The following is a 245935-nucleotide window of genomic DNA, read 5'->3' as shown; positions in this document are numbered from 1 at the left end:
GCTTCTTGTGAGGGAAAATATCCAGGATGGTCAGGATATTTTCTTCAGTGGCGAGTGGTTTGCAAATAGAGACTGTGGCTGCATCGATACTGGATGGGTAGAGCACCTGGAGTGTCCTGCACAAAGGGATGCACCTTGCTGTGCTTGTGCAGTGAAGGGTTCCTCACTTGAAATAAATTTTACTGGTAAAAATGGGTCCTGGGCTGTTTTTCCGAGGTTTAGGGACTGCATTTCATTTTATGCTCGCCTTATGTAATTACATCATGAGAATTTGGAGGACGGGTCTGGCCACAGGAGTGGTGTGGATCAGATACAGCTGGAACCCCCTTGCAGACATTCCCCCACTGCTCCACCTCAGCCTTTTTCTTTTATTTTTAACTGTGAAGGAAAGGGTGATGTGTCAGTGGTGCACAAGAATGCCAGAGCAGGTCAAAATAAAACTTCTAGGCTAAGCACGCAAGAATAATTCCAATAATCTTGTATTTCTGGCTCTGCCTGCTGTGTAACTTTGAGCAGGATGCCTCTCCTTCCCCCTTTCTCTGAGTTAAAGGAGGCACAAGCACATAGATCTTTGTGGGGCAGTTTAGGAGCTCCTGGAGGGCTCTTTTTCAGTGGTTGTGTAGCACTTGGTTCTCCCTGACTGTGACTGCTGTGAGGAAGCATCGATATGGGCACTGTAAATCCTCCCTTGCTTAAGGAAGAGTGGTTGTGTGGGAAAGGCAGCAGAGTCTGGCAATAAGGGCACTACCCTGAGCTGAAAACAAAGACTGAAGCCTCAGGTTTGCCACTTGTTTGCTGTCTGCCTGTGGGAAGAGTTATTTTTTCTCCCCTGACTTGCTTCTCCCCTTCTGCTTGGCTCATCCACGTGGATTCCATGTGCTCCCTGGTGTGCCCTGTGCAGGCAGCCCAGCGCAGGAGGTCTGATCACTATCAAGGCTCCCACACTGTTGAAATGATGCTTAGACTTTGTGTTGCCCAGAAATTATGCTCATCTTCAGCATTTTTGGTCCTGCATACCACTAATTTGTTCCTGATGGGTCAGTTTGTATCTGAAAAACACTCTCATTTTGTATTTTTTCAAGAACAAACACCTGAGACCACGGTCAGCAAAATGAATTCGAAATAATCAATCCATCCAGAGGTCACAACAAATGATGTTCTCAGAACTGTTTGCCATACCTGTGCTGTTAAACATGCCATCTCTTGTTTGTGTGCTGGTTTTCATACAAAACGTGGCTAAGGAGTTAAATCACAGAACAGAAATGCTTGAAATGTCCTGCTCTTTGCTGTTTCCCGTTCTCTGTGTGTGATGAAGTAATGAAAACCCAGGGTAGCCCACTAGTGATCATGATGCCATGATGATTTTTTGCCTTTTCTTTTATATCCCTTTTATACCTTGTAACTTCTGTATTCTTAGTGTTTTCTAGCCTACATTCTTAGACTTACTTTGTTAAGCTAGGAGACTAAACATCTTAGAAACCCCAGACACCAAGGTCCTCTCCAGAACACATTCTGTAAACTAAGATAGGACCATCCAGGGGAAGGTTCCTTGGGGAGGGGGCTCACTTGAGCCTCTCATTGGGGAATCTTTGATAGATCTGCTAATTAGTAAGGTCTATAATGTTATACTCGATCTATCGTGTGTGTGCATTGCGGGGCGCATTCTGGCCCATTCCACCTGGGCGTGGTGCAGCTAAGGATCCTTATAATAAATACAGAGGTAAAAGGCCTTTCTCCCTTCTAACCGTGTTTGACTCTTGATTTTAAGACCAGGAAAAGGCATCAATCATACGGGCAAAGTCTGGCACCACTGCCATGGAGCATTAAAAGATCATTTTGTTGTGAGAGGAGGAAGGGTTGTGCCTTTGCTAGTGAAAAAAACCATTGAGATCCACACTGGTACAGTGATAAAAAGTTAAGAAATATTTTAAGGATTGGTGGAGTTGTAATGGTGAACAGATCATTCACACTGTGGCTCAAAACTGTGAGCCTGCCCTGAACTGCTTCAGGCCTCTAAAATGCTCGTCTTCCTGTATTAATTATTAACATTACTAAAACACTCCAGAGATTGGCCTGGAAACATTAAACAAGCTTAATATTAATAGCTCCCAGATGATTAGTGATGGTGAACATTAGCATGTGTTAAAGACTGAGGAGGGAAAATAACTACTGACTACAATAAACATTTGAAGTGTGGTGGCATTGAATTACAAAAAGAATACAAGTGTGAACCACAAGAAAGGCTTTCCTACAGCATTAGCGCTTGAAGAGACAGGTGAGATTGTTTTCACCTCTGAAATCACACTTGACAGGTCACAATAAATAGCCTTGAGGAATGTGCTGAGGTTCTTGCCACGTGTCTAATAAGTAAAGTGCAGCTTGTGTGAAAAGTAAGTGTATGTGGCTTGCTCGAGTAAAGACGTCTGCATTGAAAGGTTTGCTTATTTCAAACTTCACGTTCTCTTTTCTCAGCGGACCTTGGCCAGGAGGATGCTCCTCCACAAGTCCAGCCCACCTTGCCAGGAGAGCTGCCACACAGAGACCTTTGGCTCTAGGTTGGGTACCCAACTTCAAAGGAAAAGTCGGCTCCTGAGGGCTACGGAAGTGAAGGAAATGGTTCTGTGAAACAAGAGATATTGTTATCTAACAAGGCACAGGTTTGGCAGCATTTTACATGATTAAAGCATTTAAGCACTCTCTTCCATGTGCAGGGTCTGGTGTCTACCCTGAGCTCCACGTGCTGCTTTTTTGGCAGTGGGGATCACATCTGGGATGGACCTTGACCTCTGAGAAAAACTTGGTGGCAGCTGGCCAGCTGGCTTCAGCTTTTAGTGTGGGACTGGCAGAGTGATCACATGTTCCCTTAGGAAAGCAGGCTCAAAATGGCTGTCAGTGGTACCTTTCCAAGCAAAGGGCTATAGAGGAGCTCCATGACAGGCAGAAGTTGCTCAGTAATCTCCCCCAGAAGCGTTTCATCTCTCTGTGTTTGCGAGCCAGCTGTATCAAACGCAACTGAAAATGTTTTGCCTGTGCTTGGAAAGAGAAATATTTAAGCAATGCTGTCTAGCACAGACTTGAAAAGCTCATGTGGGTGTAAATATAAGCTTAGTTTCCCTGAAGTCCCCACCCAGCTTTGGGGATGCCTAGCCCAGAAAATGTCACAGGGCATTTTATGACAGGTTTTGCCTCTCCATGGCAGCCAGGCCTGTGGCCACAGCAGAGTCTTGTTTTTTTCAGGTCACATCTAAATGTTTGGCTGGTTTTCAGTTGGTTTTTAGTCTCAGGCACTGGGTGTTACAGGCATGGTCTGTACAGGCACAAGAATAGGAATTATTTCATCAGTTTGAGCCTGAGTAACCTCGTTTAAGGCCAGATGCTGCTGGAAGAGTTGTAAAGCAGTCAGCTTGGGCAGAGATTAAATGCGTCATCTGTTGCCAATAAACTTGGAAGGAACAGAGATGCCTCAAGGTGGAGGGGGGGACCATTATCTGCTGTTACCTCGAGCAACCCACTTAATAATTGAAAAAGGTATTAAAAATTATTTTGGGAATTTCTAATTAGTTGAGTTGAACCACTAATGCGCTCCGGATGTTTCGGAAACTTAACCTAGTAACTTCCCCAAAAGAGGCCATGCAGAGAAGTGTCTTTCCTGCCTTTCTCCTCTGCCACCACAGCTCCAAGGTCAGGGAGGATGAAAAAACCTCTGTAGAAACTGAAGTTGAGCAACAAAGGCGGTGCCTGCCAGCCCCTGGGGAGGTGCCTCCTTCTAACAGTGCCCAGACATCCATGGCTTAAGGCTGGAAACCCTGCAATACATTGAGTAGCTGTCCTTAGGGAAAGGCACAGATAGGAAAGGCAGAAGGCAAGAGGAAGGAAAAGCAGAGGCTTGGTGGCAGAGGCCATTCTACTCCTGCCTCTGGCATCTGTTTCCAGCATGACCCATGACAGATTGTTCAGCCTGCTATGGAAATAGGTAGTTTCTAGATGCAAAATATTTTGCTTTCTGTCCAGTTTGGGGTACTCCGTGCTTTATCTACCTATTGATTTATTTATTTACTGGTTTTACAGCAGCTGAAACAAAAGGGTTCTGCAGCAACTCATTGTGTTCAGAGGGGGGAAAATTATTCTTCTAATTGTTGCCACAATGGGAGGGAAAACTAAACGCTGGAGACTTTGACAATGCTTGCCTGACTGTTTTGGCTCTTTGTTGATGGGGAAGAGAGGAGCTGATTCCTTCACATTCCTACAGGGAAGGATCAGAAGGGTTTTAGTGCCATAATAATTAAGGCTGTGGAAAAGCTCACAGGAAAATGTCAGAGCACATTACCTGCTGCAGGGCTGGGATGGATGAACTGGGTTGGGATGCCCAGCAAGGCAGAGGGCAGTCAGTCCCATATGCCATTCATCAGTCACTCTGCACAGAAAACCAGGAATGCTATGGATACCAGGAAAATGTGCTATGATTTAAAATCAGATGCACCAGCTCTAACACACTGTACCATCTCAGATGTTTTGTCTCCATTTCCTCTAATGTTTTGTTACCAGTATCATCTTTCACTTCCCAGTTTAGGCAAAGTCCTTCATTCCAGGAAACTATAATGACCTGCCTTCCTGCCCTGCTGGTGATTATCCCAGCTGGAATGCGAAATCCTTTAGCACCAGCATGGCTTTAGGTAAGCCAGGAATTGTTAGCTGCCATGGCTGGTTCGCTGCTGTTCTGTGTGGGTGGGCAGCTGGAGAGGTGACAGGAGGTGGGGTAGGGATGCACGGCTTCAGATCATAAAGCAGAACCGTGAGACATCACACAGGTGCTCTTCTGTCTGATGTCAAGTGGTTGGAACCATTCCCTGAGAACAGGACTGGCAATTTTTCACTTTGCTGTAGAATAGGTGAGTGGAAAATACCTCTTCCCTGACAAGAATGAAGGATGGTTAGAAGCCGAACACAGCTTTCCGTGCTTGAGAAGAGGGATGGTTTGCTTCTGATTTGTGCCTTGGATGAATCTGGACAGTTTTCCACGGGGACAATAAATGGCACCTCCTTCCCCTCTTCCACTCCAGCTGAGGGAGTTTTAACTGTGATGTGGTTTCCCAAAAGCTCTTCCAAAAGCATGTTCATATGGCTTTTTACAGAGCACTATGACTAATTAGTGCAAGCACTTGGTCTTTTGCAAACAACTGGTTGTTTTTAGGCCATGTGTTGTGGCTATGTTTTACTCCAGTCCAAAACAACTGGCGTTTAAGAAAATCTGGAGGGCCTGATTGGAAAATGTGGCTCAGCTTAATGCTGCAATATTTGGGATGGGAGTGGATGAGGCCACACAGCATGGAGCAGGAAAAACACAGGGAAACTTGTAGCGAGGCCATGTGACTCCTCACTCCCGTGTCTCCAGGCTGTCAGTGGGGTGAGGGCACCGGCACCACGGCAGCAGGAATGCTTTGATATCTTAATCCCAACGTGATGCAGGGTTAGTTCCTCAGCTGCTCCAGCTGATGTAATGCATTGTCTGCACTGAAGCCAGCCCGATTTTGTCTGGCTGAAGGATTTACTAGTTCAGACTATTTTTTTGGACAGATGTAGAGACTGTATTCCCAGATTAAATACGTACATTGATCTCTCACCTGCATTCCTCCTGGAGTGCAGGCAGAGGGGATGAAAGGCATCCCACAGCCTGGAATAGGTTTTAAGTCCACAGCACTTGAGGTAGGGAACAAGGGGCGTTTTTAGACTAGGTGGAAGAAACTAGGATGTCTTTTCTTCTGAAAATAGCACGGGGCTCTCTTAGAATGTAGCTTTTTTTATGCATCAAGGGGGGAAGCCGCAGGAGAAGCAGCCAAATTTGGAGCTCAGCAGTGCTGTGGCAGGCTGGGAATAGCAGATAGGAGTGGAGAGAGCAAACAACAGACCGTGACCATCCGTCTTTGGGAGCCAGCCTGGGATGGGTCTGGCTCCCCACAACCACAGCTGCTGTGGAGCTGGCTTCACTTTGCTGTGCTGCAACACTGAGCCGTGGCATGTCTGCTGCTAATTAGATTAAGTCCACAGAGGCTGCCCTGAGTGGGTTCCCATTTTTGCCTGAGATGGGCTGTTCTCAGTGCGCTCAGTTGTGGTTTGCACATTGCAGGTAAGCTCCCTGCCTGGCACAGTCCCACAGAGCGTGTGTGTGTTGGTCTGGGTGAAGGCTGGCTTGTACCCTCCACAGGAGCATCGATGGGACAACAGCCACCTCTCTGGGGTCACCGATTGTCAGCTGGGCCGGATACCCTTGTCCCAGATTTACTGGCAGGGTGAAAAGCCTGCAGTATTTGGACTAGTGCTTGCTGAGGCACGCAGACTCTCAGGGTAGTGCTTACCACAGACTTGACATACTTCACCCCAGCTACTTGCAACCTCTTTTTGGATGCATGTTCATCTGGCAAGAAATCTCTGGTATCCAGACTAAAATTATATATGGCCTGTTTAGCTGGATGATTTTGTGCTAACTTGGCTTTAAGCTTCACATAGCATCATCCTCATCCCACTTATCTCCAAAAGAATTTATAGAAGAGAGATGCAGTTGTTCTGCCTTTGGCTAGACAAAGCAACCCCTTCTCATCTCAGTAAAGTCCTCCTGCTGCTTATCCTAGGAGCTTTTCTCTCCATAGCTATTCAAGCTTGATTTCTTTTTAATATGGAAAAGCAGACTTGCAGACACCATTTTAGGTAAGGTCTTGCAGATGGTTGTGCAATGACCCTTTCTTGAAGTGCTCTCAACGTTAAATGCAATATTTTGGTGTTTCTGTTGTGATGGTAGCACGCAACCATGCCATGGCCAGTTTATGACCCCAGAACTTCCTCCTTTTCCCGTATTAACAGTTGGTGAGATGATGAACTTAGCCTTTGGCATGATATTGGCTGTCTGCTTGATTTCACTCCACTTGTTTCTCAAGTCCTTAACCTCTTGTATGACTTTATCCTCCTTTTTTTGGTGAAGTTTAACACTGTGTCATCAGTTTATTTCATTAGTGCTGTCCTACTTGTGCCAGGGTGCAGATGAAAATACTTAATGAAATCAACCCCAAGGTTAACCTTTGAAAAACTCCAAGGGAAGATTCTTCCTCAACCCTAGAAGTGATCCAATTCTGAGACCTCGAGATCCCCAAAGTGGCATCCTCAGTGACCTGTGAAAAATTTACGAATGAAAAACTCTCTCTCATGGCATGCCAAGGTGATGAGAGGAGGCCAGTAACTCATTGAGGGGCTTTTGCAAGATGAAGTCAACAAATAAACTTTCTTCAGAACAAACCCACATCAAGTTGCTGTTGGTAAAAGGGATCAAGGTCTGCTGCTGTTGTAGGACTCTTTTTCTCCAGTCCTCCTAAAGCTTGGCTTGGAAGCCCACAGTATTCTCCCTGCCAACCCAAGCCCATGGTTCTCTTTTTTGGACCACCTGAGAAGACACTAATCAGTTCTGGCTTTGCTGTGTGACTACAAACCTCAGGCTAGACATGACAAAGCTAAGCAAGGCTCCCAAAGGGCCAGAGCTCTGCTGATGCAAATAGTGACCCTGCTGACTTGAAGAGATGGAATAACAGTAAGGAATTTCATCCAGACAAAATACGCATGGACACCACCACTCTCCTGAGGCCTGTCTTGACACTGCTCAGATGCGGCAACACACCTGAAAACTTTTCCCAGGAGATATGATTTGCTGGAGAGGATCACCTTCCTTCCCTAGGAAACCTAATAAAGTACAAGCCCTTTGGTTGCACCAGTGTTTTTCTATTTTCCTGCAGAATTTCAGTGCCAGCACATACTTGTCTGTGATGTAATTTTTTTTCCATTAATAAATCCGCAGACCCTGCTGGATACCGCTGCTGTTATGTTTGCAAAATATTGCAACGTTAATGGAGCTCTGCTCACCTCACGTATCCTGACAATCCGAAATACTGGCCTCCTCAGTCTAGATCTTCCAAGGTCTTTAAAGCATTCCACTCTCCTTGGACTAATGGACATCTTGTTAAAGCTGTCAGGCCTCATTTCTGGTTCGGTAGATGCCGTGACCTTCCAGTGGAGTGGAGAGGTGCCCTTGTGTTTGCTTTTAACACCCTCACCCAACCACTGGATTCCCCTATCCCAGGGCTTGCCTCTAATAGAGATGTAATCCCATGTTCTTGCACGGGACACAAAAACATCCATTTTATTATGTAAAAGAGGTTTGTCGAGTACACCACCACCCGTTTTAACAGCTGATCGCTTTTTCTGATTCTCAGCAGTGAGGTTTTACAAGACAGTTGGGTTTAAGAGCAGCACAGAGGGAAGATTGTATCTTTTAGGGTGTGCTCTGCACAAAGCAGCCTCCTTGCACATGGGATGCTGGAGAACGAGGGGTGTATTATGCACTTAAAACTTAAAGAGCCCTTTAAAACTGGCATGGGATACTCAGTGTTGTCCGACTATCATTCATCACAGTCATGACTTTCAGACAAAACGAGCCTCGCCTTCGTGTTGCTTGTTAAAATAAGGAATGTATGTTCAGTGTTTCATTTTCCCTCACTGCGCTCCACAGTGCAGCCAAAACCAACGTGGCTTGAATCATTATTTCACATTTATCTGGACAAATTCTCCCTGTATAGTATTTTTATAGCAAGATGGCTTATTTTGTCTATATTCAAAGAAAAAAAAATTACTGTTCACGTCTGGAATGCAAGAAAAAAGAAGGATTTCTTACACTGCAGAGCACATTCAGTGGTGTGATTTGAAATCTGACTGCAGTCACCCACTAACGTGTTCTCTTCCAATTTCTCTGCTTTACTCTTTTAATTCTTCCTTCCCTCCTGCATCTTTCTTTCTCCCTTCCCCTGTATTTCTCTTTCTCTGTTTCTTCCCCCCTTCTTCCTTTCTCCCCTGCTCTATTTCTTTCTTCTCCCCCTTTCCCCTGGATTTCTTTTTCCCCCTGTTTCTTCCCTCTCCCACCCACTTCTTTCCTCCTTCCCCTGTATTTCTCTTCCCCCCCCAGATTTCTATTTCCCCTCTGTTTCTTCCTCCCCTTCCTTTTTCCCCTTTCCTTTGTCTCCTCAGTAGTGTTTTTTGGACAAAAAAACCTGCCTAGCCCAAGGCTCTGCAAGGCTTTCAGCCAGCCAGGCAAACGGCACTGATGCAAATCCTACTGCAGCCCTGAACGGGGAAATTCCTTGCATGGATACAGTGATGCAGCTGCACAGGTGGCTGAAATCCCTGGGTAACAGGGACCTAAAAATAAGGCACTGCCCCGCCTCTTTAGCCAGAATTCCTCAAAGGGCAGGGGCAAATGCGAGGATAAGGGCTCAGGGAATGAGTTATGCAGAGCCTGAAAGAGTGGTAGTGCTAAGCCAGGGCTTGGGGAGGTGAAGAAGGGAAGCCTGAGGGATATCTAGGAAAACCAGACCCAGCAAGGCTTTGCCTCCAGAGTGAGAACTCAATTTAAGGCCCCTGTGCTGCCTTGGAGAGCAGGCCCTTTTTAATCCACTTGTGTGGGGTTCAGAGTAAACTTGACGCCAAATCTGAGGGTGTGATGCACATTCTGCTGCCCAAGCAAGGAGGGGACTCATCCATCTGCTTCTGCTGACAAAATAATCACTTGATTCTTGCAAAGATAAACAGTCCCAGGTGCAAGGAGCAGCATCGATGCAATATCACTACCCAGTCAGTCTGAGGATGACTCAAGTCGCAGGTGTTGTACATGAAAACTGCCAATAAATATTGAGCAGGCAGGTGTTGCCTTTTACCTCAATCAAGTTTAAATCGATGGTAAAATTAAATCATTAAGATTAAACGCAGCTTTCTGGTCAGAAGGGAGTGGGTGGATTTTGTGGTCCTTTTTGTAGTCCTTTTTTCAGTCTGTGTAATAACGTGAGCTTGAGAGACTTTAATTCATAATTAGGGAATTAGCGTGAAAATTGAGGTGTAAGGGCTGTGACAGGAATCCCAGAAAATACATGTTCCTTGTCAATGTGAATTAATTAAGCACTGATGTACTTGACACTAAAATTAATCACGTCCACTTATACTTAATAGGAAAAGCCGTTGTTGAAGAGACCCCACAGGGCTATGAAGCTGTGTGACGTGTCAGGGCACGAAGGGTCGTATTTCTGTCCTGCTTGCCCTGTATTTGTGGCAGAGGGATGCCCCAGCTTTACTTCTGGCGACGTTTTGATGCCCATTTCCATGATTTATGGTAAATTTACTGCATCCAGCTCTGGGCTTCTCAAAACAAGAGAGACAGAGCTCCTGGAGGGGGTCCAGCAGAGGCTGTAGAGGTGAAGGGACTGGAGCACCTCTGATGAGGAAAGGCTGAGGGAGCTGGGGCTCCTCAAAAGGAGACACAGCTGACAGGGAACCTCTGTAATGTGTGTAATTATGCAAAGTGGGGGTGCCAGAGCATGGACCAGGCTCTGCTCCACGGGGCTCAGCAGTGGGACACAAGAACAGGCAGAAACTGATGGTTCCACCTGGACAGAAGGCAGAACTTCTTCCCTGTGCAGTGACCGAACAGTGTCCAGAGAGGGTGTGGAGTCTCCCTCTCTGGGGATATTCCAGAGCTGTCCAGACACAATCCTGTGCCCTGGGATGACCCTGCTGGGGCAGGGAGGTGGGACCAGATGACCTCACTGTGGTCCCTTCCAACCTGACCCATTCTGTGATTCTGTAATTTCCCCCACAACTCGGCAGGGAGCCCGGGCACCCCAGCGGGAAGGGGGTTGGTCCACAGTGGGGCTGGGGGAGCAGGAAAGGGGCATGAGGGGAGCAGCAGGTACCCCCACACCCCGATTTTGGGTAGTGAGGTGAGTGAACAGGACCCTCTCACCCACCCCCGATTTCTGGCGAGGAGAGCGAGCAGGGTCCCTCAAACACACCCCCCAATGTCGGGTGGCGAGGGCAGTGGACAGGGACCCCCCCCCTCACACACACCCCGATTTCGGGTGGCGAGGGCAGCGAACAGGGGCCCCCAAACACACCCCGATTTTGGGTGGTGAGGGGAGCGAGGAAGAATCCCACGCACACCCCGGCTTCGGGCGGTGACGGCAGCGAGCAGGGACCCCCAAACACACCCCGGCTTCGGGCGGTGACGGCAGCGAGCAGGGACCCGGTTCCGGGGGGGGCGTGAGGCAGCCCGTCCCCTCAGGGCGGGGGGCGGCGGCGCATGCGCGGGGCGGGGGGCGGTGACGGCCGCGCCGGCGGAGGCGGCGGAGGCAGCGGGAGGGTCGCTGGGGGCCGGCGGGCAGCGGGTCCGGGTTTGGGTTCGGCTCCGCTCCGGGCCGGGCCGGGCGGGACCGCCCCGCCATGGGGACGCCGGGCGCCGGGCGCAAGCGGCTGCCGAACCGGGAGCGCCTGACGGCGGAGGACGATGCGCTCAACCAGATCGCCCGCGAGGTGAGCGGCGGGAGGCGGCATCCCCCCTTCTCCCTTCTCCCTTCTCCATCCTCCTCCCCTCGCCTTCCCCCCCGGGCTCCCCCGAGCGCCGCGCAGGCGCCCCCGGCCACCGACACCACGGCGGCTCAAGGGCGAGGTGGAAACCCGCCTTCACCCCCGCCTGTGCCACCATCCCCGGGCACCGCTCCGGCGGTCGGTGAGGGAAGGGCGTGCGGTGCCGGAGCTCCCCCCGCTCCAGCCCCTCCGGAGGGGACATCCACCGCCAGCCACTGCTGCTGAGAACCACTGGGATTGGTGTTAACCACTGAAAATAGGCCGCTCGGGAGTGTTATGGATACGTATAAATCATAGAATCACAGAATGGTTTGGGTTGGAAGGGATCCCAAAGATCATCTCGTTCCAAGCTCCCTGCCATGAAACACCTTCCACTGGACCAGGTTGCTCCAAGCCCCGTCCAAGCTGGTCTGGAACACTTCCAGGGATGGGAGTGAAAAATGAAAACCAGAATACTGCAAGGTGATGCTGGGTGTGGGCATAAGTGAACCCTCTAACTTGGAAACTGATTTTTATATTGCCGCCCACCAGGCGCTGCATTGTGCTCAGTGTGACTTTAACCTTCTAAACCAGCTGATTGCTGATGCTTCCTGCCTCCTTATTCTTCTGTGTACACTTAAAGTGGTTCAGTGGTAACCAGGATAATGTGAATTTGGTTTTTATGTTTATTAAATCTGGCACAGGCTGTTCTGCATCCTTGCTCTGGTAGTCTTCCAATGGGGGAGAGGGGGATAAGCAGCCCTGGGGTTCTTCTCCTGTAGGGAGACTATGAGAAAGATGGACAGGGGCGATTTACAGGAGCATGTAGTGACAGGACAAGGGGGAATGGATTCAGACTGAAAAAGAACAGGGTTAGATGGGATATTAGGGAGAAATTCTTCCCTGTGAGGGTGGTGAGGCCCTGGAGAAGCAGGTGCTCCATCCCTGGAAGCGTCCAAGACCGGGTTGGATAGTGCTCTGTGGAACCTGGCCTAATGGAAGGTGTCCCTGCCCGTGGCAGAGGGTTGACCTGAGGTCCCTTCCAACCCAAACCATTCTGTGATTCAGTGTCTAAACTGCTCCAATGCTGCTGTGAAGGTGGCCATCCTCTTCCCCTAGCGTGGGTTATGTGTGTCAGCCCAGCCGGTGTTGGTGTGACCCCAAGATGGGTTACAAGATAAATCGCTCTTCTAGAAGAGTTTTAGGTCTCTTGGTTTCCTTTCCTGATTCAGAGTTGCAGCAGGATCAGGTGAATGCTAATGTATGGCTAGTTTTTGGTGGCACTGGCTTGGGAGGTTGAGTTAGCTGTAACATCATGCTCCTTATTACCACCAATGCCCTTCCAGTTGTGGTGCACCATTTGGAATACGTTCAGTAGGCTGAGTTTTGTGTGAGTGATTCAGATAGTATGTTCTCTGCAGGCAGATTTTTGAGGCAGGGTGATGAGAAGGTTCCTAAGGATGGAGTTTGAGGTAGGAGGACAAGAATGTCTTATGTCCTGGGCATGAGATAGCAATAAGAGTGATTGTGCTGTCTGTTAGAGTCATGATAATATCCTAAGAATTGTTCTGGGATGAGGATTTGAATTCCACAACTGTGTCCTGGCTGTGCTGTCATTTGATCAAGGAAGACATCACTCTCTAACAAGGAACCCAGTTGCTCTTCTCTGTTGCACGTTTTTCTCCCACTTTCTCTTTTCTTTATCTTAGATCTGCTTTTCACTGTGTTGTGTAGTGGTTTGAGGCCTCAAATATTGTGGTGGTTTGTGGCTTTTTTTTTTTCCTTCCTTCTCCTGGGGTTTGTTTAAAGGACAACTCCATTTGCTCAAAAAGCCCAACACAAGCCTGTCTTTTATCTTTTCCCTTGAGTGCTAAAACTGTGAACTGCCAAGTTCAAGGTTCAGCATTTTCCCATATTATTTTATCTATTTGCATTGCTCTGTCTCAGAGCACTTCAATTGTTTTGTTGTTTAACTGCCTGTTCTCCACACAAAGGATCCCAGATTAATCCTTCTCTATGATCCAGTCTTAAAATATGTCAACTAAGCCTTTTGTCTCCCATTAACAAGGATGTTGAGAGCCTCCATGTTAAGAAGGTAGGAGGGTTACTGATATTTTGGCTCTTCCAGCCTTCCTCATGGGTGTTTAGACAAAGCTGGGACACGGACATGTTGCTTTTGCACGTAGATTTTCACTCCTCTCTTTGCTTTGGTCCTTTGTTATCCAGAAGCCAGAGACACTGGCAAGTTATTTGCAGATCCTAGAGTCTCATTTTCCCTATGTTTGTATGGAAGCCCAAAAGAGCATCCAAACTAGACTGATTCACAGAGGTACCTTTTATTTTGTGATTGTCAGAGTATTTTGACAAATTCACTGGTCTCGCTCCTATAAGAAGACAGAAGCACTTGTAAGGGCTTTTTGAAACTCCTGCCATTTGAATATAAATGTTTTGGGATTTGCAGCCAGGATGTCTTGCTCAGACCAGGAAAGAGCCTGGCATGGTGAAGAGGGCAGTGAGAGCAGTCGTGAGGGGAAGTAACTAAGCAAGAGGAAGGAAATTGTAAGAGTGAAGCATCTGGTAGTGCCAAGGGTTTAGTAGCAGTGTTAGTCATGTTAATCAGTAGTAGTTTTAGTGTTTGAGGCAGTTTCTGAAGTAGTTTATCACCTTGTCTAGACCTGTTCAGAGCAGAGGTAGAAGGTGCAGTTACTGCAAATCACTCCCATCAGGAAAGGGTAGTGTTGTGCCACCAGATCTGGCTGCAGGGTTTGACAGACACGGTAATTAAGTGGATGGCAAATATGTAAACATAGTTAACACGAAAGGTGGTGTTCTGAGTTTCTAACAGTTTCACAGACTGCTGCTCAGGATTTGCTGTTCACACACCTGGCTTGTGCTGCTGAGCTTGTTTTTCCCCAGGCGTCAGCGCTTGCAGGCGGCAGCGAAGCCGATCAATGATCGGCTTCTCCGCTTTCAGGCTCGCCTTGACGCCAGTAGATTATTCTGTGTTTAGGTCAATGGAAACTTTTGGGCTCTTTCATTCCTCTCAGTGAGCACGTGCCAGCAGTGTTTGCAAAATCTAGCAGTTTGATACTGCCCAAGGTCTGTGCCAGCAGAGCTGGCAGGAACCGTGGCCGCGTGCTGCGCGCTCATCTGCCGGGATGGAGTGTGTGTGGCTTGGGAAGGCACAGTCCTGCCCAGCTGAACCTTCCAGGAGCTGGCTTCCTGCTTGGATTAGATAGCTTTGATGTGATTACTTGAGACATTGTTTCTCGGGGAGTATTTTTTTTGTTAACTTCCACTCCGCTAGCTACAGTAATAATTGTTACATGAGCGGGAGTTTTGCAAATCCAACAAGGAACTGTGTAAATGAGACATTTCTCTTGTAGGCAGATAATATTAGTTACTGTTTCTTATTTTCTTGAATGAGGAAGGACAAGGTCAATTTCTTGTTTTTATTAGGAAAATAATTGACACCTTGTTTTGCAGACAGATGTGTGTTATATTGCTCAGAAAAATGAGCTGTGTGCCCTCTCTGTGCTAGAAATCTTCATCCACCATTTTACAGAGCAGAGCTCTTTAGGTGATAATTAATTTGAAATCAGTAATTCAAGCAGCATAATTTATTTTTATTGTTAAAGAAAGTAATGTTGTGAGGGTTGTGCCTTCACTCTTTGTACACTTTGTGTCACTTTCAAGAGCTGTCACCTACATCTTTGTACGTACATAATTATTACTTTTTTTAAAAGTAGCATGATCCGTTTATGGACCATACATTTGATTATTTCGCTGAAGTAATCAGTTTGGGAATTGACCTGTATTCTTAGTGATTCAAAAATTGGGATGTTACACTGCTATGAAGGACTAGAAAGTGTTGCTAATTGGAAAAATCTCAAAATGCAGGTGAAACCAGCCAGCCAGCTTTAATGGTCACAGTAAGAAGGCACTAAGTAACTTCAATAGGCTAAATTGGAGTTTAGGGACTAGTGAAGAGATGCTGTGATGGTTGAATGTGGAATCTTTTAAGTTGAGGGGTTAATTTTGGGGGAGAAAACGCTGTTTTACACAGCAGTTTAGGCAACTTCCATCAACAGAGGTGGAAACAATTTGGTACGAGTTGAAGCTAAAGCAAGCAGAGTGGCTATTTGTATATGAGAACACAAGCCACACAAATGGTATTGAACTGTTACACAAACCAGAGCATTTAAAGCAGTGTGTTCCCTAAGGATATACTCCCTTGGGATATATTCCCAAAGTGTAAGATCTGTGTGCCTCGTTAGGGTAGTGGTGGAACTTTTTTGAGCAGTGTTTGGCATTACAGACGTGTGAAGGCTTTTGTAAGCTTGAGTAAATGTTCCAAGAGAAGCCCTTAGAAACAGCCTGGCTTATGTAGCACCAGTACTTGACTTATTTTTTTATTGCGTTACTTTCTGCCTTTATGAGTGTTAACGTATGAGCCGAACAAATGATCTGAAAAAAGCATGTCTGGCTTTTCTGTTCTAGAACAGAAAGTTACGAAAGCAAGGGATGCTCTTGGAGGGCTTGACTCAGCCCGGCTGACCTAAATATAGGAAGGAAGGAGGACTTTGTAGGCGATGCTTGCCAGTAGGGCGTGGGGAATTGTTCCAAATTCGAGATGATTTTATGTGGCAAATATGCTCTTCATCAAACACTCCTTTCCTCCTAATGCTTTACATCCATATATCCAACAAATGGCATTGGCATCACTTGCAGTCTCTCCCAAAGTAAATGCATGAAGGAGCACTTTAAAGAAGTGAGATAAAAATCTCAGGATGCATCTCATGTTGGATAAATGGGTGCCTGTAGCCTGTCTACAATCTGCCTCACAACTTGAAATAATTAGTTGCCTGTTTTTTGTGTCTGTGCCTGGCCTGAGTCCCCTTCAGCTGTTCTCCTATGTCTGAGGAAACAGCTGTTTAGGAACTGTGATTCCTGTTTCAGTCAAGCAAGGGACTACTGGTAGGATTAACAGCATGGGAAGCCCAGCCTCTGTCTTTGTGAGCCCAGATGCTGAGCTTGGCTGCAGGATGTAACACTAATCATTACCTCATCTAGAAGGATGTTTTTCCAGGCCTGTTGCTGGATAAAGTTGGAGCTCAAATGTACTTGCAAGGCTTTCAACACTGGGATCTTTTTTTTTTTTTTTTTTTCATCCTTTGCTTGCAAAGAGCATAATCCATGTAGTATTTTGGGCTTGTGAAGCAAGGTATTTGTCCCTCCTGTCAAGTCAGGAGGTTGCCAAGAGCAGTGAATCTGTCTAGCTAGACAGGAGCCCTCACAGGCAATCCTTAAAATAGCAGCTCTGAAATATCAGCTGTTGTCTCGCTTGTGCTGAAATACTTTTTGGGGAGAAGCTGCCTATTGGAATGGTGTGAGGGGGAAGGGGGTAAGGGAGCTGCAGTAAACCAAATTTTCCTTCAGAAAGGTGGCTTTGGGGGTTTATATTAAACCCCAGAGAAGGGAAGGTGCATGGTCATTTCAATACCAGAAGCAGAGAAAGCTCCCTGATAACTGGTGCTCTTGCTCATCCCTCTGAATCCACCAGTGACACAGCTGGCCTTGCAGGTGGTAGAAAAATACCTGATTTTTGGGCTTCATCACACAGTAAAGATGAGGGAAGTGCTTGAGGGCTTCTTGTCAGAAGACATTTGTAACCTTCACTCCCAAGACACTCTCCTTTCCTTCACCTTATTGTAGTTATGGAACGAGAAGTAGGCAGAAGAACTTCCCTGGCTAATGCTGGGAAAATAAACTGGTGTGTGCACTGAAATGAGAACATTACATCAGGCAAAAATACATTTCAAAAGCATCCTTATGGGCAGGCTTGCTGTAGAAGGTTGCAAGAAGTAGTAGGTTGCAAGAAATGTAAGGCAACTCTCAAAGGCTTGGCTGTAGAGCTTTTAGCTGTTGAAATTAAAGCTTGGTGTGGCACAATAAATACTAAATAAAGCAATACTTCAGTGGAAGGCATGTGGTGGTTTTAATTATGCAGGAAGAGCCATGGAGTGCTTGCAGTGTGCAAATGACTTCAGGTAGCTGAATGACCACGTGACATAATTTTCTGTTATGGAGATGTGGAAGTTCTGGTCATGCTGTTAAAAACCAGTGATTTTGGGGGGCTACAGAGAGGGTACAAAAGTCTGGGAAAAACACACTTTGATGTTGGCAGGAATGTGCCAGAACTCTGCCCACTGGGAGAGTTTGACAAGTGTCCTTACCCAGACCTCAGCACCAAAGGCATTTCCGATTAATATTTGGATGGTTTCTGATTCTGCCTTGAAACAAACTTAACTAAGTGGCATGAGGTGTGAAGGGCAAGGCTGGAGAAGTACTTCCCAATGAGCAGTGCCAGGAGCACTTTTGTGGCCTAACCAGCTGGGAATTTTGAGTGTTGAGAGAGGAGAAGATGCAAGCAAACTCGTACTAATGCTGTTTCCAAAACTGAGCGTTGCTTGTTTTGGGATGTGGATGTGTGCCTAAACCAAAAACTGGGCAGAAATGGGTGGATCCCTGGCTAAATGAAGCAGTGTCCTCCCAAGATGGATTTGACTTGCACTTGAGCATCTAGCCTGCAGTTCTGTGCTCTGTTCCTCCATCCCCTCAGTGTTTCATGTTTTCCTGTAAGTGAAGTTCTGATTCACTGTGTGCTGTTTCAGGGTGTGGAATTCTGAAAGGAGGGATGTTTGTCTTCAAATCATTTGAAAAGACGTTGGTTTTATTCTCAGGCATAAAAATGTGCAAGTTTTAACAAAACTATCTATTTCTGGGTTAAGGAAGGACGGGTGTTTTGGGGTTTGGGTATACTTGAACATAAAGGGCACAGCTCTGGTCTAAAAAACTTTAAGTGACTAGTTCTGACTTGAAAGTTTCACTGAAAATATTGAAATAACTTTTGTTAATTTAAGGAGCGAAGATCCTGTTCGATGCCAAGTAAAATGAGTGTCTGAGCTAATTGCTCATTAAAAATGTCTGACCTAGAACTGGAAAGTTGATTGCTTCGAGGTGTGCTTTCAGTAGGAAATAGCCTGGGTGTGATCGGAGGAGAGGCGCATTTGCTCAGTGGCATCTGCTTCGCCCTTCTGTGTGCCTGTGAGCCAGCTTGGCATGGGCCATGGGTTTATCCACCTAAACACTCCTGCAGCTTCTAAGAGTTGAGCTGGAGACAGGGAAAGTGATCTGAAAGTGCCAGATCCGAGCTGTGTTCCTGTCTCAGATGTGCTGAGGAATGAGGAAGCCTCTTCATTTCTTGCTGCTTCTGCTCCTCGCTGGTTCATCACCTGTCTTTCCTCCTTCCTGCACGCTGCTTTTCTCTGCAAGAGAAGAGTTTCTTTTGTCATACAGCTTAATCCTCACATTAGACTTGCAAAAACACCGTGTGCCTTCTAGTTCTCTGACGCTTTGTGAGCTCCCATGCTCCGGAAGACGATATTTAGATTTTTATTTTTGTATTATATGTTGCTGTACAAGAAATCAGAGGCTTTGGTAAACCATAATTGCCAGGTGCACCACCATGGCCACGTTCCTATTTTTAATACCTGGTAATTAGGTAGGAGAGTGCTTGTTATCTTTGGCATGTGAAAAAATGCAAAGACAGTAGTTGGGTCTCGGGGCTACAGTTTCCTTTCCTCTTAGCTGTTGGAAGGTTTAGGTGAATGAGACTAGAATATTCGATTTGTGTCCAAACTTCTGTCAAAGAAACAAGCAAGATGGTATCTCCAACTGGCTTCCTCAAAAATAGATCCCTCAGAGCTGGGCTTTTCCTGCCGTGATGTCATTACTTGCAGTTTTTGGATGTAATTAGTGTCAGATTGATCTAATCTCTCCCAGAACGGCCAAGTTTACTGGAAGAGAGTTCCACAAAAGGAGTTTATTTGTGTGTTTGCTGGTGTAGCTGTTTGGGCAGTGACTTGTGTGTTAATATTGCCTGCAGTGAAGTGACGATGCCTCTGTCCCACTGGTGATTCTTTGCAAACCATTCCCCCAGTCCAACAGATGCTCTGCACAGACAGGGAATGTAAAGGAGTAATATTTCTTCCCTCCTGGTTTCTGCTTGTGCGTCTCTTGTGACCTTTCCCTCCGCCAGTATCTGATTTAAATTTAATATTACTTTTTTTGCCTCTTTGCCCTCCTCTTTTGAGTACTTCCTACGTCCCAAAATAACCTTTCTCTAATCCCACTGAATACCATGTTTAGTTGAGTCTGTCTCTTCTGTCTGCCTTTGCCAGCCCTTTCCAGTAGGCAGAAATGGAATACAGGAGGATCTGGCACGCTAAAAGCTGGGTCAGGTTTTTAAACTCATTCCCTCAGGTCGGATGGATTTCAGGCATCCCCACTTGGGTCTTCTAATTATGGAGCGTTTATCAGCTAACATGCTGGGATGACAGGAAAGCAAGGAAAGGCTCTTGGTGTGCTTCACATGCAGAAAAATCCTTGGGCTCTGGTCTCCTATCAGGCTCTTGTAGCTTCACATTTTTTCCCTTTTAAAACACACGTTGCTTCAGAGTCAGATAGTTCAGATATGGCTGTTTTTATCAGTGCCAAAGTGCTGCAGTCTCCACACAAACCCATGAAATCATATTTGCTTCTGCTGACTACAAACAGAGGAAACAGCCTACTGCTTTGGGACTTGTTTTTTTTTTTCTTTTAATCTGTATTTACGTTTGTTTCTCTCTGATTGCAAACTTGAAGTTCTTTCAACAGACTTGCCAGGAAAATAGTAGATACAACTTGATGTGCTTTAGGAAACAAGTCAATTTTTTGATGGTCTACAACCCTATTTCTTTGCTGTGCAACTGTGCTTTTCCCATAAGCTGTTTTCCTTAAAATGTCCATTCTCCCATATGAAAAATGCTTGTGATGGTCTTGGTTTGCTTCCTTTGCATGTGCTGCTGGGCTCTAAGAGGATTTACATTGACAATTATGTTGAACCAACATCTGTTGAAAATGAAAGTGGGCTTTTGGGACATGTTTTGTGATACCCTAAGGTCACGCTGCTCCATTGTCTCTTCCATATGAAATTGAAATCTGCCCCGATGTGAAACGAGCGCGTTGGAACAGTGATGTGACCTAACCTTTACATGAACTGTGGAGGAATCCAGGGGCTCTGGGAAATAGTGTGCTTGTGTGTGGATACAAGAGATAATGTTGGTATATGTAGAGAATGTCACTGTTTTATTTATAGAGAGTTACACAATGGTTTTAGGAATATTTGTGTGTTCTTGTTTAATTACCCTGGGGGAAAAAAGAAATCAATATTTGGTGAACTGGAGCAAGTGAAGAAAGGTTCTCTGTATGTGCTGGTGAAATGCTTTTGTATCACTGATGGAATAAGCATATCCTGTCAAACTTAGCAATAATTTTCAGTCAAGAAGTAACTCAGATCTTGTTGTCTAACCAAGCAATCTACAAATTTAGCATTAGAAAATAAAGACCAGTGGGTTTGCAGTGCTGAACCTGTTCGTACAGAACCAAGCTTTTTAAAGATCTGCGTTACCTAGAGATGCTTCTCTGGGGTCTGCTACCTGTGCTGCTGGCTGAACAAGGCTCCTCTTTCAGTCTTCCCACTATAAAATCAATACAGTGCACCCAAAAAAAGTCTTGGGTGCTCTGTGAGTACAGCGATCAGGTATAAAGCCCATAGGAATAACATTTCTAAGGTTCCTTGCTGCACCTCAGGAGCTGGTAGAAAACCCTGAGGGAACTGGGGTTTCATTGTAATTTGCTCTAATAGAATGTGATTCTCCAAGGGCTAAGCTTTTGCTGCTGGCCTATCCCGTTCTCTCACCCCTTCTTGTTGCTTTGCCATTTTTCAAACACAGCTGCTCCTGACCTTAAACTTACAGGTCTGCACAATTTGAGTGTTAAATAGATTGTTTGACTGAGGATACAGTTTATAATTATTTCTGCTGGGTGGTAATGGCTGTTAGGGAAACATGGAACAGGCAAAGGAAGGAGCTGCCCAGGGCCGAGCTGTGTTGTGCTGTTTTTGCATTCCAGGTGGCATTCTGTGATTTCCAGAATTCCAGTAAAACAGCTGTGAAGGTCACTTTTGCTGTACCCCTAGACAAGGTGTGTGGCCCGGTAGCACATTTCAAACTGAATTAATTCGTTAGTGAGGGTTAGGACACAGCTTCTCCAGGTAATCCATTACTGCTCAGACCCAGTTTGGAGGCAGTAATCCCGTCCCACCCCCACGCAAAAGCTGTCCAATCGTTTCTCAAACAATGCTGTTTTTTTAGCCCTAATCCCAGCTGCAGGGTGGTTCAGCGCCATCGCTGAACTCTGGGCAAGTTGTCTTGACATGTGCTGGCTCTCTCAGGGAATTCCTCTTCCCAGGAGGGAGAAGGCTGTGGAATGATAGCAGCATGAGAGGGTAACTGCTGTCTGCTGGTCAGGTAAGGCCATCTGACAGATAACAAATTTTTGAGCTGGTTGCAGTAGTGAGATACGGAGGACAGTGTGGTTTTTAAATTTTGGGGGGCTTTAAAATTTATTTTTTGACAGGTCTTCTAAAATTGCTGGAAAAGTGTGAATTTTTAAAAAATGTGTTCCCTGTGAAATATCCTCTGTGTGCTTTCTCTGCAAACTGAATGTAGGACTTGGCTCCTCTCCTGGAGAGCCATGGTTTCAGCGCTGTTGCTAAATGTTTGAAGTTTGATATTTGTGCTTGAAGGACAGAAAATCCAGTACAGCATGGTGTAGTGGAAGCTGTTATCCATCCTCTGCAGCATCCAGCTGTACTAACAAGAAAAGTCAGGCTTTTTTTAAGGTGGTTTCTCTGGATTTAGACACTTTCCCCTATACCAGATTTGCTCGAGCAGGTTTTGGCATTCCCTTAGTGGATGTTACAAATGGAGAATTTCAGCCTGTGTTTGAAGTGTTCTGGCTTTCCCTTGAGAATATGGGCAGCCTGAGGGAGAGCTGTGGGCTATTTCCTGAATCAGAATATCTAAATTAACCAGAAGCACAGTCCCTCTGCAGGAAGGTGGTACAGTTTTGAAGAATTCCATGCTACTCTTTCCCACCTGGATCTCTCCAAACAGTTGTTACACAGAAAAGTGGTCCAGTGCTTAACAGAAGTGTATAATGGTGAGGAGGCATGAAAAATCACAATTTTTACAGTAATTCCCTTGTATATGGTGAATTTTTTATTTTTACAGGAGTTTCTCTCATGGTCAATGTGAAACATGGTTTGTTTTATACATAAAATTAAAACAGTCACCCCTGGTGACATCTCTTGTAGGGTCCTTCAAACAATATAATTTATATAGTGCATTTCTGATCTTCTCCAGTGTTTATGATGACTCTGGGCCCTTCTTTTAAATTTCATATAAAATCAGTGCAGTTGAAGAGGGTGAAAAAAACAGTGCCCTGCAGCTTGTAACCATTGCACAATATCCAACAAAACCGCATTGTAAACATAATAAAATGGTCTATTAACAAATTGCTTTATTAACTCTAATCAGTCTAAAGAGCTAAATTTAATTAAATCTGCTTGTGGATGAGAACATTCCACTCGTGGAAGGGTGCACTAAAGGTCATCTCCTGTTCTGAATCTTAATGTTTGCATTTAAAAATTTGGTTTTGTCTTTCATTTGGTTGAGGTCAGTTAGGGATGTGCCTTTAATGATTTATTATTATTATTAATTATTTAAAGAGGTTTGGTCTCCCTACCTTTTTGTGAGAGAAATTAGAAATATACCTATAAGGCATGAGGAAAAACTTTGTCTATTAGGTGTATGTAGCTGTAGATATGTAACACTTTTTGAAATGGAAGTGCTGTGTAAAAGAAGATGGAACCCTTTGTTCTGACTTGATACTTGAATGTTTCTGTTTTGAACTCCCACTTATTGAAGTACTTAACTCTGAACAATAATTTGCTTTTTAAATATCTTGAATTTTAGGTCAATCCTTTCCAGAGCAAAAGGCTCTTAAATGAGGAAAAAAGAGAATATCTACTTTCGGGTACATGGCTGGGAGAGGAAAACGCCACTGAGTGCATATGAAACCTTTTTCACTACTAAAAAGTTGTCTTGGACTTATTTTTTTAAAGGGTGATCAAACAGTATTGATTGTCCACATTTTTGAGTGGCTTCTACAGAGTTATCCCTTGTTTGGACATTTTTATATTAAATTTTGGAAGTAGGCTCTGGACATCTGCCTTACCATGAGGGTGTTCCAACACGCTGATTTTTCTCCTGCTGTCAATGAGCTGTGGGATTGAGGATCAAAACTGTTGCAATGAGAGCTTAGCAGAGATAAAATAATAATTACTTTGACTCCCTAACAGTTTAAATAGTCCTGCTAGCAGCTGCTAGTGTGAGGTCCATGTAACCTTCTTTGATTATGCAGTCTGGTCACAGTCAAGTGCTTTCTTTAAAAGAAATGCTGTGTGACACCTGAGATGAGGAGTGAGGCTGTGCTGAGCAGTCAGTGCTGCCCAAATGCTGGAGAGACACGTGCTGAAGCAGAGAACAAGAGTTCTGGGAGTTGGGCACGTTAAAAACCCTTCAGTGGCCATTACAAAAATTAATTTCACTTGCATTTTTGGCATTAAACTACAGGAAGTTCCAAGAACCTAGATCGTGGAATCCTGCCTAGCAGCCAAAAATCTGAGTGTCAGCTTGGGAAGGCCTGCAGAGTTTTATAAATTTTATCAAGGGTAACTGTGTTATGCCTATGTTATACCTGTGTCGTGTTACTGCTGGAAACCTTAGGTGTTTCTATTTCTGTGTGGGGTAAAACACACTGTCTTCTAGGAGTAAATGCACGATGGTGTCTTGGATGTATTTTTAATGTCATTTTTAAAAAAGGATGGGGAGGCAGAGGGGAGGAAAACAGAGGCCACCTGGGGGAAAGGTGTGGTGCTGGTAGGGAGCAAAGGAGAGCTGATAAGGTCTGATGATAGCAGTGGTACGGCTTTGTCACTCCTGAAGCGTTTTTTTTGAACTCCTGGGCTCAAATCTTTGTTTCTACTGCTTTGAATGACGTTCTTTATGAAAGGCTTTGCTAACTTAAAGAAATTCAGTAATGAAGTGTAAGTGGTAGGTGTGATGGCTTTTTTTCAAAGACACTGAGTACTCTTGCTCCTTGTGAATATTACGGGGTGCTTTGGTGCTTTGAAAACAACTCCAAAGGGGGACTTTTTTTTCCCCCCCCCCATCCAGGAGAACTTGGATTTGGCGTCAGGCAGGCTGTATTATTCAGACATAGTGTGCACCAGACAGGCAGTTTATATATAGAAGCAACACACTTCTAGTGCTTTCTTTAATGTGCTAAGCTTGACAGAATTCCATCCTAGATGCAGTCAGTGGTTGCTCTGGCTGGATTTGCTAGCTGATGAAGACTGGGGAAAAGCGGGAAAGTGTGCCCTGGCAAATAAGGGAAATGCAGATAATTTACATCATACCTTGAATTGTTTCCTTTAAAATATTATATGTGCTTTCAAAATGGGTAATTAAGCAGTTATGTGATTGATTGATTGATTGATTGTCACACTCTTCACTTTGCTTTTGCCTCAGTTGTACAACAGGAAAGCAGGCACTGGATGCAGTGAGATGAAGTATTCATCCCAATGCTGCCAAACCAGGACAATTGTATAAATGGGTTTAATTTCCAGTTCTTTACTGTTTCAGGGGGTTCTTTGTGCGGTGTGACCTTATTGTGCAGGGAACACCTTGGGAAGTACAGAAATGAGATTTTTTTGTATAACATAGTGGGCCTAGTTGATAATCTTCTATGCTTAGTTATTTTTTTGATACAGCTTTTCTTGCACAATAGTTTTTAAGACAGTCCTTTTTTTATAGTACATGAGAATACTTAGGCAGGGTGGGAGTCGGCAATAAATACTTTTATTCCCTAAAGTGGTGGCTCTTGGCCAACTTCTGTGCTCTTACTTATCAGCTGCTGGTCTTAATTCTGCTGAATTTAAACTTTCTTTTTTTTTTTTCCCCCCCTCTAATCTCTGAGAAGCAGGAGTAATTATTTATGCATGATTCTTGCTCCTGAGTGTTGTTTCATTAATGAGATGCTGCAATTCCATAGTTCTTGAAAGGAGTTCATTCAGGGGCCTGGCTGTGCCACTGCCCTGTGTGACACCGTCAGAACTCAATCAATAGAGATGTTGGCTTCAAAGTGTCCTTGTTTTTTCTTAAGGTTTATTGAAGATGGAGTCCCTTGAAAGATTATATGGCTGGCAATGCTCAGTACAATACGTTTTTTCCCCATGAAAAATAAATGAAATCAAACTTTCAGCATAAAGGTCTCTCTTAAATAAAAGATACCCAAAGTGAGGGCTGGATCTGAGCACAGGAAGGAATTTTCACTGTGCTGGTTTATCTCCTCATCCTGCTTGGCTGCTTATGCTGTGAGATTATGCTGCATAAAAATGAAATCCCAAGGCAAAAGAGAAAAACAACCCACACACACTTACAGCTTCCTAGAAGTTTGTCAGTCAGTGCTTATTTTAGAAATGGGCTGGTTCAGGGGCATGAGAGAAAATTATGGTAATGCCACTGAATGCTTCAGTAGTCAGATGTCAAAGCACTCTGCATTTGTTTTGCTTGAATGCCATTTAATGTTGCTGCTTTTAGAAGATAATGTTCTGCTTTCTCACTTTCATGTGTCCCATGCTGGCATCAGCTGCTGTCTCCATTATGGAATGTTCTAAGCTCATCAAATCCAGAAATTTCAATCGTCTTTTTGGTTACTCTTAAGTGAAGTGCAGAAAACAAGTCTGGTTTGTTTTGTTGTCTGGTGGCTTTTTCTGCCATAGCTGGAAGTTCCAGGGGAAAGGGTTATGGCTGGAATGGAAATGGAGAGTGAACTTGCCTCACTTGGACATGGATTCAAACTGAGAGCAGAGTGGTCCTGGCAGAGAACTCTGGGAAAATCTGTGCTGCTGGGACAGTCAAATGCCATGTTGTGCAGCTGTAACACTTACTCAAAAGAGGAAAAAAGGAAAAATAAATTCATTGTGGGGGAAAAAAAAGGGAGGAGAAAAAGGAGAGAGATGTCTTATACCTTAAAACATCTTTGAAAGCAGATGTTGGTGTTGATTTTACCAGCTGCTTGGAAGTTGTGCCATAATTAAGGGAGGGGACGTGATCCTGTGTGTTCATCCAGGGCACCAGTAAAGAGTGAGAGCGGAACCCAGTGATGGTGCATCTTTATCCCCTTTTCTTAATTCCCAAGCAGTTGCTTCCCTAACTTTTCCTGTTGTTGGAGAGGTGAAGCAATGCTGGCTCTGGAATGGTGTCACCCTAAGGTTCTGTCTTCTTGCCCTCCCTGCTCCTGATTCACATCACACATTTGCACCCAAATGGCAAAGTTAACCCCTTAGAAGAGGAAAAATAGTAGCTCTTCTGGGAAAGCACAGTGCAGGAAAACTGCTGTCCTTTCTTTTTTTTTTTTTTTTCCCTTTGGAGTTTGGATTTTGCCTCAGCACTGGAAATGTACTGAGCAGTTATCCAGGCTGAACTAGGTCAGTGTGAACTGGCTCAGCCTCTCTGGTTCAGGTGTCACAGAGCTTCTCTGCTTGCTGTCTAACTTTCAGTTCCATTCTGAAACAGATTAGAGGTTGGCAGCTTTTTTTTTTTTGGATTCATCATCTTGGGTATTAGTGAAACTATTGCAGGAAGTGCTTTTTTTTGTTTGTTTCTTGTAGAAGACTTGTCTTTTCCTGCCTGGATTTGGCGAGGTAGGAAGCCACAACTGAAAGATTATTGAGATGAATTGACAGGAAGGTTAACCTTGATGTTGATAGTCCTTCACTATCTCCGTGTCAGGATGGTTTTAATCTAGTGCTGGTCTCTAGCATCTGAAATCTATTGTAAAGTGATTACATTGAATTGCACTTCAGAAACCACAGCCTGACTTCAGCAGAAATTGCACCGGACCTACTTTCTGTGAGTATAAGCTCCCTGGTGCAATGGATGTTGTCTTAGGATACTTCTAGAAGACAGGGATGTATTGAAAACAATACTGATTTATTAGTAAAATCTAGAGAAAGTGGGATTTTGTGCTTGGCAGTTCCTCTCCTCCTCTAATACATCTTTTTTCCAGTGCAAATTTGAGAAGCTGTGTGTGTGTGTCCCCAAAGTTTGGCAAGTTCAAACTGTATAACTTTAAATATTTCATCCTGGAGAAGAGAATCAGTAGGACTTACAAATGAGATGTAAGAATAGACAGGATGAGCCAAGAGATTCTTAATAGTTCTGGCTGCTTTTCTATGTAGTGCACCTTTTATCACTGCCTTTGGACTGGAGTCACTTACATCCAAGAGTTTTGGCATCCTGGCTCTTCTCTTAATCTAGCTGCAGAAGCTTTAGACCATGATTGCTTAGCAGTAGCCTCAAAGAACTTTTTGAGAAGAGCTAGAAAAGTATCCTGGTAGAGTTCAGGAGCAGAACTATCTCTTCATCTGTTCCTCCCACTCTCAGAGTGACCAAGCGGGACGTGTGAAGTGTGTGCAAGCAAAGGGGGCAACAAATGACGTTTCTGAATGGGCTGGGAATGCTCATGTTCACCTACTTCTGGTAAAAATTCTTGGTAGAACAGTGAAAAAAACTCGTTTAGAGCTTTGCACTCTGGCTGTGGCTGAGGTTTTCTCCCGTGCAGGAAGGCTGAAAACTTAGCTCATTTCTTTTACAAGATTATGTTGCGATCACTTGCCATCTGAAGCCAGAGCTTTGTCAAAAAAGACATTGAAGATGACAGCTGAGAGCTGAAAAACTGGCACACCTAAAAGGGGAGGGACTTGTCACACTTGTTGCTGTTCAGATTTTATGCAGGGCTCTCTGAAGACACGTCCCTGCTCTGCAGGTGCAATATTAATGTTACCATATGGTCTGTGAGAGTGAAGTCTGAGGGGCAGGAAATCCGTGCATGGCAACTACAATTGAACCAGCCTCTGCTGGAAACCTCCCTGTGGTCCCCCCTATTTCTCCTCCTCAAAGGTGGCAGTGTCTGCTTTTCCCATGGTGACAGTCCCCCTGCAGAGCCCTGATGCTCGCAGTCATTCAGGTGTCACTCCTTACCTAAAAACTAGATTTCCTAATTGCTGAAAAACACCAGTTGAGATCTGAGCCTAAATATATCCCTGAGTCTAAATTTATGAAGCACGGCATTCCAAACAGGTGTGGGAGTAAAAAGATTTATATAAAAGTTTAAGAGAGGAACATCAATTCTTTTCAACACTTTCTCAAAAGCCCATTTCGTATCTCCAAGTGAATTTTGAGAGGGCTGTTGCAGACTCATAGTTGGATGCTAAAGCTTGTCCACAAAGATATTCATGTTTACCAGTTTCAGCTGCTCATTGTACTGGGTGAAACAGTTCCATCATCCTGAGCACTTCAGGATGACAGATGATCAAACTGATTCTTCAAAAAAAAAAAAAAACCACACCAAAAAACCCCCCTCAAAAAATTACTCAGAGCTTTGATTTGTACTGGTAATTATGGCTAAAGACCTCTCTGAGTCTTACAATTAACTTTAATAACCTTATAAATATTCTCCAAGTGTAATTAAGGGAAATTACATGTTAGGGAAATAAAGATTAAGTGGCTGTGTTGGTGAGGACTAATAGGCCCTAGCAGAGCTGTGCTTTACAAACAAGACCTCACAGAGAAAGTGGCAGCTGTCTGGCAGGGATTTTGTTGATACTTCCAGTTTGAGGAGATAATATTGTTTCAACACCTTGTGCATCGAAATTAGTAGTTATATTGAATAATTCAAGACTGGTCAGCACTAATATCACCAATCTCTGCTTGGATTTTTGAAGTCTTGAAAGGTAAGTTCAGCTTGAGCCTGATCTACTCCCCTTACCCTTTTTCCCATTGGATGGGAAGGGTGAGAGAATCTTTCCTGGAGTCATTCCCAGGAAGGGAGGCACAAATAAGGAAGGGCTGTATTACATGAGGGAGTTATGAGAGTTATTTGGAGTTGGTCAACAGCTGCAGCCCTCTGCTCTTGTGTGAATGGTTTCCTTTTTGCCACAGTGCTTATTTTAATGAACTCCATCTGCACAGAGCTCAGTCCATCACAGAGAGCAGCTCATGATCCCTATGGATGCAACATGGATGCCATGAGTTGTCCAGTCTGTCAGGTTGCACATGAAAGCTGGATATGAAAATGAGCTCATAATCTGTGAAATTTATTTTGTCGTTCAATCCCTGGGGTTTTGTTGTCATTTGGTTTTAGTTTTTTTTTCTTTTTTTTCCCTCCCCTCCCCTCCAAAAGTCGTGACGATAGTGGCTTACCATTTGGGATTTTCCTGCTGTGGAAAGTGATTTTCTTTATGGAACCTCTGGCTTTACTCAGATATCGGTGTAGAAACTCGATGCCCTGTCCTTCAACCTCTTGCCAAGACAAATGTGACAAAGGAAATACAGAGTGGGATTATTTTAAGGCAAATTCCATCTGAAAACAAAGAACTTCTCTTAAAACAGAAATAAGGAAGCAGAATCAAAACAGAAATAAGAAAAATAACTGTTAGATTTGTTCATAAGACTTGAATGACACTTTTTTTAGCCTCAGCTTACTCTACCAGGTAAAGTTGCTTCTGCCTGCATCTAAATATATGAAGGATGGCATCCAAATCCATAGCTGGCTTACTGGGAATATATGGTGTAGCATATTTTCCTTTTCCTCTGCCATAGGTTGCATATAAATCTTCAAACAGCTCACCACACCAAAAATAAGGCTGTATAAATATCTGAGCACATGGAAAAATACCTCTCCTGTTGCTGGCACAGTAGAAATTAAAAGAATTAATCCATTTGAGGCACTAGGCGGGGACCTCTTAAATTAGTAACAATTCTCTGAACACAAACATCCAGGTTTTAGGCAGATTTCTGGAAATGAGCAAGGCAGTGCTGGCACCAAGATGACAGTTCCTAAGCAGTATTTCAGAGGAAGTGTTTGTCTGAGGGCTTGAACAACTTCCAGCACTGACATTTTGCAACCAAAAGTGTGCCAAATTAGGTAATTTATGTTGCTTTTTTGCTCTTTGTGTTCCATTTGCTTCTCCTTAGATTGCAACATTGACACAGAGAATTCTGTGACTGCCTGAATGCATGAATTAGTCACCTGAGCACTTCTAATAATCTTAAAATGACACTGTGGAAAGGAATTAATGCCTTAGGCTGTTGCTGGTGGGATCTGTAAACTTTCATCTGCAGCTGTCAGGTCTGTATTGATAAGGAATTGCTGTTGCAATTGGATGCCTGTGATAACAATTAGGATGGAAGAGATGCAGAGAAGAAACTCGACTGTTAATCTGGGGGTGGTTTGCTGCTGGAGGCTTCTTGGTGCCTCCTTTGGACACTTTCTAATGACTTTTTATCCTTCTTATATTGTAGTGCCCAAAACTGCTCACAGTAATCTCTGCACTCGGTAATCTCAGTCTCCCAGGCAGATCTGGGAGCACTCTTAGTGCTTTTCCTGTTAATGAAAAGTTAATACCACCTACTCCCCTGCGGAATCCTGTGGAAGGAAGAAAGGGAGAGTATTTTATGACTTCCTCTGATTGGCGTAACTAAGAAGGTGCTAAAATTCAGGATACTGTAGCTGTCTTGGTCCTGTTCCTGAGGCATTTCTTCAGTTAAAGGGTGAACATGACTTTAATATCTTAATCATCACAATACAGGATGTTCATTCCTAGATTTTAGCCACAAACCCCTCGTGTTCAGCTGAGCTGTTTGTGTCTGGTGTGGCTGAGTCTCATTTCTGTTCAAAGGAAGTGAAGTTTAGATGGATACTGTTGTTCTTCTGGTGGAAGCAAGAATTCACTGCTGTGTCTCCGGGCAGCTTTTTACAGCATGCGTGGCTTTCACTGCTTCCAGCCCTGAAGTTGGGAATAAAAGCATTCTTTCAGGTGAAATCAAGTGTTCATGAAGAATTTAGCCTGTGTAGATTCTGCTCTGCAGGACTGAACTTCCTCCATTGCTCCCGGGGCTGTGGATGCTTAGACAGTGGGGGTGACTTCAGTTGGTTGTTTTCGGGAACTTGTCCTTTTTCTGTTCGTAATAAACACTGCTCAGGTGTAGGGACCAACTAAGTGTCCATTGGCAAATATAAAAACTAAAGCTAAACACGGGGTGAGAATAAAGGGATTGTGACGGGATTAACCAGGATTTTGCCAGAGAACTGGGTTAGAAATTCACTGTATCGTGTGCCAAGGTTCCCATCTGGTTGAATTTGCTGAAACATTATATTTTAAAAATTGCAAAACTAAAACAATGATGGACCCTGCTTTACTAATGGTGTAGCTGATGGGTATTTCAGCGGCTGTTGTTGGTGTTGGTTTAAGTTTAGATTTGGAAAAATCAAGACACTGCCTATTTTTAAATGCAATATTCTGTAAATGCCTGTGTGTTAACAAAGCTTAGTAACTTTTTACTTAAGACCACTTTGTCCCCTCTGGAGCAGCATGAATGCTTTGAAACCCGTCACCTACCAGTGAATTTGAAATCAAAAGCTTAAGGCTCAGATACGTGAAAATATTTTCTTGATTATCTAGTTCTCAGTGACTTAAAAACCCCATCTCTGTAGTTGTCTGCATTTTTTTAACATGATCATTTGGTTAAGGGTCAGCTTGGAGACCTTGAAGTGGGATTTTCAGGCTCATTGTCTCCCTCCACTGTGGCTTTGTCACATCAGGGCTGATGTGAACATTGCACAGATCCTGATCTTGTGTTCTCTGAATGCTTGAAGGAAATGACTCCTGTAGGTTTGCATCCATGAAACTGAAAACTTGTTTAGAAGTATCTGAGGAAAAAGGTTCATATTTAAAAGGTTGATTCTCATAATTTCCAGTCTGAGCAGTGGTTGGTGATGGTGGTGACAAGAAGAGAAAAAGTCATTTTAAAGTGCATTTTAAAGTATAGAAAAAATAATTTCACTATAATTTTTTGTATTTCAGTTTCTCTTGGAAATGGTTTCCTGGAAAGCCCAGTGATGTGTAGGACGGACCATTGCTTGGGAAGCTGGGGCTAGGAATGCCTGGGGGAAGTGCAATGTGAATCTAATGGAGTGGTCTTTGAGTGCTTTAGTGAACACATTTGAAGGATAAAAAAAGCACAAGAACTGTGCTGAATTCACGATGAAACGCCCCTGTAGCACAAAGGGTTTAAATGTCACTGTGAGGCATAAAAGTGTTGGTTTAAGGAGAAAAGACTATTTTTATACAGCTTGTGTGCTAGAAAAAACGTGGTCACATACTGTCAATTCTGATGCTTCTTTAAGACCAGGAATATAATATTTCACTTATATTTAGCAGAACGATAGCTCTGTGTGAACACTTGAACATTTGTTCTTTTTGTTAAGGCTATGGGCAGCTCTGTGGGGTTCGGAACAGTGCTGGTGCTTTTTGACACTTGAGGGGCTGCAGAGATGGGGACTTAAGTACTGTTCATGTTAAGACAACATAGAAAAGCCCATAATAACCCACTAATAATTATGTTTATAAAGAGCACTGCTACCTACTAGACAGGAAAGAATCTAGTTTTGGAGGGTGATGTGTGCTGTGAGGAACATGCAGCTTTCCAGAATCCTTTCCTGGCTTTCCTGTCATCAGAAAGGCATTTGCTCGTAGTAAATGCATTTAATGAAACTAATTTTAGAACTATAGGTCAGCACTTAAATTTGTTTTCTCCTTGTTAGTCTCACAGCTAGACCAGGCCTTAGATTTTGTAACAAACAGGTCTCATTCCAGATCTCATTTCTTCTCCCTGTGCCTGACCTATCTTTCGCACAAGTGAAAGAACACGGTTGGTGCCAGTTTTGTACCCTTTATAAATCAGATTCCATTTTTTAACACTTGACTCATATTTCCAGCGCTAGGGTGGTGCTTCTTCCCCTTTCTTACTCAATTTTCCCTTTGTTCCTGATCCTTTATTTCTTTTGTTAGCGACAGAAATAACGGTTGCACGAATCAGCTGCGTTGTCCTGGGGAGGCTTCACAGCGTGAACGTGATGAAAAATGGCCAGTTCTAATTTTTTTTCTTCCCGAGACGCCACAGGGGGATGAGCAGGGCAATCACTGATTTCCTGGGATTTTCCAGGGGCAGTCTGTGGCTGGACAAGGAGGAGTGGGCTGTTGGTTCAGCGGTGCTGCTGCTGCTGGGCTGAACAAAGGGGACTCTCGGAGTATCCCTTGGCATCCCTCAGCGGTCCAAGCGAGGCTGATTCCCTGGAGCAGCAGGTTTGTGGAGCGGTGTGGCTCCCGCAGGAAGCAGCACCGGTGCCATCTGTCCCCTGTTGCTCGGATCCATGTGGCTGAGGCCGGAGCTGTCGCTGCTCCAGAGGGCGAACGGGGTGGGTGGCAGCTGCCGTGCCTGCTCCGGGTGTTAATTCCCTAAGGAGATCGGATCAAGCTGTGCCTGCAGAATGGGAACAGCGCAGGAGCTACGGGTTCAGCACGGGAGAAGTGTGTGAATTCCTCCTGTAAATGCCAAAGTGAATATTCAGGTTGTGCAGCTGCCTCTGTGGGCACCTTCTGGATAGAGGTTTTTAAGGGATTGGTGATAATCAGCCTATTTAAGGTTCTTCCCGCTGCAGGGACATTGGTGGAAGAACGTGGCAGAGGCTCAATCCTGAACATCATCGGGGAAAACAAACCTTTCATCTTGGCTCAGCGGTGGTGAGGGATGGTTGTTATTGCAACTGGTGCAATATCACAGCAAGATTTAAAAGTTTGAATAGATACAGGGAGGATGATCAATACTCCCAGCAGTATAATTCTGTGGGATTTACAGGACTAATAAAAAACTGCACGAAGAGGGAACTACGATAAACACCTAAATTTCCTCATGAAAGAGATGGCTGGAATGAAGGCTGCACAATGTTTTGCTGTAAGGAGGTGGGAGTATATGACTTTGCAGTGACTGTGATAAAGCTTTCCTTTTCCAGAGTACATTTAAGCCACAGGAATCTGCATCAAAGTGAGGAGTGTATTCTAGGAGTAGCACACTAAACCTGTCACCTACTTTGCTAATTATGTGCCATTTTGAGAACAAAAGCTAAACCGTGTGAAACATCTAATAGAGAGCAAACTCCATGTTTAATCCTGATTAACTAAGTGGTTTATTTTATGTGGGTGATGGTATTGGCCAGATAAATTGGGTACTGCTGACCCTGTAATGGTATCAGTGTTATACTTGCATTATCCCTCATAGCTAGAATCCTTACATAATCAAATATTTAGACAAGTAAGTTGTGATCTCAGCTGAATGTCACCAAAACATCAACATTCAAAAGGATATTTTATAAATAAGAGATGAAAAATACTTATTTGTGAAGAGTAAATATTGTAGCCTAACTGCAACAATGTGCTGTTACATTTAAGGTGAATAATTTATCTCCAAAGGTGATACCTGGTGAAAACAAACTAAGGGCAATTTGGTATCAGTCTCTTAAAATGTATCATCCTGGTTGTGTTTTTAGTGGGAGAGTCAGTCAAAGGAGATGAGATCATCAGAAGTGATGCAAAAGTGACCACCGGAGAGGGAGACTTGTAAAGGATCAGCTTGTGTGCACTGCGTCCTTTGCACTGGGCAGTCGGGCTCTCCTTTGAACTCAGAAGTGGCACCTCCCAAGCCAGGCTTGGACAGGACTCTGCAGAGCAAGTGTTTGTTTTGGTGCCTGAGATAAGCTCAGCAGGGTCCCGTGTCTGATGCGGGAGTGAAATCCCGTCAGTGCTCGCAGGGAGATGCCAAGCTGAGATTCAGTGCCTGGTGTTGGGAAGTGGGACAGTGGCTGAGTGATTTGCTGGGCTGGCTGCCAGGGCCCTGGAGAGAAGCTGCAGTGGCCAGCAGGAAGGCCTGCATCCATTCCCAAGGCAATCCACAATGATGGAGTTTTGTGGGTGTTCCCCACTGAAAGCTCCGAACATCTCTGCTTCTGCTGGAAATGTCGGAGAGCAGGGGCATCCTTCCCTCCCGTCCCTCAAGGTGGTGTTTGGAGAAGACTTATTCCTAGGTTGGAGCAGGAGAACTGGCCAGTGAGGGTGGAGGCTGGGCTGGGTTCCTGTCCTGGCTGCTGCTCACCCAGTCTGCAGTGTCAGTGCTCAGCTCTCAGTCTGCCATAAAGCAAATGCTGATATGTGCTTAATGTGAAGTGACTTGCTCCTCCTGAATTGCACATTGCCTAAATTCTTCAAAAAGCAGCCAATTAAGTTCTTCTTGTGTAGCTAAAGAGCTGTTTCAGGTGTATCTTTGTATGTAAAGTTTCCTTAGGATGATACTCTACACTTACTTGTCGCTTAAATATTCTGTGGATCAGTTTTTCTTCCGCTGTTCAGATCAAAAATAATATGGTGGAACGTTTTAAAAAATAATAACACTTAGCAATATTCTTTCACATTCTAATTTCTAGGTGCTAAGTGGGCCTTTGATATGGATTGCACTGTGACCTGTTCTTGTGTATAACTTTTCCTTGTGTTGGAATATGAGCTGTAGGATCTTAGCAGGTGTAGTGTGACATGATAGGTACTCTTTTAAGCATGTGAGCATTTCCAAGCAGTTTTTGCAGCAGAACAGTTACAAAGGCATCTTTATAAAAACCTGGGCTGTTTATCATGCTTATTCCTAGTATACAGCTGGATTTGTGGCAGAGCTTCTCCCTTTTGAAGGGATTTAGCCTTGCTTTTCCCAGGCCTGCTCTATGGATTTGCATAAGCTGCAGTTATACACTCCCATGGCTTTTCCAGTCCCTGCACTACAGGCTTTCAGTGACTTTGCTGACTGCAGCTCTTGTCGAGCCATTAACTTAACTGGGGAGTGTCCTCTGAATGTTCAAGGTGGTTTCCAGATAACCTTGGCTTTGCCAGGATTTCAAAAGCCCTGTCAGGTTAATAACAGTAGAACTCCACAGCCTTTCCCCCGCTGTATGAATGGAGCAGTGACTGATTTTGTGATATTGCTGCCCACTGAAGTGACAGTTTCATTAATTGAGTAATGGTGTGAAATCTGCAGCTCCACATGTTTTATTCAGAGGAAACCTTAAACCTGCTGGTAGCTAATGCATCGTGTAAGCTGGATGCATTCATGTGCTGGCCTAATCCTCAGCACTTTGAGCTTCTGTCTTCACTTAAACACGTTTTTCAGAGAAAGAGTTCCCTTTTCTACTTAATTCTCTGCTAGAAACTGTATGAAGAAGTGGCTGAATAGCAGGAAAACTGCATCTCCTAGATAGAATGAGGCTTGATGACCTCAAGGGGGTTTTTTTTTAAACTTTTTTTGGCACCTTTATCTCCATGTATAAATAGCTCACAAGTCTGTTCCTCGGCATTGGCTAGATGTAAAGTAGTGTTAGATGCTTTTGGGAGGTGAAAGTAGGCTTTCTCAGTTCCTTGTGGATGGAGCAAATCCAAGCTGCATGCTATATTTACACTCTTAGGTTCCCTAGCAGCTTTTACTCCCTAAGTAATATGTGCTGATTTGGTGTCCGTGGGGTTGTCTTTGCTCAGGGACCTGGTTGCACATGGTGGATAATGCAGAAAGATGGAACAACACGTTGTGTACCACAGGGAGATCTGATTGATGGGTGAAAACCACCTGTAATGTGGAATGCCTGTGTACCACTGCTTGCTGAGGGTCACTGTCACTGTTTGTACATAGCTGTGTATATATATATATATACTTATCAATGTGGGTGTAGAATTAGAATATCTTAGTTTAGGCATTGAGCCAACAATATGGGATAAGGGGTGGAATGTCTTGGGGTGACCTTATGATGTGTATCCCATATCGCTGCCCTATGCCCAGAAATTAATTCTTGTGCCTTTCTATGCCTTTAAACTGAGCCTGAGAGGGGGAAGGGAAAAAAAACTGAGCAAAACTTTTCCAAAGCAGTTTGCAGCTTGTTCAAGGTCACACAGAGATAGCGACTTTTTTTCCCCAGTCAGCTTTCAGCCAGTTTTTCAGTTTCTTTTTCTCCAAAGGGAGACTGATAGTTGAACTTTTTTTCCTTCCCTGGAATTTTGGATTTTTTCCCTTTTTCTGTGGATTGCTTCAATATCAGAACACATCAGGAGGACTTTCCACTGAGCACAGAGGGCCTGGCCCTGGGCCAAGCCCCAGCTCCGAGGAGACCAAAGGGAGGACTCTAACACTTTCCCAGGTTTGCTCTTCACAGCAAAAGATTTTATTATTTAGCATTATTTTCCTTTTCCTGTGTGTTTGTTAAATAAATAGTTTTTATCTCTTTCTCTTTCCTTCGAGGAAAACTTATTTTTCCCGACCCTGCTGGGGGGAGGGGTGGTTGTGCCTTCTCTCAGAGGATATATCTCTAAATTTGACCAAACCAGAACATGTATTTAAAGTGCACTCCTAACAAAAGATCTGTGCCGGACTTAAAAGCTGGAAAAGTGTTTCGTTCCGTCAGTTTGTAGCTGGATGCTGTCAGCGGCTCCATCTTAAATTTACTCATACAATCTTTTAGGTAATATTTTGATCAGCAGCAATTCTTACATCTCTTGAGGAGCCATTTAAGATGGTCAGGTAGTGCTGCTTCCCTCCGTGGTGTTTGCTGTGAGCAGCTGAATAAGCTTGTCACTCATGCCCTTGAGTCTGCACTGATTGATTTTTTTTTTTTGGAATTGGCTTGGCAAGGGTACATTTTTCTCAGCTCACTGGTCGTACCACAGCAGAATTTCTCAACTGTATCAAGTACCCTGGCATTGGATCTTCCTGGAACTGCCAGGGAAGTGCAGGTGGAGCTCACCGGGGACAAGCCCACAGATTTATTTGCATTTGCAAAAGGTCACCAGGAACTCTCAGTGACCTCAAGGAGACTTTTTTTCCTTTCAGGCAGCATCTCAGGTTTCAAGGAGCTCCGCTACTTCCCTGCTTAATTGGTGCTGTTGAGCCATGGAGATTTGCTGCCTATTAAGGCGTCACTGCTTCTGGCCACATGGAAGGCTTTGAGGTCTTCTCTCCAAATTTTAGTTGGTTTAAACTCTTGTGCTGTTTGTCTGCCAGGTGACATGGCTGTGGGTGTCATTAAAGCTTGGGAGAAGTTGCTGGGAGTCTTTTCAGAAATGCTACTCTCCATGAAATTGTTTCCAGGGCTAAGAAAATAATGGGAGTTATTCTTTGTATACCTTCCTTACATGTTGTGGGTTGGTTTTTTAGTATAACCTAAAAGCCTGCTCCAGCTTTAGTAGTAAACTGTGTTGTGATGATTAATATTTGACATTAATATTCTGGAATCATTTACAACAGATCTTCTGTTCTCTGGCAGACATGCCTCTAAAACCAGTCATGTTTTGTATGTCTGTAGCTCCAAGTATTTCTGCATCCATAACAGACAGCTTAAAAAAGTCAGGGGAGCAGTCAGAGCTTTTATTAAAGCCTGTATTGGTGTAACTGATGTGTGCAAGGTCTATTGCAAAACGAACCCAGAACATGTAAAAATGCCTTGTGTGGTTTGGGTTTTTGGTTTGTTGGGTTTTTTTTTTTTTCTGTGATATTGGCACTGTGTTGGATTTTACAGATGAATATAAAATCCTCATTTTTTTAAATGATCAAAGGCATGGCTTCAATTAAATTCAGATTCCTTCTTTCCTCCCTTTGTCAGTCAGTAGGATGTGCATATAATGAAATACCTGTTGAGGTCACTGTGGGTAATCCCAGAGGGAGAAACCTAGGAAAGGAGAGCAGTAAAAAAAAATACTGGAGGGATGAGAAGAGGACCAAACACACCCTCCAGGAGCTGCCAGACGAACTAATGATGGGTTTCAGCTGTGGTTCCTGTGTCAGTGACCAAGCTCAGCTGTGCTCTGTTGGCCCTCCTGACATTGCCCTGAGGTACAAAAAGAAGAAATTCTGTCTCAATCTATTCTTCTGTCAAAAAGTTTCTGCCAGTCTCCCCTCTCTATTGTAATTTATAGTTGAATGGTCTCTCTTTATAATTTCCACTCTTAACTAAGAAAAGCCAGTAAATTATTAATAAGTTCCAAAATACTGAGCCTGGGAGGTAAGAGACAAAACAGTGCAGGATATTCTGCCCCTAAAGAAAGCATTTAGTTGAGTCCTCAGCTTCTGCTTTAGGCTCTGAGGTGCTCCTACTTGAAAACCATCTGTCAGCACAGCACATTGCTGCCTGTTCTTCCACTTAGCCACAAGGTTGTGGGAGCCTGCAAGAAATAATATTGTGAGCCTTTTCAAACCTCTTCATGTTTTTTTTCTGCTGTTGAAGTGATGCTGAATGTGGAAGCTGTTACCTCTTGAAAGGCTGGCTGGTAGTTAAATAAAAACCGTGTAGGCTTTGATTGAATTCTTCAGAACTATTGATGGAGCAGAGAGTGAGGATACAGAACAGGAATTACTGACAACATAAAGCTAGCTGGGATTTGTGGGTTATTTTGGGAATCTGGGGGGTCTGGAGACTTAACATAAATTCTAAATACCCCCACTCCCCTGCCAGCTTTGTTGGTTTGCTTCTTCACATAAGTGGTTGAAATGTATCTGGTAATGGTAATAATTTGAGGCTGAATTACTGTGTCCTCGGTAGGAACACAGAGGAGTGTCCCTTCTACTGTGGTCTCTTATCCTCTAATGATAGTTTTCATCCACATCCTCAATGACTGAATAGCCATTAAACATTTATATTGAAAATTCAGGGGTCCAGCTTTGTGTGGTGGAAGTAGTGTCTCCTTAGGAACACCAAAGACTGTGCTTTGCTTGATTTACTTGATTTGCTTGATTGCTGCTCCCTCTTGTGGGGTTCAGGCCAGTTCAAACAAGCTTGGAGTTCATTCTTGGTCTGTTTAGATGGAGTAATTAATTCTCCTCTGATACACTGGGTGGGGTAATGACTTTAAGACTTGCTTCTCTGTGTGCCTCTACAAATCAGAGCATTCTTTCATATCAAGGGGACTAAATCTGTAAAAGCATTTAATTCACTTTTTAAATTTAATTTAGTTTTTTACAAGAACTCATCCTGTTGTGCTGTAAATATATAGGAGGGTTTACTTTTCTGTCAAAGCAGAGATGAGCCAGTACCACAGCTGTAGCAGCCTTGGCAAGTCTTGCTGTACTGGCAGCAGTAAAATTTCCTGCACCTCCTCTCCTGTAGTCAGCGCTTCTGACTTGCACTCCTCGGGCTGCTGCCCTTGTGGAGAGAGTGGCTCCTGAAAATTAAACCCCAAAAAAGAGTTCTGCCTCCCATGTGCTCTCCTGTATCCCCAGTAAATGCAAATGCTGTAGCTGGGGGAAAGATTTTTTTTTTCCTTATAATTTCTCAATTGCTTTGCTGGCATAAAATCTCCACATGAAATCTATCTAATGTGTTGTGCCTGAAGATGTAAAAATACTGCTTATGTTTGTTTTCTTCCAGAGAGACAGATAAGCTCTGGACATATAATCTCTGTTCTCTGGACAAGAAACTGAAGTGCTGTGGATTTCTTCACTGCTCCTAATTGATGGCAAAGACCTGTGCAACTTCACTGACCAGTTCTTAGCCTAAAACTCCCTCAGGAATTTCCCACTGAAGCTTAAAAGACAAATTGTCCTGACCTCTTGCAAAATGGGAAGGGCCCCACATCAGTGTGACACTGAAACAAGAGCAGTTCACATGATCTAATTTCTAATATTACACCATTTCACAATAATGGTAGGATTTGTCTCAGCACTGGAAGCTCTGCAGTTTCCATCACTTAACTCATATTGAACTGTTTCTGTCCAGGAACTGGAATACGGGTATTAAATCTCAGTTTTGGGGAGTATTCAGTGGACTACCCGAAACTTTTGATCTTCATTTTACTTGGCTTTAAAAGAATAAATCAATCTTAAATGTGCCTGCATGTGAAGTCTGTGCTTCTGTGGACACCCAATGCTGTTGTTGGACACATAATTAATTCCCTGTATATGTATTTATTCTTTCTGTGATGCAGCCAAAGGTGGGATTTTGGCTGATTAAACCAGGAAGCAGGTGCACTTGATGTGAGACAAAAAAAAAACCCAAACAAAACAGAACTTAGTGTCCTATTTATGCCTTTGCTTAAAGCTTTATATCATTTCTTGTCACAGACTGGGTAATCCCTAAAACAGCGTTAGTAACCTTTACTTCAGGGTTTGTGATTTTCTTGTCTTTTGACTGGTAGTGTGGGCATTATTTTAAGCAGTTGCTGGGGGTGTGTATCTACATTTTAATGTGCTCTAAGTGCAGAGCTGTGTTCAGGATTTGCCAGCTTTTATTCAGACAGAAATTTGCAGTTCAGTGGGGACCAGAGTGTGATCTCCACAGATTACATTGCTTGTAGCAGTCCCTGAATTTCACTTCTTATTTATACTTCAAATAATTTTACCAGTCAGGAACAAAACCTCTGTTTATGTCCATGCATCAAAAAGATGCTGGCATCCACCCAGCCCCGGAGCCCTCCCCAAACTGCGTTTATGCTGTAAAGAAACCAGATTAAAACTTGCACTTCATTGCAGGTTCCAAATGGGGTCATTGTGCTTTACTTTATGGTCCAGACAAGCATGTTGGCTCTTCAGTAACATGTACCAGTGGCTGAATTAATTTTGCGTGCATGCTTCCTTATTAAGGGTATTTCTGCTGTGTGCTGGTGCCTGAGGATGAGTTCCCAGTGGGAAACGCTGGTTGGGGGTTTGCTTCCAAATAGAAGTCAAGCACCAAAGATCTGAAATACAACTCAGCTCTTTTATTTGTGAACTCTGAGTGACTTTAATTGCAGAGGCAGTTCTGCAGTCAAACAGAAACACGGTATTTAAACAGCACTCTACTTGGGTGTTCTGAGGTTCGGTTTTATTTAAATTTTAAATGAGGACAACAGTTGCTGCAAAACACTGCTGTCGTCACTGCAAAAGAGAAACTTCTCTCTTTTCATAAAGAGGTTGGGTAAAACAAGTAGAAGAAACCACTGGCTGCAGCTTCATGCAAATAACTATTTCAGGAGACAACACTGGGAAGCTTTTTATGCTTTCCTTGTGAAATTCCAGCCCATATTTGCTAATGCTGCCAGTGGGTTTTGTTTATTTTTATCCTTCTAGGAATCATTTCTGATTAATTTATTTGTGTGAGTGATCCAGCTGTTTCCAAAGTCAATTTGCCTCCCCCAAAACTATTTGCATGAGTTAACAGTCTTGATGTAAAATACATGACTGCAGGATTATCCAGGGTGTAGAAAACATATGGATTTGTTCTCAGAGGTAACAGCTGTAGAGGAGTATCCAAATTCTTCCCTGGTAGGAGCAACCACTTACTGACCAGAGAGCTATTTAGGGAGAAAATGCCAATTGAAGAAGTGACGTAAATGTGGTCAGTTGATACTAACTGAGGAGCTGCCAGCCAACATCCTATCCTGGAGTTGCTCTTTCATCCCTGTTTTGCTTTTTCGGAGTGGAAACAGGACGAGTGATTGATTGCTAAATAGCAGTGGAAGTGGTGCACTCTATATATAGAGTGGTGCTGGAGAATGGAGCTACAATGCTTATAAAAAAAAAAAAAACAACAAAACCAACTCAAAACAAAACCCCACCAGCAAAAACATTTTCTGAGATAATAAATGCATCTAAACCACTGCCAAGATGGAAATGATGATAAGATACCTCAGTTTTAAGAGGTGTTTTAAGATCAGTTCCTTGTGGCAGGATTTGCTTCAGTAATCCATGCAAGCTCCTGGTGGAGCTCAGTTTTTGTTTAGACTAAATATTGTTTATTGTTGTATTTTTAGCAGCAGCTCCTTGGGACTCCATGGCAATATAATTTACGAGGTAGGATGCAGCTCCCTTATTGTCTCTTGCATTGTAGAGCTGTACAGGCTGTTCACTGCAGAATAAACATTCTCCTTTGTGGGGGGGTAAAAGGTCTGTGTCAACAAGACTTTCCAGCCTCTGCTCACATGCCTAAGTTACATCTCCAAGATGGCTTTCCTGGCAAACACATCAGCAAATGTTTCTCCACAGCAGACAGCGCTCATGTATAAATTCCTTCATTAGACGTGGGTCTCATTCCCTCCTCCCCTTCCCAGTCTTTGGCTCAAAATGTTAAGCAAGAGGACTAAGAATGCTGATCCCTTAAACACAGATAACTCACAGCAGCACACTCAGCATGTCAGAGCAGAGGGTCTGCCTGTTCCTACTCCTGGTGCTTGGGAATTAAGGAAAACAGAAAACCAAAGCTCTGGCGTTCTGAGAAACCCTAAAAACAAAATTGGAAGTCACTCTTGGAATGCCCTTGCAAGAAAAGCTTTCCATGAAAAAAATTCATCATTTCATTTCCCACCAAACTTCAGTCTTGTAGGATTGCAGGGTGTGGATGAGCCTGACCCAGGAAAATAGCTTCAGGCTGCAGTCAGGGTGGTCATGGGGAACGCCAGAACAGTTCCTTTGGTCAGCTGTCCTCTGCAGGTATCCTTATTATCCTCCTTGTACGGGAAAATTGGACACTTCTCAAAGGGATCTGTCAGGTTTTTTGCTAAGATGTTTGATAATGAGATTGTTTGGTGTTTGCAGAGGATCTTAAGGTAAAGATGTGATCCCTGTACATTTAGGATGCCATCCTAGTTCATTCTCTCTAGTGAATACAGTCAAATATTTGAGTTGAAGCCCTAAGGATGTTTAGCTGAAAGTGTGACTTTTTGGACTTGATTTTTACTCTGCATTTAATTGATTTGTCTTTTTTTTTTTTTTGCATGTTGAGTTGGAGACCTCAGTGACTTAACTATGGCACTCCCAGAGCTTGCAAATGCTGGTGGTGTTTTCCCACCTAATGTCCCTGATGTGGGGGTAGGATGAAGTGCAGAACCTCTGCCCTTTTGCGTGGTACTTTTTGGAATTACTGTTGGGTTTCCAATTCACAGAATTTACAGTCGTGGTGGAAATGGTTAATTCCAACTCTTTAATCTCATTAGGTTGGAAGTAGAGGCTGGGAGATGGCAAAGCTGTGAATACACCAGCAGAGAAGCACTTTTCTACAAGTGAAAGGCTCTTGCTGGATCATTTTTGTGGTTTTTTTACACAGATACCTGTACACTCAGGTTCTGTGAGAGGATCCAAACCAGAACTCTTTTTCTAATTGGGTTGGATTTCTTTTTTTTTTTTTTCCATTATTAAGCAAAAGAATGGAAAAGCTTAAGACTAGGTCAGAACTTTTATTATGGGAACCGCTCTCGAATCTGTCTCTTCTAAAACAGGAAGATCACATAACTTTTCATACACCCATATTTCAGCTTTCGTACACCCATATTTCAAATTTCTGAAGCTCAAGTAGTCAGGCTTTAATATATTCAATACCAAATGTTGATAGCATCTCTGTTTTGAAGCTGAATGACAAATACGCCACAGGGTCCTCAACAGCCTCCCAGCTTCCCTCTTGGAGCATGACTCAGTCTGACTTGTGCCTGATCCAGCAGTTTCCTTCCTCCTCCTCCCTGCGCCGCCGTGCAGCCTGGACAGAAGATAATCTGTTGATCCTGGCAGGGGATTTTGGTGCTGAAAACCGGACATTGTTTTCCTAAGGAGTGCTTGGCTGCGTGTGCTGGAGTTCAGTGCCTTGGTGACGGGCTACAAGGAGGTTTTGTTCCCGTGGCCAGCTGAGCTCCAGGCGTGCCAGGGTGCCCCAGCAGGCAGGGATGATGAAGTGATGAGGCGCAGACGTCACTTTTCCTGTCTGTCTGACTTCGGGTGGGTGTCACTCCGGAGGTGTTCATTGGCTTTCTTCAGCATTCGAAGAACAACACTGTGAACCTTATTTTAAAAACCCCCCAAAACCAGAGTAACCAAATACTTCTTCTAATACAAAGTATTTTTTAGCTTTTTTCCCACAAAATTAAACTTGCTTTCTCTGTTCCCACTGTTTGGAAAGCCAGGAGTAAATATGATATGGACGGACACTACTGAAATTCTAAGAATCATAGAATCATTTAGGTTGGGAAAGATCAACTCCAACCAATAATCCAACACTGGCAAGTCCACCAAAAATGACACCACTTGAAGAGAATGTGGGAAATGCCCAACAGAATTTCATTTTTATAGATATAAACGATACAGTCTGAGTTATGTATGTTGGTGATGGGTAGTGTTGAGAAGTGGCTGCTATATTCCTGAAGAATTAGAACTGAGGTGTGCCAAGCTGGAGCCAGAGTGCTCCATAGTGCAGGTTTTTTCAGTTTTTAAGCCTGTCTCTAAAGGTTTTGACTACTTTTTTTCCTGCTTCCATGCCTCTTAACCTACTGTAGTGGTTTGGTTCAAAACACCCATTATTTACCTGCGCCGAGCAGGGCCCGGCCTGGCCCCCGCTGGGCCGCACCGCGGGCCCCCAAGTTACCTGTCCAAAAACCGTAAGCAAGAGAGTTTTCCCGGGCTTTGTTCGTTCTTAAATGTGGATCACAGAGGCATGTCAAGCTTCTTAAGTGGCTTTAGAAAGTTGCCAATATTCAAACAAGCTGGTTGATTGGTTCTGATGGGACGTAGAGGAAGCTGTAAGCACCTCTTTGCAAGAGCTTCTGTGGCTGATGGAGCCCTCTTTAACTAAAAACCCAAACTATGCTGAACCATGACACCTACCTACAACATGCCCTAAAGATAAAAGAAAAAGCAATTGAATATGAGCTGTGCTGAAGGCCAGGCTTCCTTGGAATTTGGGTTTATCAGTGATAATAGCATACCTGGAGGATGACTGGGTGATCTTTCCCTCTTCCTTTTAACTCAGCTCCTTGGTTGTTATGGGTAAACTGCAGTTGTGGAAAGCTGATTTTTAGGATTTGGGCCATCATTTGTGGAGGATTGCATTGTTCTGAGTGCAGGCATGCATTCTGTGTGTGCGTGTGTGTGTGTGTGTGTGTTTGCAAAGGAGAGGTGTATTCCCCATGGGGAGATACAGAGTCTGTGTCACTGGAATCAGAGCTGCTGTCCTAAGTGCAGTAAACTTCCTTTTTTCTTTTTTTTTTCTTAGACATACCCAACTCACAGTTATCCCACCAGGTTTCTGGAAGTGTCAACTGACTCTTTCCCCCCCCCCCTTCTCAATCTCCCATTGCCTGTTTTTCTTAGGCTCAGTTTAGCATTGTAGTACGTGCAATGCATATTTCCACTGGGAACATCCTTCCTGCCTAGCTATGTCCTGGAATTAATGTCATTCTTCCACAGCATCCTATTTCAAATGGAAAATGCATGGACACAAGAACCATGAATAAATAAATAAATATCAATAAATATTTCAACTGTGAATAAATAAATAAATACCAATTTTAGCAGAGCTTTATATGCCTGTGCTATCTGTCTGAACAGGAGAGAGCTGTGACGAGATAGGCACTGCAGTTTCGAGGGGATGTGTCAGCACCTGATTAGAATTCCGAGCCTCCCTTTATATAAAAGCAATTATAAAATGCTGAGGTGTGTGTTCAGAGCCCTGTCAGCTCTGTTCAGTATTACTGAAAAATGGAAGTTTGCTAGCATTGAAAAGACCTCTTGATCCTTCAGTTCCGACCCAGCAGGTCTGTAGTACAGTTGTTTGTTTGAATTTATCCCGGGGGTATGTATGAAGTGTTTCCTCAAGTAAACCAAATAAAACCAAACATCTTGGCTTGGAAAGTAAATATTTAGGAGAAGGTGTGTGTGTGGGGGGGGGGGGTAATTTATGCCTTGTGTAGGAAATACTTATATATTCAGTGTATTTTCCAAGTGACAGTGCAAAACCTGTAGAGATTTGCCAGTGAATGTAAGGAGAGGTTAATTCTTGTTAAGCAAGAACCAGAACAAATTGTCTGTTTCAAGCTAAGATGGAGATATTTGTCACGCTGAGTTGTTCTGATTCTTTGGATTTACACAGTTAACATCTCTCCCCTTCCCTTCTCTGTTAAAACTTTTCTATGTATAAGGCAATATGTATCTTTTCCTGAAGAATTAACTCCAGTGCCTGGTCCTGGCTGCCTTGGGGTGAGCTGCCATAGTCCAGAAGTGCCTTCTTCACAGCTGAGCAGCAAACACTGCAGGAATCCCCAAATCGTGCTGTTACCTGCACCAAAACAAAATGCTGAGCAGCCTCGGGGAATTAGGGCATAACTCCTCTTGGACTTGAGGCTGTTCACAAAAGACAGACCTGCTCGGGATGGCAGGGCGGAGTGGAGAGGTTTCCAGCACCTGGAAAGCAGCTCCAGGCAGCCAGGGCAGGCCAGAGCCTTCCTTCGGGTCCTGCACATCTCTGATGGTCTTTGCTCTTGCTGACAGAGGATAAGGAAGCGCAGCAGACTGAGAACTTTATCAGCCTTAAATAACGGGCTTAGGGCTGAAGGTTACACCACCTGGAAAAGGAGAGCGTTTGCTGATGGTGTTACGTTGGCCCAGTTCCTGATTTCAGTATAAGCTGTGCTGGAGGATGAAGTGAGTGTGTGTTAAATGTAGATTTAAATTACAGATGCTTCACAGGAACATACAGTATTTATTAGTTTCTTTTTACACACACTGGAGTGGATTTGAGACAAGTCAGATTTATTTTGTTAAAGCAAAATTGGGTCCTTTACCTGGTAAAGAAGTTAAAAATAGCTTGTAGGCTCAACTGGTGGCTTTGGAGTTTAATGAAAGATGTGACCTCGGAGATCTTATTGCAGCCTTTCAGTACTTAAAGGAATTGTTATAGGAACGATAGAGACTTTTGACAAGGTGTATGGGAGTGACAGGACAAGGGGGAATGTTTTCCCACTGGCAGAGGGCAGGGTTAGATGGGATATTAAGAAGAAACTCCTCCCTGTGAGGGTGGGGAGGCCCTGGCACAGGTTGCCCTGGGAAGCTGCAGCTGCCCCATCCCTGGAAGTGTTCCAGGCCAGGTTGGACAGGGCTTGGAGCAACCTGGGCTAGTGGAAGGTGTTCCCTGCCCATGGCAGGGGGGTAGAATGGGATGAACTTTAAGGTCCTTTCAAACCCAAACCATTCTGTAGTTCTATGATTTACAGAAAACCGGTCTGCTTTACAATTGTAAAGCTTCACCTGACTTCAGCAGGGTTTCTCCCAGGGGCAGGGTGCAAGTTAGACATCCCTAATCCCTCTTATTTAAAGGAAGCATGACTAGCCTTCCCAGGGACAGTGGGACATGGCTTGGGTCCAGGGACTGCCAGTGAATCCAGCTGAAGTATTGCCCCCAAATGTAAAACAGTGCCAGCGCTTCCAAATTAGCTAAAATACTGTCAGCAGCATGGCAGCGTGTGCTCTGCCAGCCTGAGAAACCAGATTCCTTGTCCTGGGCAGGCAGCCCATGGAAAAACTGAGCTCAGACTCTGGGTGGAGGCTTCGCTGGGCTCCCTGACTGTGAAGGAGGGTGCAGGCTGAGTTGCTACGGAGCAACCTGTTTGGCTTGCCGTGGAAAATCCCGTGCCAGGAGGAGATGACTCCCCGTGTGCTCTGTTGTTGTGGCTGCAGAATGGCCGTGGGTAAAATGAGCTCTTTAAGCTTCGTAGCTCTCCCAGCCCTCCCTGGCCTTTGCGAGGGGATAGGTGTGTGAGCTTGGGGCGAAGACAAGGGGAATCGAGAGATGCTTTGGGTGAAATCAGCTGGAATCAACAGATGGCATTAATCGCCACGGAGCCAGGATATCAGCTCTGACCGTGCCTTCAGTTGTTCTGGGGGTATCGTCCCAGTGAGTGCCACTTAAAAGCACTTGTGCCCTCTAATCCTTCTGTGCCTTCGGCTCATCCAGCTCATCACCAAGAACCTTTTGAAATGCAGGGTGTCCTTATTTTTTGGCCAGCCGTTATTCCCGATTGCTCTTCTGCAGTACTGTCAGACTTCGATTACGTGTTTTGGGTTTTTTTCCATTATTCCTTAGCGCGTAATGCCATTTCTGAAAGAATAAAACCAACACCAGCCCATCCATCACGGATGGCTCTTTTTAAGCTCGGCTCTACACAACGCAATCCACAGCACCGATATAATTGCAGCAATTAACAGCAGTGGGGCGGTTTGTTTCTGCCATGCAAAGGCCGCCTGGCGTGAACATGAATATATATTTATAAGCAGGGTGTTATCTGGTGGATGTGCAGCCCGGAGGGAGGGCGGGGGTGGCGTGCGCCGAGTTGTTGGGATGTTCTGGGGCTGTTTATCTTCCTCGGGGACAAAAAGGAGGCGAGGAGGCCCTTTCCGTGATGGATGCCGTGCGCGTTTCGGAGCGATGCCGGGCGGCAGGTGCGCGTTCTCACACAGCGCTCCCTCCGCGCTGCCCCGGCCGCCGAGCGCAGCGCCCGCTCCCCGCCCGCGCCCCGCTCCCGCTCCGCCCCCGGGCCGTGCCGGGCGCGTCCGGGCGGGCCCCGCCGGGGACAGACGGCGGCAGCGGGAGCCATGGACGCGGCTGCCGAGTGCCTCAGCCCGGCTGCCCAGCAGCAGGTAAGGCCGGGGGGCCGCGGGGGGCTCGGGCAGCGCGGCCGGGACAGCCCCGCGCTCCACGTGGTAGCCGGGAGCGGCCGGCGTCGTGTGAGCCCGGCCCGGGGGCTTGTCCCGGGCTCGCTTTGCACAATCACTGACCGAAACGAAACGTGAGCTGCTTGCTGCTCCGGGAGCCGTCGTGCCAGAGGAACCTGTTAAATGATTGCTAAATAAAGTGTCACAGCAGCCCCGTGGGACCACCTGATGGCCACGGGCGGGTCAGGCATCCCTCGGCACGAGCTGTCACTCGGGCTCACCGCTGTCCCTGCACGGAGGGACAGGAGCTGTCAGACCAGCCCATGATGGGCTGTCGGGCCAGCAGAGCTGGTACGGGGGTATTAGAAGGGAATCCCTATGTTTACGTGTAGGCTAAGGTTCACCAGCCTGCTGGTTCTGAATAGTAATTTGCATTTAAGAGAAAGGTGAGGAGTAAAGCAGGATGTGGACTGACCGAGCCCTGTATGATTCAGGGGTTCATCACCATATGAGTAAGTGGTGCAAAGTGTGTTTGTATTTATAACTCGTGTGCAAAAAAATGCCAGATAAATATGCTGGTTTGACCTCTTCAGCATAGAAGTCATTATAGTTGCTCTTGTTTCGATGCTAAATAGTCACCACTCACCTGGTGAGCTCCTGGAACTCCTGGGTTAGGTCACATGTTGCTCAAATGGAGACTGGAAAAACATTGCCATGGGTTAGCACTGGTTCTACCCGGTAGCTGTGTTGGTCAGCTGTGTTACAGGAATATTGCAAATCAGGTGTTGCATGACTAAAGAGACTTTAAATTATGTAGGAGTGCAACAAACTTTACCAGATTTTTAACTGATGAAGCGTGACTTGGCTAAACAAAATGAACAGTCCTATAACATTTGAGGAAGAGGGTACGGAGTACCGGAATGGGACAGCATCCATCATGAAAAATTACATTGGCCCCAAAAATGACCGGCTGGCTTTGTCTGAAGCATGTTGGCAAGAGGTTTAAATCAGCCTGAGAATAGTTATTGCAGCAATGCACAGTAGTGGTTGCTTACAGGGAGCAGGTGTAATTTAGTCAGGCAGGCTTGTGTTTTAAGGTTTCTCTGGCAGTGGGATCAGAGAGCTTTTCCGGGTATGGTTGGTGCTGGCAGGCTCACACTTCAATCCTCCACAAAAATTATGACGCTGATTTTGATTACTAGTCTCAGAAGCAGGTAATTTTGAGTGCACTGGAATTGAGGGGTGCTTTGTATAGCTGGAAAACCCTTACACATGTAACTATGTGGCAAGTCAACATAGTCATTTTTCACCGCTCAAAAAAGCAGCATAACTTCCTGTCTTTGTTGGCTGTGTCTTGGGGCTGACGGGCGAACAATGAAGCCCTTGCCATTTCAGGAGGGAAAGGCTCTGAGAATGCACACCTTCAGGATGTGTGTGTGTCGTTGGCCTCTACCTCAGCAACTCACCTAAATAATTCTCTCATCGCCGCGATAATGACAGCGGAGCTTCCCTGGCGCGGCGCGCGGGGCCAGGAAGCCACGGCTTCCGTCACCATTGTGCTTTATCCCCTGGCCACAGGCACAGCCAGACCTTGTGCCCACCAGTGGTGTTTAGAAAGAGGCTGTATAGGGGCCACTCCACAGCAGCTGCAAGTCCCATACTCCCACTTCTCCCCACTGCTGCAGGTGGCAGAAGACTCTTCTCACCCTTTCCAGCTGATACCCAATACCTGGTTTGGGTTTTTTTTCAGCTGTAGTTGTGCTCCAGTTACAACCTGCTTAGTTTTTCCCTCTTCAGAGCTAAATACACTGAACTCCTTAAGCCGGGGTAAAGATTTGCTGCTGCACAGGGCTGGGTTTTTATTTTCAAGCAGGAGTGTCAAGTGCTGAGCAAGTAGCCCAGCAAAAGCAACGAGCACTTTGCAGTTCAGCAGTGTATTTGTTTCAGAGCTTGGTGACTGTAAATCATTCTGAGCAACTGCAATAAAAAGACAAGAATTCAGTGTGTAGATTGTAGTATTTGAGTGAGTCCCATAAATTAAGGTGATGATTTTTCAGCTGGTGCCTAGTTCCATGTTCATCTCAGCGGTGTGGTTGCCACCTCCTCTCGTTTTGCCTATGGGGCTTTACGGAAGCCTCTTAGGAGGATTGGGGTTTTTTGGTGTGACCTGCTCAGTAGGGCTGAAGCTGCCAGTTCTTCTTGTCAGATGAGCAGTATTTCATAAAAGGGAAGTTGCAAAAGCTTTGTAATGAGTGCAGTTAGGCTTCATATTTTTATTCTTCTGTTTTTGACAGTGATCTGTCACTTTTGATTGAGGCCTGTGTTGCTTGCTGAGTCAGTAGTGAATTTTAGATGATTTTAAGATCACTTCCTTCAGTCTTAGTGATTCCTAATTTCTTTTTTTTCAATCTTTAATCCCTTGAATAGTTAGTTGAGCCTTAGGCAGCCTAAAGAATAGCTTTCAGTAAGCTGAATTTCAGAAGTATGTGAATTTTTGGGTGGTTTTTTAATGTTCAGCAGCGTCTCTTGCAGGCTGCAGTGTCTGTCTCTGCTACTGTCCTTAGAGGTGACTCAACTCTGGGCTCAGCCCAGTGCTTGGGCTGGATGAAGACCAAAGTCAGCCAGGCAAAGCCTGTTTTGGTTTAGTCAGCACAGAGAGAGAAATGTAAAGTTAGCGTTGCTGCTTGCAGCCTGTGCAAGAAATCAAGGTATTTATAGCACAGAACAGAGTCCAAGAGTCTCAGAGAGTGTGGTTTGACAAACTCCCATGAGTTCCGTCATGCCCGTGCTTCTGAGGAAGAGGCCCACAATAAATCTGACGCTCCTCCATGTTAGTCTGAAAGTCTGGTCTGTATTTTTATTCTTTTTTAAGGTTTGCAGCTTGAGCAGGTGGGGGTGGCAGTGGGGCTGTTCTGGGCGTCCCTGCCCTGTGCCATGCTGGGGGACACCTACTGTACCTGAGCTGGGCTTTGGCACAGGAAAACCTGTGTGCAACAGGCCCTGTTTGGCTCCCACACTCACTGCAGGATTTGTTGGGTGTTAGGGTTGCTACCAGGCTTTGGTTTGACTTCGATAACATCGTACACAGTGAGGGGTGGACTCCTCCCTGCCCTGATGGATTTACTTCCTCTGAGCTCACAGGTGACGCCAGGTTTGTCACCAATGCCACCTACAGAGTATTAAAAAAAAATTCATTCTGAATGAAGTAATTCCATCCAGTAAAGCATGCTAGAAATGGGATTATGAAGGCCACAGGTTGACCATTTAATGGCTGGCCTGACTGCAGCATAATACATTTCTGTTGAGTTGGAGAGCACCCCTCCAGAGTCTCGTGGGTAGCCTCACATACTGAAGTCTTTTTTTTCTCCTTGCATATTTCCTGTCCCCCGTTCTCTCATTTTGCCGTGGGCTCGAAAACCCTTTAGGGAAGGATGGCCTGTTTCTTACAAACCCTCCTTTGTCCAGCACAAACGAGCTGGTGTTTGGTCAGGAACCACGGTGAAAATAACTGTGTAATCATCTAAATGGCACCCAGACACCCTTGAGAAAGTGCTTGAAAATATTCCTTAGTGCTTGATGCAGACTTTAAGGTACAGCAGCCTTCTGGCAGAGAAGTTGGGGTTACTAAGGAGCCAAGAGCAGGTTCTGACATGATTTGAGGGGGCATTTATTCCTTTATTCCATGAGGACAGTCAGGCAGTGAAACAGGAGCCTGGAGAGGCTGTGGAGCCACCAAACTCGGAGGTTTTCAAGAGCCATCTGGACCAAGCCCTAAGCAACATGATTTGAATGTGATGCTGACCCTGCTCTGAGCAGGAGACCTCCTGAGGTCCCTTCCAGCCTGAGCAATTCTGTAATTACTTGTTTTGATGTGATGAGAACGAGTTGCTTTAAAATATGAGTGTTCAGGATGGAATAACACTTGATGACTTCTTACAAAGTATATGCTAACAACAGGTTTTTAGCTTAAAGCTCAAGAACCCAGGATACAGTTTCTGTTGTTTGTATTCAAAGATGCTTAATGCTGACATGTGGTCACGGAAAGAAAAAGTTCATAAATAAACAATATGCTTGTTCCAAGATGTAAGCCATTGTTAGTCAAAGCTGCTGAGTGAAAATGTGTTTTTATTCTTAAAAGGCTTGCAGGGTGGCTTTAAATGAGCAGCTGGAGGACTGCAAAGATGAAATAGAATAAAGTAGAGATGCTCCATGGATTGGCACTAAAACTAGAATTATATCCTTGGAAATGACAGGTTACACGTGTGATTTTGCACAAAGTAAAATTCATTTAACTTCCTGTGGTTAGTATATGTAATTTAAAAACTGGTGAGCCTCATTCTCAGGAAGGCCTGAGAAAAACTGGCTAAATTTTTAATTTTTATTCCTATTGTTCAAGTTGCTGCATTTCATATTATATTGTGCTTGCTTCTGAGAGAATATATAATTCTGCAACATGGCTAGCAAGTGTGTCAATCCTTTGGCCCTTATCATACAAGGAAAACAAGGGGAAATAGGTATAATTTGAATTACATGTGAATTTTACACACAGGCACCTAGTTCTGATGTGAAAGCTCAGCTGGTTATTGAAATTCCTGAGGATGACAGCTACAATCATGTTAACATCCAAATAATCTTGTTTCCTCCTTTTTCTGTCAGGAAGATACACAGCCTGTAGTGTTTGGTGTGTTTTGTTTATGGAGGCTTTAGGGCCCTTGGTTTTCCATAGGGGAAAAACAGTCTGTGCTGATGTTATTTCTCACCTCCATCAGTTAGGATTTGCCAGTGTTTATTTTTAAATAAACAGAAGGGATCATGTCGAGTTGCCATCAGGCTTGTTTCCAGAGCTGTGATTTCGTGCCTTTAGCACATATCTCAGGGCGTGTTTAGATAGTGGGTGTCATGAGCAATTCCAAACACTGCAGGTGCATCACAGCACTGCCTGGCAGGGATTCCACCCAGGCTTTGCCCAGCAGCAGCAGCAGGGCTGGGGCTTTCTTTTCTTGGACAAACGGCTTCAGGTTGTTGAAAACACGTTTGGGGATTCGTGCCTGCACCCGGGAGCCTGCTGTCACCTGGTTATGAGTATCAGGTTATGAGAGGGGATGGTTTTGGGTGCAGGTGTGGAGGGTCTGCTCCTGGCATGAGTTTCTGTCCATGGCAGAGCCACTTACCCAAAATTCAGGCAAAGAACTCAAGGGAGAGCAGCTTTGTGCAAAACCAGCCATTTGCTCCTTCTGCCATGGGCTTCTTTAATTCTCTGTGAAGGCTTTTGTTTTCTTGTTACAAGTAATTTTTCAGATTTCACAGAATCACAGAATATTTGGGGTTGTAAGGGACCTCTGGAGTTCATCCAGTCCAATCCGCTGGGTCACCTAGAGCAGGTGACACAGAAGCCTGTGCAGTTGGGTTTGGGATGTCTCCAGAAAGGGAGACTCCACAGCCTCCCTGGGCAGCTGTGCCAGGGCTCTGCCACCCTCAGTGTACAGAAGTTCTCTCTCATGTTGAGGTGGAACTCCTTGTGGTTTAGTTTATGGCCATTGCTCCTCGTCCTGTCGCTGGGCACCGCTGAGAGGAGTTTGGCACCACCCTCTTGGCACCTGCCTTTGGGATATTTGTACGGATTGATGAGATCCCCTCTTGGTCTTCTGCAGTCTGAGGTTTTAAGATCTGCATCATCGCAAGGCTCCTGGTCCTCCCATACATCAGCTCATGCTTGATTTTCATCAGCCGTTTTCTGTTAACTGCAAGTTTCAGCCATCCTACTCCTTTTTTTGGCTTCTTTTCCATATTTTCTTTGTGTTTTTGAAGGCTGTGGCCCTTTTCCCTGAGCTTGAGTGGTGAATGCAGTTACAGAAGGGAAAAGAAATTACACCTTTCTTTTTTTTTGTGATTTTCCTTCTGTTTAGAAGCCCTGCTGAAAGCACCGGCGTTTTGATTTCTCTGTGTGCTTGACCTTGATATTATGGCAGTTTTTCCTGTCCATTTGGAGGCTGTACTTACAGTAAAAGGTGTCAGAAGCAGAGGAGTTGGGTGTAGCACCAGGGTGACTGGCTGTGAGCGGTGCCTTTGGCTCCCTGCTGAGCTGTTCTGAATTCCGCTGGGCGAGCTGCTCACGGTTGTACTGTACCAAGCCTGAGCTAATTTTACTTCTTCCTCTGTCAGACCTACTGACTGTGCCTGGGATTTAAAGCAGAATATTAAAAATGTTACTCTCTAGCATGTTCCAGCACTTCCAACTGGGCTGAAGTGAGGAAGCACTGTAGATCTTCAAGAGGTTCGTTCTTGGCAGAATTCCACTCCAGGGAGGTTTGGACTGGAATATGGAATTTTGGAGATTTATAATGGAGCTAGTGCATTTTCTCTCCATCATTTCAGCCTTAGCTGTGCACACTCATGCTGAACTCCAGTGTTTACCCAAATCCCGTGCCCAGGTATGTGTGCACAGTGTCAGTGGTTAGGAAAAATGGCACGTAATGTGTTTGCTGTTGGTCAAATTAATTCATCAATAGAAAACAATCCATGCTGCAGGGGAGGAAAAAAAACCCCCAAACCCAAAACAAGAAGAGCAAAAGCTGCCTTTCTCAAATAAATGTCCCTGTTTCCTCTACAGCCACACAAATAATAATTAAAGAGCTCTTTTAAACACAAGTGCTCAGGGAGGGTAGTGCCTGCACGGGGGTGTTTTACCTGACTGTGAAGATAACAAGTTAGGGAAGGCAGGGCCATTACCTGCAATAGGGAATTAACTCCTACAGACGTGTTTACAGCCTTGCCGAGTCAAGCCTCCCCATTCCCTGCCCTGCTTCCGGAGCGTGTTCCCCGTTGGGTTGCCCAGCTTTCATCTCATCCCATCCCTGTGTTCCCATTCCCAGGCTGAAGCGAGACTTGCGGCGAAGCGAGCGGCGCGGGCGGAGGCGCGGGAGATCCGGATGAAAGAGCTGGAGAGGCAGCAGAAGGAGGTAAGGCCGAGGCTTTGGGGGGTGCCTGGGTTGTATCCAGTGAGGAAGATGTTCAGAACATCTGGGGTACAGGGGGTTAATCTATATTCTGTTGAAATAGTCTGCGTGGAACTAATGTTGATCATAGAAAATCCTGGAAAAAACACGGATCGTGGCAAGGGCTTTATCTTGGTGAAGCCAGTATAATTATTCACAGAAAATCCTGGTGGTTAGTAATTCTTGTTTAATGTTAAACTTTGAAGTATGCAGCTTGTTTGTTTGAGTATCGCAGGTGGTGGATTCTTATCACTTCTTTAGAAATCCAATTAATGTGGAAGATTCCTGGCCCTTGTATAGCATCACTGTGAAGTTGTTCTGCTTCCTGCTGTGAAGCTGGTGCTGTGCCCTCCCCCAGTTTGTAAAAAGGATGGGCTGCTGTTGGCAGGAGCAAGGGTAGAAACTGCACTTGGCAAAGCATTACCTGGTGAACTGAACCAGAAGGGCTCAAAACTTGTGTTTGGTGATGTGCATTCAGTGGAACAGCAGAACAGGGAGAACAGTTAACCACAATTTAGTTTTTTCAGTAGATTTTTGAAGGAGAAGGAAGAAGTATGGAGTCTGGGGGCAGGGTCTGGGGATACACAGTAAGAATAAATGTGGGGCAGGACAAAAGGGAAATGGCTTCACGCTGACAAGAGGGCAGGGTTGGATTGGATGTTAGGAAAAACATCTTCCCTGTGAGGGTGGGGAGGCTCTGGCACAGGCTGCCCACAGCAGCTGTGACTGCCCAATCCCTGGAAGTGTCCAAGGCCAGGTTGGATGGGACTTGGAGCGACCTGGGCTAGTGGAAGGTGTCCCTGCCCATGGCAGAGGGTGGAACAAGATGATCTTTAAGGTCCCTTCCCACCCAGGCCATTCTGTAATTCAGTGGTTCTACATTTGCTTTAGGGTGCAGAGCAGGATCTGGTTGAGCTTTTGAGCAGTGAATCAGGAGGTGACAGCAGGATGTGGATCAGGATGTGACAGCAGAGCAGTGCCAGTGCAGGCTGCAGCAGCCAGCCCACAAGAGAAGCTCTTGGGCAGGTTGCCCACACTCAGCTTTTGGTGAGGCAGGTCTGGATGTGTCTCAGCTCCCTTGCTGCAAACACAGAGCTTGAGGACGGTGGGAGCCTCTTCCTGCTGCAGTTGCTGCTTTCTGGAGGATGTTTCTTGCAAGCTGTCCCACAGTGGGAAGCGTTGCGGGGCGGTGCGGCGTGGGAGCAGCCGCGGGAGGGCTGTGCTAAACAGGCACCACGTGTTCTGTTTGGGCAGCAGAGTAAAATAGGGGTGTCCTGGCAGCTGACACCATCTAATTTACAGGTGACTTAATGGAGCTGATGACCCCTTTGCAGATTAAAAGCTGATGCTGCAGAGGGTGTCTTGGTAAACTGAAATTCAGGTGTGAAAACTAAAGCTCCTGCAGTTAAGAGCTTGTCACCTGAAAACCTGTGAAAACTTCTTTGTATAGATAGAAATTGAATAGGGCAGGATGTCCCTCTGAGATACCACATTCATTGCAAGCTCAGATATCCATCACAATCTGCCTTGTAACTCACTGCCATAAATGACACATTTATTTAATATTTTGCAAGCTTGGACATTCTGTAACTTTTCGAAATAGTTTCATCTTAGCCCCCAGATGCCAGGTAGAGATATTAAGGATAGCTGCAGGAAGTTTTTCATTGCCACAAACGTCTTGCAGGTATAACAAAACATAAACACAGAAAATCCCAAGCAGTGGTCAACACAAGATATTTGGCACCTACCCCTTCCTTGGAGGGGAACCTGCTGTGACACTGGGGTCTGTACACCTGGTTCTCTGCCATCTTCATTTCCCTTTGCAAACTTTTCAGAGACATAAAGAGCACTTTTCCACTACTGCCATGTTAAATAACCAGAAGTTAAAGCACTTGCTTTACTACTTCAGAAGGCTTTTTAGAGCCCTAGCTCCCTTCTGGGAGTTAAAAAGCAATAAATGAATTTATTGCGTGTGCGTGTACAGTTTTTCATGCTTAAAGCCGTGTGCATGCCCTGGCAGGCTTCTTGCGGAGCATGGATTACTTGAAAATATATTTACACTGCTGGTCTGAGTTAAAAGTTTCCAGGTGCTACCATTAAAGACTATAACTATGGCAGTGAAAGAGGGTATTTTAATGATTTGGGTTTGGAAACTGGCTCCTCTCCTGCCCGCCACCTCATATTTATGACATTTCTCAATCCCGCACTTCATTTCCCTCATTTTAAAGTAATTGGGTGATTTTTGCACGAAGAGCCTACACATGTGATTGAGAAAATGTACAGCAGGAGTAGATTGGCTTTCAGCAGAGAACACTCAATTGCAAGGTGAGATGTGGGAAAGTTCCCGTGGAGGACTGCACTGTGGTGGGGCAGGATTGCAGGTGTGCTCCAGAGGCGGTATCGTCTCATCACCTGGCACCACCTCATGCCAGGCAGCACAAAGAAGGGTAACTGTGCCAGTGGTTTGGCTTTTTTGGTTTGGTTTCTTTGTTGTTTTTTTTTTCTCCAGGGAGAGGAAGCTAAGGAGGAGAAGATGAGCACAGTTTTCATAGCAAAGCATAAGATGGGTACATGAAAAGTGTTTTCTTAAGCTGAAGAAAAAAAGTGAGCACAAGAATCGTGACCTGATCACAGAATCCCAGAATGGGTTGGGTTGAAAGGGCCTTAAAACTTATCTCATTCCACCCCTTGCCATGGGCAGGGACACCTTCCCCTATCCCAGGTTGCTCCAAGCCCCTTCCAACCTGGCCTTGGACACTTCCAGGGATGGGGCAGCCACAGCTTTTCTGGGCAACCTGTGCCAGGGCCTCACCACCCTCACAGAGAAAAATTCCTTCCCAATATCCAATGGAAACCTACTCTCTGCCAGTGGGAAGTCATTCCCCCTCATCCTGTCACTCCAGTCCCTTGTAAATAGTCTAGCCCCATCTTTCCTGTTGAATGGGGCTCCTGTTGGAACATTTCCAATTCTCCCAGCCTTTCCCCACAGCAGAGCTGCTCCATCCCTCTGATCATCCTGGTGCCTCCTCTGGACTCTCTCCAGCAGCTCCAGGTCCTTCCTGTGCTGGGCCCCAGGGCTGGAGGCAGCTCTGCAGGTGGGGTCTCACCTGAGCACAGGGGCAGAGGGACAGAATTCCCCCTCCCCTGCTGCCCACACTGTGGGATCAGCCCAGGACATGGGGAGTTCCTCTGAAGATAAGGGTATTGATCACTCTTGAATCACAGAGATGTGAATCAATTGATGTATTTATTAGAGAAGGTGTTCTTGGTGATAAGGCTTTAGGAAAGGCACAGATCTAACAAGTGTAACAGCTTGAATGCTTCTGACTTCTCATTCAGTGCTGCTTTGTTGTTGTTACCCACCAAAGATGTCAATAATTAATCTGGAGGCCTGGTTAAGTTTCCTGGTTTGCTTCCACACATCAGTGAGTGGAGGACAGCTCTCACTGGCAGTGCCTGTTCTGAGCTGAAGGGACAATTACAACAGGTGGTACCTCCTCCCTTCCCTGTTTTCCCACCACTGGTGGGAGTCAGAGCAGTGATGGGTCCTGGTTTACCATACCATGCTGCCAAGCTTTTGAAACATTTGGTTGCCAGCTGCAGAGTCTGAGGCCAGTCCCTCTGGCTTGTACTGTCAAGATGTGCTTGGTCCTGGGACAAATTCCTGTGTGCACTCAAGTATTTATTGTTAATTCACTCAGAAGGGCAAGCCAGGAGTGGTCAGCCCAGTTTTTCTGGGAACATTTGCTAATTCTCATGGGGCTACAAGGTAAAATGGGAAGAAAAATTTTTTTCCTGTGCATTTTTTTTTAATCAGAAGCTTGACCTAAAATGTACTAAAGCCTTTTTTTCCCCAGCAATATTTAACAGTAACATTTTGAGACATGCAAAAGCTGCAGCATTGGGGCTGATTGTGGAGAATGCTTTCTGTAGGAGTGCCTTCTGTGTGTTCTGCTGGCAGGGCTTTAAATGTCTCTTCAAGGGCTGACACTTGGAGACCACAGCGTAAGCTGATATTAGTGCCTGAAGTGAAAAGAGACTGATCTCCTCCCACTCCTTAATCGGTGGGATAAGGTTCTTCCCTGCCAGTTCACACAGTAGATGAGCCTGTACTTCTAGTTCAAAGCAAGTGCACTGTGCTGTCTCCTGGCTTCGTTTGCAGCTCTTGCTTTAAGGGCACAGCGCAGAACTTGCCTTGGCTGTTTTGTAAATTCCTTCCTTACCTCACTTGCACATACTTTTCCCCCTTTGGATTCATATTTCTGTGGAATAAAATGCGCTACCGGTGCTTTCTAGTAAAAAAAATAAAAAAAGGGAAAAGCAGATTCTTGTGGCTTGAATGGGGAGGGGTGAGACTGACTATGAAACTTGGTGCTTACATAAGCAGGCAAGAAATGAAGGAGGTTTGTGGTGGTTCATCTGTGTCTTACACACTCAGTGTGAAGATTCCCAGGCAAATTTGGAGAGGGATGATGTGAAAGGTGTTTTTAGCAGACTGTTCTTCTGCCACCATCTAAGCATGCAACGCTGGCTTGTTCTGTCCCGTTTTAAAGCGACTTCTATGAAAAACTATTTTTGTGGGCAGCCTCTTGTGATGAGGAAACCAGGAAAGCTGGCTGCTGTTAATGCTGTGGACGAGACACGTTTGGGTTTCTTGCTCATACCCTAATACAAGAAAGTAGTCTTTAAAGCATTTGACTGCTTAGATGTGTAATTGCCTCTTTTTGGAGGGGGACACATCTGCAACAGAGGTGATTGTTTAAAAGTGTGTGTTTTCTCCTGTACCACACTTTCTAAAGAGGACAGTGCCGTAACAGAATCCTAAAACGGCTTGGGTTGGAAAGGACCTTAAAAGTCGCTTAATTCCAACCTCCCTGCCGTGGACAGGGACACCTTCCCCTAGTGCACTGCTGAGGGATCAGTCACTTTGGAGCTGAGCTATTGTAATTCCTGCTGGCTAATGGGTTCCTCCAAAATTCCAGGTTTTACAAAAAGCTGGAGTAGTTAAATGATGTGCTTGGCTTTATCCCTGAGGCCTCTCCACCTCCCTCCACGGTGCCTGGCCTGAACAAGGGCCCCGTTGTTAGCTCGTCCATTGGCAATCTGGGTCCCAGGCACAAGGCTCCTTGCATGCCTTGCTTTGGACTCAGCAGGGAATACCTGCTGTGCCAAGCCTGAAGCACTGGGCTTTGAAAAATAAGGCTAGGGGGAGTTGCCTCGAGGCATGAGTGAAAAAAACAGGATGGAAAAGTTAAAGCTTTAAGGTTAATCAGCTGTGTGGTAATTGCCACGTCTGAACCTGTGGTGTTTGGCTCCTGTGCATGGATGAAAGGCACTCTGAGCGTGCCATGGAGAAGGCAGAGATTGGAATTGTGTGCAGCCTTGCGGGAGGGAGGGCTCAGTTCATTTTCCTCTTCATGGCTTTCTTAGGGAAGGGGGAGGGGGGTGGTTACTTGTGTGGGAATGCTGGTTTTTAAATGGGTCCTCATTTTCCCTCCTGCACTTGTCAGAATGGGAATTAATGCTGCCGAGGCATTAATCTGGGTTGTGCAGTTGTCCTTCGTGAAGGGGAACCTGATCAGGAGGGCAGGGATTGAGAGACATAAGCTCTGCTTCCCAGCACTGGGATCCCTGAGAGCAGTGAATGGTAGGGATCCTCCAAATACCCCAAAATCTGGGAGGCTTGACTACCCTGCCACCAGCTGGAGGATTGTGCAGCCAGCCAGGTGTTTTTGAACAAGAAGAGTTCTTTGGGTTTGTTTTTTTTTTTTGAACCCAGAAAGGTTTCTGGTTTTAGGAAAGATGTGAGAAAAAACATGTTTTCTGTTTTCACAAAGCTCATTAGTCAAGGGCTCCAAGAGCACAAAATTCAGATGCAGTAGAGTGGCTGTAAAGGTTTTGTGTGTTATCAGTGTGCTCCAAGACTGCAGAACAGCAGTGTCAACAGTGCATTTATTAAGGCCTGAGAACAGTGTGAGGCTCCACAGAAACATTAAAAATTGAAAGAGGCACCTGCAGGGATCCTTTAAGGCCAGCAATACGTGCGCAAGGAATTTTCCATGAGTTTTCACACGCTGGCACTGTGCTGTGCACAGGTGAAAGGTGTGTGGGCTCGGTGCTTTTGTAACTGTGCTTCATCCCTCAGGGACAAATTCTGTCCTTCAAAGAGGAACAGTTGGTCTGTACTTAATGCTGTTTGCTTTTATTGTGGTGGTAGATGCACATCTCGTCCTGGGCGAGTATTTGGGCATCCGTTCCTGTCATGGAGAGAGGCTGGAAAAAAGAGAGGTCCTGGCTCACAGCAGGGCTGGGCTCTGGCCTGGTGCAAAGCCTAGGGATAAAATGTCCCATGTGCATCCCAGAGCCTGGTGGGAATGGGAACAGGAATGCTGTGTTGTAGCTGGGCTCATGGAGGAGGCCTGCGAAGCAAACACTGCTTTTGTCCTACCCAAATCCACAGGGCTTCACCGTGCTCCTCTCTGTATTCATGTTTTGCTGTATTTTCTCTATAAATGCTGTTTTTTCCCTCCAGAACGAGCTGTGGAGCGTTGCATTGCTCTGTATCCATCATTCACGCTAGCTTTGTTCCTTGTTTCTTTCCTCTCCCTTTCCCCCCAGATCTATCAGGTCCAGAAGGTAGGGCTTGCTCGCTTTCATTCTTGTTTGCATGCATTCTCATGTTGTGAGTCTTGCTACGATTTCAGAACCACAGAGCCATTTAGGTTGCAAAAGACCTCCAAGATCCTCGAGTCCAACCTGGGAAATCCTCTTAAGAGGAGGGGATGCCCAGCAGGCTGTAATTTCCCTGTAATTCTGCCCTCCCCTCCCACAGTCTCGTGGGCTGGACAATAAAGGGGAGTGGGGGAAGATGACCCATGTATAATGTCTGGTCAGGCACTTAGTATGATTTTTCCTACAGCCTGTTTGGCAAAGAATAGGCAGTAACAGAAAAGTGACTTGGCAAAGCAGGGTTAGAGGCTCCCTGTGTCACCAGGGGCCTGTGTGTCCCCTCTGTTCGTGTGCTGAAGGCCAAGAGAGTCACTCCTACGAGTCATTCTTCTTCAGTACCAGTGATACTGAAGTATTTCAGGCTGGGCAAGCATGTAACAGGTGCCAGCAGGAAGAATGACTTTCAGATGACTTTATTTGCACAAAGTCACTGAAGGAAATCAGGGATGCTGTGTTTGAACTCATAATTCTTTGGTAAACAAAGTGTATGGCCTTCCTTCCAGTGACACCCAAGCATTAAAAGTGCTTTTACATTGTTTAGTCCTCTCTCACCTCAGTTTAAAGTCATGATCTCTTCCCTCCTCCCAATTTCCTTTCCATGATGATGGCAAGGAGGATGATCACAGTAGCTCTAACTGAGGTCCCTTGCTATGTAGCAACAGAGATTTTGGGGTTTGTGTCGTGATGTTTGGCTGTTCTACACTTTCAGCATGTGAACTGTGTGGCACCTAGAAACAGAAATAGTTCCCAAGAAGATTTACAGGGAGGGAGAAAGCACATTTTTCTTCAAGGCTGCCATATTCTGCCTTATTGAATATTTCTCTTTTTTCCTGAGATATTTTTATGGCTTGCTGAGTGATGAATGTCTCCCTAAACCACAGTGTGCTTGGTTTTTGTTCTGGCACTCCAGCTGCCCTAACTGCATGCTTCAAAGCCTGACCCAGCCCTGCATGTGCTTCTTGGAAGTGCTGTTCCCCTCTTCGAGTGTGTATGTATATGAGGAGGGCTGCTCAAATCATGTGCTCTGGTGTTTAATCCTGACCCCAGCAATTTGCCAACAAATCTCTCTCGCTCCTGGTTTTATTTCTGGAGTTGACTACAGGCTGAGTGACTCAATGTCTGCCCATGGATCAACAGGCTCGTTATTAATCTCCTTTATGGGAACTAATGTAACCTTCTGGTGCAAAAGTAGCCTCGTGGGAGCCCAGGAGGTTGTTTACTGCTGGTGTCCTGACATGGATGAGGAGATAAGTGGGTTATCCTCTCAACATCCCGTAGCAAGTTTGCGAGTCTGGCATTTTCACTCTCAGTGAGCAAATTACATCTGGAATTCTCTCTCAATGGTATTAACATCATTAATTATTTAATTGTAATGTCACTTTTCAAGGTAGACGGGAACCTGAGTCCAGCAAGGGCCTCTAACTGAAACCTAAATGAATGGATAAGCACCATTTCCTCCTTTAACCCACTGGAATCAGCCCCTGGGGGCAGAACAGAAGAGTCAGTGTAGAGAGAGAACTGAGAAAAGTGGCTGTGAGGGGTCAAAATACTTGAGAGCTCAAAAGCTGCCAGTTAAGTCCAGTATGACATATGGTCTTTAAAATATTATAAATTAAAAATAGTCTCTGGGCAGTCTCGTTCATTAAGATTTTTCTTTAGGGGATGTTAAACACGTAGCTGTGTAATTTGAAATGGAGAAGGAGAGCCTGTAAGTGGAACTTAAACTGTGGCAGAGCAAGTCTTGTAAGGGCTGTTTCCTTATCTGCCTTTTGCAAGGCTGAATTCAGAAGCCAGTGACAGGCAGTGAGAAGAGAGGGCAGGAAAAGGAAGCAGCAAACCTTAAAAAAATTACAAGTGTGTTTATGGAGCCTTCCTATGTGTGAAAAAGGATTCTCCATTTTAATAGTGGTTTGGTTTTTTAAATTGATGTCTAGTGTTAGAAAATATTCTCTGTTGCTTAATGGCTAAAAAGCCTCTAATAAGGCTTTACCTGACCTGCTTTACTACAAAGCATGTAATCTGTAGGTTCTCATCGTGTACACAGCTCTGGGAGTTCATGGAATTTTCAGGGGCCGTTCTCAGGCTGAGACGTGCATAAAAGTTAATTTTATAATGGGCTGTTGCATGGGTTGTGATTCTGAAGTGGGGATAAAGTAATACAGCGCTGAAGAACATGCAGCTCTTTGTTTTGGTTTATCAGTAAATAGTGAATGAGGTCTTGAAGGGTGAAAATAAAATTAGATTAATACCATTGAGCGAGTGCTAAAACCAGAGTGCAATACAGACCAGGTTTCTGATTTTTTTTTAATCATTTCCATTTGGCTGTTGATACTCCTGCCTCCTCAAGCCTGTAAGAAAGGTCTATAAAATTATTCTTCCTTAAGCAGGATTTCCATTTGGCTATTGCTGCGCTTTAGGCCAGTGATTTCAATTCACCGAGGAACGTTGTGGGCACCATTAAAAACACAAAATTCCGGAGACCAAGATTTGACAGGCTTGTTTGGGGAGGAAGAAAAGTCCCATTAAACCTGTGGATCTTTGAACAACTTGCTGCCTGATGGAAATTTAAGTTAATTGGGAAGTTCCCAGTGTTGTCCTCGCCTGCACTGTGGATCTTGTCCTCTTGTACCCTTGCTGGTGCTGCCACCACTGTCAGGTGGGTCAAATGTAGGCAAAAAGCCTGGTGTTCTGAAAGGAGCTCTGTGGAGCTCTGATCCAGCGAATCGGGGTGCCCAGAGATTACTTGAATCCAACCTGTCTGCCCAGTTTGACAAACCTTTATGGGAAACATGATTTGACAGCAATTTTCATCCTAGAAGTGCCCTGCGCTCGCCTCCCTTGTAATGAGTCTTGACTTAACTGGGTCAAGAATTCAAGACTCATTACTCCCTTTGCTCCTGTCCCCCAGCACAGAGGGTTTTGCACTGCTGAGGGAGAAGAAGCTGCTGAGCATCCTGGTCATCCCCAAACTCCCCTTTCCCGTTTCCAGGCAGCTTTTCCCAGGCTCGTGCTGTGGAGGGCTCTGGTGCACTCGGCACAGCTCTCCCTGGCACATTCGTGTGGAGCTGTGTGGCTTGGCCAAGGCTTGGCAGTGCATGTCTAAATGTTCTGTGTTTGCTTTTCTCATCTAAATTCTGGTTTTTTTTCCCTTTTCTGTCTGTAGAAATATTATGGTCTGGATACTAAGTGGGGAGACATCGAGCAATGGATGGTAGGACTTGATCAATGTAGCTCAACAACTTTTGCGTGTTGAAGTTCTGTGTAGTTTCCTAGAGTTTGAGGTCCCTCAAAGGAGGTATTTTCATGCATTGGGAGTGTGAATTCTGCTCCAAGCAATCGCACAGTCTTGCTTTTCCAACTGAAATGTGACTTTTGATCAACTTAAAACTGGCAAGGACTGGGTTAGAGCCATGTCTTTTTACAGGCCCGTGTCCATGCTGTCGCTGGAAGATGAGGTTAGGGTAAAGACCTGGTAAAGCCCCTTGGGATACAGGGAATGTTTGTGCTCATTTTACTTTTTGTGGGTTTCATCACCATTTGAGTCTCCTTAAATCTGCCTTCAGGTAAATTGTGGGCAAGTTTCACTCACGCTGCTTCAGTTTCCTTTGCACTTACTGGCCCAGGGGAATCCCTGAGAGGAATTATTACTGCTACGAGGGCAATCCTTGCTTTGTTTCAATAATACAGTGTCCTGGATTTTAGAATTTGCTAAAGTCGTTGGATAGCAGCTACAAACTTGGCCACTAGCAACATCTGACTGTTTTAACACCCATCTTATGAGATTAAGAAGTTGCTAATGGGCTGGAAGTTACTGACTTCAAATATCTTGCAGCCCTAAGTTTATAAAATCACTTACCAGCAATGCCAGATGAAAGCTGTGGCCTTGCCCTGCAAAGCTGAGTACTGCACACTGGAAAAGGCAGAACTGAACAGCCGGCTTCCAGTGTGGAAGGGAACTTCCCAAACTCCCCAAATTCCTTGGCCTTCGATAATGAATCAGTGTAAGTACTGGTTTGCATGGACCACCCACCCACCGAGGGGCCCCAGGCTCACACTGAGTCTCCTCAGATCCTTGCTGGATGAGCAGAACTCTACCTTACAGGCAATTCCCTTGCTTGGAAATCAGCTCACCTGTGAGAATCTGTTGACTACAACATTGAAACCTTTTTTTTTTTTTTGCTGTTTTCTACTGCCGTTTCTAAATTAAGTGCAAATCAATTTGTTAAAATCAGCTTGTTGAAGTGTAAAACATCCGATGGCATTTCCAGTGTTGCAGAGGCTGTGTAGCAGAGGGGAAGAAATTTGGGGTCACAGAGGAGGGAGGAAGGGTTTTTCTGCTTTGACAGGGTGTCACCTCCCATTGTTTGGTTTAACTGTACTGATTCCTGAGCGTGGCTGGAGTTCACTGTGTGTTTCTGGAACATTCTGTTGCTGTGTCTGTCCTCTCAACGCCTCCCTCTGTTTTCTCTCTGCTGCCTTGGTAGGAAGACAGTGAGCGTTATTCCCGTAGAGCCCGAAGAAATGCCTCGGTCAGTACCTACTTTTGCTTTTTCTATTTAGCCAGACATTTCAGGTTAAGAAAACAGACATGTGTGAGGCACTTCCTTCTCAAAAGAAAAGAACCAAAGCAAACTCCCGCCACCCCTGCAAGTGAAAACCCCAAAGCCACTTCCTGACTTCTCTGCCCTCTCCCCAGTCCAGGGAGCTTTTGCAAATGTGCAAGAGTAAAGGGGGTGGAAAGTGGGGAAATAACCTGTTGGGAGTGTTTAATGTTCATTTATTGAGCCAGAGGCCAAGAGCATAGAGCAGGAAACACCTGAGCACAAGCTCCTCCTTCACCCTATAGTAAAATGCTTGACAGTGTTTCTTGGGCAGGGTATGATTTCATTTGCTTTCTGCTTATAGTTTCAATGCAACTCTTTTTTAAAGACATTGAGTTTGTGCATCTTTCCCTTCCTCCTGTCCCATCAAAGCCATCAGCGTTTGCCTCAGTGCCTGTTACTCGTGCTCTTTTCACTGTTTTTTTGTCTCTACGCTTTCTCTCGCTAGGCTTCGGATGAAGATGAGCGCATGTCAGTGGGTAGCCGTGGAAGCCTGAGGGTTGGTAAACTGTGCAATCTCTGTGTGCATGTCTGTGTACGGGTGTCACTGTCCCCCTGTGCCCCCACACTCGGAGGGCGTCGTCCTGCCAAGGTCTTCACCTGTTCCGTGTTGGGTTTTTCGACGTACGTGTGGATCACCGATTCCCTCCAGTGTGTGCCCTGTGCAGGACCCTTTGTGGTCACTGCTCTTCACTCTTGCAGGAAGGACTTAGCCAGGACATTGGTATCTGCAGGCACCTTGTAAGCTCCCCTGTTTCACTCCTGATACTGGAAATTTGGGAAGGGGAAGTGCTGGTGGGGTCAGTGTTTATTGCCTCAGGAAACCAGAAGCGATTGGTCGGTGGAAATAATTCTTAGGCGCTTTGGAATTGCAGGTGAATGCTCATAAAATAACAGAGTAGCCTGAGCTGGAAGGGACCCACAAGGATCATCCAGTCCAGCCCCTGGCCCTGCACAGACACCACAACAATCCCACCCTGTGCATCCCTAAGAGCGTTGTCCAAATGCTCCTGGAGCTCTGGCTCCTTGGGGTTGTGCCCATTCCCTGGGGAGCCTGTTCAGTTCCCCAGCACCCTCTGGGGGAAGAACCTTTCCCTGATATCTAACCCCAAATCCCCCTAACACAGCTCCAGCCGTTCCCTTAGATCCTATCACTGGTTACTTGCTTTAAAAATGCTTTAGAAATACTTGAAATTCATCTGCAGACCTGAGTTTTGTGGAGGGTGGGATTAGTAAAGCACTGAGTACTCATCTGTAGAAAAATTCAAACAGTTTTTTTCTCAAAATATCCAGACAGTATTTTCCCAGATAACACACACTTACATAAACCTTAAATCTGTTGTAACATAGAGTCTAGAAGACTCATTAAAAGAAAAAAAAATTTAAAATTGCTGCAGCAGAGCCTGCTCAGAGATCCCACTGTAGAATTGCACAAAATGTGCTTAAAAATATGAAGTGCTGCCTTGCTCCCTTTCTAGTGGAATCCTTATTGCTACTTATGAAATGCTGTTCAAACCTTTTTTCCTCAAGATGACAAACTTGAGTGCTTTTCAGAGCTAGGAGATGCCTCAAAGCTCCAAAGATTCAGTGAAGAAAAGCCTCTCTGCACAGCTGAACGTGAAAACCAGTGTTTATTTTACCTAGGGTTAAATGTTGACATGTTTATGAAAGTGATTTTTGGAGGGAAAAAAGTCTCTAGTTCAATTGAAATATCAATTTTATCTGTTTAGAAGGTGGTGACAACACAAATGGGTTGTTTATGCCTGGCTGTAATGATGCAAACACACTGGCTCTGTGCTTATAGCACATCTTCATCTGAAACACCTTCTCTTCATGGAAATCCACCACTGATTCTTTCTGAGATGCTTTTACAACACAATCCTGTGGTTTATATACATTAAAGAGCAGAAGCCTTACATTCTGCCTCCACACCATTCCTTGGAGAAGCTTTTCTCACCCTTTTTGCCTGAGCACTCTCAGGGCTGCCCACGTGCCTTCAGGCTGAGATAACCAGCGCTGGCCTGGGGAACAGCAGCCTCCAGCTGCTCCACGGGATGGCCCCAAATTCCTCGTACTTCTGCAAGGAATGTCCTTCTCTGACAGAAGGATCTGGCTGAAACGTTCCACGCTGGTGTTTCTCAGTGATGTTGCACAGGCCCTGTCCCCATAAAGCAGCGTTTGGTGCGTGCACTGACATTTTGGCAGGCACGGGAGAAGTTTTGACGGAGTTTCCTTCCCTCATTCTTGTGTCACTGGGATTGTAGGAGCACGTAAATATTTGCCAGTCTGAACTGAAATTCACAGTTGTTTTTTATTCACAGTTAATTGATAGAATCACTGGATGGTTTGGGTTGGAAGGGACCTTAAAACTCATCTTGTTCCACCCCCCTGCCATGGGCAGGGACACCTTCCACTATCCCAGGCTGCTCCAAGCCCTGTCCAGCCTGGCCTTGGACACTTCCAGGGAGCAGCCACAGCTTCCCAGGGCAACCTGTGCCAGGGCCTCACCACCCCCACAGGGAAGAATTTCTTCATTATACCCAATTTAAACCTATTCTTTGTCAGTTTGAAGCCATTCCTCCCTTTCCTGTCACTCCAGGCCCTTGTAAGCAGTCTCTCGGATCACTTTCGCAGTGTGGATTTACAGGAGATGCCTTTAGTAATTTGACCACATCTCTGGCTCATCTGTGAAGGTTTGGCTCTTGCTGCATTTGTCTTCAAAATAACAAAGCTAAAAACCCCATAAACTTTGACCAACCTTAAAAAATTACCTGAGTTCTAGTGTCCAGTTTGGCTTTGGAGCTACTTTAGCCTGACGACGGCACCAAAACCAGTTGCCTTGGGTCCACGAAGGATTTCCAAAATGACTTGGAGAATTCTGAATGATGCTGTTTTTTCAGATATTTGAAGGCTCTCCTTCCATCGTTGCAGGATTCCATTTTTTGGAAAATTCATCTTCCATCTCTGGCACTTGGGCTCCTTGCACTGTGAGGGGCTGATGGTGCCAGGGGTTCCTTTTTGAAGCTCTGCTTCTGCTCTGTACAGGAAGTTTTCACGGAAATGAGCCAATACCGGACGTTCACTTCTCCCTAGGACTTCACCACCCCACTAATCTGTGTGGGTTTCACTCTGGACTTTTCTCCTGGAATATTTTTGAAGTGGATGCCTGCACTGTGCAGGCACCAGAGATGTGCCGAGGTAGTTTTTGGGGAGCTTCTGGATCCTTCTGGCAGAGCAGGCAGCACTCCACACTGCAGAACCTTCAGAGATGTTCATTAGATCAGGCCAGCGAATTGATTGAAGCTCCCCAGCTGTGACTGTGCTGTAAACAGGGTCCAGGAGTCCTTGGAGTGCTGGCTTTTTCAGCAGCTTTTCTGATGATCTTGAACCCATCAACAGCTCCTGCTGCTCCTGTTTCAGGAGTTCTGCAAGCTCAATTCTTTCTCATGCAGATCTTCCTAGGGAAGCTCAGTAACATCAGCCTGTGTTTGTTGAGGCTCTCGAGCCTCTCTTCAGTCCCTTTTCTATTTCATTTCTCCTGGTTCTCCCACATCCCAGCTCACTGTCTCTAATCCAACACCATCAGCATGAAATATTGTTGTGTTATCAGTCACTCGTGATTAATTTGTGCATCCTTGTTTTGTATCCCCCCAACTTCCAAACTTGTGCCTTTGTGCAAGAAGTCCTGCATTATCAAAGTTCTTTAGTTGGGATTTACATCTCCCTGCTTATTTTTGTGTTTGTTTGCTGTTTGGTTTGTTTTGGGGAGTTCCTTTGACTGACATAAGTTGTGTTTTCCTTTGTATTCTGATTTTTCCTCTCCTCTCATGCCTTTACAGTCTCATTTGGATTATGCCAGCACCTACCCAGTGGTGAGAATAGTCTGCAAGTTGCAGTGTGTGTGTGTGTGTTCAAAAACTAATCATGAGGAAGAAGCTAACACAGGTTGTAATAACTGCTCTGAGATAAAGGTGATCTGGAAGGATCCTGAGGCAGTTTGTGGTCTGTGATGTCAGGGTGCCATTTCCCTCTCCTCCTGCTCTAACACAGTTCAGATGAGAAGTGACAAATGATTAGAGAGATCTGAGCTTGGGTTAGCTCAGTAGTTATCACAGGACAGAGCAGAATGGCTTGGATTTCCCCTAAAATACTGTCTCTGTTAAAGCCTGTCCATCTTTGGACCAGATGTGTCTGGTTTTATTTCAGCACAGATCTGGAAAGGAATAAAACTCTGATAAACTCACTGTAAATAGATGTAGCAAAGGTGACAGGACAAACACACTGCCTACCACAGCTGCAGCTTGTGTTACCTTCAGTTTAGAGGACAAAATCAGATTAATAATAAGGCTACGACAGCGAGTATTTGCTCTCGTGAACACTGAGATAAAGCTGACTCCTGACAGAACAGAAAGGGGCAATGAGGATTAAAGCTCAGTTTAAAATATTTCTGCTGCCTTGTCTTGAACTAGAGGTGTCCTGGTGTCTGCAGGAAGCAAACTGGGCAGTGCAGTTCTGTAGATCCTCCCGCTTTTCCCCTCTCCCCTCTCGTTCCCGGCGCTGTTTCCAATTAGGAGTGCAGCGCATCTATTTGTGCGTGACCTACATCCCGGAACAGTTCAAACCCCTCTGCATTCTGCATGGCTGTATCCATACAGTCAGCCAGGACAGCTGGTAGCTCTGCTAATTGACTGATCCCAGCGAGCGTGACTGACTGGAACTGCGGCTGCTAAATTTAACAGCGCTGTCATCATTTTAACAATATTCCCTAATAACTGGGCATTTGACTCTGAGCGTGGATTCGCTGCCGGGCGCTCACTGAGCCGTGCTGTGCAGAGCTGGGCTCGTGTTCCTGCATGGGGATGTGCATGCCTGGCTCTGGATGGGTGTGCATAGACTCATTGATCTTCTCACCCTGCATTCTTAATCCCACTGCAGGCTGGATTAGAGAGTGAGAGGACCAAAAAGAAGAACTACTCCAAAGCAGTATGTATTTTTATCTGTCTCAGAGAGGGTTTTGCCTACAAACCTGCTGTGGTAGGACAAGGAGTGTGTGCAAGTGTGAGAGCTGCCAGCCCAATGTCAAGGATACGCTGTAACTATCAGCACTCGCTAGAGAATAATGAGCATGAGTTCATCCCCAAAACGTGGAAGAATCCAAACTCTTACCTTAGTGTTGTACTTAAAGAGCGCGTGGAAAAACTCAAAACTTTACTGGAGCTACATGACTTGAGCTGTAACATGACACAGAAATAGGCAACATTGAGGGAATATCATAGAATCCCAAATGGTTTGGGTTGGAAGGGCCTTTAAAGCCCATCTTGTTCCACCCCCTGCCATAGGTGAATCTTATGGAGAGCTATTCCAGGGAGGCAAAGGGGATATGAGAGAGGGCAAAGTAGGAGTATTTCTGTGGAGGGAAGGCTCTGCATCACAGGTGGAGGCTGGGTTGGGGTTCTTTGGCACACTGGAAATGAGCAGAGGATTTTGCTGAGGGCTGGAAGTTGGATGTTGGATTGAGAAAGCCTGAAGGAGCAGCACGAGCCACAGCCTGAGGTAAAAAACATTACAAGGAGAAGTGGACACAATGGCAGTGAAATGGTTTTCTTTGTCTGTCAAAAGCAAGAAGAAAATACAGAGAGGAATAGGGTCACTGAAGGGACAAGAAGTAAAATGGAGTCATTTTAGCCTCTCTAGTACGCAGTTTTATTTGTTCCAGTTGTCATGAGGGGTAGGGTCAGATGCTTTGCATGTAAACGTAGCCTAGAACAAAGGTCAGCGAGGTCTGATAAAACTGACCCTGCTCTCCAAGAGCTGCCTGGAGCATTTGCCCTCAAAAATATGCACTGGAGAGGTTTCTGGAGAGGATGGGTCAGAGAGGCAGGGGAAATGGCCTCAGCTCTGGGGCTTCAGGCTGAAATCTGAAAGCCACAGGGCAAATGAGGCAGATTCCTGTAGAAGGGCCTGAACTGTGAAGTGATGACCAGTTAACCTGGGCTCCTAGAAAGTTCATCATGCCAATTCAACTGGAGTTCCAAGCAGGGTGATTATTTCAGGGCATAAAGGATGTTACTGTAAGTTGACTGTAGGGCCCTTGGCATGTCTGTGCGTGACATCAGGTGAAACCTTGGGCCAGATCTCATTCTTGGAAAAGGAATGTACAGTTGGAAAAGAACTTTGTTAGAAAACGAGACAGCTGGGAAGGATCTATTCCCATCTAAGACAGCATCATCTGGGTTTTTTAAGTAGGGAAAAAGCAGTTCCACAGGAATCTATCTTGCCTGGCTGTCTAAGTGCAGGGAGTGAAGGCAGTTTCATGCAAGGTTAGACTGAAAATACTGATGATAAACAGGAGACAACTTGTCAAAACTGAATAACAGTAAAAACAAATGAGGAATACCACATCTGGGAAAAATGAAGGTACTATTACAAAGTAATAGGATGGTTCAGATAGTGATCTGAGGTTACATTTAGTCAATATTACACAGCTGAAAACGGCAGACAGTTCCTCAGTGTAGCAATAAAAGGGGTGGTGGAGGTAATTGGTCTGCACAGGGTGCTGAGGCTGAGCTGCAGCGTTGCCCTCAGCTGCTGGAGATCCATTTTAACCATTCTTCAGGGGAGTGTTCGAGAAATTCAAGGAGCCTGGAAAAAAAAAACCTGGTGAAAACTGGGAAGAAGCCAAGCTGTGTGAGAAGGCTACAGCAGTATTTGAAATCAGTTCTTGAAAGAAAAGAAACTTGGATGTTTGCCTTCTGTTTGGGGTGATAATACTGCATTTCAATAGAGAATCTAAGCTTTTCCGAGAAGTAGCTTTCCCAGCTTGGCTCTGAACTGACTTCTAAGTTAATTTAATTTTTTCATGGAAGCTGCTGTATAGTAGATGATAAATATTTCTCTTGGAAATTGATTCAGATTTGTTCTAGTGGATTTTCATTTCGGGGACGCATTAAAACATGGACTTCAAAACTTAATTTGAATAGAAATTCTAATTAAATTTCCACTAAACCCCGCCCCAAATACACAGAGTGCTTCCTTGTTTTCAGTGTTAAACCAGGGCTCGTTGTGAGGTGATACCAGAACAGTGAATTGCTGGGGAAACCTGAGCTTTTAATGCTATCGATTGAGGTGACTTTTGGGTCTGTCCTCTTTTCTTCACCACCACTTTCCCAGACTAAGGACTGAGTCACTGTGATTGTTTTGTTTTATTCCCAGCACTGCTGCCATAGGGATTTGAAGCACCTCACCCTGTTTATGGAACAGTCATTCTGGGCCTGTTTGTTTTTCCTCCTTTGAGGGAAAACATCTTCCAGACACCAGGGAGGACATCTGAGCCCTCCCAAATCTCTTACTAGCCCTCAGACTGCTGCAGAATCCTGAGGTGTGGCAGATGGCCACTGTCTGGGTTTAATTTTGATGCTCAAAATCAAAAAGAAGAGAATTTATACAGCACTGCATGTTTACTAAGCTGGATTTCTCAAATAGAATTAGTTCTTCTACTACAATTTGCTGCTTTTTAGTTGCTTAGCTGCCCGAGGTATAAATAGGTATGGTGATACAAGTCTCTAATCTCCTTTTTGTCCCCTTTTTGTCCCCTATTCCCTTCACAGAGTGTTTGAATATAGACCAGTAATAATAGGGGAGGCAAAAAGGGGATCAAAAAGGGCAAGCAGGAGTATCCTTGACATTTTTGGCTGTTACAGAGGTATTGACACAAATGTTCGTGTCCTCGTGTTTGAAATCATGACCTAATCCCGCACTGCTCCTGTTCCTGGTGTATCTTTGAAAAGTTCTCTCTCTGCCTTTGCTTTTCATAAGTGATGACATTTGCTTAAAAACTCCCTTTGGGGTCTACGTCAATTTTTTTCTCTCCTTTTTTGTCTTTCCTTTTTTTTCCTTTCCTTCCATAACAGACCAATGGTTATGAGGAAGACGTGTATGGATCATCCCAGAGTAGAAAATCTAGCAGGGTTAGTAGATGATTTCTGCTGCTATAAAATTCTATTACTCTATTTAATGGGATTTACCTAATTAGCAAATTCTTTGCGGCAGTGAAGCAGGTTTTTCCTGTCTTGCATGTTGTGGGTTTGAAGTTTGTCAGACACTGGAGGTGCAGCAAAAAGCTGTCTGGGAGAAATAAAAAAATCAAAAATCAGGCCATGAGTGGGAAGGGGAGTCTCTGAAATTGGTACAGAAAGATCTTGAAAGTCAGAACTGCTTTAACTTGTAAAAGAAAATTGGGTAAAAATTACATTGTTCAGCACTGGCAGGGAAGATTTCCACGTGCTGGAAACAGAATGAGTGCTTTTCAACCTCTGCAAGGTGTTCACGCCGTGCTCTAGCACTGACTCTCCTAATTTAGTCCATGCCTTGAGATTTGCATAGTTAAAATGGACTTTGGATTTTGAATTTTCCCCAAATGCGCGTTGTTTATTTGAAGTTTGCTTAACTAAATGCCTTTGGTTTGGGTTTTTTCCTCTATAAACCATATCCTAGGGTTTCTGGAAACGCCTACAGAGGTGAAGAGCCCAGTGCAAGTGCTCCCACTTAGCTACTTAACATTGATGAACTTTTATTTCTAGTCCAAAAAAGCTTAATTATTAACTGCATTGTGAGGATGTAGGTCACAATGTTCCCTCCTGTTCCAGCTCAACAAGTGTTGTGTGTCACTTACAGCAGCTCCTGGCTTTGTTAAATATTGGGGTTTGTGCAAATGATTTAAAGGGGCTGTCCAAGCACAGCCTGGGGTCAGAGGGGGAACTGTTCAGTTTTTTTTTTTTTTTCCCTCTTTATTTTAACAAAGCCAGACAAAAGCTCAGAGCCTGTTGATCTTTGTGCTATCAAGGCTTCTAAAGAAACTTAGCGGTATGAAGCCTAAAGCTCAGTGTTTAGGCGAAAAATAAACTCCTTTTAAGCCTCCATTTAGCCAAGTGTTTAAGCAATACACGCTGAACATGAGAGAGAGTTCAGGGGGTTACTTTGTAGGCACGGAGTTAAGCAGGCGCCTGGATAAACAGTGAAACAGGACCTGCTATTTCATGTCCATTTTAAATTGTCGCTGCCAGATAATTTAGCTGGCATTATGTGGATAAAAGACAATGAAATACTGTTGCTTGAACTGCTAAGAAAACAGCCTGTCCTGTTGCTGGCACTCTTGCTGGCCCATCTGACGAGTTCAAGGAGTTTTATTCTGTAGCACTGGTGACAAATGATGTTCTTACTCTTTGCTGACATACTCCAGTGCTCCAAGGACCGCAGGGAGAGCAAAACATCTGCAAGAAAGTCACCCAGGGAGAAGAAGTTGTCTGGTTTCCATTTAAATAATTTAAAATCATCCTGGAATTAGGGTTTTCAGCGTGAGGGTTTAGTCTGAGGAGAGCTTTATTACAGCAACATCGTTAGTTCCTTGTAGTTCCATTGCTGTTTGGAGTAATCATTCATTAGGAGGGGGAGGAAAGTTTGGGGGTGACTCAGAAGAGCTGAAACTTCAAACCAAATTGATGCCAGCCTGGCTGGCATTCACTTTTTAGGAATATTCTCTCCAAAAAGGCCAAGCTGAATCATAAAGGAGAAGGAAAAATGAAAAAGAGGAAAATTCTTCAGGCCAGCAGGGAAGCGATGGACCTGCTGGCAATGGCTGTTTCCAAAGTAGGTGTCCAGCTTTAAGTCACAGCATGGACTGATCTCCATGTGGACACTGCACTTGCAGTGTCATGGGTTGATCCCTTAGATGTGATTAATGCCATGTGCTCAGATAGTCCATGTGCAGATTGCAAACTCCCTAAGTAGGAATGAAAATAATTTCTTAAAGTTCAGTTCAGGCTTCCTTTCAGTAAAAGTCTTATTTTACAGGCATTGTTTGGGGGGGTTTTAGTTTGTTGGGTTGGTTGTTTCTTGGGTTAGGGTTTTTTTTTTGAGGTCAGACAATGATTTACCCTCAGCCTGTACCTGTGGGTATTGTATCATATCCAAACATCTGTTTGCTTGCAGTGAGAGAGGAAAGCAAACAAGTTTCTTTGATTTGCCACAGGTCTCCCTCCTTTGTGAAGAAATTAACACCTCCATGGACCACAGTGGTGAAGCAAGGATGAGTTAGGGCTAGTAAGGAGCTGACTGCTGAAAGCAGAGAGAACCTTGGCTGTCTAGACCCCCATGAGAAATGTCTGGAGAGGAAAGGTGTCAGGGTATAGCTGTAAATGCAGAGCTCTGGAAAGTAGCTAAGGAGGTGAAGGTGTGAGATCTTTCACAGCAACCATTCCTCATTAAGATCCCCTAAGTGGACCAAAAGTGCAAGGATGACTGGATGCAAGGTAGAAAGCATGGAAAGAAGGTGTTTAATTTAAAGAAGGTGTTTAATGTGCACAGTCTCGCTTCTCAACGAGGAGTTATCTCCCCACTCAGCCTTGCCATATCTGACAGTGGCTTGCTCGCATTTCCTGCTGGGCACAGCCAGCAGTTTTGGTCCCTGGCTTTGCTCTCTATCTCCCAGGGTCTCATCTTCTCCTGGGGGTCTAGCTAACAGGGCATAAACTCCTCAGGATCTCAGGAGGAAGCTGACCAGCTCTCTGGCCAGTGCATTTTTCCAGTGCCTGAAAGGTCCCACAATTTTCACACATCCTCACAGCTTTAATGCAGTCCTCTCTTCCTTTTGCGTCTGTGACCACTTAGACTGCTTGCTGTTTGTAATCACCTAATTTACATTTGCTTCCCATTTAAAGGAATAAAGAATGAAGCTGAGTTCTCCAGGAGTTATTTTTTGTTTTGTTTGTTGATGCAGGCTTCGTACTACTCTGACCTGGGTCTCCCCAGCAGCAGCTATGCTTCCACATCTCAACTTCCTTCCCAAAATGGAAATTGGGTCTGTTGCCCTCTGGCTTCACCCGGCCTGGACTTTGTTTGGATAATACAACCTCCTGTACTTAGGAATCAATTTGGTCTCTGTAGCTCTTTTTAGTGAAACTTAAACCCCAAACAAATCAGACCTTTTAAGATTGGAATGAGTAATGGAAAACTGTTTTCAAATGAGCACAATCAGTTTTCCTTTGCTGCTCCTCCCTTTCCTTGTCTGCCATTGGCCTCAATAGGTCTGGAAAAAGAAGGGAAATCTTAATTACCTGAAATTCTCTATTTGAGGCAGCTCCTCTGCGTAGCATGTCAATCTGGTGAGCTTGAGACAATCCAGTCTGTACAACATGAAATTACAGGGAAGCCATTCCCAGAGTGCCAGAAGAACATCAGTGAAGCTGTAAAATCCCCGGGAGGTTGGATTATCCCCTGTGTGTGGCAAAGCTCGGCCAGCCCAGTGCCAGCAGAGCTCCAGCAGTGCTCCAGGTCCTGCCTGGGGACACGGCACAGGGGTGTGAGTGGGCACTGGCAGTGGGACCTGGCTGCAAGCCCTGGGCTGGGGATCACTGCTGGAGTCTCTCTTGCACCCAGCTCTGCCAGACACGGCGAGTGCTCTGAGTTTGTTTAACTGCTGCATCTCGGGGGAGGATGGTTACTAACACTTGTTTCAAGCTGCTCTGAGTGAAGCACTTGTGATTTTTTCCTGAATTATTTGGATTTTCTCTGCGTTTGTGAATAATAAAATACACAGGAGATGATCTTACAGCTGTGTGAAACACTTAGAGTGTGTATCTTGAAGCACTTCTCTGTAGCTCTTTTTCTGGCTTTGGTTGGAGTGAGGAGAAACCCCCTTTCTCGCTCCTGTACACAAACATGTGGGAGACAGTAACAGCTTAACAACCTAAAATTAAATTATGCTGGTTTTCTTTTGCACACTGTCGTGTCCTCCCTTCCTGTAGGAAATGCACGTGTCTGCTTCGTATTCTTATTCTTTGGGAGCTGAGATCTAATGCTTTTATAGTGCAGATGACTAATATTCTCTGTACGGAGTTTCCTTCTGTTGTAGTGTAGTGATCCTAATCTCTCACCAAAAGGGTTAATTCTGCTGTAGGTGCCTTTTTTTTGTTTCATTTTCTCTGCCAAGAAAAAAAAAGTGTTGTGCTTGTCTCCCTCAGCCCTCCCTGCTGTACAGCGATGCCCTGCCAGCCAGGAGTTACAGGGTTTGTTGTGCTGATGCTCCGAACACCAACACCAGAGCCACTCCCCCCCAGCCATGCACATGTTGTCCCCTGCCTCTGTCTGTAATTCCTGTCGGGTGCATTTGTCTCACACCCTGGTGTCCCATCCATCTGAATGCCACGTGTGTGATGCTGTTTGTGCAGACCTGGATTTGCTGATCCTTCCTTCGATTCCTGTTGGGACTGTGCTTGTGGGGTTGCGATGCTGCCACGGGTGTTGTGTCCGTGTGGAGAGAGGTGTCTTCCTTGGTGTATTAGCAGGAGCAGGACAGAGAGGCAACATCAATTCTTTCTGATTGCTTAACAACTAACAAAAATCTGTTCACAAATTTTTTTAGACAAATTCCTGCCTTCTTGTTTAAAATGAACTTCTCAGAATTTTTTCTCAAAGCTTAAAGGTAGAACTTCCTACTCCCCTTGTGTTTCCTGAATCATAGATCTCTGTGCTAGACTGGAGTCAGTCTTAAAATACGCATTTTCCTCCTCTTTTATTAATTTACCAAACTGGCTGGTAAGCGAAGCTCATTAGGTGGGAGCTTTTCCTCTCACTGCCAGCACCAGCAATGAAGGTGAAACAGATGGGAACAGTTTAAGAATTGATGTAGCCATTGTGTGGATAGGCAGTGGAAGTGTTAAGGTGACTGTTGAGTTGAAACCCTGGGAGAAGGGTTAGGAACGCATGGGGTGCGATGGCCTGCGGGGTGTGTCGGACCTTGCACGTGTCCCGTGGCGTTCCCCAGGTCGCCTTGGATCTTCCCTCGCATGCTGCTTGTGGTTGCACACCGGAGATGTCCCTGTCCTGCCCGTCCTGCTCACGGCCACGTGTCCTTGGTGAATTTGTGACTCTGCAGCCTGAGCTGCCACTCCTGTGCTGACTCTGTGTTTTAATTGTAGGCGTCTGTGTACGAGGAGAGCGTTTACAGCGGGAGCCGGCGCTATAGTGCCCCCAGTTCCCGCGCTGTAAGAGGTTTTCTGCATTTCCCTGCTCTGTGTCTGTCCTTTGCTGGGCTGAGGAACGTTTTACACGGGCTGTGTGACATCCAGGGCCTGCTGCTGTAGGCAGCAGAAGTGGGAGCACCATTCCCGTGGGTTTCCATGAAATAATGAGTGGTGATCAATGGGAACTCACCCCTCTGTGGGACAGGGAATCCAGTTCTGCCTCGCGCTTGGTTTGCAGATAAAACACCTTGGAAAGGCCATACATGAAGTCCTTTCCCTCCCTGAGACTTTATTCTTCTTTTCAAAACTGAGAAAAATACAAGTTTAAAAAATAATCAGCCAAAAATTTAAAAATCAATTCCACATAAGCATTGTGAATTAAATGATTTGTGTGAAGATATGGCTTGCTTGGTTTTGTTTCTTGGATTTATATTCAAATGTATTTTACATTCATATATGTGACAGTGCCTCCAAAATACGTGTTCCTGAGAGTGGAGGGCTCTGTCATGGATGGGGAGCAATAGTATGAGGAATGACCATATAAATTATTTCCTTTCAAAAAAGAGAAACTCCAGAAGTCTATTTACAGATTAAAAGGCAGAAAATGCCTTCACCTCTTCTCCTCTGTTAGTGCTTGGGCCAGGTAGTCCATCTGCTGCTGTTGTGTCCACCTGGGAAAAAAAAAGCCAATCTCTTTTGATTTTTAAGTCCTCCTCTGTGGGCCTGGTACTTTTTCTGCCTGTCATCCCCTTCACTGATGATAGCAAAACCCACCCACCCAAAAAAACCCAGCGAACAAACAAACACCATCTCAGGCGTGAGAGTGAAAAGCCTCAAGGCAGAGCATTGATGTTACTTTAAACATTACATTTTTATTAGCTTGGAGGAGGAAACACTTTCAAGAATGCTTACTAAGCCCTTGTTGGTCCTTCAAGGGCTGTGCCATCCTCTTGCCATCCCACTGATTCATAGCTGTGAGAAATCATTTACAGCCCAAAAACCTGTTTGCAGGTCTTTCACGGGCTGTCAGTGCTTGAGCAGGGAACACTGACTAAAACACTGGGGCTCCTTCCCCTCCCTCCATCCCCATCTCAGCCTGTGCCACAGGTATTTGGAGGCCTGTGTGTAACCCAGCCCTTCCAGTTCCTGCTGCCTGTAGTAATGAGAGAGTTGAAACAGGAGGGCTTTGCCTCAGAGGGAGCGGCCTCGTCTCAACAGCTGTGGTTATTTTAATGCCTCTGCACCTTATTAACGTGGAGAGGGAGTGTCACTTGGCTGGCTGTTCCCAAAACGTGGTTTTGGATGAGCAGGTGAACGCAGGGGGTGAGGCTGAAAGTGGCCTTGCTTGGTCACAGCTACTTACTTCCATAGTCAGCCCCGCAATGCACAGGGAGCAGCTGTGGAATAAATAGGGCCTGGAAACATTAATATGGGACTTGTCAGTGTTAAAAATGTATTCTAAACCCTTCTTTTGTTAAACAAAAAACAGTGTGGTGACCAAACAAACCCTGTATTTTTACTTCAGTCTTTTTTGTCTTTAGGAGTTACTGTGTGATTGGCAATAGCTGTGAACAATGTGCAGCAGAGTTTTACATTGTGCGTATTCCCACCTCTGAAATGAAGATCAGGTGCACAAAGCCAGTGTTAAGACATAAAATCCCAGAATGGTTTGGGCTGGAAGGAACATTAAAGGCCACCTTGTTCCATCCGCCTGCCCTGGGCAGGGACACCTTCCACTATCCCAGCTCGGTCCAAGCCCCATCCAACATTGAACATTCCAGGGATGGGGCAGCCACAGTTCCTCTGGAGATGCCAGGGCCCCCCTCTGGGTGCATCCAAGGACACTGCCCTGCCCGAGGGCTCGCTGAGGGCTGTGCACCTTGCACGGAATGTTTTGTGGTCAGTGGCTGACCCTGTGCTTCTGCTCTAGCTGGGGTTATTTCCAGCTTACCCTCTCACCATTTATTAGTGCTGGAAGCTTTATTTTCAGTTGATGCTGTGCTGCTTTGTTACTGTGACTAAAGATGATGGAGCAGCCCTGCAGTGGCCTGGTAAATGCCTGGCTGTTTCTGTAAAGCTGAAGAGTCCAGGGATTCCTGTAGTGGCCAGCTGACTTAATAAAAAAAGCCTTAAAAAGCCCCACAGCATCTCCAAAGTATGATAATTTTTCAGATTTCTGTGTTTGTATCTGAGAAGCAGTCCTAATCACCTCTAAAATAAACTCATTATTTCCAAAGTGAGTTCTAGTTCTGTTTCCCTGACACTTTAAACTTTCACTTCCCTGCTCCACTTTCACTGCATTAAAACCTCTGGAAATAAAAGAGTGTAGACACGTTCTTTGTCCTTGTCAGCAACCAACCAGCCCTGTCCTGCATCTCTGCTTAGATGTTTCCTTTTAAAAAAAAGCTAAAAGACTTTCTTTGGCAGGAGATGAGGACTGCAGGTGCTGGAAAACCAGGAGAGATACTTAGTCTCTGAGCTGGTCTCAGTTTTTACTTTAATCCCCACATAGATGGATGTTTCTTCCTTTGGCCTGTGGAGCATGAATTAATTTTATATGTGCGCAACGTTGGGGAACATGGGGAAGGGATTCACCACAGAGCCTCAGAGCTCTTGCAAAGTAGTAGGATTAAGCCTTTTGTAGAGAAACTGAATTGTTTACTTGTGACTGGTACCTGAAGAGATTAAAATATATCATTAGTATTCTAAGAATTGAATCAAAACTGTACTTGAACTGCCAATGGAATTACTGCTTGCCTTAATTTTCAAATTAACAGTCTGTTCTCTGACTTTCGCTGCTGTCCCTTTGTCCAGCTGCATGTAACCATCTCCTTAACTGATTTCAGATGTGATGCTCTACATCCTCTCCTGCTTCCCTTCCCAGTTCTGATGCCTTTCTCTTCTCTTCTCTCTGCCTGCTGCTCCCGGTTTTCCTGCGGCAGCCTTCCGAGTACAGCTGCTACCTTGGTTCGGGATCTCGGGCATCCTCCAGAGCCAGCTCTGCTCGGGCCAGTCCAGTGGTGAGCTCCTCTATTTCTCTTTGTCCCTCAGCTGTTTCATTCCTCTCTTCTTCGAGGTCTTTTGTGTACAGAGAGGTCACTGTCCCTCATGAGGCAGTTCCTTAGGGCGTTAGTTGGACCTCCTGGGCAGTGCTTAAGACAGAGAAGCCAGAGGAGAAATTGCAAAACTGAAGTGATTTCTGTGCAGATGCACATGTTTTTACAATAAAAAGTATGCTTTGGACTCTCATGACAATGCCATATTTGCTTCAAACTGAGAATAAAGCACAGCAAGGTTATTGTGGAAAAGACTGGGTTGTTGATGGAAGTGCTGTGTCTCCTTTGGGGGAGCAGGAAACCCAAACTCTTAGTTGCAGCATTCAAGCAGTTCTGTTTCTCTCCAGTGAGCAGTATTTTGGTGCAAAGCTGCAGGGCTCTCCAAAGGCTGGATTGGAACATCTTTGTGGGACTGTGGAGTGCCAGACACTGCAGTCTTTAGCATGGTGAAGTGCTGGAAGGGTAAGAAGTACCCAGCAGAAGTTGTGGCTGAACAAGGCTCAGGTGCTAAAGGCTTGTCCATCCCTTGCTTTTAGGGCATTTCTGTCTTTAATTTTTTTAATGGCACGTTATGCTTTCTCTCTGTGGCTCTTCCTCTCTGTAGCTGTTTACAGCTCTGAGTATCTTCCCTGATTTTTTTCCAAGCCTGGGGACAGCTGCTGAGTGCAGTAGGATGTCTCGTAGAGGAAACATGCAGCTTACAGTAAACTAAACTATAATAACATTAATTTGCCACAGAGAGTGAGTTTTGTAGGCTGCCATTTGAAAACTGACAGAACAGAGCTGTGTGCTCTGAAGTTTTGGTGTTCCAAGAGTACATTCATAATAGAGGGATTTTCATCACATAATGTATGGCAGCTGGTGAGCTAAAAATAAATCAGTATTTTAATTAGCCCCTGAACCTGAGTCCCTGAGCTATGAGTTCTTGCAGAATATATTAGTAATACTTCTAAAATGGCTTTGCAAACTGAATTTCAATTACCCCAAAGCAAAAATTAATCAGAATAAACAGGGATTCCATTAAAATTCTGGAAAGGTAATAAGAACTGGGTACCCACACACTGCAGTTGGTTTCTATTAGGTGTTTTCTGTATTCCAACTGAGTCATTGCTGCAAGTTGCTTACAGGAGTCACGGATGCTGAGAGGTGCAAGGGAGGTTTTTTAATTTTAAATTCTCTGCTTGCACTTTGGCCTCTTGGTATGCAAGTGGCTGGAGATGGTTTGATGTGTCAGCACCACGCTGAATCTGCTCTGCAGGGAGACAACAGGCACTCCTTAAATTACCTTTTTTTGTTTCAATTAGTGGTTTATTGCCCGGTGTGAAGAGCTTCCCTTATCTCTGTCACCTTGAAGAAGAGCAGAGAGTTAATGTCACAGTGAGTCTAGCTGATCCTAAAAGTTCTTAACGCTACACGGGGTCAATCCAGCAGCACCTTGTGATTATAATATTTTTTTCCTGTATTAAACAGATATTGCTTTTCCTGTAGCTCAGAGTGAGGGATCACTTTTACTGACAGGCTTCAAAGTGCTCTGGTAGCATTTTCAGTCAGGTGCTTGAGAGTGGAGAATGATTCCATGGAACTTTCTAAATGAAAGCATACAACAGCTTGTCACCGCAGCTCTGAAATTTTTTTCTCAGCGTGTTGTTTCCCCCTTCTATCACTGTTCACTGAACAGTGAGCAAAAAGCAGCAGCAGTTTTCCTGCAGTAGTTTTCCTGCTGTGCACAGCTTTGCCAGCCCGTGTTCTCATTTGTTACCATGTTGGTGATACAGTCACAGGCAGGGAAATACTTAAACACAGTGTGTGACTATTTGTCTCTGTAGTTATTTTAAGATTTTACTGTATCTGAATGAAGTTTGCTGTTTGTTTATTTTTCTTTAACGTTTTTCATGTTATCCCCACTGGTAATTATCTGCTGTCCTTGCAGTTACTACAGATATGCAAATACGTTGTTTAATATTAAACCATCCTCACATAAAGTACAGATCTTAAGACTACTGAGAGCAAACATCAGATATTTCTGTACAGATCGGGGTAAGTCTTGTGCCTGAGTTCTCAGCGTGTTTTGGCAGAGCTGGGCCAATTTAATATGAATTGCAGGAGTTTTGTTATTTTTCTTTTTTAAATTAAGAAGCTACGAGTGAAAAGCAATTATTTCTAAATCTGGAACAGACTCAGAATGCAGTAGTATTTATCTGAAGGCTTTCTAAGGCAAGGCAGGCAAAACAAGAGGAGAGGGCACATTTTGCTATGGTGAGAAGATGATGGCTCATCCTGGGTCTCTCCCTTCTTTTGGAGGCTCAGGCAGCAACACAAGCAGTTGGAGTTCAGCCCGAGCACACAGAGTTGTGAAATATCCTGAGCTGGAAGGGACCCACAGGGATCACTGAGTCCAGCTCCCGGCCCTGCACAGACACCCCAACAATCCCACCCTGTGCATCCCTGGGAGCAGTGTCCAAACACTCCTGGGGCTCTGGCAGCCTTGGGGTCGTGCCCATTCCCTGGGGAGTCTGGTCAGTTCCCCAGCACCCGCTGGGGGAAGAACCTTTCTCTGATATCCAGCCTGATCCTCCCCTGGCACAGCTCCAGCCGTTCCCTGGGTCCTGTCTGTGGCCACAAAGAGCAGAGGTGGGAGCTGCCCCAGGGGAGGAAGATGCAGGCCATGATGAGCTCTCCCCTCAGTCTCCTGAGCTCCCCCCTCTTCATTTGGACAATCTCTAACAGCTTAATATTGTTCTTATATTGTGGCACCCAAAAGTGCCCCAGCACTCAAGGCAAGGCTGCCCCAGCCCAGAGCAGAGTGGGACAATGCCCTCCCGGGCCTGGCTGGCCATGCTGGGCCTGATCCCCCGGGACAGGGATGTCCCTCCTGGCTCCAGGGCACTGCTGACTCGGATCCAACTGGCCACTGACCAGGATCCCCATGTCCCTGCTGCTCTCCAGCCTCTCATTCCCCAGTGTGTCCATACACCCAGGTCATACATGCAGTGCTCAGGTCATACATCAATGCCCAGTTGTGAACACCTTTGACCATTGACAGAAGCTCATCATGTTCTCACCAGCAATGAAATGAAGATATTGACAGACCTAACTTTGATGGAGGCACTTGCGAAGCTTTGCCTTCTCTGTATCTGAAGGTTTAGGGTAGGTTGTATCCTAGCCCTGCCTCTGACAGTCTGGATGTGCTTTGGGCCCCTCTGGAGTGAGGATTTGCTGCAGTGCTAACTTGCATTTCTGGGACTGATAAGTTTGTTTAGGCAGTGACGTTTGGCATAGCACTCATTCCTGAGAGAAGATTCTTCTCACAAACCCTCTTCAGACCTGACAAATTTCAGCAGTGGTTTTCCCCTGCTGACTGTGAAAGGCTTGTTGCTAATTGCTAGAGTTAAGGTGGCTCTCGTTGGAGAAACAGCAGGAGCTCTGTTACTGCCTGCCCCAGCCCAGCTGATCAGACTGGTAAGATGGGGGTTGTAGGAGGGGTTGTACTGACTGCAGTACCTCTTTTCTGCTTTTTAATTCCAGATTTTGTAGATACCATCCCGTGTTCAGCTCTAGCCTAACAACTTTCCTCTGCTGTGGGCCATATTTCTATTTCAAGCTGCACTGTGCTGCTTTAAGGGCAGGAAATGATCTTAATTTGATTTGTCACCAAAAAACCCCCTTGCTTTCGTGAGGAAGTTGAGCTAAGTGCAAGATCTGAGCTGGACCTGGGCAGTGACAGCCACGTGCTGAACACTGAAGTTGTTCTGATACCTGAGCTTGGGACAGACAGAAGAGTTCCAGGCTTGTTCAGGAGCCTGGAAGCTGGAAACTGTGCCTCAGTCCTGATCTTTGTTGATTATAAGAGCCCTTTACTTGCAGTAGGTGTTTGTTTGGTGGGATGCTCTGTGGTAGTGCTGCAGAGATTCATCTTGGCCTGGACACTCCACTGGTGGCAAAGAGCTTCAAGGGTTAACCCTTTTAATCTATGGAAAACAGGCACTTTATCCATATAAAGGCTTGTGGGGTGGCTTTGCTCGTGTTATGTTTCCAGCTGTGGTGAGCTCTGATACTGCTGACATTTTTGTAATGTGCCTCTGGATTTATTCCGAAATCACTGTCAGAAGAGGCTGAACTCTGATCCCACTGCACTTATTTTGCAGAGACCAGCCAAAACAAAGATGTGCGTGCTGGAGTTCCTCGGAAAATTACTTCCTTTTCCTGCTTTTTTACGCACTAAAGTACAAATTGCCCCAGTTGTTGGTGAAGAGGAAGATAATCTGTGATTAGAGACAGACCCATACCCTTGTGCAGATAATCTGTGATTAGAGACAGACCCATACCCTTGTGCAAATGAAAAGTAGTAGTATTGTGTAAATTAAAGGTACCATTAGGTGAATCCCTTTTTAAATCTCCTTTACCGACAAGTATTCTGTCAGTCCTTTATATTTGTGTGTGGAAAAGTCCCAAAGCCAGGATATTTTTATGAAGGGCTGTGCTGAGTACTGTGAAGGTGGAGAAGTTCTTTTCAGCCTATTTAATAATAGCAGTATTCTTGATTGAATGCTAATACAGAAGGTAAGTGTTTTGGGCAAGAATTCTGTACAACATCAAATAAAAATAAACATTTCTCTCCTGACCTTTCAGTGTTTCATTTATTGCTGAATCAACTGCCAGAGGGGGACTGGCAGAAGGCTGGAAACCTGGAGTTCCCTCTAGTGGCTGATTCCTTTAGGAAAAGTTTATATTTTTAAAGGAGTGATACTGTGAATACATTTATCCAAACACGAGCAGGATGAAAGCTGAATAAAATATTAACCTAAGATTAGGCTTCTCTCTTTCTACAAGACAGATTTTGGCTTATCACTGCCATGCAACCATAAAATTAAATGCTGCTGGTTTCCGACTGGTTTTTTGCTGAGAAAAGTGTCGTGTAGCAGGAGGCATCTAGGTAATGTGGGGGTGTTATTTTGGTGTGAGGAACTGGCTTTTCTCAAAATTGTTTGAGTTTTTAAGTGTTAATACTTAAATAAATTGGTAGGGATAGTTACTGGTTTTGAGGAGAAACTGCTCTGAGTATGGCATTCATGGCACCGGATGGATGTGTGCAAGGGCATCACTAGGGAAAATGAAATCTGGTTGGTTTTCTTAACCATCTCAATTTTAGATGTTACTCAATAGCTTTCATTATTAAAGATTATGCCCCATTAGAGTTATTACTTAAGATAGTTTTGCAATAAAGGTGTAGCAGGCTTCATAGGTGTGGTTATGGGTGCTCTGAGTAGAAATACTCACTGTAGTCGTATCTCTCACCACCTTGTCTTCAGCATTCCCCTTTGTAAATGGAAGCTTTTATTTGACTCATGTGATGCATCATTAAAACAATATCAATATTTGCTCCCTTCTTTATTTTGCTAAAAACTGAGGTTGCACTTGGTTTCACAAAATAGAGGCCATTGTGCAAATGGCTGAAGGAAAATAAATATTTTTAGTTGTGCCCTGGAAGACTGATTTTGGAAAGGCTGTACACAGATTTCCAGAGGTAGATGTGTGTGTACACACTAATCTTTTGTCACATGCCACTACTGACACTGCCACAGCTGTCTTGATAAACAACAACACAGTGTTTGGCCGGGCTAGAAGGCTGCCAAACCCAGCACTTGGAGCTGTCTGGCATGAAAATAAAAAGCTCTTTGCACAACTCTTGTTCATTGGGTCTGAGTTTAAGTGTCTGCCTTCATTAATGACCCTCTCTTATTGCCTCCAAATTCAGAGATTTGAGGGAGTTTTCCCTAAATATTTTGTGTATTCAGTGTCTTTGCAAAGTTTAGATCTAGTGCTTTAAGTCTGGCTTATTTTACTTCAAAGCCTCAGACTTAAGTTTTCTTAATGCTAATTCGTAGGGAATTTTAGCTGTGAGATGCCAGTGTAAAAAGCTGATTTGTAACAGGTATCTCTCAGTTCTGGGATTATTTTTTTTAGTAGGGTAACATTGGTAGCATCAAAAATGATGAGTAGGATCATCCCCGTATTATTCTATATAATTCAAAGAAAAAAACCCCAACAACTGTACCAAATGTGTACTGATTAGAAAGAGATGTAGGTTTTTTGAGTGTGTTTTCAATGGAAATTATCAACTTAACCTCAATTATCCCCTGCCTTCCCCTGAATCAGGTCTGTCCTGATTGTTTTTCCAGTCATTTCAAAAACACTATTCCCTTTGGCAATTAGACTCTTCTTGGTGTGGGGAAGACATTCATTTTCTAGGAGTCTTTTGGGAAACCATCTTGACTGTGCTGAATGTTCCAAGAAGAATTCAGGACTTGTTGAGTTCTGCTGAGTTTTTCATTTCATTCAGTCCTTTTTACACTTAGTTCCATTTTAGATGGAGATATTCCGTAACTTTTAAACATTTAAGCTGTCTGCATCCATGATAATTTCCTGTCCTCCTAAATGCTACTTTCTCACTGTTTGGGTTTTTCTAGACTAGTTTTAGTGCAGGATCTCTCTTCTAAATTAGTAAATTGCAGGGAAGTACTGAAACCCTAAAAGAGCCGTTTATTTAGACTTTGGGCTGATCCCTGATGTTTGACTCAAGGATCAGTTTTGTAGTCTTGGATCTCTGTTTGAAGTTGCAGTCCCTGTTGTCTTGAGTGGGGAGTATTTACCACAGGTTGGAAGCTTTAGATTTCAAGTCTAACTTGGTATCTTGCTTTTTGGGAGGGGGAGGATGTGGTGGCATTTCTGGTATATTACTGCTTTCTCCTACCCTTTATTGACTCTATTAATGATTCCTTCTCAATCTCTCTTTTACAGATTGAGGAAAGGCCAGAAAAAGACTTTGAGAAGGTAAGAAGCATCTTATCAATTATTCTGACAATAGTGCATTCTTCATTCCTTTTGGTAGGTAGAGTTTGCCATGGGTGTACAGAAATCTCCTTTAAGATCCATTGTGGGGCAAAAATTTGAATTTTTGGAGCCTTCTGCTAAAGGATTTTTGAAGATGAACTTTTCAGCCCCTGCTGACTCAATGTTAAATAGGTGACCTTCAACAGCAGTTGGCTGAAACTGCTTTAGGCCAAGCCACACAAATACTGTGTGTGTTTATTAGATCTTGGTTATGAGACCTAAGTTATTTATGTAAAAATAAATAAATTATCATAATAAAAGAGGAGGCTACTACATTAACCCTGAGTACAGTTGAATAGTTCATGTGGCCACTGCTGCAGAGTAAATAAATATCCAGAAAGGAGAGGAGCTTCCAGAGCTTCCACAGAATGTATTATTACAAGTTTTGAAAATGCCTGGCAGGTTTATACTAGCCCCTAAAGACTTTGTCCAATTAAGAATTTATAGTTAAAGGCTAAATTATGCAAAATCCTATTGCAGTATTATTTAAATACTTCTGATCTGCATTTTCTCATTAGTTTCCTTTGTTAAATCTCGATTTTGATTTTTTTACTTAGTCTGATTTTAATCAAAACTGCATAATTTAGAAGTGCAAGGATTGGTGTAATGTGTGTATAAAAAAAAAATCTAAAACCCCGTGATTTGTCTGGAAAAGAAAGTTCTAAGCAGGTTTATCTGTGTGTGATCCTAGGGAGCACGAACTGTCTCAAGTTTATCAGCAGCTACCTTGGCTTCTCTGGGCGGGACTTCTTCACGGAGAGGCAGTGGGGACACGTCCATCTCAGCTGACACAGAGGCATCCATCAGGGAAATCAAGGTGAGAAGTAATTAAACCCAGGATAAACTATGGAATATCCTTCAGGCTCCTTTCCCAGGAAGAAGCTGGCAGTTGTGGCAGTGAATCGGGTGCTGTGAAGGAGGAGTGAACAGCTTTGTTGGTGATATCTCTCAGCTGTAAAAGGCACCTCCCATCCTGAAAAGGGAATGATAGGAGGATGGAGATAATACACTGCACTCCTGGAGAGGAGAGGAGAGAGCCTGTGACAGAAGATGATCATCAGTAGAGAAGGGCTGGGCTGTGATTGTTGGAGCCTTTGAACCTGGGTCTGCGCCTTGTCCTTAATGCTGAAGATTCTGTTTTTTCCAGCCAAGAAAGCAGAATTAGCACAAATTCCTAACCAAGAAATCTGCTTGTTTGGCAAGGCCTCAGCTTAGGATCAGAGCCCTTAACGTGTGTGGGAGAGGTGTTGAAAGGAGCACTTTGAGCGCTGCTTGTCCCTCCTGGCTGCATTATGCCCGTTAGCGTCCCTGGCATCACTGACCTTTCTCGCCGTCTCCCTCAGGACATCTATGAGTTAAAGGACCAGATTCAGGATGTAGAAGGCAAATACATGCAGGGGCTGAAAGAACTGAAGGTACTGGTGTGTGAGCATTAACCCTGGCCCCAGTGTGAGCCCCAGAGCTGCCCTTGCATGCTGTTCTCCTGGAGAGGTTGGGAACTGTGTGCAGAGTGTCTCATTAACTGGCAAAGTGTCTGTTCTGACCTGGGTTGGTTGTGGTGAGAAATGCTTCCAAGTGTTCACTGAAAGGTTGCTACTGCATGTTGTCTTTGCTGGTTTGAGGTGGTTATCATTTTATTAGCAAATTAAGATTATTTGGGTTTTTTTTAATATAGTTTCCTAACCCAGGAAACCTTCCAATATTGGGAGATGAAGTAGAACTCATCTCCTGCAGGACTAAAAACAAATCTGAGTTTAGAACCTTACATGTTTTTATTTTTATAAGGTCATGTGAGGAGTCATTTTGGTTTCATCTTTAGATGGCAGAAGATGCCCTTAAAGAATTCTTGCAACAAAACTCCATGTAACATAGCCTGTTACATGAAGAAGGAATGCTGAAGCATTCCATGAAGCCATAAATACATTTCGGTGTCACAACCAACTTGTACATCCATGTACCACCCTCTTCGTAAGTGAGCAGTGATGTGAGCTGTGGCTTTTTGGAAGAGGCAAATAGATAAATGCAACATTTGCCAGCATTAATTGCTGACTGTGTTATCAGCTCAACGCTGTGACAGATGAAGGTGTTGCCATCTTAAGTGAGTTTTCAATGGAAACAGAGTAGTTGAGCCATTTTTTGGTAAAATTTGGGGTTTTTTCCTGGTCAGTGAGTTAGCAGATGGAGCAAAATAATCACTCTGCTAAAAGATTTAGGTAGTTTTTCAATCCATGCCCCTTAGACTGCCTTTTGGGGTGATTTGGACCTAAGCTGCACTGTTTGATGCTAAGAAACCAAAACGTGGCATGCTGAAGGAGTAGAGCAGAACTTCCTTAACTTTTTCCTGGCACATACTTCCTTTCCAGCTTCTTTCTGAGCTTTCCAAATCCTGGTGGCTTTCCTGTCCTTGGTATTTCCAGTCTGGAGCTGGAAAGTGCACCAAAGCACGGTTAAGCATTTGGAACTGGACAAATTGATGTCCTCCAAGACAAATCATCTCACTTGTTAATAGAAATGTCAATTAAACTGATCTAGATTTTGCCAATATCATCCTTAGTTCTGTTTATTGGCTGAAAAAGGAAGTATATGAAACTCACCCGTACTTCAGTTGAAATAATTAAAATTACACAAGTTCCAAGAGAACGTATTTGATCTGTAAACTAAAATGTTGACATGTGTGTCCTCCTTGTTTGCACATTTACACCGCTTTGTTTGTATAACTCTTTGTTTATATAACTCTTTTATTTCTGTATTAAAATCAAGTAGCGCAAAGTTTGCCTGCAGAAATGAAAAGTTATGCTGATCTTTATTTTACCAACATTTGTTGTTATAAATATCTCAGAGTCTCATATTTGAATCAAGCTGGTAGAAGGGGTTTTCAAGACACTGGGAGTTGTATCTTAGAAAGTAATTTTGTAAAGAAGGGATGTGATTTAGGAAACCTAATGGGAGATCACACATCAGGTCACAAAAGCTGCAGCAGCTTTCTCTTTCACAGTGAATTCTAATCCCTGAGTCAGTATTTAAGGGTTCCCACACTGCAAGGATCCCTGAAATTAGTGTGAAGTGGCTGTCAGACTGCCTTAATTTCAGGCCTCAGATCTTAAGTGATCTTAGATCAAGGCCAGTTTACCTTTAAAAAAAAAAATCCCGACTTGTCATCTTCAGCAGCTGCTTTGAGCTGCCAATGTGCAGGGGCAGGGGGAGGAGGGAGAAGGAAGAAAACCGGGAAGGCAGAAGCTGAAGCAGCAGAGAACAGGAAGCATTTTATCCGTGCTGAGGTAAGGCTGCTTGGCTTGGAAGCACAAGTGTGGTGGGGACACGGGAGGTTTTCCTCACCTTGGGGGCAGCTGGGAAGCCTCCAGCACAGGATTAATGCTGCTTTCCATAGGCAAACTTAGTGAGCTTGTGGTTTGGGGCTTTATTTTCTCACTGAAGGTCTTGGTTGGCAAAGTGTCCTTCAGTGCTGACTCTGACCGGGTTTGCTTGTTCTCTGCAGGACTCTCTAGCTGAAGTTGAGGAGAAATACAAGAAGGCTATGGTGTCAAATGCTCAACTGGACAATGAGAAAACCAATTTCATGTACCAAGTGGACACCCTGAAGGATGCACTCTTAGAGTTAGAGGAGCAGCTGGCAGAATCCAGGAGGCAATATGAAGAGAAAAGTAAAGTATGTAAATAGCTCTGGCATGGGACATCACGGGGAGAGATTTGGAGGGGGGTAGAGATCTTTAGGAGGAGGCAGCTAAATTGTTATTCAAAATTTTGAACAAGTTGCTGGTTTAATTACTGCTAAGGCAAGTGGAATAGCAGCTTATTGTGTACTTGTGATCATACAAATGAGAATTTTCCCCAAGCCATTTCTGAGGAAGGGGAGAAATGTTCTAGCTGGTTGATATATTGATATTATCACATCTCCTTTTATATTCCATCTCTAAAGTTAATCTGGAGCTGTTTTACACGCAAAGATGTCTCCAGACAGCCTGTGGGAGAGTTGTGCAGTTCAGGCAGCTCCATGGTTAAGTGTTGAATTTAATTTTACATGAATTCAATTAGTGATTTGGTGTTAAATAAAAAAACTGGGGCTTATGTTTTCAGAATTGCCTTCTTGTAGCTTGGGGCATTTGACTACACCCCACTTCAAAACACAACTCCTGGAAGATACAGTGTGGTTTTTTCTTTTTATTTAAAAGTCCAGCTAACCTTCACTGCATGGCCGTGTGGGAAGAGTGAGTTAAATTCCCATCCGTTCATCTGTGCAGTCTGTAGGACTGGAGTGTCAAAGCTCTTCAGCCTGCTGCTCAGCTTATGAAATGGGCTAAATGATGCCACTTCTATATTTGGTGCAATAATAGCATCTTGGAAAAAGGACAAACTTGATAAAAATTGTACTCTTGTGGGATTGTGATTAGAGGGATATTCAAGAACCACATTGCAGTAAGCATTTTCTTTGTGTTTGGGCTTATTTTCCCCATTTTGATGGGATGCTATTTTTGATTAATAATAATCTTGTGAATATTCCATTATTCACAGGAATTTGAGAGGGAGAAGCACGCTCATAGCATATTGCAGTTTCAGTTCATGGAAATCAAAGAGGCTTTGAAGCAGAGAGAAGAAATGCTTGCAGTAAGTAACTTTTTTTTCTTCTTTTAATGGCTTCTTTGATTGGTACATTCCAGTTAGCAGTAGAGTGGAGAATGTGAGGTATGGAGAAATTTATTCACTATTCAAGTTTCTCACCAGAAGAAATATTAGTGTTTCAGGCCAAACAGGTTCAGAGCTGACTAATGCAAATAGTACTTTCCTAAGTATTATCTTATTCTTCCTAAGTATTGCATTTTGGACAGCTGTTTGTGGAGATGCAGAGGAAAATAACAGAACTGTATAACTTGTTTTAAGTCATGTTGTGGATAAGAAGATTGTCTTCAGGAGCACAGGTTCAGTTGGGATCTCAGAAACTGTGCATTGCAGATACTCATTTACTTTAGCACCTGACTTTTTTCATTCTTTGCCATCACTGCAATCTTGGCCTTCTTTGTTAACCTGTTACCTGCTTTCTGTCTTCTTGTTTTGCTCCTGCCCCTCAGGAAATCCAACAGCTGCAACAGAAACAGCAGAGCTATGTCAGGGAAATTTCCGATCTTCAGGAGACAATAGAGTGGAAGGACAAAAAAATAGGGGTAGGACTTGTCAACTCCTGAAATCTGTTCCAAGTGGCACTGTCATTCTCCACCTGGTCCTGCTTTTATAAAACCCCATGGATAAAACCCTCCTTAGTGCCTTTGCTTGGTGTGGCTGTCCTAAGATGTTGCCAGTGAAGTAGCAAATAGCAAGTTTTGTCTTTGGCCAGTATCTTAAAATCCAAGGAAAATCTAGCAGCTGGTCTGCTTTCAGACCAAGGGTAATTGATTTGCTGTGCTGCACCATTTGCATTTGCCATATGGAGAAAGGAAGTGCTATTTATAATGCAATTCCATCAGCACTGAATTTTCGCTTATTCAGATTTAATCTGCGGACTGAGCAGAAACGGGAGTGGGATAAAGAGGTAATAGAGCTATTTATAGGCTGTTGGGATGAAAGTCTCCCTTGCTTCTCATCCCTTCCCACCACCTCTTATCAAAGCCACATGGAAGCCCACTCTGGTTTTCTTTTCCAGCTGAACACTAAAAGGCTTCCTGTGAATAGAGCAGGAGAAAGAAATATGGCAGCTTGCCCATGTTGGTGATGTCCAAGAATTTGTAGCAGCTTGAAACTGAAAATTGTCTAATTTTTTTTTTTTTATTGTTCTACTTGTACTTATATAGAAATACTGGGAGGGGGGAGTTTGGTACCAAATATGCATTTGCACATGGTACATCCCAGACCAAGGATGACTTAATGGCAGTTTTCAAATTAATTAAAATGTAAAATAAAAAGGCTCCTGAAATCCAGTGGGTCTACTTCCATGCCCTTCTGTTAACATGTAGGAATGGCATGATGCCTTCAGTGTGCATGCTAAATCCATGTGGATATGGATTAGCTTGTCTAGCAGATAGGAATAAAAAATGGACCCTCATTTGAAGGATCTCTAATGAAGAATTTGGCTCTGAATGTCTTTGGCAGGAATTCTTGGTTATTGAATAAGCTGTGCCTTTCTTGGATTTGAAGTTTCTCTCTCTGTATGCAAACTTGGTCCTTGAATCTGTAAACTCAACCTTTGTCATCTGTGCCCCTTCCATCCACTGAATATCTTAAATCTGCTCATTCTTGTCTACATTTGCTTTTCATGGCCTTTACTTGTCTCCCTTCCTTTCTTCACATCTCCTCGCCCTCTGTCTGTGTTGGGAACTCAGGCACTAGAGAGGCAGAAAGATTTCTTTGATTCCATAAGGAGTGAGCGGGATGACCTTAGAGACGAAGTGGTTGTGCTGAAGGAGCAACTGAAGGTATGCAAGAGGGATAAAAGAAATTTATATTCATCTGCTGACCCTTTCCCCCTGTTACATCTGGGCAGAAAAATTAAGTCTAGTAGCAGTAACTCAATTTTCATGTTGCCTATAAATTGCCATTTCAGGGATTTTCTATATAAAGTCCTTTCCCCTACTATTGATTGAGAGTTCTTAGTGTAGACTGGAGTCTTAAGAAGTTGTTTTTGTAGGAGACACTTCTCTGAGGAACATCTTACGCAGCAGATTTATGTTTAAAAACAAAAAAAAAGAGCTGGGATCACATGCTTTCTGTCAGGATGGCTGAACTGAGAACTGCAGTATCTGTTCTCCTTCCTGACTTCCAGCCATGTTTAATGGAATGATTGAAGCAATTGTTTATTCAGAGTATCACGGACAAGAGCACTTGACGATCCTTCCCTTTCCGAGCAGCAGGCTCTAAAGCATTGTTTTTGCTTCCCACAGAAACATGGAATAATCCCAGACTCTGATACAGCCACCAACGGGGAGACATCAGACATTCTGGGTAACGAAGGACACTTGGATTCTTCCCGAACTGTTCCAGGCACAACTCAGGCATTAAAGACAGGAGGGGAGGGGATGCTAGGTAAGTGCTGTGTGTCCTTTCAGCCCCTCCTGCCTGTCTGTCCTTCATTCATCCACCTTTGCTTGGATGGGGCAGTTGTTAATGGGACAATTAACACACCACGAAGCATGCTCCTTGTCGAATCACCCCCTGTGCATCTTCCTGCTTCATGTTGATTATCACTCCCAGCGTGTCCCTGCAGTCTCCTCCAGGGGCAAAATTCACTTCTCCTTCAAGGTGACAAAGGATGGGAATACAAATAGGACATTACAGATAAGTAGCAATCATTCCCATCGCCATTTAAACCCCGAATAGGAAAATTGTCCCAGGATAATCCTACTGTTGCTCAGTATTTTGCAGCACATACCTTAAATAATCAGGAAGAAAAGGCGTTTTAGGTTTCTATAAAGAACTTGTATGTGGTTCATTTCTATCCCTGAGAACTGTGTCTGCTTGAACAGCAATGCTGGGCTCTGCCAAAGCACACCAAAGGATAAATTCTTTGCTCCTGGTATCCTGTGGTACTGAACAGTTAAAATTAACACTTCTGCGTTTTTACTCGTTACATTAACACTTAAATTCAAAGGATATAGTTGATGTGGATAGCATTAGGAAGGAGAAATCTGGTTGGCAAAACCTCTTCTATGTGGTGAATGGCCATTTAGAGAACTATTGTACTAGTGTAAGGAAAGGAGGAAATACTTCTAGTTTGTTGGCTTTTTGATCTAAATGAACACACTAATAAATAGCAGCAGGCAGCCAATTGTTGCAAGTGCAAGTTCTCTTGCTTTGAGCTTTTGGCTGCTTCTTCCTCACTCAGTTTCTGTGTGGAAACAATGTGGAACACCAAAAACCAAGGTAAGGGTGTATTTTTAAATGTAATGTGTTTTCCGTATCTCCTAATTCTGGTGGGTTTTTTTCAGAAGAGGTACAGCATAGACTCAAAAACTAACTAACAACAAACACTATTGTTTTAATATCTGTTGCTTGTAAATACAAATTGAAGGAAAACTGTTACAACAAAAATAACCTTCAAAAAACCACAGAAGTCCCCACCCCTTTGGGTGGCTGAAATAAGGGGCACAGATTACCTTAGCTTTGATCTGTGCTGGGAGGTCTGAACAGGCAAACCATTTGCTTGCCAATCAGATTTTACATTCAGTGTCTGTCATGTGCACTGATGATGCCTGTTGGAGATTTTAAAAGCAGAATATGACTGAATAATCCTTCAGTATTCCATTGTAATGGCATCAGACTCCTGCATGAATAGAGAGGTATCAGGGTTGAAGTTGCAGAGAATATTGCTGAGGAAAAACAGTCCTTAGAGGTACATCTGCAAGTATTGCTGTTAAATTGCACTGCTTCAGCCAGTTGTTCTCCTCTACGAAAGCTGTCCTTCCCACAGCCAAGAGCATAAATCTCCTCCTTTACAAAAACACGAGCCAGCACCAGAGACTTCTTGCTTTGAGAGGGTGGTGGTGAGTTTCACTGATCAAACCCCCTGGATCCTTACTAATTCAATCGCTGCTTTGCCTCACATAATTGGCAAAAGCTGATCTTTTATTAACCTGTTCTTCTCATTCTGTCTTTCGGGTTTTAAGTGGGGAGATGTGCTGTGGTGTGGCCCCCTCAACTTTCTCAATGGTCTTTTAGGCAAAGCCAATGAAGTGGAGATGAAAAATGAGATTTTGGAGGATGTGGGGAAAAGAGAAATCTTGCAGAATACTGAGCATGAGGAACACAAAGAGGAGTCTGAGGAGGAGGAAGTACAGACATTGCATGCTGCTGAAAATGCAAAGGCAGAACAAATGGTTGAAGAACGGGACACCCTGCCAACAGTGATGTTACCAGAGAGTAGGTTTGCAGAGCCAGCTCAAAGCCTCACAGAACCTGTGTCAGGGAGCACTTCTTCAAATAGTGATAGTGACACAGATGGCTTGAGAAAGGTCACAGAGTCCCTGGGCACAGCAGTCCAGCAGCCTGAGAGTACAGAGGCTGAACACCATGACTTGAGTACAAGGACAGACGAGAACTCGGAGCTGGGCTCTCTGCAAGACCACCAGATTTTTGAGACTCCTCAGGAAATGCTTTGTGACTCAGGTACAGAGCAGGACCTGGGAGAAGCCACACTCAAGCAGGAAGAACAAGAGGATCTTAAAAGCAGCCATGCCCTGAGTGATAATGAAATGGATGAAGAATCTGACAGTACAAGTGAGAGCAGTGAGTTGGTTTCTAACCAGGCAGGGCTACCTGAGGGAGCAGTGGCAGGCTTGCTTAGGGAAGAGGGAAATGTGGAGAGTTCCACTCCAGAGGAGCCCCAGCACTCAGAAGAAAGTGCTGACAACAAGGTTGCAAATGAGGAAAAGTTTGTTGACTGCACTGATGGAAGAAGTGATAAAACAGCAGGTGACAGAACTGAAGAAGATGAGGTTGAGAACACAGTTCAGGGTCAGCCAAGGGAGACTGAGTCTGTGGGTTTAGAGGGGACAGAGTCACATGAAAGGGATGTCCCAGCAGAGTCACTTGAAAAGGAAGGCGGAGAACATCAGGCATTCATCCAACCAGCTTCTTCAGAGGACAGTCCTTCAGCATCACCAGAGGAACCAAGTACAGAAGGTAAAACTGAAGATGAAAGTTCTACAGCTGAGAAGGATGGACAGAAGGAAGAATTAATGGAAGAGCTGGAGGAGTGTTCAGGTTCTACTGAAACAGGCGAGCAAGGTGTGGCATCTGTGGAGGCAGGAGACTGCATTCCTGAGGGAAAGGGAAGTGAGCTGCAGCAGGCACAGCCAGGCACGGAGCTTGTGAGAGAGGTGACCATTCCAGAAACCCATTTAGACCTGAGTCCTTTAGATGAGAAAATTAACGAGTCAGAATCAGATACAGGGGATGAGGCTGGGGAAGGAAAGGAAAGTAGGACCGAATGTGTAGAAGATTTGAATCCAAAGGTAGAAATTCAAACAAGTCAGTGTAGTGAAGAAACAGCAGGTGGTACAGAAGGAGAGAAAAACGTTCCTTTAGAAGGTGAAGTGCAGAAGGTGGTTAAACAGGTAGAAGGTGAATCTGAAGAGGAGTCAGCTGTAGGTGTTACTGTAACTACTGAAAGCAAAGCCAGTAAAGAAATACGGAAAGAAAATGAGCAAGAGGTAGAGCTTGCAGACCACCCTGGTGGGGAATTTGCTTCTGAGGAAGGTGCAAATAACTCCCTGGCACAGAAGCCTGTGCAAGATGAAAATGTTAGTGAACAAGTTAAATTGGAGGAAGGTGCAAATAATTCCCTGGCACAGAAGCCTGTGCAAGATGAAAATGTTAGTGAACAAGTTAAATTGGAGGAAGGTGCAAATAATTCCCTGGCACAGAAGCCTGTGCAAGATGAAAATGTTAGTGAACAAGTTAAATTGGAGGAAGGTGCAAATAATTCCCTGGCACAGAAGCCTGTGCAAGATGAAAATGTTAGTGAACAAGTTAAATTGGAGGAAGGTGCAAATAATTCCCTGGCACAGAAGCCTGTGCAAGATGAAAATGTTAGTGAACAAGTTAAATTGGAGGAAGGTGCAAATAGTTCCCTGGCACAGAAGCCTGTGCAAGATGAAAATGTTAGTGAACAAGTTAAATTGGAGGAAGGTGCAAATAGTTCCCTGGCACAGAAGCCTGTGCAAGATGAAAATGTTAGTGAACAAGTTAAATTGGAGGAAGGTGCAAATAATTACCTGGCACAGAAGCCTGTGCAGGGTGAAAACATTAGTGAACAAGTGGAATTGGAGGACCAAGCAGAGGAAAGCCTGGAAGATGATGGTGATGCATTTGATTTTGATGACGAGTCAAATCAAATATTAGAATCTAATGAAAAATGTGATGGAGAGAAAGCTGATACACAGGGAGAAGAGAGTGATGGAGCAAATGGTGCTGTTGGAAAAACTGCCCACACGGACAAAGCGGGAGAGGGAACAGACAAAATGGAAACCAAAGATGCCTTGACCGAAGGTGAAGTCTTGCAGCATAAAAAAGATGAGCCCGAAGAAACATGGTGCTTACAAGGGGAAGCGTTGGGGAAAACTGATAAGGAGGCTGATGTGGAGGAAGAGGAAATCAAAGTATCAGATTCTAGTAAAGTGGAGAAATTACAGGATCAAGATGTTTTGGAACAGGATTTGCAAAGTGCTGGCATTAAGAGGGCTGAAAGCAGGGAGGATTTGCAGGCTGGTAGAAAGAGTAAGGGTAGATCCAGAGATGACTGTACAATCTCCTGAGTTCAGAATCTCAAACCTACACGAGTTCGTGCCCTGTGACCAGTCCCAGGACACAAACATGCACTTTGCACAAGACATCAGACCTTGGAATACTCTCAGAGCTTTTTCTTTGTAGGTAACTCAGCATAAAAACGTGTATGTGGTAATGATGCAAGTATTAAGTTATTCACTGTCGTACCCAGCCACGAGAAATCGTGACTGGGTTTGGTTTTGCTGTGTCTCAGGTTGAAAGCTTATCACCTACTGAGGAAGCTTCACAAATTGCCTGTTCAAACTATCATGCAATTAAAGTACCTCTAGTGTGGATAGCTGCTCCTGGGGAATTTCTATAGGATTTTTTTTATTCTAGCCTCGTTGATCAATATCTTGAATGTACATTTGGCCTTTGTGAACTTATGCACATTATGCTTGCTTGTACTTAGATCTATAGCAAGTACATTAACACTTCATGAAGGAACTCAGCAAATCAGCCACAGTGATGGCGAAACTTCTTTCAGAATGATTAAAGCCTATGAACGAATCTTTTTTTTTAATATGAAAAGAAAAGATATTTTCATTCCACTTTGTGTTACTTCTTATATGGTCATATTCCAAAATATAGTTAGATCACTGTGAATCTGCTTAGTCTGAGCACTTTGGAAGAGCAATATGCAGTTTGGAGAAAGTGCAACATACAGGTCTTCGTTTGCTGAAAGGAATAAATATATACATGTTTACTTCATCTAGGCACTTTGCACCACAATAGGCCTTTTACACCATGTCTCACATGGGGTTTTTATTTTTTCCAGAGAAAGTGTCAATACACACTGTAATGTGTGCTTAAGTTTGCTATCAAGTACTGTCTACATATGAATATATAAAATACCTATTTTTCCAAGAAGATTTTTGCTTAAAATTGCATTTTCTTACTGCATTATATTTTTTTGCAAATTCTGATTCTGAAAGAATGTTTTTATCTCTGAAACAAGTCTTACCTCTTCCCTTCTGGAAAGAAGGTAACTTGGTATGTCTTAACTCTTGCTAGATATCAGACCAAAGACGACTGTTGTTTTGTGTACTAGCCCCCCTGTGCCTTTTGGAAAAGCTGGATTGCTTTGAATTGCTGGCATAAATTAGGCTCTTGGACTCCCTTGCTGTATTTCTTCTTGCAGCTCTGCCAGTGCTTGGGAGGAAGAGCATGTTTTGCATGAATATATAAATATTCATTTAAAGTGTTAAGCAATGAATGTCCCAAGGGAATGTAAATCGATGGGGGGTGTGGGCTGTGGAAGGCTGTATTTGTGTTGATGTTACAAAGTTGTCAGAGCACAGACAGACTGCAAAATTTGAAGATGTATATCAAAATGTACTGCTGTATATAATTTAAATAAACGTATTTTATACTTTAAAGTACCTGTCCAGAGCACTGTTTCTAAACCTGCATAAGTAGTTAATTAAACCTGTATCATTTCAACACCATTTTTCTGCAGCTTTTGCTCAATTTATTGCCTTGTGCTACGTAGCTACAAGAGCCATCTCCCTAGGACTGGGCAGCCTCGGGGTTTGAGCACCTTGAATATGTGATGGCACCTTAACTGTAGAGCACTAACAGGTCTGTAACCCTGTAACTCCTTTCTTGTGGCTTCTCTCCAACTTAACAGCAGATCCACCATGGTTTCTGTAAGTATTGGCAGCTGTTCCTAAGGGGTTACACTAAATGCTAATCCAAAAAGTCATAGATCTTATAAGCATTTCTTATTAGCATGTAGCAGTGTTTATTTAAAGATTTGTCTCTGCTATACTCTCAACAGTAATATATGGTTTAATGTTGGAAGTAGGTTTTAACTGTTAAATAGACTTAAACAGATGATTAAGTGTTCTTACCAGGCTTCACCTGTACTGTGGATGGATCTACCAGGGTGAAATTCAGCACATGCCATTATATCCTGTGTTTCTTATGAGTTCATTTCTGATTTTAACTAGTTTTTCCACTTCAGAAAACAAAGCGTTTTTAAGAGAATTCCTTCTTAAAGACAAGTCACAGGAGCAGAAACACCTGCAATCTTACCTGTCCATGTACCGGTTTTGATCCCAATCCCAGTGTAACTGGGAGCAAGAACGAGGAGAGGCAGTGCAGAGTAGCTGGTGTGCCAGAAATCCATCCTGGAATGTCGAAAATGAGTATGTGACCCAAGGATGAAACCTTTGTCTTCCAGAATAACCCCAAATGCTCACTGGGTTTTTTGGTCATCACCTAGTGGCACATAAATCCTGTAGCCCAGGTTTGTGCATATCTGAATTCAGAGCTAGCCTGAAATGCTTTCAAAAGCAGTATCTCAAGAAACGTACTTGGTAAAAAAGGGGAAAAAACAGTGAAAAGGTCTTGGTCAGTATCTTCTTTACTATAGAGAAGAAGAGTCCTCCTGTCTCCCTCAAAATTGTACTGCAAGCTGGTGTCTTCCAAATCCTGTGCTGTCCCTGGCAGTGCCCCTCTTCTGAGAAAGACAGGAAGGCATTTTCTCATCATCCAAAATAAATGGACAGATCTGGAGAAGGAGTACTGCCCAGCCTGCTCTGAGAGTTGGATTGTTGCAGGCTGTTCTGAATAGCTGCTTGGGGCTGGGATTTCATGGGATGCCTTTTCATCCTCCAAGAGCAGTTTACCCCTTTCATTGACATCAGGGTTAGTTTCTTCCTGGGCCACACATCATGTAAATCAGCCAGTTAAAACCAGCTGCTTCCCATCCCATGCTCCCCTCCAAGTGGAAAGAGGGTCTGTGGCTGATTTGGGAATGTTTGGTGCCACTGGAGCAGCCTCTGAGTAAGCAATGCCTTGAGTCACCTGCAATGCCAAGGCAGTGGGAACAGTCACTGGACTTAGAAACCATGGCAGAAGACAGTGGTCAGCACCATCCTCACCCCTCTGTGTCCTGCTCCCTCACAGGCCCCATCTCCTCCTCAGTCCTCTGTTAAACTCCTTGGCATGTGTAGGCCATGAACTGGTGCAGTGAGTACCCTGGAATCACATTTCCAAAGTTAAGTGAGGTGAATGTCACACTCTAATTATTCACTGTAGTATCTTTGTATGTGGAATAAGGCTAATGATTGTTACAGATGAGAATTTTAATTAGCTGCTTCCTGTCCTGATTGAGTAGATTGTTCTTTTCTGCTCACCTGTTCCCAAGGTCCTCAGATCCTTGATTTGTTGGAAAAAGGCCTCCTAAATGCAAAATTAAGGTGACCCTGCAGAGTAAGTTTTCTGTGTTAATGTGGGGGTTTAAGATAAGTGAAACCCAAGAGACCCTCATCTCTACAGGCAGAAAACTTCTCTATGTGAATGGCAATTTTTTAGCAAATTAATTTTTCCCTGATCTGGTAAGTCTTGCTGTCAGCATGTCCCAATGGGGTGCACAGATGTCCATAATGAGGGCAGAGAGAACTGAGGGTGAGATCAGACTTGAAGGTTCATCCCAAAATGCATCCTTTTTGCAGGGAAAGGGGTTTGGGAAGGCCGGTGTGCTTCCTCACTGGAAGCTGGAAGAAGTGTCCTTTCTTCAGGCAGGCAGATTTCACCCCACAGCAGTGGTTGTGTTAGTGAAAGTCACAACTAAACTATTTTCGCGATCAAAGTGTGTTACTTGGCCCCTTTGCAGTCAGTCAGTTTGGGCTAATTTTGTAGTGGCCTAAAGGTTTCCTGCTGCACCAGTCCTCATTCTCTTTCCAGTCCTTGGAAATCCATTTCTCAGTCTTTGCTGACCTGTGAATCCCAACACAATCTCTTGAGTCCAAGCATCTCCAACCTGTTTGCTGTTCTTGCTTTCTTCATTGACCTTTATTTTTCTTCCATATCCTTCATCTTTTGCAGAATTTCTTTCTTAAGTTTTATTTCCTTCCCATACAGATCTGTGAAATTGTTTTACTGTTTTGAAGGGGTTTATACTTGTACATTTTGGTTACGGGTGGTATTTACAAAAAAAGTGGTTTGGGTTTTTTTGGTTTTTTTCGTATCAGTGCTCAGGTGTAACAATGTTGGGTGTGTTACAAATGGATGAAAAACAACAAAAGGATAGGACTTCAGGAGGTTCAAAATTAATCCATAGATCTGCTGACCTGGGATGTCACGCTAAGATCTGTATTTGGGTATTGCATCAGAAGCCAAGGTAAAGGTTTTATTCCACGCTCTGGAATGGGACTGTATGGGAGTGTGTGTACCCAGGAGGGGAATGACATACCACGTTAATGGACTCTACATGTCTGCTGTACAGAGGAACTTCCACTGGGAAACCAGTTTTCCCTGTGATTTGGTTCAATACAGACTTGTGATTCCCTTTAAGTGCATGTGCTAACAAGAAAAAAGGGAGAACCACAAGACTTTGGCCTGTTCAGGAGTTGTCAGCAAAGAAGAAATGGTATTTTTAAAGCTCTTCAAAAATATTTAAGTTTGCCTTTCAACAGAATTTACCTGATAAAAGCCCACCAGGCTCTTATGTGTCATTTATCTTGCTTTCCTAAAGTTTACAAACAAATCTTTTTCTTGAGTGACCTTTGGATTTTAACCATTTAATCAGCAGGCCAGACCTCAGCTGTGGAGTTGAGCTCTGAACAGCCAGGGCTCTGCACTGCTGGCAAGGGAGGACAGCTGAATAAACCTGCAGTGAGACCCAGCTGAGGTCAACAGATCCTCTTCTAATGAGTGTATTTGAATGTGATGTTCCAGTGTACTCCTGCCTGAGGTGTACCTGAAAAAACTGAGCTTGCTAATTCATGAGGTCATTTGGGTGGTAAAAACATGTGTGAACACCTGCTAAAATGCTTTCACGTTTTGCAGCCCTTAATGGGGAAGGAAAAAATTACTTGGTTGTAGTTCTCTTTTCCAGTTGTCTCATTCTGTAGAGTGCACTTTATTAATGAAGGCTGCACATACCCATGTGCTGATCTGTAGCACTTCCAAGTCCACGTGTAGCACAGAAGTTGGTGCAGATTGTCCATTGCCTCTTGATGCTTGACCTGGAGAATTGACAATGAAGAGAAAAGAGAGTTTTACCAGACTGCTGCGTTCGAAACACAAATAATTTAATGGGCAAATGTTTTTCTGGTCATAATATTGGAGATAAAATGTCACTGGGGAAGAGTTAAAGTGCTGAGAATGTGCTTAGCTGTGATTATAGGTGTTTACAGTATTGTCATTGTATTAAACTGTCAAGATTTGTGAGATTTTGTGTTGCAGTTGTGCTTGACCCTAGAGTTCTTGCATGCTAACCTAACGTAGAAGATTAGCCTCTTTGCATGCAGCTGGCTGCTGCTACTGGCGGGACAAGCATGTTCTGTGAGAATGACATAACTCCCCTGGCTGCAGCCCCCTGCCAGCCCTGTCTGGGCCTCGTGTCCTGTGGTACGTGCCCTAACTCCCCCCATCAGTAGATCACTAACCTTAACGGTTCAGTCACGTGTCTCAGATGCGCTCCCTGATTGCCGCGCCATCAATCAGCGCTGAACTCTCCCTTTTCTCTTCCAGACAGGCTGAAAAAGCTCATTGATGAACGGGAGTCCTTGCTAGACCAGGTAAGCACAGGGGAAGTGAAATTCTCTTACCAAATCATTAATAACAACAGCAAAGGATTAAGAAAATGAAAATAACCCCCAACACAAGGGGTAGAGCAGCAGTGCTGCTGTCTGGTTGCTCCAGCTGCCTTGCTGGCCACTCTATTCTTCCTCCAAAACATTTCTCCTGTGGGTTAGCTCAGGATACATGGAAGATACAACACAGTGTGCGTGCACCAAGCTGTCACGTTCAGTGTCCTCGGCCACCTGAAACTTCCTCTGCAGGGCCACTTCTGAATAATAACCCTTCAGACTGGCCAAGCCCAAGGGAAAAACAGGCATGGCTCAGAAACTGTAGAAGCAAACTTTCTTTCCAAGAGTAAGCCCTCCCCTTTGCTGAGTCTGTGGGTAATGCGCCATTTGGAAAAATATGTTGGAGGAATTGCAGATGGGTAAAGAGCAATTAAAGGAATTATTGCTGGTACCATGGTATTCCATAGTGGCTATAAAGCTTATTCAAAAAACTTCAGCTGGTCTGTTGCCCTGCAGGACACTCTGTGCTTTCATTTATGCTCAATGACCTTGGCCTTGAGACTTGCACACAACCAAACACAGCTTTGGGAGTTCTTAAGAATGTTTTACATCAATGTGCCTGCAGAAGATTTATGGCTTTTCTAATAAACCAGTCATCTTTCACTCATTGTTTTGGTCCTGAACTTGTACATAAGCACTGATGTGTAAAATACCACGAGTCATTTGCCAAAAGAGTTTCTAGGATGTTATTTTGTAACAAAAGGGTTTTTTCAATTTAGGTTTAAAACATATATAATTACTTAGATATGTTATTTCTATTATATTTTTATAATATAATAATTTATTATATATTATGTATTATAATAGTTTTATAATACTGGAGTGAATTTGAGCGATAATTTCCCTTGGTGATTTTAGTAACTGTTTTGTGTCCTTCAGATTAAAAAATTGAAGGGACAACTGGAAGAAAAGCAAAGGAATGGCAAGATGGAAAATACCCAGTCAGAAGATGAAGTTCTGGAAAACGGGACAGATATGCACATGATTGACCTCCAAAGTGAGCTGTATTTTGATTTTAAGAGAATTTCGTGCCCTGCATGTGAGTGAGAAAATGTATCCGTACAATAATAACCACATGGCTCTGAGTAAGAATGAGCCTTCAGTTCCAAGGGAGCTTCAGCCTGGGAGCAGCCATGCACCTCTACAGAGGTGAGGGAATTAGGAGCCTTTGTTTAAGATTGCAGTTGGACATCTCTGTTATTGCTCCTCAGGAGAGCTGGGGTGAGTTCAGATTAATCTGCCTTCAGAGTGGTTGTCAGGGAATCAGGCAGGACTGGGAATGGTGCCTCTCTGCTGGGCACTTACTGAGAGAACTACTCTCCTGCTGCCCCATGGAGATCCCTGATGCATGGAAATTTTATGACAGACTTGTTAGAAACTGTTCACACTTGTTCTGACATCTCTGATAAATCTGCAATTCTTTTAGGAGATGCCAACAGACAGATCAGTGATCTCAAATTTAAACTAGCAAAGTCTGAGCAAGAGATAACAGCATTGGAGCAGAATGTAAGTTTTTGGCTTGTTCTGTTTGTTCAGGCATGGTGAGAATACAAAGAGAAAGTGTATTTTGATAAATGATAAATGAAATTGTGATTTTTCTCTTAAAAAGAGACATGGGAGTGTTGGAGCACGAGGGCTACGATGACATTTATGTATGGGGAAGAAGGAATATATTACTCCTCTGTACTGAAGGAAGAATGTTCAAAGACAGAAGTACCTGATGAACTCTGCAGAACACTTCCTTATGCCTAGCTATCAGCAAGTTTTAAATGGGTCCCAGCATGTGATGTGGTAGAGATGGGTTTTATACACAGCTGTTCCATTTTGATTGTTTGCTCTTGTCCAGAGTGCATCAGCAATGCTCTTGCTAAGAGAAATTTAGTCAGTGGACTGTATTTTTTGTTGCTGGAAGCATATTAGATAGGGATATGTGTAAAAGGTTGGGAGTAAGTTACTGTTGCCAGGCTTCCTTGGTGTATGGTTTTTATTCCCTGAAAATGTGCCTTTGTTTTATCAAAGAGGAGTCAGCATCTCTCTGGTTATTCCTTGAGTACTTGTGGAAGAGTAAAGCTTCAGAGTAACTTCTTGGTACAGCTTCTAATCCCAGCCTTTGCCTTCCCCTCAGGTAATACGACTGGAAGGCCAGGTAGCCCGATACAAAACTGCTGCTGAAAATGCTGAGCGAGTAGAAGACGAACTGAAGGCAGAGAAACGCAAACTGCAGAGAGAGGTAACTCCACCTGCAAGCTGTCACAGGTCAGCTCGCTCCATGTGGGGAAACCTGCCTCTCCGGGGTGTTCTAGAGGAGGAACCACCCTTCTTGACACAGCAAGGAATAAGCATCTAATTTTTTTTATTGCTTTAGTTACTCCTTCTAAAAGTGCAACCAAACTTGCAGCACTCAAACTGGAGTAACAGTCATGGCTGTGAGCTCCCACTGCCTTTTCACCATTCCTTCCTGAAGTGACTTGCTAAAGGGATGCGAGTTGTTCTTTGTGATCCTGTTTTTCTTGCTCTGCCAATCTGTTCACGCCTGTTTGGGGTAGTGTGGCTGTCCGCAGACTCTGTCCATGCCTGTGTCTCTTAGAGCCTCAATACCTTTATCAGCTTCTCTCACACTGCCTCCTGAGGCGTTTCTTTTTTTTTTATTCAGTGTGGCTCCTTGCTTGCTCTAAATACTCCTTGTGCTTTGCTGCCTGTAAATATTGCTCTGTGCAGTCCACCTCTCTTTCCCTACCCCAACCCCGTGGTGGGTTTTACAGGAAACTGAGGCTCCAAGTGACAGCTGTGGATATAGTTCTGGGAACCAGAAACATAAAAGCTGAGCAGTGAGACAGGTGTACATCACCCAGAGCCTCGTGCCTCTGGATTGAGGGAAATTCTGTGAAGCAGCATCTCCTGTTCCACAGGAGTAGCCTTCTGTTCATGCTGACTGCCTCAAAACACATGCTTCTATCAAGCCAAATCACAAGCAGTCAGTTCGTGCTGACTGCCTCAAAACACATGCTTCTATCAAGCCAAATCACAGAATGACAGAATGACTGGGTTGGAAGAGACCTTCAAGGTCACCGAGTTCAACCCATGCCCTAACACCTCAACTAAACCGTGGCACAGAGTGCCACATCCAGGTTTTTTTTAAACACATCCAGGGACAGTGACTCCACTACCTCCCCAGGCAGATGATGCCAAAGCTTTATCACTCTTTCAGTGAAAAAAACTCCTCCTGACATCCAGCCTAAATTTCCCTTGGCGCAGCTTTGAGACTCTGTCCTCTTGTTCTGTCAGTTGTTTCCTGGAAAAAGAGACCAATCCCCACCTGACTACAACCACCTTTCAGGGAGTTGTAGAGAGTGATAAGGTCACCTCTGAGTCTTCTTTTCTCCAGGCTAAACAACCCCAGCTCCCTCAGTCATTCCTCTGTAGGGCTTGTGTTCCAAGCCTTTCACCAGCCTTGTCACCCTCCGTTGGACACATTCAAATCCAGGCTTGGGAGACCACATTTCTTCTTAACTTGGCCTTCTTTGTTCAACTTTCTGTAAAGACCCTGGGTTCTTGGTAGTGTGCTTAAATACCTGTGTGTGTGTGTGACCTTCAAAGCAGTTTAACTCTGCTAAAGGAATTTCCAACTGCTTTATGCTTCAAGTTGATATGGTCAGTTAGAGTTGGTAACTTGCTTTGCCTTTGGAAAGGGATAACACGGTGACAGTTACAGGGTTTTTTTCTGCTTGCTTCCTTCCTTCAGCTTCGTTCAGCACTGGATAAAACCGAAGAGCTGGAGGTCAGCAATGGCCACCTGGTGAAGCGGCTGGAGAAGATGAAGGCCAACCGGAGCGCTCTGCTGTCCCAGCAATAGCCACCCCCTCCCACGGGAACCACCACTACTTGGAACCGGAACGACGTCGCAGCTGCTTCTGTGTCCTGCTGCCCGGGACACTTCGTGTCATTGCCTTCTGAGATCAGGCCACCCCAACATCTGCTCCGTGCCTCCCAGCCAGGGTCTCCCTGCGCAGATCCAAGCCTGCTGCACTACATCCATAGGAGGAGCTGATCCAAGTGGCTGTGCCCGCAGGAGCCCTTCCACACCGAGCTCTGGGGACATTCGAAGTACAATACATAAGAAGCACATGGAATTCTCCATCCAGAGGGCACAGCAGCCATTTATTGCCATTTAAAATGGCACTCAAAGAAAACACTTTGACTGGAATTTTGTGTCTTGCTGAAAATTTTAAAACAAACACTGTAAGTTTGGGACTTTGCTCATGACAGTATCTGTAATTTAGTGACTACAGTAGAGTTATTCATAGTAGGTTTTTCATTTACAAATCACTGTGGAACCACAAGCCATTACAAAGCAAAACTCCTTCAGTGGAAACCATGGAAGAAGATGGTCTTGGAAGCAAAAGTGACCTTAAATGACTTTGCCAATAAAACAAATGTGTTTGGAGGGATTTTTGCACCAGTAGAATCGTGAGACTCTTTTATTTCAGGGTAAATAGGCAATAGCTTGATTGCATCTTCAATTTTTATTTGTATTATTTAATCCCTACTCTTGGAGTTGAAGTAAATGACTTTTAAAGGATGTAAGGTTGCATTAATAAACCAGCATAAGGCCGTGTTTTCAGAAATGGTGGGGTTTGCACTCAGATCACTCTCTTTGGTGCATTTATCAAAGCAAGTGTCATTTGCTTAAACAAAGTATGTAATGGGTTTTTTACATCAGAAACTATCTACTGGTTCGTGACCTAATAGAAAACGATGCCGCTACAAAATACAAGTCTGATTTTTAAAAGAGCAACTGATAAGTAAAGAAGCACTTTAGAAAATATTACTGCCTATGGGTTTTCTACAACTACAGAAGTAGCGAGTTATTTCCTTCTGAGATCATTGCGAAGGTTTTCCACTTCTCATGCAGAGCAGAGTAACCAATTAAGATGTTGCAGACGATTCTTGTGTGTGTAGAGATGGCACACGACTGGCACTACAGCTCTGGTTTATTGGAACTCATTCTGAATGTACTACTCAAAGGAGAGCAGCAGCTGCCTGAGGAATAAAGCTGCCCATCCCACATCAGCCCTAACAGGAAAGCCAGTCCCTTTGGGATCTGCTCACGTGATGAAGCAGCATCTGCTGTTCCATGGGAGCAACCTTGACTGCCTCAAGAGGTTCTACCAAGCCAAATCTAGACCCAGGAGATCACATTTCTTCCTAACTTGGTCTTCAGACCCTGCGATCCAGGTCTTTCCTCAGCCTGTTCCTCGCAGATGGGAGGTTAGAGTAGGAACCGCTGCTATTCTCAACGCAAGGGGATCGCTGGTATCTTCCTCGAGCACCTTCACAAATTAAATAAACCAAAACCACTGTCTGAATGTGTTTCTCTGGTTTGGCTAGAAAACAACACCCTCGTCTTCATCTCTTCCAAGTGCACAAGGAAATCTAGGAATGAAGTACTGAAATTATTATTCCAGGAAAAGGATGAAGAAGGCTTTTTTTTTGTGCCCCTGGCAAATTAAGTATGTCCTTGTTGATGAAATGTGGTGAAACATGGGGATGGAAGGAATCTTTTAAAATTAAATTTCCACTCCAGTTAGGGCTTTGGGTTCATTTTTTTTTAAATTGTTTTTGAGAGGAACATTCAGGTGCAGAGCCAGGTTTCTTGTGGAATACCTCAAAATGGCTGTGGATACCAATTTACAATTTGCTGTGCTTGACTTGTGTAATTTCTGGTGTACAAAGCCTCCGGGGCCTAAAAAACAAGCTAAGGGATTTTCAGAACGCAAACAAACGTGCTAAATACAACACCTTACCAATGGTAAGGTGCGTGATTGCCACCAGTCATCTTTTCATTTGTGGCAGCAGTGAAAGCCGCCTCTCCTGGCAAGGTTCAGGAGAAACAACCCAGCAACCAAGTCTTGGTCCAAAAGGCAAAAAACAACACTTTGTTCATCAAAAAGGGATGTGTTTATCATTTCGAAGTAGATTTCATCTCGCACCCCATAAGCATTAACCTCATGACGGAAATCAGATGTGTATTTCAACCTGGATATGCTCTTAGTAGAAACCTTTGTGTGTGATAAAGTAGGTGAATGTTGAAGCCACATTTTCCACCCCTCTCCCCTGACTTCCAGTATGACTTAGCGTTAGAATAAGGGAAGAAAAAGAACTGGTTGGTTTACTGCAAACTGTTCTATGTTTTTCTGTGAAGAATGTACAACAACAGGGCTTTGAATGGTAAGAATAGCACATGTCCCAATCCTTTTATTTGAGCTCCAAATGAGAGCACCTTGGTACCCTGAGAGCGGGACCGAGGTGGCGGCAGCCGGGCGAGGAACAGCTCCTGGGGGAACCAGGATAGGTTTTCCTATAGCTTCTGTTTCAATTTGCTACCCTCTGTTTTATTTTCAAATGTTAAATGGCTTTTATCGTTTGCAAATGGAATGTTACCCAAAATGTTTTTGTTTTGGTTTGGTTTTTTTTTCCCCAATTGCTCTGTTAGGAGATGTGAGCGTGGAAAAGGAAATTCATTATGAGCAGAACTCGCCAATAAAATGTCACTTGTTTGGGTAGTTTTTATGGAGTGGTCTGTCCATGCTGTTGTTACCAGTACAAATTCTCTTGGAAAATACAGACTTTTTGGGTGATACGGGTGTAGCAGCTCGTTTTCCTTTTCAACGCGTTGCTGCAGGATCACACCAAACATGAGCAACACTGGTTGGGAAATGTACAAATTCAGGGGCTTGTGTGGCTGAGGGCGCTGGTGTGAGACATACCTCCAAACATCAACATTTTTAATGGCAGGCTGCACATACACCTCCAGATATCAACATTTTTAGTGGCAGGGTGCACCTGCACCTCCAAATTTTGACATTTTAATGGCCAGGTGCAGTTGGGGAGTACAGAGACAGCCTCCCATCAGGAGAAATCTGAAGGCTGTTCCTAACTGGATTAATTCTCCACTTTTATTTATGGTGAACACAGAGGTAACCCACAAAGTAGCTTTCCCTGGAAGAATCCTTCACAGCACAAAGTCTCCATCACAACAGGAGGCAGCTTGGATCATCAAAAATATGTTATTTTAGTATTAAATGTCCTCTTGCCCTGATGTGTTGCCAGAGTGGTCACTTACATGAAAGGGACTAAGGCACTGCTCGTCTTGGCTTTAGATGCTCTAAACCATCGCATGCGGTTGGAGGTTCGTTGTAGGCAGCTGAGTGTTTTACACACTCTATTCCAACCTCTATACATACGTGTTTAAAGGAAGAAGCAGAGCCCCTTGCACAAGTAACATATACCTGTGTGGCAGGTAGGTGCCTGTGTTTACCTCCGCTCCTGTAGCGTGCGCGCTTTCAGGCTGAAAACTTTCAGGTAGGTTTTAATATGTGCCAGAGGAGGTTTGAGGTGGGTATTAGGAAAAGTTCTTCCCCCAGAGGGTGGTTGGGCACTGATCAGGCTCCCCAGGGAATGGTCACGGCCCCAAAGCAGAGTTCAAGGAGCTGCCAGAGTTTGGACAATGCTCTCAGGCACAGGGTGGGATTGTTGGGGTGTCTCTGCAGGTCCAGGGGTTGGACTCAATGATCCTTGTGGGTCCCTCGCAGCTCAGGATAGTCTGTGATTCTGGAGTAGCCGTACAAGGGCTGCTGCGCTCCCTCCCCGCCGGATGCGCTTCGGTCTCTCAGTGCTCAGCGGCGGGAGAGCCGTGAGGGGAGGGAAGGGACCGTGAGGGGACACGGCGGTACCGATTCTGAGGGGATATGGCGACACCGACACTGAGGGGACACGGCGGCACCACCTTTGAGGAGATACGGCGGTACCGATTCTGGGAGAAAATGGCGGCACCGACTCTGAGGGGAAGGGGGAGGAGCCGCGCGCGGCGAGAGCGGGCTCCGCGCCGGCCAATCAGGCGTCGGAGCGCTGCCCGCCGCAGCCAATGAGCCGCGTGTGGGACGCGGGCAGTCGGTCACGGGAGCGGGCGCGGCGCGGGCCCGGGGCTGCGCTAGCGGGGCCGGGAGCTTCGTCCGGGCAGCGGGACCGTGCCTCAGCCTGCCCTGGAGCTGCGGTGAGACGTCGTTCCCCCGCCTGAGGGCTCCCCCTGGGCGAGCGGGAGCACTGGGCTGCCCTGAAGGCTCCCCCGCCCTCAGCCAGCGCTGCAGCGGGGACGGGCTCGGCTGTGGTTCAGCGTTTGGTTGTGTCACAAGTAGCGACAGGAAGGTTGTTGTAACTTACCTGGGACGTGGAGGTGTTCCGGTTCTTGTTCTCAAGGGAAAAGTGAGGGAGAAAAGCCACTTCTCTGTGATAACAGTGATGAGATTTTGTACAGGCATCTGGGATGTGCTTTGGCAGCGTTCGACTTTTAATTCCACGGAGCTGCTCAAAGCTTCAATTAGGGGGTGAAGGTAAATACAACGTAGTAAAAAAAGACAACGTTTTTGAGGCAAAAGTGATTGTAGAAGGGTATAACTAAACCTTGGAAATGTTCAAGACCAGGTTGGATGGAGCTTGGAGCAACCTGGGATAGTGGAAGGTTTGAATATTTGAACATTCGAATATTAATCCTTAGTGTCCCCCCGGGGAAGGGCTGTCAGAGACAGTGACTAAAGTTGGGATGTGTTATTTAAGTAGTTTGGAAAGCAGACGTAATTGAGAAATACGGGTAATGATTTTATGTATTCCTTTCTTCGTTAGAAGCTTCTGAGGGAAGGCAGAGGAGAATTGACAGTATTCCTAAGAAACAAGCTTCACAAAGAGCATCTTCCATCCCTACACACTTCTTTGCTTTTTGTTGGTGTTTGTTACTAAACTGGGTTTGCTGTAAGTTCAGAGCAGGTGTACTGCTTTGGTCTGGTGAATTGTCCAGCTTCCTTCTATTGCTAAATGACCTTCTTGTGTTCCTTTACGACTTTCTGGTTGTAAAGATTCTCAGGTTTTCTTAGGGTTTTGTCCTTGGTAACAGTTTTTTCTTGCTTCCCCAGAATTAAGAGGAATATACTTTAATTTCCAACACCTAAGGGGTTTTTAGTTTTTTGGGAGGCACAGAGCTCGAAGTTCACCTCTTCCTTGACATAAGTAACCTTTATTTGACCACTTTGTGTACTGTATGATGTAAACAGCTGACTGTGTATCAACAGGGATAAATGAGCTCTTGGGATTTCTTTAGGAATGTGCTGTAGAATTCCTAACTGCTCCAGTACCATGCAGTAGGTGAAAAAAGGATGGTTAATTTAATGTATCTTTTTGTCCTTTTGTATACCATAGAGCATCTTGAGCTTCTCTTAATTTTTATTAAGGTAGGACGAGCCAAACCAGCGACTTTGAGAGGTTGCAGTGGAAGTGAATTGTGTGGATTCCTTCTGAGGAGGAGGAGGAGAGCGTGTTGGTGCCATGGAAGTGGAAAAGGGCAGCAAAAGGAGTTGCTTCACTCAGACCTCCTATCTGGATGAAGATTTAGTTGAAGACTCCCAGCTGGAGTATCTCAGTGCTCACGAGGAGTATGAGGAGGATGAGAATAACTCGAGTGAGTTTTCTGAGCAGAGGGAGATTGGGGAGGTGAAGGACATGCCACTGATGGGTGACAAGGTGCCACTCCAAATCACTGCAAGGGAAGAAGAGTCTGGAAAGAGCGACAGACCCATCCACAGCGTGGCAGTGGAGCCAGACATTCCTTTCCTGCTACACAGGGAAAAGGCCCAACTTGACAAGCATGCAGAGTCCTCCGATTTCAGCAGCTGTGAAAAACCTGCGGTGCACACACGCGGTGTTGACAGCACTGCAGAGGATGCTGAAAGCCAGTTCCCAGTCTCTGAAATCCTCCCTAGCAAGAATCCTGATGCTGGCATGGAAGCTGCAGGGAAATCCCCTGGTGGAAGCTGCAGCGCTGGGAAGCCGGAGCATCGTGAGGGCCTGAAGAGTGTTCCCAGTGTCTCTGTGGTTGTGCAGGCCGGCTCTGGTGGCAGAGCTGGCTCCCCAGTGAGCAGAAGCAGCAGTGCCCAGGTTTGTCTCTGCTCCAGAGCAGTTAACACAGAAGTAACGATGATGAACAAAACTCAGCCCCTGGGATGGCTGGGTCAAACCTTCGTGGATGCTGCTTCCAAGACAAAACAGTCCTTCAGAGCTCAGAGCTCGCACATTCAGGTAATTGGAACAAAACAGGGGCCACCAAACCTGTTTGGTAGAACTCCTTTTAACTTTAACTTGTTTGCATGGTTGTTAATCTGTAACTTTTTACTTTTTTTTTTGGAAAAGCAGGAATCAAAAGATCATCTGTTTATCCGTGACTGGAAGGCAGGCACCAACAGGTGGGTCAGGAGTTGTTCTTAGTTTGGAATTTGAGATTCTGGATAAGAGGGGTTTTTTTATGATGGAAAGGTTGTCTGTGGCTTGGCAAAATTGATGGTATTAAAAGCTTGATGGGCTGCAGTTTCTGCTGCAGGGACCTGGACAGGTGAGAAGAGTCAGCTGAAGACCTCCTGAAGTTGAACAAAGACCAAACCAGCCTCGTTCTGCAGTTGCAGACCTCCAGAGATCCTTTCCAACTAAACTATTCAATGGCTGTGAAAACAAAAAAAGTGCATTTGCAGATGCAAAGTGTTGCTAAGTTTCTTTTTGTTCTTAAGGCTTCACTTTTTTGATAGAAATTATTATGGTGCTTGTGCAGTTCCCCTGTCTCAAGTAAAACTGACTGTAATGCTGCTGTAAATTGTTATTGTAGGCTAAATAGGATTTTCCTTAGATAATACCAGAAATGGCTTCTGACAAGCTCCTTGCTTCACAATAAAACACCATGAACGTAAACAAAATCTTAAAATCCTGGATTCAATATTCTGTTATTGTTGTTATTATTTTAAAGGCCAGAACATCCCAACAAGCAAACCAGGAAGAATTCTGCTTCAAGCTGCTGTCAACACATCCTGCAGAGAGCGACTGAAGCAGAGCTGCAGCTCCTGGCCGTCCATTATGAGATGTGCTACCAGCACTGCTGGAAGGTTTATGAGCTAGCTTTGGAGGAAAACACATATTTTGGGAGGCACGTACTTTAATGTCCTTTTAAATTAAATGGATAACTGGTTATCAGGCAAAAAATGCTAAATGGTACTGGTAGATTCTATCTGTAGCTTCTAGGAGTGTTTATAATTAGTGGTCCCCAAGAGGACCTCCAAGTCTTACTTCCAGCCTTAATATTTTTTTTTTTGTGGCATTCACAGTCCCAAAATCCAGCTTTTTTTTCCCAGGAATGAAACCCAAGTGATGCACAGTATAGTTGTTAATTCGTGTTGTGGTATAACATAGAGGAATCTTTAAACCTTGTAGAATCCTTGGGCATTTCCAGAAGCAGTAAAATCAATGAAATGTCTGTCTAAGTTGATGTTGTTCTCTTACCCATATTTTAGATGTGAGGAAAAGACTGAGTTACATTCATCTCTCCTGTTGGTTTTGGATGAGCTGGACAATAATTACAGCAATATGAGAATGGAAATAAATATGGGCATACCTTTAAATGAACTTCCACCACTGTCAGTTGAGCTGAAGTTTCCCCCAGTCTCTTCCCTGTATGCCCCCTCCAAGGTAATTTCTTAATTGTTTCATGTTTTTAAATATAAATTGTTACCTTCACAAAATTCAGGTACATCTTTCTCCTTTTTTTTTGACAGTTTTTCAGAAAGAGCCTTTACTCTGAGTAAGTAGCTTTCATTTGTTGTTGTACTTAACTAAGTTAAATGAGGAATGAGTTTATAAGATGTTAAACTTAGAAGTTCTTTATTTCAGGATGTATCTTGTTGTTCCAGGCTGTTTAGTTGAAAGATGAGTATTGCCCTGTGGGTACAATGATTTTATTTTAAGGGCATTTTTCCTCTGTAGTGTTCTAGTATGCAAACTAGGGAGTGTCTTTACTATCTTCATAGCAAAAGTTTTCGACGTGCAGGTCATTTTCCTGGTTCCCTGCTTTCACTACTAAAAATCTTTGTCTCCAGTCATAACAATGGTATCTGTCTTAAAAACCAACCAAAAAAAAAACCCCCAAACCACAAAAACCCAAAAAGACTTTGCTGCCAGCAGAGATAATATTAAGCATATAGATAATATTAAGAGATAATATTAAGCTGTTCTGCTTAGATTATCATTCAGCTATGAAGAATGATAGAAAAATAACTTAGTATTTCAGGCAGATCCATGATACCACATGCTCAGGAAGCATGTCCAGTGACTTTCTGTAAGTGGAGATAAAAACAAATTTGGCAGTAAGTTCTTACTGAGCTGGGTAAACTGCTAGAGACTGTTTGAAATTTCCTGTTAAGCATAAATAAAGTTAACCAAGAAAAAGTAAAGGCAATTAGTTTTTGTTTTGTAAATAATGAGTAAAAGTTGCACAAATATTTCAGATTGTAAGGAATGCATCAGAACATCACACAGAAAGCTATTGAGACATAATTTTAAAAGCCAAGGTTTATTAAGTATGGTTATTTCACTGTGAGCTTTTGGAAATATTTAAGCTACTGTAGAACTTAGAATTGTTGTACAATATTTGGTATGAAATTCTTGGATGTGTTTTAGTGATCTTTCAGGTGAAGGGAAAGCTGACTTTGAAGAATCAAAAGTGCAAGAAAAGGGGATTTCTGTTAATATGGTGGGGAATTCTTCACTGGTGAGTTTTGAGATGTTAATGTCAAGGAGCATTTTCTCCTTTTAGGTACCTGCAAATGTGATCAGAGTCTTCAGGGCTCTCAGCCTGGGATCCTCTGCCACTAATGGCAAATGCAGCTCATATTTACACAGTTTTAATTGCCCTTTCAAAATAAAACAACTTGGGGGTTCTTGAAGTTGATCAGCAGGTTAACTTCATTAAATTCACCTGCTTCATGGGCTGATATTCTGAAAAATAACTTACAATCAGGTGGGAGTGCTGTGATGTAACTGAATGGTGTTTTTAGGACAAGTCACAGAATGATGGTGATCAGCCAAGTGCTTCCCCTGAGACATGGGAAGAACAGCCTAAAGCTCAGGCTCTGGAACGTGGTGAGTGATCTGCTTCTAGTAAAAATAATCTCTTTATTTGTGAGCTAAGTTTTGGGGGTGAGAAGACAAACCCTGTGTAAAACATATATATGGTAACACAGCTGTCTTTTCTGTGATGGAATCCTTATATATGAGCTATCAAAATTTATTGATAAGTAATAATAGAGAGTTCTATACTAACATCTTTTAAAAAATTCTATTTAAATTAGAATTCCAAACTAGTAAGTATCACCTCTTTGAAAGGTAGTTCCAAGAGATGTAGGTAGCTGGAATCCTCTTCAGCACAGAAATTGGGTACTCATTTATGTAGCATCATACCATGGTTTGAATTTTAACACACGGAATTTTATCCCAACTGCCAAGGCTGTGTGAAAGATGAGGAAGGGAGTGAGTACTGGTCTGATGCAAAGGAAGACTTGTCAGTGGCAGATATTTCAGTAATGTGCAAAGAAACGAAAAAGCAACCAGGAAAACAAGACTCAATTGATTCAAGAGGTAAAGTCGTGTGGTTTAAGCTGATACACCAAATAATGGTGTTTATTATTGGAGTAGTCCATTCCTTGTTTCCAAGTAAACTTGGAAAAAAAGCCAGCTGGTTTTCAGACTTACTTTCTCATTCACTAGCAGTGAATCCTTGTAGATACTCAGCTGTTTTCATCCATCCATGTTTTTCCTTGAAAACTTCCCCTCCAGTGCTTAAACTCTAATTGGTAAATTCCCAGCTAATCACATAGGTGGAAATCTTCCTTTTATTCTCCTCCTCCTCCTCTTTCTGCTTCCTTCCCGTGCTGGACTCTTGAGAGTTAAATGGAAATGGTTTGTGTTTGGAGACTTGGGTCACAGTGATGGGTCTGGTGAGAAGGCCCAGCGTGCTGAAGGCAGAGAGCTTGGGGGCCTTTCTGTACCAGCCTTCAGCACTGGTACCTTTTACTTCAGAGCTCTTCCTCTGCCTCTTCAAATCTCAGGAAACACTCAGGGAAAAGAGATTTCCCAAACTGAACTGTTGTGCTTCTCAGGACACTCGTTTGCTGTTACAAGATTCTCTTCTTTCCCTTAGTTTCTTTTAAGGTTTTCTCTCTAGGCTTTCCAAAATCTACAGAGAAGATGTTAGCTCAAGAAGAGTTAGTAACTCTTTGCTTTCTTACCTTTATTATTAGAAGTCAAGACAGTGGACAGTGGGAATAAACGTTCTTCTGTTCATGTTGATGGCCCAAAACACTCAGTGTCTGAGGTAGGTCTGTTCTTAATTTGTAGTACGAATGCCTTTTCTCTTTAAGGCTTCTTTCATACTCTACATTTACTACTAAGTGCCCTGATCTGAAGTCAAGAGTTGGCACGTTCTTTGCTTGGAGATAGTCAAAATGTGAGTAATTATTACTAACAGTCCTTTGTACGGCAGGCTAAGAGCCTTGAATCTTCTTGTCTCATAACATTTAATACATAGAAAATTATGTTAGGATAGGAAAATGTGTTTTATGTATTGGTAATAAATTTCTGGCATGTGGCAGAAGAGTGAAAACACCATTCTTTCGCCCCTGCATCAAACTGTGATATTCCACCTGGTTGTTTTGGTTTTTTTTTTAATCCTGGGACAATTTGGAATTTACCCATTTGCACTAGATTTTTCACCTTGTAACACCTTTTTTTTTTTTTTAACATAAATGTCATGTGGTTTTATACAGGAAAGATACTGGGGTAGTGGATGGGAAAGAAACTCTGGGATTTTTTAGCATAAATCTAAGAAACCTCTATATACAAACAGAGTGTTTTGTATTGGCTCATCTTGGGCCTTGGAGAGTAAAGGGCAATTTAGCAATTGCTGGTGTTGCTCTCATAAACCATACAGATTTGCTGTCTTTGGGGATTTCCCTTTAAACATGCTGGTCCTTTGGGAAATGGTAATTGGATCTAATTTTAAGTAGCAGGAATAAGATGAGCTTTAAGGTGCCTTCCAACCCAAACCATTCTGTGGGACTAGGATCTTATTAGTAGGAAAGAGATGTTGTGTTACGAGTGCAACACTTAACCCCTTCATGTTGTCCTTACTTTGATGCAATTCTAGGATCCTGGAGAAGATTCCATTTGTCCCTGTATTAATTTAGGTGGTGTATTTGTTTCTCCTTATGCACTGAACTTGAGCAGCTTTACCAAGTTAATCAAGAGGCTTCAAGAAAGGTATCCAGAGTTTAACAGGTGAGATGTTTGGATTTCTTTTTATGGAGCCAATATCCATGGTAGCTAAGTGCTAAATGTGTTGCACAAAATGTGATGTAGTAAACAGTTATTTCTTGAATTCCCACAGAGAGAGAATTGTGGACGCTGTGCAGGAGGTGAGGAAAAACCACAAAGGTGTCCTGAGTGGCATGGCCATCAGTTCTATTGAGGAAGAGGCCTCTGCCATTCTGAGGAAATGGATGCACTGTTGTAGGCAGGAGAAGCAATGAAAAAGGTGAGATTCCAGCCTGCAGGGGAATAAACCCACCTGAGTTTGTGTAGCTCTATAGCCTGAGTAGGTTAACTTAGCCTAAAGCCCTGCAGGAGGTACCAGGGTGAATCCGCTGGAGCACTGATTTCTAAGGACTGGGAGCTGTAAAAGGGTTGGCTCTGTGCACTCTCTAAGACTTGGTGTGCTGGTTAATTACTGAACTGCTTCACTGATGGACTTGGTGGAGGGCGTTGGCACATGTTTGGTACAAAGCTGACACCTAACGGCCAGGCCTTGTGTAGCCTTCCGTAAAGAAATCCCAGCACGGGCTCAGTTCTGGTTCCAAACATGGATGATTTCTGTCTGGTGTCTGAGGGCCAGCTCTGGACTAGAAATCAGACAGAATCAGATTGTCTTGTAGTGTTCTCACACTGATCTCTGTGCACGATCGTGTGGCACTGCAGGAGTCTGCAGCAAGCTGAACATGCTGAAACCACAGCCCAGAACTCCAGGGATGTGTCTGTCTATCCATCCTTGTTTTGGTCTGCTCAGCTCGGTGCTCAGCTTGGTGCTCGGCTTGCTTTAGGTACCTCCTAGCAGTGCCCACTACCAGGTTTGCTCCAAAAAGGAAAAATCTTCATATTAATCAACGGTCTGACTTTCACAGGACCACAGATAGGAACAGAAACTCATCCCCCCAAAAATAAAATCTTACGCTTGGAGGCATTTTCAGTCAGTAAGGTTTTAACAGCCTCGAAATGTGTTGTGCTTTCCTTATGGAGTGATTATTTGGTTTTTAAATGGTGTGTGGGCTCTGCAGTCCTAAGTGTTCCTATTACAGTATTTTTTTCTTGTTGCTTTGTGAGGGAGATGATGACTTAGAATAATTTTTACTTCCATCATGAGGGAGGTGTGAAATAGCCAAGTCATTAGTAAGTAATGGGGAGAAAAAGAATCCTCATCTTTCCACAGTAAGGAACAAGTATGTAATACATTTAAGAGAAGGAGATTCTGTTCAAAGCTCAGCTCTACTAACTCAGTCTCTTTGTTGTACTTCTTTCTAGATCCTGCTGCAATTGCTGCTGGAAAGAGCAGCCTTGTTTACTGTCAGCAAAGGTTAAAATTTGTTCTTCAAAAACGTTGGGCCAATGTTGTGCTGTTTTCACACCTCTCCTGTTCCCTCTGCTCGTGGCAGAGCTGCTGTCAGAGCCCTGGCTTTGTGCTGTGCCCTTGGTCCTGGTGCTGCAGGTGAGGCCTCAGCTTTGGTGTCCTGGACTGTGATGGAAAGCATGAAAGCAGCCCCAGGCTTTGCTTTGCCACGTCTTTGCTCTGCTTACCAACAGCTGTTGTTGTTTCTGTTCCCCGACTTTGGCTCTGTAGTTCTTTCTAAACTATTAACACTTCTGCAAGGTGTTAATCGTTTAGGAAGAACTGGCTCTCTGGCCTTCGAGCTGTTCTTTTCCTCTTGGGAAAGCAAAGTGTGCACGATGTGAAGGACTCGAGTTAGCACACTGTGGTGTTCCTTCACATTTTCTGTTTTATTGATCTCCTTTTGAAAGGGAGAGCTGACTTCAAGTGCGAGAGAACCGATTTGTGGGGCAGTGCCCTCGCTGCAGGCGGAGTGCTCTCCTGCTCTCACGGGCGTGTCCTGATGCAGAGCACCTGAGGGGCCCGGGCAGGCTCTGCTGCTCAGGCACAGCTCGGGAACGAGCTGCAGGTGGAGCTGTAGGAACTCGGGAACGATGTTACACTCGGTTAAAAAATAAAAAGTGAAAACCACAAAACATTTCTTTTCTCCTTAAAAGTGCGTTGCATGTGTATGTTCAACACTAGAAAGGGGAAGGTAGGATTTTTTAGCTAGGGAGAAATTCCCTCGGAGGAGATAGAAGCGGGGCTAAGGAAAGCGCGTGAGGAAGGACTTCTCCGTGCTTTCCTTTGGAGCTGTTTGCTCCCTTTGCCGCGGCTCTGGGCTGCGGTGACGAGATGGCGATAAGGAGATCCTGGGCTCCGCGGCGCTTCCCCCTCCTCTGCCCCGCGCTGCCGCCGGGGGAGCCGGGCGGGAGCGGAGCGGGAGCCGGGCGGGAGCGGAGCGGGAGCCGGGCGGGGCCGCGCCCGCCCCGGGCCCGCCCCTCGCGCAGCGCCGCGGGCGCGGAGCCCGCCCGGCCCCGGGAGCGGAGCCGCTCCTGCCGCGGGGCCATGGCCCTGCTCCCGCGGCGCTTCCTCTGCTTCGTCCTGGGTAAGTGCGGCCGCCGCGACACAACTTCCCCGGAGCCGGTGGGGCGGCGGGCGAGGCTCCCCGGGATTCCCCTCTGTGCTGGGCACGGGCGCGTAGCCCCGGCCGCCTCCTCCGCGGCTTCACCGCTCTCCCTGAGACCCGGCGAGGCTCCAGCTTGGCTTCGCTGGCGACACAGCAGTAGGGAATCAAAAGGAGAAATGATTCCAGGGCACTGGGACACAGTAAAACATCGCACTTGGCCTCAGGAGCAGCGAGGTGGTGATGCTGTGGGACGCAGCCTGCTCTGTGTGGGATTCCCTGCTTGCCTAGGTGAGGCGTGCTCGTTCTGCTTGCCGTCCGTGCCTTTTGTTGCAAATGCTTAATTACTGCCCTGGCGTCTCTGTCTTCCCATTCCTGAGCCGCAGGAAGAGGAGGCAGCCAGACGTGCCCCTTCAAACAGGCTTTTCCAAGCTGAGGTTGGATGTTCTGCGGTGTACCGGTGATGGGGTTGGAAATGCTTGCGTTGTGTGGTCGTTTCCGTGGGATGCAGCGTGCCTCGGTTTCTTTGCCGCTCCTGGCATTTCAGTGCAACAGGTAGAGATTTGTGCCGTATTTGTCACCTGTGAGAATCCACAGCAAAAGCTCTGAGGGATGTTGGTGCTATGTAGAAATGTGTTTATTTAAGGTACTCCAAAGGGAAACCGCTCACCCTCATCCTAACGCTGATCTTCCACAAAATCCAAGTGCTCCTTGAGGAAGCATAAATTTCTCCTCCTCTCCCTTCCTTCCCCTGTGCTGATTTTCTCCCCCGAGCCCTGGTGCATAATGCATTGAGCCATGCTGCACATAATGTGCTTATCTGTACCATGTAATTAACTATTTACTACTCCTCAGCTGTGCAGGGGCAGGAGCAGGCTGTGCCCTTGGACGAGGCACATTCTCCTGCTGGGTTGCAGGGGAAGGCTGCACGTCCCTGGCTGCAGAAGCCTGTGCAGGGAGCACTAACTCCTGCTAGCTAGGATTTCTCTCTGCTCTGTTTTCCCAGCCCTTGTCTCCTTTTTCTGATCCTCTCTTCTCTTGGTTGGGGAGCTGTAACTTTTAAAAGTATCCAGGTATTCCAGGCTGCTGCTTTCCATCTCCAGTGGGCTTGGAAGCAGCAGGATGCTGCCTCTTGTGTGAGCCAGTTACCCAATGGTGGCTACTCTTGGTGCCGTGGATGTGTTTTTCACCACATTTTCTTCCTAGGATTTTTTATCTTGAGCACATTTAACAAAAAGACCCCCTCTTTTTATGCCTTTCAGCTTTTACAGCCCTGCACACAGTCAGGGCTGCACTGAAATTGCAAGTGGCAACTGAGTGCCCAGAAATCACGGTGGAGTCTTGAATTTTGAGGTCACTGATGCTTCTGAGCATCAGTGATCCACTGATGCAGGTGCTTTAAAGTGAGGTGGGTTTTTTTTTAAAGGAAAGGGTTTAAAAGAAAAACTTTTCTCTTAAAGCTCAAGCTTTAAGTAACTTCACAACTCACTGCAGTCTTTAAAAAGCAGGGGTGGTCAGGGAATCAGCCATCCTAAAACCCCCAGTCTCATTCAGCAGGCCAGGGATCCAGCTGTACCCCAAGGTAACCACTTCCATTAAGGTAAAATGAGGCTTTTTCTGGTTTTTAGCTGCAGCTTCCTGCAGAGGCTGCTCAGGGAGGAGGGGATGAGCCAGGCTCTCGCTGTTGCTGGGGCAGTGATGATTGGCACCACCCAGAGCTCTGTGCAGTATTTTGGTGTTTAAGGGCAGTGCTGGGCTGCTTGGATTCCTTTTGGGTTTAGATAAGTGTATTGCTGCAAGAGATGAGGCAATTGCAAATAATGTCAGTAAAACATTAATATCTCCTTGATTGCCTGCATCTTCTGTCTGTGCTGTGCAGCATTGTGTTTGCACAGTCTACAGAAAAGGATGCTTTTTTAAAAACAAAACTTTTGGGCACTGTTTATGACCTCTCCTGGAAATCAGGAATTAAAAGTCCTCTGTGTCTTCTCTCAGCCCAAAAAACACTCGGTAATGCCTGCCAGCGGTTTCAGTTTGAGTGCCTCCTTTATAAAACGCTAAAGCTTCCTCTAAAGTCGAATTTAAGGCTGCAGCCTCTCTGGGAAAATCCTCCTCAGTATTTAGAGTGTGCCCTGTTAGAAATCCCTGACAATAAAGTAAAGCATTCCTCCTCCCTTGCAGAGCATCTCTGGCATGGAGAGGACTCGAAAATTCCTATGCATTAAAAGAAAAGCATGTGGATAGGGACAACAACATTGCCTCCACTCTGTAGTTTCTTGTGCTGCTCCCATACGTGCCAGCTGTATTCCTGCAGAAACCAGTGGCACATGGGTTTGGTGGGCTGGTTGAAGGCTGTGTGGTCTGGTCAGGAAGCCTCTTGGCTGTGAGAAATAGGATTGCATTTATTAACTCTGAAATGATGCTGAATTTAAGAGCCGTGAAGCACCGGCACCATAACCTCCCGTTTGTGCTGACCCGGGAGGCTGCAGGTGGTGAAAATACAAGTGCCATGACCTGGAGGGAATGAAATTAGAGACCTCATAATGGCTAAAGATGGGGTTGGCATCCTTCACATTTCCACAGGGCTGGAAGTCAATGTTGGGGCTATGGCAGAGCTGAGGGAGGTCTTGAAGAGTCGTGGGTGGAAATCTGGAGTTACTGCTCTGCTCTGGCAAGTTCGTTCTGCCTCCCTGACTGGATGTAAAGTCTGGCTCTGTTGTTGTCTGGGGCAGGTTTGGGCTCCAAAACCACGATTGTGATCACAGCCCTTCCCAGCACAGACCCTGCGCCAAGCAAGGACCGAAAACACCACTGGGGTGGAGGGACAAGGGCATTAAAAGCCCATTGGAGGGGAAATGCAGCGTTTCAGCTCGCTCAAATAGCTAAATGCCTTTTTCTCCTCTGAAATACAGCCATGGCTGGGGTTCACCAGGTCAGTTCCTATGTGGGTGGGTGAATACCAGGGAATGCTGGTCCCTGTCTGCCGTAATGCTGCTTACGGAGCTGGCTGCTTTTAATCATCAAATCCACTAATGAAGCTGCTGCATGGTTTCAGTCCCTTGTCTCTGTGCTCCTACAACATGAGCTTTTGGGGATTTGAAAACACATCCTGACACCTCAGGGAAGCACCCCAGTGCGGAGGCAGGCAGCAGCTTGGGTGAAAAACCCCTGATTTCAGCCAAGGGTGATCCCCCTGGGCTTCCCTGTATCCTTTAGGTAACATTTGCTGGGAGAGCAGCAGCGCTGTGTGTGGGTGAGTTGAAGAGAGGTGCAAAATCTCTGTGTGCTCTTCAGCGGGAAGGAAGGAAAACCACATCGAGAAGTCTCTGTTGAAAAGGAAAATAAATTATTCCAGTGATTCCTGGGCTGCCCACATGGCTCAACAGCAGATTTTAGTCTGGAAGCATTGTGTTAAAAGTGTTCAGTGAAGCTCCTGTTGCGTGCAGCCTGTGATGGGTGCACCAACGTGATAGTGGGGATATTTATTTTGGTTTTCTCCCTAACAAATTCTTATATTTACTTGTTATGTGCTTCTTCATGGGTAGTCTGCTAGATTGCTCAGGCAGTGATTTTTTAATCTTGAAGGTAATTCAGTAAAATGTTTGATGGTCCCATGTAGCAGATCATCTGTGTTTAACACACGTTGAAACCTGAACCAGCGGGATCACAGTGTGTTGTCTCCAAACCAATGCCAGGCACTTTTAACCTTGGTGTTGCTTTTCCCTGCTCTTATTTTAGCCTCAATCAACTGAAATAGCTGAAGGAGAAAATAATCCCGGGGGTGGAAGGAGAGTACATTTCCCTTTAGCACATTCCTGAGATCTGGAGTCTGGTGGCTGCTCGTTCCTCCCTGGCTTTGTGCAGCAGGACCAGCCTGGCTTTGAGACCTAGCCGACATCTGTGGCTTCCAGTGCTTTGTTGATGTTTTAAAAATAACTCTAAACCCGGGTCTAACACTGGGTTAAGGTGTTGGGATGGGGATGTTGGATACCACAATCCGCCCTGGGAAGGCAGGAGGGATGTGGCTGCTTCCCTTCAGCCCCTGGATTCAGGGTGCACAGAATCCAGTGGGGACCCCTCCTTTCTTCCACCCTGCCGTTGTGAGCAGGGATTTGATGGTGGCCAGGGCCAGAGATGATGTGAACTCGGGATGGGTGAAGTCTGGGCTGTACAGACATTGCCAGTGCCTGTCTAAAGCCTGTGGTTTTCCTCCATTAATTCAATCTAGAAGAACTATTTTCCAAAAGACCCCGCTATTCGTCAAGGATATAATTATCTTTATAACTAACAGCTCGTGGCAGCAGTTGGATTTCAGTGTGCCTGGCTTTTGATTTCCTTTCTCCTTCCTCCCTTCTCAGCTGCTCTTGATTTTATTTTACCTAGCGAGTGAATTTTGGTGGAGAAATAAAAGTATTTGTCATTCTGTCCTCTGCAGAATCAAGTCTAGGGACATGTAAGATAAGTCCCATTCCTGGAATTGTGCTTGGCAGCCTCTGATAACAGGTATGGTAACAAGGGCATACCATAACTTGTGCTAAGACAGGTGGGAAGCTGAGGCAAGGAGAGAAAGACCCTGGACCAATTTCTTGGAGCAGCCTATTTCAGTGTATTTAGTGGTTAATACCATTTAACAGCAATGCCTTGTGGCAAAAAGCCAGCTCCTTGTGACCCGGCTAATCAGGACTGCCCTGCAGTGGGCTTCACCCTACAAACCTTGATTTTGCATTTTCATTTTAATCCCATATTCTGTGTCTTACAGGAGCTGTTATGTGGGGTCTTTGAATGGTGTAAATTACCCTCCTTTGGGGATGGATTGGCTGTTGGAGGTGCTTCATAAAATACTGAACTTGAAAGAGGAATAGCACAGTGCAGTGGTACCTCTGCTCCCCAGGCATCTCCTGAGCCCCCAAAAGCCCCCAGACAGGCTTTGCTTTCAGGCAGCTGGCTCCCACCTCAACTTCAGCTAATAATTCCCTGGCAGTTATTTTTAGGCAGTTTATTTTGTGCCCTCTTAGAATGCTTGGAATAGCTATAAAATGACAACAAAACCTCAAGTATCCCCATCCAGCACAAAGTAAATGCCGACGAATCATCCCAACTACCAGCTTGAGGGATAAATCACTTCCTTCCTTTGCAGGCACAACAGGATGCCACATTTAAAACCTGGGAGATCCTTTTGGGTTTCATGATGATTTTCAGCTGCATGCAAAGTACCTCATTAATGCCGGCTGGGGAAAAAAGCAGCTTTCTCTTTATTTTGTTTAGTGTGATAAAATGAAGGGAATAACCATTCCAGGAGCAGGGGTGAAGTCCCCCTGTGAGTTAATAAATCAGATTAAAGGCCTTTAGGTTCTGGGTGCACTTCTCCTTCATTTGAAGAAGTGGCTTGTGGGATGGACCCCAGAGGGCTCTTCAGGCCCACCACACCTTGTGCTGCATTCCCTAAGAGGTGGAAACCTCTGGCCCCTTTGGAAGCTTTCCACACAGCCAGGTCCCTAACAGGGGCCTGTCCCCAGCTTGGCTGAGCAGGGACTGACTTGCCCTACTGACTGTGGATCTCCAGTGTCCCCTGTCTCCCAGGCCAGCAGGATGGTACAGGGCACTTCAGCCATGGCACCTCCCACCGCGGGGAGTATCTTAACCCTGCCTCTTTTCATTCATTTTAAGTTTTTCCCCTGCCATGAGACTTTTTTCCCCTCTCAGCTTGTGTGACTTCTCCCCCATTCACGCTTCCTCGGGTCCTTTTGTAGCTTTGTGGTAGTGAAGCTGTTGGACAGGCAAAATTTGGGATGAGCTTTCCACCTGCAGAGCTCCCTGGGGAGCTCCAGCAGGGCTCTGTTCCCGTGTCTGTGCTGTGCTTGGGCTGCTCTGTTCAAGCAGTAGCTGTGTGGTTTCCTTCTGCTGCTCCATCTGCAGCCCCCTGGAGCACAGGGCAGGCAGGGAGGGGGAGATCCTCCTTCTCTTCTCCCAAGTGAGTGTTGGCAGCCTGTCCAAGACATCCTGGGACCAGCTTTCCCGGTGCTTGGAGATGGGCAGATCTCCCCCCAGCTCCCAGCATCTGCTCTGCCTCCAAAATCCTCACTGTGCCATGATTCAGCAGTGTGTTGTAAAATCCCCTCTCCCCTGCAGCGCATAAAAGCCCCCAAATCCCATGAATTCCTTTTTGATTTACAGCCTGAGTGGCTGTGTTGGGAGAGGAGGTCCTGCAGATTAAGGGACAGTGCCACAACAGTGGCAGGGGAGGCGGAAGCTGCCTGGTTTGGGGACCTGAGGATGCTCCTGAAGCATCCATGAGCAGGTTTGGGATGGGATGGTCCTGTGCAGGTCTCTGTGTCCCCCATGATCACCTGCAGGGCTCGGACCCCTCCATCCATCTCCATTCCTAAGCTGCTGCACAGCCCCTGGAGCCGCTGCTGGCTCCCAGCCCCTGTCCTGAGCCAGCCGGGCAGGGAGGAGAGACTTTAAAAATACATTCCCTGTGCAAATCCCAGACAGAAATAGCTCTTCCTGGGCTCCAAGGTTTCGTCTGACTGCGGAGGCACAGCCCAGGCTGTCAGCAAGGGGAGCTGGGAGCAGGTGGCTCCTGAGGAAGGCACAGTGCTGGGCCAGCCACCCTGCTGTCCCCAAGCCCAACATCTGCAGCTTTCTGTCCAAAAAAAGTGTCCCAGCTAAACACCAGCTTAGGTGGCTCCTGGTGAACCCGGGGCTGTTTGCAGGCTCTGAAGCCCTCTGCTGAGCTGGTGGCTGCCAGAAGCAGCCCCACTGGAAGGTGTTTTTAAGCCTTCCCCGGCTTCTGCAGATGCTGGAAGGGCCAATTTTTCCATTTTTGTGGCTGCAAAGTGGGACGTTCTTCACACTCATCTTCTGCCTCCTGCCCCGTGTCCTCTCCCCAGCCTCCTGTGCGTGTTTCATTCTGCAGCCGAGTCCAAACCACGAGGTTTGTTCTAAATAAAACAGCAAAACCACCACCTTGAAGAGGAGAGGAAACCAGCCTGTTTCCATCTGGGGCTTGTTCAGAGCACTAATCATTTCACAGGGGAGGTCTGAGAATTTGGGAGAAGCCCAGGGGAAGATACTGGGATGTTTGTTCTCAGAGCCCAGAGCTTTGCTGGTGCCACGTGTGCCTTGTCCAGTGCCAGCCCTGCTGTGGGTGTCTCTTGGCAATTATCTGCCATCTTTGGGGTTCAGCTTTTGGATGAATATCTGCCTATTTCCTGCTTTTTGCTATGAAACCCTGAACAGTTTTCCCCCAGAAAATCCTGACAGTCCAAACAGATGGTCTGGTGAATTCTCTGCATGTGTTGTCAAACGGTTTCATCCTTCCCCCGGCACCATCAGGGGTACTTGCAAAAATGCCTGGGAAATGGGAACATCCCATGCTGTGCCAGTCTGAAATTCCCAAATCAGTTCTCAGGCTCCACAGTCCTCCCTGCCTCTGCTTCCCTGTAGGGTTGGTTGCACATCCCAACAAGACAAGCCCAAGAATTTCTGGAACACGGAAGAGAAAAAGGCCAAAGACCAAGGAATTGTGCAGAGGGATAGCGTTGTGAAATGCAGGATGTTTCTTGCAGAGAAAGCTCAGGGATTTTTGCAGGTGAACCATCACTGTGACAAATGTGTGGGCTCACAGCAGTGGGAGGAGGAGGGGGTGATGTCCTCAAAGCTGTTTCTGGAGGGATGGCCCAGAGCTCTTGGTCCAGGCTCCAGCTCTGAGAAGTGCAGTGTAGGAAAGTCCAGCTGTCTTCCCGAAATTTTTGTAACAGTTCAGGACCAATGCTGTTTTTCTGCTGAAATAAATGTGTGACAGGCTTTTTGCAGCTAAGCCTCAGTAGGCTGAGTCCTGGTGGATGCTTGCTGGGACTCTCCAGGACATCAATCCCAGGGCAATCATGAGGATCTGGGATGCCTGCAAAAGCCATCCCTCCAATCACCTCCTCACCACTACTCTCCAAGTGTTTCCTGTGAGGAGGATCCTTAACATTGCATCTTTTAATAGGCAATCAGGGATTCTCTCTGCAGGGAAGGTTGTTCATCAGCAATTCTCATGATAGGAGAAGGGAGAATGGCTTCCCACTGCCAGAGGGGGCAGGGTTAGATGGGATACTGGGAAGGAATTGTTCCCTGTGAGGGTAGTGAGGCCCTGGCACAGGTTGGCCAGAGAAGCTGTGGCTGCCCCTGGATCCCTGGAAGTGTCCAAGGCTAGGCTGGATGGGGCTTGGAGCAACGTCTAGTGGAAGCTGTCCCTGCCCATGGCAAGGGGTGGAATTGGATAAACTTGAGGGTCCTTTCCAACCCAAACCATTCCGGGATTCTATGATTCTCCATGTCCGTGTGGCACCGAAAGACCAAGCAGGGCTTTGGAGCTACTGTATGGCTCCAGTGGGATGTTCCCAGAGAGCTGCTGCATTCCTGCAGCTCTCAATGCCATTTTTCCCAAGGGAATGGGAACAACGGGGGCCCATGAGAGGGGAGCTCTTTGGAAGCAGCTCAGCCTTGGTACAGTTGAGTTTTGGAGCTCAGTTATTCGGCAGCTCCTTGCAGCCTTCACAGATGGATGCTGCTGAGTACAGAGCCGTGACTGCTCTGGAGCTCAGTTATTTACAGCTCACTGCAGCTGACTTACACCATCTCCATCAGCAGAGCTGAGGGCTGAAGGAAAGCCTTCTGGAGTGAGAGCCAGGAGAGAACAAAAATCCATCCCTGCTTTTTTCCCTTCTGTTGTTACAAGCCCTGAGCCTGTCCCAGTCTGAGATGGGGTTGCGGGAAATCTGTGAAGCAGCAGGGATCTGTGGGTTGAGGTGGGGACCATGTGGAAATGTGGCAGGAGCTTCTCACTTTGACCTTAAAATGTGCGATTACAGCTAAAGTCAGTTCTCCTGGTCAGCTGAAAACAAAAGAGCTTTTCTGCCTCGCTGTGCCCAGCTCCATCCTCACAGCACTGACACAACGGGCCCTGTTGGGCCTCGCTCCTCTCGGGTGTGGAACAAAAGAGCCCTTCACCATGTCCAAAATCAGATGTCCTTGGAAAAGGTCACTGGCTGATGGCTCTGGTTTCCCCAGTCCCCCGGGGCAAAGGGATTTGCAGAGCCCATGTGGAGGTGTGGGAGAGGCACCTTCCAGGAGCAGGTCCTGGTGGGGCAGGCAGAGCTCCTGGGAAGCACGGAGGAGCTGCCAGGGGGGACAACAAGGTGCTCAGCTGCCTCTGAAGGACCTTGAGAGCTGCGTCTTCTGAGCTGCTGTGATTGGCAAGTGCTTAAAGCTCCCCAGGGTTTGGTTTTCACTTGGTTTGGGTTCTTTTTTGCTTTTGATAGTAGGGCCAGTTTTCATGCTGGTTACCAGCTACCCGTGGCTTGCAGCTACTTGCAGCCAGTTTGTGGTTCTCAGTTGCTTCGTCCCCATGGTTTTTTCAGTGTTTCTCCTCTCTGCACTCAAGGTTAAGGTGTTTTCCTCCAGGTTCATTCTGCATAAGCAGCTGTGTGGTCATCAGGAAACATTTGGGCATCCCTAAGGATAGTTGTGGTACAGCTTGTCTCTGGGCTCATCCTAAATGAGAGTGGGGAGGAGCAAAGCCAGGCAAAATGCAGCCTGGCCATGCTTGGTTAACTTCTGCTTCTCTCTCCCCTCGTGCTGCTTCACTGCTGAATTTCCTCAAGTGGCTTTGTCTTCCTCAATTTCTCTCCATGCTTTGCGTGTCTCACTCATTTCTTCCTGGCTCTGTTTCCTCCTTTTCTCCTCAATCCCCTTGGCTGCTCACCCATCTGCTTTTTAATCCATTCTTCCGCCGTGCTCTCCCTTGTCCTTTTGCTGTGCTCTCCTGCTCTGCACCTGACACATTCCCCAGCAGCATTTTCTCTGCAAGCTGCTTGTCTAGACAAGTGATGGCTGTGATATTTGCAGGGCTCTCGCCCTTCAGAGTCCAGTGCACAGATGTCACCGAGGGGTGACCCCCGGGGTGGCTCCTGAGCCTCCCTTGGACACTGGTGCTCGCTCAGCTGTGTCACTCCTTCACTTGACTCATCCAGATTGGAAGGGATGGGGAGGGGAGAGAAGCCTCCTGGCCTTCAATCAGCCTGCCTGGACTGAGATTTGCAGTCCAGGCCTCATGTAAAATTATTGCAGCTTTCCTTCTGCTCCTTCTTCTCTTGGTGCTTTGCTTCAGCATCTCAAATGCTCCCATTTGGGAGCAGGGCTTGTCTCTGGCTGAGGTCGTGCCCCTGGCTGGTATCAGGTGGGGAGAGCTTCAGATTTTGATAAACTCAGTTTTATTATTGCAACAGTGAGAGTTTAATGTTCTTTAAATTCTCTTGGCTCATTAACTCCCATGGTCTTATCTCAAGCCAGGCCAAAGTGGCTGCTGCTGTTGGAGGCAGTGTGGGAGCCCTGCACCCATCCAGGAACATCAGCCAAGGCTCTGGGGGCCCTTCCCACCCAAATTCCCAGCAGGTTCTGGCTTCCCACCCGTTGCCATAGGATGCTGGTACCTAAGTGCTCTGAGGATTTTGGAGGCTGCAGAGGGATGGTGTCCCATGGTGGTGTCCCTTGGCCGCTAAATAAGTGGCTCAATTCTGTTGTGTTAAAAAAAATCAGATAAAAATAAAGCACAGAGTTATTCACACATAGAAAAAAATAGATCTGGTATGTGATGCCTGCCTGCAATGCACTCCAGGAGCTGCAAAGGCACTAGCTGGCACTTTGGGACCAAGGGAAAGCTATTATTTATAGCTCACTTAATCATTCTCCCAAAGAGTTGGTTTTTTTCCCTTCCCTTTGTAGCATCACAATCCTTTTGCCTTTACCCCTCACCAGCAACATTGCACTGGTTGTCCATGAGCCTCTAAGCAGCACCTTTTTCTTGCCTGTTTTTAAAGCAGTTGCAGGGACACGTTCCCAGAAGGGAAATCAATCAGCACTGTACAGCCAGAGATGGATTTGATGGATTTCCCTGTGTCTGTCCCTGTGCTCCATCAGAGGTGGATATTTGTTCCCAAGTGTGGCAGGTCATTTTTCAGGGGTCAGCAGCAGGGATCTCTTAAGGTTATTCCCCAGCTTCCCCCACACCCTTACTTGTTTCTTAAGCCCAAGACCTGGGTGTTTGAAATCCAAAGGCATTTCAGCCTATCAGCAGAGAATAAACCCACATCCTTACTAATTTATGAGTTACCTGGCATGTCATGAATAACTGATTGATCAGCACCAGGCACTTGGGAGGGTGCAGGGCCCCAAGGGTGTGAGGAGGGAAGTAAACCTGGGAGAAGGAGGTGTTGAAGAGCTGGGGTTGCTCTGGTGTCAGCTGTGCTTTGGCAGGTGCCTCTGTGTGTGCAGCTGGGCGCCTGTGTGGCACAGGGGGCTGTGGTGCTGCTGTGACCCCCCAGCAGAGCCTGACCCCGCGTGGCCCTGGCCTGTCTTGCAGCCCAGCACTTCATCGCGGCCACGGCGTGCCAGGAGGCCGACTACGGCTGGATGATCCGGCACTACTGCCTCAAGCAGTTCCAGCTCAGCATGGAGGGCATCGGCCAGCGCCTCTGGTGCGACTGGGATGAGACCGTGGGGTAAGTGAGGTCCCTCTGCTCCTCCCTCTCTCCTGCTCCCCTCTGTGGTTTTGGGCTGTAATGGTGTCAGCACTGGGGCGTTTCACACGGGGAAACACTCTGATTTCACTCTGCTGTGCTGCTGCTGCTGCCCTGGCTCTGTCCCTGCCGGGTCCCTAAGGGGCTTCTCCAGCCTGGTCACATGTGGAGGGGGCATGAGGTGGGTTTGGAGGGGAGAGCAGTGGACATTGTCTGCCCAAACTTTGGTGAGATTTTTGGCACTGTCTCCTGTAAGATCTCCACAGACAAATTTGTGCTGGATGAGGTTGGAAACCATCGGAACAGCCAGGCCTGGGGGGTGTTGATCATTGACCAAACACTGGTTGGAGCACGTAGGGGTTTATCCCAGGGGTCAGCACTGTCCTGCTTAACCTCTTCATTAGGGGTGTGGGTGATGGGACTGGGTGTAACCCCAGCACCTCAGATGACACCAAACTGGGAGGGGTGGGTGACGCAGGGACCTCAGCAAGCTGGGAACCTCCTGAAGCTCAGCAAGGGGAAGGGCAAAGTTCTGCACCTGAGGAGGAACAGCCCCGTGCACCAGGATGTGCTGGGGCTGCCCAGAGACCAACCAGAAAAGGACCTGGGGGTTGTGGTGGGCACCAGAGCCAGGAAAGTGCCCTGGTGGGAAAGCATGGGTACAAACTGAGGCACGGGAGGTCCCCTCTGTACACCAGGAAATGCATTTTCACTGTGAGGGTGACCAAACACTGGCACAGATCTCCCAGGGAGGATGTGGAATCTCCATCCTTGGAGATACTAAAAAACCAGCTGAACATGGTCATGAGCAGCCAGCTGTAGGTGGCCCTGCTTGAGCAGGGGCATTTGGACAAGGTGAGGTGGATCTCCAGAGGTCATCTCCAGCCTCAGCCATTCTGTGATTAAAGGGGTTTTCAAGGAGCCCAGCCTAAGCAGGGTTTGGAAGTCAGGGTGGGGGCCCTGCCCCACCGCACAGCAGTGGAGCTCCAGTAGGAGGAGACCATGGCTCTGCTGCGTGCTGGGAATTGTTGGTTTAAAGAAGAGGCAGATTGGGATTGCCATCACGGGGGCTTCTGGTGCCTCACAGCTTGATGGACATATTTTCCATGAGATTTTGCATCTTTTCTCATCACTCTGGTTCTCCAGACAGTTCAGAACACCCTAACTCAGCGTGAAAACCCCGTAACCCACCGAGATGCCCTCAAACCCTCTCTGTGAGAAAATCCCAAGCTGTCCCACCGGAGCTGCTGGCTCAGCCCCTGCTTGCAGAAGTTGTGTGTTGATTTTTCCAGGCAACTAGAGGGAGAGGCTGGAATGGTATGGCATGGCATGGCATGGCAGCCGCCTGCTAAGCCTCCTGTTTGTAATCAGTGTCAGGGAGTCAGCCGTGATTTATGACTTGGGAGCAGCAGAGATGCAGCCTTGCTTCCCTGGTGGAATGCTTGGGAGCATCTGTGTGGGATAAGGAGGGTGATAAGGGAACCCTGCTCAGTGCAGCCCCACCAGGGAGACTGGGGGTGTCACATATGGGGAATGTGCTGCTCTGCGGGGGTTTGCTGGATTTTTTGGGGAAATTTCTTTGGGTTTGCTTTTATTTTTATTGCAAACAGTGCTTTCTTTGGATTAGCCCTTTCCTGTTTATAATCAGCAGAGCTGAATCTTTTGGTACCACCACGGTGTAAATCTGCTGAGATGGTTTTGATTGAAGTTGAAAGACTGGTCAGGGGTGGCTGTGTGTTGGTGTGAGGGCTTGAGAAAATAACTTCCCTTTTTACCCCCTTCAGCTGACTTTCCATGTTGTGCCATGGCCTTTCCCTGGGAAAATGAAGCAGCGGAACAAAAATGAGCTCATGTGACACCAGTGGGGATGAGGGTCAGCTGGAAACAGGGAGCAGGTAGTGAGTGCTGTGTGCCATGAGTTTTTTGCACAAAAATTAAGAGGTTCTGTGAGATTTTGGTGGTTTCCTGCTTCGTGGCCCTTTCTTCTGTGCCAGATTAAAAGCTACACGTGTGTGTATATCTATCTTTTGGTCAAAGGTTGGACTCCAAGATCTTAGAGGTCTTTTTCAACCTTAATGGTTCAATGATTCTGTTCTGTGATTCTGAACATACTATTGGGTTTTCCTTCCCCTTGATCCATGACAAAATGGAGGGGAAGAGAAGAAAGTGGAAAGACTGTGGGAGATTTCTGGTTCTGAGAAGCCTCATCTGGTGCTCAGAAATGCCCAGGGCTGCTGATGTTGCTCTAGCCCTCACCATCTTGTTCTTTATCTCACACGTCCTGTTTGTCTTTTCAATAGCTTCAGCTAAACTCATTACCCTTGAGGCACTTGGAGGAAATGTTGATAAGCTTGCAGGGTTTAATTTGATTGCCTGAGTCCATTTGCTCTGTGCAAACACATGGCTCAAGGTTATTTGAGAGATGACATTCCTCTGATCCTCTCGTGCCTTCAGGACACTGGAAAAATTGGGTAGAAATAGCTCAGTTACTGCACTAAATCAGCTGCAAGGATTTGGGGTTTGGGTGGGCTCGCTCATCATGTTGCTCCCTGGATGTGTTTGGGAATCGCCATCCCTTTTTTGGGGAAAGGGAAGATGTCCCAGCAGGAGCGGGCAGGGAGTGGCATAGCTGGCTGGTCACCCCTCTGGCTTTAGAGGAAGGATTTGTCTTCCACCAGCTGTGAGACAAAGAAATCAAAATAAAGCACCTGCCTAGAGCCTGTTCTCTCCAGATCTTCCCCCAAACCAAGACATTTTGATGCTTGAAACCTGTCTGAAACAAGGAGAAATGTTGAGAGGTTTTACCTCTGTACCACCAGCAGCATCGTGTTTGGAGCTCTTGATTTCCTGGATGCAGCATTTAGCAGGGAAATGCCCCTAAGCTCCATCATTTCCTGCTCAAGTGAGGGTGGCACGATGGGAACATCTGGATAAATGAATTGTCTCAGCAGAGTTTGTAATCGTGGGCCATTTGTCCTATTTATAGGTGGCAGATGCTGCTGCCATCTCGCCCTCAGAGGCATTAGCTGAGCTCTTGCACCACTGCTCCTGCTGTGTTCTGATGTAAGCGAGGGGTCTCTCTGGAGCAGGAGTGTTTGGTGAGGTCGGGTTGGGCTCTGTGGACAAGCACCAACTCTCAGGGAAGGTTTGGCCAACACCCTTCAGCTCTGCTGGCTTTCTTAGTGTTGCTTATTCGGGGAAAGTTGATGGATTTTGATGGGCAGGTTTTTATCGTGGGCCAGGGGAGCTTGTGTGAGCTGTTGCACATTTTGGCTGCCCTGGGATTCAAAAGCCAGACTGCAGCTGCATCCTGGGCTCTTTGGTGTCGAGGGCTCCTCCACTCCGTGGTGGTGGCCGAGCTGCTTTGGCCAGGAGCTCAGCCGTACCTGATGAATTATCCCAAAGATCAGCTTGGCTATTTTGATTCCAGCTCCAGCTTCGTCGGCGTGGTGACTGAGCCAGGGGGATTAGCTGTGGTCTCCCTCAGGGCAGCTATTTCAGGGATGTGGAGGGGTCGGGCTGCCACTGCCCACCCACGAATGCGTCAGCAGGCGCTGATGACTTGTGGATATTTTTCCTGCTCGGTTTTGGCTGGGGGGCTGTGGCCAGGGAAGGGATTTGCAGGAGGGTCTGTGCACAGGGGGATGCTCACGATGCCGAGCACTGCTGCCACAGCTGCGGGTGTCACTCCAGCCCAGCCAGGCATCTTCATCCCAAATATATCCACCCTCTGTGACATTCCTGAAAATCTCCATGGAATGCTTTCCCCCGGCCGCGGGCATCCTGCGGGAAGGAGCTCACCAGGGGGATCGTGCCGCTCTGACAGCTGCAGCCAGGGATGGAGCTGCTCTCCCAGCTGTCAGCACACTCACACTCTGTCTTCAGGTTATTTATCCATTATTTACAGAAAACAGATTGATCCATTCTCTTATTATCTCATTATCTACTTATTTATCTTCAGCTTGCCAGTTCCCTTCTGGATACCCCTTTAGCCTGGCTCCAGGCTCGCCCTGCAGCCTTGCAGAGGAGGAAATCAATGTTTTCTGTTCATCTGCAAAGCAAAAGCGAAGCCTTGTGGTGTTTTCTTTTTTCCCTTCTGAAGCAAGGAATTCAGGGAAGATAGGAAATACCGGGATACTCGTGGTGAAAGAGAGAGCTGTCAATCCTGTGAACCCCAGTCCTAGTGCAGCACCATCCACATCCAAGTGCTGTCAAGGAATAAATGCCAGAGTCAATTCCAGTCTTGGTTGCAGTGGTAAAAAAACCCCAGAGGAATTCCTTAGGATTTATCGCAGTGTAAGCATTCAGATGCCATCAAACCCTAAATCATTCTTTGACTGCTTCCCACCCGTGGCTGAGCCCCATCCCCATCCTGCCTGCAGCCCTTCATCCCCATGTAGTCCATCCACAGCATCCTTTAAACCCAAACCATTTCCATGGTGACAGAGAAAACAACCCTAATTGCAATTCACATTGGGGTAGGGAAAAAAACATTCCAAAGCACAGCGGAGCTTTCCAGGGCCAGGTGTCTGTCTCCCGGCAGTGATGGGATTGTTTGGGAAAACTTGCCCTCTTCCCAGTGCTATCCTAGAGCAGCTGTCTAATATTTTTTGTGGAGGACATGATGTTTGGGAGATGGACGCTTGCAAATGAGCTGTGGGCTTCTCTGAAAGAAAAAAGCCTGAAACTCTGCGTTTGCTACAGGAGGAATAAGGTTGATTAGGGAAGCCCTCCTGTTGAGTCAGGAGATGCAGAAAGGGCCCCCTTGCTGCCTCAATTTCTTCGGGTGGGGGCTGGGTGTGGCTGGATCCAATTATTTACTGCATAGCATAGGCAGTTATATATATTGCCCTATTTATTGACACAATATTGAAGTAAAGCTCTTAAAATGAGCAAAATAATTATTGAGTAGAGATTGATGTTACCCATCCATGTGGGCAAATCCTGACCCCCCTTTTCCATCCATCCTGGAGAGCTTTCACAAAAAGTTCAAGCTGGTTCACCCCCACTTGGGCTGAGCATGCTGCTCCAGCCTTCTCTCCAGCGAGTTTTAACTCTGTGACTGAGGATCATCCCTGCAGCCTCCGAGGCTTGGCTCAGCTTTTCCCTGTTGAGTGTGGTGGGGTGTGTGGGGGGAACATTGCTCTCCTGGCTGTGGGGTGGCAAGGGGGAGGGTTGGACAGGAAAACAGCCCTTCCCCCCCACTCCCTGAGGTATTGCACCACCAGCCCAGGCTGAATTCCCTGTGGGACCAGGCTAGTGTGGGGCTAACACAATAATGTGGCTCTGCTCATGAGGAGAGAGAGAACCAGATGTCGTCTTGGAGACACAGTGGGATGAATGTTCACCACGGCTGTGGCAGGGCAGAGCACTCTCAGCCCCAGGCATCAACACTGCTGCTCTCCAGAGGGATCCTGATCCCGTCTGCCAGGGTGTTGTGAGTGTCCTGGATCCGATGGGTCTGGTTATCCCTTCCCAGCCAACGGAGCACGTTGGTACCCGCTGCAGTAGCTGGCAGTGAGTGTGTCAGGAGAAGGTGCCCAGTGCCTTGTGTCTCTGTGCATTTGGGGTGGACAGGAGATGATGGAGTCTCACCGGGCTGTTTTGGGATATGGGGCAGCTCAGGACCCCGCAGCCTGCAGGGACAGCCTCAGCTGGTGGGTGACCAAGGGTCTGTGAGATGAAAGTGGAAGAAATGAAAGCACTTGGCCATAGCTGAGAGCTCAGCTTTGCTTTTAGCTGGCCCTTCATAAAAATTGTGATGGTCGAGTGTGCTCTGTGTAAGCAACAGGCGGAAATCGGCTCTTGAAGAGCACCCAGCCTGGCTCTCTCTCAATCAGAAGACTTATTACTGGAGCTGTTCCTGAAAACAGTTTCTTTTCCCTCTGGGAACTTCCCACTCACTCCCTGCTGGGCTGTGGGGCCAGAGGGTGGGAGTGCCCGTGATGTCAGCCTGCTCCTGCTGAGGATGGCATCTGGAGCAGGGAGGCCTTAATGAAACCGGCAAAAATAAAAGGGACGAGAGACTTTGGGTGTGTCAAGTGTGTTAAGCCACCCCACACCCTCCGGTCATAGCCCCTTGGCCATCTCCTTGCATGAGGCTGTGGCTGCCCAGCTCCTGTCCTCGGGTCCATCCTCATGTCAGGAGCTGGCTGAGTGCTGGAACACGGCTGCTGCCTCCCTGCAAAGGGCAGTGAGTTCAGTGAGTTTATCATTTGCTGGCACCGTTGGGCTTTGGTTCCTTGCATGTCTTCACATACAGTGATGGGAGCAGTGATTTATCCCCATGGAAGCACAGTTGGAGCCAGGGAAGGGGTAAGCCAGCTGCTCTATGGTCCTTCAGCTTTAAAAATAGCTTTTATTCGCCTGTTAACCCTTTCCCTCTGGTTCCTGAAGAGGCTGCAGCTCCTAAGGATGCTGATGAAAGGGAAATGTAATTTTGCACATTGGAATGCTTGGCAGAAGCTGCTTTTAGCAGCTGCAGGCCCCGTTAATTAAATCTCTGGCTGTGTGGGCACAGCCTGCCCCAAAACCCCAAACCCCAGCTGAGGAGCTGCACAGGGGCTGTGGAGAGTGGCTGGGAAGCTGCTTCTAAAATACTTCTTCCCCCAGGCATGTTTTTAATTGGAGAGCTGGGGTTTGCTTTGCTTTGTTCCTCTAAAATTAGATGTGACTAATTGGGATGGGGGGAGGGAATTGTTATCTATGTGTTTTTTATGCATAGCCAGTTTTAAAGCACGGAGGGTTTACCTGTCATGGTAATATCCAGAGGATGGCTGCATGGCTTGGCACAGGGACAGTGCCTCTGGCTCAGGGCTGCTCCTGGTTTTCCAGGTATTTATAAAAAAAATGGGAAAACGGCCTTGCTGGTCATAGAGGGGTAGGATGGGCTGTGGGCCTGCACAGCTGGTTCCTATGCAACAGTTTTAGGCAATTTAAAGGAGAATTTTAAGTAGATTCAATGTACTTATTCCTGTCCCCCTTTGGGCTGAACTCACACAAGCTGGAGGATGGTGCTCCAAAGGCTGGCTTGGGATGGGTTTCCTGAAGATCTTTGCTTAAAATATGGGTCCAACCTGTGTTTTCTAATAGCACCAGTTCAGCCAGGAAATCCTGCAAAAATTTACACAACCCAAACTCCCCCCCCAAACTTGCTTCTTGTTATTCCTGTAAATATTATTTTTGTTTTCATTTCCTTCTGTAAATGAAACCACCACCACGAACACCACCATGTCATTCCATAAATGAAAACTGCTTTTGGCAGTGGGTGAGCACTTAAAAGTTGCCATCAAAGTGGCAAAACCTGGTGGGAATTTAAAATATCCTGTATCTTCTTACCTCTCTAGGTATAAACTCAAAACCCCATATATTTTTACAGGTTATATACAGATTTTCAAAAACCCACTATATATTTTTATAGGGCTGGGTATAGCTAGCTATAAATAATAATAAAAAAAAAAAAGCTAAAAAATTTAAGAACTCATAACAACTGTAGTAGAGCCTCAAGTTCACACCTCTGTAATAGAAAGTATATATAATATATTGTAGAGGGAGGGATATATTATATTGCCCATATATATATATATATTGCAAATTATGTAGTATTTATGTTGCATTTTATATACACTACCTACAATGTATACAGTATTTTATATTGCATAGGGGGAAGGTGCCGCGGCCGTGTCCGGGCGCTGGTGCCCGGTGCCACCGCGGTGCCACCCGGTGTCCTCCCTGTGTGTGTTGCAGCACTTACGGGGAGCTGACGAACTGCACGGCGCTGATCGCCGAGAGGCTCGACTGCTACTGGCCCAACCGGCTGGTGGACGAGTTCTTCGTGGCCGTGCACAAACAGTACTTCAGGAACTGCTCCCTGTCGGGCCGGGCGCTGCACGACCCCCCGAACGGCGTCCTATGTCCCTTCATCGTGCTGCCCGTCCTTGTCACCCTGCTGATGACAGCGCTCGTGTGTGGAGGAGCAAACGCAGCGAGGGCATCGTGTAGGGCCGGCGCGGGCGGCGCAGGGGAGGGACGGGGGCTCTCCCCTGGAACGTGCCTGGTGGTTGGGAAGAGCCTGCCAGAGGAGCATCACGGAGGGTACCGAGCCCCGGAGGCAGAGACAGCATCGCCACCGCTCCTCCTGCGCGGTACCGCCCGTGTGCCCGGTGGGTTCCAAATAAATGTCATTTTAGCGGGGGCTCTTGGGCAGCACGGGCGGCTGGGGCCGGCGCGGGCTGCCCGGGCAGCGGGGACTCCGCTGCGCTACGGGGAGCGCCGCTCACCCCGCACCGGCACTGCGCACTCTGCTCCGCCTCTCCCAGCCGCTTCCCCCCGGCACCCTGTGCCAAGGAGGAAAAGTTGAAAGGAAAAAAACCCAGCGGGGTGTGGGGAGTCGGAATCCTGCAGCTCCGCAGTGCCAGCGCGGCTGCCACACACGGGAGACCAGTGAGTCTGGGTGCGCCAAAACACCCTCGGCTTCCTCTCTTTGTCTTTTCTTGGGTTTCCCCCCACACCTGGAAAGGCATCTTCTCCCCCAGCCCCCAGCACAAGGACAAGGCTTGCACGGGCTGGCTTTTGCCTGGGAGGTGGGGAACAACGGGGGGAAGTCGGCAGTGGGAGTGGGTGGCACCGGTGGTGCCCTGGGGCTAACAAGGAATGAGAGTAAGGTGCTTTTCCTACCTAAATAAATAAATACATGAATATGTGTGCCTGTCTCTGTGAAGGCTGAGGTCAAGCTCCTCCTTCACTGCTCTTTGTGATGCCAGGGACCCGCAGTAGTGCTGACCCCCACCCCCTGAGCTCTGGGTGGGGCAGGGGGATCCCTAGGGGAGGTCCTGGAGTGGGGTCAGCTCCCGTGCAGGGAGACTGGGCCGCACCTGGGATGGGATGGGGACCCCCAACCCTACCCCTGGGCACTGCCATCCCTGACAGCTCTGACACACTCCAGACCCCTTCAGTGCCTTGCTGGCTCAGGAAGGGGTTCCCTGGGGACAACCAGCTGCTGTTCACTCCTGACTCTCACATTTCCCAAAAAAACCCCAAAACCTAGTGGGACACCAAGCCCTCTGTCTGGCCCACCCAGCCCAGACTCCCTCTAACCCAAACAAGTCTGTGATCCTGGTAGAAGCAGAGATTAGTTGAATCTTTACAACTATACATAAAAATGCATATAAACAAACATATATGTTTATGTAAATATATAAACCCCCCATCTCCTCATGTTCAGGAAAAATGCAGTTTATTTTCCTGGACTGTGAGGTGGTGAGATTTTCTAGAATCCCCCCCCTCCCCGTGTCCTGGATGAGCACAAACCAATGCTCCGACCTTCATGTACAGTATTTAACAGTGTCCAAACTTTATTATTCTGCTTATCTCCTCCAGGCAAGCAACACCACAGGAAAGGGGTTAAACAGGATTGTTCTGGGAGGCAGGGACGGCTTTGATGGCTGCAGCTCTGCACTCACGGGGCTGCTGGTACCCTGACACAGCTTTGCCTGGCTCACCTGAGCAGCACCCTGGCTTTGCTCTGCCCTGGGCACAGCAGCAGCAGCTTCCTGGCATGAGTGGGGAGCCATGCATGGTGACAGCCCAAGAAATGGGGACTGTGACCCCCTCTCCTGCAGGATGGAATGTGCTAACAATACCAGCGTGCCCCTACAGTAAGGAGCACTTTGTTACAGCAACCTGGTTCAGAGGTTTCAGCTCAAAGAGAATCCTTCTGATGCTGTAAGCAAAATCTGGATTTCCCAACCTTTGTGTGTTTTACTCCTTACCTTTGCTGTGAGGTTTTGGCAGCAAAGATCTCTCACTGTAGTTGCGTGCTTAAAATAGTGGGCTGATCCATGTTTCTTTGTGAATATTATCTGCAGGTGAAGCTCTCCTCCTGCATGCCAATCCCTCCTGCATTTCACCTCCCTGCTTTCCCAGACCTCCAGCTACAGGAGGCTGTGAAGCTGTAAAGGAAAAGGCACAGGGAAAACTCAAGTTTCGTGCTTACAGTTTGCACCCCAGCTCTGCCATGCATGGAGATTGTTTTAATTTCCTCCAGTGTCTGCAGCAGCAGAGGAACACCAGGAAAGAATAAAGGGGGGCTAAAACCCAACAGTCAATGCCCGAGTGTCACACACACTTGCTCTGCATGAAACCACACAAACATTTATTTCTCTGGTTTGTAAAAGCTCAGGTGGGGTCCATCAGCTCCTCTGTGTGATCCCAATGCTGCCAGGTGTGCAGGGAGCTCTGAAGCCACTCCTGAGGTACGTGCTGCTCTCCTCTGCAGGCTCTCTGCTCACACAGCGCCATCCAGCTCCTTATAGAAAAGGCAATTGCAGCATCACATCCTTCCAAATCAAGAGAAAGCCAAGTGTGCACCGTGTGTGGCAGGAGAGGTGGTGTGGTTCCCAGCTGTGCCATTCCCTTTCACCACAGGGATCTGGAGAACACAATTAGGGGCTCTCCAGGTAACAGTGCCTAAATTTACCTTCATCCGATCAAACAGCATCTGATGCTCCTTCACCACATCCAGACTGGAAAGCTGAAGGCAGATTTCTTAAGAAAAAAAATCTTCCTTTCATTACTTTTTTCACAGAAATATATAATATATAATATATATATATTTAATTTTACTAATACTAAACATGTACTTAAGTTACGTATTAGCCTGTATTTCTTTTAACTACTTCACACAATGAATAGAAACAAAAAACAAAAGTACTGTCGCCCAAACAGGGCCTGAAATTAACAATGTAAAAATTCCAAACTGTGACAAAAACATACTTACATTAAATAGCATCTAGAATTTCAATACCAGAAGTAGAATCTCATTTTGCACTTCTACTCTGGCAAGCTCTAAGCCTCAGCTGAGTGACTCTTGGAAAAAGCTCATATTGTTTCTGCTCATCAAAGGCAACAGTTTTGTGATTTGGTTCACAGGAGACCATTTATTGCCAACTCGAAGTGTTCCAAAACACGCCACCTTTTCTGTTTGGGTAGTTTGGGTTTGGTTTTTTTCCCTTCCCCCCTCCAGATTAGGCAAGAGTTAGAAAAAAAAAAAAAAAAAAGTGTAATTACAATTTCAATAGTGATTTCTTTTAACTTCTCAAGCATATCTCATCAACAGGATATACAGTACAGTTCAGAAGAGTAAACATTTGTAAAAGGAAGCAGACAACTTTTTCAACCAACAGACACAATTTCTTGCTGTATTTATGCTGAACTCTCCTTTGAACATGGACAGGTTATGAAGTTAGTTTTCTTCTTCAGTACAACATGGACACAGGACTGGTACAATCCGGGCTGGTTTGGTTGCTGTTGCAGTTAAGGACAACTCTAGAGTGGAGCCGTGGTCCTGCCATCCATCCCCCTTCATCATCTCGCGTAGCGCTTAATGTAATCTTCAACTTTATTCCGAAAGTCCTCCTAGGGGCAAGCACAGGCACAGTTACCCTGGGCACGGCAGGGATGGACTCATGGGAATGTGCTGCTGGATCCCCACACTGGCACTGGCAAGCTCCCAGCACGGGAAAGGTCCACGGCTCTCCCTCAGGGCCCTGAATCCTTATGCTCCACTGGGGCATGAAGGGGGAAAACAGCCATCAGCAGCTACCAGCTGAGGTACACACAGACCACCTGACTATTCCATAACCTCTGTATCCAGGGAAAAACACCCAGGTCGGCAGTTTGTGCTTAGAAAGCACAGAGATGCCGAGTAAGAGAAATTCTGACATTGTGTGATCCCCGTGCAAGCTGGGATGTCAGGAAGACACCACATTCCTGGCATGTTATTCCGAGCCTGAAGCTTACAGCTTGGTATTAAATATGTTCCACCCAAACACACTGAGAGGCCTGTGCTCCAGAGTGCATTCTGCTGGATTTCCAGCTCCCGCTTTTGTGTGCTGCTGGAATATAAAGCAGGAAAACCTGGGAAATTTATATAATCACATCTGTTAAAAAAAAAAAATCAAACAACTAAAAAACAACTCATGCAACAGATGAGGAGGTTTTGAACATTGTCCTGGCACCCTGGAGCTGCCTGGAGAGCATAGGCCACAGAAGCACTGAAATCCTCTGCCAAGGCTCTGCTTTTACTAGGAAGGGCACAAAATCCCACTGCCATGACCTGTGGGATCACAACAAGGCACAGTCCTGCTTCAAACAATGTCACTTGTCAGCTCCAGGTTTGCCAATGTATAAAATGATGCCTCTCAAACACATCCCAAGTGTTTTGGTACAGACCACCCAGAGCTGGACATCACATCACACCAGGAAGGAGCACCAACAGGACCTTTTTGCCTCAGTCAGCCTTGGAACACATCAGTATTTCCCTGGCTCCAACACCACGCTTCAAACACTTAAGATCAGCTCCCCTTATGATAGTTTTGTTTTCTGCTGCTTAGTTTTTCTACCAGTGGAAGGATAAAGGTTATCCCATGGTTAAAATGCAGAAGGATCAAAGAAAACCTATGATCCATCAGAAACACAGACTGTGATTTCACTTCTCAGCTGATCAAGTGCATCACACGTGTCCGTAACTATGTGCAAAGTGCCTGGAATCTCAAAGTAGTTTAAAACACAGTTTAAGGCCAGAAATATCCTATTATAAATATGGGTGCAGAAATCCCACTCCTCCTTAGGAACAGGCTGCCTGCTCCACTTGGGTGAAAGAGCAGCTGTTTTGGTCTAATACGGCAATTGCTAAAGGCAATATTGTGTGTAGTGACGTTCCCACTCTGTTGCAAGCACACCCCTTTCCACACTCATCCCACTGTGTGTTGTGTTAAAAAACTAGCACTCCAAAGCTAAAGCCATCTTCAGCTGAAATAAAATTTCCAAACCCAGGCAATTCTGATCCATAGATGGAGGTTTTGATAGCTGTGGTGGAAACTGAATTCACTGAGGGCTGGTTGCACATTGTTTCCTACTCCTGTGTTCCTCCAAAAGATGGATGAATAAAAGGAACTGAGCACACAACTGCACCTTCCCTGTGTGTAACAACATCCACGAGCAGGGCAGTGCAGACAGCTCAGAGCACCCTCTGCTTTTCCCTCTGTCCCTTTACGAGTTATTACACAGGAAAATGGGCTCCCAGCAGTGACTGAAGAGAAGCAAGACCTCAGGAAGGAAGGAAGGCTCCAGAAAGTCACAGTGTCACTCAGCAGCCGGGGCTGAAGGACCTGATGGTGTTGGCAGGAACACATTCACAGGGTACTCGCTGGTGTGAAGCTGGCTGTGAACAGGAGGGGCTTGTCCCAGAGCTGCAATATTCCATCCTCACATGCCATATGGCTGAGCACTTCCTGATTAACAGGGGGCACTTCTCTCTGGGCACAGCTGCTTATGTGCAACACTGAATAATCAGAAGCACAAAAATTCAGCACAGCAGGACGTACCCTGCATTATAAAGAGGCACAGGCAAAATCCTGTTAGGAATGCTAAGGGAAAGAAGGATTCATAACATCCCTTCAAGGACGTAACATATCCCACAGAAATTGTCCTCTGTATTTAAACAAAGATGTTTTGTTTGTACAGAGAGGTTTAATAAATAACCTTTACAGAAATAAACAGGACAAGGGGCAATGATTTTAAATGGACAGAGAGAAGGTTTAAATGAGATATTGGGAAGGAATTGTTCCCTGTGATGGGGGGGGGAAGCCCTGGCACAGGTTGCCCAGAGAAGCTGTGGCTGCCCCAGGATCTCTGGAAGTGTCCAAGGCCAGGCTGGATGGGGCTTGGAGCAGCCTGGGATCGTGGAAGGGGTCCCTACCCATGGCAGGGGGTGGGATGAGATGGGCTTTAAGGTCTCTTCCAACCCAAACCATTCTGGGATTCTGTGATTACACTGAAAAACACTTGGGACAAGATCTACAGAGCCCCAGACTCCAAAAGAGAATTCCATTCTACCCTTTCTAAAAGCATGTGGAAACACACACTCAAGAACTAGGCACTGTATCAAAAACTGGGGTTTGACCTGATTTGGCAGCTCTGGGAGATGAGACTTTATTTTTCAACTGTTAATACTGCACCAAGTTATGCTTATTAACTGCTTGTCTTTTATTAAGTTTTAATTTGTGACCCGAAGATTTGTTCAGTTATCCAAAGCAAACACAATACTTTGGTGACAGCTACCAGAGAAGTTTGGAAAAGTTCTGATGGAAACTTTCTCTCAGGAATCTTTTTTATTTATTTAAAACTATGTGTAAGAATTACCCAATAATAGTAATAAAATTTAAAAAAACCCACACAACCAAACAAACCCCCAACCAACCAAAAAACAAACAACCCAAAAATAAAACCCAAAACAGATTTAGCTCATTTATTTTCCTTCATACACCCACTACAGGTACTTCACAGCCTGCACTATTTGGCCAGTCCCTGCAGGAAAATGTGCTGTTTAACACATCTGTCTCTTCATTGTGACTACAACCACCCAGCTAACTGTGACCAACCCTTTCTGATCCACCTTCGCATCCTTTAGACCTACAATCCTGTAAAATTCAAATGGAGACAGAAAAAGATCACAGAAATAATCAATTGCTCCTGCCCTTCCCTCTTTTGAGCTAATAGTAGTATTTTTTTTTAAGCTGCTCTATTTTAACAGAACACTATCTGAATCCAACATTTATTACAAAGGTTAAATTCCAAACAACTTCTGCTAGGACCTGACTTGTGGTTTCAAAGCGATTAGGGAAGGGGACTTCTGAGCACCAGTAAAATGGCATTCATTACTCAGCTCAGCCAAGGCTTTAGGATATAATAACCAGGTATATTTACCTATTAGCCCTATGAATTATACTGAAAGCCACCATTTCTTTCTTTTCTCCCTTGCAGAAAATAGTAAGTATTCACAGCCATCAACCCCCACACATCTCCTCCCATTTAAAAAGGAGCTGAATGAAACCTCTGAGCAGTACAAAAAATCTCAAGTATGAGGTGGTTTTTTACAATTCATGTTCCTGCCTTGCTCTCATTTCCCTGTCATTGTTTTATTTAGCTCAGTCTCTACATGATGTGAAGAGTTTTCCAAGCTCTGTAATTAAATTTTAGTTCTCTGAAGAAAGAGAAGAGTGGGGGGTGAAAAACCTACACAAAAGTATCTCCCACAAGCTCCCTGCTTAGCAGGTGCAGTCAAAGCCATGTCGATTTTCATGGCCTCTAATCCCTACTTCAGATTTTAAAATTCTTCTAGACACCAAGCAACTGTGATTTTGCAAAATGATGAGGAAATGCTTTAGCAGATTTCTTAGTAGCCAAGTCCTAAGGGGGGAAAAAAAGGTGAAATTTTTACTGCAGGGAAAAAAAAACCAACCAAAGCCAAAACACAGCACTGAAGCTATTTGGAAAATAGCAGCGCTGTGGGGAAGAAGAGGAACACTAAGGTTTGGACATTGTTTTTGAAATATCTGCACACAGAGGTAGGTTACAGAACTGGTGTGAGAAGCAGTGACCTGCCTGCCAGGACAGAGAGAAGCTGAAGATACCTTGCAGAGGCACAGCAATTCATTACCACACTGAACACATTTGCACAGCCATTTGTTTGAGATTTCACATCTGAAGCAGGAACCATTTCCCTCATGCTTCCACAAATTTTCTGCTGTTTGCCAGCGGCGAAAGATAAAGGAAGAGAAGCACTCTCTGAAGTTCCTAGAAGAGGAACAGGCTATGGATTTAGAGGGCAGGGATAAATACACCTAAAACCTGTTTGTGCAAAGGCAAGAGAATTGAGCCAGATGGAGAGAGCAAAGCGGCTTCCCAAAGAAAATTGTGCCCTGGATCAAATGCAGTGTGAGTCCAAATCCAACCCTGGGCTGGAGGCAGACAGTGGAGGCCTGGTAAATCCTCTGGTGCCAAAGGACTTGGGATTTGCCCAGACTGTCACAGATCTCTTACTGCCATTTATGATTTCACCTGGGTTGCTGAAAACACAGAAAACCTCCTGGGAGCTAAACCAGGGAGCAGAGACTCCCTAGCCACTCAGTGCCAGAGGTCAGGAGCTGGTCTCCTTGTGCTCCTGCAAGGCTCCTGAGGCTCACCCAGGCACAGTGACCACCTGGCCAGCAGTGGGAAAGGGTTACAGAAAAGCCCTTCAGGAAAATTACCTGAATTATCCCAATTACTTGGAGGTTGACATCCTCTGAGCTGCAAACACACTTCCACCCATGAGGATGCCACTCATTCCCAAGAGAGGTTATGTCCTTGGGATCAGAGATCTTAATGGATAAATTACGAGCACAGAGGAAATGGGAGCTGCCTGAGTCTGGCCAGAGGGTTTTGCAAGTCATGCTCTACTCAAGGCAAATGATGTTCAAACTAACCTGACCGGGCAGGTGAGGCACGTGGGGAATGCAGCTCCAAGAGCTCAGACTCCCTGTTGGCACAGAACAACTCTGCCATATGTTCCCTTTCAAAAGCCATGGATGTTTCTGAAGGATGCAAAGCAAAAGCTTTCCTTTCAAGCCACTTAGTTGCCTAAAGCACCTAAAACAAAAGCTTTAAAACATCTGCATTTCTTCCACATTACCTCAGCAAATCAAACCATCTGCAAAAGCTTAATCATCTCTGGTGAACCTGAGAGAGGCTCCATCCATAATCAAAGTGTTACGGAAGATGGGGGTAATGGTTTCTATAAATACTTGCAGCATTAGAAAAGTAATGTTTTTCCTATTTACATCTGTTAGCACAATTAGCAGCTGTGCTGTTGCTCATTTGCACATGCCATTTAATGTACTTTGTGCTTGCTGGGAAAAGCCTTCAAAGGCTGTAACAAGGACAGAGAGCATAAAATGGGGAAGCAATCCAAGAAAAACCCCAGTGCAGCTCTGTAAATGCACAAATGCTGCAGAAAAACAAAGACGTATTCTACCATGGCTGCCACGGTTTCAGTGAGAACAACAAACACCAAACAGGGTGGTTGGGGGTGCAGAGGAAGTGAAGGATTTACTGCAATAAATATGGAGATAAATAAATGCAATGACTCACAGGGAGAATTGTTATGAAAAGATGTTTTTGGTCTGCGATGGAACTGTTGTTCTTAATAAGCCATTAAGCTGTAATCAGAGAGTAATAAAAACCCCACAACAAAAATTAAATGGCTTCCAAAAAAAACCACATCAAGCTTGAAAGCCTTTTGGGGCTACATTCTTTTCCAGTGTGGTAAAAGCTTGGAAAGCTGAGGTTAGCCAAAGGTGAAGATCTACTTCAGTTCTTCAGATACACCTTGTGGGTGCATTTAATTAAAACAATTCTTCAGTGTTTTGTAACCCCTTCAGAAGAAATCAGGCAAGAGATACTTGATTCAGCAGCCAGGAATAAATGTGAGTTTCTTATTTTACCTGAAGAGGGTTAAAAGCGCCTTCTGAAAGTCACACTTTCATCACTGCAGTTTTGTATTGTTATAAATAAAAAGCAGTGTTCTCACAAATGTTTGGAAATAGCTACCTTCCATCAGGACGAGAGATTTCAGGATGTCAGGGGCTGGTGCAGGGCTATCAGTTTAAACAAGGGGATGGGATTAAGTGGAAAACCTCACATTAGACCAAGGACAGAGACAGATCCCGGCCCAGAGGAAGCTCGATGAGCACAGCACGGATGAGACCACGCTAATTTAAGCAACAACATTGACTCAAATATTCTACAATGCAAACAACATAAAAAATGAGGTCCTGACAAAGCCAGCTCGAAGCAAACATAGTGAGAACCAGCTCTCGGCCAGCTCTGTTGATGTCCCTGTCCTGACCAGTACCAAACAGCCTTTCTACTCTCTACCCTTCCCTAAGCTAAGGGCCATCAACAGAGTTTTTGACAAAGTCTGACACCAAAGAGGTTGAAAATGAAAACATACTAATTTGCATCCTGCATTCTTGGACCCAGACCAGAAATCAAAAGCCTGAGAAGTTCCTGGTTTTAAACCAGGAGTTTTTTACTGTTTCTGTGGGTATAGAAGTAGCTGTATCACTGCAAACTGTTTTCTAACACAGCCTTGGATCGCACAATAAACTCTTAAGAACTTCCTTTTTTCCACTGTAATTTCTCACTACAAAAGACTGTGACCTCACAAACGTCACATCAGAATAATTCCAAAATCATGTGGAAGAGCTGAAAATAGAGAAATCCAGTCTGCAGATGAACTGAAAACTACTAAAAATGGTAAGAGATAGTCCAAGGAGATGCTATGAAAAGGAGCACAGAATGCATGCAAGTAGAGCAGCTAGTGTAACCAAGTACACAATTTTACAATGAATTTTACAATGTCACTCTTTCTGTAAGCCTTGAGAATTAATAATTCACAATGAAGAAGCAGTAGCTTCAAAGCCTTAACCTCAATTACTTCTTGAGCAATTTTAACAGCATACATCTTTCCACTGTTGGGAGTTAAGAGCCAGCAGCAAGGAAAAGGAAAAAACTCAGAGTTGCACAAAATCCCCTAAAAATTCATATATGCAGCAGTGTGCCCACTAATTACTTCAAATGTGGCTAAATAGGGAAGAGGAAAAAAGACAACTGCAAGTAAAAATATGCAGCTCTTGTGATCAGCTGGAAGCAATGGAACACCCTGTGGTGTTTGAATAGCTTGTGGGGAGTTCTCTTTACCAAAATAAAGCCTCACTTGGTGTGCAGGAGTTTGGAGTCCCCTACAGCCAAGGAAAGCCTGGCACGGGAAAGAAAGACTTTACAAGACACGTTTAGCAAGCAAAGACAGCAAAATCTGACTGCTCACAAATTCGCAGACTTTCATCACTGCTCTCCACACCCACACAGCTTTTCCTTGGCACTTTTCACCACCTCAGCCTGGCCAGCAGCCAAAGGCAGGGCAAAGCTCAGAGTCTGCTCCGAGCTGGATGTGCCCACAGAGGCCACCTGGAGCCTTCCTCCCAGCCCAGCCTCTCTCTGCTGCTGCTGCCAGTTTTGGTGACAGCTACAGGAACTGGATGTAAAGACTCTGCTGCTCTGTCAAATCTGATGGAAATCCATGTGTGTGTTTAGAAGCTAGAGGGACTGAGAGGGAGGCCGGGATGAGGGGACAGATGGGTGGAATCACTGCATAAGCCTTATTCCTCTGCCAAAAACCAACACTAAAAAGCAAAGCAACTGCTAAAGGTTCACTTCAGTGAAGCTCCAGGACAGACTGATTCAGGATAGACCATGTAAAGGGGCAGTGGGGGCGACTGAACCTGCTGAAAGGCTGGGCTCAGCGGGCCATGATCAGTGGCACAGAGTCACTACGACCCCCAGAGGTCCCTGCTAACCTCAGTGATGCAGTAAAACACCTTCTAGAAATGTCTCAAGGATGAAGTGCTGGAAAACCTACAGCTACAGAACAAACACCCCCTCTAATGTGATTCAGAATCATTTCACTTGATTATGCTGGCCATGAACAAGAAAGAAATGTTTCTATCACGTCCTTTAACTTGCATTACATTAAAACACAAGATTATTTTCATGCAACCTGACAGCTGCCTTGCCAAGTTTTCCAGAGGCTCCTAGCTTTCATCATTATCCATAATTTTGTATTTCTTCAAATTATTCTGCTGCTGTTTCAAGATTATCAGACTGACAGATATCCAACTTTCATCAGAGAAGTGAAAGGATAGAAAACAGAAATGCTTTAAAAGCAACGGTGGCACTGGGTTGACACATCTCTCCACACCACAGTGACACACCAAACACAGGAACATTTTGTTAAAAGGATAATTTTTAGTCTTGGGGTATGGAGGAGGAAAACATCACCCTTGTCAACTCAGTATTTCCTCCACCCTCAGCTCCACAGAAATTCTTCTGTTCTACAACTAATTGCTGTTATCTTGTATTTCAGTATGTTCAAGACCAGATTGTTTAGTTTATACTATATGGAGGGATTCCCCTCCTTCCCCTATCCAACTGCATTTCTACAGTCTAAGAAACTTTAATCAAAAATTTACTTTAAACCTGAAGTGCCCTGCAGTTCTGAATCTCTCCCCACGTACAATAATTCACATTAATTACATTAAATTGATATGCTTCTAAGGATAAGGCAAAAACCTTCTTTTCTTTTTCACATATTTTAGCAGCTCTCTGTACTATAATGCCTTGTTCAGGATATTACCCTCCTGATGACAGCCTTTGCTTCTATTTTTAAAAAGATGGCCATAGACTTCAATCACACATGGGAGAAAACTTCCTTTCGGCCCAGGAATTACAGCTGGGATTGCCAGTAGAATACAGCAAATACATCATGGATGAGTGGCCACGCATCCTAAGCCACTGCCAACCATGAAGAGCAACTCTCTCCTGAGCAGCACAAGGAGAATGGTTTCAAAAACCCTGGTGAAGCCTCTTTTTGTCAGTCTCAGGCAGTGCCAGAGGCTCCTCAGGGAAGGGTGGCTTATCCACCCAAATCTGACACTGTCAGCGACTCAGACCTCGGTATTGCACTGAGTTCCTTGCCAAACATTCTTCACTCTCTTTATCACAAGCCTGTAGGGTTGAAGTTTCCGAGATGTAAGAGAGAAAAGCCCTGGGATGAGAGACTCAGCTGTGACTGCAGCCAGTGCAGCCCAGTGCTGATTTAAGCCACAGGCCAACCTCAGTTCTGACAGCCAGAAAAAGGATTTATGTTGCAGGCAGATAAAAAAAATACAAAGTAGAATGTCAAGATTTAAAAACTGGTTGCTTCTTCCCTTGTGCACTTAAGCTTATCTGTGGAATGGGAACCTTTGGCACCTGCACATACAAAGGGCAGCACAGCAGAGGAAAGTGGTCTGTATTTACTCCTTCAAAAGTGAACTTGTCAGAGCAGAGATAAAACAGGTGAGAAGGGTTGTCTGTGTAGGAACATTACAGCAAGACTGGGACATGCAGGGAAAGGATAAGAAATTGAATGCAATTTAAATGTCAGGATATTAATCCAGGCTAAGATGATCCAAATGAATGCCCAGCCTCCCACTGCTCTATTGTCCTACTGGGGGTGAATCATTTCCCTCTCCACAGCACTCCAATTCTCATCAACATAGTACCAAGCACCACAACAGCTCTCCATCATTTAAATTTAGTTTGGTCAGCCAGCACTGCAATTTGGGAACATCAGATCCTATTCTATTCACACAAACCTAAGTGTCAAACCTACAAATTCTAGAGCAAACCAACATTAACCACTTCACAATACCGAAAATACAAAAGCCACCTATTTTTGTTTAAACCCATTTTTCAGTTTATAATGTAAGACATCAAAATGAAATCACTTACAGGTACTATTGAACACCATAAGGAAAATCAAGACAAGGTGAAAAGCTCGGCTTGCCTGTAGCTAATGGAGAAAAAACCCAAATCTGCAGTGGTAAAACATCAATTTTTGTTCCTGATGAAGCAATTAAGAACCTTAAACCAAAGGATCATCTTTGTTGCCACCTGTTAAATCTTTCAGCATTATCTACATATTTAAACTCTGCTGGCAGACATCGGTGAAATTTCAGAGAATATGAAAAACAGGAATATTCAAAATTTGCCCAGACGTGGTTTACTCTTTCCCCTATCAAATGCAATCCCCATTTCTTTTTCCAGAGGGACTTCAGCCCAGGGTTCATATGCTCAATGCTACGAAAGAATCCCAAACAGCTGTTGTTTTCTGCACCAAGCACTGGAAGGGCTGGGGAAGAGAAAGGGGCTGATTTTGAGTTCAGGGATAAGTTAATACCCCAGCAGAGTTAGATGGTGCAGGAATGCAAGAAACCCAGCTCCCTGCAGCTCACATTTCACTGCTGGGGAGCACACAGCCCAACAGGCTCTTCTGGTCAGAAGCACCATTAAAACTTATTTCTGTTGATGCAGCCAAATACAACAGAGTAAAAGCAATTGCCCAATCCTCCAGGATAAGTATCTGTAATCCAAGCACATGGAGTGCCTGACCATGAGCTGACACAGAGGAGAGCTCTACCTACTCGGAGAAGGAGTCATGTGCTAACCACCATCCTTATGATACTCCCAGATGAGGAAACCCAGGGGGATGCTTGATTAAAGGGCTCTGAACAGACAGGGCTGTTAAATTGCTCCCGCATAACTTGTAAATAGTCTGATTTTTTTCCAGTGCTAAGACATAGTACAAAATCTGCCAAAATTAATGTGGCTGCCCCATCCCTGGAAGTGTCCAAGGTCAGGCTGGACAGGGCTTGGAGCAATCTGGGACAGGGGAAGGTGTCCCTGCCCACGGCAGGGGGTGGAACTGAATGGTCTCGAGGGTTCCTTCCAAACCAAACCACTCTATGACACTATGATATCACATGGAAAGTAATTTGGAGGTTACATGGTAAATGTTTTACTACTGAAACAAAGATCTTTCAAGACAGCAGACAAAAATTATTCAGGCTTTGCAGCTTTTGTTACTGAATTATTCACACTCCTGACAAGGCAGGCAGGACATGATGACAAGCTGAAGTTTTCAGATTAAGTTCCTTCTGAGTCTGCCAACACAGGGCTGGAGTCCATGGAAAAGCCCCACTCCCTGACAACACTTCACTTGGCTGTAACCAACCCCCTTTTCTCCAGTTACCTTGTCAAAATGAATGCAGGGCTAACCAAGGCAATCCTTGAAGTCAAGCACCAGCACAGTGCCAGAAAAAAAAAAAAAAAAAAACAAATCCAGAAAATTTTGTTTATTGCTGATTTACCACTCCTTCATGCCATGTTCAAGAGGTCAAACTTTGATACTTTCATTTTTTTTAACCCCTTAAAAAGAATTCAGCTCTAAATGTTCACACTTTATGAGCACCTTGCACACCCAGCACATTTCCTCTCCTCTAGCACCAGCTCAAACACAATAATAATATAAATATATTTTTTAAGACTACATGAAATTAAATTCAAGTAAACGTTTTTGATAGATTTTCTCTTTTTAAGGCAAATTTTTCAGCTGCCTTGAGTCATCACTCAACTTTTGACATTTGAGCTTAAAAAACGTTAACAGCAATTACCAAAAATCTTCATATATCACTGTCACTGTTTGAATACAGAATTTTATAGGAGTATGTTTGGAAACACTTCCAGCTGGCTGTGATGGGAAACCATTTGCAAGGTAGGGAAATTATAAGGCAGAATTGGGTTGTGAGCTGTAAAACCTGCCTGCAGAGGCACACGGCAGCACAAAGGAGCACAGGGGGCACAGAGAGGCTTTGCACAGGACCCTGGCGGGAGGAAGTGAAACACGGCAGACCCCTATGGAGAGGAGCCTGCCGGGAGCTGGCAGATGAGTGAACAGCGAGTGATCACCCCATAGAAGGACATTTGGAAAGTGTGTTGCTGATGTGGCAACATGGGATAGGTCACATAAGGAAATACTGTGCCTTGGAAAAGTGTATAAAACCAACTCACTGCTTTGAATAAATGGTTCGGATTTCCTGCCGCTCTGGGTCTGAGATTCAATCGCCGACAGCAAGGGTGAAAAGTCTGACAAAGAGAACTGGGCTGAAAATAATGCCTGAATGAATTAAATGAGCATTATTTCTTAAAAATCCCTCAGGGAAGACACTGAAGAAAGTAGTTTGCCATTAAAAACCCTTGGAATGCATTCCCTGGATCTAATCCAATAAAGAAACACGATATAAACTTGGGTAATAGAGAGCTGGTATTTGATTTTTGACCCATCCACATGCTTTGGAATACTCTGCAAAAGAAAACCATTTCAATTGTTCTCAGTTTCTTCAAGGACTACTACCCATCATAGAAACACAGATTATCCACAATTACCTGGAAAATAAAACGCTTGTTTACAGCTATTTCTGATGCTTTTTACCCAAATAAGATCTCCTCTGAAATGTACAGTGACAGGATGCAGCATCCACAAACCATGAAATTTTATTTATTATATTTTATATACTCTAAGTGTTTTGTATCAAAATGTCTTTTAGAGAATCTTGGACAATTTTGGCGACTGCTATCTGAACAAGCTGCTTTGCACCCAAATTGGCCAACAATCACTACAGATCAGCGGATAATATTTCTAATTCCCAGAGAGATTTAAGCCTCAAGGAACTAAGCCAAAAATAAACTGAAAACAAAAGCAGAATCTAAGCAGTTTGGAGGTAAGGAAGTGCAAGGAAAAGACCTGATGTCTTCTGAACAGGAAGAATCCCTGCAGGAGCTAAATATTCAAATATGCCTTTGACATAAAAATGGTAACAAAGATAGAGCAGGTACAACAGAGAAACAAAGAAGCTACTGTAAGATCACTTAAATTAATTACTTTAAACCAGAAGATCTGAGGAAGAAATAGAGATAATGCATACTTTTTCCCTAAACTTCCAAGCTGAATTTTTTGTTAGTTTGCCTGCTTAGAGGATCCAACACACCTGTGGCACACTGGCATTTATATCATGATTTTCATTCTGACATATCAAAGAGCATTTCAAACAGACTGATCTCCTGAGACAGGAAATTACATTAAGAGAAGAAAAGTAACTTCAACATGATCAATGGCAAGAGATAAAGCAGAATCCAAATCTGAAGGCATTATTTAGTTTCAAATGCTTTTCTTCAGCTACACAGAGAAATGGATTTTGAAGAAAAGCTTAAACCCAAATGTAATTATGCCCTTATTATGTATAAGCACAGAAATAAAAAGCCAAGAGGATAAAAGTACAGCTGGCCAGGACACTATTTTGGAAGAGTCTTTAGAAGGATCAGATGTGAAATGACACAGAGGCAGCGAGCTCTGGGACTCTTTAGCTATCTAAAGGCACCACAAGTCCAAGGACAAAATCACTCCAAACTTCAGCAGAGATAAAAGATCACAGATATACCAGCTCCCGTATTTAACACTCTGGGGAATAACTGGGAAAAGAAAGCACCAGGCTCCCAGATTAGTGTTTGATAAAACCTGAGGTGAGACACAAGGGACAGGAACCCCTTTCTACTTTGAGATGTGCTTCCCACGCCAGACTTTAAATGTCTGGGGGGGAAAAAAAAAAACCAAAAAAAACACCCAAACCAACAAGGAGGAAATCACTCTTGGTGAAACAAGTTTTACAATCCCAAACTGTTGCTTGTTTCTGGAGGGTCCAGAACTGAGGAGGCTGTGCTGGGCAATGACAGTTTTTGATGCAAAGGGACAATCTAGGGGGAATTCAACTTAGTGTGTTTCCAAAGGGATGCCTGAAGATCTTCTACAGAAAATCTGTGTTTGTTTGTTACTTTCATTACTTACTTGCTGACAACCTTCTCTTTCCATGGCTCACCTGTTCTCAGGAGGTATCTGGCCCAGGCACTGACACTTTGTCAGGTCGGGGGTTTCATAGAATTCCACACTGGTTTGGGTTGGAAGCTGTCTTGGGTTGCAGTGTATTCTGTTGAAACCAGGTGGGGCAGAGTTTCCTTTCCTCCTCCCTCTGGACTATCTTTCTGATTAATGGCTCATCAATGCCCTGACTCAGAGATAACTCCCTCCAGACTATCTTCTGTTAATGAGCCCACCAACACCTGGCCTCATGACTCATTACCCCATTGTGAGATGCTCCACCCAGAGGGAGGAACCAAGCATTCCATCGTGGATATAATCTGATATAACCATAGAAAACCCTTTCCACTGGATTCCTAGGGGACAGGAGCTACACAGCCACCACTGGACCTTCCGAGGAAGAGCAGCCCCTTCCTACAGGATCACGGCTTCCACAGAACCATGGCACCTGCCCTGCTCACCGGGAGCCGCCAGCGCCCCTGCCGGCTGCGAGCGGAACTGCACCCGAGGGGAAAGGGCCTGACAGCCGAGAAGGCTGGCACTGGGTTTGTGATTGTTTGCTGTTACTGCCATAGTTACTGTTGTTTGTTTGACTGGTTATACACATATAGATAAATAATAGTGAAGAACTGTTATTCCTATTCCTCATACCTTTGCCTGAAAGCCCCTTTATTTCAAAATTACAATAATTCGGAGGGAAAGGGGTTGCATTTTCCATTTCAAGGGAGGCTCCTGCCTTCCTTGACAGACACCTGTCTGTCAAACCAAGACAGAAGCTCATCCCATTCCACCCCCTGCCATGGGCAGGGACACCTTCCACTAGCCCAGGTTGCTCCAAGCTCCATCCAACCTGCCCTTGGGCACTTCCAGGAATGGGGCAGCCACAGCTGCTCTGGGCAATGCTTGAGAAATTAAGACTCTTCTATAAAAATTCTGAACTGTTTGGTGTTTAAGGACTCTAAAAAACTGCCCACAATTATGAAATGTTATAAAAACTCTTCAGTGAAATACATCCTCAGCAACTGTTCCTAATTATCGATGGAATTTCTAATGGAATTAGATCAGTGCTCTCTCACTAGTGAAGACAAGGCGACAGTCCTCAAGTAATTTTAGGAGAACATTAATCCCACAAGACTCATTAGAACAATCTCCAAAGACCAAAAGCAATTGCAAGGAGGGACTGAGTTTTTTAAGCCAAGTTTCCTAAAGAACTGAGGCTCTGCAGGGCAATTACAATCCTAAGAGGAAACCTTAAGAAGCAGCTTCGGATTCCGTAACACCATGAACTTCATAAAATCCATCTCCACAGAAATAATCCTGAAATACAAACCTTATTTTCTCTACCACCCAGAGAAACCTTTAATTAAAACAAAACAAAACAAAAAATTAAAAAAAGAATTGCAGAAGTCAATTCAGAGCCAAACTCCTCCACACAAACCTATGCAAAATAATTCAGCATTAAATGCTGCTTTCCAAGGAGGATGCAAATAAAATCAGGGCTCACTGAACTAAGTAAAAAAAGCTTGTGTTCGAAGTGGATCCTTGGCAACAACACGCTTATTCCCATAAGATTTCTCAGTTCTGGCACTTCAGAGCTGCAGGTAAATATGATAAGCTGGATTTTCACATGGAGGAAGAAAAGCTCCCTGTCAAGTGCAATCCACCATAGTCTTTCACAAGGACACAGCACAAAGCACTGAATGCTGACAGATGGGTTCCTCTAAGATGGAAAGATTGCGCAGGAAAACAACGCAGGGAGATGTTACTCAGCTTCTCCTACTACGGAAACAACTGCAGATCACATGGATGAAAAAGTAAATGACAAAAGTTTGCCTGAATTGCACCAAATACAGGGTAAATAGAAGTAAAATACGACACAGCATTAGGGTTCTTGACACAGCAGGCCTGGGTGAGGAAGAAATCTAAAGAAAACTTGGAGCACCACTTCTACTTTAAGCCACACGAAGCATGCAATGAATCTTCTGTTGCATGTTGTACACATAGCTTTGAATTGTTTTTTGGCAGAAGTGAACACCACTAGAAAATGTAAGGGCTTTTAAGGATCCCGGCGAATCGCTATGTCCTGGGGCAGCATCCCAAACCACCCATGACAGATGGACATATGGAAAATATTTCCTTGATTTCAGCTAACAAATCCCAGACACAGCACCCACAGCACCTCTGCATGAGGAATACACAAGTCCTAAGGCACTAAGCTCACTTGGATTTCTATTGCCAAGTTCTATCCCTGTTGTTTCAGTGTTTGGCCCACCTGGCTGCCACAGAACAAATCAGTAAAGCTCTGTGTGTTTGCTGTATAAAAACCAGCAAATCCTACAATTTTTAGCACATCATTTCTACGTGAGTAGTCATTAAAACTTAAACACTTGCTCATTGCTTTAGAATCCATGGAATTTACCTGACTGAAAATTAATGGCTCTGGCCATGCATGGTAACTACTGACAGACTAACTTCTGTGCTAAATGCAGAGTGGTCCAAGCTCATTAATTAGCAAGAGCTTCTTGAAATTCAGCAAGAAAACTCACAGCACTAAACTGCTGAGATTATATCAGTGTGAGAAGACTGAGTGTTGGGAAACTCCCTGCTTAGCTTACACAGAAAGACATCAATCATCTTTTTATTCTTATTTATTGAGCTCTACACTGAGAGAGGATGATTTCTTCAGTGACTGTGACTCAACTGCAGAGCAACGTGGGCACCACAGTGTCCAGCATTTGTGAAAACAGATGTTGAAGATTCTGCCCAAATTTGTTGTACAGCCTTCCGAAAAATTACCTGGCAAGGTGTGTGTGGGAGAACTGCAGAATGACTAAAGCTGCATAAACCATCATACTTATTTTAAAAAATAATTTGTAAAAGTGACTTGATGCTCACTGGCTGAAGGAAGCTGCAAAGGAACAAGATCAGTAACTGAGAGCTCCTTCCTGGAGCTAAAGGAGGTCCTGGAGGGCTGGAAGCTGAAGCTGCACTAACACACATCTCAGGTAAGACAGGTTAATAAAGCAATCAATTACAGAACTCGAGCTCTGAATTTTCTATCATTTTACATCCTAGAACAAGGCTGCTTTTCCAGAAGCTACAACGATGTGCTCAGTTATACACCACTGATTTAATGCAAAAAGGAGAGGTGCCTTACAGAGGAAGGGATCATAACTGTCCCTTCCAGCATGATCTAACAGAAACATTCCCAGCACAGCTGTTTCCCAAGAATCAGCAGTAAGGATTTGCTATATCTGATGTGACTTTTTCCAGCATCTGCAAGGCAGGAGTCATTTATGGTAACTGGGAACTGACCAAACCCCAGCCTCAGCTCTCAATAACCACAGGCAAGGCATGGATTAGCTGTTACCCTCTCAGGCAGCCAGGCTCAGCCTGGAATGTCAGCAAAGGAATGGCAGGATTTCAAATCTGAAGGGACATCAGTGAAATCCTGAGTCATCTCCCCTGGGAGAACCACAGGAGGCAGCCCGAGGTCCAGTGGTTTGGCCGTCACACACCACACACTCCCACACTCCCAGGATTCCCCTGCAGGATCTGCTGGACACAGATGCTTGTGTACAGAACTATTTCTGTACGGATGCATTTGCACATCTGTTCATATAGATATTGTACATGCAAGCATATATTACATATACACTGTTTGCATAATTGTATTACACATGGAAACAAATCTCAGAGGAAAGAAAACTAATTGGCATTCCCATACTTAATCCTATTGGGCATTGCAAGTATTTCCTAAGAGCCAGGATGGGACCACAGCAGTCTGACTCCACAACAAAGTGTTTATATAAAATATGACATCTCTGCCAGGGGGAAGCAAAAAAAACAACTCAGGCTGCAACTGCAGCTTTTTCTCTCCCTTGCATTATTCATTCTCTCCACAAAGGCATCATTGGGTTTTTTTGATGTCACCACAAAACACACTACAGAAAATCCAGCCCTACCTGGTGCTGTCACTATCAATGAAACACCTACACTAAATTCAGATATGCTCAAAAATAAAAAAAATTAAAGTGGCATAATATGAATTTTAGAGATGCTTTTGAGACTGCTAAGAGTTTAATAAATAAAAAATGTTTGTTCCAAAAACATTGTAATTTAGAATACTGTCAAAAAATCCACTCAACTTCCTTTTCACTTCTTCAAACAACTTCCATGCAATTAGTGTAGCAGTACCTATTTTTGAGTGCTCACCTCTGGTTTTGAGGGAGGTGTGTTTTTTAAATCAGGTAACATTTTCCTTTCTGTGGATTCCTAGGATTTCCAATTTCTCAATGAGGCTGAGAGGTGCAGGATAACAATTTTAACCACCTGAGGCCAGGAATGGGGAGGAATGGGATGGGCTTTAAGGTCCCTTCCAACCCAAACCATTCTGTGATTCCATGATACAACAAAATCACAAAACCTCCTCTCTTCCAGGGGAGGTTTCTAGACAATGTTTTCCAGCTTAGCCTTATGTTCTCATCTCAGCCCTGCAAACACTGATGAATACCAGAATAGCTACAAAATCTCATTAATCAAAAAATAGCTAGAAAGATAACTTGCCATCCTGGTACTTCCTCTTGAAAAAATGAGATAAATTAGGTACACTGCCTGACTGTATTTTCAATGAACTCTTCAAATCAACACTCGCTTACCTGGAAGCTTTCTTCAATCTTAAAGGTTAACTTCAACAAAAGTGTCGGAAGAGTTTAATTAGAACAAGAGATCTTGAACATACTGAGTGTGAGTTCCATGTGCTTGAGGAATAAATCTGTGTAGTGTAACACAATGGAATTTTGGAGATGGATACAAAGGAGAAATTGGCACTTTTGTTCACAGGTGAGCAGTATATCTCATATATGCTGAGCAGGCCACTAATCCAGACCACGTTCTGCTTTGCCCAGTCCATAATACACACATGAAAATTAGGATCAGTAAAAAGAAAAGAGAAATTCCCATTCCTGTTCTTGAAACTTGCCCAGATTTCTCCTGGCTTCATAAATACATGCAACATGGAAGAGGTCTGAATAAAAAAGCTGCCTTTGGACAGAGAAAGAGGGGATCTTTTCACAGGTCTTCTAAGGTAAAGGTCACTCATATCACCATGCCAAACCAACTCACCACCAGCTTGCTGCACAGAACACGCACAGCTTCAGGGGAAATCTCAGACACAAGAAGGAGAAGATAATCTATTTTGGGGCTGTGACCACATTATGGTCCACAATCCCAGCATATGGTGACTAACACCACTGTGTGGAGTTTGCTTTCCCACAGAAAGCACTTTTTGTTTGAATAACTGGGTGCTGATACAATGAGTCACTTGACTGCCTCAAGCAGCAGCTCCACCACTCTAAAAGGACTGTCTGGGAACTGCTGAGTACAGAATGTGTTTTTGTTTAGGAACAACGTGCCTTAAATAAACCACTGACTCACCTTGTCACGCAAATGATGCTCTGCAGCCTCAATATTCAAAGGATCGTCAAAATTCAAAAGATCCTAGAAAAGAGACAGAGAGAACATTGCAGGGCTCCCACTCACTGCATCACAAGGAGCCCAAAGCCCTCATGAACAAGATAATGGAACAAAGCAAACAGGGCAGCAAGAGTAGTGCTTAATCACTACCTTGGTGGTGTCCCTGCCAAAGGTAAATGCAAATGAGTTTGAAAATTGGAAACCAAATCACAGGACAATTAAATGACAACTGCACCAAGGCACTTGAACCCTTCTGGTATGGGCCACATAGGGCCCCAAGCCACTTCTCCCTGTAAGCAAATGCATTTCCATTGGAAAACAGTTTTAAGCTAAATATTGGAGAAACATTCAAACTTTCAAGAGGCACAATTCCTGCTGATTTTTGTTTGAGGGCAAAGTAAACCTTTAAAAAATACTTCTGCAAACACTGTGCTGATAAAGTATTAGTTTCCCTAATGCCACATCCATAGAAAAGCAATTTAATTCTCTCTGTGAAGAAGCTATGTAACCTGGAGCCTGACAGGGAAGTTTTAGTGCTCTGGGAAAAACAGTGCCTGGAGGAAAAGGAGTGCAAAGACCTCGAGAACTACAGACATGTGGGGTCAGGGAGCAGAAATAGTCACAACAAACCTCACGTCTCTCAGTTTAATCTCAAATATTAATTTTGGAAGGAGAAGGGTCTAGGGTTAAAAACAACGGAGAAGAGGAACCATCACTAGAAATAACACTGAATCACAAGGCCCCCGTTCTGCCTGCAGCCCCGATCTAAGGTCAGCCTGTGTTAAGAGTAAAATACCACTGTACCACAATGTGAAAGGCTCCTGGCAGTCCCCGACTCATCCTCAAGCAGCAAACTCCATGTTCACTCAAATCAGGACACCAGCCCACCTCATTTTCATTCACTTCCTTCAATAAAACCCCTCATGGGTCTGCCAGACCAGCATGATCCCAGTGCCAACTTTTCAAAGCCGAATTATTTTCAAGAAGCCGGGTGTGAGGGAAATCCAGGAGGGAAGCACAGCTCTTACCAGCCATGACAAATCCCTGTGGCCTCCTATGCATGACCACCCCTCTCTGCAGCTCTTTGCCCAATATTTTCATGTGCAGCTCTGCCCCTGAAAGCCCCCAGAGGATTTTGCTTCCTTCCAGTTACTTGGCATACACAGGGAGACTGACTGTGAAATGCAATTGACTTTTGTTGGAAAGGCAAATGCTCTCCAAACTTTTACATCAATTTACCAAAGAAGCTGTTGAAAAAACAAACCAAGCCTTTGGATGCCAGGAAATACAAGCCTCCTTCTACCCTGGAGTGGCAGGGGTGGCTCTCTCCAGAGAGAATGACAAATGTGGCCACCAAGTTAGTGCTGATCTTTGCTTTCTCCTGACCTTTCTACCCAGCAGCAATGGCTGTGGAAAGGAATCCCTAAAAAAGGTAACCTTTGTAAAGACTTCGCCTCTCTCCACCTCTAGGGCAAAAGCAGCTGTTGCATCCTGCCTGCCTCTTGCAGCTTCCTGCCCTCTCCTCCATTTTCAAGGTGCTCCTGCAATGACAGGTTCCTTGCTCCCATCAACCTTAAAAAACGGGGAGGAAATGCGATCCCTGAATAAAATCGCATAAGTTCTGTGACAAATCAGGTTTTATGCAAACTCTGTGGGTAGATACCAAGGCCCCTGAATAGGAATGTGAGTGTTCAAAACAGGAATGAGACTGCAGGGCAGTCATTAATTCCTAAATAGCATTCTTTTAAAGACTAACACCAACACAATTCCTTCTCAGAGCAGTATGAATTTTTATTTCCTGCAAATCAGCAGGAGTTTCATACTGTGTGGAAGATCCCAAATAACCTGTTATCAAAACATCCCCTAATATTTCTAACCAAAGTAAAATCCATGTATAAGAACCTGTCATTTTAGACTGTCTGGATGAGTTCTACAAACAGAAGTACAAACTGATTTCATACTTGTCTGACACCCACTGAAGCCAAAGGAAAATAAAGACCTAAACTTTTAGAGGCAACACACAGGGTTGGCATTAGGTGATGCTGAAACTAAACCAGGCAGGCAAAAGGAAAGTGGACATGCAAAATATTCCTTTACTTACAGTAAATAAAGAGTTTAACCCCCAGACAATATCCTGCAAAGGAAAAACACAGTTAGTTAGACATGCATTTCAGGAGTTTTGAACATGTTCACAAACTTTATTTTTCTATTAATCCATGAAATAACTGGAAAAAAAAGAGTGATGTTTTACTAATTTAAATCAAAATGTTGAAAAAGCTTTCCCATTTTATGGCCACTAGGTCAGCAAAACCCAAATACTGCATATTCAAATAGAAGATCAGATCTTCCTGTGTGTACAGGAGCCTTATTGCTGTTGCTCCTCCATTCAAGGATAGCAGTGATACCACAGGCTGTGCCACCAACTGAAAACTGCACTGCTTAGGATAAAGGGTGGGTATAAAACTTAATTTAGCAGTCTATTCTTAAAATTAAAAAGGGGTTAAACAAATACTTGAAACTGTCAAAATATCAGAGAAAAGAGAGTGAGGAGCAGTAGGAGTACAGAGAAATACTATTCTTACAAAAGCATATGTCTCAAGTCATTCCACGGCTGAAATGCACCTCTTACAATAAAGATAAAGCCTCAAAGTAAAAAACTTCCTATGCACAGCAAAGGACTTCAATAAATGAGTATATTTGAGCTTGCTTCCTGTTCTGGGCCCTGTGCTGAAAGTGTGGACCACAGAAATCCATATCCCTTAAGGACACTGTCCAATTATGCCCTAATGAACAAGACACGATGTCAGCACTATGCAGCCAACAACCTCTGACGATCCAATTTCCCTTTGATCTTGCACAAAGAACCCACTCAGTTTATCTGCTTTTAAAACATGCATCTGTCCAGCAGGGCTGGCACTGTCAGCGTTTCCAGCATCAGCACCTTCTCAAGTGTGGCAAAGGCAGCAACTTTCAAACGTGCTCATCACCTTCAGTGGCAGCACAGACACATAAACTGCACAAAGGAGATGACCCAGACACTTAATTACAGTTATCTGTAAATTTTAAGTCTCTAGTGTTGAGCAGTCATCCTCATTCCCAAACAATCACACTGCCAGTTCCCTGGCAAGCAGGAGAAAATGAACTGTTTCAAATAATGGATGGAAATCATTGTTTTACACTTTATTTAAGCTTCTGTGCTTGTTCAACTGCTGGCACAGAAGCCAGGCATAGCAGAAGTTAGCAGAGCATGGTATTAAGGAAACCTGCATGAATCCTAGGGATAAATTATTAGTACCATGCAGTGATGTGCCAAAGTCACAGATTAAAGGAAGATTTTAGTGACATGGAGAGCCTGGGGAGTAGCAAAAGGCAGGAAGGTCTCAATTTCCACTTGATTCTCCCACATCCAGCCATCAGAGGCTGCTCAGCAGCTCTGGGCAACCCCTCTGTCCCAGCAGATGCTCTGCCCCCAAAGGTCAGGAGCCCCTCCACTGCTGCCCCCCAAGGCTGTACTGCCCTTCAGAGAAGCAGAGTTGCAGGAAAAAATGACATTTTTCGAAGTTGCCTTCTACCTACAGCATGAGACAGCAGGCTGCAGCTGGAGAATGTGATGCAGAATCACAATACTGAGCATTAAAACCATCCTGAAAAGGTACAAGGTCACATGAGTACTCTGGGGTCCGGCCATTTCACAATCCTGAATGCCAAACCTGCATTCCCAGGGTTACAAACTGTCCACAGCTATTCAAGCACCAGCATGGCTAAAAAGGAACAAGCCAGGAGCAAGTCAGTCACTGAGTGCCTTCTGAAATGCTCAAGAGCTCAGCTTCTCCTTACACGGAGCAGTGCTGAACCCCCTGGTCTTCCAGAACCTCCCCACAGACACCGGCAGAGCTCTCTCCAGACAAAACTCCTGCTCCAATATCTCACACAAGTAAATGCTGCAGCCCAAAGAAGAGATGTGATGCCATATTTTCACATTACATCATAAATGGCTCCCAAATTCTTATTTGCTGAACCCTGGTTTTAAGGCTTGACTCATCTGGGCTGGTTTTACAGAGTTCTATTAAAAAAAAAAAAGACACCAAACAAAAAACCCCAACAAAAACCTCTGTGAGGGCACAAGTTGTCAGAATGCTGTACATCTCCACTGCCATTCTAGACACCAAAAAGTATAACAGGATTATTATTATTACTGAATAATTTACCTGTGAAAGTCTTAATACCACTTTTGATGTTTCCATCTATTCAAGTTTTACGATTTGCTGGATTCATTTTATACCCTTGTATGGCTCCATAAAAAATAATGCTAAATTACTACCAGAGGGCAACACTTTTTGTAATGAGTTTGAGGCTAGCCTGGATTTAAATCTTGGATATTGAGAAAGGGAAGTGGGATGGAACAGATGAGCAAAAGTGAAGCAAGTATTTGGTATTTGAAAAACTCGACACCGTTGAACTGCAGAAATAACCACTTTGCATTACCGACTTCAGCAGAGCTGTTGGCTGCATGCAGATAAGCCCTGGCCTGGATGCTTGCTTTGGGTTTTTCTGAGGAACTAAAAGGATGTGCAAGCCACTAAAGATCTTGTCAGATTTAAAGCTCAAAAACTTCTGTTCTCCTTCAGTGTAATAAAGCATCAGGCTTGGCTTCAAATATCTTCTAATCTTGTGGCTTAAATACTCTGAAAACAAAGTTAAGCCTATGTACAGGAATTTTTAAAGGTTATCTTCACAGGTAGGAGCAGGGCAGGTGGCAACCTAAAATGTTAATAGTGCACACCTTGATGGTGCTGCACTTCAGTGAGAACTCACTTGTACAAGATCAGACATCTACACCTGACAAGGTAACACCTGACAAGGCTGTTCCCTTTACAAAGCTGCTTTTTATCCAATTTCTTCTCTGTGCTAAACATCAAAGTTACAGAGGACACGGGCAGCACTGCTGAGGGGCAGCCACAGTGCAAAGCAAAGAGCCCCTACTTTTGTACCAAACCTGTCTTTCGTAGCTGCCCAGGCTGGACCTGCAGCCAGGGCTGCCCAATTCCTTGAGCTGCTTTATCTGGCTCCTGCTCCAGCTGTGCCCAGGCTGCTCCCTCTGTGGTATCCCAGAGGTTTCCCATCAGCTGAGATGTCACCTGTGGGTCAGATGCCTTTGGGAGTCGAAGGCAGGTCTTGGATATGCACGTGGGTTTAATTCACAGCTATTCTGTTAGTTCACAGGAGGCAATGATGGTACTGGAAATCAAGAGCTGGGGTTCCCACGCACAGCAGTACCTGGCAAAATCCTCACTGGGTAAGGGGAACAGGGGAAAACGAGGGAAGCACACTCTGCTCCATGGCACTGTCACCATTCCGGGCTTGAGCATGAGGAATTCAACACAAGCAAGTCAGAAGATCAACAGACTGTTGTAAACAACTCCTTTATAATCTCCCCTTTTCATTCTGAACTACTTTTGTGCTGCATCTGAGTGAAAAGTTACACTAAACCCCTGCCCACAGATTTATTTACAGTGTGCCAAATGAGGAGAAAAAACCTGCTGCTGCAGCAGTGTTTGAAGTTCAAGAGCAGCGACACAAAATCCTCAACGCAGCCTCTCCGGAGGCCAGGGAGTCTCAAAGCTTTGCATTTGTAGGAGGTTCTAACTCAAGTCACTGACCTTGCCCAGTGACAGTTCTCACAGCCACTTCACAAAAGCAAAGCCACTGAAACCATGTCACAGACAAGGGCTTCAGAAAGACAACCACAAGCACTTTCTGAAGAGAGAGCAAACACGGAAATTGCAAATTAAGATTTTCCTTTAACAGGCAAAGTATATTTAACACATTCATTTAAGAAGAGAGCAAACCAGACAAAAGCACCTTACAAACTTCCAATCAAAGAAATTCCTTTAAGAGATCCAAAGAGCATTTCTGAGTTAAACAGACTGACTAAATCAAAGCTCATTCCTAAATCATTTTTTATAAACAGTTTAACCCAGTCAAATGAACAAAAGGAGCAACAGTTATTTATACGAGGACCTGTCTGAAGCAATTTTTTGGGTTTGTTTGAAAAAGGGCTTGAAATGCCACTCCAAAGCTCAGCTTGCTCTAAGCCAGGCCATGCATGGCCATCTCCTGGGGCAGCTCTCTGCTGTCTTGTCTGCCTATGCACCACCTCAAGGTGGTTTTCCTCCTCCATTCACCTTCTTCCACCATCTCTTAAAAACAAGCCCATCTTCTTCCTCTCTTCGCTGCAGCCTAAAAAACCAAGCACACTTCATCCCACCCCACCACATTTATCACTGGTCCTGGGGATCAAACAAAAAAAAAATGTTTTCCTTCCAGAGACGTAGGCACTTTTTAGCTTATGAAAAACTTTTTCCCTCCTAAACTGTCTTCTCCCAAATAAAATCACCTTTTATTTCCCTCTCCTGTTCTTCTCTAATCTTGCAAAATTGAAAAACACTGTTTCCACCTAGAATAAGGTGATTAAGTGAATGTCACCTTTCTTTAGGCACCCACAAAGGCCACCTCAATTGTCATGTGCCTGCACCCCTGCCCACACTTCCCACCCAAACACAACAGCAGCTTCCTACAGGACTTTGGGTAACTGAAAAGGCATAAACTGCTCCAGTTAGCAAACACAAAACAAGGAGGAAGGCTGCAAAACCATTTCTTTTGTACTTAAATAGAGGAGGGGGAAGAAAACAGGACCAATTCCAGCCTGTTCCTCTCCCAGACCAAGCCAGCTGTGAACTGCCAAGTATGCAGGAGCACTCCTCTCAAATCCCTAACTTTGGTCACTGACTCCTTGACATTTGTCCCCGCGGTTACTGCAGGGCAAGTGGACAATCCTGTATAAATTTTTCCCTGGGGGGATTCTCTGATAGCTTCTTAATGAACTGCATGTCCGTGATAGGAACACTGCACCCTCTGGAGACCAGCCTGCCCAGTGGATTAAAGCTGACACAAATTGCATATTCAGAAATCAACAATTTGGGGAGAACAAGCATGGTTTAATTACACTTACTGAGGTATCACAGCTCTCCTGACTCACATGCTCATAAATAACAACTACTGCACCTAAACCAAAGATTTGGCTTTGTCAGGGGACATTCAAGAGAGAAAATGAAAATTTTGCAAATCTTTATGAAGCAAAAGCTATTAGAAGACACTGAGCTGTATATTTCCACCAGCCTGGGCAGGTATGGAGGGGAAAGAAATAAATCACTTCTTACAAGACTGATAAAGCCAAGTTATAAAGTGAAAATATAGCACAATATAAACCTGGAGAAAAATTTCCTGAGGCTTATTTTAAGAAAAAACTGAATGTCAGATTTATGCAGAAGATTGTCTTCAGTGGTTTATAGCTTCTCTTTTCAAATACTGTGTCTGAAGCTTTTTTGTCTGGGGCTTATTCAATTTTTAGAGGTAGAGAAGGGAGATAAAAAGACCAACTCCAAAACAAGATTTGAATAAATCAACAGCTGTACAATGTTACCATAACGCTGAAAAAACCAGCCTGAGCAACAAGAATTAATGTAACATAAAACTTACAGGTTTCTTTTTTCCCTTCTGACAGTTATTTTATTGTCTGTTTAAAATACTCCTCTACACTAATTACAGATGATTTTGACAGCAGACCCTCTGTATTCCTTAGGATGATGGATGAAAGTTTTGTACTTCAAAACTCCTCAGGCTGATGCTCAAACATTGAGGTAAACTGGGAAAATTAAGTCACGACCCTCTGATTTATTTCTCCAAGAGATTAGTTTGGCATTTGGATGATTTCAAATGAAGTCATTCCACTGCCTGAAGACAACAGCAGACGTAGAGAACCAAATGGGACAAAAAAATGTTGCCATTTAGTATTAAATCACTAATTAATTAAATAAGCAAGGCTCTTAAGGATCAACTCCAAGTAGCAATAGTTTACTGGAAATGAGTCTTAATTCCTTTTAGATCAGGTAATCTAATAGCCCAGACAGATACTTATTAACCTAGTATCTGGAGTTATGGGAGAGAAATTCCTGAAAAAACAGTGGTTTCCTATAGGTGGGCATGAAAAGCTGAATGCAGATCTGTAGTTTAAGACTACCTGGATGTTTTCCACTCCTGCTCCTGTCTCTCCTCACAGCACCAACACGAAAATGACAAAACCCAGCACTTCAAACTATCTCGGTGAAAAACTGAAATGCACATACACCTGGTAAACATAGAAATCCTCCAGAAAATAGCCCAGCTACCTGAGACCAGCTGGATCTCTACCAGAACACAGCTACAAAAAGAAGAGAAAGGACAAATACTCCCTGTGAACATTCATCATACATTTTTACACACTGGTTTTAATGTTGATATGCTCAATCCTCCACAGAGCTGCCCAAATGTGCTTTGATGATTTTTAATGTTCATCAATCAGCCACTGATTTATGAGCCAATTTCCAGTTGTAGTTGGTTAGAGGTAACTGCAGAAGGAGCCTGACTTTTAGAACCAATCAGGCAATCAAAATACAGACCCACTTGTTTTTCAAATCAATCACCTGAGATGTTTTTAAAGCAAAATGAAAACAAGCGTTTAGGATAAAGCTGAGGAATATTAAGGAGGCCTAACTTAGCTAGGCAGGTGATAATCCTGGCAAATACGGTACAGGTTGAGGACTAACAGGAGCTACTAAAAAGTACTTCTGAGTTTGAAATTGAAATTACTGAAAGGTACAAAGCAGAGTAGCAGAGTAACAGCAGCAGTGTTAAGTCATATGAGGTATTTAAAAGCTGGTATTTCCAGTGACATAAATCTGAGAACAGAATGGAATTAAAGCCATCCATTTGCTTTCTACCTGGAAAACTTTCATTTTGACCATCACACCTAAAAACAGGAGAAATGCAAGTTCAGACACTCTGAGCAGGGCCCAAAGTAACTGCAGCAGTCTCCAGCTTTGGGAACAGGCTCTTTCAAAGAGGAAAGGATGCAATAAAATGAGGCAGAACCGAAAAGAATGAAGACTAAAAGATAAATAAGCTCCTGTTGCTAACTAGTGTTTAGCTACAAAGGAGTAAAAGATGACAAAGATCAGCTAGAAAGCACTGCAGCACTGCTCACACAATCCACAGCCTGGAGAACAACTGCTACCAGAAATTATCTAAGGGTTTGGGATTCTGGAGTGTTTCTATGGATAGAAAAGGTGTGATTTAAAAACTGTATATATAGGCAGGTTGGAGGTTAATGTTTTAAACCTGTTTCAGGGTAAAAGCCCAACTCTCTTCAGAATTTGATTTTAAAAAAGCACCTAATGCAGGAATTCAGAAATAGCACATTCTTCAGTGCCTTCACTCACACACAGGCTGCTCTTCACAGTGGTCCATGGAAACGTGTTCCCAAGCACAAAGAAGGGAAAAAAGATAAAGCTCAACACTTGATAACCTGAGGAGAATTCAATCATGGATGAGATGTCCCCAAGTGCAAAAAAATGCTGGAAAACAAAACTACGTTAGGTCTTCTCCCCTTAAGAATCCTCCACACTGTTAAAAATACATTTTATCAGATATTTTTTACAGACAATTTAGCAGATTTTCATTTGTATTTCAGAAAGCTTCTTCATGTTTCTACCCATTTGATACAAAAAAAAAATATTCAAAAGGTCACAGCAGTTTATTTGAGGATTTTTCACGTAAGAGCTCTGCTGCCACCACAAGGATTCAAAAATGAGACACAATCCAAAACTTCAGCCTTCTAAAGGGTTTAAGCACACAAGCTCCATGCATGCAGCTGCATTCAGCATGGTTTATGCATGGGCTTCTCATGTGTATTCTCTATTTGAAAGCCATTTGAATGGCTTTTCCAACGCCCTTGGAACAATTTTTGTGGCAGAGGACACGCCCACTCTCAATTTAATACTTTAGGAGTAGTTCACAAGTAGTGCTTTATTGGGCAGATTTGGGTACTGCTCCTCCAGAAAACCAGACTGACTTCATATTATTGACAAATGAAATATTGACTTTCAAGCCCCAAACAGGCCAAGACTGGATTACTATCCACAGTGCTCCTGTGCAAATTCTCAGTTCCCCCCAGGGTGATGAAAAGCTGTAAAAAGTGAGCTCACAACTGTGGTGCTTTAATGTCAAAAAACCAAACCAAAAAAAAAAATCCAAGGAGGACATCTGATTTGAATTTTTTCTTTTTTAAGTTACACTACTACTTCCTTTTCCTAAATCTTTCATTTCAACAATCACAGAAAAAGTTTCTGTGTTTTGGGTTTCTTGTCCACTTGTACTAAATTTTTCATGGCTGAAGCTTGAAATTTGTAGCCTAAAAACTTTCTCTGACTGAAAATACAGGGACAGGAACAGAACTAGTTAACTTAATTAATCAGAGCCTTGATTTAACCTGAGATGGAAACAGAAACACCAAGGGCAAAACAAAATCACACCAAGTGATGAACAAACAACAGGGAAAGATGAAGAAAATCCACAAAACACCACACTCGTTCTACTTCCAGAAAGCCACATGCTCACCTCGGAAGAGATTTTACAGATGAAGAAAGTCACAGATCTCGCTCATTGTGCCAAAAAGCAAACCAAGTATCAGATAAAGGTCATTTTCAATTTTGTTTTTGAAAGAGACAGACACCTGATGTGCACCCTTTATCCACCTAATGTTGTTAAAGCTCTGGAAGAAACAATTCTGGCAGCATTCCTGGGAACAGCAACAGGAAGATTAATTCCTGCTCAGTGCTCTGCACTGATATGTCAGGAATATCAATCCCGTGGAAATTTCCAGGGTTATGGATTACTGTTGGTCCTGCTCACAGGATGCTCTTGTGTTTGCTGCCTGGGTGAAAACCAGCACACCTTTCCGAGTGTGGGTTCTGAGTCACCTGCAGTCACACCAACCTACAAAGCCTGTTATCAGAGCAGGATTTGTGCAGCCACAAAAACCAAAACTACCAATTTCTACAGTCAGCACTGTACTTGTTCCACTACTGCCACCAACACTTGCTGAAAGACAAACACCTCAGCTGTTCTTAGAGCAAACCACATTAGCTGTTTCTTTCCAAGACCATGAAAGGATTTTTAAAGATGTATCTAGTTTGATGTACACAGCCAAAAGGAAACAGTACCTTTAATGTTCTTGTTGGGGCCCAGCCAGTGCCATCAATTGAGTGTTCTCTCAATAAACTGGAAAAAAAAGACACACATATTATACAGAGCAACTTCTGGTTAAACTGCCTTTGTCAGAAACCTTCTCAGAAAACATTAGAAAGCAATTGCATGATAAGATCTAATTCTTGCACTATTTATATCCAGGTAATGGAATTTTAAACCCCAGGAGTTGAGATGTCTGCCTAAATTTACCTTCTACACAGTGTCATTACAGAACTCCCCATCTGAGCTCAACCTTTGTCAAAACACCTGAGTTATGTTCCTCCAGCAGAGCAAGTGTGACAGGAAACCCTTGTGACAGTCTCAACATTGAACCTTTTTTTTTGTCCCCGATGCATTTTAGAACATGTTAATCTCTGGTGAAGAGACAGCCCTGCAGCATGATCCATCTCTCACCAAAACTGGCACAAACCAATCCAAAAAAGGGTATTTTGGGGAGAGATATCTAATTAGCAAAGTGAGGATCAGCATCCTCTATTCTGTGAAAGAACTTCAGCTTCCTACAGGCAAAGATAAGAAAGTGAAAGAGTTTTAGTCTGTCTGCTCAGGAGGAAAAACTTCCTTATAAAATATAACTTGAATTTTAATATAAACACATATGAATATTAATATATAAAAGACAAAATTTCCTATATGCACACATCCACTATAGACATTTTATATGACCAGCATATTATGGTACATATTAAGTCCAGTGAAGCTGCTGACCTATTTGCAAGTTGAAATCATTGAGCTGTTTAGGCATTTCTGGACCTTTCAGATCCAAGCATCAGGAGTTATGAGAAGGAAATGTATTGGGGATCAGAGCACCATTGAGAAATAAGCTGAAGTCTTGCTCAGAAAAGCAATAATTTGAATGAAGAAGTCTAAAAAACTTCTTCAAACATCATTTCACAATCCCATCTTCCTCTGTAAAGAGTAATCTAAAACTGACAACTCACACAGCAAAGCACAGAAATTCACCAGCAGCAGCAGCTTCTGCTACTGAAATGACAGGGTTGAAGTGAAATAGTCAGAAACCATTAGGTTTTAGCAATTTCCAGGGTGACATGTATTAAGTAATTTTTAAATTATAGTAGATGACTAGACCATACAGGCTATGTAGTTATTTAATTAACATGACAAGCTTTTATCCAAGGAAATTCAGTCCTTGTTCAGTGTGGACAGAGATCCTAGAACAGCATGATCACCCTGGACAAGCCCATTCCACACCTTAACTGTGCTGCTAATCTCGTTTCTGTGCCTTTAAAAGGATAAAATGTGCCATTACCACTTGTGCAGCATTAAAAATAACAACTTGTGGCTGCAGTTTGTGTCCATCTGACAAAAGTAAGAGCAGAATAAGCTTGCTTTTGGTCTGTTTCTTATCAAACTGTGTGGCAACACTTCCATTTGCCTCTCCATACACCTCACTGTGAAATTCCAAGTGAGTGGGAAGTGAACGCACAAAATAAAATCATAAAAATATTCAGTGACAGAGCACCTGAGCATCAGCTAAGCCTCATGAACAGCCTTGCAGCTTCCCAAGAGCTCTCCTGGAACCTCTCCAGCTGGGGACACCACAGCCAGGACTTGAGACACTTGCACCTCTCACAGCACTCCGGCAGGAGAGCAGGGAAGACAGAAGTGTCCCTTGGCTTAATATTCCTCATTTGCTGATAGAATTTGTTTTTAGAGCAGCACCCTCTTTCTTCTACTGATTGGGAATGATCATTAAGCCCCTAATCAGAACCTCTGCCCAGATCGAAGGAGACCTCCCAGATTATTTCAAAACTCTCTATCTGGCAGACTTCAAAAGCACTGTTTTTGAACCTATAGTAACCAAACCAGCTACTGATGTGACCAGTCAGCTGCTCAGCTTTTATTTCAACAAATATCTTCTCATTCTCTGAGTAATTCCTGCATGGAAGAAAGCTTTGAGGAATTTCTTCTTGTTAAATACACACATCCTAAAGAGATCTTTCAAAAGCATCCACTCAAGTGGGAACTGCATGATTTCAGTAAGTGTAAAAACTTCTGAAACTCCAGCTGACCCAATCTGCAGCTTAAGTGACTAAAATTTACTGTAAGAGGAAGATCAGTCCTGGAGAAACTTCCATTTTTTCTATCTACATATGCAGTGGAGACAATATCCAGTATGGGCCAGACCTAATTAATATGAGTCATTAATAACATGGTCCAGAGTAACTGCAGATCATGCAGCACAGAGAAACACCACTTTCCCTGCCCAGAATTGTTACACTTGACCACAAGTTTAACCATTTAGAATGTTTTAATCCAGGGATGATTATCAAACCAACACATCCCACAGCGTAAGGTACACTGATGAAGATGCTTCTTCTGCTTTTAAAAATAACTGGAGCTATTTTAATGTAAAGACTCTTGTGTAAGTTGATTGCAGGTACTATATATAGAATGCATTCTCTAACAGGCATAAAGCAATTAAGTTATTTTAGTTTTTCCATCTAATGCCAGATATTTCCAAGGTTTGACGTGTTAAGGTATCTGACAATCCAAGCTGTTTCAGCACGGATGCTGCAAAAATGACTTCACTTCATTAGAATTATGATGCTCCAAACACAACTTTCATCTTTTATAATTAAAAACATTTAAAGAGATGAAAAAGTTGTGCCTGCCCCATCTCTGGAAGTGTCCAAGGCCAGGCTGGATGGGGCTTGGAGCAACTTGGTTTAGTGGAAGGTGTCCCTGCCCAAGGCAGGGGGTGGAACGGGATGAGCTTTAAGGTCCCTTCCAACCCAAACCACTCTGGGATTTTATGAATGTGAGGCTTTATTGAACCTCAGAAGATGCTGTGCTATAGCTGGAGCTTCAGCTTTGGTTTGGTGGCTGGTATTTGTTGTTCCCTGGTTCAGACAGCTCACTTGTTCATTCCTTTACCTGCACTCAGAGCATCTAAGCTTTCTTAAGGCTGATGAGCCTGACCTGCCCATGAAGAGCAATAAAAAACTTCATTTTCACCAGCACCTTCAACACAGCACTACAATGATTTTTCAATCTAGAGGAAAGATTCAGCTTCTCTTTAAGCAGTGATTTGCTACACACAGTGACAACCATGCTAGATTTTCAGAACAGCTTTCAATCTCACTTATGAGCTTTGCTTCTGCTTCATCTGCTTTTTCTTCTGTGTGCCACTAACTTGAAAAATGACAGGCAGGCTTCTCACTTCTGTTTCTGTTTGGTTTCTGGCCAATTTCACCATCAGGTGGCTCAGGATGAAATTGCAAAGTTTCACAAATTTGTTTTGAAGAGGAAACACTTACTATCAAGACAAACCACCCAGCAACAGAAGCCTCTCACTCTGGCAAAGTAAAGCTTTCAGGTTCCGTATCTTGACTTATCTTGACTCCAATCCTGCTTTGTAGTAACTGGCACACGTGTCTTTTCAGTGGATACTAAGTATTATAATAAACAAATGGCAAACAAAGAACAATTACTGTCAAAGTTTAAGGAATGCTTTTTTCCTTCCTTTTTGAAATAGAAAGGATTTTCAAGCAATTAACACACATGGGTATTAAATGGTAAAGACTCAAAGCCCCCCTCAGGGCCTGAGGACGATTCAGTTATGAGGGAGGGAAGAAAAAAACCCAACTACATTTTGTTTAGTTTGGAGTTTACATTTTTACCCCAAGTAGAACAAAATATTAAATCTGAACCTGAAAAGCCAGGCTCTACACGGTCCCTAAAGCTCAGCATGAATGAGACTCTCAGGTAGATTTTTATGCTCCTAAAAGTTGCATGCAGAATCAGCAGAAAAATATACTGTCACGACAGTTACATACAATATTTTATCAAACAGATAAACCTCCAAGGTTAAAAAAAAACCTACAGAATGCTGTTCCTACCTTAAGCAGATTTCTCCTGTCTCTGTAATGTTCGGGTGCCAGATTCTTGTCAAACATTTTACCTTTGGAGGCTGCCAGGAGAGAAAACAAATTACTGTGTTATCCTTTAAAATAAAAGCCTGTTGTAACTCATAAAACAGAAAAAGGCAAATATATAGTTGATATCCACAGCCTGGGTTTGTACGTTTAGGGCAATGATACATAATCTACAAGAGTCAAACCAGATTTCTCCGCCCTTTAAACTTGTCTCAGTTCTTTATAAAAACTGGGCTTTTCCTTAGAAAAACGTAACTTTTAAGAAAGCCAAGAAAATGTACTCCTTCAGGGGAAAAGAAAACACTCTAAGTCATTCAGTTTCTTCATACTTAACTATTAAGACAATAATTTAAACCAAAAAACTAAGTGCTTTCCACCAAGGCTTGACCAAATCAGGGATTTGTTAAAAATCAGCAGAGGATGCAAAGATAACAACTACACCAAATAAATAATTTCTTTTAAATACAGACCCTCCTGTTAACAATTGAATAGGAATGCACGAGACCTGAATTTGAGACACTAAAATAAAAATCCACAGGCAAGGTCACCAAATTTCCAAATTTCATAGTGGGACTTTGAAATACATATTTTTAAAGTACAGTCTCCTTTGCTCTAGTTTTGTGAAGTAAATAAAGAGTGGGACATAAAAATTTCAGTATCTTAGCAACAGCACGTTGTTCCATCCCTGCTCTCCCCATTAGGATTCACAGCTTTCAATCAGGCAGATTATTTCTGATAGGAAATGTCCTGGAATCCATCAGTACCTTGCAGAACTTCAATTAAATCACAGATTATAGATGTGGAGCCATCTCCCTCCACTTTTTCCAATGAAGTCTTCAGTCAAGAGGCAAAGCAGCTTAAAGAGCTGTATTTGCATGGCAGCATCATGTGTTTTGCCTCATCATTTTGTCCTCAACTTTCCAATTACCTTTTCAAGAAATTTTTAAAATTAAGACTCCTTGGAAAAGGTGAGAAAATATGCATGGCACTGAGATACCAAAAACGTACCTAAAAGAGATGTTTTAGAAGAAAAAACACTGATCACCACAACAAATCTGGGATTGATAATGCAGATTTTGCCTTTCCTCTACTTCATGTCTGTGCAATAACTCAAGGGACATCAGTCATGACATTACTGAAAATTAAGTGGCGCACAGAAAACAGTCTTAAACTTTTTGACCTCCAAAACCTCTCAGAAGTTTTCTAACAGCACAGCTTTTCATTAGCTACACTTACATATTGTTTTGAAAGATGATGTCTAGTCCTCAAGCAAGGGAAAGCAGCTTTATTTCATGCCATTAAATCAAGATAAAAGAGTAAATTTCTACCATATGCACCTTCAAACAGGGAATGTATTACTGAGTCAAAAAAAAAGCTTTATAGAAACTCTTTTTTAAAAATCCCCAAATCCTCACAGTGAATTAAGTGGTGTCTCATTTTTTATACTGTGGAAACAAAAGAATTCCTTTATCCTTTCAAAGTGATCTTCATTGCTAGAACTTAGAAAAACCCACTCCTGACAGTAAGACAAAGGTTTTCTCTTTCTCTCTCCTTTTCCTGTTAGACAGACAGGACAACTGCAGCACTACCATAAAATTTATCTTCAGGCAAAACTTCTCCTTCGAGCCTGCTCCAAGTCATTTTTGAACCCTCCCCAGACCAAGAAATCCACGTGAGATTTCCTCAGGATGATGTTTCATTGAACACCTGTGACACTCTGCACAGCAAAGCTCCCCAAATCCATTTATTTCCTTGCTCAAACTCTTCCCTCCCCTCAGGGATCCAATCAGCTGGGGGGCACAGCAGTGACTGCATTCACTTCCTTCTCCATTTCCAAGCAGCCACTTCTCTTCTGGGATCCCTCATTTAAAATTAACAGTTTCAATTCTTGATAAATTTGCACTCTAAAAAGACAGTGTACCAACAGATCTTGTATTTTTTTGTTAAATTATGAATTATTTCTATATTTAATTAGATAAGTATCCTGCAGCTCTTCACTAGTGAAGAACTTTACCTAGAGAAGGAGGTCGCTCCTAAGAGAAATCTGGAATCAATGTTATTTGAAATGTTTTCTCTAGACACTAGCTAGTCCCAAAGCATTCTGCTAAACCACCCTGCAACTGCAACTCTAGCTCCTTCCTTTACAGTTTTTGCAAAACATAATTCCCCCAGGAGGCCTTAATGGGGATACAAATTCAAGCAGGTGAACTACAGTCCAGCCCTGAGATATTTCTTGCCACTTTCCACCACCAGTTTCTGAAGAACTTCTTGAGATGGGCTGAAACTAAACACTAAACAGAGATAAGCACAGAGTGGTTTGGCTGCAGGCCACAATACAATATCTTCCATATTTTTCCTCTTTATTTATTCATTTTATGCTGCTCCACTATGTCCCAATTCCACATATCCACTCCTTGTCCCAGTGTAGAGGTGTGATATCCCAATCTTTCCCGTGGGCTGAGAGCCCTGGCAGGTCTGCAGAGCTCTCCTGAAAACAGGCAGCACTTGTTTCGATCTCATTTTGCCTGGCAGGAAACAAACCACAGCCTCAGCATCATTACCCCAACACTGGCGAGCACACATTTGCATTAATAACCTGATCACAATCTAACATTCAACCTCCTGCATTTTTCCCTAAATTGCACAAATACAAACTTTTTTTTTTTGTGTTGGATGAGAGGTGCTCAAATTTAAAAGTATTTAATTAACAGATTTTTCTGCAAGTGCTGAGCAGGGAACTGTAACACATCAGAGGCTTTTTAATTATGGGAACTGAGGATCAAAAAACTGAGATCAAAACTGAACTTCAGCTCTCCTGTTAACACACAGCAAACACTTCCCTGCAGCAGTGTTGTTCAGGTGAACAAATGGAATACAAGAATTGAAGGAAATGAAATGAGTACACAAAAATTAGTAAGGGTGATCTCTGTTATAGTATGAAATTCTTGGTAAAGTTAAGGGGAACTTAAAACATCCCACAAGCAAACCCACACAACTGCAACCACCACCTAGTTGTGACTGCAACTACTACATATACATAATGCTGGATTTAGGCTCAGCACAGCCGAACAGGAGCCAAAGAGCTTCCCTAAAACTCTTCTCTAGGATCCTCCCCTATGCATTCTTCAGCCTCTCTGAAAGAACCCTGAACTATCAACACCGAAAGTAAGACAACAAAGCAGAAGAAGGAAGGGAGGGGGGGGAATTACAAAACTATCAACCTTTTCCTTTTGGTTCACTTCTTTCATTCTTAGGTATGTAATTTTTTTAATGAGAATAATCATTAAATGCAGGTCTCATGAATAATTAACGGCACAGAGCAGAACCTCAGCCAGAAGGGAGGACACTCAGCTCTGACTCATCTGCACTTCCAAGAGCTTCGGCCAGACAGTTGCAGAGATTTATTTTATTAGGAGACAGAAGATCCTTTCTTAGTCTCAGTGCCAAGTTCCCCCTGAAGTCCTCTTACCTGCAAAGAAAATCTAAAACGACAACTATTAGACTAATGTCAAATACTCACCACCATATTGTAGGCATCAGGAACTTCAGTTTCAAACTGAAACTTTCCCCCTTGGTAATAGCCCTCATCTAGAAAACAAAAACCAGAAAAATAGTCAACTAAAACAAAAACACAAAGATTAAAACAACAGCACAGGGTTCTCATCAAATACTTAAGCTGGTTGCACCACCAACTGCCACCTAATCCAAGGAGTGTGTGAGCAGCATCTTCCCACACTCCCAACATTTTACAGTGGAAATTTGAAGTCAGAAGAGTCAACAGTCCCAGAAAAACCCACCATCCTGATCACAGTGACAGGGCTACCCAGCTAGAGGAACCTTGGACTGAACTTCTCTCATCTGTAGGAAGAAAATCCTGGCACGTGGCAGGCAGTACCCCATCAGTGACCCTTGGAATGAGCTGGAGAAATACTGCACTTGCTAACACATTGGTAAATCCTGCTCCAGGACTGAGCACATATTCCCAAACCTGTGCTAGCAATCATGGTGAGTAGTACGAATGACTGGGCAAGGGCATGTTTCAGAGTGCACTCCAATAAGAGCAAGCAGGCTCTTTTATTGTAATTACCTTACAATGATGTATCAGCCAGGAAAACATGTCTGCCTCTCTGCCAACCTCAGACTCAATACTGAGTTACTTAAATGGCTAAATTCTCAAATACTACATATTAAAATATCTACTTACATTTAACCAGGGATAATAGAATAGGGTGAGAGTCAGCCTGCAACTCTTGAAATAGCTGTGCTTGGAAGCTGCAATGCTTGCAAGTGATCTGAAATGTGTCCAGCATTGCCATTACTGAGGCTTTTCATTAAAAATGGAAAACAGGTACCCAGCCCACACTGGAGGTTTGACACACCTGAGGGATGCTCTGGCTCAAACCACCCTGAGCACTCCAGCCCCAGCAAAGGCCAGGAGGGCTGGTTGGCATTATATGATGCAGGTTTTCTGTATTTTTTAAACCAACCCTGCAAAGAAATGTTCTGTGAAACAATCCATAGTTTACAGAAAGACTTAAGAATTTTGTTATTATCTAGCTTGTTCCAAACCACAAAAAAACCTAACTTGTCTACTGTAGGTCATCAAAATCCTCTTTCAGGTTGCTGACTCCTGATCTGCTTTTCAATTCCATTCTCCATTCCCACTCCAATTCAATTCTGAAGTGTGCTGGATTTATTAAGCAATCTCAGGCACGCTATGCTCTACCAGAAAGTAAAGGGATATGCACTGATTCTTCTATGAAAAAAGCAAGATAAAAGCATTTATCTTTTGCGTTAAAAAAAATCAGGAAAGCAAGCCATTACTGAAGAACAAGAAGCAAGAGGTGAGTTACACTGATACCCCTCGATAAAACTGCTCCCTGTCAAATGTGCAAAACACTCACAGTGAGACACTGTTCCAGAAAGAAATCATTGGGAAAATGGTCCAATGTCCCCCAGGAGCTTGATTACCACCATTTATTCAACACAACACGGCTAACTGCACTTTATCCACCATCTAACACAATAATAGATTTTAACCAAGTGTCAGGAATTATCACATTTCCAAGTACAAAAGTTATTTTCCTTGGCTTAATTTCACTAGTTCCTTGATTTGCTGGACTTGGAGCAAAGCACGCAGAGCTCTTCACATTCTGCCCCTGCTAAAATGAAATAAATGCTTGATGATGGATGTATCCACACGTGTCCTATGTCAAAGAAAATCCTCAGGTTTAATGAGCACTCGCTGCAATGGTTGTCCAAGAGAAACACTCAAGAACTCTCAGAACAACTCTCGCTCCAAGACAACTCAATATTCATCACTGCATCACATTACAACTCATTTTATGTTTTGGTTTTACCTTGACACCAAACCATCAGCACTAACCAAAACCCACAGTGGGTAAAGCTACTGGCTCTGCTGTAAAATAAGCAAGGACATATCCACACAATTAGGAGAGCAAGACATCTCTCCTCCCCTCTTTTATATCCTCCCTCTATGTTTGTAAAGCAGCAATAAAGCTACTCATTACCAATCACTCAAATGTATATTAAAAATTCTGGAGAGCCTCAGCAACCAGCCAGAAATCTTGCACTGCATTACCAAGATAACCCTTCAGAATGGAGTCATCTTTCAGCATCTCAAGTAAGTTCGTTCTCAGGCTGGGAGAGACATCCTCAATTTTTTATGCATGGAAAAGCGGTGGGAAAAAAGTTCTGGCAGAATCAACAGTGAGGAAAGAGCTATAAATAAAACCATCAAATAAAACAGCTTTAACACATAACTTAGGAAGTTAGCCACAGAGATTTCTGCTAAAAAGGGAGTAAGTCTGAGCCACAGCTTTCCTCCTACTGCTTAAATTTATGTCTTCAAGCTCTATTAGCAGAGCAAGCACCCCTCCCACTTCAGTCTCAAGTTTCATTATCAACAACCTGACTAATCTTAGCCTGCATTTGTAGGGTGCTTTAATGCCTGAAAGTGCTCTGGAAAACACTTAACCAAATTATTTCCTCACTTTAGGAGAAAATGCAAGATAATTAGGGCAGGCCACAAAGGATGCACTTTGGATAGTAGCTCCCTGAATCAGCCTTGCTCAGCCATGCTCACCAATATTTGTGAGCATTTCACCAGAAAACAGGGTCTTTATTAATCCCCCTGGAGTGGGACTCAAATATCCACACCAACCTCAGACTAGTCCGACTGCCTGGGAACTGCAGGGAAATTTCATTAACTGCACTTACTCTTCTGTGTTTTTTCATGTATAAGCTACCCAAACTCACCTCCTTTATTTTTTTCCAGGTCATTACCATGTTTTAGTCCTCAGCTTCCAATTTTGTGCTCCAAATACCAGTGCAGCAGGCAGGACTCTGCCTGTATTCTAAGCATCTATCTCCTTATTTCCCCTAGATTTTAATCCAGTGATACTGGTGCAAAAATAAGAACAGAGGCAAGTGGTGGCACAAGGGCATTTTTCAGAGGCAGAACAACTGTTTCAGATGACAAAAGGGAAAAGAAGGTTCAGACAGCAGAGAAAACCAGCAGTGTCTGCCTTGGGAACACAGAGTTTTGTCCACTGCAGCAGAAAAATCCAAGTCTTAGCCATTTTCTAGCATGTGCTGCTAAATATCCACTGATGGCGCACTGCAGAAAGCTGCAACATACAGGAATTGGACTTTCTTCAATTGTGTGAAAAAAGCAGCCATCCTCAATCAAGATTTTCTACAAAATCGTTTTAAATTAAAAACTTCCTGTCACCAGGATAATTTTGTGATGTTAAATACTGGCTGAGAAAGGTTATTGTGAGAGGTGCTGAGCAAGGGACCTGAAAGGATTTCTGCTTGGTGGTCAAGCTTATTTTCTTATTCAAATTAGTCTTTTTGTGCCAGCCTAAGGAAGCTTCTTTTACTGTCCTTTCAAGACCAGCCACATTCAAAATGACTGCACAGAACAAAGTCAAGATTCATGCAATACTGTTCAGACAATACAAAAAGAGTTGGCTCAAGCCCACTTCAGCCATAAAACTTCTGTGACAACCACTTCACTGCCTCAAGAAAACTAAGATTTAGCATACACTGAAAAAAACTTCAGTATTGAAGGGAGGCAGAAAACTACAAAGATTTTCTTGGTCTGTGCTGTGTTCTGCCTTTAGAGTGCTAAGCTATGGCTGATCACAAGATTCTACACCTGAATTATGCACAGCTGAAAATAGATGTTTACTTGGGTCAGGCTGCAATTGCAGAGACTTCAGCTGTGCAGCTATATTTAGAGTAACAAAATGTTAATTAAGATCATCTCACTGGCAAGATCATTTCAGCAACAAAGCTGGCACAAAACCCAGGCTCTGCATTCAACAGCTGGTTTCTGCCTGCAGCATCTTGCTGCACAGCAGTGAACAGACAAAACAATCCCTAGGATATAGACACCTTGGAGTTAGGACAGCTTTTTCATATATCCCTGATTTGCACAGCGATGCTCTTGTAAAGTCAACTCCTTTCCAAAATAAAATAAAGGAGCATCTTATAAAACTGAAGGGCATTTGGTGCAAGCAGAATTAACACCCACCAAGTAAACATGATCACAACTCCTACACAGAATGACAGGGCCAAATATCTAGATGAGCTCTTGCACTGATTTTTGATTACACTGACAAGGGCAGCCTCACTCATTTTTCCATCACAAAAAGGAGTCACATGAATGGACATGTTAACAGACCACCCAAAATTTCTGCTGGACGAAGGGTCAGTTGAATCGGGCTAATAAACAGCAACAGTGACACCTAGTGCCGCTCTGATTTCAAAGTACTGGATCAGCAGAAACATTCCCAGCACTTCATTAAGTGCACACCACTATTTCTCCAGATAATACTTCAGGATGACTGACACACCTCACCCAAATTCTGTGGTCAAAAAGCATCTACAGAAAATGGGCATCTACAAGAATGAGCTGGCAGGGGGATCCCAGCACATCTAACTCAAACCATTCAGTGCACTGCACATGGCAATGTTCTCATTTAAGCAGCTGCACAGTCTCAAACAAAAACAAGAAGTGCATATGACGTTTAAATAACTTTCCATGCACATTCATCCATAAAACACAACTTTCTAGTCTAAAATGCACAGCAAATACTAATTTTGGCTGGCTATTAAGACACTCACATGGAAATTTTATGAACTGTTTTTATTGACCACCCTGCCAGCAAGAGCTTCAGAGTATACTTGTGTTAATAATAAAAGATCCGATTTCCACATATTTTAACATTCAAAGACTCAGACTCCTCCTTGTTAAACATCTTCAGGCATGCCTAGGTTTGAAGTTTTCCAGGAGCCTTAGATTGGTAACCTCTCTCTTCACCTCTGCAGAACCAAGCAATCAGCACCACAGAATACACAACCTGACAGGGCTGTAATGCAGTAATGCTCAGCCCAAGATTCCTCTCAGCAAATTAAACACGATGGTCTGAGACTGGCTGACATGCAAGCAAAGAAGATCTGAGTATTTCCTAACCTCACTCATTTTTGAAGGCCTTTTTATTGGAATCTGGTTGTCAAAACTCAGCCCACTTTCTCCATCCCGTTAACAAAAGAGCCACTATTACAGCCAGACTTTCTTTGACTCGAGGCTTTATTGGAATTCCTCTTGAATTACATTTCCTAAACACCAACACACAGAGAAACAAAAGTAACATGTTCAAAAAAATTACCTGGGGTTACAGTTAGTTGAAAGTAATGGAGCTTGTTTGGGTCAGGAAAATTCACTTTACATGTACCTGTGAAGCAAAAGAACATCAGGCAATGAGTTCTCCACTGTTTGAAAAGCAAATAAATCCTCTTTCACACTTTTCAAGCTGACTCCCTGATTAACCCCCACCTTTCAGTCAAGTGATTTCCCAAAGTTCTGGAGCATCACAAACCAAACTCGAAGTTTTCACTCTCAGATGAGATGAATTTAATGAGAACAGTGACAATGAAGAACAAGTGTGGGGAAAAGAGAACAATCTGCTGGAACTGTCAGTGGTTTCAGTTCAACAGCTGCAAGCTCTCAGCATAACAGCCCTTTGTTTGCATTTGATGACACAACTCAAGTTGGCTTCTCATGCAGGAAAGTGGCCTTTCTTGACTGTGGCAGAGACAAGCTGGCTTGAGGAGATGAGTCTATCCATGGATATTTTATCACCCATATTATGTAGTCTTTAGCTTCTTAACCCATCAAGCTGGCTGTTACTTTTCTATAGCCAAGGAGCTGAATAGTGTCATAGTTATAAATCCTATTTGCCTGAAAAAACCTAACGAGAACTGTACACAAATGCTAGTAATGCACTCACACTGTAGTGACTAAACCCACACATTTTACAGGTATTTGTTACCCTATAACAGAACCTACACTGAAAAAACTTAACCTAAAATTACTGTGTAAGTTCTCTATAACTGTCCTCAAGGAAGGCTTATGTCTCAAGTAAAATTCCAGGGCTAAAATCACATTATCTTGCCCTCTTTTTTTTTTTTTTTTTTTAAGAGAATATGGATCACTCTTAAAAAATTAATGTTCATGAGTATTTTCACTATTAACAAAGACATCAGGTTACATCTTGAACACTGAAGTGAAAAAACTGCAGGTTGACTTCATGTTCCCTGAGAGCTGAACTATTTGGTCTGCCCCTAAATCAGAATGTCCTGTTTTGAAAAGAAGAGAATAAAGAAAAAAACACGAGTGAGGACACTAATTGCACCCTTGAGTCCCAGGAACCTTTTGGGTGTTTAATTGAAAGTTTTGCTGCCACTCCCCAGCAATCAAATTCTGGAGGCAAATTATCAATAGTGCTTCCAAAGGACACTAATGAGGGTCCACCTCTCCACAGCCCCATAAGAGGAAGCAACAGAGAAAACCTGTCCAAGCCAGTGTGGTGGAGCTTTACACAGCTTTCCCTGGAGTTTAACAAATACCATTAGCATTCATACGTCAGTCAAAATGTTCACTTCAATGGTGCTTTCCCCCTTAAAATGCATACTATTAAATGTTATACTCACAAGGTAAATTAGCTTCAAGGTCTGCAACCTCTGTTGAAAAAAAAACCAAACCAAAGTCATTATTATAATATGCAAGCATAAAGCCCTTCTTGAAGGCCGAATTGGCAGATCTAATTTAAACCACCCTGTAAATCCAATTTTACTTAAAAATATAATTAAGCTGCAGTAGAAGTTTATCTTGAAAGTTCTCTTTAAGCCACTCAATTCATTACTAAAAATGCTTATCTGCCATACAGACATGGCAAATGTATCCTTCTTTGATGGGGAGTTCGGCTCTGCCAAAACTGAAGCACCAGGGCTGCTACCACACAGAGCACTGGCATTTCCAAAGCAGTTTGTTTTTGTCACTGATGTGCATTCTTATTCAATTAAAATTTCCTTGTATTTATTTCCTGAGCTTAAAAGTAATTCAGAAAAGAAAGGAAGCATCCTGACACTGTTCCATAGCCCCTAGGAAATGAAGTGTATTCCTAAGCCTGTCAAGTCACCTTCCCTGGGAGAACCCCTGCTTTTGTGTATTTTATTGAAGTCTTAATTACAACTACCTGTATTTCACATAAGTATGAAAGAGATGCATCAAGATATCTCCCCCCATTACTTCTAGGAAATCTAACTGAGTATATTTCTGGCATTTCCTGCAGTCTTATTTTCCACTTCTGACTTTGCTTTCAAGGCCTCCACAGACACAGCCCATTTATTTAGGCTGACGACGTGCAAGAGATTTCAACACCAACTCTCAAAACCACACATCTGAAAAAAACTGTCATTCAGAGTTCTTGGCACTGAATCCAAACTGATCCCATCACAACTCTCACTGACTCTCCAGAACTTTTCCTGCAATCCATGCTTACCAAACCTGGCTGGTCTCTGCAGAGGGAATGACGCTTATTTGACTCCCACTTCCCTTGCGCTTGGCACACCCTGCATCTGCAACCAAGAGAATCTACACCAAGAGAAAACAACCCACCAAAGCAAGCACCGTGCTTCACACTTACCTAAAAAATTCACAACTTCCCTCATTTAAAATCCCACACTTGCAGCCAGAGGTGATTTAACCAAAGCCATGCACTGAAAGACAACACTGGAGCCACACTTCAGCTAAAGTACTGTCTTTACAACAGACACAAAAATATAATTTCAGCTGTAATCAAGGACTTTATTTCAATTTTCCCCTCCTGGCTGATAAAAAAAGACACAACAACCAACCCCCAAAGCTGCAGCTATAAAAATTTTTCATAAGATCATTCCCTCGCTCCTTTCTTAAAATTCACCAGCCTTTCAGAGTGGGAGGCACATCAATATTCACTACAGGGCAAGGTTTAGGACCTGGTTCAATTATTTTAAGGTGTTGACTGCTTTCCTTTATTGCTTTCTGTCCTTGCGTGTTGTTCAGCTTAATGAATCCTGCCTGCCCTCCGCCTGATCCCAAAAAAAAGGGATCAGTAAGGGCACAGCATGGTCAGTCCCAGCAATGGCTGAGCTGAGCAGCTCTGCAGAGCCAGGGCCTCACTTCTGCCTCCTTCAAGGTTCAGTAGAGAGTTTACAATCCGAGTTCCTTTGAAGTGTGAAAATTCCTGTAATGCGTTCACACTTCTGTGTTTCCCTCCGTCTTGGCACAAGAATGAGCAGGTTTTCTTGTAAGAACATGAAAACAAAATGCTCACACTGAGGAGAAGGGAACGCTGTGCTCCTCCTCTGAAGGTGTGCAAACGGGAATGCTGTGCTCATAATAAATCCACACAAAAGTTTTGGAAACAAAGGCAAATGGCCCAAAATTGAGGTTTCTAATGAACTCTGCAACAAATCACTGAAACTAAGAATGAAACAACTTCACAAAGCAGATGAAGATCTGCTTCAATAATCTAAATGTTTAAAGCATCATTGAGTAAGGTTACTGATGTTTCTATTAATTGTGCCATATAAACAGATATTGGTGATTAACCAATTAACAAGCACATTTAACAGGCCAAAGCTCAGTGTTTCCAAATTCTGTGACTCTTTGGTAGTGACAACATTGACACTGGAACCACTTTTGTATGTTGCTGCTCAGAAAGGAAACATTTTTGACCAGAGCATTCAAGCTCCATTAAGATTCTGATGTTTTAACTTACACACTTTCTACATAAAGCAATACCTCTGGCATGAGCATTCTCTGGAAGAAAACGCCCCTTGTGCAGGCTGCCAACTTATTTCACCGAGATTTGTAAATAAGCAAAACATGGAAGTGACAATCAGAGCTCCAATGCACTGAACTTCCAAGAGCTCCAAAAGCTTCACTAAATTAAAGAACAAACTTAAAGGTTTTCTGAGCTCCTCTTTCAAAAAATGACTGTCACTACAGCTAAAGTGTGGAGAGAATTCAATTTGACTACTTTTCATGGTCATTTTGTGGAGAATCAGCATCTGTGTCTCAATTCACACCATTAAGATGATGAGACAACCAGAAAATCCAAGTCTCAGGAAACTCCAAATAGTCCATCTGGTGTTACCAAAACCTTGTGATCTGTTGCAGGAGAAGCCCAAGTGGAGGTGTATTTGCAGAGTCCTGCTCTTGACCCAGAATGCACTTGCTTCGACAGTTCCAAATGCTATTTTAAACCATAAAAAAGGCAAGGCTTAAACTTAAACCCAACACAAACACCTGAAGAGTTGAATGCAAACAGATTATGTCTCAGAAGCAGCTCAGGAACTGTAGAGAACAGAGAAAAGCTAAGCCTAACACAAGCAACCAGAGCTATTTATAAATGATTTCACAAACAATAACTCTCCCTTACCCATGACAGTTCTCGAGACAGAAATAGGAACACTCCTGCTGTGCGTAAAAGGCTTATGAATGTTCAATGCACACACCACAACCCCAGTGCTCTGCTCCCTCACCTCCCCAAATCAGAATATAGCAGTGCTTTGTTTTGTGGACTACATCTTCCACAAAAATCAGGCTGTATGCTTCCTGCTGGAGTTTGGTTTTGGTTTTAAGTACACCAAATAAAATCATTACTTCCTCAACTGAATATTCTCATCCACAGCAGTATTACTCCTCTCTGGTTTTGTTCAAAAAGCCCCCTCTCCTGCTGTAGTCCTTTAAGACTTCTAGCGATGAAGATGAAAATACCCTGACACTTATAAAAATTCCATTTTCTAAGTACTAGTTCTAATATTCTATTAATTCTAGGAATGCTGTTTGCCTCCTAATTCTTACCCATCCATCTTTATAGCATTCCCTACTTCGCTCCTCTGAACTGTACAGACCAGAGTTAGAAAAAAAGTATTTTCTCCCCTCTCAACTTTCCTTGCCTGTTATTCTGAGGAGGAATATTACTGTTTTTCAAGGCTTGAAGAAAGCAAATAAACTAATTTTTATTTACAATGGACTTTCACCTCACTTTCATTACCAGTTTCCCACTTCCATTCTCTCAGGCTTGTACAGAGGCACACATAAAATATTTTCTGGTTGCATAAACAGGTTGTAAAAGCCACAGATATTGAAGACAACCAAGGAATAAACCTTGTTAACTCATTTTCATACATATTAAGTTATTTCAAGCTGCCACAATTAAACTAAGCACTAGTGGTAATATAAAACTGAATGATGCAGCTTAGGTGCACTACCAAAAACGCAGCATAAGGGACAACCTTTGTGATCCATGAGCTGCTCCTGCCATCCTGGCATGCTCTGTATCTTGAATTCAATTTAGCAGTCACTTTCATTATACACTATTAATCTTAAACACCACTTTGGATTGTCCTCGGCCCTTTTTAAATTTCAGAAAGGATTTGCCTTTCGAGTTCAGCACTGCATGCTCACCATCCTCGAGGAGCAGTCATGCAGCCCCTGCTCACAGCTTAATGAAGCTCCCCTTAGAGATGAACAGAACATTAGAAATTGCCTCTGCAGCACAGAACAAAATGAAAGCTGCTAAAGCGATTGTACTGCTTGCTCTATTTTAATTTGGGTACTAGGCCTACAGAATTACGGCCTTACTCTCCAACTGAGCCGAGATGGAAATCCAGTGACAAGAGAATATCCAAATGACTCAGAATTACTTCCCAATATAAAACTTTAGGGGTATGTCCATTCACAGTATGTCCATTAAATAACCCAACTGTACTGAGCCATGACTGATACCTGAATATGTAACATGAGCAATTAAAGGAACAACTTCGATAAACTAACAAAGGGCACCAGTATTTCAAAAGTAGCTTTTCCACAAAAGTGGAACCAAGTCTGTTTACCTTGCACCCATCAGTGAAGTCAAGGTCAGTGCCTGACACCACTATCTCAAATACCAACTGAGATGTTTCTTCACATCCATAGTGCAAATAGCTATCATGCCTAAATTATCACTTATTTTTCCTACTTTCAGGCAGCATGCAGTCGGTCCACACCAAGTTTTTAAGGTTTGTAAGCATCACCTACACTTGTCAGTGGCTGGGGTCATGGTCATCACTTTAATCAAAACAGCACTGATCTCCTGACCAGGCAGAGTACACAACACATCTGAGGACTGCAGGGTTATCGGTGTGACAACACATCCTTCAGAGATCCTGTACTGCTTTCCTGGACTGGACTCTCTATCAACACAAACAAGGCTGTCTTCAAATTACCTCCAGAGAAAAACCAGACACTGTCTGTGTCTGGACAATACCCTGAGCGAAGCTGGCAGACATCCGTCTGCAGGATTTATTAGACTATCCCCAATTTACTGTGGAGCAGGAATAGGACAGTGGTGCTTCGCCACTGACAGAACACTCTGGGCCTTCTCTCATCTCCTCTCCTCCTCCCTTGTTGATGGCCAGGATTTCTCTTCTTTTATGTAGGACAGATTGTTTTCTAATTTGTTGCCAGGAGATTGACCAATTGGAGCCTTTCCCCCATTCTGCCACAGTCATCTGTTTGGTAACTCCAGCCTAAGCACACACCAGTAACAACTTCTACTTACAACTGTTCTTCCAGGCTCTAACTTTGGGATCCAATACAACAGCCTGAAGTTCAGCTGGGCTATTACAGTTCCATACAATCAGGCAATAACAGGCACTGGAGCTGATCCAGCTGCAGCAGCATCACTGCTGTGTGCACACCTTTAGCAGGCAGCTCTGCACTCCCATTCAAACTCATTCCTGCAATCTTTATGTGACCTAGAAACACTCAACCGCAGAAAGTTCACCTGCACTCAGTCTCACACCGTAGATGCTGTTGCACCTGATTTATCCTGAAGTGTTGGAGCAAATTCTAGAAACTTTTGTAAACAAATGGTCCAGATTTAGGTTGAGCAGCTTAAAACAGAACACCCCTAACAAGTCTTTCCCTCTCACTTTCAGCACTTACACTGGAATGACCTGCTTCTCCTGTCAGTTCCCATTTCACCCAGAAACCATCCTCAGCAGACTGACAGCTGCTCCTACAACTCTTTTGGGAGAGGATCGTGATTGTGGTGGTGCTTCCCCCCCGTCTCAACCTCTGGCCTGCTCTGCAATTTCAGTAATTCCTGTCAGGCCCCGGCCTTCGCACAAGAGCTCGGTGGTGAAGCATTCCTGAACTGTACCAGGAACTCTTGCAAGGCTAAGGTGGGAGCAGCACTGACTGTGCCAGGAACTCCTGCTGCCTGGACAAGGTGGGAGACAGGAGTAGGAATAACCAGTCATTCCCTGATAGCTTTGGAACGTTCCTCTCCTGAATTACTGCCTGAGTGAAATGGTACCACCCTCGCTTGAATTTCAAAAAACTCCAGTAATCTCCAAGAAGGCATTTAACACGAGTATGTCATTGATTCTGGGGGGGAATTTTTTATTATGTATTCCCATGTATACATAGATAACCGTATGTGTGTGTGTTACCTCTGCACATTTGTCTGTATATATATATATATATATATATATCTATATACACCTTTGTGTATGAGTGTATGACTTGAACACCCTATAAAACAGTATACATGTTATTATCTTGAATATGTGTTATGTTTATAGCTGATTAATAATTAATGTAACGTTGAAGTGCTTTTATGATTAAGTTCTGCTAAATCTTTTACACATAACTGTTGAGTCTGAGCCTGAGGCTGGATCCAGCTGCACTGAGACCCCTCCCTGAGGAGTTTAGAAAGGAAAGGGGCTCATTCTGAACCCCCTGACTCAACGAAGTGTCTCCTTTAACTTTTCCCCCCTTACTCTCTTTTCATTCCAGCCTCTGCATATATGATTCTAAACTGATTCTAATTTGATTTTCCTTTATATGTATTATCCATGCAGTAAGCAGTAGCACAAACCTTGCCACCAACCTTTGTTGTGCTTTTGCAAATTTGTATTAGGGCAGATTTTCACCAACACCTTTGGTAGTGACTCTAAGTGACCTAAACCACTCATTTCAGAGCAGGGGTACAACTTCCATGCACAATCAGATCAGGATCCAGCACTCAATGCTTGTCAAAGCCATGTGAGTGCTGACCTGCTTTTAACGTTTGTCAGTCTGGGACTGTTCAATACTTAGTGTGTGCTGGTTTGCTAACAACCACAACAATTACAATGTCAATACTAATTTTCTGTAGCTTACATTCTCTTCCTCTCCTGCAGACTCGGGTATGGGTTTGAAAAACGTGATTGTTCTAAGGGCAGAGTAACATTTCTTTGGCATCTCACGTGAAGGGTGTTTATTTTACACTGCTATCTTCCCCTCAAGTCTATACCTGTAGGTTAGGGAAAATCTCAGATTATATATATTTAGTAATTTGGCTTTGTAGCTTAGTCTGGTTAAAGAGCTTATTTCTCCTGCCTGAATCTTTCCCCCCGTCAGAACTGGAGTTAAATGAGGATTTCCAAACTGGAAGTGTAAGAGCGATCACAATCACAACTTACAGCATAGAAAAATTCCCTGTCCTTACAACAATACAGAGAGAAAATTGCAGATACAACATTCCTACAGTCTAGTCCCTCCCAGTGCACTGAGGCAGCAGCACCTGCAGTGACACCTTGCTCCAGATACCTGACAGAATTTACCCCCATTTGGGAAAACACCATATGCAGTGCTAGTTAGGTACTATCAGTCAGGCAATTACACCTGCGTTGGTCTCAAATCATTTTGAAACAAGACCAGGAATTGTGGATTTCCTTTGACTGGCATGAATCCCTATAGTGGCAGCTGACACATCAACAGCAGTGTATTTGCTACTGGTCATTTTCAGCAGAAACATCAACCTGAACAACACATTCCTTGCCACTAACACTCAGCTATTACCAGAGGGAGTGAACCTGACTTTAAGCCATAGTAACTGCAAGCTGTCAGCATCTATGGATTTTTAAATATAGTATTATCTATGTTACAAAAAAAAAATTCAAGTGCAAGAAAGAGCTGTCCCTGATTTAACTATAATTAATTATTGTCTCATGAACTACCCCATTTACTCACAACTGCCATAAAGTAGGTTTGGGGCTTTTTTTTTTTCCCACCAGCTGGTAAAAACCTACAGCAACCTTCCTAAAACAGGTACAATCACTGGTTTATTATTCACAACTTCATACTCAACTTCTAGTGACTCCATCCCTACAAAAATCTCTCTCTGCATTGCTTTTTTAAGCTTTTTAAAGGGTGCTGCCTCTGACCTGTGCCATTAAATTCCACCAAAATGCTGTTGTTACTTTCAGGATGGTCTTTCCTGTGACAGGCAGTTACAGTTTTGCTCAAAAACTACATTCCTATCAAGGCCTCCTCCTCCAAGTTTAGTTACACTTATGTGGCAATTTTTTATCATGTTTTAATTGATGATGGACTGATTTTCAGCAGAGTAAGGAGGACACTTGCTTTGATTTTCATTATTCAATAAAAGTAAGTGTCCTATAGGCAACAAGCTGCTGGAGATGAGATGTAGGTCAATACACTACACTAGTAATCCCAAGCAAAGTCACAAGCCATTTGAAGAACTCTTGTGGGAATTTATATGCAATTTAGTGCTGTTTACTGGCAACATACCCCAACCCAGTAAATCCCAAAATATTTCAATATATTCCTTCACCTTTAACGAGTAACTTATCCCGGACAGACACTCTCCGAGTGGAGTCAGACGCTGGGTTGGATGCACGGGGGCCTCTGACACCATCATCCCGCTTCAGCTTGCTTGCCAGAGTTAGCATTACTGCTGCTTCCCACCTGGAACACAACGCGACAGCACGGACAGTCACCAAAAGCCCCCGGCGAGGGGGGAGGAGCAAAACAAGTCACGGTTTGTTTGTTGAACAAGGAGTGAAGTACCATCATCAACACAGAACTGCTGCACACGGGTAACAGGGCTGTGACTGAAGGTGAGGATGGCCCACGGCACCTGAGGAATGAGCTTGTTTGAGCAGTGAATACTGAGGGAGTTTCAGTGCATTATGCCAAGAGGAAATTCAGTTTTCTGGAGAAAGGTCAGGCTGACAACATTCACAGCCGCCTCTTGGCTGGCCAAAAGAAAAAAAATAAATAAAAAGGAGAAAGGAGAGGGATTACTGGAACAACTCTCAAACACTAGGAAGTGAGCTTTGGGACAGCTCCAATGGCACAGGAGAGGGACTGAAGCTGCGAACAGTGCAATTATCTACACAGCTGCACAGCGAGAACTCCTCACAGGGCAAAAACCCTACACACAGAGGCTGAAATGGAAAGACACTTTTGCTGTGCCAGCCATCCACTCTAGAAGATAACTGCACAGATAAATTAATTACAGTAAAAGGTGGTCAGAATGCCAAAGTCATGAAACCAAAACATCCAGTCTGCCATAGCTTAATACGTTTTGACACTACTCCCAGTTGAAGGCAACTCCTCCTTCTCTAACATTGCCTAAAACCAACACAATGCTGACAAAATCCAAACCCTTCAGGCCCCCAGCCACTAAAATGGTAGGAGAAATGATTATTCTTTTAGTCATATGAATTAATTCAACCAAATAAAGGGGGGGAAAAATGCAAAAAGCCAGGGTATAATCTTTACTTGGATGTTGAGAAGAACTTAACAGAAAAGTGAGCAACAAAGAAAGGAAAACATTTATTTCACAAGAGTCCCTAACAGTAGGAAACTCTGGTGAGATTTACAACAAGGTCAAGCTCCCTGAAGCTGGCAAGTAATGCGTGTGTCAGCTTCAAGATGTATGTTTAAACACAAAAGTAAAGTTCAGGGTAAATGTAAAATCCAGCTCGCTCAACTGAAACAAACCGTAGGTTTTATCCCAGAGAAAAAAAGAATAAGCAGAACAAAACAGTCCGTTTTTCCCTGAAGAAGGAAAAAACGACAGCTGCTTTAAAAAAAAAAAAAAAAAAAGGAAGAGGGGAGTAGGGGGTCTGAAAAGTAATGAACGCGGCCATAAATGCAAAAAAAAAAAAAAGAGAGAGAAAAAACCCCCTGTAAACCGCACACCAGCTCTCCCGTCAAGAAAAGCCCCACCTTTTAGGTGCTCATTCTAAATAAATTCAACTTCGGTGGGCACTAAACGCCTAGACACCTTTACAGCTTATCCTAAAAAACCAGGAAACCCAAGACAAGCGTGACCAGCCTGGAAAAGAAATTATAGGCTTCGGCTATATCCCAAACTCTAATGGAACACAGCAAGAAAGCACTCACAAATCGCAGGTAAAGCTTTATCAGAGAGACAGAGAAGCAAGGGAGAGGTGCTGCGCTTATTTCTACGGAAGGGAGCAAGAGTCCCGGAATTCTCCCGCTCCTCCGGGAGGGGAAATAGCGGGGGCCAGAGAAGCCCCTCTGCAAGGCAAGGGGATCGCGGGGAAGTGGGGCCGGGGACCCCACCGGGAGCCGAGGCCTGGCGGGTCGGCAGATGTGGAGACACCGGGAGCGGCCAGGCGCGAGCCGGGGACTGAGGGAAGGGAGCCAGTCCGGACGTACCTGAGCGGGGCGTCAGGGCCCGGCTGCCGCGGCCAACACCATCCCCGGCGCCGGCCCGGGAGGAGCGGCGGTGGCGGCTCCTCCTTCCTTCTCCTTCCTCCTCTTCCTCCTCCCTCAGCGGGGATCTCGCGAGAGTCCAGGCGGGGCCGGGAAGTGTCCCCGCTGAGCTCTCGCGAGAGTTTGGCGCGGTGGCGGGGAGGGCGTTTGCCGCCGGGAGGGCGGCGCCATGTTGGGGCTGGCCCTGAGGGGCCCCCCTCAGGCAACGCCGCCATATTGGGGCGCTCCGTCAGCAGCAGCGGGGTCTTGCAGAGCCTGAGGGAAATTGATGTCGTTTGAGTCATCTGTCCCCAGGCCTAATTTTCGCACCTTTTGTAAACGGAATCGCAGAATCATTAAGGTTAGGAAAGACCTCTGAGACCACCGAGTCCAACCTTTGCCGGATTTCCAACGTGTCAACCAGACTACGGCACCGAGTGCCGCATCCAGCCGTTCCTTAAACACCTTCGGGGATGGTGAGCCCACTACATTCCTGGCCAGCCATTCCCAATAAATTCCATTCTTTTACTGTCTCCTGACACTGCTATGGAAATGGGGGTGATTCAGCTGCAATATAAATTACGCTGAGTCTATGGCAAATAGCAACACACCAAGAGGGAGGCAAAAAAACAATTGCCAAGGTGATTTCAGGAGCAGAGCTTAACCAGGCTGCAGCGTTTGCCTTAGTGCCTGCTTAAATTAATCAACTATTTCGTACATTCCAGCAGCAGATGATTGGAGGACTAGTGAATCAGACAGAATAGTCAATATTAATAATCAATATGTCACTAATATCAATATGCAATAGTCAATCAGATGAAATAATTAGTCATATGGAAGCACAAGTCCATCAGATGGAATCTCTGTAAAAAATGATTGTAAGTGTGCGTTTAGTAGTGGAGGGTGAATACTGAGGTGTCATAACTAGACTGACCAAAAACTTCAGAAATTTTCACAATTATGTAGTATCAGCCCTCCCATCCGTAAAATAGGTGCATAAACTTAAGTTCTTCCATTTGGTAGCTTCCACTAAATAAGGGAACCGAAACTTAGCCATTAGAGCAGCATTCAGGTTAGAAGGTGTGATAAGGCAAAGCTGGAGACCTGACACAAGGGAAGTTTGGCAGACAGCTACTGAAATACTCACTGCATCCTAAGCATTCACTGCAGTGATCCCACTACCCCTCCCCCAAAAAGAAACAGGAATTTAGCTTACTGGAATCTAGTTAAACCAGCACGGAACTGCTGCTTAGAGCCTTTTTGTCCCTCCTCAGGCTTCTCTCTCCAGATCCATGTATTGCTTGGATAACACAGCACAGCAGGTTTGGACAGAAATGTTCTGAAAACAAGCTCCCCCCACAGATGTTGGCTGTACACAGGTTCCAGAGGGGGATTTCTTGCAAGCCTTCGAAAGCGATGGGTGAAACTGGGAGCAGGGCCAGGAGGTGGGGTCCCAGAGCAGGCAGTGATGGCATCTGCCCGTTCCTGGGAGCCCAAAGTCACAGAGGCAAAGCGTTCCTGCAGCCTGGTTTTTTGAGAGATGAGCTGCGCCTCCTAACCAAACCCCCGCATCCGTCGGGAATTCCAAACACGCCTCCGCGGGTTTCCCTGCCCTTGGGCGATACTCGCCCAAGGGCGTTTCCCTCTGGACGGGTTTTCATTGCCTCGGCTGCTGCCCCTGACATTAGATGGCAGCACATGGGTAGCACCTGGGGCATAGCCAAGCGACAGAATCTATTAAAGCCCTCCAAAAAACCCAGCATCCAGGCTTTTTCTCCTCTCCCCAGATTAAACGCAATGAGGTTCCTTTCGGGCAATGTCCTTGGCAAGGATGTGCAGGCGATACCTGTGCTGTGGTACTGCAGAAAGGCATAGTAAAAACATGTGATGGCAGCTTACCTGCTTACGGTAGCTACTTTAGTTTTCACACTAAATAGCACGTAAGAAAATAGTTTACACAGGCAAGTATGCATAATATAGTCTTTAATAAATAGCAGGTAAAAAAATAGATTTCCTTAAAAACATTTTGAGAACCAGAAAAGCAAAGGCATCCTATAAATACGCATTTTCACGTTTTTTCAGGAAGGGCATTACTTTGCCTTCTCCCGAGCCAATAATTTAAAAGACTAAGAAAAATAATAAAAAAAAAAGTTTCCGGAGTTCGCGTAAGTGAGGAAAAGGGTTCAATAGGAGGTACAGCGCGGGCGTTTCTCCCGGCCCTCCCGTGGGGGCGGTGCCGTGGGCTGGCATTCAGGGCACTTCAGCACTTTTCCTGGAGGGCCGCGCACCGCAGGTTGTCCAGCACTTGTAGGGCGTGCAGGATGGTGGTGGCCCTCAGGCAGGCCGTGCTCTCGGTGCTCTCGGTGCTGTCCTGCGGCGGGGAGAAAGGGCGGGTCAGCACTGAAGTGGGGCTGCTGCGGGCCCCGCAGCCGTGCGCTCGCTGACACGCCGGGAGCCGTCACCCCGCTGGCCTGACTTACCGCCCGCATGGCCGCTTGCAGCTTGTGCAGCCAGTGCCTCAGTCTGCCCGAGGGCTGATGCGAAGGATCCACCTGCAAGGAGAGCGGCTGGCTAAGGAGCAGCCCCGCGGCGCGGCCGCCAGCAGCGGGGCCGCTGAGCTGGCCCGGGGCAGGGCTTTGGGGGAGGCACTCACACAGCCCCGCACATCCTCCCGCGCCTGGGTGAAGAAGTCCAGGGGCCGCCGGCGCACCTCGGCGAAGCTGGGCACAGCGGGGAGCTCCAGCATGGCGGTGGTGAGGTTCAGCTCGGCCGTCACCAGCACCACTCGGTCGGACATCTGTGGGCGGGAGTGTCCTGGTTAGGGACCCGAAGCACCAGGGCTGGCAGATGGGGGTCTCGAGGACCTGCCCGGGGGTTCAGGGGACCGGGCGACAGGAGAGGTGTGCCCCCTTCTTACAGCATCACTTCACACGTACCGGCAAGTCTACTGCATTCCATTTCCGGTGGAAGAGCCTGGTGTTGCATTTGTGGTTGTTCACCTGCAGGCATAAACCAAGAAAGAGACTGAAAAACGCGCATCGTGACTTCTGGCAATGTTGTACAACCCTGGCCAGCTTTGACGAGTTTGAAACCAGGACAAAATTTGGCCCAGCATCCTTCATGTCCCCAGACACCCTTGGAAAACATCTTACTCATCCCCAAACTGCTGCAGAAAACATGCACCTTTGTCACTCAGGTCTTGAATTCAGCATCCCCTCTCCCTTGCCCCCCGCCACCCCACTGTCCCCTGTTGCCAGCAGTACTCACAAACTCTTTTCTCATCTTGTCCACAGCCTTCTGTTCCTCGGGTGCAATGTTCTGGTACTTGGACAGCCTGCAGCCCTTCCTCAGGGTGTCATGGGGAAAGGCAGCCCCCAGGCTGACCCCCAGCACCAGCACGAGCAGTGGGGTGAGGCTGAGGCACAACATTTTGTCAAGGAGAGCTTGACAGTCAGCGATGGATTACGATGGGTGAGGAGGCTGCGGTGCCAGATGCCAGAGAGGATGAACCGGAGGACTCCAGGCAGGATTCGCTAAATTTCTGATGCAGAGGTGCCTGACAGGTGCCACGGGTGGCTTGTTCAGACGTGGAGCTGCTTCACCTTGCTCACTGTGGCTGCCTTGCTGCTCCATCTCCAGCTTTTTATTCCTGCGTGGTGCTTTCATATTCATAGGAAAACCCAGCGCTGGTAGAGCTGGAAACAAGAAAATGAAAGTGATGGAGGGAATCTCCGCTCTGTTACCTGCACTGCTGCCTCCAGCCCTGCTGCCTGCTCTGCCTCCACCTGGGATGCTGGAGGATGCTCAGGCTGCTTCCAGCACACACACCCTGCGAGGGGGCTGGGGGGGACGCTGCTGTCAGGCTGAGTGGCTGACAAATGGGGGGGACACCAGCATGACCCAGCCCCACCCCACGCTGAAAGCTGCAGGAGACACCTGAGGACAGCAGGTTCCGGGGGAACAGGAGGGCTTTGGTGCCTCCTGAGTGGCAGCAGGAGTTCATGCCTCAGTTTCCCCGTGGGAAAGGCCATGTTGGGGAGGGGGCACTGCACAGTCCAGGCTGCAGGCATGAGCTTTATGTCTGTGTTATCCTGAGGAACTAGGCTCACCACCAAAGCAGGGAAAAAGGTGAAAGCAGAAGCACTTCCACCTTAAGTTTTCCTGGTGGGACACACAGTTGTGGAGGGAGATGTGGATGAGCAAGGCTGCCACCCTACAAGCCACTGGAGCTGGCTGGGGTTTCCTCCCTGTTTAGCCTGGAGACACAGACAGGGTGTATTGACATCCCTCTGCTGACAGAATGGTTCGGCACACTGTCCTTCCCTCAAAGGAACCTCCTGTGGTGGCTGCTGTGCTTTTAGTCTCACACATTCATCAAGCATTAAATATAAAAGATTAGGGCAATACCTGGATCTAAGAAGCAAAGACAGTAAGAAGTAACAGGCATAAGTGCACTTTGCAGGGCCTTGCACAGTGGCCACAGAACACTCCAGGAGGAACCAATTTTTAATATTCATATTTGGAACTAAGGGGCGGATTTGAAAGAGTCCAAGAAAAGCAGAAAAGTTCTTGTGTAAGCATGTGTAAAGGTACACCTGCGGGTGAGCAGAGTGGCATGGATGTGGTCATGGAGGTGGGCTGGGACCTCTTGACATCATCCAATCCAACCCTTGCTCTGGCAGGATCAGCTGGCACAGGTTGCCCAGGACGGTGACCAATTCTGAGTACCTCCAAGGATGGAGTGGACACTTCATGACCTCTCTGTTTTTCTTGTGTTCAGATGGACTTCCCCTGGTTCAGCTTGTGCTGTGCTGTCATTAAGCACCACCAAGAGCCCCCAAGGCTCCTCTCTCAGCCTTTCCTCATACCAGAGATGTTCCTGTCCCTCATCTTCATGAACTTGACTGGACTCCTTCCAGTCCCTGCCACATCTCTTTCCCACTGAGGAGGCCAAAATTGGACCTAGCACTTCAGGGGTGGCCTCACCAATGCTGAGAAGAGGGGAGGAAGCGCCTTCCTCAGCCTTCTAGAAACACTCCCCCCAGTGCAGCCCTGGATACTATTCACCTTCTTTCCCACCAGGATACCTTCCTGGCTCATGTTTAACCTGGTGCCCACCAGAACCCCCAGGTCCTTTTCTGCCGTGCTTGTTTCTATCCGGGCAGCCCCAGCATGTCCCGGTGCATGGGGCTGTTCCTCCTCAGGTGCGGGACTTTGCCCTTCCCCTTGCTGAGCTTCTGAGGTTCCCATCAGCCCATTTCTCCAGCTTGTTGAGGTTCCTGTGGACAGCAGCACCATGACACAGCTGGGTCATCCACTTCTCCCAGTTTGGTGTCACCACTGAACTTGGTACAGAGAGAGTCCCCTGTGCCTCATCATCCAGATCATTAATGAAGAGGTTGAATAGGACTAGCTGTTGACTCACAGGGTCCATCCAGCCCTTCCTGAGCCCTTCCCCTACTCCAGCAGCATCCCAGAGGGCTCAGGTCTTTCCTGGAAAACCATGGTGGAGATGAAAATGAGAGTGGGTTCATTCCACTTTGTCCAAAGCACAGACACAGCTTGGAGAAGAGCCAGGACAGCAAAATGTGGTGCTAAAGCCCCAGAGTGTGGTGGGCGTTAGGTTTTCAAGTCATGGTGTGGCCACTGGACCAGGCTGCCACCCAGGCACTCATGCCAGCCTCCCTCACAGCAGCAGGTTAGGTGAGGTCAGTAATTAAAAGCCTGAGCCTGGCGTGTGCTGGGGTCCCTTGTCCGCCCTCTTGGTGAACAGAACAAGGGATCTGTCTTTCCTTTCCCTCCCACTGAAGAAACCCACAGAAGATTAATTTTTATTCAACACAACAAAGTTCATGTTCAATTTAATTGTGAAATACAAGTCCAAACCAGCATAAGTAACTCCACTTCTGTCATCCCAACAGGCACAGCTCAGTTGGAATAGAGGGCACCTTAGCAGAAAATCCCAACAGATGTAAAATAAACGTGGCCCCCAGTGAAAGAGGGGTGATCCACCACCACCCACTGTCCCACACCCCCAATCCCTGCCGAGACACTTTCGGGCCACCCGCCGGGTCACCGAGCAGCACCACATCCTCATGGGACAGCTTTGGCTCCTGTTTCCCATCACTGTGGCTTTTGTCTCCCAGGTGTCATTTCTGTTTGGAGAAGTAAAGCGAAACCTCATCTCTTCACACATGCAAAAGGAAATTCAGAGGCACCAAAGAAAAGCGAAAGCTGCGGGGCGAAGCCGGGCTGTGAGCGCAGCCCCCAGCACTCATGGCGGCTGGGATGGAGGGATGAGGATCTCTCCTGGGGGCCTTGCTCAGGTATTTGTGCCACCCCCAGCCATAGCCGAGCCCCCAGGTGCCTAGGATGGGGTCCTGCCATCGCGGGCTTTGGCGCACGCCTTGCACAGCGATGTCACGCTCCACCATAGCCCAGCCAGCAAAGCATGGCTGCGTTCGCCACAGCTCCTCCAAACCGTGCCAGTGCCAGCTCCCACCCTGGCAGCGGAGAGTTCCCCAAAGCCAGCACAGGCTGGGGACATCCCACTGTGCCCAGCAGAGTCTGCAGGGCACTGGGGACCCACAGTCATTCCAGTCCCAGCTGCCAATGGTGCTGTGCCCCGAGAGCAGCTCAGATGGCGATGATGGAGCACCTTCCTCAGGTTCACCCAGCCTGAAGGCTGGAGCCACTCGAGCTTGCTTGGAGCAAGAAATTCCAGGTGTGTGGGATTTCCAGGTGCGAGAACAAAAGTGAAACCTGACTGTGGATGGGGCTGGCATCAGCACTGGGTGAGGCAATCGCTCTGTGGTGACTCATTGGCTCCTTCGTGTCACAAGCGTGGGAAAGCCGTTCGCCACAAGCCAAGCCACTGGAGTGAGTAAGGATGAGCCCAGATGGCTCCTGACCCCAGTGGGCCCGTCTGGGAGGAAGTGACTCCTGCTAAACTGACTACTCTGGGTAAAGAAGACAGAAAGAACAGAAAGTGTGCCCCAAAACAGCCAGCTTTAAAAATAAAACCTCCAGGTGACATGTGGGAGTCCTGCCCATGGCCCAGTGGTGCTGGGACAGGGGACATCAGGTGGGCTCTGCTCATCAGTCATCACTGGACCTGTCCCTGCCAGCCCAGGATGCCAGTGCCACCAAGGTCGCCCAGCCCCACTCCATCCCCCAGAACCCTTCAGCACCGCCCAGCATGCGTGAGCTGCAGCAGCCACCTCGAGGGCTCTGCTGCAACACCGTGCACGGTGGTGATGCAATCCCTGGCGTTACCTCATGGCCGGGCACCCACTGCACCATTCCGGTGCAGGGAGGGGAAGACTTTTAATTTAAATTACAGACGTAATTAGCAAGCAGATTCAAACTTGTTTTAAACTTAAAGTGAGGAAAAAACACAAACACTTCTTCCCCAGAGCCTTTTTGCCAGCACTGTAGAGACACAGGATGTCTCCTCTTGGGGGACCCCTCCTTACCCTGGAATGCCTGTGGGGGATGCACCTCACAGGGACCAGCCCTGCCAGCAGAGCTGGGGCTTCCCCGGCCCAGGCAGCCAGACAGGCCCTCAGCATCACAGCAGTGGTGTCACCCCGTGCTGTCCCGGGCAGGAGAGACCCCTCACTCTCACCCACCAAGGAAGGCCTGATGGCTGCTGCTGGCTCATACCCCACCTGCACCTGGAGCAGCCCCTCAGCCAGTGACAGCAGGGCTTGATCCAGTATTGCTGCTCCAGCAGATGGCCATGGACAGAGAGATCAGCCTCCCAGCCATGATGGGCTTCCCACGCCATAGATGTCCTCCTGAGACCCCATCACCCTCCTGGGGGACACAGTAGGGGCAAAGCCTTTGCTCCCCACCCTGGGAAGCTGAGGGGAGCTCAGTCAGGACCCTGAGAGCCCAGGACCTCAGCAGAAGTACCTCCAGCCCCCTTCAGGTGCACTCTCTTGGGCAGGGAAGAGAGATGGCACTTTGCCTTTCTTAAGAATGCACTGACGTAGAACAGAGTGAGGGCACAGCCCTTCCCATGGTTTCAGGGAAGCTTTCTTGCCAAGGACAGGAATTACAGGAAAGGGAAAGATCCATGCAATGGCTGGGCCTGGACCTGAAATAGCCAGAAAGCAAACACGAGGTGACCCGTGCCAGGGTGTGCCCAGCCCCCTTGCCCCTCCCCAAAATGCAGCCTCTAATCTTCCCTTTGCAGCATGGGTGGGTGATAGGGGCACAAACCTGCTCTCCTTCAGCAGTGATCCCATAAAGGCTCCTGAGCTGTGCTGAGGGGCCTCACTAGGGCCAAGGCAGTCCTGGGGCAGGAAAGGTGCTGACACACCTACACCAGCCAGCAAGGCACCAGGGATGGGGGCACATTGTGGGTGAGAACAGCCCCTTTCCAGGGCAGCCTTCAAAGACAGTGCCCAGGTCCTCACTCAGGGGCAGGGAAAGGGGTCAATGGCCCTTTCCTACCCAGAACCCACCTTCCCCATGGAGCAGAAGGGCACTGAGGGCATCAGGACAGCCAATGTAGCACAGTTCTTTCCAGCCCAGTGGGTGCTCCACAGCCTCTTTGTAAAACAGGAGCCACAGGCAACATTTTCTCAGCTTGATTTTTAATTGTTATTAATGGTGTAAGAAATGCAGTGAGCTTCTCAGCTGTGAATCTCTTCCCCATATTATCAGACCAGCAGTCCAAAACAGGACCCTTCCAGTGCCAAGAGAGCAGCACTGGGCAGACTGCAGGACCAAGGTGGACAGGAACCTGAGGGGCATAAAATCCCATCTGCTTTCCACAGACCAAAATTTCAATCACCAAAATCAGCACCAATCTTCCCAAGGAATACGAGCGGTTACAAGCAGGGTTTTAGGAGATAGCCCACCTTCTCCCTCCATTGTAGCACCATATCAGGAGAAGAGTTTACTCTCTCAGCACCCCTTGCACCCCAGCACGCAGACATGCCTCACCCAGAACTCCACTGGGGTCTCACGAGAAGAAACTCCCATCGTCTCCAGCATCCTGAAAGGAGAAGCAGAGGAAGGGTCTCACCCTGCCCAGACAGCTCCCACCTGAGCAACACCCACAACCACAGACAGGTCTTTTCCAACCACAGCACAGAGGTGGGGATGGCAAATGTTTCCAACTGCTGCACAAGGGTTGTTCTGGTCAGTGAATAAGTGAGCTGGATGCCTCCCCTTCCCAGCAGGCCCTTGTTGGGGCTGAAACAGATGGGTGAAGATGCAACCACCAGTATTTTTCATGCCCTTTGCTAGCTGAAGCAAGGTAAAGCAACTCAAGATAGTCTCATGTCAGAGGTTTCCTGGATTCATCAGTGCAAGCACATCCTACAGCTACATAGACTTAAAATTTAAGGATCTGCTGTTTAACCCCTGACAAGTATCCACCCCTGGGGGAAAGGAGGGAGCACATCCCTGCACACTCACTTGCAGCTTTGAAGGGGCCTGCACAACCTCCCTCTGCATGCACTGTATAGGACAGGTCCTCTAGATCCTGCTTGTTTTCCCAAGCGGTTTCCTCACCTCTTTTCAGTCTCTTGGAGGAGGGACGTTGCAGCTTTAGGGTCATTCTTCATAAAGGTTTGATATGGAGAGGCAGACTCCATGTAACCAACCACACCCTCAACAGTCATGGGAATTTGGTCATAGATATCAGTGATTCTACAAGAGACACGGGGAAGAAAGGAGCATTTGCAAGTTGAATCTCAAAGGCAGGGGAGCACGGACAACAGGTTGACATAGTGGTGAATAAAGTATCTGGCACCATCAGAGGTGGTTCTGCTCACCTCTTCTTGTCTGGGAATGGCAGGGCCTCAAAGATCTCTTTGTAGTCTTCCAAGACATATTTTAGTCTATTATGTGCGTATTTTAAAATCGTGTCCCAGCACTGTAAAGACAGTGTATTAAAAACAAACACAAAACCACGTGAAGTTCTCAACTGCCACTTAACTCAGGTTTGGGCCTACATCTGATACATTCATATGTGTCCTTTTTTTAAAAACTACTTGTTGCATTAAAATACACCAACATCTTACAATACATCTTGCTTAGTGTCAAGAATTCAAGGATCCTATTATAGAAATAAAGGTCCTGTCCTCCCTACACAGCTCTTACTCATAGTGGAAAGTCTCCTTTTATCCAATTGTTAAAACACCCTTTGTCACAAAAGATTACTAAACAAAAGACCTCTTCCCAACAGTTTCTACTTCCCATTCTTTTCACTGTGATCAGGGCAACAGGAAAAGTCTCTTGGACAATACCAGCCCCCAAATCTGCTCTGGCACCCTTCTCACCCCCACCAGAGTCTGCCCTGTCAGTCCTCATTGGTCTCTCCTCATGATCCAGCCAGCCCTGTGTGGGAACCTCTAAATCCTGCCTCAGCCTTATCCCTGCATTTACTCATCCTTCTTCCCCATCCTGCATTAGGATTCGTCTTGCCATACCCCCTCAGTCCCACTGCTTTTCTCTCTGCATCCAAGTGCTACACATCTCCCCCATCCTGAGGTTTTCCCAGCTCACCTCCCTGAAGACTTTGGTGAGCTTTTCGGAGCAGTCTCCATAGCGCAGGCTCATGTCCACGGTGTAGGTGCTGAGGGCCACGCAGCCGCCCGGCTTCACCACCCGCTCGGCCTCCCTCATGAACTTGGCAATATCAAACCAGTGCGCGGCCGTGAATGAAGTCAGGACATCCACAGAGGCATCCTGGAATGGCAGCTCCTCTGCAGGGCACACACTGCAAGGAGCAAGGGAAAAAGCCACGTGCGATATGGTGTAGGAACCCAGAGTGCCAAGAATATTTCTCTGCCTGTTTTTAAGGGTTCTTACCCCCCTGAACAACACTGTTTTGACCTCCAACCTTGGAAAAAACTGCCTACAATCAGACAAGAACTAGAAAATACAGTGGTGTGAATTAGGTGATAGACTACTGTGTAAGATTGTCACAGGCTGAAAAATTTAGAGGTTTTGGGCTTCTCTTTGTAGCAAATAGATAAGAGCAAAAAACATCAAAATGGAGGATTGTTGTTGTTCTCCAAACCTTCTTCTTCTTCTTTTACTACTCCATATTCTGCAGTAAAAGTAAACTGGGATGATTGGACACAGAATTCCACAGTTCCTGGCCATGTTACTGAATAATTGGTAGAAAAGTAAAAATAATATAAGTTTTTAGTAACCATTGGTTAAATTATCTTTAAAAGGCTGTGTAAATCTTGATAATCGGACTTCTCTCCTGCTTTCTGTGCTCTGTGTTGAACCTGGGTCACGCTGGTGGCTCTGTTTCTCTGATAAGACTTAATAAACAACTATCTGGCAGCTCTGAAACGCCAGGAAAAGTCTCAGTTTATCTTTTGGAACTCCTTGCAAGGACTTCAAAAATATTCTCTCCCATCAGGAGGGATTTGATTTACAGCACGGTTCAGGGTGAATATGGGAATTACAGAGTAGGACATGAAGTCAGGGAGTATTTTTTTGATGGTTTGGGATGCAAGACCATGGCTGCTGGAAGTCTAGGATAATGCCTATTCACACCAGGAATTCCATCAAATGAAATCTTTGGTGCCAACTGGCTCTTGCAACAGTCCTACTCACAAACCACCATCTCCATGTGAGGACCCCAATTTTGCCTTCAGCTGAGCGTGCCCTCCTGACACTCACAGGTAGGAGATGTTGGGCATGCAGGGCGTGTCCTTGGCCTCCTGGATCTGCGCTTCGCTGATGTCCGTCCCCACCACCTTCTTGAAGTGCTCCCCAAGGAAGTGGGTGCCTTGTCCAGACCCACAGCCAACATCCACCGCCAGCTCTGCAGGGATCACCTTCTGCAGGGAGGAGTAGATGTGTCTCAGTGAGCAGCCACCCAGTTCCTGTTCTTTTACCCCATTCCTTCCCCAGCACCCGCTCAGGAACAGCCTTGGCATGGCAGAACCTGCAGAAAGCCTCTTCTTGGCCCCCATGTGGCCTTTGAGCCCTGCTGATTTATCTTTCCCTGAGGCACCAACCAAGGCGACACTCCCAGCTTGTAAACACTGCCACCCACAATTAAATACTCCTTGGATTTTTCCTACAGCCTGGCCATACCGCACTCACCTTTTCCTGCATGTAGGAGAGGATGGCCTGCTGCAACTCTTTGCCTGGCGCAAACCTGTATTTCTGGTAGACGACCGCATGCTGTCTGCCCTCGAACATCTGGGTGGCCATGCTTGGCTGACCTGGCACCTGGCAGGAGGCAGCAAGCCGGGGATGTCACACGACACAGAACTCCTGCCGCTTCCTTAGCCCGTGACCGCAGGCACTGAAGCCTTCAGTTCCCCGCAGGGCCCCGGAGAGGACTTTGCCCGTGAGGCTTCAGCAAGGGAGCGTGAACCTGCTCTCCAAGAATCCCTCCCACAGCCCTGAGCTAATACCAGGAACAAACCAGCGGCGTCCGACAGGAAAAGCTTTCCAGGTTTTTTTTACACACTCCATAAGGAGTGTTTAACTCCTTTGCTTCCCCCACCCACCCGGGTGTTTTCTCAAGTAAATCACCATTGCTGGAATATCTGTGAATTTGGTGGTGACCGAGCAGCGAAGCTGAAAACTACCAGCAGAACAGGGGTTTTTTTGTTTTAAGGAAATACGTGTTTTAGTATTAGCAACACAATCCCAACTCCACCTTGCGCTTTCTGAACCATCTGCTGGTTTTCGGCCCTTCTCACCCAGGAGCCACTCAAAGTCTCTCGCCCCACCGAGCCCATCACCACGCGTGGAGGCGAGCGGAGCCCTTCGGCCTCCGCACAGCTCAGCCCCGGGGAGCCACGGCAGCTCTCCGGGCACGGCGCTCCCGGCGCGGAGCCCGGGCTCATCACGGCGCGCCGGAACGCTCCCGGCCGCATCCTGTTTGTGTCGGTGCCCGAGCAGGCGCCGGCCGAGGCGGCGGCAGCTCCCGGGGCCCACCGCGAGCACTGCTAGGAGGGCTCCGTGCCCCCTTTCCCGGGGAAGGACACCCGCTCGTGTGCCGGCAGCGAGCGAGGTGGGCAGAGGGCTCAAGGGCAGCGAGTTTATCGAGCACAAATACATCGGAGATCAAGGATTATTTTGCCTTCATGCAGGAAGAGATGCTCAACCAGCTCAGGGCTGGAGCTCGCAGCAGGGAACAGCAGCGCTGCCAAAGCGCTGCCTGGAGGGATCCTCCCAGTGCTTTCCGTGTGCTCAGAGGACCCTTCTCCCCGCAGCCACCCCCGCTCCTTACCGTCGGCAGCACCCGCAACAGCGGCTCCCAGCACCTCCCAGTCCAGAGCTGCGGGGCCGGGACGAAGGGGAAGGCGGGGGAAAGCGAGGAACGGCCAACGCCGCCCCCAGTACCGCCCGCCTCGGCAGCGCAGCCCCGCTGCTCCTCCTGCCCAGCCGGGGCGGTGTCGGGGGGCAAAATCCAGAAGGCAAGTTCAGGAGGCTCAATCCCACCGACATCCTGGAGCCCCAGAGCCGAGCCTTGGCCTTCACACAGCTCTGTGGTTACTAATTACAGCTTTCAAAATGCCTACGGATCCTGGGAGTGCTCGGCAGCCTCCACATCTCAGGAAGCAGATGCAGAGCCCAGAAGATGCTGCAAGGTAGCAGAACAGAGTTCAAATGCTGCAGGCAGCTAAAGCTATGCCTACAGAGCTCTGTCTGTGCTGAAATCCAGCAGAAAGAGAAAATGCAGCAGGAGCCCCCAGCAACAGAACTTAAAGAGCTCAGAATGGTGGTATTTCAGAACTAAGCAGTTTGCCCTGATTTGGGGCAGGATTTCACCCCTCCCTCAGGAGAGTAGTGTTAAATCCATGCAGCTGAGGCCAACGGAGCCGTGGTTTGCTGGAAGCACAGTCCCTTCAGTTTGTACTTTGCACAGGAGTCAAAGGTCCATGCTAATTAGCACAGACTTTAAGCCACTCCTAATTTTAAGAGAAAGCAGTGAACTTACTCAAGGACTGAAGACAGGGGCCAGCTTGAAGCAGTTTGCTAAATCAAAGCATGGGTTGGAGGTCCTGGGCTTGTGTCCCAAATGTTTTATTTGGGCCACCTGCTGCTTAACCGTGCAGGGGTGTGCCTGCACCAAGAGAAAACACTATGCAATCACCAAATGCCCCTGTGTTTTCATAACCCAGCTCTTTGGGGTTTGGACACCCCCATTTTGGCTGTATTTTGCTGAGAGCATGACTGCAGGCAGGAAGGGATGGTGTCCCAGGCCTCAGTCACCTGCCCTGGTCCGAACTCTGTGGTCCCTGGGCTGCTCTCATGGGCAATGCACGGGTGATGTTTAACTGGGGATCTTCCGGCTACAGCTGACACCAAACACCTGCAGGAAAACAAAACACCAGCCAGGCATAGGCTGCAAATGGCACCAAGCCTTTCCTAAGCTCTCCCAACCTTTGGCACACTGGATTCAGCTGCCTTTGACTCCCTACTTCCCTACTCCAAGTCTATTGTCCTCCCCAAGGGACAGCTGCTCTCTGATGGCCCTGCACTATGCAGCAGTAAATTGGTTTCCTTGATCTTCGGGTTGCTGAGCCTTAGGCCAGATGTGGGTTTGAACACCAGGCACAGAGGACCAAACACTGTCCATCATCCCTCCCTGCCCACTTATTACATCCAAAGGCTTTAAGGAATGCCAAAGTGCCCTAAGGTCTTCCCGATTTGTTCCGCAAACCTTCAGGCCCCATGGATTTGAATTATATAGCAGGGTCCTGGATTAATAGACCTTCACTGGGAATGCATCTCACTCTGAAGTTTACTAAAACTGAAAAAAATAATCTATTTTAGGGGGGAAAAAAGCCAAAGGAGATGCCTGCCAGTCCTCCTGTGTCACTTGGTATTTTTCAACAAAGGGTTTCCCTGTGGATGGATTGCTTGGAACTAAAGGAAGAGGAGGCAAATAGCACCATTACCCAGCTACATTTAATTTACAAATTTTATTATTTTAAATTTCATTTCAGCTTTGATAGACTTAGAATCTCTTTGCTGGACCACACGGGAGGGAGGATACCCAAAAGGCTGGGTGGGCTGGGGTCCCCCTCCCCATCCCCAGGATCCCCTGGAGAAGCCAGTCATATTTCTCTTACCTTACGGAAAACTTGATTTGATTTTAAGATCCCATGAAGGCTTTAGCTCTCGGGAGACTCTCCTCTGGTTATTTGTTCTCTGATGGAAAAGGAGCAAGATTTATTATCACAACGAAGAATAAAGGGATTGGGAAATAGTTGGTATTTCTTCAAGGATCTTTTTAAACCTAGAGGGCTCAGACTTTAAATTAATGAAGAACATAATTCTCTTGGCTTAAAAGCAGTGGGGTATGGATAAAGCTCCTTGTAGGGAAGAGAGCTATCCACAAATCAAGGATGTCTCAGTCGATGTGTTAGAGCTGTGCCTCAAGATCTCAGCTGGGATCGGGCTATCCCTGGCATTTGCAATCACTGCTTGTGTCAAAAGAAAGCCCAGATGAAGAGACCTAGATGGTCAGCCGGAGAGGAGAGGGAGAAGGGAATTCCTGCAGCACTGACTATTTTGGGGAAGTGCATCCGTGCCGTGCAATTGGCGGATCCTTGCAATCGCAGCCGGCAGTGGCTGGTGATTGTCGTGCTCCAGCACACAAAAGGCTGGAGGGGAAACAAAGGGAGGCAGGGACACGCTCAAGGGCAGAGGAGGAAGCCTGCAGAGGAGAGCGCCCTTGGCTTTGCAGTCCTGCCTCGCCCCTCGGCTCATCCGGCCATAAATCCTTCCTGATGGTATGATTGATGAATAGCGCGGGCGGGAGCTGGGAACACGGAGAGCAAAGCCCAGCACTGGGGGCTTCCAGAAACAATAACAGCAAGTCCTTCTCCCACCGTTTCACCTTTTAATTAAGGAAGATGGGAAATCTGGTTGTGGGACCAGCGAATTAAATGAAATTTAGAAGTCACCTGAGAATCTGTGGCAGAGCAACCTGGCATCTCCCATTTCCCACGCAGGGGCCGGATCCACTGCTGATGAATTAACAATTCTGGAATAAAAAGAAGGAGAGAAATGTGAGCTCAAAATAATCTTATTTCACCTTTCCTTGCACGCACTCACTGGGCACGAGGATGTAGTAGCTGATATTATTATATCTGCTGGCATAAGCAAAAGGTCCGGTGGCGTCAGGAAGCCGCTGTACTAAAATTAAGTAACTCTTGGGGATGTGCGTGGCCAAACCAGACTCAGAGCAGTTGCTCTGGGTCTGGCTGATGCCTGATGGGCTGCTCTGAAATGCAAACAAAGCTGTGGTGATTAAACAACACCCAGGACCATTTTAATTCAGCGTTTAAGCTTTTCCTTCTTGGGGTCCCAGCCAGGCATGTGATAGGAATGTAAGACAGGGAGAAAAAAAGGAGAAGGGAGTAATATTTTAGGCTCTTCTCGTCTTCCTCAAAAGGCTCTGCACCAGGAGACAGCCGAGTCCATCACCCCCTGCCCATTTCCCATTGCAGCTCCCAGGATCACAGCCCTGTGTCCCAAAAGCCAAGTGGGAACACGCCTGGAAGCACAGTGGTGCAGAGGGTTGGAAAAGGGGGATTTTTTGTTTCTGGCCATGTTGTGATGGCCAGTGATGGTCTGTTCCAGTGGGGGAACGAGGGCTGGAGGCCGCAAATGCAATGGGGCATTGAGGAGGGTGCAGGAGGTGCAGAAGGTGCAAGAGGGTGCAGCAGGGTGTGGAAGGATGTGTGAGGATGCAGAAGGATGCAGGATGTGCAGGAGGATGCCGTGGGACGGAGGCGGGCACGTGAGGATGCAAAAGAGCAGGGAAAGATGCTGCAGAAGACAAAAGGGTACAGGAAGGTTTGGAAGGATGCAGAAGGGCGCTTCAGGATGCGGGAGAGCGCAGGAGGTTGCAGAGGTGTGCAGGAGGATGCAGGAGGCTGATGCAGGACAGTACGGGAGGGTGCAGGAACATGCAGGAGGAAAATGCGGGAGGGCGGTTCAAGGAGGATGCGGGAGGATGCAGCAGCCCCGTCCCTGAGTTGCCGCCGCCGCTCCGGCGGGGCCGCGCCGGGCTGGGCAGGGCAGGGCCGGGCGGGGCTGGGCAGAGCAGGGGGCGGGGGCGCTGCGGAGCCCGGCGCGGCCCCGCTGGGGCGGGGCAGGGGACGGCCGTGGGGCCGGCCCGGCCCGCCCTGCCCGGCGCGGCTCTCCGGCGGCGCCGATGGGGCTGCGGGCCTGGCTGCGATCGCTCGGCTGCTGCGGCTGCTGCGGCGGGGAGGCGGCGGCGCCCGAGAAGGAGCCCCTGCTCAGGTGAGACCCGGCGCGGCCCCGCGGCGGGGGATGCGCCCACCCGGCCACGCGTGAGCCCCTCCTCGCCCCGCGGTCCCCAGCCCCGCTCCTCGCGCTGTCACCGCCGCTGGAGCTGGACATCCCCTGCCGGAGCGCTCGAGGCTCCGGAGGGATCTTCCTTCCCCCGGCGGGAACGAGCGGCTTCCCGTTCTCTTTCCGCCCGGGTCGGCTGCCACAGGGGCTGCGCTCCTTCTGACAGCCGGCGCGGTGCTCGCCGGAGCCCTGCCCGCGGCATCCCCTCAGTGCTCCTCATGCTCCCCGGCCACAGGGACGGTCCAGCGCTTGTCTTTCCACGGTGGGATTTCAGTAGAGGAGCTGAGGCACTGAACAAAAAGAGGGGCCCTGCATTCCTGTGCAGGGGGTCAGGTCCCACTGCCGGGCAGCTCTGGGTTATGCAGAGCTGTGTTTGCACGCTGGGGTCGCAGAATCCCAGAATGGTTATGGTTGGGAGGGACCTTAAAGCTCATCCCGTTCCACCCCCTGCCATGGGCAGGGACACCTTCCACTATCCCAGGTTGCTCCAAGCCCCATCCAACCTGACCTGGAGCACTTCCAGGGATGGGGCAGCCACAGCTTCTCTGGGCACCCTGTGCCAGGGCCTCCCCACCCTCACAGGGAAGAATTTCTTCCTAACATCTCATCTAAATCTCCCCTCGTTTAGTTTAAGACCGTTCCCCCTTTTCCTAAAACGATCTGCCTCTGTAAAAGGTCACTCTCCTCTTTAGGCACTGGAAGGGGCTCTGAGGTCTCTCTGGAGCCTTCCCTTTTCCAGGTGAACACCCCCAGCCCTCTCCGCTCAGGGATGCCAGGGAGGAGATGACGATGCACAGCCAGAGCCGGCTTTATGCGAGTGTGCTGATCTCTGAGGAGCAGATCCTGCTCTCCTGCTGTCAGTCACATCTGCTTTGTGCACAGAGCGTGAGGTTGGGGGTGTTGTATGAACAGATTCTCCCTGACTCGTGGCAAAGAGCAGTGGAAGCACGTAAGGAGGGTTTGCATGTGGCAAAACATCTGTTCAGGGGGTTTGCAGCGGCTCTCCCTCCTTCCCCGATGCCAGCCGCGGTCCTGGCACCGCAGAGGGTATCCCAGCCGCGGGATGGGGCAGGGACCGTGCCCTCCCTGCGCCATCGCTTCGACAGAGGCGCTCCGGGCAGGAGGGTGGGATGCTCCCGGCGTGTCCTGCATCGGTGTCAGGTAACAGCGGAGCTGGTGACACACGGCTTGAAACGTCCTGATCTCGCGCTGGTAAAGCAGCTACCTAAATAATAACCGGCTAATCCCAAGCATGGGACCTCCAGCCCAGGAAATTGGCATTAACCTCCCGGGAGCCGAGCACACGTGCGGAGAGGCTCCCTCCTGCTGCCCCGTGGCCGTGGTGGCTGTCCCTCACCTGGCACCTCGCTTTAGTAACACGCCTTCCGCCCGCGATCCAATTAATGCTGGCCCTAAGAAGGAAAGCCTCTATACATTCTGGGGATTCGAAAGGCACTTGCTCTTGTGCAAGTGTGCCAGTGTAATTAATCTAACAGCCCAGTCGCTGCCTTGCCCCTCCTTGGGGGGCTGTGCGGTCTTATTTCATAGTGGGGATCTTGCAATAGCTTGTTGGCTGTATTTTTATTTTTACCGCAGTGTTGTTTAAAATGAACGAATTCTTTGAGATTTCAGATCTTTTAGCTGAGTTTTAGGTTTGGGAGCTGGTGTTGCAAAGCATCCAGGCTGCTTGGTTGTCTCTTGATGTGTGAAGGTGGGGTCTGGCTTGGATGGTGTACTCAGGATGAAAATAAACTAAATATTTGGGCTCCAAATCCCAACACTTAATGTGAACTGAAAGCCCCCTGGAGCAGAAATCTGTTGATGAAGCATTGGTGCTCACCATTTCCTGGATAAAATCCAGAGTGTGAAATGCTCTGGGTCCCTTCTGGTCCTGTGGAGATTCCTTAACCTGCAAAGCCACTGCAGTTCACGTGCTCCTCCTTTCCCTCCCATTTCTTCCTTTGCAATGTTGCTTGGAAGAGTTGTTGGCAGGGCTCTCCATGCTGGTATGGATTTGCTGACTCCTGGGCACTGCCGCATGACTTACAGGATGCTCCACGCTGTGATTTGGAAATGGGAATGTGCTGGGAAGTGCCCTGCGAGCTGTGAGGGAGGGAGTGGCTCAGAAAAGCTCAGGTGTGGCAGTGTTATTGCTAAATACGGGTGTTTTAAGTAATTCAAATGTTAAGAGTAGTGGTAAATGCCTGAGTGGGAAGGAGCTGTGGAAGGCAGGGTGGGAGTGAACTCCTGCTGATGGCACAGCTGGCTCCTGAGTGCTCCCTCCCTGTCTGCTCCATGACTGAGAAAACTGTGGTGCCCTCCACACCCTCCAAGTTCCCTTCGTTTGCTTGTCTTTAATGAGGGATTATAAGAGATTATCTTTCCCCTTATTACCTGTTGCTCAGGTTTTCGGTTTGTTGAAAGTCTAATTAACCTTCCTGCTGGAATGCTGATGGGAATTAGTTTTTTTCTATTTCATCTATGTGCTGGAGCTCCTCTTAATATCTTTTTATGGCTTGGTGCCATGGTACCCACAGCGTTACCTGAAGTTTCTTTGTATGGGTTCCTTGGGAAAGGCATGGGGTTTAGGCAGCAAATGAAATAAACAGTGGGTTGTTCTAACAACAAGTGAGCAGGGATTGCCACAGGGTGGTAAGGCCAAAAATAGTTCTCACTTGTATTGTTCTGCTCAAGTGCCTGGACATCTTGATTAGACACTTTATGGAAATCCCCTGCTAAAAGTTCTCCTGGCAGAAGTATCCCTGTTAAAAAGTGGCACATCCTAATAGCTGCATAAAGCCCTAAAACACAGAACTGCCTCAGTGCAGAGAAAAGCTCCCCACCTCTGTGGGGACAGCCTTCCCAGAAGATGATGCTCAGCTTTGCTAAGCAAGTAAAGCCTGGAATTCATTAGACAGCTGAGGACATCTCCATTCCCCGAGAGAGATGGGGCTGAATATCCTTTCCATGCCTTGTCTGTTGTTGCACAGCTCAGCACATCACTGCAGCTCTCAGGCAGGAGCACCTGTGGGGCATTGCATGATTTGGGTTGAACCGTGGCTTGCCTGGTCAGATGTTTGCTAAGGTGAAAACCTCCATCTCCCCATCTCCCCCACTCCTCAGGCAGCAGGACTGGGCTGGGCGAGGGGAGGGCACAGCAGTGGGCACTGGGAAGGTAGCAGGGGCCAGCCTGGTGCTGAGGCTGCGTGCCCCTCTCTCTCTGCAGTAACAACAACCCCTACGCGTCCTTTGGAGCCACGCTGGCGCGGGATGAGGAGCAGAACCTGTGGAGCACCCCCCACGACGTGACCCACACCGAGGCCGACGACGACCGCGTGCTCTACAACATGATCGTGGTCAGGAACCAGCTGGACAAAGACTCGGAGGTGAGGCAGCGCCAGCGCTCGACCCCACCACGGGCTGGGGCTCGGGGCTTTTGTCACAGCCCAGGCTTTGGCAGTGCCTGGTTAATCACAGAATCACAGAATGGTTTGGGATGGAAGAGCCCTTAAAGCTCGTCCAGTTCCACCCCCTGCCATGGGCAGGGACACCTTCCACTGTCCCAGGGTGCTCCAAGCCACATCCAGCCTGGCCTTGGACACTTTCAGGGATCCAGGGGCAGCCACAGCTTCTCTGGGTAACCTGTGCCAGGGCCTCCCCACCCTCACAGAGAGGACTTTTTTCCTAATACTGAATCTAAACCCGCTCTCTGTTAGTTTGAAGCTATTTCCCCTTGTCCTGTCACTCCAGGCCCTTGTAAATAGTCTTGCCCCATCTTTCCTATAGGGTTCCCTTCAGGCACTGGAAGGCTGCTATTAGGTCACCCTGGAGTCTCTTCTCCATGCTGAACAATCCCAATTCTCTCAGCCTTTCCCCACAGCAGAGCTGCTCCACCCCTCTGATCACCCTGGTGGGCTCCTCTGGACTGACACCAGCAGGTCAATGCCTTTCCTTCAATTAAGCTGCTGTGAAGACCCCAAAGTCCCCCAGTGTGGCTCATGTAGGCACCAGGTCCTCCTATCTGTTCCATCACCCTCCAGATTTTATCCTATATCTGGTGTGGATGCCTCTGTGGCCATCTGATCCTTGGGAAGCTTGGGGGTATCTCCAGCACTGATCCAGGAAGAGCTGCCCTGAGGTGTGATGAGTTTCTCATCTCCATGGTACCCTTGGGTTCATCTCCCTCTATTTTGAGAATCTGCGTGTTCTCCTTGGCTTGGATACTTTCAGTGCCCTCCCAGGGCGTTATCCCATTGAGCATAAATTGCCTCCAGAATCTTCTCGCTCCCCATCCCCTTCAGAAATCTCTATTTCTGTACATCTTTGGTCAGCCCAAAACAGCGGTTATGTGTCTTCCATGGAGGAGTGAGGGAACACAGCAGCTGACACTTAAAAACCAAGGAACTCAGGAGGTCAGTAATGGGCTGCCTGCATCCAGGGATGTGGGAAAAGACACAAGGTAGGCTTGAGCTGGACACCAGGGACAAATGCACTTCTCAGGGAACGAAACTGAGGAGGAGGAATAGAAGAGACAGAAAGGAAAAGAAAGCGACAGGGAATGGGAAGAACATGAGGAAGATGCATTTGTTTGGCACGTATAAGGAAGCAGGGAGATTCCAGGGAGGTTTCCCAGGCATTCAGGGCAGCTGGAACATGCTTGGGAATGACGCCCTGCAACCACCACAACCCACAAACGTGTGCTGGGAGCACTGGGGGCCCAGCCCCCTTTCCTGGCTTCCCAGGCTGCTGTTTGGGTTCAATATTCCTGTTTGTCCTTTCCATGGCCAGGCTGATGTTTGCCCAACCCTGGCAGCGCCCGGAGCTCCGCTGCCACTCTGGGGACACGTCAAGTTAAATCCTCCTGCAGTGGGATGCACAGCAATTATTGGGAAGCAGGGAACTGGCACAGCTCTTAGTGGGAAGGGAAAAATCATGGCTGTTACATAAAGGCTGTTTTGCAGCCCTGATTTCTTTTGCTAAGGCACTTCAGTGCAAAGGAGATTGCAGTGGCCTGATTAGGAGCAGGCTGTAGCAAACAGTGGCATATTTTTTCCCTTTCTGATTGCTTTCATGACTCCAGAACGTTTGCAGGAAAGCCTGGAGGCTTCATGTTTAACTTCAACATGATCCTACTTCATCCAAGAGCCTGCAAGAGTGTAACTGTTTCTCCTGTGACAGTCTCTGTAAACCAAAAGGCAGCTCAGCTTTACAAGGAGCCTTAAACTCCAGAGAGATCAAAATTACAATGTGTAATAAGCTAAATGAGGTAATGGAATCCTTGCATACGTTGGCCAGAATCCCCATTTAATGTGGGGTTTTTTTTTTTTGGTGAGTTTGATTTAATCATGGTGTTTACAACAGATGGTTTTGTAACAACATTTTCATGGTGGCATGTGACCTTTACAGCTCTAACTGGAGATCTCTTCCCTCCCCACTGCTGCTCTTTCTGCCTTGCAATTGCTTGTCTGAGAGAAGCCAGGGAGCTTCATCCATCCCAAAGTGGCTGAAGGAAACAAGGACAGCACCATTCAGGGGGCTGCACTGGTGCCCAGGAGTGTTGTGTGTCAGCCCTGCTCAGCGAGCAGAGGAGAGCATCAGTAATGGGTGAGCAGGAGAGTGCTCCTGCCCCTGCCTGTCCTAAAGCCAGTGTGCCTGTCTGTCCTAAATCCTGCCCTAAATCCTGCCTTCTGTGTATCTGTAGGGTTTTTAGCGGGTCTGAGCAGTCCCCGTGCCTGCCAGTGGAAAAGGAAAGCCCAAAGCTCACGGGGCTTCCTCTCCACAGCAAAGGTAGGATCACATGCTCTGCTTTTATATGCAGTGCAATTACTAAAAAGCCTGAGGAGCACAACGTCAGGACAACAGTGGGGAAAGTTTTGAGGAAAGCCAAGGCACTTAACACTTGCTTTGAATGTGGCCCCGTGCCCTTTGCAGCCCGGGATTGGCAGCTGCTCTGCTGTCCCCTCTTAGAGCTGGGAAACTGAGGCACCACAGGGAAGCCCAACAGGCTGCTGCCGTTTCCAGCTGCAGCTCTTGCTGGGTGGCAGGACAGGGAGGGGCTTGGATGGAAAGCCAACATTCCTGTGCTCAGCCCTGGGTGCCAAGATCTCTCCTTACTCCAGCAAGCATTTTCAAACTAGGCCAGACTGCAGTGCCCTCCCCTCCTAATGAGACTTCAGCTCGGAGAGAGAGAAAAAAGTCTAATTGCAGAACAACACTGGGCTGCAAAAGCCATAATCTGCTTTGGGGGCTGCTCTGCTCCTGAAATCCCCAGGGGGAGCCTGTGGATACTGCAGGACGGGATGGAGGAACAGTTTCCTCGTGCAGTGCACAAGTATTACGAAGCTATAGGTCCTTTTCTTCCTGTGGTTAAAATTGACTGAAGGGAGAACTTTGTGCATTTCTGTTCCTTCATTTAACAAAGAAGTTCTGGCGTGTGGTGCACTCACTGTGTGCTTTGCCCTTCCCCACCTGTATCTCAGGGATTTCCCAGCACTGGCCTTTGGAAGGATCCCAAAGAGCAGGTCGCTCTCCATCGTGTGTTCTTTATCTGTATGGCACCATCTTGGCAGTGTTGGTGCTCTCTCTTGGGGTCAGTTCTTTGCCCCCACCATGGGGCTGCACCCACGCCTGATCCATGTGGAGTTGTGTCTTCCCTCTGTCCCTGCTGGCAACCCTGCTCTGGGAAATTGGCAGCTCCAGTCCAAACTCGGCGTGTCCTTAGCTTGCACTGAGAAAACCAGGAAAGCCCTTGCTGAAGTGCTGGCTTGAGGGGCTGACCAAGCAGATGCAGCCTTTGAAGATCAGAGCTGTCATCACAGCTTTTGAAGGCCAGGGTCATGTTTCAAATATGGGAAAAATGTGGCTTTTTTTCCTACTCCTGCTCTGCAGCATCACTGAGCTTGTTGTAGGGTAAAATAAATCTCAAATTTGGTGGTGAAATGAGCAGCAAGAGCTGCACTGTGGTTGTTGCCAGGCTAATGAGTGTGAGGTGGCATCGTTCCCTCCATGAGGTCCAGTCTGGGGTGGCCCTGGTTTCTCCACAGCCTCTGGTGGGATGTGTGGAGTTACCCAGCCATGGGCAGGGAGCTGTGCACCAATACTCAGAGAAGGAGCTTCAGAGAAGGAGCCAGAGATAGGGTGCAGCTCTGGGAACAGAAACTAAAGATGGCATTTTGCATGATGACTGAGGAAAATCCCCTGTTCTCATGGCTTGCTGTAAATGCAGTGTTTCTCTCTTCTCTTGGCTCATTCCCTAGGGAAAGGTGGGATCATAAACCCCACTAGCAAAGGCAGTCCCTCAGCCTGCATCCCTGCTAGGGGCCTGGCTAGCAGAGCGACGCTGGCATCATCCCCCTGAAAAGCCCATTAATGAGCTGGCAAGGCCTGTTTTTCTTTCTCCTCCTGCTCTCCTACAGGATTATTCTTTTTTAAACAGGTTACAGAGAAGGTCAGTATTGTCACCGGCTGTTGCTGGGGCATAGAGAGGTGATAGGATTTATCCAGCGCCGGGGATGCCAGCTGGGGAGCCCAGACCTGACCCTCTTAATGTCTGCATGCCTCTCTTAAAAAGAATCCAATTTAAGCTTAGTCTAAGATGAGATGTTGGTCTATAGTTTATATTTGTTCAACTACTTCCAGTGGAGCCAGAGCAGGAGCATCCCTGGTACCTGCCTGGACTGATATTTTCCAGTCTTCCCCTGATAACTCTGTTTTGACCTAATTTCTAAAATAACTCTGGAACAGAACAGTGACCTCAATTGCTTTTAAGAGAATAAAGGCAATGGATTTGGTAGAGGATTGTTCTGGAAACATAAAGGAAGCTCCCTAGTAATTAGGAAACTTTCATGTGATCAGGGATGAGAAGTTGGACAGTGTTGCCTGTTCTCGTGGCACATTTTTTCCTAGAGCTCTGAGTTCTGTACCAGCCTGGCTTATTCCATGTCTTTTGGCATTTGCAGATTTGGTGCTTCACACTAGAGAGCCTGGGGAAATTTTCCAGGTAAATATTTGAAGGGCTGAGCATGTAGAGAGGGGAGGCAGCGGGGTTTCCCTGCGGCTCCCGGGATATTCTTGACACACATTCAGGGTTCTCTCAAGCCCCCACTGGTATCTGTTGTGCCCTGCTCTGTAGGTTTAAAGGGCAAAAACGGCTGCAAAAAACAGCGCCGGGAACTGCAACCTGCTTTGGTTTCCTGTGGTTAACTCAGATTTTGGCAAAAGAGTCTATTTCTTAAAGGATTGCTTTTGAGTGCATGGCTGGGATGTCCCGGCCCCACAGAAACGCCGCAGGTTTGGTGTTTCAGTCTCCCGCTGTGCTTTCCCAGTCCCATGTGTGAGAAACCCCCTCCCCGCCCCAGGAGTTCCATCTGACTTCCCGAGAAGGCCGAGGGAGAGGGGTTTGGTGTGGAGCCGCCTGCCCTGCGGGGCTGAGCAGCCTCCTGATGCCGCCTGCCCCTCCAAACGCTCCCTGGCACGACGGGAACGTCCTCCCCAAAGCCTCCGATGTTGCCCTCGCCTGTGCACGGGCAGGGCAAGCTTCGCTCCTCCTCTGCTGTGTAGCTCAAGGGAGGTGCTTTTAAGAATAATTTTGGGTGTGGAAAGATGCTCTTGAGTTTATTCCCTCATCAAAGGCACACAGAGGACAGCCCACGGCTGTTCGGATGTCTCTGCTGCAAGGAATAGCCTGGAAAAATCCAGTGGTTTGTGAGACTGACAGAGAGCAGGGCATGAGTCCCTTTGAGAGCTCAGCCCAACGTCATCCTGATAATCTGCTTCCCTAGTTCCTTTTCCATGGCTGCGAGCATCCTCCTCCCAGCTTTCTACAGAAATGTAAATGCATTCAGCTCCATGCTAAGGCAAAAGAAATCCCACCAGAACAAGAGGTCCCAGCCAGGCACCACAGTTAAAAATAATTTTCTGTTCCAAAGCACACTCCCCAAATTCTCCATTGACAGGACACTGTCAGAGCTCCCCTGCGACTGAATATTCACTGTATTCACTTCCATAACACAACTCAGACACTATGATGTACAAGAAAGCCATAACCTAGATTCCCTTAAAACAAAAATAGACAAGGGAAAACACACTGCTGTTAATCCAGAGAAAATCAGGAGCAGCTTCCCTGCATGCTAAGCACTGCTCACTGTGCTTAGCAAGGAGTCTGGCTCATACCATGGGGTAATTCCCCGTGGCCCTGAAAGCTGGTTTTGGGTGCCAGCAGGCCACATTATGTGGAGAGGAGCATTTTTTCCAGTGCCCCAGCTCCCCAATTCCACGGCATGAAGCACGCCTGGGATCACAGTGGCTGTCTGGATCGATTGTCTGCACTAAAGGCCTTGTTTATCTCCATGGGAGGGCAGAGACACGCAGCCATTCCCCCACCAGCATGCCCAGACTGGCTCCCTCTCCTTTCTGCCTGTGCCAGGGGGTCACGAGAGGGCCAAGGCGTTTCCAAGGAACCCCTGCCAGCGGGGACCAAGGCATCACACAGTTTTTCAGCCTCTTTCTAAAAACTCTCAAGTTTTCAATAAACTTCCCACAGAGCTTTAACACAATAACCCCCCTCTTTTCCACCCAGAGGAGCTCAGTTCCCAGCTCCGAGCCGGTGTCAGGGGAGAGGAGAGCCTTGGCCCTGCCTCATTTCTCTGGTGAAGGGCTGTCCTGGTGCCTTGTGCTGGCAGCCAGGTGCCCTCCTGTACAGGCAGCCAAGCTGTTCTCAAGTGCTGCTTCAGGAGAGAGGGAAATGTGCCTCTGGAAGGGGATTTTGTTTTCTGGGAGCGAGCGGCTGTGGCAGAGCCGGTTCCCCTGCTCTCCTGACGTGAAGTCACCACTGTCTTAACCCCGCTGGCTGCTTTTTCCAGAGTGTAATCTCCCAGGGCTTCCTGCAGCTAGTGCCGATCAGCAGGAAAACAGGCTTGGCTTTGAATCTCTGCAGTTGTGGCATGTCAGCCACATTCAGCAAAAAAAACACTAAGGAATCTTCATATCTTTATGGAATCAAGTCAGCTCTTTGACCAAGTACCAGAAAACAGTCACAGCCGACCTCTGTGGGTATTGTTTGTCTGCTCTGAACCCAGCGTGGCCTGTAGGAAAATCTCAGGGTGACAGCACAGATTAACACTTGTTTATTCTTCAGGAGCCCATCTAGGTAATCTCTTGCTGAGGAATGAGATTAATTAAGGTTGTTACTGTAAGGAAGTTATCAGGTGATGTTGTGACCCTGCTGTTGGGCTGCTTCTAAAAATGCACCCTTAGGAGTGTGTGCATTGATTAAACTCAGCTAGGAGAAGCTGGGAAAAGTGCTCCTGGTTTTCTTGCAGAACACATGCATTTCCACAGGAATGCATGTTCATAGAGTCATGGAATCACAGAATCCTTCAGGTTGGAAAAGTTACCTAAGATCATTGAGTCTGGTTATTAACCCAGCACTGCCAAGCCCACCACAAAACTTGTGCAGTTGTGTTTAAATGTGTTGTGACTTTAATAAATAACCCCAAACCCTTCCCTCTTGCCCAGTGTCCCGTTATCCAGCTCTAGACCTGGAGGTCCAGTGCAAGGATTTCAGCTGTGCAGTGAAGTGAGGCATTAACTGCAGCAACTGGCAGCCACTAAGGGTTATTAGCATGTCAGATCACTCCAGTTCAGTCCGCATCCATCCACGTGCACCTCTGTCCTTTTAAAAAAGGGTACCCTGATCTTTAAAAAAAGTCTATTTTTCTTGTTTTCTAGTACTTTTGAACACCTGCCCGCTCCAGTTCAGTGCCAAACATCGGGCTCCATGTCTGACTGAGGAGCAGCTGTCAGCAACACCTGAGCTAAATTCTGTAATTTCAGGGAAATTGGAAGCTGTTTTGAACAGAGAAGGCACAGAGATGCTGAACCAAGTGTCAAGCTAAATATTCTCTGTTGGTCAGTGTCATTTCTTCCAGGGGCAACAGCAGCCTGGTCATTGACCTTCATACCCACCACCTCATAGCTCAGTGCCTGCACCAGCTCTGCACCTCTGGCTCCCTTCCTCAAAGCTGAAAGTCCTTCAAAAGCAGCAGATTCCAATGACTGAGTGTCCCTCATCCCTTTGCTTTGTAGGAGTGGCAGAAGCTCAACTATGACATTTATACCTTACGGCAGACCCGGAAAGAAGTGAGGAGCAGGTGGAAACACATTTTGGAGGATTTAGGTAAGCTGGAGGCCAAAAGGATGTAATTCCAGTGCTACTGAATGCAAGATCCCACCATGGTTGAGGATAGGAACAGCTGCACGAAATCAAGCTGGAGAGGAGGGAAGTAAAAGGAGGTTGCTGAGCCATGCCCTCAGGTGTCCCACGTGGCATCTGAGGCTCCGAAGGGCTCAGGCACGGCGGGGAGGGGACAGGGACACCGTGTCTGCAGGCACGTCAAAAACCCATGAGCCATGATCACCTTCCAAGCCCATAATAACATGCACAGTCATCCACTTCAAGCTTCCTTGTGGAAACCTTGCAGTGGGAGTTCACCCTAGGTCTTTCTAAACAAGATAAGCAGGAAGGAATGAATATTCCTTTCAGATGGGAACACAGATACATCTATTTTGCTTCCTTAGCCCATGGCAGCTGATCAGAGCTAAGCCACTCACCTTGTTTGCTCCCAAGGGGATTTGAAATATTCTTTCAGCAAGAGGAATTGCTCCACAGAAACCCTCCTACTGCTCTCTCCAAGTTGTGGTGGTGGTGGTGGGTGTGACGGGGTTTTCCCAACTGCCTGGCACACAGCATGTGACACTCGGGATGTGCCAGGGCATCGGCTGGGTGACTTCCATCGTGCTCTGGAGGTGGTTGGTGGCTGATGAGAAGAGGATGGGCTAGTCTATTCCAGGATACCCCCAGTGAGAGCCAGAGATGGGTATCTCAGCCAGTCCTGCCCTACCTGCTATTCTGGCATCTGGGTGGGAGGAACATCATAAATCCATAACGAGGTGTCAGCCCTCATCTACACCCAGGTGCTCACACAGCCTGTGCAGGCCAAGCATGGGAGGGATCACTTGGCATCCTTCCATCTCTTACTGCAGGCTCACAAAGGCTCTTCCACATCCCCCTCACATCTGCTATGGCTCTGGAGATGCTTTGCAAAGGCTGGGGAAGCTCAAGGCCAGGGATCATTTGGCCTTAGCAAAGCTAAATGAGCAACCAGATGTGAAACCTGCTATCTTCTGTTATCTGGGCCTGTGCTTTAATCATAAGCCCACCACTTTTACCCCAGAAGTGTTTTCATGTGAGATGCATCACCACCAGCCCCCTGGAGCTGAACAAAGAGTTAAATGCTAGCCATTGCATTTAAAGACCCCTACATTCATTCCCCTCCACCTTTCCTTCCCTGGATACCCTTCCTATAATCAATGCTGACTGCTACAGGAACACTTAGCCTGGCATTCACTACTGCCACAGGTTTCATCCCTGTTACCTGATTTAGGAAGCCCCACAAGTCCTGAAAGCTCTGTCAGCATCAGGAACATGGAAAAGCTGAATCGACACCCTCAGTTGTGCACGTTCACACACATTTTCTCAGGAAAACCAGCAACGAACTCGCTGTGAATACTTCTGTGATTTATTTTCCTCAGCAGCAAGTTTATACCTGTCCCACACCCTGCCTGAGGGAGTGCTGGTTTGTTTTAGGAAGTAGGGATACAGCTGCCCAGGGTGGAGGGGAATAAGGAACCTTGCAAGAGCCTGAAGGGCTCAGGGATGACCCTGCTCTCATGTTTGACTTGTTTCTGTAACATCTCTTCCCCAGGTTTCCAGAAGGAAGCAGATTCCCTCTTGTCAGTGACCAAACTCAGCATCATCAGCGACTCTCAGAACATGAGCAAAGCCCGGGACATCTTGTTAAAGCTCTTGGAAGAGACCAACATCTTCCCAACCAGCTGGGAGCTTTCCGAGCGCTACCTCTTTGTGGTGGTGAGTACTCCGAGCACACCTTCCCCCCACCATCCCCGCTCTGCAGGGAGCTCGCATGAGTAGGTGAACCAGAGGATGCTCAGATACATGGCGGCATCTGGGGTGATCCTGTCAGATGTTGCACTTGGAGCTTGGCTGTTCAGTTGCCCTGGAAATGCCAGTGTTGCAGCACCATGAATTCTGCAGCCCTCCACAAGTTCTGTGCAAATGGATGCTCTTGCATCCTGTCCACGGGGTGGGAAAAGATGAGACCTAACGCCTTGCTTAGCCTGAGGGCGGCTGTGGAGGGAGGGCCCCGGGCAGGGATGTGCCTGGAACGTCCCACAGTGACCGTAATCCCGCTGTTTGGCAGGACCGGCTCATCGCCCTGGACGCTGCGGACGAGTTCTTCAAGATGGCCAGCGCGGTGTATCCCAAGCGGCCCGGAGGGGACAGGGCGGACGAGGGCCCGAGGGCCCCGCAGAGCGTCCCGGCCGCGGTGCCCTGAGGAATGTGCCTCGCTGGTGTGACATGGACAGCGCTCCAGGACAGGCTCCTCTGCCTGGGGGTCAGCACTGAGAGTGCCCCCCTTGTTTCCCCATGGAGAAGCGAGTGGGCAGCTGGAGCAGGGCAGGGAGGCCAGCGAGCTGTGCCCAGCAGGAGCACATGGGATGGCGGGTGCTGGCCCCAAGGTGCTCCCGGGCACGAGGGAGGGGCAACTGCCCTAGAGTAGTCCCGGTGGGACATCACTGGCCAATAGTGTATGCAATAGGCATGGGGGGGGGGTGGGTCTGCCATGCAAGGCATTGCTGCCAGGAACTGCAAAGGTTCAGGTGCCTCTAGTTCCAAGGGCTGCAAGGAAATCCAGCTTTCCACCTTCTGCTGGTACCTGCCACTGTCCCCTCCCTCGAGCCTGCCAGCCAGGAGGAGCAGCGAGAGAGGAAAAACACCTCCAGCGTCTACAGCTCCGTGACTCTGTGCACACTGGTTCTCTTCCTCATCTCAGCCCTCCAGGCAGGTCTCAGGGGTTTTGAGAAAGAGGCAGGGGCTGTGCCGGGACAGGATTTAATTCCAGGCAGCAAAGCCTTGTAGCAGTGTCACAGCTGAGTGCTCCATCCCCAGCCATTAGTGGTTGAGGGATGTTTTTGTCAGGGGTGCTCAGCTTGACATATTAAAAGAAGGTAGAGTTTAGGAAGGTGCCAAGGTCAGAGCTGCAGAGAATTTGGCTCCTGGAACATCGTCAGATTGGTTGCCCAGCATCTCAATCAATTTTGAAAAGTTTTGGTCTTAATTGCCTAAAAAAACCCCACCACCAAAGCTGCATGTACTGTCAATATAAAAATCCTCATTACCAGCAGGGATGGTATAATGAACATCCTTTTTATCTTGGGGTTTTGTCTGATAATGAGCAATAATTTTTAAAACACTGGATTTGATAATTTAAAAACAAGTGGAAGTTCTTCACTGATTAACACACATGCTGCTAATTGGCCAGTTGAAAATGCTGGTTACACAGGGCCTCCCAAAGTAGCAAACCAGAGCTTTTATTTGTTTATACCTATGGTGTTTGAAAAAAATATATATTTATGAACTGTTTTTGTTTGTCAGTCTTCCTGGGAAACATTTTTGTCAACTCAGAACAGCAATGAAAGCTGAGTTTAATAAAGAAAACATTACAAAGCCAGCCTTTCTTATTCTCTCTGTAACCTATTCAGGTAACAATGTTTATGTTGAATGCTGACAGCAAAAGGGTTGGGATATTTGTAGAGCTTTTGCAGCTTGTTCTCCACACACTTCAAATTGCCTGGTGACTTACAAGAGTTGGGGCATTTGCCAGCCTAATACCACATCTTTGTAGGAGATGACGGGGATCAAATTTAATTTCAGTGGGATTTGGCATTAGGTGCCCTTTTCCTACTGATTTATTTTTTTCTAGCAGGAGTTCAGCTGCCCTTTGGAAAACCTCCTGTGTTTTTATAGAAAATAAACTTTGGTGCACGACAAATCCAGGGTTTGATTTGAACAAATTGTTGCGGAACAGAGAGATGTGTTGGTCTGAGGAGCACCGTGCCAAGGTGTGTGACACCACCCAAAAGCCAGCCCTTGGCACATTGCCACAGTGCTACCTGTTACTTAAAACCACTTGATGAGTTTGGAAACCTCAAGGGCAAGAAGAGAAATCCTTTTAGCCGTGCTGCTTTTGACCACGGAGGTCGGTGTTCAGTGCCTTTGCAGAGCCACCCTTCTCTGTCACAGCTGTGAAACCGGTTTTGATGTCACCAAAATGCATTTTGTTGTAACTTAATAGGGCAGGCTGCCCAAAAGGGACAATAATCAGTATCTCTGAGTGAGTTTAGCTGCTGAAATAAGGCTCCGTGCAGGGAAAGCGCTGAGTTTCTGAGCGCAGCCACAAGGAGGAGCAGGAATTTGCAGGAGCATGGGATCAGAGCGGAGCCGCTCCTTTCCACACTCAGGGAGGAGTAACCGGGCTCAGAACTTGGGTTTATGGACCGATCACAACAGGAACAGAAAAAAGCCTGCCAGTCCCAGCACTCAGATAAAACTGGTCACAGGGTATCCTGAAAATATTGCAAAACGGCCTTTGGTGAAGCAGAAGGATGCAGAGCTTTGGAAAATCTGCAACTTGAAAACTGATAGAAACCAGCAGAAATTGTTTCTGTATAGATCCAAGCTCGAGTTGGTCATTCTGTCCACCTCCGTAGGAAATGTCCTTTCATGCACTCGGGATAGGAGACAATAAACCGTATTTCAATTAGCAAAATGCAGAGAGTAATTTGCCTTTTCTAAATTACATAGAAAATACCAGGGAGATACACAACGCTCCCGGAATTCCTGCCCCAAGAGCGAGTCTCTTCTTCGCTGGAAGCAATTTGGGATTTGATGCACCACCCAGGCCTCCAGCTGCCATTCAGATGGGCTTGAGCCCCCCACCCGATCTTTGGGGAGATGGCTCGGGCATCCCGCACGTCCCAGGTGCCGCCCGGGAGCCAAACCCTGCCCATGTCCAGGGAAGGTTCCAGCAGCCGCCTGGGAAGCGGTGGCTGTAGGAGAGCCCAGCGAACACCAGATGCCACTGTTCCCTCAGCATGGGAAAAATCCTGTTTACAATACAGGGGAAATATTCCCAACCTTTTCCTGCATGCATCGAGTCTCTCAAGCCTGCAAGACCTGGCTTTCTGTTAAAGGTTGGGGTTTAGACATTCGATAATGACTCTGGCGCTTTCCAGGAGACAGTGCTGAGCCCATCTCTCTTCCAGGGCTGGGGCCAGGGCCTCTGCTCCCGCTTGGAAATGCCGCTTGGCCTGAGGCTGGCTGCTGCAAGGATTAGCATGTTCACTAAGAATATTTATTTTTCTAAGTAGAGAGTCATCTTTGTATCCCATCCTTCAATCAGGAAAGGAAAAATACCCAGAATTCTTTAAACTGAGCAATGTGAGAGGGTTTAAAGTACCTCGGGGTTCACTTGGCTTTCAGATACTTTTTTTCCCCCTTAACTTGACATTGCATTTAGCTAAAATTTCATCAGAAAAGAAAAAAAGAATTAATGGACTTTTTTTTTTTCCCATTTATAAGCCATAGATATGCTTCACTTTGATTTCTTTTCCTAGAACCACAGGATGGTTTGGTTTAGAAGAGAGCTTAAAGGCAAAGATGTTCCACCCACTGCCATGGGCAGGGACACCTTCCACTATCCCAGGTTCCTGCAAGCCCCATTGAACCTGGCCTTGGCCACAGCTTCTCTGGGCAAAGTATTTTAATTTTTTTGGGTCACGGGGAGCAGCATTGGAGAGTTCCCTTCCTCTAAAGTTAAAACTAGTTCCCTTCCTCTAAATTAAAACTAGGAATTAAGCATAGTGCAAATAATAGAGACCAGCTAGAAAAAAAATCAATTTACAGACCGTGTTGATTGTGCATATGCACATGTGGTTTCTTCTTTGTATTCCAAGTTTTCCTAGGATGTACATCCTGAATTCGGCAGGACGAGCAAAAAAAAAAAAAAAAAAAAAAAAATCGTGGTGGAAATTCAGCTGCGAGATGTAAGACAGGCAGAAGGTGGCAGTGCAGGTGTTTGGTAAAGGCTGGAGCAGCAGCAGGCAAAGGAGATGGGATGCAGTGGCCTGGAAGAAGTCTGGCTTATCCATTTTACTTGTTAAGGATGTAAATCACAGCCTAAGTTCTGATAAATAATGAGAATGGACACGGGAAAGAAAACTGTCATCTTTTCAATTTCAGCTATGGGAAAAATTACCATTTCAAACTGCTCAGTTTCAATCATTTCTAACCTTAGAAACTCCAGCACTTACATACTCTTCCTGGAGGGAAAGCATGTACTTTTCTGGTCTAATGAGGATCAGTAACGTTGAGTGACTGGCCACAAAATAGCTCTCCAGAAGCATTCCTTTGCAGACAGGCAACCATTTTTGTGTGGGGAGTCCTTGTTAAGCGAGTTATGGATTATCAAAACCATTTCTTTGCCTTACAAATTGCAGACCTTGCGGACACATCCAAAGGGAGGCTGTCCTTGCACAGGGGAGACCATGGAGAAATCTCTTAATAAAGGTCCTAAGGAAAGACTGGCAGAGCAAAAAGCTTGTCTGTTCTGCCCATCTTGTTTGGCCTGATGAACTGTGCCACCTCTCTCTGTAAGCCTTGTCCTCACTCTTAGGGACAACAGTGGCTTTTCAGAGTGGTAATGAATTTAAGTGAGTATTTTGTTGTACTTGGATTAGGAAAGGGAGACACCATGGAGGCCATGGGTGCCCTTCATAGGATCTCAACAGCATTAGAACAAACAGATTTAGGTGGCCAGAGATAGAGCCACATGGCTGGATGGGGCTTGGAGCAACCTGGGCTCGTGGGGGGTGTCCCTGCCCATGGAGCGAGATGGGCTTGGAAGGCCCCTTCCAACCCAAACCATTCTGTGATCTCCAAGCAAAGGCAAGAGGGCAGCAAATGGAGGCAGATAGGCCCAGGCACAGCCCAAGGGCAGGGCAGAGCATTCATCTGGTGTGTGCAGAGGGTACAGCATTGGTGCCAGAATCTGTTACAATGGTGCAGCATCATCTGAGTAGCAGCAGCAGGACGAAATGTGTTTGTGCATGCTCCAATAACCACCAGCAAAACCCCTGCCCGAGGAGAGTCACTGGCATGTCAGAAAGAAGAGAGATTTATGAAAGGATGTGTTACCAAAAGTTTATCCTTCCCAGAGTGGCAGCTTTATATCTGCTAAGCTGCTGGGATTCTTTCCACTGGCTTGAACTGGGTTTGAGTCAGACTTTGGAGACACAAACACCAGAGCAAGTCCAGACACCACTGGAGTCATAAACAAACCTCCTGCCAGCTGCCCATCTACTCTTCTTCTGCATCAAAGTCACAAAAATAACAAATATGGTTCCTGAGAAGAGTTTTTACAAGTGATGAGAGGATCTACCTGTACTTCCCTAAAGAACGAAAATAAAGCCCAAACCATCTCTCACAGCCAAGGGATCACAAGGAAAATTCAGGCTGGGGAAGACCTTGGGAGGTTCTCTCAGCCAACCTCCTTCTTGCTTGAAATCATCTTCTCTCCCCTTTTGAAAATGGCATGAGCAACTTGTATGGAAAACATTGTTGGCATACCCAGCGTTTCATCTCTCCAAAGTAGTGCTGCTTGGTACAAAGAGAATAAGTTTCTTTTTTATTTGAACTAAGAGAAATAGAAGATCTGTGAAACCCATCTGGAGGGCAGGTTTGGAAAGGATTAATCCCTCCATGAAACACTGCTTTGATACCTGTAACTCAAGTGACCATGGTTAGCTTTCAATGTGCATTTTCCCATTCCTCCTCAGGTGATGGAGCTGGAGGGAGGAGTGATGGGAGCCTGAAGCCACCCAGGGTGATTCACCCAGCCTGGGATGTGGCCAGAGGGGTGCTCTGGCCAGCAGGGAGCCAGCAGCACCCACAGGGTCAGCAGTTCCCGGGAGCCTCTTGGGGATGAAGGGGGAGGAAGGGAAAGGATCAGTGTTATCTCAGTAACTGGGAGTTGGCCTAGGATTTGGAAACTCAGCTGCCATTCCCAGATATGCTCCATCTGCCTCTGCCCCTCAGGTTACCCAAAAGCAGGATGGGGAGGTTGTGCCTCCTAGAACTGGTGGCAAAATGCTCTTCCTGTGCTGGAGGTGTTGTCAAGGTCTCGATATTTCTGCATCTGTCTTCAAGCAAAGCTTTGTATCTCTAAAATGTTCACAATGCTATTATCCAAAAGACTCTGCTATAATACTTTCAAGATGTTTTGCTTCAATTTTGACTTTTTTTTTTTTATATATAATGCTCACCAGCTTTTTAATATAAGCCAAATAAAGCATTGTTTCTATCCAGAAAATAATGTTTCACATTTAGATCACAGCAGTGCTGAACCAGTTGGATTCTTTCTAAATTCAGGGGAATACCTATTCCCCCAAATAGTTTCAATTCTGATAAATCAGAATTTCCAGACAGAATTCCAGTTAGTTTAAGTCCTAACCCTGCCCAACACTTAATTCTTTTTGTGATCTGCTTGGGGATGCACTAACACAGCGTGCTGCACAGCTGTCAGGAACATCCCAATTATTTTTCGAGTGAAAATTACATTTCAAAACAAAAGGGAAGGGCATCTTTTAATCATTTTGACTATGTTTAAATGAGATCACCAAGAGAGACTATAGCTCTGCACAGACATGCGCAGGCATGCCTAGGAATTTGGCTTGCCTGCAGTTTCTCTGTCCCAATTAAAGGCAGATGCAGCCTTTTGCTTCCATGGACATTTATGAACTGGCAGATGTGCTAGCAGGGAGAGAGCTAACACACAGCAAGTGGTCCTGATCTAATCACACACATTCTTACAGTGCTGCTTGGCTCCAGCTTGCACAACTGCACGAATATTTTCAGTGTTCCTTCCTACCTCCTTGGACAAGATGCAGCGCAGGAATCACCCAAGTTTGGGTAATCACGCAGTTTATGCCACTTCTCCCCAGTCTGTGGCAAAAGAGGGGAATTACAGGGTGCACAAAGTAGCTTAGGCTCCAATTCTGCTTTGCAGATGAGAAGGAGCTTCCCTGCAGTACCTGCAAACATACTGGGAATGCTGGTGAGCGGCTCAGAAAGCCCAGCAGGTACTGGCATCTGCCTCTTGCTCAAATATCCAAGGAGTTCACTGGAGCTGAACACCACCATTCCCATGCTGAGGTGCTGGGGATACGCCGCTGATGAGCACTTCAGGTGCCTGGTGAAGCTGCCCTGGCTGCAGCTTTGAGGGAATGGGGACAGCAGGAGACAGTGAGGCCTGAACAACTCCCTGCAGCCCTGGTGTCACCCGTAAGCCCAGTTCGACCCAGACACACGTCAGAGGTCAAACACTGTCACAAGTGCAGCTCCTCTCACCAGTGCTTGCTCCTTGTACAGCAGCTCCGCTTCCAGAGGCAGACACCCGGCTCGTGGATCCAGCCCTGCTGGGTGTGAGCCAACACAAACCCCTCCAGGCAGACCTGGCAGACAGGCAGAATGTCTCAAGGTAAGCTCAGTGCAGTTTTTGCTCCTGTGCTCATAAATACCCCTTGTTAATGCTAATTTCTCTATGAGTTACGTGTTACCAAGAGTTTCAAGAAGTGTCACAGTGCTTCCCACCACTGCAGAGCATCTGCAGGACCAGAGATGGTCTTTTCCATCCTCCCCAGCCCTTATTTTTCTTAACAATGACAATTTACACAACTACCCACCACCTTCCTTCAGATTCTTTCCTTACCTTTGTCATTCTTGTTTAATGTTATGTTTACCTGTACATGTTTTTTACTTCTGAGCCTTCCCTTCCCCACCTCCCTATTTCCTAGTTTACAATATTGTAAATCTGCACAGTTTAAAAGCTGATGAGGTGGTAGGGGCTGACTGGGAACAGGACCCCCTGATGTCAGCAGTTACCAGGCTTTTCCTATATTTAGGAAAAGACGTAACCATGGAACTATGTGAGGTGACAGTCAGCAAACCTACAGCTCTGCTGTGAAATATGTGGCACAGACGTGAGCAACCGCCTGCGACTGAGTCTCCCACCCATCGCCCTGCGCAGGAGAACTTGCTGGAGACAGCAAAACTCTTCCATTTTTTTAATGATTCATGCAAATACAGCCACTGACTTCAGGCGAGAGAGCTTGAGGCTTGAATCTGGGGAGGCTGGTAGTCACTGTGCGGTTTCTAGATAAAAATAAACACATTTCCCAACACTGAAAAAGGATCGTCCAGAAGAGGTGAGTGGTCCACTCCACCCAGCTTTTCATTCCCATGTTTGCAGCTTCTTTTGGAGATGCTATTTTCCATTTTTTCTATTTCTTTTAGATTAGAGACCACTTGCACTTGGTGAACTAGCATTGGATAAAAAGGCAGGGGGAAAATGAAAGATGAACAAGGAGAGGGACAGCCATGATCCTGAAGTCCTGAGCATTTTGACATTGGGTTTTCCCTTGCTAAGCTAAAACTTGGAGAACCAGCGCTGCAGGTTAATCCCTTCAAATACACAAAAGACCCTAATGCACCCATTTAATTTTACAGCCTCGCACAAAAGGGGTTTTATGTGTAGGGAGGATAATTGTGGGTAAGGAAAAGGTCAGTGTGGATGATGTGACTAAGTTGTAAACACACCTGATTGAGGCAGTTTATCTTCTTGCTTTAAGTGCACCAAACACTATTTTTCCCTTGGATTCCTTTGTCCAACACCTCCCTGGTTCAGCAGGATGTGAGCCCACATCCCCCAGGCCAACAGAGCACCATCACCTATGGCAAGTGCACCCTTGAGATGTTTCTGCAGCTTCAAAGGTGGGTGAGCAGCAGCAGGTGTAAGGACACCCAAGCCCCATGTGCCAGGCCTCCCAGGGTGTCATCCCATCCAGCTCCTTCCTGTCCTGCAGTGAAGATGGATGTTGCTCAGGACACAGCCCTCAGTGGCTTGGGGAAGCTCTCCTGGTGACATCAACTCTCCGACTGATGCACGAGCAGAGGGTCTGTGCCCTGGAGCTCCTCACATAAATCACCACAGCTCTGCTGAGTCCAGGTGTCCTGGGGCCTGGCCCCAAACACTGGGATTGTACAATTTCTTCTGACTGTCTTGGAATGATTTGTGCCTTTTGAAGATGCAGGAGTGACTCCATCCCGAGCCAGAGTCAGTGACTTGTTGTCAAGGTTGGTACGTGATAAATGACAGCCAGGAGCCAAGAGCGCCTGCTCTGACTCTCAGATGTGCCTTCAGTAAACAAGGGGTGGAGGCAAAAACACATTTTGCTATTTTACTCTTGCTATTAACTTTTCAGTTTGGATTTCCAGCACTTGTTACAGCCTTTTTTTGAGATTATTTTCCACCCCAGGAAGAGGCAGATGTGGTGCTTTCACAGGCTGCTTGTGCTTTGTGCTTGCTTTGCCCTGCACAGGTTGGTACCTTGCTCAGCTGGAGACCATCAGTGGGTAAAACCAGAACAACCATTCCGGCAGAGGATTTTATTTAGTTTTAGTCTTCTTTAGGACTACAGGCCTTCACTGAGAGGAATGAAGGATGCCTTGCCAGGCAGAGGTGGGCATTCAGGCAACACAGTTTGACGGGAGAGCTGAAAAAAAGGGTGACCCTGCATTTGCCCATTCTGGAGCACAGAAAACTGTCCATAAAGGACTTTGGGAAGAGAAGGAGGTAGCAGGCAGCTGCCTCCTTCTACCCTTACAGGCACTAGCCCCTCCTGAGCTGATATTATTCTCTAAGAAATAGCCTATAAGAGATTAAATTCCAGCTATCTGTTTCTATTTGTATTCCTCCTGTGTAGTCCTTTGAAGCATATTTTAACTCTCCCTGTTCCCCAACCTCATTTCAGCTGGTGGTGCTGGAAGGTATTTAAAGTTACAGCCATAATCCCATGGGTCACCATGAAAGAAATTAGAAAAAAAAAAAAAAAAGGCTGGAAGAAACCCAGAAAGAAACCCCAGGTCTGTCTGATGCACAGCAATGCTTATATTTCAATTACAGAGAGCAAGGGGCCAGACTCAACAGAGTCTGAGACAGGGAAAGGAAGAATTATGTTGGAAAACCAGACACTGAATCCATAAAAGAGCAACTGGCTGTAAACAGCTAATCCAGGTAACGCAGTGGGCAGGTGGTGACCACGCTTTCCGCCAGAATTGAGCACCCTCCACCCGATTTACACGGCCTGAGGGTCTGACCTGCAGCTGTGCTGCTCCCGCAGGGCAGGAGGGACCCCCGGGTCCCTGGGTGATGGCATTCAAAATGCGCCACACTGAAAATCAAACTGCTCCGCTTGCACAGAGCTGACATGGGGCAGGCAGCTCCCAACACCATTTCCCTGCTCCTTCGTGCCTCGAGACGTGGGCAGCGGGTGATTTCTGTCCTACCCGCTGGTGCCTGCCTCCTGCACACAGCATTCACGGCAGGTCTGCTCCTGCTGCTGCCAAAGCTCGCACACACGGGGGGAGGCAGAGGCTCCTCAGCTGAGCAGCCCCAGCCCGGGCAGGGAGGGATGAAGGAGCTCTCTGTGCTTCCAGCCCGGGCACAGCCTCTCCGATAAGCGAGCCCGCCTGCGCCGCGTCCCAGCCTGACCTGGGCAGGGCTCCCCTCACAAATACAGGCTCTTGTGGGATTTCGTGAATGAGGCTGGGCAGGGATCTGTGCGTCGGAGGTGACACGGTACAGCTGCCTTCCCCGGGGAGGCTGGGGCTGAGATAAACAGCCCGACTGGCTCCTCGAGGTCGCTTCTCCGATTACCCAATATTTTCCTCCGGGCTCTGTTCTCCGCGTCTCATAAACCCCCTCGCTGCTTGGCCCCTGGGCAGCCATGGGGCCTGTGAACACCCATCCGGGCGATGCATCCTGTTCCCGGGCTAACAAGGGAGTGTTTCAAAGAAACTCTGAGCAGGGCGATGCCAAGCCAGAAACCTTGCGGAGGATGTTGCAAGTCGGGCTTTGAAGGCAGGGTTTATTTAGGGACGTCAGGTTTCAGCTGGATCCACTGATACCGGACATGCCAACGAGAAATCCCAAGTACCAGGCAAAACTGAGTAAGATTTTCAGGATTTGGGTACCTTTAGCTGAGCAGCACGTAAACATCCTGCCCTCTCCTCAGCAGGAAGGAGAGGAGAAATCACTCTGCCTTGGAGGGCTCTGTCTGGGTTAAATCAGAGCTCTCAGACTTCCCCAACAAGCACAGCCATCAGCACCCCTTCCTTCCCCGTGCACCCAGCAATCACAAACCGGGGCAGCAGAAAGCCAGCAGAGGCTCAGCATAGATTGTGTGTGTTTGAAGAGTGAAGACCTGAGACTAGAGCCGAGCTATGTCAGGTTCCACTGTGTTCCTACAGAGATGTCAGTCAGGCTTATTGAAGTCACCGGGAGAGCTGTAAACACACAGTGCTGCTTCATCTTGATAAAGGAATAAAATAGTCAGAAATCCTGCTTGACAACAAGGACAGCCAGAGAATGGGATATGGGCTTCTGAATTCTCAAATTGTGGCTTGGATCTGATCCTATTATGAAGAGGGTTTCAAAAGGGTTTTGATTCTCTCTGTTCCTGCCTGCCTCTGGCCATGCTTTTCCAACAGGGGATGGGACCAGTCTTTGTCCAGAAGCCACTCCAAGTGGGGGATGCTTTGTTTCTGGCTTGCTGCTCTCAGTCAGGTCACATCAGAAGTCCTGGAAGCTGTATGGAACAGCTTGGTGCTTTTAGGAGATGCAGCAGAAGCAGCCAGGCTTTTATCTTCCAGAGCCTCCAAATGGCTGGATCGGTATTTTATTTCAGTGATCTCTCAATTGCTGGTAATTACACAGAGCTGGAGAACGGACCCATTTGGATAACTCGTGCTTGGTCAAAGCCTATATTTAACCTCAATTCCTGTCTCCCTTTCCAACAGTCCATGATAAAGCTTATTTTCCAGCCGGCACCTGAACACCCAAAAGTCCTCAAGAAATCAACATTAGAGCTGGAAATGATCCAAGTCACTGTGCCTGCCAGGAGCTGAGACCAGCACTTCTAATCGCTGTGAGCTCCCTTTACCCACCACTGAATCAGCAGCTCTAGGAGTGGAAGCAGAGCTCCTGCACCAGCTCTGCCTGTGAACTGTGTCAGCTGCTGGTGGTCTCTCCAAAGAGTTCCATTTCATCCCATCGCTATCCATCTGCAGCTGTATTCCCCAAGCCGCTCTTTGGGAGCTTGATGACCTTATAAAGCATGATTGGGTTTTGTTTAAAGAAACAAAAACAGCTGCCTGCAGGGTACTTTGATCCTAAACAGTATTTTTAAGTGCTGGGGCTGGGTGAAGCTATGAAATGATCTGCTGGTGGGTCAAATCTCTTTTTGCAGAGACCCTCTCTGTCAAACAGCACACCTGATTTTCTTGCTCAGTGTCAAATATTTGCTGTCTGTCTGAGTAGAAAGGATATTTCCCAGCAAGCCCAGATATCTGTCTTTGCAGCGGGGCATCCTTTCACTGCTGCCTATTCTCCCTCACACGTGTACACACATTCAGTTGTGCAGAGGAGCCAGACACAAAGCCAAGGTGAAAAAGCAGTAATCAAAGTTGCACACAAAGCAAAAAAATGCCCCCAAATGCCATTAACTTCCAGGAAACAGCAAACCTTGAGAGTCCAAATCACCCTTGGTGAGAGCAAGCCCAGCTCCATTAAGTTCAACAGACTCTGTTACACTTCACTGCAGTAAGCCTTTTGGGGTTTATTTGAGGTTAACTGCCCAAATCCCTGGCTTGCAGAGCTCTTTATGTCCAAGATAACAAATGCAAAGGCAAATAGGAGCTAAGAAAGCAGCTGTGCCAGCGCCTGGTTCCCTGC

At 45.7% G+C, this 245935-nt stretch overlaps 7 protein-coding genes and 1 long non-coding RNA gene across 32 annotated transcripts; 4 read left to right on the top strand and 4 right to left on the bottom strand.

Moving 5' to 3' along the window:
* Nucleotides 1-11237: 11237 nt before the first annotated feature.
* LRRFIP1 (LRR binding FLII interacting protein 1) lies at nt 11238-114525 on the top strand. 18 transcript variants are annotated; one of them, XM_039554581.1, is made up of 25 exons: nt 11240-11391; nt 56666-56752; nt 63407-63424; nt 66681-66728; nt 68002-68046; nt 68567-68617; nt 71958-71990; nt 73054-73101; nt 76029-76085; nt 80136-80180; nt 81093-81158; nt 84080-84157; nt 90992-91024; nt 91776-91901; nt 92428-92499; nt 94581-94751; nt 95615-95707; nt 96169-96261; nt 97414-97506; nt 97972-98113; nt 107837-107883; nt 108835-108952; nt 109382-109461; nt 110081-110185; nt 111698-114525. In XM_039554581.1, exons 1-25 carry the CDS (start codon nt 11302-11304, stop codon nt 111806-111808), a joined length of 1950 nt encoding a protein of 649 aa, XP_039410515.1. In that variant the 5' UTR covers nt 11240-11301; the 3' UTR covers nt 111809-114525. The 18 variants fall into 18 exon arrangements, 17 of the variants coding, with proteins under 17 accessions (XP_039410513.1, XP_039410515.1, XP_039410511.1 ...); XM_039554577.1 differs by lacking the exon at nt 92428-92499 and adding an exon at nt 78893-78973 and having other exon boundaries at nt 11242-11391; XM_039554578.1 differs by lacking the exons at nt 92428-92499; nt 96169-96261; nt 97414-97506 and adding an exon at nt 78893-78973 and having other exon boundaries at nt 11244-11391.
* LOC120410256 lies at nt 73704-79561 on the bottom strand. Its single transcript, XR_005602272.1, has 3 exons — nt 79230-79561; nt 76143-76242; nt 73704-74760 (listed from the first exon to the last, which is right to left on the bottom strand). It is a non-coding gene; the product is annotated as an uncharacterized LOC120410256 (long non-coding RNA).
* A 1387-nt stretch (nt 114526-115912) lies between the features above and the next one.
* RBM44 (RNA binding motif protein 44) lies at nt 115913-125171 on the top strand. 4 transcript variants are annotated; one of them, XM_019290921.3, is made up of 13 exons: nt 115913-116008; nt 117241-118080; nt 118195-118244; nt 118796-118972; nt 119337-119511; nt 119598-119623; nt 120499-120589; nt 120876-120960; nt 121324-121455; nt 122118-122191; nt 123023-123153; nt 123263-123409; nt 124450-125171. In XM_019290921.3, exons 2-12 carry the CDS (start codon nt 117331-117333, stop codon nt 123402-123404), a joined length of 1833 nt encoding a protein of 610 aa, XP_019146466.3. In that variant the 5' UTR covers nt 115913-116008; nt 117241-117330; the 3' UTR covers nt 123405-123409; nt 124450-125171. The 4 variants fall into 4 exon arrangements, with proteins under 4 accessions (XP_019146466.3, XP_019146464.3, XP_019146465.3 ...); XM_019290919.3 differs by having other exon boundaries at nt 118192-118244; XM_019290920.3 differs by having other exon boundaries at nt 117237-118080; nt 118192-118244.
* A 348-nt stretch (nt 125172-125519) lies between these two features.
* On the top strand, nt 125520-145295 carry RAMP1 (receptor activity modifying protein 1). The gene is given in 5 exon segments (XM_039554923.1): nt 125520-125621; nt 125829-125930; nt 137050-137188; nt 144953-145167; nt 145170-145295. Coding segments are annotated over 5 exon segments (534 nt in total). The 5' UTR covers nt 125520-125581; the 3' UTR covers nt 145208-145295.
* Nucleotides 145296-148482: 3187 nt separating this feature from the next.
* Nucleotides 148483-202924, bottom strand: UBE2F (ubiquitin conjugating enzyme E2 F (putative)). 2 transcript variants are annotated; one of them, XM_010407864.4, is made up of 10 exons: nt 202800-202923; nt 200941-201074; nt 192938-192967; nt 191614-191679; nt 186435-186502; nt 182879-182949; nt 178973-179030; nt 169975-170007; nt 167835-167897; nt 148483-148621 (listed from the first exon to the last, which is right to left on the bottom strand). In XM_010407864.4, the coding sequence occupies exons 2-10, from the start codon at nt 201056-201058 to the stop codon at nt 148571-148573; spliced, it is 558 nt and encodes a 185-aa protein (XP_010406166.1). In that variant the 5' UTR covers nt 201059-201074; nt 202800-202923; the 3' UTR covers nt 148483-148570. The 2 variants fall into 2 exon arrangements, with proteins under 2 accessions (XP_010406166.1, XP_019146549.1); XM_019291004.3 differs by lacking the exons at nt 167835-167897; nt 169975-170007 and having other exon boundaries at nt 202800-202924.
* A 1904-nt stretch (nt 202925-204828) lies between these two features.
* LOC104694550 (interferon lambda-3-like) lies at nt 204829-206526 on the bottom strand. Its single transcript, XM_010407863.2, has 5 exons — nt 206103-206526; nt 205772-205834; nt 205489-205632; nt 205316-205387; nt 204829-205206 (listed from the first exon to the last, which is right to left on the bottom strand). Exons 1-5 carry the CDS (start codon nt 206262-206264, stop codon nt 205096-205098), a joined length of 552 nt encoding a protein of 183 aa, XP_010406165.1. The 5' UTR covers nt 206265-206526; the 3' UTR covers nt 204829-205095.
* A 2152-nt stretch (nt 206527-208678) lies between these two features.
* Nucleotides 208679-216278, bottom strand: LOC104694548 (putative methyltransferase DDB_G0268948). 4 transcript variants are annotated; one of them, XM_039555385.1, is made up of 8 exons: nt 216064-216143; nt 214923-215051; nt 214494-214654; nt 213360-213573; nt 212627-212727; nt 212364-212501; nt 211706-211842; nt 208679-209794 (listed from the first exon to the last, which is right to left on the bottom strand). In XM_039555385.1, exons 2-7 carry the CDS (start codon nt 215031-215033, stop codon nt 211752-211754), a joined length of 816 nt encoding a protein of 271 aa, XP_039411319.1. In that variant the 5' UTR covers nt 215034-215051; nt 216064-216143; the 3' UTR covers nt 208679-209794; nt 211706-211751. The 4 variants fall into 4 exon arrangements, with proteins under 4 accessions (XP_039411319.1, XP_039411318.1, XP_039411321.1 ...); XM_039555384.1 differs by lacking the exon at nt 208679-209794 and adding an exon at nt 211418-211587; XM_039555387.1 differs by lacking the exon at nt 208679-209794 and having other exon boundaries at nt 211418-211842; nt 216064-216278.
* A 3727-nt stretch (nt 216279-220005) lies between these two features.
* MREG (melanoregulin) lies at nt 220006-234757 on the top strand. The gene is made up of 5 exons (XM_039555490.1): nt 220006-220094; nt 223393-223552; nt 231252-231342; nt 232931-233094; nt 233447-234757. Exons 1-5 carry the CDS (start codon nt 220006-220008, stop codon nt 233579-233581), a joined length of 639 nt encoding a protein of 212 aa, XP_039411424.1. The 3' UTR covers nt 233582-234757.
* The last annotated feature ends 11178 nt before the right edge of the window (nt 234758-245935 follow it).

The sequence above is a fragment of the Corvus cornix genome, chromosome 7, assembly GCF_000738735.6.
Source record: "Corvus cornix cornix isolate S_Up_H32 chromosome 7, ASM73873v5, whole genome shotgun sequence".
Taxonomy (NCBI): domain Eukaryota; kingdom Metazoa; phylum Chordata; class Aves; order Passeriformes; family Corvidae; genus Corvus; species Corvus cornix.
Note: the sequence above shows the minus strand (reverse complement) of the source record. Positions and strands in the feature narration are given on the sequence as shown.

Coding starts and splice junctions, on each gene's coding strand:
- LRRFIP1 (XM_039554566.1), top strand. CDS start 11,302: ATGGGGACGCCGGGCGCCGGGCGCAAGCGGCTGCCGAACCGGGAGCGC. Junction 84,158..90,991: donor CTGCTCGGGCCAGTCCAGTG/GTGAGCTCCTCT, acceptor TCTCTTTTACAG/ATTGAGGAAAGGCCAGAAAA. Junction 94,752..95,614: donor AATATGAAGAGAAAAGTAAA/GTATGTAAATAG, acceptor CATTATTCACAG/GAATTTGAGAGGGAGAAGCA.
- MREG (XM_039555490.1), top strand. CDS start 220,006: ATGGGGCTGCGGGCCTGGCTGCGATCGCTCGGCTGCTGCGGCTGCTGC. Junction 220,095..223,392: donor GAGAAGGAGCCCCTGCTCAG/GTGAGACCCGGC, acceptor CTCTCTCTGCAG/TAACAACAACCCCTACGCGT. Junction 223,553..231,251: donor AGCTGGACAAAGACTCGGAG/GTGAGGCAGCGC, acceptor TTTGCTTTGTAG/GAGTGGCAGAAGCTCAACTA.
- RBM44 (XM_019290919.3), top strand. CDS start 117,331: ATGGAAGTGGAAAAGGGCAGCAAAAGGAGTTGCTTCACTCAGACCTCC. Junction 120,590..120,875: donor TGGTGGGGAATTCTTCACTG/GTGAGTTTTGAG, acceptor TGGTGTTTTTAG/GACAAGTCACAGAATGATGG. Junction 120,961..121,323: donor AGCTCAGGCTCTGGAACGTG/GTGAGTGATCTG, acceptor CCAACTGCCAAG/GCTGTGTGAAAGATGAGGAA.
- LOC104694548 (XM_039555387.1), bottom strand. CDS start 215,033: ATGGCCACCCAGATGTTCGAGGGCAGACAGCATGCGGTCGTCTACCAG. Junction 212,728..213,359: donor TCACCAAAGTCTTCAGGGAG/GTGAGCTGGGAA, acceptor CTGTCTTTACAG/TGCTGGGACACGATTTTAAA. Junction 211,843..212,363: donor CTCCAAGAGACTGAAAAGAG/GTGAGGAAACCG, acceptor TTCTCCTTTCAG/GATGCTGGAGACGATGGGAG.
- LOC104694550 (XM_010407863.2), bottom strand. CDS start 206,264: ATGTTGTGCCTCAGCCTCACCCCACTGCTCGTGCTGGTGCTGGGGGTC. Junction 205,388..205,488: donor GGGAGGATGTGCGGGGCTGT/GTGAGTGCCTCC, acceptor CTCTCCTTGCAG/GTGGATCCTTCGCATCAGCC. Junction 205,207..205,315: donor TGCAAGCGGCCATGCGGGCG/GTAAGTCAGGCC, acceptor TCCCCGCCGCAG/GACAGCACCGAGAGCACCGA.
- UBE2F (XM_010407864.4), bottom strand. CDS start 201,058: ATGCTAACTCTGGCAAGCAAGCTGAAGCGGGATGATGGTGTCAGAGGC. Junction 170,008..178,972: donor CCCCAACAAGAACATTAAAG/GTACTGTTTCCT, acceptor TTTCCTTTGCAG/GATATTGTCTGGGGGTTAAA. Junction 167,898..169,974: donor GGTTAAACTCTTTATTTACT/GTAAGTAAAGGA, acceptor TCTCTTTTCTAG/GATCTTTTGAATTTTGACGA.